The sequence below is a fragment of the Lithobates pipiens genome, unplaced genomic scaffold, assembly GCF_037356315.1.
Source record: "Lithobates pipiens isolate NorthernLeopardFrog02 unplaced genomic scaffold, aLitPip1_a1.2 Scaffold_22, whole genome shotgun sequence".
Taxonomy (NCBI): domain Eukaryota; kingdom Metazoa; phylum Chordata; class Amphibia; order Anura; family Ranidae; genus Lithobates; species Lithobates pipiens.
Window position 1 is genome coordinate 131,188,789 of NW_027507784.1, and position 288,358 is coordinate 131,477,146.

A 288,358-nucleotide genomic window follows, 5' to 3' on the forward strand; every position below is an offset into this window, starting at 1 on the left:
TACCTGATTAACCTCTTTATATTGGTACTCGGTAAAAAAATCCAAACTTGCATTTGTGGTCAGTTTCAAATCCTCCCTAACATTAGTGGTCCATGTAGAAGCCCCCTTTAAATTGGTGGTTAGTGTAAATCCCCCCTTACATTGGTGGCCAGTGTAGAAATCCCCCTTTATTGGTAGTTGATGTAAAATCCTTCATTACATTAGTTGTCAGTGTAAATTCCTCATTACATTGGAGATCAGTGTACATTTTCCTTCACATTGGTGGTAAGTGCAGAATTGCCCTTACACTGGTGGTCAGTGTAAATCCTCCTTTATATTGGTGGTCAGTGTAAATCCCCCCAAACATTGGTGGTCATCGGAGGTCACTGTATTTTCCTCCTTACACTGGTGGTTGGTTTAAATATTCCTATTACATTGGTGTCAGTGTAGAATATTTGTGGGTGGTGTAAAACCCCCCCCGTTATATGGTGGTCAGTGCAAATTCCCCCTCACATTGGTGGTCAGTGTAAATCCTCCTTCACATTGGTGGTACTTGCCAAAGATTTCCAGCTTTGCTCTACATGATTCAGAATTTGCCACAGTGTACTGCCTACTAACTAATTCCATCCCCCCACCACTGCCACTGATCCCATCAACCCCCCAGCACTGCCACTGATTACATCCCCCTTCCCAAGCATTGCCACTGATCCCAGGAGTCCCAGGATCCCTAGGAGTTTTCTGTCTATTTATGGGTCCCCTCACCTCCGCAGTCCATGGTGTGCAGGCAGTGAGGAGATAATGTGCTATAACCATTGGCAACCAATCAGTGAGCAGTAATGATGTGCACTAACCTCATGCAACCAATCACTGAGCGGTAAGGATGTCCAGTAACCTCTAACAACCAACCAGTGAGCAGTATTGATGTACAGTAATCTCATTATATAATAGTATTGATGAACAGCAACCAATCAAAAAGTAGAAGTCATGTGCTGTAACCTCTAGCAAATAATTAATGAGCCATAATGTGTGCTGTAACATCTAGCAGCCAGTCAGTGAGTGGTAATGATACACTGTAACCTTTGGCAACCAATCACAATCACTGCCTGATCTGATTCATTAACCTGATCTAGCTCCTATTTTTTGTATGTCTCAGAGCAGGTGAAAAGTGAAATTGCATGGAGGGGAAGGGGTGCCCAAGAAAATGTTTGCCCAGGGTCCAATCAATATTAAAGATGGCTCTGTCGGTGCACCACCAGTGCAGAGCTTGCTCAGGTATGGCAGCAGGCAGTTGTGAGTGCATATGCACACACACAGTGAGATGAAGACTTTTGGAGGATGGCCTGGTTTTAAGAAGAGCAGCAATGAGGGACAGACCGATATTCTGCAAATGGTACAGGAATTGGACTGCTGAGGACTGGGGTAAGTCATTTTCTTTGATGAATCCGCTTTCCAATTGTTTGGGGCATCTGGAAAAAACCTTGTCTGAAGAAAAGGTGAGTGCAAAAAAGTGCATTCTGAGACCATTCATGTGTGGGGTGGCTTCTCAGGCAAGGGACTTGCAACTTGAACACAGCCATGAATAAAAAATGGTACAAAAACATCCTCCAAGAGCAACTTTCCCCGACCATCCAAGAACAGTTTAGTGATGAACAATGCCTTTTCCAGCTAGATGGAGCACCTTCCCATAAGGCAAAAGTGATAACTAAGTGGCTTGGGGAACAATTAGCATTAGATTTCTTGAAGTTACTAGAGCGCTTTCTTGAGCTCTGCCCAAGCATCAAGTCACTCCTTGACAAGTGTTGCTATTTGTTGTTTTCAGTATTTAACCACTTAAGGACCAAGCCTCTTTTTGAGATTTGTTGTTTACTAGTTAAAAACTGTTTTTTTTTTTTTTATAGAAAATTACTTAGAGCCCTAAGAACATTATACTTTTTTTTCCTAACACAATAGAGAATAAAATGATACGCTGAGTAATTTGATACCCAACATGTCATGCTTCAAAATTGCACCCGCTTGTGTAATGGCGACTAACTTTTACCCTTAAAAATCTCTATAGGCGACGTTTAAAAAAATCTACAGGTTGCATGTTTTGAGTTACAGAAGAGGTTCAGGGCTAGAATTATTACTCTTGCTCCACATGTGTGATTTGAACACCATTTTCATATGTGGGTGCTACACGCGTATGTGTTCGCTTCTGCACGCAAGCTCAGAGGGACGAGGCGCATTTTAAAAAAAAGTTTTCTTATTTATTTTATCTTTTATTTTTTATTTTTACATTGTTCTTTTTAAAAAAAATGGTGTCCCTTTTATTCCTATTACAAGGAATGTAAACATCCCTTGTAATAGAAAAAAAGCATGAGTGGACCTCTTAAATATGAGATCTGGGGTCAAAAAGACCTCAGATCTCATATTTACACTAAAATGCAATAAAAAATAATAATAATAATAATTATTTGAGAAAAAAAATGCCCTTCATGAACTATGGGCATAAGTGAAGTTTTGATGTCGCTTCTGCCCTGCAATGGTATGAAGATGGGTGGGGACCACCTTCCCCTCACTCGTCTCCATACCCAGGAAGGAGAAGGATCCAATCGCCTCCGCCGCTGCCGATGGCTCCGGTAAGCACTGGAGGCCATCGGAGAGGGGTGCAGACTACTCCCGCCACTGAGACCACTATTGTCGCAAACCGGACCGCCAGACGAAGAAGAGGATACCGTGGCTATGGCAGCTAGCTGCTGCAATAACAAAGATATCCCTCTTCAAAGTTAGGATGTATATTGGTGTGCAGCGGTCCAGAAGTGATTAAGAAGAAATTTGAATAGTGGGATGTCATTGGGCATGCATGTGCTGATTTCCAGCAACAAAGAGATAGACTGACTATAGGATATAGGACTTTAGCAACTGTGTTCACTGGCTGGACAGCAGGCTTTTTTCCCCTTAAGTGAATGAAGAAATTAAGATGAAAGCCTCAGTGCTCAAGAAACAATATTGTACTTTTGTCGGTGTGAGAAAAAAAAAGGAATCTTATTCAGTTTCATTATATCCTTATGTCCAGCCAGTCTTTAATTACTATAGCTAGCTTGTTTCACACTTACTAAAGAGCTGTAAAAACGTGATCTTAGAATATTATTTGGTCTTAAAGTACCTAATACCCTAGTCATTAGTCATTCTGAGCAAATAATTGTCCTATGGACAACAGCCAAAATAAAAAAAGGAAAGTAAGTGATCAGTGAGTGGGAGTTTGGCCAGACTACAGATCTGATAAATGTATTTGTGCCCAGAAGACAGTCTTGGTGAGTTGAGGCATTCCTGTACATTGCCCTGTATTTCTTGTCTTCATAATTCAGAGCTATATAAACATGATACTCACACATCTGAGAACACTGACTTCACACTACAGGAACATTTTATACCCACCATCAACACTTAGTTAATGTTAACACAAAGCATCTGTCGCAAATCATAGTAGCGAATTCCATGGAAAACAAAGGCTGGTATAAATGCACGCAGCTTAATGTACAAATATTTTGAAGGTTTACAAACTGAGATTTAAGTTTAGAGCCTTAGCATTTCCTTAGAAATAAAAGATGAAAAAAATATTTAGATAGTAATCAACAATGGCATGTTGTAACTTTACTTATGGCAGCTCATTATTATTATACAGGATTTATCTCATTGTTTGTTTTGACTGTATATTATTACTCTTTACACTGTGTAATTTAATAGCATCCTCGGTGCACCAAGTTTGAAAAGGCAGCATAGAACAAATGTGGCAACTGTAAGCAAACTGTACATGCAACATGTTATTTTTGGTTCATTTATGCAGTTTACATTTATTAAATTAATCAGAAGTGTATATGAATAGATTTACCTACCATGCATTGATTCCTAAACAGAAACTTTCAGCAAACAGTCAAATACATAGTTGAAATGCATATACATAAAATGTATCTATGAAAGCATTTATTTTTCTCTACTGCCAGCTTTCTGTTCCCAGCACCGCTGCCAAAAAGCACAGCCAGGTCGGTTGCCTCGTCTTTCTGTATCTTGTTTTTGCTGCATCTTTGAAGCAAATATAGTTTGGACACCAACCTACCCCAAAATTGTGATTGGATAAGGTACACTGATGTGTATAGTAAGGTCGTTTAATTCAAACTGCTGCCTGACAGCACTGTGCAAGCAAACAGACCATTCCACTCCCAGTGCAATTCTGCAGGAATTATAGGAGGTTGATTATCTTGACAGAATAAGACAGATTTAAGTATTTATGCTAACCTAATGTAAAAAGTGTATTCTGTGATTTTTTTAAAATAAATAAGATGGTTATAAAGGCAGTAGTGGCCAGCCATACATGTGCATTCAAAAGTGTGTTCCCTGTTAGAAGGCACATGTACATGTCCTGTGTGTTTAGAAAGTGCCTTTCTTATGTTGGTGCACACATGAGACAGTGTATACGGGCCTACTGTTTTAGGAACACCAGTGTATACATATCATAATGTTCACTTTGCCTAATTTCTAGCTCTGTACTCTTCTGCTTATCAGACTCTGTATGGGATCTGTTATTAGTTGGTTCTGATCTAGGGTTTGCTTATGACATCATCTTGTCCCATATCCTGCTGACCAGATGCAAGTCGCTGACCTTGGCTTGTCTTTCATTTAATGGATTACAGTATATTATTTTTGACCTAATCATGGAATAAGTGCATATTCTTGTTTCTTTGCATCAAAGGGATGAACCTGGAGAATCACAACAGTTTTCATACAGTCAAATCCACATTTCATTAAATGGGTCCTTATGGAAATTTTGGTTCAGATTCTGCACTCCATGGAGAGCCTGTGACTACTACGGATCACAGCTGAGGAACTATAAAAAACTAGCTTGTCCATCAAGCCAGCCATCATAACTTCACTAAAAATTGTCACATTAGATACCGCTGCTCACAAAGGTTCATTCCCTGTCCCACTGTCCGTCAGATTCTCCTGCATGACTTGTCTTACCTTGCAATCATCCGTTGACACCATTTAAATACTGTATTTTTTACATTTAACTTCCATATAAGACTACTTTTCTGGGACCAACATTTGATTAATTAGCTCATAAGAAACCAGTGACATTCTCAGAGTAGTAAAGCATGAGTCTCATTATTGACATTAATTGACACATTGAGAGTTATTTACAAAGGCAAATCCACTTTGCACTACAAGTGCACTTGGAAGTGCAGTCGCTCTAAATCTAAGGGGTAGATCTAAAATGAGGGGAAGCTCTGGTTATTTTATCATCCAATCATGTGCAAGCTAATATGCTGTTTTTTATTTTGCTTGCATGTCCCCCTCAGATCTACAGCAACTTTAGTTCCAAGTGCACTTTCAGTGTAAAGTGGATTTTCCTTTAGTAAATAATCCCCATTATGTACTGATGAGGTAAACTGATGGTAAAAAATTTTGGCAAAACATTTGACATAAAGCAACTAATAACTAATAACAAGAGCTGTGTTAGTCATGAAAACAATGATTGTTGCCCTCTTGAGAGCAGAAAATTATTCCTACACTTTGCATGCCACTAAAGTAACATTGCAGGAGTCAGATGGAAAGTCATAGGAGATCAGAACCTTTATTATATATAAAAAAAAGGAGATCAGATATGTGACAGTGGTGACAACATGTGAAGAGCTTGTAAAAAGTTATATATATTTTCCTCTCTATGGTAACATAAAAAAATGTCACAAGCTTGTGTCGTGTATGAGTTGTTTTTTTGCTCTCTTTGTATATAATCTTTGTGATGTCTATTTGTAAACTATTTAAAATTAATAAAAAGATTTTAAAAAAATCACAACCTATTACTTTTAGTGAGGTGAAGAAACACCCAACCTTTTAGTACATTTACAGTCTTTATATTTCCAGAAGCAGAATAAGAGTACCAGTTTACTGAAATGTGTCAAGAAGAATTTTACTGTTTAGGGCACCAATAAAAATGGCTAGCAAGTTTTGGGGGGGTTCAGAAGGCCCCCTTCATCAGGGCTAAACACATTTAAAAAAAGGTTACAAATCAACTAATATGGTTAATTACCAACTTTATATGAAATCACATATAAGGTCAATACATGTAATTGTTAATCTATATTATATATTGATAAGTTAACACACATTAGAGTGTTGCCAAACCCAGGACCCTGCATTTACTATATCTGGTCTCCCACAGTACACAGAATATGGAAATGCAAAAGTGCAGATGGTATGAACATGCACTACCTGCTGTGACCAGTGTCTGGGCTGATGGCACGGAGAAGCCAGGCTGTGCTGCAGGTGACGGGTGGTGTGTGTCTCAGCCTTGAGCAGGCTCAAGGAGAATCGAGCAACACCAGATGGATCGGACACTGAGTGATGTCACCAAAGTGCTGATGGCTGGGGGAACAGGAAGCCCCTTAAGCACTGTGTATCACAAGCTGCTGAGTACGCGTTCATACCATCTGCACAGGTGATGTCACCCTCCTCCTGTCACCAACCCAGGAACCCTTAGCTGTTAGCAGTGTTATCCCTGCTTTTTGGACACAGGTCCAGCTTCAGCTCACTCTGCTGGCAGAGGGCTGCAACCTCTCCAACCGATTTCCCATCAGGATCAATATGGCTAATACCCTTTTTCCATGTTTCACCAGCAAGCCATTCGGATCATGTTAACCCCTCTCCACGCAAAAGCCATCAAGTGGTATTGTTTGCTTTTTAATACAACCTTTCAAATTGTGTCGTGTGCCTTGACTATTACAGTTTCCAAGTTGTATAAACTTTTTTTCAGTCTCTGCTTGATTGACCTCAAGTGCAATAAAAAAAATGATATATATATATATATATATATATATATATATATATATATATATATATATATATATATATATACACTTTTTAAAGTTGACCCATAGAGCGGCATCTTCAAGTTGTCTTCTTTCTGTATATTCATTGTTCCAGTGGTTGATGGCTGCACTGGGTTTGGTTCACTAAACCTTGTTGGATAATGACATTTCCACACATGACTCATAGCTTTAGTGCTTATGGATTTTTGTTTTAGCTTTTAAATACTACCAAAAGAAAGCTCTATTTGTGTGAAAAAAAAGATAAAAATGTAATAGGGGTACAGTGTTGCATGACCGCGCAACTGTCATTCAAAGTGCAACAGCGCCGAAAGCGGAAAATTGGCTTGGGCAGGAAAGGGGTTTAATTGCCCAGTAGGCAAGTGGTTAATGGATAGCAACTCTGATCCTTTTCTCCTTTTAACAAGCTATTACTGAAAATGGATGCTGGTAATGGATATATTTAGAGCCACAGGTACACCACATACCTCTGATGGTACTTTAGAATAAATTTAAAACAGGCAAACTTTCAAGTACATAGAAATAAGCAAAGCACATTCATTTCATACACGTGAGGTTGAAGCCACAAGGCCCGGTACTTTATATATACTCATATGATGCTGTTATTTACTTACATTCTGTCAAATGTACCTTCAGCAGGGAAGGGCATGAGAGTCACAGCTGGATGGAAAAAAACAGCACAGATGGTTTGCGGACTAAGCAGACATTATTCTCTTCAGTCTTCTTCTCTGTGACTCATATTGTGAACTCTGTAACTTCACTGACTGTTAGATTCCTGACCACTGGGTAGTGTCCATCATCCTTCCCTTGTAAATACATCACTGTAACCACTACAAATAAACAGGAGTTCAAACTACCCCTTCTATACTGCTATCCTCCTTATAATATATGAAATAGAACATTTTATCCCACAAGAAGACACATTTTTCTCATCTGTCAGCATTTTCTTTGTCTGAATAGTTCCTAAGCCCTGGGGCTATTTCTAAGACTGTTTAATCCCTTTTTCTTGTTTATTCAAAATGCAACATCACTCAAATCTAGGAACAGAACACATATGACTGTACAGCCTACCTACATGAGTAGCTTCATAGAATCAGTGCTGAGCTTCTCATGGGCCAAGAAAGAGTTGGTACTGCTGCCCTAGACCAATGTGTATCAAAGTATCAGTGGGGTTGATTTACTAAAACTACATGATGCAAAATCTGGTGCAGCTCTGCTTAGAAACCAATCAGCTTCCAGGTTTTATTGTCAATGTTTAATTGAACAAGCTGAAGTTAGAAGCTGATTGGCTACCATGCATAGCTGAACCAGATTTTGAGTGCAACAGTTTTTGTAAATCTCCCCCAGTGTGTTGTTAATCAGAATACTTGGTAATACCCCACAGCAACCTCAGATTCAACCTTTTGTTCAGTGCATATTGTCATCTATTTGGTGACTGTGAAATAATTTAGACAGTTGTTGTATCTGATACTTCCATATATAAGCCAAAACACTTGTCTTGTTATCATCCATTCTATACAGTACAAAAACGACTGATTAGGATGAAAGAGACAAGTCTCAAAGATAACAGTAGGGAAGGGTTCATGAGAAGGGGCTGTGAGGGCACTCATTTAAAAGAAAGAATGATGAGAACCTTGGAAAGCATCCTGTGTTTATATAGCTTTTGAGTGTCTATAAAAGGACCCACATGTCAGAGTATGTTAGACCTCCATTTTATTCAATGATCAAATATATCTTGTTGCTATGACTAGAACTGCATGCCCATTACATGTTTTCTGTATAACCAGGGTGCCCATAAATGGATCAAAATTCGGCCAGTCTCTGCTGAACCGGCTGAATTTTGATCCATGGCCGGTTTTAGATTAATGTTCCTAGACAGAATGACAATTGCTACGTCCACAATTCTGCTTGGTCATTCTTTGTTGTGGGGGGCAGTCAACTAAAGTCAATCTACACCAATTGACTGTCATTGTTGCCCTGAGATAAAAAAAAGGCTCCTCTTCTAGATCGGGATTTATGTTTTCGCACATACAGTATCTGCAAAACAGACAACTTTCTTATAGTAAACTTAAAACTCACATTCTTTTTTTAACACCAACCCCCAACATACATTGTTAATTACTTTATAATTTCAGTACACAGTTTTTTTACAGACTTTTGACTGGTGACGTGATGTCTTTGGGTCATCGTTTGCTTGAAGCAGTGGTGGATGGTACTGAATATAAAAGTGAATAGTACCATGTAATGACATCACTGCTGTTCTCTGCAACATTGTACTGTGCAGGGCAATACAATTAAATACCCCTTGGCCATTATCAAAGCAACTGAACAATCGAAAGATGTATGAAGTCTGAATGTTGCTGTCCTGTGGACTGACTGCAAACACTAAGTAAGAATGCTTTAAAAATATATATATTTTAATGACATTATGCGGATGGAGGAAATTTTGGCACTCGATAATGACTCTTTTGACAGGTATAAAGTATTTGGGTCCTTTCACACGGGGCGGATCAGCACTGATGTGGATATCCGTTTGCTCAGCGGGGATCACTCCGTCGATCCCCGCGGAGCAGGGAGATGACAGGTACGTCTCTGCACACTGCGCAGGGACAGACCTGTCACAGCGCCGCTCTCCCCTATGGGAGATCGGATGACGACGGACCACAGTGTACGTCGTTACCCGATCCGATCCGCAGACGAATGGAAAAATAGCTTTTTCCTCCGTCACACTTTTTCGGATCGGAGCGGGTCGGATGTCAGCGGACATGTCACCGCTGACATCCGACGCTCCATAGAGCCCTATGGAGCATCCGTTCAGATCCGCCTGAAAAACTGAGAGGCGGGCCTGAACGGATCGTCAGTGTGAAAGGGGCCTTATGGTATATTCTGCAAATGGAGTTGGTGCTTTGGTCAGGATCAAATGGTGTCCTCAATGTTGAGAAATACAGGCAGATAGTTATCAAGGATCTGGTTCGTTAGTTTACTTTTTTATATATATATTTTCTATAATATTGGAAGGATAAATCACATAATTTCCATGGAATCCACCATATTATCTGTCAATAATTTGGATTTATGGAAATTTATACAAAACAATACAAATTAGTATGAAATATTAATTTATATGCTTTATTTATACTATATTTTATTAATGTATTTTGGTATTACATATATCTCAGTTCGACAATTAGTCTAGATATTTAAATAATAAAGTATTTATCTATAATTCATTTTAACCATGCTCTGGTGACACCAACAGAATATAACATATATCAATTGTTTCTAAAGTAGTTTAGTTTTTTTTATCTGTGTAGTATACCTAAGGGGGTTGCAATGTCAGATTCACTATATATATTTTTAACTAACCCCAAATATATGATTGCATTTTTATGTATACATTATGTGTGCAGAAAAAAAGCAAGAAAATTCATGCATATTTGTTTGTATTGAATAATTTTCCTTATTTTTCCTGGCCTTTTCTTTATATATTTTCCCACTATTTTTATTTTTTTATTTTTTAGTATATCTATCCATGTATATATAGGCCCAAACTAGGGAATCACCTCACCTTGCATTTGCAATAATGAAAAGGTTAAAAGTTTGCAGATGTGTTTCAACTTGATAGTAATTGGTTTTTACTGCAGTTGCTAGATGGCAGCAAAATTGGCCAGCACATTTAAGGCTGAACACAGCCTGAGTTCCCCTAAGCTTGAGGAAGGAGCGCGCCTGTTTGTTTACACGCAGTGCGCATGCTCTGAAACGTCGTCGCTATTGGCAGTGACGTCACCACGCTCAACTCCTGTGTTCCACTGTGGACTTGAGCCAAGCCTCAATCTCGGTGTACGCCATCAGACAGGGAAGTTCTGCGGGTCGGGACCCTCCATCTGATGGGAAAACCATCTACAGGCTCTCTAATGCTGGCTGACGCCGCTGAAGACTTTTATGCTGGAAATTCTCAAAACGATATGTAAGTGGATGTATGCACCTGTGTGTTTCAAATAAATGCAACTGTTTTTAATCTGGTGGCGCCTTTCCTGTCTCTCTTTTTGCATGTAACTTGAAGTCTGCTTCCAACTCCCCTCTGAAGGCTTGCCCTGGAATATGGACTTGTTGCTAAAAAAAACACAATAAGGTTTTTCTCCTACTTGCTTTTTAATCATTATTTCATCTCCAAATTAGAACTGCATTCCTCTGAATGGACAAAAAGATCTTAACACTATTAATCGAGTAACAGCGCCACTTTCCCATTTATTTATGATGCAAAACAGGTTCATGCATGCACTGACGAATAATGAAAGCCACACAAACATATGAATGCTAAACAGACATGGATTCTTCACACCAATGTCTCTGACTCAATCAGGGCAAAGCAGGAGATATATGGTTTGAAATTCAGTCAATTCCTACTGGATTAGCTGAAATTCAAACTGTGGGAGGCCCTGTTGGCACCATCAGGCTAGACAGACTGATTGAAAAATTGAATTGAAAATTGTTGGTCACACAGTGACTACATCGGTTGTCGCGACTGTCTGAATACAACAGATGGTAGGCAAGTTTCTTGGGTGATTTCTCTAAAGCTACAGGCTGAACCAGAGACAACTAAAGGTGTAAAGATAGTGTAACGTGGCTGCATCACTTTGTCCCTGTAAGACTCTATAAAAACAGAGAGTCAAGCTGAGAATCCCTACTTCACTAAAACAGTACAGAACACAGCTACTTCAGACTATTCTCTTAGCCAGTGTCCCTCTCAGTGATGCTCTATTACTATGTTCTGGGTAGCTCTAATAACACAGGTGAACAGCTGGAGGGATCCAAGAAAGAACCCCCACTTCACTGAGGTGCTCCCTCCCCAGTAGCTGGGCTTTTTGGAGAAGCTGTGTGACGTTAATCTTTGGCCCGGCTGTCCACATGCTGTTTTTGACAGTGGAGGTCTTCCAACCTGGCTACAGATCATTTGCCCAGCTACTTCGGTCTCATCGGGTGTGGCCTGTCTGAGCTGCTTGGGGCGGAAACCAGACATATTTATCTTTCCTGGGCATGTCTAGGAACCCAGTGAGTTGTGAGATGAGGAGTTAAAAGGGCCTGCACCTGCATCTGGGTATGGTGAGTAAATCTACTACCAGGGAACCAACAAAGTTTTGGGTCGTACTTGCAAGTGCACTTGTAAGTATAGTCGTTGTAGATCTGAGGGGAACATGCAAGGAAAATAAAAAACAGCATTTTTGCTTGCACATGATTGGATGATAAAATCAGCAGAGCTTCACCTCATTTCAGAGCTTCCCCTCAGATCTACAGCGACTGCACTTACAAGTGCACTTTCAATGCACTTGTAGTGCAAAGTGGATTTGTCTTTAGTACATCAGACCCACAGTGTCTTTACACGTCTAACAATCTATTATTTGTGTTGGTGAAAATTCACTTTTTTCTGTGCCTAGCTTAAAGTTACACTATTTATAATAATTGCGCTCTAACATAGGTTTATATGTTAAAGTGCTAATCAGTGGCTCAATCTAGCCAAAACACAACCAGAAGCAAGTTTCCACCCATTGCTTTTAGGGTTCTTTCAACACAATGAGCAGTGTACTCAAGGTGGTTGATTTGCTAAAGGCAAATAGGCTGTTTACTATGCACTTTGCAAGGTAACTTTCCCCCAGAACCTAGTAAATATGATGAATTTTCACTTTGAAAAGAGTATCTAATCATGTCCAAGGAAAATAAAAAAAAATTATTTTTGCTTGCACATGGTTGAATAATGGAAGTCAGTTGACCTTCACCTCACTTACTAAGCTCTTGGGGAAAACACCCCTGAAAATATGCAGTCTATTTGCCTGTATAAAATCAACCCAAAGATTTAAATGGAACCTTGGCATCGATGGCAGTAGAAGCACATGTTTTGTGCTCAAGTGACAGTGCAAGTGCAAACACCACATGTTCTGCTTGTATGTTTCAATAAACCATAAAAGAGGCAGGCAGGATGGGTCACTCTGGGTTCTATCAGGGCTGTGCAGACTAGCCATGAAGGTGGGGCTTTGGTGACCCTTAATTTCCATTGTACATCTACCCATTATGTAGAAAAAGGCTGTGGACAAATTGACTGCAATGTTTTGTTTGTTTTTTAGGATTAGTTGGTAGTCATAGATATAAGATGATTGGTTTCAGATCCAGACAATGACATTAATAAGTGTCTTGATATATATTATCTTGATATACTCCATCTGATCATGGTAAGGGAAATCGTTAACTTGTGATGTTGAATTTTTCTAGCGGGTCACTTTTGCTCACCTAAGATAAGACAAACACGGGTTGCCTTGACGGATGATACAAAACATGAATAATTATATCTTGTATTTACTTGCTTTTAATAGTGTAATAATAAATTATATAATTTTTACTTTGGTGTATTGCCTCCCCTACTGTGCCGCTATAGTCCACTTTTATAGGCAGCAGGAATTTTCTCCCACTGTTACCTATTTGTTTGTTTCTGAATAATTATATCATTTTGGATTCACTTAACAGATTACGTGTGTCCATTCTGACTGTTATCTTTGTCTACTAAGGCCGGGTTCACACTGGTACGACATGACAGTCGTTTGACTGTGGATCTGACTTTGCCCTGCGACTTGAAGTTCGACATCCTTCCGACTTCAATGAATCGGGATCCGACTTTAATTCTGACAATGCCATGCACTTTGTGTCTGGTATGGATCTTGAAGGGAAAATCCACACCAAATAAAAAAACAAAAGAAAACAAAACAGCATGGGGTTCCCGCTCCAAGAGTATACCAGGCCCTTCAGTCTGGTATGTATTTTAAGGGGAACCCCCACACTGAAAACATGGCATGGGGTCGCCCGTAAAAAAACATACCAGACCCTTATCCGAGCACGCAGACTAGCAAGTCAGAAAAAAAGGAGGAGATGAGCGAGCGCCCCCCCCCCCCCGAACCATACCAGGCCACACGCCCTCACAGGGAGGGGGGGTGCTTTTGGGGCAGGGAGGGCTCCAATCACGGCTGATCACAGTGTTAAAAGGAAGAGCCGATGATCGGCTTTTCTTCACTCGCATCTGTAAGATGTGAGTAGATGAGAGCCAATCCGCTGCTCCTCTGACAGGGAGGGTCTGTGCTGAACGATTACCAGTGCAGCCCCCCCAAGGATACCCACACTGGACCACCAGAGATGCCACTAGGACCAGCAAGAATGCCACCACTAGTTACCACCCTAGACCACCAGGGATGCCAATCAGTGCCCACAATTGATGCCAATCAGTGCCCACAATAGGCATCACTGATTGGCAGGCATTGTTTGGCACTGATTGGCATCCATCAGTAATGAATGAATGAATGAATGACTTGTATAGCGCTACCTATACGAACTGAATCGCCTCAAGGCGCTTTTCTTGCCACCGGTGTCCATCTGCAGCTATTTATGCGGCCCTTTAACCTGTAGTGTCCCAACACACTTACAACATTGACATACACATACACATATTATGGCCAATTTTTTGGACAGGGTCTAATTTACCTACCAGCATGTCTTTGGAGTGTGGGAGGAAACCAGAGTACCCGGAGGAAACCCACGCAGGCACAGGGAGAAGATGCAAACTCCAGGCAGATAGTGTCGTGGTCGGGATTTGAACCAGCAACCCTATTGCCGCTAGGTGAAAGTGCTAACCACTACATCACTGTGCTGCCATAACATTTATTAGTGTATAGTGCCATCTATCAGTGCCCATCTGTGCCGCCTATCAGTGCCCATCAGTGCTGCATATCAGTGCCACGTCATTGTTGCCCATCAGTGAAGGAGAAAAAATACTTATTTACAAAGTTTTGTAACAGAAACAAAAAAAAAACAATTATTTTCAAAATTTTCGGCCTTTTTTTAAATTTGTTTAGCAGAAAATAAAATGGTGATCAAATACTACCAAAAGAAAGCTCTGGTATTAAAGGAAGATGTATAAGTGCCCAGTATTGAAGTGGTTAATCATTAAATCATTAAAAAAAGTCTGTATTATATCTGTGCATGGCTTCATTTAGCTGTGAACATATGGCATCTACCAACATGCCTTCTTCATTAAATATTTTCGTCAGATTGGACAGCCTTACAGAAGAATAAAATCTTAATGAAACTCTTGGTTATGTCATTGTATGGTATCATTATGCCTCTTATACACTGCCAGGGTTAAATTGTTTTCTATGAAGCAATGGAACAAAAGACAGAGCATATGTTTATCATTACTGGAAACAGTTAAAAAAAAGGGAAAAGAAAGTAGAGTCTGATGGAGTGAATGCTGAATGCGAGAGTAATTCATCCCAGCTGCACCTTACCCCATTCCAGCTCCTAGATTGTATTTGCATCCTGATGTAAACGAAGGGGTCAACCAAAGGGGACCTTATGTCGCCTCCATTAAAAATAAATAATTGTCTTTATGCACACAAGGGACAGATCGCATTCTTCCTGAAATCTTACCATAAGTTTTATTTTTATGTTAGATTTCCTTTCTCTGGAGAGCTTTTACTGTCTTGTGGGCATTGTTAACTCCTAAGAGTTTTCCACCCTCCCTTTTTCTTATTTTTTTATACTTTTTTTTTGGGGGGGGGGGGTGGGTACCTAGTTTTTCCCCCTTTGTTGCAGCCTTTTGTGACAAATCAAAGGCCCCAAAAGGCTGCGAGAGGATTCACAAAGTACAGCGTGGCTCTTGCATGTGCAGTGGGAAGTCAGCTGTATAGCCGCAAGGAGGCGATAAAATAATGTACAAAAACACTATAAATGCCTTTTGTAAACTCCCCAACTGTCCTGGATTCCACAGGATTATTTTGGCAAGATCCACATGTCCACAAGCCAGTTTCCAGGAGAATCTTGCAACTTACAGCACCTGATCTATGCCAGCATCGTCAGGTAGAGTGATCTCCTACTTGACAGTGCTTTCATATTCCCAGAACATATATGATTTTGCATTGTGGTACAGGGATCCTCCATGTCTTAGGTATGAAAGCCATTGAACACCATTGATATGTTCCTGACTGAGCTCCCACTGACATTACTGCAGGTGGGGCTTGTTTATCCCACTGACACCAATTGTGTTTTTTTTCCTATTTACAGCAATAATGGGTATTCAACTCCTCTCATTGGTTGACAATGGCCTTCTTCTTTCACTGACTGCTAATGCCCAGGCATTCCTCTTCCCATTGACTCTGTTACATATTCCTGATCACTGTACTCTGCAAGCTGTGCTCATGTTACATACCCCTTGTCAAATTATCTCAATGGGTGTGTAGTAGAATTTCATATTAACCAATATATATTTTATGTTATTCATATTAATTAGCATATTTTTTATTGATAATATAATTATTATTCATATTATTATATAGTGGTGGTTTTATCAATATTATTATTCAATAAGTAAAGAAATAGTTATTAATCTTTAATAATGTACACTATGTTTTACATGTTGAACTTTAGATGACCCCTCTGCTTCTTTCTCATACTTTTTATAAGATAGTTTACTGGGTGAAAGTTCATTAGGATAGTTAATTTTTAGTTTTTAAGTAAGCGTTATTAGAACAGAAAACACTTGACAGCAGATAAATAGCAAAGATAAGATAAGAACATCCTTTACAGGTGGTTTAGAAATAACTATGTGGAATATGGGAAAGTTTTATGTACAGTACATTAAATTAAGTTTGACAGGATCAAACAAAGGTCTGCTTGTGCCCTCATTAAAACTGTTAAAATGCATTGAATAACGAAATACTGATAATATATATATATATATATTTATGTAGATGATACAGTACTTTTTTTGTGAAACAATAAGATACAACACATAATGGTGGGGTTATTGAAATTTAATTCTCCCAAAGTCGTAAATTAGTCTTATCAGGACAAGTAGGGTTGATTTAACACAGCTGGGTGCTATACTGTCTCTACACAGGTGTTTTTATTTGGACAAAACCAGTTATAAATCACTTTAACGAACATATAGGAATTCTGGGAATGAATACGTTTGTCTGATTGTAGAACAGGTGTCAGATTTATAGTTAGTTACATTGACGTAGATCTTAGCAACCAATCATATCTAGGAGAGATGGCTAAGATAAGGCTTGTAAAAGGGTATATAAATGCAAGTTCTACAATTGTTAGACACCTATCTGGACTTGTCTGTCTATCAGGCTCACTTCTATATATGCAGCCCTATTGCATGGGTTATAGTGGTGAAAACCAATAGGCAAATATCTGTTCCTTTGTTGTAACTTGTCTCCTCCTCGTACGAGTCAAATAAAGAAAACCTGCTTTACTGAAAGTGTGGACCAGGCTACCATATAACAACCATGAGACACAAGCACCTCAGCCCCTGTTTAATTGAAATATAAAAAGAAGGAAGAAGGAGGGGGATTTTTGCGGTGCTTTGATACCAATTAAGTACAAGAGGGATAAAACAATGATATTTTATTAAGATACAATTAAAATATCACATCTACGGTAATAACACAAAAATATACATAAACAGTTTATGCGAAGAGGGGTCCTGAAGGCAAGAGATGAGATATTGACTGCGCTTTATCCCAACATGTTTCGCATTGGCTTCATCAGGGGATATGCAAACTACTGATGAATTTAATTAAAATGAGATAATAATTCATAACAATAAGTATGAATTTTTAATACATACAGTTAAAATATGATGTTGAGAAACTTTCCATGTAAAGATTGCACAAGAGACGCTTACCTGCCTGATTCGATACATTATTATTCTACTTCAGTTGCCAAATAGTTTCCAACTACTTTCTTTAAAGCGGTAGTAAACCCGCAGATTTTTTTTTAAAACCTGTAAGGCAAAAAGGCGCTGCATACTAGCTCATTATGAAATACTTACCTTAGAACAAGGCTTCGGCAGGTGATCTCGGTCCACGCCGAGGGATCTGACATTTTCCCCCGGTGTGTCCTCCCGGGTATCGCGGCTCTGACACTGAGTGGTCATTACTCCCACCCATGTGCGCAGGAGACTTCTTTCTGGTAAGGTCTGGCAGCATCTGCCGCACCTTTAGCCGGGAACTCAGAGCGCATGCGCCGGTGAAGTCAGCGGCTGCATGCAAAGGGAATATGTCCTAAACTGTACAGGTTTAGGAGATATTCTTTTTACCTACAGGTAAGCCTTATTATAGGCTTACCTGTAGGTCAAAGTGAAAAAAATTACTTTACTACCGCTTTAAGTTAGAAATGGACATAGTGTTATCTCTATGTCAGTGTTGCCAACCGCCAGTATTTTTACTAACAGCCAGTAAAAAGCAGGCACTTTTCTCCTGCCAGTAAAAAAAAAACAAATATGGCGGTGATGCTCATCTCAGAACTTTGCATGCAGTTCCAGTCCGGATCTGGCAGAGATCATCCAATCGCCTGCTGGAGTGTATTTGGGTGGTGCTGGGCAGGTCTGGCGGAGGCAGTGTGTATAGTGTGATGTCATGGTGCAAGGTCCCCAAGCGGAACGGCCAGAGCCTTGCATGTGGGTCTGTGGGACAGAAACGGGACAGAGAAGCCGGGAGCAGGACTGTCAGTGCTGTTTGGACTGAAAGGACCACCTGGCATGGTGAGAGACTGTCACTTTTACTCAGGAGTGGATGTGTTGTGACGGCAAGGTATCATCATCTTTGCTGCTGTGCACTGTTGTCAGTGTTACTGTGAGAGTAAATTTTATGTGTGTCTGCACGCCATTCTAATTTCTGTCCCTCATCTACTTACTATATCGGAAAAAAAAAAAAAATTATATATATATATATATATATATATATATATATATATATATATATTTTTTTTTTTTTTTTTTGCCTTATTATCTACTTTAAATCACATTGCTAGTTGCATAGTGTACTTGTTTGTAGCCTAAATGCTGAAATATGCCATTAGAATTGTAATTGTGTAACTTGGAAATGCCAGTAAAAACTTGGCTGTGTCAGTAAATAGTGGGTGTTGTGTCAATAAGTTTCAATTTGGTAGGTTGGTGACACTGTTTATGTTTATTTGTTTATATACTGTATCTGAGGATGTTGTGGATACAAAGACTCCTGCTTATGGATGCAGTGTATACTGAGAGAAGGCTGACACTGGCCATTTTTTGGTGCAGCATAATGTCGTCCCCATGTCAATGTGTCTCCTGTTTACTAATGTTCAAACATTGTGAGGTATGCTTTTGTGCATTTACCCTTCACTGAAACTATATTTTTAGGTATTATCTTTAAATTATATGTAGAGTCGCAATTTGGCACTAACAACACACAAATAAAGAATTGACTTTACGTTTTAAAAGACCATCGCATCACTTGTAAAAATCTAATGTCTTTTATGAGGTTTCCAGTCTTGGCATATGTGCAGAATAAAGTCTCTGCAGAACATTTCTTGCCAGCGTTGATTAGAATCATCATGCAACAGTGCCATCTACTGAGCATTTGATGGGTATTGCAGTTTTTTGTTATTATACCCCAGTAAAGTAAACTAGTATGAAATTCCCAAAACAGTATAGGCTTTACATAGGATGAAATACAAGTAAACTGTAGTGCTAAAAAACAGACAAATCTGCAGAGCATCTTTTCAAATGCTTGCTTGGTTTCAGTTGAAGACAGATAAAAGTTGCAGATATGTGATGATCAAGTAGCAAGTTACCTTGGTGTCGCTGGAGTTCTCCTATTTGCAACAGGCCAGGATCTAGGAGGTCTCAGAGTGCATCCACTGGTCCATGAGCCTGTCGGATGGGGGCAATTGTTCTAAGGGGACTCTGTGGTGTGGACATTTAAAGTATGAGGGCACCTTGATGGGGTAATTTGTCGTAAGCGGGGCACCCTAATGGCAGAAATTGGATGAGGAGTCACCCGGATTGGGACAGATGTTATAAAGGGGCATGCTGATTTATGTTACAGGACACTCTGATAGAGGCACCTAATGTACAGGGACACTCTGATGGGGACCCTGTTGTAAAGAGGGACAGGGATCAGGACTCCTGATATAAGGGAGACTCCAACAGGAGCATGTGATATAAAGGGGCCAGGTTCTGTTTTATCATCCTAATCTGATAACAGCCTAATACATAGATGCATTCCCTGCTCACTCCTGCACAACCTCTGCGCTACCTGTCAGACATTACTTCCGGGTTTGACACGTGGTACAGAAGTGCACCAAGTAATCAGGGAATACTGGTTCCCTCCATGTATCACACTGTCTGTGACTTATACATATGTTGATCCTTTTCTGGTATTGCAAAACTAAAGCTAGATCCAGCAATACCAGACACCAACTGAAAAGATCTATTACTGGAAGAGGCCAAGTAGTACTTTTATATACACGGTCTATTTTCTTTTTTTTAAGTATGATGGCTACATGGCCATTATACATGTGTAGCCCTCTTTTAGGGTGGGGATTATGAGAAATAGCCCTCCACAAACAGGATACTGATCTAAACCTGTAGGTAAAGCATACCAAAACCTTCGCTGAGTGGAAGAGTGGGATTGATAATAAAGTGTGCAGTGCATCCACCCAGGACATGACCTCACTGAACAGAGGACATTTTTTTCCCTAGAAAATTAAACAATAACCTAATAGTAATTGGGAATAGTAGACCTACTGCAACAAGCATATAAGTATTTAGATGCACACCACTGTAGAAATTATACAAGCTTCATAAAATATTAGCAACAGTACATATCCAATGTACAAACGCATAATTTCAACAAAAGGACCTGATAGGAGTCTTGGTAGAATTGTGCACACACAGTATACCTGGGTATATATAGTTAATAGAGATACCTTCAGATAAAGTTTGCAGCAAAGTCCAGGTGCAGGGACCCTAAGGATGATGTGGAGTTTCTTTATATCGTAGACCTGAGGACAAGATCAGCAGTCACAGGCGTATCCTCCAACTGTTGTCCAACTCGCCTGGAATGATGCTTCTCACCAGCAGAAACTGTGGTAGGGCATTAGAACTCAAAGCCAGCCTATCTACTCTGTGCTTTAGTGTCTCCCTAGTCGTTTCTAATATGACATTTTTATTTTTTTATTGGTTGTAATTATATGACATGCAACTGAACCTCCAACTACCAGAAGTGGCAATTCGATGCCTAACCTGGCTCTAGCCTATGCGGGTTATTGAGCCTTAACTGGTTCCCGACCGGCGCATGCCAATGTACCCCGGCAGAATGACACGGACAGGCAAATGGGCATACAGGTATGTCCCTTTAAATTTGCTGCAGTGCCATTGCATCAGGCATCTCCCCGTTCTGCCTAGTGACAGTGTCACTGATCTCTGCTCCCTGTGATTGGGAGCAGAAATCAGTGATGTGTCACATGTAGCCACACCCCCCACAGTTAGAAACATTCCCCAGGACACACTTAAACCTTACCCTGCCCCCTAGTGGTTAACCCCTTCACTGCCAGTGTTATTTACACATGAATTAGTGCATTTGTATAGCACTGATTGCTGTATAAATGACAATGGTCCCAAAAAATGTGTTAAAAATGTCCGATGTGTCCGTCATAATGTCGCAGTCATGATAAAAATAGCTGATCGTTGCCATTACTAGTAAAAAAAATTCTTAATACAAATGACATAAAACTATCCCCTATTTTGTAAACGCTATAACTTATGCGCAAACCAATCAATAAACTCTTATTGTGATTTTTTTTTTTTTTTAACCAAACGTATGTAGAAGAATATGTATCTGCCTAAACTGAGGAAAAAAAAGTTTTTTATATATTTTTGGGGGATATTCATTATAGCGAAATGTAAAAAATTTTTTTTTCAAAATTGTCGCTCTTTTTTTGTTTATAGCGCAAAAAACGACCGCGTAATTATCAGATAAAGCGACGCAGTGGCGAATCGCAAAAAGTGCTCTGGTCAAGAAGGGGGTAAAATCTTCCGCTGCTGAAGTGGTTAAAGGATAACTAAATGTTGTTGTTTTTTGTTGTTGTTTTTTTTTTTTTAAACAAACACACACTACACGTTATCCTTACCTCCTCTGTTGCCCCGATCCTCCCCTTCTGAGGTCCCTCAGCTGTGCTCCTGGCTCTTCCTTTTCTCGAGTGCTCCGCTGCAGAGCTGCTCTCCCTCAGGACACCCGTGTGGGCGTGCTCCAGTGTCCTGCCACGTCTATTGACACAGACAGCAGCAGGAGAAGCAGGAGCTAATGGCTGTGCTGCTATCAATCTATCCAATCAGGACCCGAGACACTGGCTGGAGTAGATGTGCTCGTCCCAGTCGCTGGAAAGACCAGGTTCAGGTAAGTACAAGGGGGGCTCTGGGGGGCAGGAGGTTTTTCACCTTAATGCATATAATTCATTAAAAGGTGAAAAACCCAAGGGTTTACAACCTCTTTAGGCTAAAACTATAGAATCCTATATCTCAGAAGGAGCAGGGCTAACTAGAACAGGTGCTGAACAGGTGTTGCATATAAACTATATTACATTTATTATTGAGATAACAAAAAAAAAAACAAAAAAAAAAAAACAGAAACGCGTCTGTCGCTGGGAATTAGAAATACACTCAAAAAGCTATGGGCAGCTGCAGTTACACTATTGGAAGATAGTAATACTTGCAGAATAGTCTCTGCTTCTGATCTGGGTGAAAGTACAGCAGCAGTAGCAGCCCCTGTGTGTATAAAGCCATATGGCTCAGTTTTCTGTCTTTCCCTGCATTTCTTCCTTCTGGGGTGGTCAAAACCCCTGCCTGAGACAGAAACTGGTAATATATAAGTATACATAACACTGTGATAATAGCAGCCAACAGGAGAGGCCAGCAGATAACTTAACAAACACATTTGAAAATAAAAAAGTGTGAAAATATTGTAAAGGTGAAGGTGTAAAAGCTTGAAGAACTCCACCTCTACTATCCAAGCAAAGGAGGAATACTTTTTTTTTTTTTTTTTTTTTTCCACTCAGTGTAAATCAATTTAATTGCTATGGGACCACCTCAGCTTTCAGCTCAGCGTCCCTTCCAACAATCACATCATAGTGGTAATAATTTTTTTTATTTTTTTTTTTGTTATTGGGAGTGTTAGTACCAGACTTACTATTTTTCATATTAATCTTCTAATCCCTCTCTGTCACACATTCCCATTTTCTTCATCCTCTTTTCCCCTGACCCCCCCCCTCCTGCCTATCTGTGGACCACCTTTTCCTATTTTTTCCATACGTACTTTAATTTCTATCTAGTTAGTACCTTGTAGTGTCTTGACTGTGCCTATTTAGGGCTTCCTCAACCCCTCTAAGATGAGCCATTTCTTCCTAAAATCTACCCAGCTCTTCCACTTCCCTATAATTGGGTTAATATTCTGCTCTTCCCAGCTACTTCTCAGACATTCCATTTTATAGGTCTTTTCTACCGAATCCACCCATTCCCACATTGACGGGGCTTCCTTCTCTTGCCATTTCTTCGGTATTAATTTTTTACCTGCATTCAGCAAATGGGGGATCACCGATTCCTTATATTGTCTGAGCCCAATTCTTGTCCCATGGAATAGCACAACCCAGGGGTCAGCCCTCACCTCTTTGCCTGTAATCTCTTTAATGTGGGCTATAATTTGGTTCCAATAGGATTTTATTTTTGGACAACTCCACCACAAATGTGCCATCGTGCCCACCTCTCTACATCCTCTCCAACATTCCCTGGCTAGTGATGGCCGAACGGTTCGCCCGGCGGTCGTTTCGCGGCGAATTTCCGACATTCGCGGTCCGCACGTTCGAACGCCTTTTTCCGTCGTTCGCCGCGGCGGACTTACGTGTTTAATGTATACAAGAACTTTAACCTTTGGTGACACGTTTATCATGTGATACAGGACAGCCAATTGAGACATGACAGCACATGGACACTTGTACATTCCCCCTAACCTATAAATACACCCGATCCGGTGGCCATTTTACATTCTTTCTTCTGTTAAGATAGGGACAGGTTCCTGTGTGGAGTAGGGAGAGATAAACCACTAGCTATTTGGTACACAAAAGTTCTTTTCAGGACTGGTATAGGTGTTAGGTGTTGATAGGTTTGCTGTGCTGCTGATTCTTGCAGCAGCCTGAGTGTCTTTTGTTAGTTTAGAGAAAGGGAAAGGACGGTGTATGCTACAGGGACAGCCAGATTAGTCTTTCATCATCATCATCATCATCATCATCATTAGCTGTTACTATCAAGGTCCACAAAAGAGCTGTTCCAGTAACCACTAATCGTTCTCTTTTTTTGCCAATTTGTATAGGGACAGGAAGGAAGCAGTGTTGTCAGGCAGTGAGGGTAATTTTAAAGACTTGCTGTTATTATTAGTTCCACAAAGGTTCTTTTCAGGACTGGTATCAGTGGTACAGTAATAGGCTTGTACATGTATAATATTCTTTCTTCCAAATATAGAAAGGATATTATACTTGACTGCTGCCCTTCTGCTGCAGTCTGCTAAACATTCACAACTCACTTGTTCCACAAAAGTTCTTATAAGGACTGGTAACTTGGTATAGGGTGCTACGGTACATAGGCTTGAGTGCGGTACAGTCTGCTGTTCTGTAAGGACCGCTATCGGTCCACAATAGATAGGGTTGACGTGCACCACTGCTGACCGCTGCCCTATACTGCAGCAGTCCTTCAGCGGTATAGGGACTGACGTACAGTCTGCTAATCACTAACACACAACCTGCTTGTTCCACAAAAGTTCTTATAAGGACTGGTAACTTGGTATAGGGTGCTACGGTACATAGGCTTGAGTGCGGTACAGTCTGCTGTTCTGTAAGGACCGCTATCGGTCCACAATAGATAGGGTTGACGTGCACCACTGCTGACCGCTGCCCTATACTGCAGCAGTCCTTCAGCGGTATAGGGACTGACGTACAGTCTGCTAAACACTAATACACAACCTGCTTGGTCCACAAAAGTTCTTATAAGGACTGGTAACTTGGTATAGGGTGCTACGGTACATAGGCTTGAGTGCGGTACAGTCTGCTGTTCTGTAAGGACCGCTATCGGTCCACAATAGATAGGGTTGACGTGCACCACTGCTGACCGCTGCCCTATACTGCAGCAGTCCTTCAGCGGTATAGGGACTGACGTACAGTCTGCTAAACACTAATACACAACCTGCTTGGTCCACAAAAGTTCTTATAAGGACTGGTAACTTGGTATAGGGTGCTACGGTACATAGGCTTGAGTGCGGTACAGTCTGCTGTTCTGTAAGGACCGCTATCGGTCCACAATAGATAGGGTTGACGTGCACCACTGCTGACCGCTCACCTATACTGCAGCAGTCCTTCAGCGGTATAGGGACTGACGTACAGTCTGCTAATCACTAACACACAACCTGCTTGTTCCACAAAAGTTCTTATAAGGACTGGTAACTTGGTATAGGGTGCTACGGTACATAGGCTTGAGTGCGGTACAGTCTGCTGTTCTGTAAGGACCGCTATCGGTCCACAATAGATAGGGTTGACGTGCACCACTGCTGACCGCTGCCCTATACTGCAGCAGTCCTTCAGCGGTATAGGGACTGACGTACAGTCTGCTAATCACTAACACACAACCTGCTTGTTCCACAAAAGTTCTTATAAGGACTGGTAACTTGGTATAGGGTGCTACGGTACATAGGCTTGAGTGCGGTACAGTCTGCTGTTCTGTAAGGACCGCTATCGGTCCACAATAGATAGGGTTGACGTGCACCACTGCTGACCGCTCACCTATACTGCAGCAGTCCTTCAGCGGTATAGGGACTGACGTACAGTCTGCTAAACACTAATACACAACCTGCTTGTTCCACAAAAGTTCTTATAAGGACTGGTAACTTGGTATAGGGTGCTACGGTACATAGGCTTGAGTGCGGTACAGTCTGCTGTTCTGTAAGGACCGCTATCGGTCCACAATAGATAGGGTTGACGTGCACCACTGCTGACCGCTGCCCTATACTGCAGCAGTCCTTCAGCGGTATAGGGACTGACGTACAGTCTGCTAAACACTAATACACAACCTGCTTGGTCCACAAAAGTTCTTATAAGGACTGGTAACTTGGTATAGGGTGCTACGGTACATAGGCTTGAGTGCGGTACAGTCTGCTGTTCTGTAAGGACCGCTATCGGTCCACAATAGATAGGGTTGACGTGCACCACTGCTGACCGCTCACCTATACTGCAGCAGTCCTTCAGCGGTATAGGGACTGACGTACAGTCTGCTAATCACTAACACACAACCTGCTTGTTCCACAAAAGTTCTTATAAGGACTGGTAACTTGGTATAGGGTGCTACGGTACATAGGCTTGAGTGCGGTACAGTCTGCTGTTCTGTAAGGACCGCTATCGGTCCACAATAGATAGGGTTGACGTGCACCACTGCTGACCGCTGCCCTATACTGCAGCAGTCCTTCAGCGGTATAGGGACTGACGTACAGTCTGCTAAACACTAATACACAACCTGCTTGGTCCACAAAAGTTCTTATAAGGACTGGTAACTTGGTATAGGGTGCTACGGTACATAGGCTTGAGTGCGGTACAGTCTGCTGTTCTGTAAGGACCGCTATCGGTCCACAATAGATAGGGTTGACGTGCACCACTGCTGACCGCTCACCTATACTGCAGCAGTCCTTCAGCGGTATAGGGACTGACGTACAGTCTGCTAATCACTAACACACAACCTGCTTGTTCCACAAAAGTTCTTATAAGGACTGGTAACTTGGTATAGGGTGCTACGGTACATAGGCTTGAGTGCGGTACAGTCTGCTGTTCTGTAAGGACCGCTATCGGTCCACAATAGATAGGGTTGACGTGCACCACTGCTGACCGCTGCCCTATACTGCAGCAGTCCTTCAGCGGTATAGGGACTGACGTACAGTCTGCTAAACACTAATACACAACCTGCTTGGTCCACAAAAGTTCTTATAAGGACTGGTAACTTGGTATAGGGTGCTACGGTACATAGGCTTGAGTGCGGTACAGTCTGCTGTTCTGTAAGGACCGCTATCGGTCCACAATAGATAGGGTTGACGTGCACCACTGCTGACCGCTCACCTATACTGCAGCAGTCCTTCAGCGGTATAGGGACTGACGTACAGTCTGCTAAACACTAATACACAACCTGCTTGGTCCACAAAAGTTCTTATAAGGACTGGTAACTTGGTATAGGGTGCTACGGTACATAGGCTTGAGTGCGGTACAGTCTGCTGTTCTGTAAGGACCGCTATAGGTCCACAATAGATAGGGTTGACGTGCACCACTGCTGACCGCTCACCTATACTGCAGCAGTCCTTCAGCGGTATAGGGACTAAGAGTTTTGTCACAGGGTCATTTAAAAAATGACATGCAGAGGAAGAGGCAGGCCCTTCCGCAGGGGTGGTAGGGGTAGGGCAGGAGCAACAGGCTTGAGCCAAAGTGGGAAGTTGCAGAAGGTGCGTTCAATTACTTTAAAGGATGCACCAGACTTGGTTGAGTGGCTCGCTCAGCCTTACTCTTCTGCACCCTCCTCATCCTCTCGATCTGCACCCTCTTCTTCACTCTCTGCTATGTGCACCCCCAAAGACACTACCACCAACAACACGACCACCACCACCACCACCACATACCTTCCGCTTGAGTCACTGGAATTATTTTCCGATCCATATCAAGAGGACATTTCTGATGCGCAGCCACTCTTGGTATTGGATCAGGAAGAGGAGGTAGCAACAAGCGCTACTCAGCAGTCTGACGCCAGTACCCAGATCAGCCCAAGGAGGAGGTTGGTCCCCGGTGTTGCTGCCTACTCCGAGATCTCTACTTATAGCGGTGGGGAAGGTGACGTTGATGATGACGTGTCTAGTGATGTCACGTGGGTGCCCACAAGAGAGGAAGAGGAGGGGAGTTCAGAGGGAGATATGGACCAGCAGATAGGGAGGAGAAGCAGCAATGACTTACATTGCACAGCAGGGACAAAGCAGACTGCAAATGTATCAGGAGCGAGTCATCGACCATGTACGGTCACATCTGGCGCTCCCAGGACACCGGCACATGGCTCCGCAGTGTGGGCTTTTTTTAACGTGTCCGCTGCTGACAATAGCGTTGCCATCTGCAATCTTTGCAGTCAACGCGTTAGTCGCGGTAAGCCCAATACTCACCTAGGGACGACCGCCTTAAGAAGGCACATGAGCAGCCATCACCGAGCCCAGTGGGAGCAACGGAACACACAAAGCCACACTGCAGGCTCTCACCGTCCAGCCTCGTCTTCTACTTCTCCTTCTCCTCTCTCCTCACAATTGTCCTCCACTCCACCTTCCATCACGCCAAGCTCACATTTTTCTGCAAAAAGGCAGGCTTCCGTGGGCCTAATGTTTGAGCGTAAAAAAATGATGATGCCGGATAACCCTCTTGCCCAACGGTTGGCGGCTGGCTTGTCAGAACTCATAGCCCGCCAACTACTGCCATATAAACTGGTGGACTCGGAGGCCTTTCGCAAATTTGTGGCCATTGGAACACCACAATGGAAGGTCCCAGGAAGGAAGTATTTCTCAGAGAAGGGCATCCCAGAGCTATATGGCCATGTTCAGCGGCAAGTGAATGTATCTCTGGCACACAGTGTCGGTGCCAAGATACATCTGACCACAGACACGTGGTCTAGCAAACACGGGCAGGGAAGGTATATCAGTTTTACTGCCCACTGGGTGAACCTTCTGACGGCCGTCAAGCATGTAACCCGTGGCACCCGTGTAGATTTGGTTTTACCGCCACGGATTGCATGCAGGCCTGACTCTTCTTCTCCTCCTCCTACTCCATCCTCCTCCCTCTCCTCCTCAGCTGCCTCCTCCTTTTCCGCTGCTAGCGTCTCTTCCACTGCACCGCCCAAGCTCCCCAGAACCTATTCCACATGCCAGGTGAGACGTTGCCATGCCGTGCTGCGTCTGTTGTGCCTGGAAGCAAAGAGCCACACTGGCCCGGCACTCCTTTCAGCTTTGCGTTCACAGGCAGATGAGTGGCTAACACCGCTCAATTTGACAGTTGGTAAAGTGGTGTGTGACAACGGTGCCAATCTGCTTAGCGCATTGAAACAGGGCAAAATCACGCACGTGCCGTGCATGGCACACGTCTTAAACTTGGTCGTGCAGCGATTCCTTGTCAAATACCCTGGGGTCCAGGACATCTTGCGGCAGGCAAGGAAAATCTCGGCCCATTTCAGAAGATCTTACACGGCCATGGCTCGCCTTGCTGACATTCAGCGGCGACACCATCTGCCGGTCAGACGTCTTATTTGCGATTGCCCGACGCGATGGAACTCAACCTTCTATATGCTTGATAGGCTGCTCCAGCAGAAACGTGCAGTTAACGTCTACCTGTATGAACTCTGCGAAAGAAACGGTTCTGGGGAGCTGGGTTTTTTTTCACCGCGCCAGTGGCTGCTCATGCGCGACACATGCAGACTTCTGCGGCCATTTGAGGAGATCACCAAACTGGTCAGTCGCAGCCATGGCGCCATCAGTGACATGGTACCTTATGCCTTCTTTCTGGAGCGTGCATTGCGTCGTGTCATTGATCAGGCTGTGGAGGAGCAGGAGCGGGAAGATGAGGAAGTCGCAATGCTGGATGAATTCCCAGGGGGGGCTACTCTATCTGAGACAAGTCAACAACAGGAGTCTGATGAGGAGTCAGAGGAGGATGGTGCCGGGGCGGATGAGCAGGAGCAAGAAGAGCATGCTTTAAACCTTTCTGGGATCCCTGTTGTGCGAGGATGGGGAGAGGAGAATGAAGAGGACGACATTATCCTGGATGATGAGCAGGAGCCAGGCCACCACACCGCTTCCACTTTAGTGCAAATGGGGGCCTTCATGCTCCAGTGTTTTAATAGGGACCCCCGTATAAAAAGCATGAGGGTCAAGGACCAGTACTGGGTGGCAACGTACTTAGACCCCCGGTACAAACACAAAATGGCGGAAATGTTACCGCCGTCGCAGAGGGCTGTCAGAATGCAGCACTTCCAGGCCTTGCTTCGAGAAATGCTGCATTCTGCTTTTGCGTGCGCTGGCAGAGGAGCAATTCCCACTCCCAGAGAAGGATTTGCGGGTACCAATCCAACAGCGCCTGCAAGAAGAGGCCGGTTTGAAGATGTGTTGGTGACTTCGGATATGAGGTCATTCTTTCAGCCGACCCATCGACAGGTGTCATCCGGATCCAGCATCAGGGAACGCCTAGACCGTCAGGTGTCCGACTACATTGGGTTAACGGCCGATGTGGACGCTCTGAGGAGTGATGAACCCCTAGACTACTGGGTGGGCAGGCTTGACCTCTGGCCAGAGCTTGCCCAATTTGCAATCGAACTGTTGGCTTGCCCCTCATCCAGTGTCCTGTCCGAAAGGACGTTCAGCGCAGCAGGGGGGATTGTGACCGATAAGCGTACTCGCCTAGCTCACCACAGTGTTAACTACCTCACATTTCTAAAAATGAATGAGGCATGGATCTCGGAGGAATTCAACACATGTGACCAGTAGACCATGTATATGTCTATAAACTATTTTTTTAATCAAGCACACAGACCTTCTTAATTCATTTGGCTCACTTCCTTGACCCAAAAAAGCACACCGTACTATATGCCCCTACCCTCCTCTTTGAAGAGGTTGAGCGGTGTCATATTTCTACTGGGGCTGCTTATGATATCCCTGTGCTGTGCTGACTTCCTCCTGGGGGTTCTTATTATGAAGGGATCACACTATCCCTGTGCTGTGCTGACTTCCTCCTGGGGGTTCTTATTATGAGGGGATCACACCATCCCTGTGCTGTGCTGACTTCCTCCTGGGGCTGCTTACGGTGCTGCTGTCAGTGCTGTATGTCACGGTGCTGCTGTCAGCGCTGTATGTCACGGTGCTGCTGTCAGCGCTGTATGTCACGGTGCTGCTGTCAGCGCTGTATGTCACGGTGCTGCTGTCAGCGCTGTATGTCACGGTGCTGCTGTCAGCGCTGTATGTCACGGTGCTGCTGTCAGCGCTGTATGTCACGGTGCTGCTGTCAGCGCTGTATGTCACGGTGCTGCTGTCAGCGCTGTATGTCACGGTGCTGCTGTCAGCGCTGTATGTCACGGTGCTGCTGTCAGTGCTCTGTATTACGGTGCTGCTGTCAGATGCCTCTATCACGGTGCATGTGTCATTCCGGTATGTCACGCTGCTGGTGATCATCTCCTGCACCCTCTTCTTTGCCTACCCTGGTCCCTGACCTTCCCTCTCCTCCATTGCCTTCATTAGCTCCATAGTCCTGAATTGTTAGAACAATTTCCCAAATAAAATAAAAATGCTTGTAGTTATCGATCCCAAATTCACCTCATACATGTATTATGTCATTGTCCAGATGGTGGGACTACGTTTTACCCCCTAATAATTACCACGTGGCCGCAAATTCGACATGAAGGTTTGCAAAGTTCGCCTCCCATTGAAGTCAATGGGGCCCGCGGCGAACGGTCGGTTTCGCGAACGTTTGGGTCCGTTCGCATTTCGCGTTCGCGAAACGTCCCGTCGGAAGTTCGTCCATCACTATCCCTGGCACCATCCTGCTGAAATTTGCTTTTCCTCTCTGGGGTATAATACCATCTCATCAAACATTTAGCGCTCATTTCTGCCGTTCTAGCGTCTACCGCCGAGCCATGCACTAATTTAAATATTTTCCTTACTATTGTGTTTTCTGGTTGTGATCCTAATTCCCTCTCCCATTTTTTGATGTACGCAGGTACCCCCAGCTCTACTCCCTCTAGCAACGTTCTGTACCATCTCGAAACAATTTTCTTTGATGTCTTTAATGTACATAGTTGTTCCAAAGGGGTCAGATCTTCCGCTTTTCTATCCCGTACAGGGAGTTTTTTGATAAAACTTGAAAGCTGAGCGTACCTCCACTCATCAATTATCATCATCTCTTTTTTTTGTGCCAACTCGTGATATGGTGCTAATCTCTCCCCTTTCATTACATCTTTTAATTTTACCTCCTCTCTAACCCAATTTCCTCCTATTTCCTGACACCCTGGTAAGAAAAAATTATTATTCTTTAATGCTATAAGTGGTGAATTGTATTTTCCGTTAAATTGCCTATATATCTTATCCCAAATCCGCAATGTGTTTTGTGTAATATTATTCCCTTCCAAAAATACCCTTCTCTCAAATGGAGGATTCCAAATTTGCTTATCTAATTTTGTTCTACATAAATCGTGTTCCAATCTCACCCATCTTTTCTCTGTATTATCTCTTATACTCCATTCGCTCACTCTAGACACTACAACAGCTTCATAATAAGTCTGCGCATCTGGCACTGCTACTCCACCCCTGTTCTTTGGTTGTCGAAGTGTCGCTTGGGCCACCCTAGCTTTTTTATTTTTCCAGACGAATTTCATTAGTATAGATTTTAATTTTGACAAGTAAACATTGGGCAGAGAAATAGGGAGCATCTGAAACCTGTATAAGATCTTAGGAAATATTATCATCTTTAATGAATTTATTCTTCCCAGCCATGATAATGCCCTATAGCTACACCTTTTACATTCTGCCTGTATCTCGTCCAGTAACGGGATATAATTACAGCGGTACATTTTTCTCTCTGTTTTTGCTAATTTTATCCCCAAATACTTAAGCTCACTCTTCCACGGTAGTTTCCAATTTTGTTGTACCTTTTGTGCCTCTCGCTTGTTCATGTTAATATTCATTATCTCCGATTTTGACCTATTTATTTTAAAATTTGAGACCTCCCCGTATTGGTCAAGTAGCTTAAATAATTTAGGCATCGATGTCTTTGGGTTATTCAGGTATATTAAGATATCGTCCGCAAACGCGGAGTATTTATATTCAACTTTTTCCACTTTCACCCCTTCTATCCCAGGATCCTCTCTTATTGCTGCCAGGAGTGGCTCTAAGGAGAGCACAAACAGGAGGGGTGAAAGCGGACAGCCCTGCCTTGTACCCCTCTCCATTTCAAAAGGCTCCGACACATACCCATTAACTTTTATACATGTCTTTGGGTGCTCGTACAGTACCTTTATCCTCTGTAACATCTTAGATCCTAGCCCCATCTCCTCTAATGTCTTAAACAGAAACCCCCAGTCTACTCTGTCAAAGGCTTTCTGTGCATCCAACGACAGAAGCAGACTGGGGGTTCCACCCTGTCGCATCCTTTGAAGCAGGAGGAGTGTCTTTATTCCGTTATCCTTTCCCTCTCGTCCCCCTATGAAGCCCGTCTGGTCTGGGTGAACCAGTGAAGTCATTAACCCCTTCATTCGCTCCGCTAGTATTTTAGCATAAAGCTTTGTATCCGCGTTTAACAGCGAAATCGGCCTGTAGCTGGTACACTGTGTAGGATCTTTGCCCTCCTTCTGTATTAGAGTAATTGTAGCCCTTAGATCTTCATTACTTATTCTATATTCTTCTCCTAGGCCGTTCATATACCGACACAATTGAGGAACAAGGGCCTCTCTGAAGGTTTTGTAATATAATGTTGTGAAACCGTCTGGTCCCGGGGATTTTCCTGGTGCTGATTTTAATAGTGCTCTAACTATTTCATCTTCCGAAATTGGCCTTTCAAGTATATCCCTTTCCGTGGGGGTGATTTTAGTCAGAGTAGTTTTCCCCAGAAATTCCCTGATCTTCTGCTCTTTATCTCCGTGTTTGGCCTTTTTATTGCTGTCTGCAAATATCTGTTCAAAGTATAGTCTGAAAGTTTCTGCTATATCTTTGGTAGTATAGAGCACTTTTCCATTTTTATTCTTAATTTCCCCAATAAAATTTTTCCCTTTTTTCTTTTTTAACATTCTGGCTAAAAACTTACTTGATTTATCTCCCCATAGATATTGTTCCTTGGCCAACCCTTTAAATGCCTTCGCAGCTTCCTGGTCCAAAAGGTCCTTCAGCTCCATCCTTACCGTTAATAACTTTTTAAATACCAGGTCTTTTTGGGGCGGACTTTTTTTTTTATGGTCTTGTTCTAAACAATATATCTCTCTCATTAATTTATTGATTTTTTCGGCTCGCGTTCTTTTTTTTTTAGATTGTAAAGATATCAGTATTCCCCTTATATAGGCCTTATGTGCATCCCACAACGTGTTTCTTTTAATTCCCTCAGTATCATTAAATGTAAAATATTTATCGATCTCACTCGCAATTTTTATCCTATCCTCCTCCCTAAGCAGTAGCTCTTCATTCAGCCGCCATCCAGAGAAGTTCCTCCCTATCCTTGAGATGTTTAGGGATAGTTTTACCGGGGCGTGGTCTGAAAGAGTCATCACTTCTATCCCTGAATCCATCACATATTCCAGTAGCCTATGGTCTAAGAATATGTAGTCTATGCGTGAATACGTCCCATGGACTGATGAATAAAAGGAATAATCACGTGACAGCGGATTCTTTGCTCTCCATACATCCACTAATTGGTTGTTATATAGCTTTGAAACTATATTTTTGTGTGCTGAGCTTCTCATCTTTTTAACCTCCGAAGAACTATCTACTTCCGGGTTGAGGCCGAAGTTCAAATCTCCCATCATAATTACATAACCTGCTTTAAAGTCCATAAGTTTATATAATATCTTATTTAAGAAACTAATTGGGTTACTATTAGGAGCATAAATATTTACTAAAGTACACTCCAATTCCTCTAATGTACCCTTTAGGAACAAATATCTTCCCTCTGCATCACACATTTTTTCCTTTAACTGAAACCTTATTCTTTTAGAGAACCCTATCGCTACCCCTCTACTTCTGGCTGAAATAGTATCACTATAGAACCAGACCGGGTAGTTATTGGAATATACTCTAATGTTTGATGCGAGGGAGATATGAGTCTCCTGTAGAGATATAACGTCGGCCTCATAGCGCTTCAGTTCTGCTAGAATCTTATGTCTTTTTATTGGGGTGTTCAAGCCCTTCACATTGTAGGACATAAATTTCAGACCATCTATTTTACTATTGCCCATCTATTTGTCCTACGTTTCTCTACCCTACATAGGTACTTTTTATCTTGTTTACTAAGGTGGTCCACATTTTTTTTTTTCCTTCCTTCCCCCACCCCACTTTCCACTTTACTTCCCTTTTCCCCCCTTATACCTTCCCAACCTCCCCTATCCACCCCTCCCTCCTGCCCTTCTTTGCAGCCCCTACCCACCTCCCTCCTTGCCTCCCCCCCCCCCCCCAACTCCCCTGGCCTATTAGCGGCCTTTGTTAAGTTAATGGTCGTACAAACCCCTACCATCTCCTAATCTATTTGTTAAGAGGGTTTGGGGCTTTTCCACCTGCGCCTCTCCCGCCTCTCCCCATAAGACGGGAGGTATTAAATCCCACATTCTTGTTTACATTTATATTTTCCTTATTTCCTTCCCCTTTTCCCTCCCGTCCCTTCCCCGAACCCATTTTTCCCCCTATAGTGAGCCCATTACTCCATCTGCCACCCGGGGAGTATAGGCGGGCGTATTTCCAGTTTCTCACAAAAATCTTCCAGATCTTCCGGGAAAACCAGCTTCGCTGATTTACCGTCTTTGGTCCCTATTAAGCAAGCAGGAAAACCCCATCTGTATTTAATGTTCTGAGCTTGCAGTTCATCTAGTAGAGGTTTCAGAAGTCTTTTCCTTAGGAGCGTCTCAGGTGCCATATCCGGGAATATCTGTATTTCTCTTCCTTCATGTACATGTGGGGTTTTTCCCCTTAACTTTTTCCATATTACTTCTTTTTCATCGAAAAATGTGAACCGCACTATTATGTCTCTTGGTCTATCCATATCTCTAATTCTTGTTTTACCAATTCTATGAATTCTATCAATCCTTGGTAGAGCTCCCATCTCATTTCCCCAACAAGGGGCGAGAATGCTATTTAGTATTGCTCTTAGGTCTTCGCCTTTTGTTTCCGGGATTGAGCGCAATTTCAAATTTTTCCTTCTACTTCTATTTTCCTGGTCTTCCAGTTTATACAGCGTATTCCTTTGTGTTTGTTGAAGTATTCTTAGTTGATCTTTAATTTTATTTAGTTCTATGGCTTGGAGATCTACACGATTTTCTGTAGCTTCTACTCTCTCCAGCAAACCGCCTAGGTCTTCTCGGAGCCCCCTGATGTCCATTTTAATTGCATTTTCTAATTTTGAGAGCATCTCCTCCATTTCTCCTTTTGAGGGTGGAAGGTCTTCTGTCCTTATTTCTTCAGTTTTGCTGCTCTCCCAGTCACTTTCCATTATTGTGTCCTCACTGGTATGTTGTGTTCCACCACCCTTATGCTTGCCCGATCCCTTCTTGTACTCCGATATGGTTAATTGTCTTTTATCCAGTCCAACTTCTTTGGGGCTTGCTCCTTGTGTCATATATTGTTGGATTGACGTATCTAGACTCTTATCTTTTATGTTCCGAGCGGCTCCACCTTTTGCCATCTTATTTGCTGACTTACTCATGATTCAATCTATCTCAAAATTATGTGGATCCTAAACACCCCGATAGCTCTTTCCTTTGAATCTTAGTTCATCGATGGAGTCGCTTCCTCCAGCGACTTTCCTTCTATGAAACTGATCGTCCAGATTACCTCTTTGCTCTCCAATTTTACTTAGGGATTCTCAACCTTTTTCCCCTCTATGTCTGTGTTCCGCTGGCAAAACCCCTTGGGGGACCCTTGACAATAACTTCTTCTCACAGAATAATACACTGCACCCCGTTATATTTTATCTTAATATCTTCCTCCAACCGCGCCAATCCTCCCCTAGGTTAAAGCCTGTGGATCCTGGGATTGACGAGTCACCCTGATAACTTGTCAAGTGCTTGGCGCCTCCTATCTTTCAATAACCAGCCTTGCATAGAGTATCTTGATTAATTTCACAGATAGAGGGCAAAGGATTATCTATATCTTATCTCAGGGGAGGAGGGGACCGTCCAGCCATTTAGGAGCTCATCTCTATTCTCCGCTAAGGACAGAACAAATCCCTTGAAAGGGAAGGTAAGATATCCTGAATTCAAGGAAAATTTGTAGTGATCTGATATACACAAGGAAAAAAATAAAAAAAACCCTGTAGTCAAATCATGCAATTTTTCCTCTTACTGTATAATATATACAATATTGCGAGCAATTCAGGTAATCTGCTCGATTTCCTGTTGCGGAGACAATATATCCTGACGGCGAGGGACAAAGGAAAAAAAAAAGACAAGCAGGAAGAAGAGAGAAAAAAGAGAAGAAAAAAAAAAAAAAGAACTTATGGTAGCATTGCAAAACTCTTTGCGATTATTCCTCCAGCCATAACTTCTCCTCTTGGGTTTTTTTTTAAGTCAGGTCTAAATATCTGGTCCGCTCTTGTGTATATCCGAGACGGCAAGAAAGTGAGGATAAAAAAGCCTTTTTCAATCCCACACCATTAAATCCGCACTCTGATGCATGTATACTGATTTTCTCATCAATGTTTGCTCGTTTAACATAAACGTCTCGTCAGCCGGTACATTTATCCCTGGAATAGAGGCAAACTTCATATACTTCCTCCACCTATCTATACGAGGTTTGTCCTGACAACAGGTATTTATCCCCTCATTTTGAACTATGCGACTTTTTCTCACGTATTATTTCGCATGTACAGATGTCGCATGTACTTGCGATAGTCTATGCAGTATTGTTACAGTTTATTTTAGGGAGGTAATACGTGTTAACCCTGCGGATCCACCACTGTTTAGGGAAACACCTTCCAAGTTGTCATCTCCTGGTATACTGAGCGTAGCGATTACCATAGGCATATACAATGCAAGCACGGTCCTATTTAAGTTTGTATAACCCTGCAATGGTTTCCCGCTGTAGATACTTTACATTCAAAACTGTCGGTGGAAGCATGCAGCCAAAGAAACATATCCACAGTAGGGCTTCCTTATCTGCTTAACAAGACTCCTTTTGACCAGCAAACATTTAACCCCATAGGCACGATATTTGATTCCCCTGATTAGATATATTTACACTGCAACAATTTTGTGACTTTAAAAATGTTACCGTCCTTGTCCATGCTGTGTCTCGCTGCTCTCCTACCAGTTTCGGGCTCTAGTGAGTCTCCTCCATATGCCTCCAAAGTCCTGCTGTATAGCCAGGGGGGATCCGTTGTGGACTAGAGCGGCGGGGGGGGGGGAGGGGGTGAGCTGGCCGAAGTGATATGAAGTGGCGGCTGGGGAAAGCTCCGTACTCAGAACGCGAGATGATAGCAGCACCGCACCGAGGGCTTCCGCATGGCTGGGCTGGGATCTCTCACCTCCCCGCTCCTAGCCATCTCCTGCTGTTTGATCGGCGGTGCGGTGAGCTTAGCGCTGGCAGGCCCCTCCCCTCAGGCGGACGCTACGTTCTCTCGTAACACATCCGCCAGCTGACTGCAGATGAAAAAAAAAAAAATGAGGAGGAATACTTCTAATACTTTTATTTTATTTTTTTACAAGAACAAAATCGCATACATACTGTGTCAATTAGATAATGTATGTGCTTTGATGGCTTGCATTTTTACAGATCGTCTGTCAGTATATCTGACAGAGGGAACTTAATACTCCAAAAGCTTGCATTAACATATTTTAGCGACCATTACCAGCCATTATTTGGACAATGCGTTTGCTTTATTCCTGTGTAAAGCAACCCTTGATGATATCTTGCAGTACACAGCCGCCACCATGTGGCAACATCTTAGTATTACTCTTACTCAGACAGTCCATTAATGGACACTGCCTGCACTCTTCAGATAAACCAAACACATGCCAACAGTTTTCTTTGCAGAGTAACATTAAAAACTAAAATCTGAAATTAATATCCAGATCACAGCCAGACTTCTTTTCTGAGCGGAGACCTTCACCTCAAGTAAAGGTAGCCGGAATAGCCAGCAACCGAATACAACAACTCCTTCCGCATCCATATAGGCATCCCCTGATCAACTTGCGTGCTAATAGCCTCAAGCACGGCGGCAAGTCTGATACCTAGCCCCTCCTCAGGATCAATACCCTGATCAGGATCATCATCTTAGGCCCATAGTACCATCAAAAGCATCCACAAATCATGTGCCTCTTCAAATACTCACCTGAAGTTCTGCACAGACTAAGGAACATCAACACCACATTGCCATCTTCCATACAAAAAATACTTCAAAGAGAACAACTTTTAAAAACCGGACAAGCAGCTCCCAATCACAGGAAGACATCTACTCGACCACTACAATTAGATTGCGCCTTGATTAACGCCAGGTCTGCAGTCAATCATAGACTGGAAGTACACGACTTCATCATCGAGAACAATGTAGACTGCCTCTTCATCACGGAAAGCTGGCTAACCTCTGACTGCAACACCATCCTCACCGAATTGGTGCCGGAAAACTACAGGATCCTAACCGAACACCGGATAGGGAAAAAAGGAGGAGGCCTAGCAGTGATCTTTAAAGGTCACCTGGATCTCACTAAACCATCAACTCAGAGCCCAGTGCCTTTTATGGAAACCCTGACACTACATCTTCAACCAACACCCCATGACACCACTCATATTCTACTGTGCTACAGACCACCGGGACCAAAGTCCAATCTTCTTTCACCCCTCACGGAATCCTTCGCAATGCACACCCTACAATTCAAAAATTCCTGGCACTCAGAGATTTCAACCTTTGGGCAAACGAGCCCAAAGACCCCATCGCGACTGCCTGCATTAATCAACTAGAAGAACTGGGTCTCCAGCAACTGATAAAGACTCCCACGCATGGGTCAGGACACACCCTGGACCTCATTTTCAAACAGAACATTGACGTCAACATACTCGACAACATAACATTGCCATGGATGGATCACCACGCCATCAAATTCAAAATCGCTACCAACATCACCAACGAAAAACAGAATCCTGTAACAACGCACTGGACCAGATCGCATAAAAAAAACTGTACTCCGAATCCTTCAAATCCACTCTGTCCAACAAGATAACTACAATAACCTTAAACCACTCTACGGAGGAAACACTCAACTCCCTGAACAGGGCATTGCTGCAATCAGCAGACTCGGAAGCACCAAAACGCAGGGCTCTCATCAGGAAGAAAAACTCTGGATGGTTTAATAGCTCCCTCGCCGTACTAAAGCAAGAACGCAGAAGAGCGGAAAGAACATGGAGAAGAAATACCACAGAGGAAAACCACTTTAACTACAAAGGTCCCACAGAGAATTATCGGAAAGCAATCTTCAAAGCCAAAAAGGACCACTTCTCATATGCAATCTCAACGGCCGCAAACCAACCACGGGAACTGTTTAAACTGGTTAATCAATCAATGAATCCGGGGTGTCTAGAACCCCCAGAAAGTGAATCCCACGATTACTGTGACAAACTGTCGGATTTTTTCATCAATAAAGTCAAAACCATCAGGGAAACAATCTGTCAGAAGAAAACATCCGACCTCAGCCAGCAAATACATAAAGAGGATGTCTGCAACATACCGCAACCGCCAAAATTTTCACTATCCCCAATTACCGTAGACACCGCAAAAAACATCATTAATAAACTGCGTGACAGTACCTCCCCTATTGACATCATCCCCACAAAACTACTGAAAGAAATGCTCTGACATCGTGGCTCCAACCATAACCCATCTCATAAACCGATCATTCTACGAAGGGATTGTTCCCAGCATCCTCAAACAAGGCATCATCAAACCTCTACTCAAGAAACCAAACCTGGACCCTCAGGATCCAAACAACCATAGGCCAATTACAAGCCTCAACACCATTTCTAAGATCATGGAGAAAGTTGTAGTACATCAGCTACAACTCCACCTGGATACTCAAAAACTCCTGGACCCGCTGCAATCAGGCTTCTGCCCGGGTCATGGAACAGAAACAGCTCTCCTCAAGATTTGGGACAACGCCCTCGAAGCAGCAGATGACGGAGAGCCATGTCTCCTCGTACTGCTAGACCCAAGTGCAGTGTTTGATACAGTAGATCACAATACTCTACTCGTCTGCCTCACAGAAGTAGCCGGAGTCCAAGACATAGATCTCCAATGGTTCGCGTCCTTCCTAGGAAATCGGTCACAGACAGTGAAACTAGGAAAATTGCTCTCCGAAACTCGGGCAGTCACCTGTGGAGTCCCTCAAGGCTCTCCTTTGTCACCGTTCTCTTCAACATTAACATTCGCTCACTCCTTCAAATCAGCAGATGCTCAGATCTCTGCTTCCACTCTTATACTGACGACACGCAACTTTATTTCCGGATCAATGGAAAAAAAGATCACCAACAACAACTTGAAAACTGCCTCAAATCAATAGAGGACTGGATGAACACTAACTCCCTCCAGCTGAACGAATCAAAGACAGAGCTTCTTATCTTACACCCAAATCATAAGCCCGCAACCAAAACCTCCTGGTCTCCACCAACCGTCTTTGGGCAGACTATCTCCCCAAAGACCAAAGCGAAGAGTCTCGGGGTTATTTTAGACGCACAAATGTCAATGGATGCGCAAATAGGAGCAGTAGTCAGTGGATCTCACCATCTGCTGTGCATGCTTCGCAGACTCATCCCTTTTATCCCAAAGAAGGGCAAAGCAGTGGTAGTTGGAACAATCATTAATTCACGACTGGACTACGCAAATTTGCTTTACATAGGATTACCACAATATCAACTTGCGCGATTACAACTGATCCAAAACACGGCGGCAAGGCTGATAACCGGGAAAAAACCCTGGGAATCCATCTCTCCTTCGCTGAGGAGCTTACATTGGCTAACTGTAAAAAATCGGATCACGTTCAAGACCCTTTGCCTCACCCACAAATGCGTGCATAGAGAAGCTCTGCAATACCTAATGGAGAAAATAAATCATTACACACCAAACCGCAGTCTTCGATCAGCCAACAAAAACCTCCTCCTCGCGCCCAAAGCCCGGTATAAATCCAAGGGGGATCGGAGATTCGCTGTCCAAGGGCCTCGGCTATGGAATGCTCTACCAATCAACATCCGCCTGGAAGAAAATCACCTGGCTTTTAGGAAAAAACTCAAGACCTTCCTCTTTTAGCAGATGATCAAAGCTCGCCACAGCGCCTAGAGGCGATTCAGTTCGCATTGTGCACTATACAAGTATTTCATTCATTCATTATGCACAACATGACTTTTTCTCTTTTTGTTTTATACAATTTTTAGTTTTTATACTTTGACTCTATAGGTATATATCTATAATTTGTGGTATAATATTGGCACACCGAAAGATTTAACGCGATATTAGATCGGGTATATACTCCCATTAAAAGCTGCTAACACATGTGGTGGTAACAAAAAGCATAGGGTGCCTCTAGAAACAGAAGGCAACTGTTGATTTTTTTTTTACATAGTTACATAGTAGGCAGAGTTGAAAAAGAAAGACACAAGTCCTTCAAGTCCAACCTATGTGTTTGATTTTATGTCAGTATTACATTGTATATCCCTGTAATTGTGGTCATTCAGGTGCTTATCTAATAGTTTTTTTTTTTAATTATTGATGCTCCCCGCTGAAACCACTGCCTGTGGAAGAGAATTTCACATCCTAACCACTTTTACAGAAAGAGCCCTGTATGCAGCTTAAGGTTAAACCACTTTTCTTCTAATTTTTAGCAAATATCCGCGTGTCTTATTAAATTCCCTTTCGCACAAAAGTTTTATCCCTACTGTGGGGTCACCTCACCAGTATGGAATTTGTACATTGAAATCATATCCCCTCACAAGTTCATTGCTCGTAATTGCCCTTCTTTGTACTCGCTTCATTTCCAGCACATCCTTCCTGATGACTGGTGCACAGAACTGGACACCATACTCCAGGTGCGGCCCGGACCAGAGAGTCTTGTAGAGTGGGAGAATAATTGCTTTATCCCTGGAGTTAATCCCCTTTTTAATGCATGCCAATATTCTGTTTGCTTTGTTAGCAGTAGCTTGGCATTGCATGCCATTGCTGAGACTATCATTTACTAGGATCCCCAGGTCCTTTTCCATCCTAGATTCCCCCAGAGGTTCTCCCCCTAGTGAGTAGATTGTATTCATATTTTTGCCACCCAAATGCATTATTTTACATTTTTCTACATTAAACCTCATTTTCCATGTCGTTGTAAACCCCATTAATGTGTTCATATCTTTTTTCAATGGTTCATCAAGTTATTGCCCTGCTTAGCACCATCTCAAATACAGAGATTGAGCTGTTTATCCCAGTCTCCAGGTCGTTTATGAATAAATTAAATAGGATTGGTCCCAGGACAGAACCCTGGGGGACCCCACTTTCTGCCCCAGACCATTCCGAGTACTCCCTATTTATCACTACCCTCTGAACTCGCCCCTGTAGCCAGTTTTCAATACATGTACTCTCCCTATGGTCCATGCCAATATACCTTACTTTGTACAGTAAACGTTTATGGGGAACTGTATCAAATGCTTTTGCAAAGGTTAATAGATCGGTTTTGCAAGAACAATTCATGAATCCGTGCTGATTACTGCTAATGATACCATTCTCATTACTGAAATCTTGTATATAGTGCCTTATCATCCCCTCCAAGAGCTTGCATACAATTGATGTTAGGCTAAAGTCCCATACACACTATCCGTTTTTCTGCTGAGTTTTTCATTCAGATTTACTAAAACCATATATTATGAGGTCAAACCTTAGGAGTTTGAATTTGTATACAATCAGGCAGGCCCTTGCACTACATGGTTTTGGTAAATCTGAAGGAAAAAAAACAGAAGAAAATCTGATAGTGTGTATGGGGCATAACTGGTCTGTAATTCCCAGGGGTATATCTTTGTCCCTTTTTATAATATTGGTGCTACCTTGGCTTTTCTCCAATCAATTGGCACCATTCCAGTCATTAGACTGCTTGTAAAAATTAGGAACAATGGTCTGGCAATTACTTGGCCGAGTTCCTTAAGGACCCTTGGGTGCAAGCCATCTGGTCCAGGTGACTTAGTAATGTTAAGTTTTTCAAGTCTATTTCTAATTCTATCCTCTATTAGCCATGAGGGTGCTTCCTGTGATATGTCATGGGGATAAACATTGCAGTTCTTATATAATCAAAAGAAAATACTTTTTAGAATAAATTTCCTTTAAATATTGTTTTTATTAGGGATTTGGCATCTTGGCACTGTTAAGCTGATAAAGAGAAAGAAAAACAAACATGAACATTGGAATTGCTGGAACATCATTATGACAGCTGCCCGACTCATCGACAAGCTGTAAACTCTAAGCAAAGATATAGAGCGCTTTATGTCGGATAAAGTCCATCGGTGGAATCTTTATAATATTGCAGCAGAACAAATAACATATATTATATACATTTTATGCAGTCTCTCACTTAAGCAATACAGTATATCAGATATTTGTAACATAAGAGGAAGAAAAGACCTATACAGTGCTTGTAGTGGCTGCTCTTTCTTACCGCCAGACCTTTCCCCTTGAACAGAACATGAAGACTTAGACAGTACATGAGGCATCCACCTCTCAAGACTTGGCCATATCCGAGTTATGGACTGCACACAAATAAGTTTGTTGTTTGGGATGAGAGTAATATTCATTGTCACTGCCCTTTGTACAGTCTCACTGAATAAGCCCATAGAGTAATTTTTAATTGCACCTTTGCCTTTTGGAAGCCAAGCATAAAAAGAACTAATAAATATACACTGAGAATTGATTTATACTTGCTGTATAAAATAAATAATAAAAACTGGACTAATTTAGCCATTCCACTATTAAAGTTCCATCACCTAAGTTTACTGAGAGAGGCACAGGGAAGTCTTTTATGGAGTAGAAGTCCATTTAGGCCTAACTGGAATGTGTGATTCAATTAAAACGTAGCTAAACCTTCAACTTGTTCATTGTTTAATTATCTTTACAGAACACCTGTTCACAGCACATTGATGGCAACCAAAGTATGCTTGAACAATATTCAGCTCACTAAGACATCTTCACTAAGGTTGCACGCCTCTTCATGAAACAAGACCTATGTTAGTGAGGCTTGAGGGGGACATCTGGTAAACGCTTTCAAAAGTTCTCAATATCACATTATAACACAGATAATAACGAGATCCAAATCACAGCCAACAAACAGAAGTCACTTATCACAGAGCCAGTTCCAATAAGCTGAAATCTGGTTGGCTGGTATAGGTTACTCCAGTTTGAACATCAATACTGCTTGTCTCATTCCCTTAATGAGCAAGTCAAATCATTTTTCAAGTGGCGTACCATACCATTTGCTTTGCAATTATTTTGCCATGATCCTAGGACATATTTTTCTTTTCAACATTGGTCTCACCTCACCACAACAAATTATATTTTTCTTTTTTTTTTTCTCCATAATATTTTTCTGATTTCAGAACTGAAATTCATGCATCGAAATGCAACATTTTGGCACATCTTTGAATGTTTGGCACCATTAATTGACTTTTACAACTAAGACACGAGGCTTCAGCTTTAAAATACAAAGGTCAAGGAATTAGCCTTTTTGGGAGGCTATGCAGCATACAGTTTTTTTTTTGTTTTTTGTTTGCCTTTTTTTAAATATTAGATTATAATAAAATGGGAAAGTGTATACCAACACTTCCAGATTCCACATCTACATACTTCCTGAAAATGCACGATCTAAAGATTGAAACATCAAGTCTGTGGAAGCTTTGATAAGTTGTAGGAAAGTCTGTCAAACAGTTCATAAGAAGGAAGAAACTGAACATTTTCAGTGAAGGAATTGAAAACTCATCTTGAAGACAAATACGAAATTCAGTGCTGAGGTTCTCTTGACTTTTGGCCATTCACTCCACATCATTTGGTACGGAGAGACATTCATTCTGAGAACCAGACCAGGAAGGTAACATTGAGATGTATCATTACTCACAGCTTAGACAAAGAAAACAAGGCCTGGTGATACAGAGGTCTCTCTTGTTCTAAACTCGGCTGGGAGGCAACGTACAATGAAGTTCACTTGTTTATTATTGAACCTGTTTCCATATGCGTTTTGGGATACTTCTTGTAAGCGATGGTTAAGAAGTCTTCCACTGCATCAAGACATATCAGGCGATCCTAAGACAAATCACAAATAGTATGCATTGTTACGCAACAGGAAAATATAGTCCAACTCTACCATTCTGACGGATTTCAAATAAATTAGGACTTCTTGCTATTCTTGTTCCAATGTGCACAACATATCCAGTGTACTTTTGCCTAGAATAGAATGCTATAAAATAGGATCACAGTCACTGATGTTACTACAGAATATTGTAGGTATGTAGCGATCAACTTGGGTACAACCAGCCTACCGGATTCACATGCGATTATCGCTAGCAGCTGCTATAGCCATTAGAAATAATTGTTCTCTCCTGATAGGGATGGCTTCCCCCTCCAGGAGCAGACAATGGCTTGGCAGGAGGGATTCCCCTGTCAGCACTGTCTAGGTTGATGGAGAAGTCTTGTGAATTTCTTCTCTGCAACCAATGGTTGCAGGAAAGAAATTCACCCAGTCTATGGCTCACCTAAATCACTCCCAATCATAGTTTTGTTGTGAGACAAAGTGCCACATCTGTGGTTATAATTATTACACAGAAAGATAAAGCATCAGACTTTCAAGATACCAAAGCAATAACGTATATAAAAAAATATTGCATGTACTACATATAAAAATACTTTTTGATAGATTTTTTTTGTATTTTATATGTACAGTACAGGGTTTTAAATGAAGAAAAAAATTTATAAAATGTATTTTTTTTTAATACATCTATTGTTTTAGTGCCTTGAAACTGCGACACTGTCTTTTGGATTAAAAAAAAAACAGGCCCCTCTCCTCATCTCCATAGCATTTAAAGAAGGTGTTCTTTAGTTCAGAGAGGTAAACTGGGAAGGGCCAATAACAGTCATAGATGCTGCTGCAGAGTCCACAGACGTCAGGCACTCAATGGATTTCTGGAAGGCACCAATTGAAAAGATATCACAAAATATTTTAAGAGGTATACCCCACGAACCAAAAGAAAAAAGGAAGCAAATAGGATATAATCATTTTTAAGGTTTAGGTATACTTTAAAGCTACTGTACAAGCATAATGTTACAAGTTAATGTCTTCCAGCCATATTGTTGATCATTTTATTGCTCTGGTCTACTATATTAGATTGAATAGAAAGGTAAAGTTATTCTATAAGCCCTTTTTCTACATAGCCAACTCCCAGGTAAAAGGTGACATATAAAACACTGGTGGCTGGTTACATGGCTGAAAATGCAGTCATATGAAGTGTGCCTTCAGCAAGGATCATGTGACGAATACCTCAGGAGCGGAGTTGCACTTGAAAATCAGGAATCAGAAAAATACACTTACCATAATATAGAGGTATCTCTCTGGTAAGTCCCATCCAGCTGGGAAAATGGTTGTCTCATCTGCAAGTCGTAAAAGCATTTCCATAGCTTTTTTCATGTTCTTTGGGCAACTGATGGTGCTTTGCTTTGTAACAGACAAAAGAGTTTCTGCTTCTTTTTGAAATCCTGGAACACAAAATCACATTATTAAACTCTAGAAGTGGAGTTAAACTTGAACTTGAGTCATGAACAATGTTTGGACATTTGAACTGTAAAAATAAAATTATCTCTAATGAAGTACCGTATTTATAGGCGTATAACACGCACTTTCCCCCTTCCCCCCTTTTCCACCAAAAAATACAGAGCGCCGCCAAAAAAGACTGAGCCGACTGCTCAGCTTCGCTCGCATTCCCGCCTCCCTGCCGTTTCTGGAGCGAGCGCTGCCGAAAAAGACCGAGCCGACTGTACTGTGTACTCGGCTTGGCTCCGCTTGCAGTCCACCCAGTCTGGAGTCCAGAGTTTCTAAATGCAGCTATCTCACATGGAGTACAGTTCATTAGTTAGATTTTTTACAGGAGAAATGTCCAAAAATTGGACATTAAAACTCAAAAAACAAAAATCTACATAATAAAGTGTAACATATAGTAGCTTGTTCTTTCCATATACTCTGGCAGGAGTTAGACCAACAGTAATGTTTTGAGATCTGACCCAAAAGTAGAGGTTCTTCAAAGATGGATGGTACAAAGGTTTCTTCAAGGGCGATTGTCCACAGATTTTACTACTCATCCATTGTTACCAACATAGTTTAATATTTGAGAAACACACACACACACACACACACACACACACACACACACACACAGCGAGTTGAAAAAGTATTCATACCCCTTATACATTTTCCACATTCTGTCATGTCACAACCAAAAACGAAATGTATTTTATTGTGATTTTATGCAAAAGGCCAACACAAAGTGGCACATAATTGTGAAGTGGAAGTAAAAATGATAAAATGGTTTTCAAATTTTTTACAAATAAATATCTGAAAAGTGTGGCGTGCATTTGTAAACTGTATCCCCCAGTGATGCTAGCCTCTCACCTTATGGATAGACCCAAATGGGTCTAGTAGTGCATTGATAAACAACCAGGCTGTTGCTGAATCTTCCTCAATGTGTCCAAGAAATCACTGCAGCTTTTCTCTGGTCTCCACAATCTTTTCTCTTATGAATAGACCCCACCGGGTCTAGTAATATATCAATAAACGATCAGACTGTTGTGAAGTCTTCCTCAATGTGTCCAAAGGACACCGCTGGAACCAGAATATACCCTTGATGAAGTCACAAGTGTTGGGAGGAGCTTGGTGACATCACTTCCAGTTACGGCCGTGACTGGAAGTCCCTATTTGTTTGACACTTTTTTTGCTGTCTGGCATTTCTATGGCATTTTAAATGTGAAAGATCATTTTAACTGTTAAAGATCTTAATAAATACAAGGAACATTTTTTTTTAAAACGCACTCACTATGGAGAATCTTCTTTTTTTGCCTTTAATTCCGTGGACCGTGAGAGGTTTTCCTTTAGGGAAAAGACCATGGAAACCAAAGAAAAGCTGCAGTGATCCTTTGGACACATTGAGGAAGACTTCTCTCATCAATGCACTACTAGACCCGTTGGGGTCTATACATAAGGTGAGAGGCTAGCATCAACAGGGGAGGATTTTTAGAAAGTTGCCATTGCCTTCTTACATCTGTAAAGTGGACTCCTACATTTGTCCCTCCCCCCCCCCCCCCCCCCCTCAGCTTTATTTGTCTACATAGGAATTTAGTGATTTACACTCTGAACAAGAGACCGATTACCTTTTTGAATCATTAGATTCCTTTGGATGCTCTTTATTATAATTGGAGCATTTCCACTGTATTATTCATTTTAGTTTGATGTGATGCACTTTATTGAATTTTATAATGAACACATTTCTATTGAACACATTTATAAGAGTCTCATTTAATGAGTGTCACTTGAGATATTCATTGATATTTTTGCTTATATAGCACTTTATTGATTGTTTATTAATTAGCGCGGCTTCACTATATATACACACACACACTTAGGGGTGTTGGCAACACTACAGAAGTTTAGCCACACACCTTATATTTAGCACTTTATTTACCATCAGCACTTTTGTGGTAGCGCATTAGTACTTTTAACAGTTTGCACTATCTATATATATTTTTTTTATTGCATGTGACAGCACTAAGGAAATTAGACTTTGCTACAATGTAAAAGTAGTGAGTGTACAGCTTGTATAACAGTGTAAATTTGCTGTCCCCTCAAAATAACTCAACACACAGCCATTAATGTCTGAGTGAGTAAACCCCAAAGGTTAGCCATTTTCCTGCCCTGGTGTCATGTGACTCGTTAGTGTTACAAGGTTTTATGTGTGAATAAGAACAGGTGTGGTAAGTTTGGTGTTATCGCTCTGTCAGGGCTGGCTTAGCCCTTCCTTCTCTAGGCTGGCCGTTCAGCTGTCGGCTATTGCCAGCTCTCTTCTCTCTCCACAGTTACCAGCTGATCCTGATGATGACCTGCCTACTTAAAGCCTTCCAGCTCATTTCACCTCTGCCTTCGCCTACATCACTAGAAACCATCTCCTGCGGTTTATTTAAAGACTGGCTTGCTGACATCCCTTCTGGCTCCTTATCCTGCTTGCTGTTGCTCTACTTGGATCCCAGACTTCTGGCCTGACTTATTACCCGACCTGGTTATTGAACTTTGGACTGGCTGACTACCCGATCTGGTTACTGGACTCTGGCTATGCTTGACTACGCTTTTTCTATTTACCTTTTTATTTTTATTAATAAACAAGTGTGATTTAATTGTACTTCTGTCTCAGTCTGATTCATGATTTCTGACACGCTCTCACTCTCATACTGGTCACTGGAAGTTCAACATGGAACTTCATGGCAAAGAACTCTGAGGATCTGAAAAATTGTTGCTCTGCATAAAGATGGCCTAGGCTATGGGACGATTGCCAAGACCCTGAAACTGAGCTGCAGCACGGTGGCCAAGACCATACAGTGGTTTAACAGGACAGGTTCCACTCAGAACAAGCCTCGCCATGGTCGACCAAAGAAGTTGAGTGCACATGCTCAGGTCATAGCCAGAGGTTTTCTTTGGGAAATAGATGTATGAGTGCTGCCAGCATCGTTGCAGAGGTTGATGGGATTTGGGGGGGGGGGGGGGGGGGGGGGTCAGCCTGTCAGTGCTCAGTTATTGCATGGCTGTCATCCCATAGGGAAGCTTTTTCTAAAGATGATGCACAAGAAAGTCTGCAAACAGTTTGCTGAAGACAAGCAGACTAAGGACATGGATTACTGGAACCATGTCCTGTGGTCTGATGAGGCCAAGATAAAACTTATTTTGTTCAGAAGGTGTCAAGCGTAAGTGGTGGCAACCAGGTGAGGAGTACAAAGACAAGTGCGTCTTACCTACAGTCAAGCATGGTGGTGGAAGTGTCATGGTCTGAGGCTGTACGAGTGCTGCAGACACTGGATAGCTACAGTTCACTGAGGAAACTATGAATGTCAACATGTTCTGTGGCATACTGTAGCAGAGCATGATCCCCTCCCTTCAGAGACTGGGCCACAGGGCAGTATTCCAACAGGATAATGACTCCAAACTCACCTCCAAGATGACCACTGCCTTGCTAAAGAAGCTGAGGGTAAAAGGTGATGGACTAACCAAGTAGGTCTCCAGACCTAAACCCTATTGAGCATCTGTGGGACATCCTCAAATAGAAGGTGGAGGAACCTAAGGTCTCTAACATCCACCAGCTCTGTGATGTCATCATGGAGGAGTGGAAGAGGACTCCAGTGGCAACCTATGAAGCTCTGGTAAACTCCATGCCCAAGAGGGTTAAAGCAGTGCTGGAAAATAATGGTGGGCACACAAAATAGACACTTTGGGCCCAATTTGGACATTTTCACTTAGGGGTGTACTCACTTTTGTTGCCAATGGTTTAGACATTAATGGCTGTGTGTCGAGTTATTTTGAGAGGGTAGCAAACTTACACTGTTATACAAGCTGTACACTCACTACTTTACATTGTAGCAAAGTGTCATTTCTTCAGTGTTGTTACATGACAAGATATAATAAAATTAGGGTTGCACCGATACCAGTATCGGTGCCGATACAGAGTATTTGCCTGAGTACTTGTACTCGGGCAAATGCTCCCGATGCCTGAGCCGATACCCTTGCATGCACGAAGAGGCGACTCCCGGAAGTCAGTGGGCGGAGCGCAGAATGTGTCCTAGCAGTGGAGAGCGAGTCCTGACAAGCTGGCCGCACTGGAAGGTAAGCTGGCCGGGGGAAGGGGTGTGCATCACTGCATCCGTGATACGGGCCTTCATATTCTTTAATGGAATTGACGGCCCCCTGTCGGAGATTGAACAGTGCAACGCCCATCTTAGTACACCCTGCAGTCGGCCTCAGTAAGCAGCAGTCACAAGGAGTCAGCGGACATCTTGTTACACCCAGCCCATATAATTCACTATCTATATAGGCTCGGTGTAACAAGATGTTTCGCTGCTGCCTTCTGACTGATGCTTACTGAGGCCAAGTGCAGGGTGTACCAAGATGGGCGTTGCAGCACTTGTATACTGGAGAAAGTTTAAACTGGTATTGATTGTCTCTCGTCATTCATCTATCATGCCAGGCTGCCAGCAATTGCCAATGCAATCAGTGCTGTATTTCATTGCCACTGCCTGCCCATCAGTTCCACCTATCATTGCCCATAAGTGCCACTTATCAGTGCCCATGTCACCTGTCAGAGCCAGCATATTAGTGGCAGTGCTTATCAGTCAGTGCCACCTATCAGTGCTCCAAAGATATCATTAGTCTGTATTGCGCTTTGAAAAGTATCGGTAATCGTATCGGCGAGTACTTGAAAAAAAAAAGTATCGGTACTTGTACTCGGTCTTAAAAAAGTGGCATCGGTGCAACCCTAAATAAAATATTTACACACACCCAAATTGTATTACTGATTAGTGTCAACTTTTTACACAGCATACCCAAGTCCTCGAGTATCTTTCTCCATCTCGTTCTCACTTCTCGTCTGGCTTGCCTCAGGGTGTAAATTTCATAGTTGAGTTTCTGCCATTCCTAGTTGTTGACAAAAAAGAATTATGACAAGTGAAGACAGAAACCCATACACACCATTTATACTTTGCATGCAAAGATTTAGGTTTAAATTTTCTTTAGAACAGAGACCTTTGATTATTTTTAGAACAGCAAACTGGTTGGTGTTGGTTTGCTTATGAGCTTGTATCATATGTTAGAGGAATACACCAATAGATACAAAATTAATACATTAAAGCATTGTAATTTAATATACAGCTATGCAACTCCTTTAAAATATAAAAATACACCCGCTGTATATTTCTGATTGTATTGAACTGCAGCAATTAAAATGTCAACGACTATAATATAAAATTGCCCCAATAGCAGTTCAGTAAATCAATAGTTTCACTCAACACACACACACACACACACACACACACACACACACACACACACACACACACCTTACTCTCAAGCGATTTAAAATGCCTTTAAGCCACAATGTCATTCACTCTCAATTGCAAATATGGAATATTAAAGAAGCTATATACAGTACATAAAGGCATTTAGTGCTCCCCATAAATGTGAGGTTGATGAGGTGTTTTTTTGTATGGCATGTGCTTTAAAATAGCAAAAAAGGGGTTCCAAAAACACAATGACCAACTAGAAAGCGATTTTGTTGCCACATAACTTACCTACTTTAGGATACCGTAGTACAAGTTAGCCATGGTATCTGATTTCACATGACACGCATTTGTTCTGCTTTTTTAAAATGATCTAAAAGTCTTCAAGGTACAGCTTAAAACACTGAACAAAATAAAACTGTAGAAATTGTTGATATTAATATAACCTTATAGGGAAAAATAATTTCCAAAATTCAGTAAAGACAGGCTGCTTGTAAGCCTTGCCGATAATGGAAAACCCAATTTCTTCCATCTAAATCACTTCCTGACCCTTTTATTCTTCCATCCCACACAATCAAGCTAGACAGAGAAATACCCAACATCAGGACATTGTATTTTGACAACAGGAACAGATGCTTTAAGAATATACTGATCAGCAGCTGCAGCCGCTAATCCACAAAAGTATTCCAACTTGTTAGTTCAGAAGAAGTCAATCTAACGATTGAAGGCCACACACTGATAGAAATTTTGGTTGCTCCTCGTTGAACTTTGATTGTCTATGGCCAGCATTACACTGCTAAGGTTTTCTTCACACTTGTCAGAGTGGTCTTACATGGTTCTCTTTAGTGGCATCTCTCTGTCAGAACACCCTAAGGTCAGTCCACGGCCCAGTACTCTGTCTATGCTACCTGGCTTGGCAAAATTGTCTTTTCCCAGCCCTCTAATATCTTGTATGCAAAGGACACCCAGATCTTAGTTTGTTTTCCTGAGATTTTCCCCTGTTTTGACCCTTTACAATGCCAGTGGGACTATTTATTTATGGAAATTTGAGAAATCTCATTAACAGCTCAATATTTTCTCAAGAATAATTCCTTTCCTCACCCTAATGCTGCGTGCACACGTCCGGACTTTGACGGACTTGGTCCGGAGGACAATCCGACGGACTTTGCAGCTGAGGTCCACCGGACTTTCAAACGAACTAACTTGGCCACACACGATCACTCCAAAAGTCAGACGGATTCAAACGTAATGACGTAGAATAAGGAAGTTCATAGCCAGTAGCCAATAGCTGCCCTAGCATCGGTTTTAGTCCATCGGACAAGCACAAAGACACGGATTGTCCACTAGAAAGCCGAGTCCAGCGGACAAATTTGAAGCCAGCTGAATTTCTAGGTCCGCCAGACTTTTGGGAAGAAAAAGTCCGCTGGAGCCCACACATGATCAAATTGTCCGACGGACTCTGGTCCACCGGAAAGTCCGATCGTGTGTATGTGGCATAAGACTTGCTCACACCTTTAACATGTTTAGGCAGCCCCACAAATGGACCATCTAAAACCTCTTTCCTAGTCGACCATTATTTAATAAGTCAACTCTCATAACCTCAAGCATTCATCATCTCTATTACCTATTGTATGTGTCCCTCCCCTCCTACAATGGAAGCTCATTTGTGTAAGACACTGTTCTTCTCATGTGTCAGGTTATGCAATTATGTTGCCTTGCGTGCGCAGTTTGCATTCTTAATTTTTTTTTTTAATGATGACTACACATTTACTGCTTAGCAACATGATAATAAAAAGATACTCTCTAGTCAAAACCATCTGCTTAGGGTTTCATTTTTTCATGCAGGCATAGCTAAAGTGAACCAGACCACCATTTGTTGATGGTAATCTGGGAATATTTGTATTTATTTCTTTGTAATGAGGAAGATATATTCCCAAACACACCCGCTGCAACCTGTGTAGTGTCAGAAATGTCTGAACTGTCAAAGTGCCAGTATTAAAAGGTTTCTCACAGCCACCAGCCACATTCAAACCCGTTTTGGAAGTAAAATCTCACTGATTATACATCAACTGGAAAGATAAAGAAAGCTGACAGCACAAAGTTCAGGAAGCTGAACCAGTCCATACAGAACCCCTGAAAACAGGCCATTGTACATCTACACATAGCCTTTCTTAGCCAGGGTTTCCCTAAGGCCGTTTCACACTGGGGCGAGGCAGGCACCGGCGGTTTAGCGGTGCTATTCGACCGCTAGCAGGGTGTTTTTAACCCCGCCAGTGGCTGGAAAAGGGTTAAAACCGTGTTGGAGGGTGACCGCTATTCCTTTGCTGTGAGGTCTGCCGCGGTGCGCTCCCTCCCGTCTCCTACCACTACGGTCTATGCTGTCCTGACAGAGCAGTGCTCAGCACATGGGAATACCTGCTGCTGGCAGAGAAGGAATGGAGCCAGGCAGAGCAGAGAGGAGGAGAGCGACTCTCTCCCATGTTTGAATCCATTGGCAGCAACTTCCCCCCACCGTGTGCGTGTCTGCCCCCCCCCCCCCCGGGTCTTCTCCTCCCGGCCAATGGGGAGCCACTTTCCGATTGGACGGAAGGAGAAACAGGAAGACATTAAGCGAATATTAGATCTGCTAATGACACACAACTGGGTGGGCTCAGGGAGCAGTGCTCTACGTCCCAAGCCCACACTTATTTGATGCCAATTAGAGCTTAATGTGTCCGGTGCCCTGCATGTAGATAAGGGGGCCTTACGTATGGACGGGCCGCCACTGCTCAGTCATGTGCAAGGAAAAAAAAACGCATTTTGCTTAGCTTACACATGATTAAATGGATGGAAGTCAGCAGAGCTTCTGCTCATTCACTAAGCTCTGGAACAACTGCACTTTGCAAAGTGCACAGTCTATTTGGCTTTATTAAATCAACGCCTGAATCTCCATTTGCAAAGTAATGAGAAATAAGTCTTCTAATCATACTTTAGGCTCTGCATGCATTCTTTTATTTTTAATTTTTTTTTGAGGATTCATTTTCCCTACAATATCTGAGCTTGCCAACATGTAACAAACAAGGTATAGACTATGTAAATAAAAATTCACATCCAAGGTTCTGTATAGCCAAGAAAGACTTTATATTCACATTTCTATATCGGAGGAATGGCTGCTCATCTAAAACTAATAGTATTTATCTGTAAAAATCTTCTGTACAAAGAAGTAGCTATGCAAACCACAGTCACTGAAATGCCAAAACCAATTGGCATTTCAGTGTCTATGACTTGAAAATATGCATCTTTGCAAACCACAGACATGCTGAAATAGAAATAGTTTTTTTTTTTGATGTTCTACATGATCTAGACATTTATCCCACATCTGGCTCTAGCTATATTTAGGAAGCATCTGTTGTATAGGGAAGCAGTAATTAGAGGATGCAAAGTTAAATATGGAGAGAGTGTCAGAAAAGTGTAAGCCTGATATACAAAAAGGAACGCGTTGAGAATCAGGTGATGAGCACAGAGCTGGGAATAGAGAAAACAAATTCCTTACAGATCTTCTAGCCAGTTCACATCTCATTAAACAGAGCAGCAATTAACCCTCATGCTGCAAACTTGGAATAGAGGAGGGATTATTTACCCACAGGAAAAAAAAAAGGCATAGTTAGATTAGAGTTAAAGTGCTGAAATTGTTATACAAGAATCTGTGAGAACAAAGAAGTCACAGAACTATGTGGCTTAATGGAATACTTCCATAATAGCCAGAATTAAACCACATCCTCTAACAATGTGGTTCTCAGTTTAAAACAATGTTTGGAGCAGAATACCTAGGAAACAGCTAAATACACGCACTGCAAGTGTGTTTTACCTGCAAAATACTTTTTAATGCTGTACAAACAGTCCTACAAAATGCACACCTCTGGTCATTTATTTTATAAATTCCTGGTTCAGCTTTTCTCCGCCAACTGTAGTCCCCTCCCTGCTAATTGCACAGAAGCGATTATACCATTTCATTGTCCAGTTAAGCTAGAGGTGAGGAGGTGACAATAAAATCTGCACTACTAAAATCGAGAGAAAAAAAAAAAAAAGTATCCCCTGCCTGACTGTACGGTATTGGGCAGCCCCCCCCCCCCAAAAAAAAATAATAATACACAAAACAGTACCCCTATGAGCATATTGTTCTTTCATTCTGTCCCATTTGTGAATGTGAGCTAAGTAAATTTCTGCAGATATGCCAGGTTTGCTTGGGAGTATATACTCACAAGCAATTGATAAGATAGGGAGATGGTTCACTTACCTGCATCACATCCCTGATATACTTTCTAAAATGTTGCTGGGCGTCTGTGAATCTGGTGTCGTTTAGGTATAGAATGCAGGAAATGCATTAGTTGTTCCTGTTGCCACATTACCAGCATGGGGATATTATCTGTAAATTTGGTTGGGTGTTTTTAGAGAGTTTGTTTCATTGTGCCCTTTTCTGCCCATTGAGTTTTGGCTAATGAAAGGGGAGCAATCTTGCTGCAAGGAGAACCAAAGCTTATATATTCCATGTCTGCACAAGTTGATTACCCTTTCAATGTATATGGCAGTATAGTAAACGGCCAGATTCTGGGAGCGCCACTCCACCTTTACCTTGGACCCAATCAGGGTATTTTTACTACTGCAAACGGCTTTCCCTTGCCAGGTGATTCTTATAAAATTGTCCTATGCCCTGAAAATTTGTTCCGGTGAGGCTCCAGCCCTCTCAGCCCAAGACGCAGACAAGGCTCTTGTTGAATGCGCAGTGACAAAAGGTCGAGGAACTCTTTCCCTTGTGTGCTCCTGAAAAGAGGACAAACAAGGCATCTGCTTTTCTACAGGTCTTGGTGACCTCAAGGTAGATAAGATTTCTTCTCACGTCTAAAAAACAACAACAACAAAAAAAAAAAATTCTCTTTCTTGGTCACCCTTTTCACAGTACAATGCAGTACAATGTCTTAGGATCTGTGGAATGTACTGGCCACTTCGGCAGAAATCCTGGATCAGTTTTCAAAACAACCCGATCCTTGGCTCCCTCACTGATAGGGCCTGTAACTCACTTATCCTATGAGCTGAGGTAATTGCCACAAGAATTTTTTTTTTTTTAAGGTAAGTAACTTAACTGAATTACCCTCTAGGGACTCAAAAAGGGAATTATACCAGAGTTTGAAGCACCAGGGACAGGTCCCAAGTTGGACAACTTCTAACCACTACTGGCCTGGACCTAGAAATTGATTTGAAGAATCTAGCTATAGCGGGATTTTCATAGAGAGAAAATTGGAGAAAAACACTGATAGCTGCTGTCTGTACCTTTAAGGTACTAACTGAAAGACATTTGTTGACACCCTCTTAAAAAAAATAAAAAATAAAATAAAATAAAAAAAAATTCTAAAATTGAACATCATGAGTTAATCATTGATTTTTCAATAACCACAAATTAAATTTTCTATTAAAGTTTTCTGCAATATACCAGGGTCTTGACTACTTTGTCAGAGAACCCCTGGGCGCTTAGTACCTTTTCTTCAGAAACCAGGCCATCAAGGTTAAAGAAACCACCTGTGGGTTGCGACACTGGACCCTGCGATAATAGCTCTTCTCTCTTTGGAAGATTCAGTGGAGGCTCTGAGACCAGAGTCTGTAACAGGGAAAAACATGGCCTCTTGGGCCAAAAGGGGCTATTAGGATAAGATCTGTTTCTTCTAGAAGAAACTTCCAAAGGACTTCTGGAATTAGCCCGATCGGCGGGAAGGCGTGGGAGGCAGAATGGTTGATTGATGATTGATCCACTTGGTTCAGAGAAAAGAACTTCTCTGTCTTGTGATTGTACTGATCTGCGAACAGGTCCACTTCAGGACATCTGTTGGGGAGACCTGTAAAGATTACAGAATGAAAGGACCAATTGTCTCGACATACCCGGTAGCGCTGATATAATCTGCCAGACAGTTTTGTGTCCCCTTCAGGTGCACTGCTGTAATTGAGGCTAGATTTCCTTCTGCTCATGATAAAATCTCCTGGATGACAGATTGAAGTATCCAACTCCTTGTACCTCCACTTGTTGGTACGCAACCGTAGCGATGTTTCAGATAGAATCTGGAGATTGTGACCCCTGGTTTCTGTCTGAAATGCCTGCCAGGCTCGCTGAACCGCTAGAAGCTCTCTCTGATTTGATGGAGCTCTTGCTTCCCTTGAGGACCATTTTCCCTGTGCCACTGTGTTGCTGAGGTGGGCTTCCCATCCCCAGGAACTCGCAACTATTGTGATCCTCTAGGAATGGACCATGGTAGACCACTTGTTAGGTGCAGGTGTGTCCTCCACCACAAGCTTCTTTTTACCCTTGAGGGCAACACAACCCTTGATTCCAGGGAACTTGCATCTCCGTCCCAGTTCTTTAGAAGAAACTGCTGTAATGGGTGTTGATTAAATCCTGCCCGTGGCACTGCGGGAAAGCAAGAAGTCATCAGACCCACTGGTCTTGAAACCTCTCTCAGCGAAACCAACTGATTGGTCTGTAAGGCTGACATTGTTTGCATAATTTTTGAGACCTTTTCCTGTGGGAGAAAAAAACTTTTTAGTCTACTGATCAAAATTCGTACCCCAGATATGTCACTTTCTGGGCCGGAATTAAGGAAGACTTCTCTTTGTTTATTAACCAGCCTAGAGATTGAAGGAAGTCCTGTACAGTCTTGAGATACGCTAATAACTTTTGGTATGACTCCGCCACCACTAAGAGGTCGTCCAGGTAAGGGATAATAGTTATTGCCTTTAACCTTAGCGGAGCCGGTGCCTCCCCCCAACGCCTTTGTAAAAATGCTTGGAGCTGAGGACAGACCAAAGGGGAGGGCTTGAAATTGAAAGTGCTGAACCTCTGTCCCCAACTTGACCGCTATTCTCAAGAATCTTTGGAAGGCTGGATGGATAGGAATGTGCAGATAGTCATACCTCAAATCCAAAGTGACCATGAAGCAGTTTGGGTAAAACAGGTTTTTTATTGAAAACACAGTCTCCATACAAATGTACTTGCTCCAATTTGGAGACCCAGGGCCCTCGCATTTACCCAATCTTGGGAAGGTGATCAATAATTGCTCTGGTGGCTGGCAAGAAAATTCCAACCTGTACCCATTGGTAACTAGGTCCAGGATGAGTGGACTTGAGGTGACTGCTGCCCATTGTGGGAGAAAAGCCCTCAACCTTCCTCCCACTGGGAGACAAGTCATTGTGGCTTGACAGGTTCTTGAGGAGGGTTAAACAAGACGCTCCTTCTACCTCTGCCCTTGTGACCTGTCCAATGTTACACTTCATAACACCCCGTGCAGGAAGAAAGGAAAAATATGCCCCCTTCACCTAGTCCCTACTGGTTAAAAGGGGAAGAACACTCACAGGATGTTCAAGCAAGTAAAATACACTTCAGGCTTACCTGTGAGGTGCTGGTGTTAGGGCCGGCTTCCACTGCCTGTGCAGGTATCGCAGAGGAGTCCATGCAGCCTCTGCTGGGTTTCACCGTTTTAAACACCAGCCTCCCAGCGTTCCTGTTCACGCCATTTTTAGAGACAGGAACTAGTGTCTTTGACGCCTGCTGATTACATCACATGCCCCAGAAGTGACATTGCCAGATACTTCCTGTGGGCCTGCTTGGAACACATAAGTTCCGCCCCTTCACATGTGTGGCTTCCTCTCTTCTCCTGCACAATCCAGCCATGCTGTTTAACAGGGAGAGAACAGCCGACTGCCACCATGCTGCTTGCGGACTGGAGCTCTGAGATGTACACCACGGTGTTGGCATTCCCCGTGCACTGAGAAGCAGGGACAGCAGCCACAAACCTACTGCCCTGGTGGATGTGCCGCTCTTGGACAAGAAGGTAGGAATACCGCCCCAAAAAACGCCACATGAGCCATGCTCATGAGACCTAGCGAAACCAGTTCTAGGAAACTTGTTTACATGTTCTCTGTCCTGGTAGGAGGAACCCTAGGTCTCATGGGCTGTCCTGGAAAATGCTTAGAGAAAACATTTTCAATGTAATCAGAAGCAGCTGAATACAACAGCAGACAGTAGGGACTCCTGTTTCCACGTTGCTAAGCATAAATAGAGAAATTGGATGAATTCCCTTGTTCAGTCTGAGTGTGGGGGAAGAGGGTTGAACAAGAGGAATCTATATGTGTATAGCCAACTTTAGAATAATTTACAGAATACAAGTGGATCTGTGAATGGGCAAAGGGAGAGCAGGAGCGAACACTGCAGCATAAATGGCTGAGAGCTGCAGCAGGCCAGAAGTATAGTATGAGTTATACTATCTGGCTAAATGAAAGGTAATTTAAATGAAATGTAAATTTACAATAGCTGGCATGGATTAACCCTTATTACAGGCAACACTATTTTTTACTACAACAATAAGGACTAAACGTGGTTTGCCTGGAGTACCACTTTAAAAACATCGTGATAATGTCCGGGAATGGTCAAATTAGAGTCAAGAGCTAAAGCCAATAGAGAATTTGTGGTTGGATTTCAACCCAACATGTAGTTCTTCAGCCAATCTGGAGCAGTGTTGCAAAGAGGAAGTACAGTGTCCAGTTGAGTAAAGCTGATAGAGACCAGACAGACTCAAAGCTGTAATTGCTGCCAAAAAAAATTTAGTAACTAAACGCTAATGTTAAAGGGGATACATATTAACATTAAAGTTATCTTGTGTAAATTAATTTGCAGAAATATCATTATTCTTTAAAGATTACATTTTTGTTGATAAAAAAAATAAATAAAATAAAATAAAGCTGAACTTTAATCAGCATATATTTTGCGTTACTAGGTTTGACCCCGCCCACCTTAATCATGCTAACAAAATAAAAAAAATAACCCTTTTCATTACATAAGTTATTCACACAAAAGCGAACAAGAACCATCCAACCTAGTAAGAGCATGAACCCCTCATCAAAAAGATACATCATGTAAGAAATCCAAGTCTCTCCCCCCCACCCCCCAAGAAGTACAGGAAGCATAGAAAAGGAATACATGTAGCAAAAAAAAAATGAAAGGGGATTGAAAAGAATCCCATAACAGTTAGGGAGCCCTGTCAAACATTGCAAAGAGAAAGTCCAGGCAAAAAAACAAAAACAAACGATGATTGCACTCCAGGAGTGAGCCCCCAATGATAGCTAGATGCCATTTAGAGTTGAATTGAGAGCATACAGGTGCGAGGGGGGGGGGGGCTGAGAGCATACAGGTGCGAGGGGGGGGGGGGCTGAGAGCATACAGGTGCGAGGGGGGGGGGCTGAGAGCATACAGGTGCGAGGGGGGGGGGCTGAGAGCATACAGGTGCGGGGGGGGGGGGGGGGCTGAGAGCATACAGGTGCGAGGGGGGGGGCTGAGAGCATACAGGTGCGAGGGGGGGGGGGGGCTGAGAGCATACAGGTGCGAGGGGGGGGGGGCTGAGAGCATACAGGTGCGAGGGGGGGGCTGAGAGCATACAGGTGCGAGGGGGGGGCTGAGAGCATACAGGTGCGAGGGGGGGGGCTGAGAGCATACAGGTGCGAGGGGGGGGGCTGAGAGCATACAGGTGCGATAGGGGGGGGGGCTGAGAGCATACAGGTGCGATAGGGGGGGGGGGCTGAGAGCATACAGGTGCGATAGGGGGGGGGGCTGAGAGCATACAGGTGCGATAGGGGGGGGGGGCTGAGAGCATACAGGTGCGAGGGGGGGGGGGCTGAGAGCATACAGGTGCGAGGGGGGGGGGGCTGAGAGCATACAGGTGCGAGGGGGGGGGGGCTGAGAGCATACAGGTGCGAGGGGGGGGGGGGCTGAGAGCATACAGGTGCGAGGGGGGGGGGCTGAGAGCATACAGGTGCGAGGGGGGGGGGCTGAGAGCATACAGGTGCGAGGGGGGGGCTGAGAGCATACAGGCGCAAGGGGGGGGCTGAGAGCATACAGGCGCAAGGGGGGGGCTGAGAGCATACAGGCGCAAGGGGGGGGGCTGAGAGCATACAGGCGCAAGGGGGGGGGCTGAGAGCATACAGGCGCAAGGGGGGGGCTGAGAGCATACAGGCGCAAGGGGGGGGCTGAGAGCATACAGGCGCAAGGGGGGGGCTGAGAGCATACAGGTGCAAGGGGGGGGCTGAGAGCATACAGGTGCAAGGGGGGGCTGAGAGAGTACAGGTGCGAGGGAGGCTGAGAGAGTACAGGTGCGAGGGAGGCTGAGGCACTGAAGGGCTTGGTGGGATGACTAGTGGGCAGATTTGGTGGGACAGCCAGTGGGCGGGACCCTGGGGAATGTTACTGGTCAGGCTTGGGGGGGGGGGGGGGCCCAGGCCTAAAGCTGTATAAGGGGCCCCACAATTTCTGATGGCTGCCCTGATGGGGCACCATTCCACTAACCAATACCAAAGATGGGGCACTATTCCTCCAACTAATACCAATGATAAGGATCTATTCCTCCAACTAATTCCAACGATGGGGTACTATTCCTCCTCCTATTCCCCTCAGGAACTATGTAATGGTTTTACTCCCACTGACCACCAAGCCTGAGGCACAGTTTACTTTACTACCACTGAACATTTTATACCCTCACTAGCCATGATCCGGCCCCCTAAAGATTGAAGGACAGTAAACTGGCCTTTTGTTTAGATATTACAGCAAACTTATGGTTTTCTTTCATTTTCAAACCTTTATAAATCCACAAACCTAAAATGTATTCCATGCAACCATTTATCGTAAGCAGAAAGCTAATATGAATGTAATCAAACAACCAAAAACTGTATCTCTGCACAATAGTAACATTACACTTTACTCACTTCAGAGTCTTTCTCCAATTGGCGTCTAGTCTGAATCCAAGTGTGCAGCATTCGATCGTCCACAGCCTCTGTGTGAGACAGGTCATGGGGGGAGCTCCACAGGTTTCTCTCATCATCATGGATTATACTTGTGGAGTAGGTCTGGATATTGTTGTTGTTGCTATTAAGGAATAAAGAACCATCAACATGTTAAAAGTATTCGCTGGGAAAATAAAATTAGGTAGATACGTTTATGCAATTTTTGTTTTAGTTTATCATGTTATAGTTCACAAGAATAGCCTTATCGGAAATGTGCATCTGCATACTAAATGTATGAAATGTGCAGGTATAGCTCTGTGAAACGCGGGGACAAAAAAGGTGAATGTGGAGCCTTAAAGTGGTTGTAAACCCTTACAAACCACTTTGACCTACAGGTAAGCCTACATTAAAGGCTTACCTGTAGATCCAAGAAATATCTCCTAAACCTACACGGTTTAGGATATATTTACTAAAAGACAGTCACCGCTGTCTACAGCGCATGTGCCGTAAACAGTGGTGCCCAGGCGCACTATGCCGTTAGTGGCAGCCCCCGTGCGCATGTGCGGGAGTGACATCATCAATGCTCCGGCACTGTGAGTGGCCAGAGCAGCGATACCCGGAAGAAGATGGACTCTCCGGACTACAGGGGACAGCGGTGACATCGCTGGCTCCTGTGTCAGGTAAGTGACACATGATGGGCTACTATGCGATGCATAGTAGTCCACTATGCTTTACCTTTGCAGGGAGACAAAGAAGAAGTAAACCCATCAGGGTTTAACTCGTTAAGAAACTTTAAAACATAATTTGATGTGTATAAAAAAAAAAAAAAAAATGTACAAATGAAAGATGCTCTATAATTCTGTGCCAAGATGTAAAATGGATTAGATGTGAAGGGTGTGGGTTCTAATTGAACCAAAAATGTTGATTTTTTTTTTTTTTCTGCATCAGTAAGCAAAATAAATTACATTTTTTGCTCAGCCATCATTTGCTCTAAGTGCACCCAAGGGAGACATACCGGATAAAAATGCCTTTTTAGTAATGTGTAATGCTAAGGCTGCCTTATTGTAAAATCATAAATCGGGTAGGTTTAGATCCCTCCACTGAGTCTGCCAGGTTAGAAACACCCCCTTTCACACTGCACAGAGGAACAGTGCTGAGGCTGTCAATAAGCTGGAGGTCCTTCCATCACCTTTTTTTTCTTGGTGCCTTAAGGCATGCTGGGTGACTGTATTTATACTAGTAGAACACATGTGCACATGCTCTTTGGCTGGAGAGCAGGGTCCCGGAGGAAGGGAGGCTGCTGCCCCTCCTCTGTATAGGCTACCATATGGCCTCAGGTGGTTGACCTGAGTGCCAGGGCCACAGAAGCTGCAACCCAGATGTCCTGCAGAGCTGACAGAGAGGGAGACCTACCTAGAAGGATCTGTTCCTGGGTACTGTGAGTACAAACCTAAATCTAGAGGCCTGTTCTATGGGGGCCGTCCCTGTAAACTAGCAAAGTCAATGGATGGGTGGCAGCTAAAGGGGATACTGATTAGTGTCCTGAAGAATTAGTGTTCATTGAGTCTGCTGCCAGAGCAAGAAAAAAAAAAAAAAAAAAACACACGAATGCCCTGTACACACGACCGGACTTTCCGGCAGAAAATGTCAGACGGAATCATTCTGTTGGACATTCCAATCGTGTGTGGGCTTCATCGGACTTTTTCCTTTCTAAAATTCTGACGGACCTAGAAATAGAACACGTTTCAAATCTTCCCTCTGGAACTCTGCCAGAACCAGTTCCTATCCAGAAAACTGCTCGTTTGTATGCTGTTCCGACGGACCAAAAACGACGCAAGAGCAGGTATTGGCTACTGATTAATTAACTGCCTTTTTCTAGTCCCGTCGTAAGTCATCACGTTCTAAATGAAATGATTGGACTTTGGTGTGATCGTGTGTAGGCAAATCCGTTTCGGCGGAACTCCGTTGAAAAGTCCTTCGGAGTTCAGTCCGGCGAGAAGTCCGCTCGTGTGTACGCGGCATTATTCTTCCATACTAATGCTGTATGGTTCAGCGGAGGATCTGCAATTCAGTTCAATCAAGTTAGGCCAAGTGAGAGTTCTCCAACTTTTAACTATGCACAGAAGAGGACAATCCCACAAATTCCTTCTTCTATGCATGTTCTACCAATAATATTTTTTTTTAATGATAGTCTATTGGTATTTTGGAAGTGGTTGTATTCCATTTTTATTCTATTCTTTTCTATTGTATTTAAATTTGAATTTATTCTATTTGGAATTTGAATTTCAGAAGATGGTTATATTCTATTTTATATAATTCAAAAACTATTTGAATTTCGTCCAAAATTTTGTTTCATTATTTCCGATTAATTTAAAATCGTTACCAATTGTAATTCGGATACATCTGAATTTACAAATAACGAAAAAAGTTTTGTGCGAATTTCAATTCAGGAACGAAACAAACCGCACATGTCTACTTGTACCACTTTGAGTTGGAGAGACCCTTCTCCCCCCTCAGCAGTTATATGGCTCAACAGAGAAGAGGCAATCGGAAGGACGGAGATCTCTTCCTTACCTCTCAAAACACAGAACCTACATAAAAACGACCAAATGTGGTTTTATTGGATCAATTTTGCTTTTTCAGACAAGGACCAGGCTCTGATGAGCGATTATTCATGAATTTGGGTACCCTCCATTATCACAGGTGAGAGAAGACCCTTATTATCCCTCAATCCCATGCTCAATCTCCCCGTTTAGTGGCAATCCCTTTTTCTTACATATCTGTGCCTTCTGTTATACTCTTCTTGAACCCCTTTCACCTCTTGCGCCCCCCCCCCCCATCTATTTTTTCCTAGTTGACCGTACCTTAAGGTCATTGTACCAGAAATTTTCTTACTTACAAAAAAATGCATATTTCATGTATTTCTCAGCTTTCATTTACTCAGCATACCGCCAGAGGCATACTACTTTTCTCAAAAGAATGTACTGACATATCTTGATAATTATGCCCTGTTCACATTGGAAAAGTGATTATTCTGTACAAACACTGAAATTAGAGTATTGTAAAGTAGCTTGATACTGCTTAGGATTTCTTTTTATATTGTACCAGAGCCTGGCTGTTCTAAAAGGATAAAGTGTAAAATAAATGCAAAGCATGTGATGCATTGTGACACATTGACATGGCGCCCTTCACAGTGCACAGTAGTGTGGTAGGAACGCCGCCATTGGTATGGATATCCCTAAAAAAAACATGTTAAACCTATCACAAAAGGCACAGAAAGCAAAGTGCAGTGCAGACAAAATGCTGAATTGGGACTTGGCACTCCAGCAATGCTACAGTCTTAAAAGCGGAGCTTCACCCAAAAAGAGGAAGGTCCGCTTTAGGCACTCCCCCCCCCTCTATGGCACATTTGGCATGTCATTTGTTTGGGGGGGAGGGGAGCGGGTACCTTGTGTTGACAGGTGCCTGCTCCAACTTCCACTCGGGCCGCCTAGGCGATCCGAGCAGAAATTCTCTCCCCCTCCCTGCGATCTTCTGGGACATGGCACAGGTCCCAGGAGAATGCTCAACCATTGAGGAGCCACAACGCATCTCAAATGCGCACCCGGCTGTGAAGCTGCAAGCTGTCACAGCTGGGTGCCCACACTTGTAATGGCAGCGCCGGGGAGAGGACAGGGAGAGAACCAAAAGATTCGGGCAGCCACATCGCTGGATCCTGGGGACCGGCGAGTGTTTATTAAAAATCAGCAGCTACACTTTTGGTAGCTGCTGACTAAAAAACAAAAACAAAAAAAAAAACACTAACGTTTGGCACTCCGTTTTAATATTGATATACAAACCATTGACTGTTCTAAAAGGCTAGCATGCCCCTTTTTCTCTCCCCCCCACCTCATGTGACAGTACCCAAGATGGAGATCAAGGAGAAAGTGTCCTTCGGAAGGGGGAACGAGCCTGACCCTCAATGGACCCTGGCACTCCCTTTGGAGAGGAAGTATGGAGGCATCCACTGTTTGGCCATGGAGCTCTGAAGATAGTGCTGCCAATCTTTGCCTGATCATCCTTATTTTTTGCAAAAAAAAAAAGATTCCCTTTATGTACTTTTCCAAGTCTGGAAGACATGTTGCTGGAAATATCTGAAGTCCTAGTCCTCTCTCCTTGTGAGCCTGGAGCAATAAAACATCTTTGAAAAGGCAGAAAGTGACTGGCACCCAATGTTATTTAAATCCTCCACTTCAAGTGGTTCTAAGGAATTACGGTTTTTTTTTTTTTTATCCCAATTCAGTCTCTGAAAAAAAAAAGAAAAGGAAAAAAACTGCAACATTGCTCAATATGGAGCAACACAAAATTCAGTCACTGCATTCCAAACGCTTCAAATATGTTTCATGTACACGTTGGAAGCAATACACAAATGCCATGCAAATTGTATCTCAAATAAATGTCTGCATGTTGGAAGGAAAACTTTGCATGGCCATGATTAATTAGCATTACATGGTAGCATTTCAGTGAAGTTATTCACCAGTCTCCATCAGAAAGTAGAAGACAAATACAGCTGTCTTCTTAGACGTGTGTGGAAGCATACACTGGGATCACGACAAGGCCACACTGTTAGGACTACATCTTGTCAAACAGATTTTCATTTTATTGAAGCCTAAAAACCATCCAATTTAATAGTTATAGTTTAATTATTTCCATTTCATATTTATTGTTTAATGTAAAAAATAAATACAATTTAGAAAAAGTTTGATATCTGATCCAGTATTCTTATATACCCACACTGTACTGTAGAATTTGTTTAATGAGCAGCTATAGTTAAAAAGTAATATGTACCTAACCCGAAGAAAAAAAAAAAAACGTAATAAAATTGCAGCTTACCAGTCCTTGGATATGATTGCTGCATTGTTTTCTTTGGCCACAGATGGATAAAAATTCAGCCGCTTTAGCAGGGACCATCGGTATCGATCAGCGTGTTGTCATTCCTGTCTGACAGACATCGATCGTTAGACCAACATCTGTCAGACAAGTTGGCAGACTTATCAATCAGCTGCTGCAGCCTCATTTGTGTGGATGGAGGATTTTGTGATTTCTCGTTTAGCCCGCTGGCTGAATGAAAAAAAAAAAAAAAAAAAAAAAAAAAAAAAAAAAAAAAGGGGGGTGGGGCGGATGAACCTATCCATCTATGGCCAGCTTTAGTTTTTACCTGGTGAGCTTGCCAGTAACACCCTCCATATACTAGGAAGACAACGATCACTCATTGGGGGCAGCGTTGACACCCTTGAACAGGAAATGTTAGGACTACAAAAACACCTTGTTCTCTTCTCCATACCATAGCGGGGGAGATGTTCTGTAGTCTACAGAGACCAGGCAGGGATAATAGTGCAGCAGAGGAGTATACGGGAATTTAGGAGCTCACTGGATTTCTGGCAAGATTATGTTTTTTTATTTTGAATGTATCGACCAGATTTGACAAAACACTTTGAAAGGAAGGAAGGAAGGAAGGAAGGAAGGGTTACTAAACTTACAACAGTAAAATCAGTCTGTATATGCATTAAAGCATGCTTGTTATATCATGCTTGTTGCACCATGCCAAAAGTAAAAAACAAACAAAAAAAAAAAACACCCACAACACACACACACACACACACACACACAGTGGGAATGAGCCCGTAAAGCACATGGATATTCAATTCAGGCTAAGTCTGCAATGTGCAAGCAGTGTAACCTCTACTGGTCAGCACAGCGCAGCCCAGGAGGAGTTTCTCCCAAGCTATTGGCTAAGTAACATTCATCAACTTATGTCAACGTGTTTGGACACTTTAATTGCTCATGTTAAAAAAGTCAATTTCAAAAATACTACTGCTGTTAGATAATATATTTAGTAGTAAATCCTTACATATATGCAGTGACGTGACTAGCCTCAGGTAATGCAGAGATGAAACCAATCCTACATACAGCACGTTGTACCAATTTATCTGCAGCACTCTCTTCTCTACTGCAGCTCAAAGTACAGAAACGTTTACAGCTTGTCTGAGCTTTAGAAGGGGAATGGCAGAAAGAAGGGGGGTTACGCTCTGTAAATCTCAGTGGAAGTGCTCTGAAATCTGATTGAAGGGCAGGGACACACACCCTTCACAGAGCACACAAGAATAGAGTGAAGATTGTCAACAACAGACTGTGTGCTGAAGCTCCGTCCCTGTCACCATTTTTCTCTTAGACCTTGTACACACGGTCGGACATTCTGCCAACCAAATCCATTGGATTTTGTCCGACAGATTGTGTCCGAAACTGTTGTATACACACGGTCGGACCAAGTTGTCGGAAAATCCGATTGTTCAGAACGTGATGACGTTATTTCGTTATGACGGGACTACGGAATCTCCGACCACGTGTACAAGGGCTTAGTGTGAGGAAATCCTGTCAGAAGTAAGGATAGCAGATAGAGGAAGGAAGCAGCACACAGAAGTGACACATGCTCTGAATTGAGACAAGTACACACTATAGAGGGATATGCTTTGTTCATATTTAATTTCAGAGGTTTACTACCACTTCTAATATAGGCGACTTAAAATAAACTGAATGTCAAGACAGCTCAAATTAGTGTAACAAAAACGGGGGGGGGGTTCCAAAGTTGCAATGAGGAAGGGAGGATGGGGGAAAGCAGGAGAGGGGGAGGGAAGGGTTGTCCAGTTTTCCAGTGGGGATTGGGAGTTAAGAAAATCCTTTAATCCTTTAAGCCGACCATAGATGATTCGAGTCTCAATCGGTTCAGCAGGGCCATCGATTGACTGCCATCGGCTATAGTCGCTAGCAATAACTGTCTTCTCCTGGCAGGGAGAGCCATCAGCACCTCCCCGACAGGAGAACACAATAGCTTTGTGGGAGGGATTCTCCCATCAACAGTCAGTCAACCTATGGTTGCAGGAAAGAAAATTGCAGCATCTGACCCAAGTCAGAATTTGTTGATAGTGACAAGTCGAGAGTATTGTTTATCTCCCAAACTAGGGGCAAAGTCAGGGTTGCTTATAAGAGGGGCCTAAGGCAGGCCATTGATGATGTGATCTCCTTTCCTGTAACCATGGGTTGCAAGAAAGAAAATCACATGATGTCCCCATCAACACTGACTTTTCTGATTGGGAAATCCTTCCTGTGGAGCTATTGTGTTCTCCCGAAGAAGGCAACCGTCCTTTCCGGGAGAACACAGTGATTATCGCTAGCAGCCATAGCCACTGGCAATAATTGCATGCTAGAGATCTGACATACCTGGGTAAATCAGCCTGTCCATAGATGGATGGAAACTTGGCCGGTCCCTGCCAAACAGGCCGAGATTCAAACCATCTATGACCGGCTTAAGTGTGATGCTATTTTCAGAGCTAGATTTATGGATGCCAGAGTTTTGAGGAATGGACCAATAATAGGGTGATTTTTTAGAGCTTTAATGTTATTTTCCTTTACCCTAGGAAGACAGCAAAAGGTTTAATGTGAGTTTGCCTATTCTGGAGCAATACATTGGTTCTACATCATTCCAGGACTCTAAAGTGGTGGATCTTTATCCCTGTACATCCTTGTTCAATGCTCTGGGCCGACTTGACTCCCTCCATATCTCAGCTAAGACATATTTGTCTAGGACCAATGCTATTTACGCTTTCCATCTGGAAATAAATGTAACAAGGGGTTCCCTCTCTCTTCTCCATGCCCACCTCTCTTAACCGGTTCCCGACCAGCGCACGCCGATGTACGTCGGCAGAATGGCACGGGCAGGCATATTGGCTAAAGATACGTCCAATCTTTAATGCCGCCCTGCCATCGCGAGCCCAGAAAAATGTGTCAAAAATGTCTGATGTGTCCACCATAATGTCGCAGTCACAATAAAAATCGCTGATCGCCGCCATTACTAGTAAAAAAATAAATATTAATAAAAATGCCATAAAACTATCCCCTATTTTGTAAACGCTATAAAACTTTTGCGCAAACTAATTAATAATCGCTTATTGCGATTTTTTTTACCAAGAATATGTAGAAGAATACGTATCGGCCTAAACTGAGGGGAAAAAAAGTTTTTTTTATATATTTTTGGGGGATATTTATTATAACAAAAAGTAAAAAATTATGCGTTTTTTTCAAAATTGTATTTTTGTTTATAGCGCAAAAAAATAAAAGCCGCAGGGGTGATCAAATACCACCAAAAGAAAGCTCCATTTGTGGGAAAAAAGGGACGTCAATTTTGTTTGGGAGCCACGTCGCACGACCGCGCAATTGTCAGTTAAAACGACGCAGTGCCGATTCACAAAAAGTTATCTGGTCTTTGACCAGCAAAATGGTCTGGGGCTGAAGTGGTTAAACATAATTTTTAACCCGGATATTCCGGATAGCCTTTCCTACAATAACATGCATCCATGGTCTCGGGCGGGCATTTTTCAACTCCGCCACCTAATACATCCTGTAACTCGCAAATGAATCTCCTTCCAAGATCGCCAAACCAAATTTGATATATCCAAAAAGCTTTTTTTTTTTTTCTTATCTTCAATTTAAACACTACTTCCATTCCGTATTGCCTGCCTTGGCCCTAGAAAAACCCAATGCCTTTGAAACGTTATGTGCCCAAGGCCCATACAAACCTGGTCTCATATCTTCTATATAGAAGATTCTCCATGACTCAAATCTGCCCACGCTAGATTCTCATGTATAGATGCGGAGATGGGCCAAGGTACTTCCAACCCCTTTATCCCTCCCTCAATGGTGGGAGATCTGGACCTCCATATCTAAAGCTTCCAGATGCGTGGAGCAGAGAGAGACAGCCTACAAGGTCCTCATGTTCTGGTATAGGACCCCAGAGGTTATCCATAAACATGATCCCTCTATATCCCAGAAATGCTGGAGATGCTTGCGAGATATGGGAACACACTACCACATCTTCTGGGATTGCCCATTCATTTTGCCATTTTGGTCCTCGGTCCAATCAGTGCTTCAGTCTGTGCTGGAGATGGACTTCCCAAAAGACCCGGCTCACTACTTGTTAAGCCTCCCAGTACCTGGAATATCTAAACATGCCAAAAAGTTGATGTCATATATCCTCTTAGCCGCCAAGAGAGTAATACCTACCCACTGGTTATCTCCCAACCCCCACGCAATTTCAATTGATCTTGGCTGTAGCACAGATATGTAGAATGGAACATATGACAGCGGTGACGCATGACTCCCTGCCTCAGTTCTCAAAGATATGGGATCCCTGGGACAACTCCTCTTTCAATCCCGAATCACTATCCTAAACTGCTGTCAAATCTCTTTTCTATATAAGATGATAGTGATATTTCTCAGCATCTTGTTTGCTTTTTCTTGTTTTGTTGAAAAACTTCAATAAACATACAATTCCAAAAAAAAAAAAAAAAAAAAAAAAGGGGGGGGGGGTGGATCATCTGGTGATATTATATAATATTAGGTGGTAGCTGCTCCAAACAAACTATTACCTTCTCTAATGAATGCGCCCACTGGGAGCATAGTATAAACTGTATTAGCTACATACAGTACACTGCTCTGTGTTCTGGCAGCAGGATGGGGACTTTCCATCCAATTTTTGGATTAAAATCAAGTCGGGCTGAGTGCTGCTCAGCCATTCACAAGAGGCTTTGTATTTTCTGAATAAATACAAGGCTCCCTCTTATTGGCTGAGGTAGAGAATGACATCATGATCTCCACCTCAACCAGTCACAGGAAACCTTGTATTTATTCAGAAAGTACAATGCGGATGAATTTTGTTCCGAGAGGTGGACTTGAAGCTCGTGTACCGCTGATGAAGCACAGCACTGTGTATTGTATGTAGCTGACGTTGCATACAATAACGAAGGTAATAGTCTAGACTAGCTTGGTCTAAAACTATTTTAGAGTGACAGAAGAAAAAAAAAAAAAAAAATAAAATAAAAAAAAGGGTGAAAAACTGTGCTGCAGCTGCCCCCAAAGCCCCACTTTTTCGTACCTGAACCCAATCGTTCCAGTGACAAGCATGAGCCCAGCAGCTCCAGCCATTGTCTTGGGTCCTCGTTGCATCGATTGATAGCAGCAGGAGCCATTGGCTTCCACTGCTGTCAATTAAATTCATTGACATGTGAGCTGGGGGGCAAGGCAAGCCCTGCTGTCTATATCAGTGGACGTAGCAGCAGGACTGGGGAGCACGTCCACACGAGTGCCCCCTCATGGAAAGGGTCTCTCTATGGGGGCATTAGAGGTGGAGCCAGGAGCGTAAAACCCTTGCACAGAGCAGGTAAGTATAACTTTTTTTTAAACAAACACACACTTCCTGGAATTCAGCTTTAGGCCCCTTTCACACAGGCACCTCCGCTAAGTGGAACTCTCATACTCGGGGGGGGGGGGGGGGGAATCTCTCCACTGAGCAGGTGGATGACCGGTTCATGTCCTCTCCGCTATGCAGAGAAGACACAGACACAGTGCTGCTCTCCCCCATGGGGCAATCAGATGGAAACAGACCACCTGTCCATTTGCATCCACTCCTATCCAGACAAATGGAAAATAGGACCACGGCTGTTTTTGGCAGACAGGATCAGATGGTGGCGGACACATGTCTGCTGATACCCGCCACTCCATAGAAGAGATTGGAGGGTCCGATCAAGTCCGCCTAAAAAACCTGATAAGTGGACCTGATTGGATAACCCATTTGAAAGAGGTCCTCTATAACTTCTGGTCATTAAAATGTATACCTTTGTGTGTCAGTTAAAGTGCACTACAAAAATGCATAAAAACCTGCAACAATACTTCTGCACTCTTGTTCAGTGGGACCACTCATACCTGCAGATTTTTTTTTGTTTCTGGTAGCCAAAAAGAACACGTTTTAACTTCTGTTTTACATAACTTTCAATATAAAGTGATATAAAAATATACAAAGTTTAAAATGCAAGGAGTCTTGCATAAGGATGGGCTTGGGCTTGTTCGCACACTCCACGTGCAGCGCCCGCCAGGAAGTCGCGGCACTAATATCTGCAGCCGCACATCGGGAAAACGTCTCATTGTCTGTGATCAGCGCAGTGCTGACTTCCTGGCAGGTTTTGCACGTGTAGTGTGAGAACACGCCCAAGCCCATCCCTAGTCTTGAAATACAAAGACAAGCTTGTCCTCTAGGTTTGATAAAATAAGGTGATCTATGCAGGTAAATCATTTCAGCTTTGAGCTGCATATACTGCAATAATGCTACTTAGGGGGGGGGTGGGGGGTCACCAAACCCCCCCCCCCCACACACACAGCGTGTCTTTCACGTACATAGTTTTTGTTATTAAGGCCTGATTCACACCTATGCAGGTTGCAGTTTCCATATTGCAGGTGGAATTTGCATTTTTCAATACACACTTTTGATCCATTGAAGTCTATGTTACCAAAAACAAGTCTCTGGCCCTTTCCATAAAAATGCACACATGTGAATTACATCTATAAGAAACCATGTTAAATGGACTATAGTGCGTTTCTGCAAAACTGAAAATGCAAAAAAATAAAAATAAATAAATAATGCATAGGTGTGAACCAGGCGTAATGCAATTCAATAGGCAATGTCCTAGCAAATAGAATTGTGTTTTGGTAATAAAGTGCAATGCTTGGGCCAAAGTGTACCAACCTTACTGTTCAGCGAATCCTGCAATCAACATGAATAAATTCTAATTTGGTGCATCAGCTGCCCCTCCTCCTCATTAACACCTGAGCTTAGTGTTGTGCAGTTCCTGAAGAATTCCAATTATTTTTCAAAAGGCTCATTCACACCTGAGCTTTGTGTCACATCGCTCCTGAATCTCAAAAAAAGTGCATGAGCAGTAACACACACTTTTGAGCCTTTAAAGCTTACCATCATCCCCATATTATTGTAGACAGAAAGAGAAGAAATGCCCCCTTGGGACTATAAAAAGGTAACCCCTAAAGTATTCTTTAAAAAAAGTGTCTCTTCTATAATCTCAAGAGCATTGGACTTTTAATATGTTGGAGAGAATCATGCATGTTTTAAAATTCTTAAATAGAAACATGACGTATGAATGCCAGATTTTATTTATGTGTTATGCCGCCTAACCATTTTTTTTATCATTTTATGGTTGTTACAAATAACATATTTAAAACGTAACCCTTTTTTTTAAATGTGCTTCTATTTAAAAGTCTATGGCGCAAAAAACATATACCGTAACTCCTATACTACAAGTTTGTATGTACAAAAGAAAAAAAAAAGGAAAAAATCTAATAAAAATACACTTACGCACAAAATGTTCATGGGTAGGGATGAGCTCAGGCGTGTTTGTATGGTCCACGTGCAGAGCCCGCCAGGAAGTCGGTGCAGCGCTAATCACAGGCAGTGAGACATTGCCCCCGATGTGTGGCTGCAGAGACCGGGCAATGTCTCACTGCCTGTGATTAGCGCAGCGCTGCGATCACTTCCTGGCAGGCTCTGCACGTGGACCATGCGAACGCACCTGAGCTCATCCTTATTCATGGGGGGATCATACGCAGCTGGAAGTTGTTGGTACTCCATTTGATTTTCAGTTTACAGGTTCCAGAAGCGTAATAAATGTCCTGAAGAAAAGGTGAGGTCTGGGCACTCCACATACCACAAGTATTAGGTTATTAAACCTGTCCAACAATCATGTTTTTCAGGACTCCTGACAGGCAAAATGCTTTCACACAAGATTCTTGGAGGGCCCAAGGTTGGAAGAAATGCAATTTTACATTTTTATTTTTTTTACAAAATAAAATTTTTTTTAAAAAAAGTACTTACTTGACTAAAGGCTGCTTCTCGTTTTTCGGATAATCGATGCACCCCAGTCTCACACAACAAAGAGCGCACAGCCAGTCCTTCAGCCCCATGGATTCTAGAGCAAGAGAGGAGACATGAAGTGAGCAGACTGAAGGCTCACCTTCCTCTTCTTTCCGCAGTCACAGCATATAAAGCGCCTATCAATATGATGATTGTCTACAGAACCAAACGCTCAGGTACAATGCACAGTCCAATATAATTGTTCAGCTCTAGCACAGAGTAAAACATTCTCTTGAAGAATATAAACTGGAGAAGGGGAGGTTAGTAAAAAGCTCAAGATCTCCGTCATGTGGTTAAGTAACTCTAACCTGCTTGACAATCAACCATTTCTAATGCTAATTACTTATTAGCATTTGTGTGGAAGGTTTTGTAAGAAGCACACCGCACAGCCTAGTGCAAGCTCAAACAAAACATTGCTGAATGGCCTGTCCCTCAAACTAGTTGTGTAACTGGAATTTTTAGTTTAGAGGATGATCTTGTATTGTAATGAAATGTTATACAATGTATTTTGTATTGAACTGAACAAACCAACGGGGATACCTTTCTTTGATGCTAAGGCTTCATACACACTATTAGATTTTCTGCAGATTTTTGTCTTCAGGTTTACCAAAACCATATAATATGAGGTCAAACCTTAAGGCTGGAGTCACACCTATGCATTTTTAGTGCATTTTGCAGATTTGCACAACAGAACGTGCTCCATAGGAAACCATGTTAAACGGACTGTAGTGCAAAATGCAAAAAGCACTAAAAGTGCATAGGTGTGACTCCAGCCTAAAACTGCATAGGTTCCAATTTGTATGCAATCAGACAGGGCCTTGCACTACATGGTTTTGGTAAATCCGAAGACAAAAATCTGCAGAAAATCTAATAGTTGTGTATGGGGTCTAAGGGAAATTCCTGGCATTTGTCCCTGGGATTGTTTCTGAATGCTGCAGGGTTTTTTGTTTTGTTTTGTTTTTTAGCCAGCTTTGTAAAGAAATTCGTTCAGTAAACTAATTTGTTTTTCAGTAGTCCAGGCATCTTAAAATTGAATTCGCATATGAAAACAGTTTTACCTGCCAAAAGGATTTGTATCACTGTCCATCAGGTCCTCAGATAGCATAGCCTTGTCAAGAGCGGGGACTTGATCTTTCTCTGGTGCAGTTTCATTTCCACTTACAGGTCTCCTCCCCTACCCTGGGACTGTATTACTGATTGCAGGGCTGCATTTTTGTCTTTTATATATGCTTGGAGTTCAGCTTTTAAAATTGTATTTGTAGACCATGTTTAAGAACTCATTGGGGTTTATTTACTAAAGCTAGAGAGGGCAAAAGTTGTCACAATTCTGCAGAAAAACTAATCAGCTTCCAGGTTGTATTGCTAAAGCTTAATTAAACAAGCTGAGGTTAGAAGCTGATTGGTTTCTCTGCAGAAGTGTGACTACTTTTTCATAGCTCCCAACTGTCCCTGATTTCAAGGGACTGTCCCCGATTTGGAGCAATGGCCCTCTGTCCTTCATTCCTCCTCATTTGTCCCTCATTTTGGTCTGATCCATAAAGTTGTATATAAAATGCACTTTTTATCCATCAAAAAGTGTTTCCCAGGGCTAAACTTTTCATCTGTTTTCTAAATTGCTGCATTTGTAAATTCCAAAAGCCAATATAAAGGAATAGTAATGGTTAAAAAAAAAAAAAAAATGTACTTGTGGGTTTAACCAATCCCCTTGTGAATGGTCTTAAACCACCACATGCTGCATGCAGGCAGCCCATGTAAGACACAGCTTCTCATCCCAATTTGACATTTGGAGCCACTCAGTCGCACACCTATTAAATTAGGGTGAGCGACTGTTCGTGCAGCTGCTGCATTACTATAAAATTACATCGGCTGCCTGTGTGCAGCAACTGGTGACTCAAGCTGCATAAACACACAGCCCATTCATGGCCTCTTGGTAATGAGGCCTTTAAGGAAACCTGTTGCTTAAAGCGGAGTTCCACCCAAAATGGAACTTCTGCTTTAAGTGATGGTGACCCCCTGACGTGCCCCATTTGGCATGTCATATTTTTTTTTGGGGGGCGGATACACTCTTTTTAGAGGCATCCAGCTCCCACTTCCTCCCGGGGCTCTGCAGCACCAGAAGGAAGTTCACCTCTCCCGCCCTCCCTGCAATCTTCTGGGACACGTCACAGGTCCCAGAAGATTGCCTGCCCGTGAAGCCACAGTGGGTACCCACAGTTAGCATGCTGGAGCCACAGAGAGGAGCAGGCCTTCGTACACTCGCATCACTGGACCATCTGGACCATGGGATGGGTGAGTGTCTGATTATTAAAAGTAAACAGCTATACTTTTTATAGCTGCTGCTTTTTTACATTTTTTTTTTTTTGGGGGGGGGGGGGGACTGTGCTTTAAGGAATGAAAGCCTGGCCATACATTATACAATTTTCCTTTTTAGCTTTACCAAAACCATATAATATGAGGTCACATCTAAACACTTTCAATTTGTATGCAATCGGGAAGGCCCTTGTACTACATCATTGAAGGTATAGCTTAAAAAAATAAAATAAAAATTGTATAATGTATGGCCAAAATGTCTGTTACTTGGCTGTCTTTGACCTACGGTAAATATTTGAGTCGCTCACATGGAATAAGCATTCAGCTACCAAAGTGAAGAGATATAAAGCTTCTCTAACTGAAATTTCCTACAACAAAAAATAAATAGGTGGGCTCTCCTTTTCAAGGCTTGATTCACATCTATACATGTTGCTTTTAAGCATTCCTGCAGTGTTATGTTTTTTTTTCTTTTGTTTTTTTTTACCACAATTTTGCAGCGAATTTTTTTTTTTTTTTTTTTCGTGGGGAAACGTTGTTGTCGGGCAGATTTAAAAACGGAAATTGTGGCAACATCACGGTGAAAACCCACTGCATGCTTCTGCAGCTTCTCCATTGAGATCTATTGAACAAAAAAAGCACAGTTTTGCATTAAAAAAAAAAGTCCCCGACCCTTTCCAAAAATGCAGAGGCACAAAAAAATGCATTGATGTGAACATGTTCCATAAGAACCCATGTTAAAAAAAATAAATGTCCTGCATTTCTGCAAAAAAGCATGCAAAAATGCATTGGTGTGAATGGAGCATAAAGCGGAAGTTTAAAGAGGAAGTAAATCCTGATGGGTTTTATTTTCTCTTTCTCTAAAAGCATAATCGCTGGTATGCATCGCATACTAGGCCTCTATGTTGCACTTGCCGGCAAACGAAGCCCATGATGTCACCGCTGGTGGCTGTGATCATCTTAACCCCTCTTCCTTCCAGGGCCGTGGACTCTGGCTCTGTGACTGCCCGGAGTTGATTTCTTCCATTTCTTCAGTGCGCACGCGCTGATGACAGCACAAGTGTATTTGTTAAATATCTCCAAAACCATGCAGGTTTAGGAGATCTTTCCAGTACCTACAGGTAAGCCTTATTATAGGCTTGCCTGTAAGCAAAAGTGCTGTGTAAGGGTCTTCTTATACTTTGCCTTCCCTAGTTCCTCCATTCAATTCTCATCAACCCACTAATGCAATTTTGAAATAAAACTATCCTATTTTCATTACCTTATTTTATACCCAGTGATGTCATCACTGGATCTCTGTGTTCCTCTATACAGTGCAGGCAGATCGTGGGTAGTAGAAGGGGCCAGCAGGGCTGTGTACATAATTTCCTGAATACATCCCTGCACCCTGCCTGGTGTCTCAGTACTCCAGTCCTCTAGCCCAGCAGTGGGCTGGCTCATGGAAGGGTTTATGCAAATATCAATGCCTTCATGGGTGGGTGTTAGTCTGGGGGAGTGGGCATTCCTCAGCAGGCTTCATATGCATGCAGATCACCCCAGGTAGCCACCCACATGTGAAGCTGAGCCTCCATCACTGAAATCTAATTAATGATAGGGTTTATGATGTGAAAGGGGGCTGCAGACACTTATATGAAAGGGCTGTGATCTGAAGGGGGGGGGGGGGGGGACTGAGGACACATATAAATAGGGAATCCGATGTGAGCGGGGGACTGTGTTGTATATTACTATGCATTGCCATAGCTCCCAACTGTCCCTGATTTGGAGCAATGTCCCTCTGTCCCTCTTTCCTCCTCATTTGTCCCTCATTTTGGTCTGATATATAGTTGCATAAAAAAGCACACTTTTTATCTTTCAAAAAGTGTTTCCCAGAGCTAAACCTTTCATCTAAATTGCTGTATTTTTCCATTTTTTTTTTTTTTTAAGCCAAATATAAAGGAATAGTAGTGATAACAAAAAAGCACTTGTGGCTTTGTTAGTTGCCCTTTAAGAGGGCATTGCAGGGGGCGTGTCCTATGCCTACATACGTTTTCTAGTAGGTATCCCTCATTCCCATCTCTAAGACCCCATTCACACCAGGGCGTTTTGCAGGCGCTATAGCGTTAGAAATAGCGCCTGCAAAACGCCCTAAAGAAGCTGCACCATTGTGTGTAGTGTGAAAGCCCCGAGGGCTTTCACATTACAGCGGTGTGCTGGCAGGACGTCAGAAAAAAGTCCTGCCAGCATCTTCTTTGGAGCGGTGAAGGAGCGGTGTGTTTACCGCTCCTCCATCGCTGCTGCCCATTGAAATCAATGGGGCAGCGCTGTAATGCCGCCGGCAAAACGCCGCTATTGTTGCGTATTGCCGGCGGTTTTAACCCTTTCGCGGCCGCTAGCGCGGGGTTAAAGCGACCCGCTAGCAGACGAAATGCGCCGCAAAAATAGCGGCGTTTTACCGCCGACGCAAGGTGCGTTGTGGTGTGAAAGGGGTCTAAATGTTGGGAGGTATGTGCATTGTGGTTCACTGCAAAGTAAGTCTTTTTTTTTTAAAACTCCGTTTTTTATTAATAATATTTGGCACAGACATATGTAATAAACAGACTGTATACATCTTTGTGGGATATAAACATAACTTGATAAACAATGACAAGCCGTACAACAATAATTGCCCTGTACCTCAGTTATATCAAAATCATATTCCACTTGTATTTTCTATTTCCACCCTCTCCCCCCACCCTCCCAACAACAACAAACAACCCAACAAAGAACAGATGCACTCATAAGGATGCCAATTAGGTGGGTATGAGGTCTAGAACCTCAAATCATCCTGTCAAGGGCCTAGAAATCCCATGGCAGCGCTATTTACCGCACAACAGATCATAGAGGAGCAGAATTACATGTATCTATCCCATCCACCCAGTCTCTCCATATTTTGAGGAATTTCCCTGGCTTACCCCTTGTTTCATACGTTATTTTATATATTGGCAAGTCTTGGTTAATCAAAGCTTTCCATTTGTTCAGGGAGACCAATGATGTGCGCGTCCAATGTAATAGGACCGTCTTCCTAGCATAATAAAGGAGAAAACGCAAAAATTGTTTCTGATGGTTACTAATGCCAACCTCCTCAAAAACTGAGAGGAGGCACCATTTAGGACTACAAATATTGGGGAGGTCAAAGGTAGTCGCCACAAAGTGGGTCACCTGAGACCAAAATGGCCTTATCCGCTCACAGTCCCACAACATATGTAGTAGGTTACCTTCTTCCCTACCACATTTATGACACAGAGGAGAAGGCAGTTTCCGCATACGGAAAAGGCGTAGAGGAGTATAGTATATCCTATGAAAAATGCGTATCTGGATCATTTTATCTCTGGCGGAAATAGCAGTGCTAAAATAAGTATCTAGAAGTTCATCCCAATTATCGTCCGACAGGTCAGGTACATCCCTCGTCCATTGTTGTCTCAGGATTTGCAGTCTAGAAATTTTAGGCTCATTCAATAATTTGTAATAATTGGAAACCAGTTTAGTATGTTCTGGTTGGGCAAGCGCCCCTTCCAAAGTAGAATTCTGAAAGGTAACAGCCCGGAGCCCAAGTTGAGACTCGGCCGCATGCTGCAACTGTAAATATCTAAACCTCCAGGATTCAGGTATACCCAACTCTTGTCGGAACGCCGGAAAGGTTTTGAATCTACCCTCCTCGTATAATTGGTGGACATATTTCAAACCCCTTTCGGCCCAATTGCCAGCGAAAGGGAGAGCTCTAAAATGTGGGAAAACCGGATTATTCCATATGGGTTGATTAGGGGAAATCGTGGGGTGGGGTTCAGGCACCAGTGTCTTACATATCTTAAAGATTTTGAGAGAGTTTGCAATTAATATCTGTACCCCTCCTCTCAGAAATCGCTCCTCTAAAGATCACATTTGACAGTGTTTCATAGGAGGAGAGCAACGCTGCCTCTGTTGCAGTAGCAGCATTGTTCAACTGTGGAAATAGCCACCAATGAACATATACCAACTGTGATGCATAGTAGTACAATCGCAGATTCGGTATTGCTAGCCCCCCTTTGTGTATAGGTAATTGTAAAGTAGCCAATGCAATCCGTGGATTCTTGGGAGACCATAAAAATGTAGATATCAAAGAGTCAATCTCTTGAAAGATCTTCTTTGGTACATACACTGGGCAATTCGCCAAGACATACAGCAACTTAGGGAAAAACACCATTTTAAATAAATTAGCCCTCCCCATCAATGTAAGAGGTAAGCCCACCCAGTTATTGAGTTTAGCCTTAAGAGAAGCTATACAAGGAAGAAGGTTATCCTGGACGTATGCCGAAATCGGCAGCCTAACCACCACCCCCAAGTATTTAAACGATGTTGTGAATTGAAGCGGACAATGTTGTGGTAAGTGGGCAGGGGACTCTGAGTCTAACGAAAATACAGTGGACTTAGTCCAGTTAATCTTCAGGCCTGAATATACGCCAAAATCAGTGATCAACCTCAGCATTTTGGGAATCGTGTATTTAGGGTTTGACAAGTAGAGCAACATATCATCAGCATATAGCGAGATACGTTCTTCCAAGGAGCCAATCCACATGCCCTGAAGTTCCGGAGAACTCCTTAATAACCTCGCTAGAGGTTCCACTGCCAGAGCATACAGCAGGGGCGACAGAGGACAACCCTGTCTGGTGCCCCTGTGGATTCTGAAGGGTCTAGAAATAATCCCATTAAGCCTAAGACGGGCAATAGGTTGATCATACAATATCCTAATCCAGGTGATAACATTCTGTCCAAAACCGAATTTTTCCATAATATATATAAGGTACGGCCACTCCACGGAATCAAATGCCTTGTGGGCATCTAAAGATACAATAGCTCGGGGGACAGACAATTTATTGGGGGCTTGTAAATTAGTGTATAATCTGCGAATATTACTATAAGTGGACCTACCAGGGATAAAGCCAGTCTAGTCCGGGTTAATAAGAGTACTAATGATGGTATTTAAACGGGTGGCCAAGATCTTAGATAACATTTTTAAGTCCGTATTAATTAACGAGATGGGTCTGTAGGATTCACAGTATTGTGGGTTTTTATTGGGCTTGGGAATTAATACAATTAGGGCCTCCTTCATAGATGATGGTAAGCAGCCTTGCTCAAAAATAGTCGAGTAAAGCTTTCTTAGTCTAGGGATTAGGACATCTTGATATTCTAAATACCACTCTATAGGGAAGCCATCTGGGCCTGGAGTTTTATGTTTAGCAAAACCTTTAATGGTAAGCAGTATCTCCTCGGCGGAGATAGGTGATTCTAGAGACATCTTTTGTTCTAAGGGTAGTACCGGGAAGTCAATTCTATCCACATATTCATATAATTCCGGGATGGTATAATGGGCTTGGGAGCGGTACAATTCCGTGTAAAATTTGTAAAAAGTTTCCACAATCTCATCCTGAGTATCCCTGAGAGTGTTTGAGGTATCATAAACACAGGGGATGAAAATATGGTCCGGGAGCGGAGCGGCCAAAAACGCCAGCAATTTCCCGCTTCTGTCCCCCATCTCAAAAATCCGTTGACGTTGGTATAGATTTTTTTTTTGTGTTTTCGAGAGCAGTGCAAGTTCATACTCCCTACTAACACTTTGCAGAGTTTGATAATGATGAGGAGAGGGATCTCTAACGTAAGAGTCTTCTGCCCCCTGTAACTGATTGGCCAGTGTTCTCAAACAATCCCCAGTCGCTCTCTTGAAATCAGATACTCCTTGCATATACGCCCCCCTAGAGACCGCTTTGAAAGCATCCCAGGTGATTAGTTCGGGGACCTCTTCCCTATTTTCCTTCCAAAAGTGTGTCACTGCGTCCCTACAAGTTGATGCTACCATGGTCTCCCGCAACCAATATGGGCTCATCCTCCACACACGCTCACCCAGGGCAATACCCGCTCTCATAGTCAGTTGTAGAGGTGAGTGATCCGATATAGCCCTGGGTAGATAGGAGATAGCCTCCACCTCTGGCAATGCAGCCCCAGGGAGGAAAAACATGTCCAATCTAGAAAGCGATCTATAGGATGCCGATGCACAAGAGAACGCCCGGGTATCCGGGTGCTTCCAACGCCAGACCTCCTTGAGGTCATAGGACGCAGCCCAGTCACTTAACACCGTAGATGATGGTCTAGTGCAACGTAGCCTATCCTGATCAGCATTCATGACCTGGTTAAAATCCCCTCCCATAATAAGGTGACCACGCAATATAGGGAGAACCACCGCCATGCAGGCTCCCAATCTTTGTAAATCAAATGGTGGGGGCATGTAAAGGTTTACCAAAGTATATAATACACCCAGGTATTGCAGTATGACCACTACATAGCATCCCTGCGGGTCAGTCCTAACCTCTAGTATCTGGACAGGTAGGGACCGTAATATGAGTATAGATACCCCTCTAGAATAGGTCGAGTAAGTGGCATGGAAAGCATGAGCAATATGCCTCTTTTTTAGGGCCATGACCTTTGAACCCATCAGGTGAGTTTCCTGAAGCATAATTATTTGCGCCTTAGTACGTTTCAAATAGTCAAAGACCAGTGACCTCTTAATCTTCGAGTTCAGCCCCCTGACATTCCAAGTAAGACAGTTAAAGCACATTCGTATAACGCAGTAGTCATATGAAGGGGGGAGAGGAGAGAGGGCAGGACAGCAAGAGGGTCCCACTCCCCCCCCCCCCCCCGACACATTATAGACAATAAACATAAAATAAAAAAGTTGAAACTCCCACCAATATTTTCGGTGTCGTTGCGTGCGTGCATCAGGTATACCAAGGAAAAAAAACAGGAGCAAACATCTCCTGGCTAACCTTCCCCATTCCCCCCTCCCCCCTCCCTGCTCATTACCCCCAACCATAACGAGCTTTAGCCCAAAAAGAAAACCAAAAAGGGAAGAAAAACAAAAAACTGTTTAGTCCAGGGAGTGACCAGTCGTTGCTCCCAGAATCAGTTTAGTAAAAAAAACTATGTCAGATCAGAAAAGAGGAAGCTTGTGCCTCCTCCGGCAAAACATATCACAAATAAGGCACCTGATACAGTAACCAAAGAAAGATATGCGCATCCCAGAGTAATTGTAGACGCCAGGTCCAGGTCCGCCAGCAGGGCAAAATGGCGGTTCAGTGTCAATTCCGGTGCTTTGGGTGGGACAACTTCAAAGAGAAACAAAAACAGAATAAAGTCAACCAGAAAGTACCGTATAGAGTGGTCATCCTCCGCCCTGTGTATAGAATTCCATCATAAACTGTAGGGAAGGCATACAACGTGACGGCCATAAGAAAACAGGCAGGGACCGGAATGTTACAGTCCATCCAACCAATCCGAGGCTTCAGTGGGTGAAAGGAAAAATTGTACCTTGCCGTCATTAACAACTCGTAATTTGGCTGGGTACATCATACTATATGGAAGATTTTTCTCTCGGAGGCGTTTCTTAACATGGAGGAAGGCCGCTCTTTGCTTTTGAGTAGTAGCAGAAAAATCCGGGAAAATGGAGATCTTTTTTCCGTTGTATTGTATATCTTGTAAGTTCCGCGCGGTGCGCATAATGCATTCTTTATCCCGAAAATGAAGGATCTTGGCTAAAATGGGTCGCGGAGGGGCTCCAGGGGGCATAGGGCGCATGGGCACCCTATGAGCCCGTTCGATTGCAAACAAAGGTGACAGTGCCTCCCGTCCCAACAGAGTGCTCAGCCATTGCTCCAGGAACTGCTCCGCGTCCTTGCCCTCCGCACCCTCAGGGAATCCCACGAAACGTAAATTATTCCTGCGCATTCGGTCCTCAAGGTCTCCCAATTTAGCAGCATGTTCAGTAATCTCTTGTTGATGTGTGCGGAGAGTAGCAGACATAGGTTGCATATTGTCCTCCACCTCACTGATTCTTTACTCCGCGGTGGAAATCCTAGTGCGAATCTTTTGCATGTCATGTTTAACAATAGAGAGATCCAGCCTAACCGTTTCGATCTGTGTGGTCAGAGTGGTTTGGCATTGATGGATAGCGTCCATAACATGCTTCAAAGTAAGTTCCTCCTCACCCTCTGCCGTTCTCTCCACCTCCGACCCCCTGTCCACCTGTGGAGTGGGATCCCCCGGGTCGCTGTCTCTCTCCCAGGCCTCACCCTCCTCCCAGGGGTCTACGGCCTGCTCTGCTCTCGGGGACGCTGGGGGGGGGGTATGCTGTCCATGCGGAGAATCCGCAAAATGTTCCCTGATAGTTGTCGGTGGTTTCGGCTTACCCGGAATACCGGAGGGCACATGTGAGTTCGCCGAGGGGCCGGAGTCAGCCTTCGCCTGTGCCTTGCCTTTAGAGGATTTCCCCGTGGTGGAGGACGCGCCGGCGCCATCTTTGGCCTTGCTGCCCGTCAGCGTGGCCGCCCGGTCCGCGGCGGATTTCTGGCTCGCAGGACCGTTCCGACCCATTCCAGCGGGTGCCCGTGAAGGTAGTGGGCAGTGCGGTGGTGGCTACGAGGTCGGTATCTAGGTAGGGATAACGGATGCTGTTCAGGATGAATCGGTGCCGGAGGAGCTCCGTAAGCTTGCTGCTCACATGTCCGCCGCTGGCCACGCCCCCCGCAAAGTAAGTCTGATGGCAACGTGTGGTGGTGTGCCCTTCAGCATAAATGGCACAGCATCACACAAATGGCAGTGCAATGATGTAAACAAGCCCAAAAGAAGGTCGAACCCTTCACTGCGCTAAATCTAAAGTGAAAATGAAGCATTTTGGATAGAATGTGGTTCACTTATAGGAATACCGCCCACACTAGCGGTCACTAGATGTCGAATAGAGCCCTGAACGTTTATAAAGCATAGTTTTGTGGTTTACAAATGTGCATTGTGCTCTGCTGGCTTCTGGAGAGTATTCTTTACTTCCTGATTGGTAAAATGTTGTCAGCAGGACAGGAAGTGAGGGTAAATCCCTCTAACCAATCCCTGATAGCAGTAAAAACCAAACACACGAAAACGATGATCATGCCACACATGTTGGGTACCACTGTGAGTACCAGAGTGAGAGCAATCATTCTAGAGCCATCATTCACAGTTAACCCTAAAATGATGATCTGTAAAGGTTTTTAAATCGTCCCTTATGAAAATTTTTGAGTACTTTAGTTTTTCGTCATTTCATAGGTGCAAGCAATTTTAGGGTTTTACATATTTGCTTTCTATATCCCCCATGAAACCTCAACTTTTATACTGTACCTAAAAATGTGGATAATATGTTGTGTTTGTATGCACTAAAATTTATCTGCGAGGTGTGTTTGTTTTTTTTGTTTTTGTTTTTTGTTTTTTTTTTAATATTGCACAATATTTACACTACTGTGTAAAGACAACTGCCACCATTTTATTCTACAGGATCTCTACTCTTAGAAAATATATAATGTTTTAGGGGTCTCATGTAATCTCCAGGCCTAATACTGTATGTCCTTAACATTTGTGAAAAAATGGGGGGGAAGTTCTGCCAGCAAAGGGTTAATAAGTGCAGATGGTAAAAGAGGGGAGTGGTAGCTGCCTACCCTGCCATGTAGGAGTACACAATAGGCGGAGCCATGGCAGAAAGGGGAACTGGAGCCAATACAGTTTTTATTTTTTCGTTTTATTTACAATTCCACCAAGGTCCCATGCCACCACCTTACCTACTCCTGCCACGTCAGACCTGTCAGGTGGCAGCGGCAGGCTCTAGCCTTGGTACCTTTTGGCACTGAACTTCCCTTCCATTCCACTTACAAAGTAATCCCACACTGTGTGTGTGTGTGTGTGTGTGTGTGTGTGTGTGTGTGTGTGTGTGTGTGTGTGTGTATGTATGTATGTATATTACTATGACAGGGGGAGGGTGAGTGCTCAATGTATGCTGCACCCTAGTAAATAGTCAGGATGGGGCAATGCTAACAATAGATTATTTATTTTTATTTTTCCTCCCAGGCTTTGGGGGTGCAGCAATTGGCCTGCAGGTTTTGCAAATTAAATTAAACTATATTTCAAAACTGCACAGTGCATAGCTCCCAACTGTCCCTGACTTGGAACAATGTCCCTCTGTCCCTCTTTCCTCCTCATTTGTCCCTCATTTTGGTCTGATCTATATAGTTGTGTATAAAATGCACTTTTTATCTTTCAAAAAGTGTTTCCCAGTGCTAAACCTTTCATCCAATTTCTAAATGGCTGCATTTGTACATTTTAAAAGCCAATATAAAGGAATAGTAGTGGTAAAAAAAAAAAAAAGATCCCTTGCAGATTTAAAGGGGTTGTAAAGCTTTGTTTTTTATTTTCTAAATGGGTTCCTTTAAGCTAGTGCATTGTTGGTTCACTTACCTTTTCCTTTGATTTCCCTTCTAAATGTTTTTTTTCTTTGTCTAACACAGCCTGGGCAGTAGGGGGAATCGGCACTGCACATAGTGATTGGGTTGTGCCCTGCGCACACCTATGTGGTCAAGGTATTTATTTTTTTTCTACACTCACTGCCCATGCATTGGTGATCAGTGGCAGTGTTTTTAACCCCCTTACCCTGTTTTCCTGCATTGGTGGTCAGTGCAATGTTTTTTTTCTAACCTGCAATCCCCCTTCCCATATTGGTGATCAGTGCCAGTGTTATTTAACCCAACCCCCCCGCATTGGTCATCTCTGGCACAATATTTTTTATAAATCCTCCCTACATTGGTGGTCAGTGAAGTGTTTTTTCACCCTATTGTTAGTGAGGAGCAAACCCCTCCATTTCAGCACGCAGCAAGTGACCTAGGTCCACATGTCACATGGGCCTCAGATATTTGGTGGACTATTAGGGCCTATCCTGTAACCATGGCGAAGTAGGGTTGACACATGTCCAGGATTCAGCCGGAGTTTTGAATCATGTGCCCATGCTTCAGGCCCCCTGAAACCTGGACACATATTTCACACATGAATGTAGCTCAGAACAGGGCCTGACAGGAGGGTGAGGGGGCACTATGAGTGGTGCATTACTATTCTCTTTGGAGCGCCCAAAGGTATCCCAGGTCTGTTATCCTATAGCAGTGATGGCGAACCTTGGCACCCCAGATGTTGTGGAACTACATTTCCCATGATGCTAATGCACTCTGCAGTGTAGTTGAGCATCATGGGAAATGTAGTTCCAAAACATCTGGGGTGTCAAGGTTTGCCATCACTGTCCTATAGTGTATACTAAAAAATAAATAAAAAAATGTGCTGTGCACCGCAACCCTATGGAGAAGACATGAGCCCTCTCGCAGGAGGTGTTCCCAACCATTATAGGTTGTTGCTATCAGTGATCAGGGAAATGGTTAAAAACCCGTAATTCAAGCACATGTTGCAGAGAGAGAAATCTATGTGGGCTGTGGACTGAACAGAGGCAGAACAGCTATCCCCTAATCAGCCCTGTTCTGGAGCAGGCTCCCTAGTGGAGTATTTGTTGACTATCTGTCTACACACACTCCCGTCTTCTCTCCCTTTTTTATACAGCCAGGACTTTATTTGTATACTGACAGGTGGGGGTCAGTCTACCAGACCGCATTGTGTGTTTAAATGCTGGGTGCTGCAAAGCAACTCTGTGCCCAGAACCCTGCTGCAGCTCTTTAAAGTCAGCGGGTGCCCAACGCCTGTGGCGTGCAAAACACACTCAAAAACTTCACCTGGTGCCAAAAAAATGTGCACACACATAAAGAGTGAAACACATGTAGCACTAACCCCTCAAGGAGCTGCTGGTTATTTTTGGGCTTACCATTACCTTCCACTTCTTCTTGTTTCACGTCTAGGGGATGTCCCGTGGTAGATGGCCAAGTAACTTGAGACTGACAATAGATCCGCTTGAATGGATTTTATTTGCAACTTAAACCATAGAATAGTCTTTTAACTTGGGTTTAGAGGGTTGGAAAGGAGTTCAGGTACTCTCAAGATCAGTCTATAAACATTAGAGAACTTTGACGGCATCCAGAGAATAGCCATTCACAGCTGGATGAACACTCAGGTTGGACAGTCCCTCTCTCACAAGGCCTAGCAGCCAATCAGGTGTTTACTCAAGAACAAAGTCTTTATCACCGACGTTGTTGCAGTACACGTAGGGAAACTAAGCTGTAGAACACTTGTAGGATACCTGGATCTTTCAGCCTGCTTGGCAATATCCACAAGACCGGCTTGTCTCTGTTACTTTAGCCCTTCCAGGCTCTTGTTAAGAAAACCAACCCATGCGTGGTGCTCTTCGAAAGAGTCCTCCCCTGGAATGCTCGAAGTACACTGGGTCTCTCCCGAACCAGAGACAACACCCATCCACCTTGGAATCCTTCTTTCTTGATCATACATCACGGGACACAGGAGCTTCATTACATAGTGGGTTATATAGGCACCTCTGGTGATTGGACACTGGTTGACCCAATTAAAGAGAATTCCTCCCCTATATAACCCCTCCCATTAGGGAGGCACCTCAGTTTTTTCGCCAGTGTCTGGTCGATGGTCACGTAAAACTTAGCTCTATGCGGGTCCCGGCGAGGGCCGAAGGGCTACAACAAACCGGATCCATACATCGGGCCGATAATTGACTCCCAAGATGGTATGGTACCCGGGCCTCGTCTGCCGAAGACACGAGGTTTTGCCTGTAAGTCCTCTCCATTGGAAGACTGGACTCTGGGACAACCAGACTTGGGGTACTGTTTACTCAGGGCGCCCGTAAGTTCTGGCAGAGTTTTCTACAAGGCCCAGGTAGGAGAATCTTTTCGTAAGATTCCCAGATACGCCTGAAGGTTGGCTAACAATACCCGCCGTGATGGGTGAAGGCTGGAATTGGTCTGAAATCAGCAATTCCTGCGGCGGGGAACAGGTATGGGAAGTCATCCTATATATTTAATATATGAATGGATTTCTTCATTTTGAGTAGTTGTATGTCTTACCTGGTTTCCACCACTTGAGGGAGTAAGAGCAAGCCTGATGCATACTTACATGCCTTTCAAACAAACACGCTCAGTGAAATGCCTGGTCCTCCCAGCTATCACGTTTCCTTGCAGTCCCTGCCACAATACAAATAAAAAAGGGGTCCCACGCAGATCAGGGGGTCCCAGGTCACTCCTTTTGGGTTCCCCTTCCCCCCTCCGGATCCCGCGGTCCTCGTGCACGCGCGCGGGCGCGTGCACGCGCGCCGGGCGCGCTCCCGGCCTAATAGGGAGAGGGGGGGGGGGTGTGGTTGCCAGCTGTGCACAATCAAGTGCTCCAGGCTGCTATGCAGGCGCCAAAACGGCCGTTTTTAAAAGCCCAGAGCGTCAGGGGACTGTAAGGTGAGACACAGGAGCTGTGGGCTGTAAGCATCCGTGGGATTGGATCCAGGCGAACCTTAAGACACCTACTCAGCATCATATTGTGCAGTTAAGCTTATATTGATTTATTGTGAGACTTTAAGCACAACAAAGTGATTGCATTTTACACTAGTAACTCTGCTTTGTAGCTCAGTACTATGTCTCCTCGTAAGAGGGTTTCAGGGGCAGGTAACAAAAGCACTGGCAGGTCACCGCCTAGGTCTAGGGGTTCTAAAGGTGCATGCAGATTACCATCCCCCTCTGCAAGAGTGGAGCCTGCATCTCAAGACGAGTCAGTGCCCCTTTCAGGCTTTGCAGCCTCTCCTAATGTCGCAGCCCCGGTCTATGTCACGGAGGACTCCCTTAGGGCTTCATTGGAGAGTTTTGAAGGGAGGATAATGAATTTTATTTCTGCTTCCCTAAAAAATAGCAAGAAAAGGGGTAGATCCCCTCCCTCTGCTGAGATTCCTCTCTCAGACAGTTGCTCTGAAAATGAGGAGAGATCCCTATCTTTGGAAAGGGATCATGAGCAGTCGGATCAGTCAGAGGATGAGGAGTCAGTCCCCTCCTCCCAGGCACTCAGAAAGCAGGTGCAGTATTACACTGAATTGGTGCGTACCACGTTCAGAATGCCAGCTGCTGAAGTCGCTACATCCTCTGTCTCTTCCCTGGGAGTCAGAAGGGCCCCACAGACTGCTTGTTCCTTCCCAATTCATCCTTTAATGGCTGACTTGATGTATAAGGACTGGGGACATCCCGATAAACTGTTTTCTCCTCCCAAGAGGTTTTCTATGTATTATCCCGTGGAGGAAAGTTTCACCAAGAAGTGGGGGGCCCCATCTGTGGATGCGGCTATCTCTTGTGTGAATAAAAACCTAACTTGTCCTTTGGATAATGCGCAGGTATTTAAGGATCCAGCTGACAAAAAGCTGGAAACCTTGTTAAAAGCCTCCTTTTCCATGGCCGGCGCTGTGGTGCAACCTACAGTCGCAGCCGTGGGGTTGTGTCAGTTCCTTAAGGAACAGGTTAAACAGATGTTTGAACTCCTTCCTAATGAGGAAGTAGAGAAATATGCAGAGATGCCTCACATCTTATGTTTCATAATTGATGCGATTTTGGATTCTGTCCAACAAGCATCACGTTTGTCCCTCATGCTGGTACACATGCGTAGGGCTCTATGGCTAAAGAATTGGGCTGCTGAGATGTCATGCAAGAAGCATTTGGCTGGGTTCCCATTTAAAGGGGAACGGTTGTTTGGAGAAGAATTAGATAAATTCGTCCAAAATATTTCGGGAGGTAAATCTACACTCCTTCCAGTCAAGAAGAGTAAACGTCCTTCTTTCAGGCGTACTCTCTCTCCTGAAGCGTCAAGCTCTAAACAGTGGCGACGGCCTTCGCAGCCCTCCTCGGCTGGAAAGCCTCAGGGCCGAGCCCAGGGACAGAAGAGGACTTGGGGGCGGAAGCCTGCCAAGCAGACCTCCAAGACATCCTTGTGAAGGGGCGCCCCCGCTCGGCCGAGTGGGGGGAAGGCTCCTGCAGTTTGCAGGCGCCTGGCGGGAAGAGATTCAGGACAAATGGGTGATCTCTTCAGTATCTCTGGGCTACAAGCTAGAGTTTCAGGAGATTCCACCTTCTCGTTTTCTAAGGTCAAGGATCCCCAGGGATCCGATAAAGCAGAAACCGCTATTTCTGGCCTTAGATCAGTTACTATCCCAGGGTGTGATAGTAGAAGTGAGCCCGAAAGATCAGGGTTCAGGGTTCTATTCGAATCTCTTCACCGTTCCAAAACCAAACGGAAGTGTCAGACCTATCTTGGATCTGAGAGACTTAAACCAGTTTCTACACATCCAGACCTTCCGGATGCAGTCAATACGCACTGTGGTCTCCTCCCTGCAGGGAGGAGAATTCATGGCATCAATAGATATCAAAGACGCATATCTCCATGTGCCAATATTTCCCGCACACCAGAAGTTTCTGAGGTTTGCGGTAGAGCAGCGCCATTTTCAATTTGTGGCCCTGCCGTTCGGCCTAGCCACGGCCCCTCGAGTCTTCACGAAGATTCTAGACCCTCTCTTAGCAATCTTAAGAGTTCAGGGCATAGCCGTCATGGCTTACCTAGACGACTTGCTTCTCGTAGAGAGAACTGCAGCGTGCCTAAGTCGCAGCGTCACCAAAACGCTAGAACATCTGGGCCGCCTAGGTTGGATTATAAACCTAGAAAAGTCGTCTTTACAACCGACCACCAGGTTGGATTACCTGGGTCTGATTATCGACACCACTCAAGGCAGGGTGTTCCTTCCAAAACCAAAGGCCTTGGCCATTGGAGATCTAGTGCACCTGATTCTGGGCAGAAGATCTTCCGCCATTCGGTTGTGCATGAGACTGTTGGGAAAGATGGTCGCCTCTTTCGAGGCCGTTCCATTTGCCCAGTTCCACTCAAGGCCCCTGCAAAGATGCATCCTTGCGATTTGGAACAGGAAGCCCCAATCCCTGGATCTTCCTATGCGTTTATCCCCTCGGGCACGCAAAAGTCTTGTCTGGTGGTTACAGACCAAAAATTTGCTGAAAGGCAAAACCTTTCTTCCCCTCTTATGGAAGATTGTCACCACGGATGCCAGCCTGACAGGCTGGGGAGCCGTGTTGCAGGAAACATGCTCGCAGGGAAAATGGTCTGCGACAGAAAGTCTGCTGCCCATAAACATCTTGGAGATTCGGGCAATTTACATGGCACTCAGAGAGTGGTCTCACAGACTGCGAGGTTTCCCAGTTCGGATTCAGTCCGACAATGCCACCGCGGTGGCTTACATCAATCACCAGGGCGGTACCAGAAGTCTGGTGGCCCAAAAGGAGGTGAATCGCATACTTGTCTGGGCAGAAGAGCATGTTCCGTGCCTCTCTGCAGTCTTCATCCCAGGAGTGGAGAATTGGCAGGCAGATTATCTCAGCCGCCAGCAGTTGTGCCCAGGAGAATGGGCTCTGCACCCCGAGGTGTTTCAAGACATATGTCACAGGTGGGGCACTCCAGACGTGGATTTGTTTGCGTCCAGATTCAACAGGAAACTGGACAACTTTGTGTCAAGGACAAGAGATGCACTTGCTCAGGGGTCAGATGCTCTGACAGTTCCCTGGGATCAGTACAATCTGATCTATGCCTTCCCCCCGAACCCGCTGTTATCGAGGTTCTTGGGAAGGGTCAAGAGGGAGACGAAGCCGGTCCTTCTAGTGGCCTCGGCCTGGCCCAGGCGACCATGGTTCGCAGAAATCATGAAGTTGGCAGTGGGCAGGTCATGGACCCTCCCTCTCCGGCCAGATCTGCTCTCACAGGGTCCAATTTACCACCCTGCTTTACGCAGTCTGAATTTGACGGTCTGGCTGCTGAGACCCACATTTTGAGAGGCCGTGGTCTTTCGGGGCCAGTCCTCTCCACTCTGGTCAATGCCAGAAAACCGGCCTCCAGGCGTATCTATTACAAGATCTGGAGGGCATATGTTTCCTGGTGTGAACCCAGGAGATGGCATCCCAGAAGGTATGTCATTAGCAGAATCTTGGCCTTTCTCCAATCAGGCCTTGAAATGAATTTGGCCATAAGCACCATCAAGGTGCAGATTTCGGCCCTATCGGTCTTTTTTCAAAGATCGCTTGCATCACATTCCCTAGTACGGGCTTTTATCCAGGGGGCTATGCGGATGAGACCGCCAGTCAAACCTCCGGTATGCCCATGGGATCTGAATTTGGTTCTCTCGGCCTTAGAAGCCCAACCATTTGAACCTCTGCATCTGGCTTCCTTAACTCTCCTGACAAAGAAGCTGGTGTTCCTAGTAGCCATATCCACGGCTAGAAGGGTATCAGAATTGGCAGCTCTTTCCTGTAAAGAGCCCTATTTAATTATCCATAAGGACCGAGTGGTCATGCGTCCCAACAGGTCCTTCCTACCTAAGGTAGTTTCAGGTTTTCACCTGAATCAGGATGTAATCCTACCATCCTTTTTTCCAAACCCTCAGTCCATAGAGGAAGAGTCCTTACACACTTTAGATGTGGTTAGAGCAATCAGTCTTTATCTTCAGGCAACTGCTCAGATAAGGAAAACTGACTGTCTATTTATTCTGCCGGAGGGCCCTAAAAGGGGTCAGGCAGCGTCAAAGTCCACTCTCTCGAGGTGGATCAGACAGGTTATTTCTCAGGCCTATGATTTAAAGGGGAAGATTCCTCCTTTTCAGGTGAAGGCGCACTCTACTAGGGCTGTAAGTGCTTCTTGGGCAGTGCATCACCAGGCCTCCCTGGCTCAGATCTGTAAGGCTGCGACTTGGTCATCAGTCCACACATTCACCAGATTCTATCAGGTGGATGTCAGAGGGCAAGAGGATATCGCCTTTGGGCGTAGTGTTCTGCAGGCTGCAGTTTAGGTCCTCAGGTCCCTGGCGGTCTTCAATTATGATCTGTGTCTCCCTCCCCTCAACCTGAGCATTGCTATGGGACATCCCACTATGTAATGAAGCTCCTGTGTCCCGTGATGTATGATCAAGAAAATAGGATTTTTATATACAGCTTACCTGTAAAATCCTTTTCTTGAGAGTACATCACGGGACACAGGGCTCCCGCCCCTCTTGGGTTTTACGTGGTTTCTTATTGCTTTGCTACAAAACTGAGGTGCCTCCCTAATGGGAGGGGTTATATAGGGGAGGAATTCTCTTTAATTGGGTCAACCAGTGTCCAATCACCAGAGGTGCCTATATAACCCACTATGTAATGAAGCTCCTGTGTCCCGTGATGTACTCTCAAGAAAAGGATTTTACAGGTAAGCTGTATATAAAAATCCTATTTTAGTTCCCTTGCCTTGGGCTAGCCAGCCCCGAGGCATTAAAGTTGGGTGGATCCACACCCCAGGCCATAGCCTTCGTGGGGGCTGGTCAGCAGGACCAGGACCATGTACTCAACACTTCATACTGGACCGGAACCCCGAACCACGTGACGTCCGCATCTTAAATACCCTCTCCCAGAGGGCACAGCGAGAGCGCCACTGACCTGATTCCGAGAGAGAGTAAATTAAACCCCCAACCAGACCATAGTTCCTTGCCTGCCACCAGAGACAGCGCCCCCCTGTGGCCAGGCTGAACATCTCACAGCCCAGTCAGACTAACGCAGACTCAAATTTAGGCAAATGGACCCAAACCAAACTGTAGTTTGGGTAAAGTTACATTTTGAAAAACACATAGCGCATGCTCTTCAGGAGCCCGCAGCTACACACAAAAAAAGTGCAACAGGTACACAAGCCCTCTGAAATCAGAGGGCCTTGCCCTGAATCCCCCAGGGCATTAGCTCCAGACAGGGACAAGGACACTTAAAACTTGGTCCATCTGGCTGAAACCAGGCGGACCCCGTTCTTTGGAAGGTCTGCCGAAACAGACCCACCAAAATACTAGACGAGGCTCCCTCGAAGGGAGACCCCAACCATGAGAGATGGCAAACTACGCCAGCCTAGGACATGGCAGGCTGCACACTGGGATCAGGTGGGCTGTGTATTGGGCACCAGGACACTAGAGGGTACTGGACGGGACATAGTGATGGCACATGAGCATCTAGGTTCTTCCTTTGTAGAAAATAAAATGACAGCTGGTCAAGGAAACTTGAGCTTGTGATAAATCAAAGAGACTGGCGTCTACAAGTAAAGATCAGGGAAGCCCGGAAACGCAGGCTAGACGTAGGTGCAGGGCTGGCATGACAAATGCTAGGTAGCCCCTTATAGGGTTAAACTGAAGAATAGAAAGAGGGAGGGGTGGAGCGGCAGGAGAGAGAGAGGAGAGGGCGGAGCGCCATATAAGGAGGGGGAGGAGCTGCAACAGGAAGCGTGGGTCACAAGTGTGGAAGTTGCCTGGCTGGCAGGACGCACAGGTACAGCGCGGGCTACACGGCGGCATTGCGGGCGGGACGGGTGGTATTTTTGGCTGCCAGGGACTTCGGGAGGACATTGCCTACGATGGGGGACATGGAGGAGCTTTTTGAGCGGCTCCGTGCGGCGGCGGGAGCGCGAGGGACGGACTGGCTGCAGGAGCAGGTGGCGGCCATTACACGTGCGGCGGCGGGGGGGCCTGTAGAGGGGGGGGATGCCACACCACGCGCTCGGCGGTCCAGGCCACCGGAGCGCTTCTCTCCTGGCCCCTCCACCAGAGTCCAGCGCCCTCCCAGGAGCCCGATAGCGGACCCGCCGGCCCCCCCCGCGAAACGGTCATCTGCGGGGGCTAGGGGGGGGTCCGGGCGGAATCCTTTTCATGGGCGGGGCTCGGGGAGTGGGGGTTTGGAGCCTGCGGTCACCCCCTCCCCACCGGCGCGGTCAGTTGACGGAAGGAGCACGGTTCCCCTTGCGGCCGCGGTGCTGCCGCCGCACGGGGAGACACGGCGGAGGAGTTCCAGAGCCACACCTGCGCGTAAGCTACCAGACGCGGCGGGCAGGTCGGAGAGGAGTGGAAGCGGAGCCCTGAGGGTGGACGGGAACAGGCCTACGGGGCCCGCACGGGTGCGCAGTGCGGGTGCCTTGCTCGGCAGGATGGTTGGTCGGGCCTATTGCAACGACGGAGCGTCTACCAGCAACGCTGCTACACCCCCGGGCTGCCCAGCGGCCGGAGGGTCTGCGACGCCTATGCCATCCGCGGCAGATGTGCGTTCCGAGGGGGAGCTGTCGGGTTCCGAAGAGGAGGTCCTTGGTCGAGTGGAGACGGCTGGAGGTTCCGGAGGGTCGGCTGACGGGAGGGGACCCACGCAGCCAGGTAAGGGGCTTCACTTTCATGCTAATGTTTTGCCTGATGATGTGGGGTGTCTGTCAGGGGGAGTGGTTGGGAGCGGGGCGTGGGGCCGCGCGGGGGTGGTGCCGCGGGAGGCGGGCGGGTTGCCTGCCTCCGGCGGGACCCAGGAATCGTTGCAGGCGTTGTTGGGGGGTTTGAAGGATCTGCTGCAGAGGTTTGCTGACGGGGCTTCTGGGGGCCCCCCGCAGGTGGCGCCTTGGGTGGGTGGTCTGGGGTCTGGGTCCAGTTCGGGTTCACTTCTGGGGGGTGGGGTGCCCCAGGGAGGGGGTGCCTTACTAGGGCCAGGGGATGGGGCATTCGGGTCGCTGGCGTTGGGCTCGCCCTCAGGGTTGCAGGCGCCGGTGGCCGGGACTGTGGAGGTAAGTTCGCAACAGGAAACGCCGGTGGCGGGAGCATCCTCGGTAAGTATGGGGGAGGAGGTGGCAGCGAAAGAGGCCGCGGCTCGGGTTGATTTGGTTCGGCTTGCCGACGCGGCTAAGTGTGAGGTTTATGTCTGTTATGAGGGGCCGTTGGGGGCGCATCTCAAGCAGGAGGTAAGGGACAAGATCAAGAAGGGTGAGTATGTGGAGATCTTTTCGTTGCTTCCCCTGGAGAAGTTCAATTTGGACAGGGTCAAGCCTGATAGCTCTAAGAAGGACGATGAGGAGAAGAGGCGGTATCGGCTGATACCGCGGACCTTCCCTAATTGGCTGCAGGCGTTTGCCATTTTGGCCAGCGTGATTGGCGAGACAGCGCCGGAGCACTGCTCGGCTCTGTTTTGTTACATGGACGCTATCGGGGAAGCGCATAGGGTGTATGGGGGTACGGCTTGGCTGCGGTACGACGAGCAGTTTCGGCAGCGGCGGGCGGTGCGGCCTGATATTCGGTGGGACCACAAGGATATCAGCCTTTGGATGCGGTTGATGGCGTCGGCGCGGACGCCTTCGCAGTTTTTTCAGGGGGGGGCCGGGGGTACCCCCGCCTCTGGACTTCCGGCCGGTAAAAAGATGGGCGTGTGCTGGCAATTTAACGAAGGGGCCTGCAAGTTCGGGGGGTCCTGTCGATTTAAACATGAGTGTTCCGGTTGTGGAGGCACTCACTCCCTCTCCCGTTGTTTTAAGAGGGGCAAGCGTACTGGGGACCCTGCGTTCAAGGGGAGCAACCCCGGTGAGGGTGGAAAGGATGCGTCCTTTTCTAAATAGGTATCCGGACAAGGGGGCTGCGCGGGTGCTGGGGGAGGGGTTTGCGGTGGGTTTTCGGATTCCGTGTTCGCTGGAAGTGGCTCCCCCGGTGGCTAGGAACTTGAGGTCCGCCTTGCGGCATCCGGGGGTGGTCAGCGACAAATTGGCTAAGGAGGTTTCCTTGGGGAGGATGTGTGGACCGTTCGTGGAGCAGCCTTTGCCGGTCTTGGTGGTGTCGCCGTTGGGGGTGGTGCCTAAGAAGGAACCCAACAAGTTCCGGCTTATCCATCATCTGTCCTTCCCAAAAGGGGGGTCGGTGAACGATGCTATCGATCCCGAGGCCTGCACGGTTTCTTACACGTCGTTCGATGCGGCGGTAGGCTGGGTGCGGCGGTACGGTAAGGGGGCCCTTATGGCAAAGTCTGACATTGAGGCGGCGTTTCGGCTGTTGCCCGTGCACCCGGAGAGCTTTTGGCTCTTGGGGTGTTATTGGCAGGAACGGTTTTACGTGGACAAGTGCTTGCCCATGGGCTGTTCCGTGTCCTGTGCCTTGTTTGAACTGTTTAGTTCATTCTTGGAATGGGTGGTACGCGATGTGTCGGGCTGGGCGTCGGTGATTCATTACCTCGATGACTTTCTTGTCGTGGGCCCCCCGTCCTCCAATGTGTGTGCGATCCTTTTGGCCACGTTGCAACACATTGCGGATCGCTTTGGGGTGCCGTTGGCGGCCGATAAAACGGAGGGGCCGGCCACGGTCTTGAGTTTTTTGGGCATTGAAATAGACACGGAGGTTATGGAGTGCCGCTTGCCGGACGACAAAGTCGAGGGACTGAGGCAGGAGCTGCGGGAGTTGGTCGGCGTGCGGAAAGTGCAACTGCGGAAATTGCAGTCGGTCCTGGGTAAGTTAAATTTTGCCTGCCGGATCATTCCGATGGGGCGGATATTTTGCCGCCGGCTGTCGGGGGCTACGGCGGGTGTCCTGGTTCCAACCCACTTCATTCGGTTGACACGGGATCTTAGGGAAGATTTGCGGATTTGGCAGACTTTTTTGGAAGACTTCAATGGACGGTCGGTGTGGATGAAAGGGCCGGTGAGTAATTTTGACGTGGAGTTGGTGACGGATGCGGCGGGGTCCGCGGGCTATGGGGCCTTTTTTCGGGGACAGTGGAGCGCAGAGGCGTGGCCCAGGTCGTGGGTGGAGGCGGGGTATGCGAAGAACCTGGTGCTGCTGGAATTGTTTCCGGTGGTGCTGGCGATGGAGCTTTGGGGGGGGTCGTGCAGGGATCTGAAGATCAGGTTGCACTGTGACAACATGGGAGTGGTGCAGGTGATCAATCGGATGTCGGCTTCCTCGCAGCCGGTGATCCGGCTGCTGCGCCACCTGGTGCTGCGGTGTTTGCAGGCTAACATATTTTTGTATGCCGTTCATGTGCCTGGGGTGGACAATAACGTGGCTGATGCCTTATCTCGATTCCAGTGGGAGAGGTTTCGGGCGTTGGCTCCGGAGGCGGCGAGAGATGGGATCCCCTGCCCGGGGTGGCTCTGGGAGGTTGCGTTGGACTCGCCACGGACTGGATCAGGAGGTCGGTGAGCAAGGCGACCTGGGCGGCGTACTGTAAAGTATGGAAGGAATGGCTGGATTTTACACGGCTAGCGGACGCTGAGCTGGGTGGGAGTGGTGAGCAGGGGCTTTTGGTGTTGTGCTTTGTGGCTAGGGTGATGGAACGCGCGGGGTCGGTGTCCTTGATTGAGCGCAAGCTTACGGCACTGGCGTTTTGGTTTAAGTTGCGGGGGGAAGTTGATCACACGAAGGATTTTTGGGTCAAGCAGGCGGTTAAGGGGTACAAAAAGGGCAATCCGCGGAGGGATATGCGGAGGCCGGTGACATTCCAGGTTCTACAGGTTGTCTGCGGGCGCTTGGGGGAACAGTGCACTTCGGGTTACGAGGTGCGGTTGTTCCGAGCGGCTTTTTCGTTGGCCTTCTTTGGGGCTTTTCGGGTTGGGGAATTGGTCAGTCCTGCTAAGACGGTTGGGGGGGGTTTGTTGGGTCAGGATGTGACCTTGGGGGCTGATAGGGTGCGTTTGCGCCTGCGTAGGTCCAAGACAGATCAGACTGGGATTGGGGTGGATGTATGGTTGTTTGAGCTGCCGGGGTCGGGGTTATGCCCAGTGAGGGTGGTTTCGGAGTTCCTGAGGGTTCGGCCGCAAGGGGCGGGCCCGTTGCTGGTGCATCAAGACGGCACCTTTTTATCCCGTTTTCAATTTGTGGCGGTGTTTCGGAGGTGTCTGCGGGCTGGGGGTTTGGATTGCACTCAGTTCGCCTCCCACTCCTTCCGCATCGGGGCAGCCACTGAGGCGGCCAGGTGCGGGTTGGACGAGGCGGTGGTCAAGAGGATTGGGCGCTGGGAATCTCGGCGTTTTCGGTCGTACGTGCGACCACATCTGACGTAAGGGGTGTTCAGGGTTTGGGTTCATGTTTTGTAGCAGGCGGGGGGGGGTGGATGTTTTGGTGGGGTCGTGGTTGGGATTGGTATAGTTGCTCTAGTGTTTTTGTTTTTCCTTTCAGATGGAGGTCGCGAACGCCTCGTCTGGATATTGGGGCACTCCTATGTTTTTTGGGGTGCCAGGAGAGCAGATGTCAGGCCGGAGGGAAGGCAGCTGGGGATTTCCCGGGGGGAGGCGAGTGTACGTTGGTTGGGGATTCCTGGGCTTAAATGGAACAGGGTGGTGCCGGAATTTCTTCGGTACGCCAGGCTAGATAGGCCCCCGGATGTGTTGGTGCTGCATGTGGGGGGTAACGATTTGGGGGCCCGGTCTACCAGGGACATTGTGTCCGATGTAAAACGGGATTTTCTCATGCTTCGGAGAGATTTTCCGAGCATGGTGGTGATCTGGTCGGACATCGTTGCACGGACCGCGTGGCGTATGGCTCGCTCTGTGGTTCGAATTAATAAGGCTAGAATTAAGGTTAATAAGGCCCTGGGGAGGTTTGTGTCCCGGAATGGGGGGTTGGTGATACGGCACACGGAGTTGGAGGTAAATGTGGGCATGTACCTCAGGGGGGATGGTGTGCATCTCACGGCGGTGGGTACTGACCTGTGGACTCTGGGAGTGCAGGAGGGGATTGAGCGGGCTCTTCGGGTGTGGAGGGGCCCTTAAGGCTAAGGGGTCATCCTTGCGGGCTGTGGCGGTGTCTTTGGTCTTTGACGGGGTAAAACAAATTAGGTGATGGAACGGTGTGGGGGGCTCATAGGTCGTATGTGCCCCTTTTGGTGTATCCCAGCGGAAGGGTAGGCTGGGATACGGGTTTGGTTACACTGCGGGAAGGTGGGGTTGTCTCCGGGCTGTTAAACGACCGGAGGCCTTGTATGGTACAAATTTGGTCCCGCAGTGGGTTTTTGGTTTTGGAAAATAGTAACGTTAAATGGAACCGAGGTACCGTCAAAGACCAAACGACTGGGAGTTGTAATTGCTGTTGCAATATGTATATAAGTATGTTTCTATTATAACATTAAAGTTATTTATTTTATTTTGGTTAAAGTTCTGGTTAAATAAAAGGCTGCTATGGCCAATTTATACTCCAAACTCCGGTGTGGTCTATTTATTGGGAATGGGAAAAGGTAAAAGGGTATTGATACAGGTATGGGTAAGAAAACTTACGGAAGGGGTAATTACCGAATGCATAGGTCAAGGGAAGCCCGGAAACGCAGGCTAGACGTAGGTGCAGGGCTGGCATGACAAATGCTAGGTAGCCCCTTATAGGGTTAAACTGAAGAATAGAAAGAGGGAGGGGTGGAGCGGCAGGAGAGAGAGAGGAGAGGGCGGAGCGCCATATAAGGAGGGGGAGGAGCTGCAACAGGAAGCGTGGGTCACAAGTGTGGAAGTTGCCCACCCACCCGCCCCTTTATTTTGAGTTATTGTACTGTTGTTTTCCGATTGCTGTCGGGTTTCTCATTTTTCTTGCAGGTTCGGTGGTGGAGGTCGTCATAGCAGTGGAAGGCGGTGTCTTTGGTCTTTGACGGGGTAAAACAAATTAGGTGATGGAACGGTGTGGGGGGCTCATAGGTCGTATGTGCCCCTTTTGGTGTATCCCAGCGGAAGGGTAGGCTGGGATACGGGTTTGGTTACACTGCGGGAAGGTGGGGTTGTCTCCGGGCTGTTAAACGACCGGAGGCCTTGTATGGTACAAATTTGGTCCCGCAGTGGGTTTTTGGTTTTGGAAAATAGTAACGTTAAATGGAACCGAGGTACCGTCAAAGACCAAACGACTGGGAGTTGTAATTGCTGTTGCAATATGTATATAAGTATGTTTCTATTATAACATTAAAGTTATTTATTTTATTTTGGTTAAAGTTCTGGTTAAATAAAAGGCTGCTATGGCCAATTTATACTCCAAACTCCGGTGTGGTCTATTTATTGGGAATGGGAAAAGGTAAAAGGGTATTGATACAGGTATGGGTAAGAAAACTTACGGAAGGGGTAATTACCGAATGCATAGGTCAAGTACTGCCCTTTACTTTTTTACAGAAATTACATTCACAATCCTAATTAAATGATTTGCAATCTAAAGGCAGTCGTTTCCTTCTCATTAACATGAAAAGGAGTGGAATAGAAATGATCTTACACAAGCTACTTGTGTAACAAATATATTTGCATATCACAGATTGCTTCCAGCAGAGTTTGAGCTTACAGGCAACATACTAGTTAGGGAACCTGTTTTATCTGTTCAGAAGTAACCAACTTTAAAATGTAGAAATGAATGAGAGGGGGAGTTTTGGGACTTTAAGTGCTAGTTCACAATCGATGCAGTGCCGTTCAGTTCCGTGTGCTTTTATTCTGCACTAAAAATGCATGCACAGAGCTTTCCATGTATTCCAATGGCTCTAGTTCACACCATGCAGTCAGTTTCCGGTGCAGAAACTAACTGAAAACTGACTGCATGGTGTGAACTAGAGCCTTTGGAATACATGGACAACTCTGTGTATACATTTTGTGCAGAAGAAAAGCCCACGGAACTGCATCTGGTGTGAACTGGCCCTAAGGCCTGATTCGTACCTATGCATTTTGCAAATTTGCACTACAGAACAGGGCTGGAACAAAAATTTTGCCCTGGACTTCATCCAGACTGGGCCACTTTAATTTTGCGAACACGCACAAAAAAAGTGTGTGTATGTATATATGTGTGTGTATATATATATATATATATATATATATATATATATATATATATATATATATATATATATATATATATATATATATATATATATATATATATATATATATATATATATATATATATATATATAATATAATATAATATAATATAATATAATATAATTTTTTTTTTTTTTTTTTTTTTATTATGGGGGGTAGAGGACACAGTGTGGGTGGAGGACAGAGGGGGACACTGTGGGGCTGGGGTGGAGGACAGAGGGGGACAGCATGGGGGGGGGAACAGGAGAGTATCATGGGGCCTCCTATGATCCTGTTGGAGCCTTTACTTTGACAGGCTGTCGCTCAAAGTGGCCCACTGGGAAACTCCCGTAGTCTCAATGGCCAGTACATGCCTGCTACAGAAAGTGTTCCATACAGTGGCGGAACTACCGCCATAGCAACACATGCGGGCGCTATGGGGCCCGCAGTCAAGTGGGGCCCGGTGAGGACAGGCGCCGCGGCTCCGCGGGAGATAGCCGGCGGCTCCGCGGGAGGTCCGCGGGTAGTCCGCGGCTCCGCGGGTAGTCTGCGGCTCCGCGAGTGGTCCGCGGGCAGTCCGCGGCTCCGCGGGTGGTCCGCGGGTAGTCCGCGGCTCCGCGGGTGGTCCGCGAGCGGCTCCGCGGGCGAGAGTGGCCGGTCCGCGGGTGGTCCACAGGCGGCTCAGTGAGTGAGAGCGGGCGGTCAGAGGATCCGTGGGAGGCGGATGAGAGTGGCCAGTTCGCTGGTGAGAGAGTGGGCTGGCCAATCAGGGAGCTGACAGGCGGGGAGCATAGAGATGACATCATCTCTGGCCGCCCTGCATCCCTGCAGTGCAGTTCCCCCCTCACTGTGCAGGCAGCCAGGAAGCAGAGAGCTGACATTATTATCTCTCTGCTGTCTGACTGATAATCTGCTGCCTGACTCTGTGACACAGCAGGAAAGTGGCAGAGCAAGTGACAATCCATAATGTGTGGCAGGCGACGTGGCAAGTGACAATCCGTAACGTGTGGCAGGTGACGTGGCAAGTGAAAATCCATGACGTGGCAAATGACAATCCATAATGTGTGGCAAGTGACAACCCGGGACGTGGCAAGTGACAATCCATAACGTGTGGCAGGTGACATGGCAAGTGACAACCTGGATGTGGCAAGTGACAATCCGTAATGTGTGGCAGGTGACGTGGCAAGTGACAACTCGGGACGTGGCAAGTGACAATCCATAACGTGTGGCAGGTGACATGGCAAGTGACAACCTGGATGTGGCAAGTGACAATCCATAACATGTGGCAGGTGACGTGGCAAGTGAAAATCCGTGACGTGACAAGTGTCAATCCGTAATGTGTGGCAGGTGACGTGGCAAGTGACAACCCGGGACGTGCAAGTGACAATCCATAATGTATGGCAAGTGACAATCTAGGATGTGGCAAGTGACAATCTGTAATGACGTGGCAAGTGACAATCCGTAATGTGTGGCAGGTGACGTGGCAAGTGACAACCTGGATGTGGCAAGTGACAATCCGTAACATATGGCAGGGGACGTAGCAAGTGAAAATCCGTGACGTGGCAAGTGACATTCCGTAATGTGTGGCAGGTGATGTGGCAAGTGACAATCCGTAATGTGTGGCAGGTGACGTGGCAAGTGACAACCCGGGACGTGGCAAGTGACAATCTAGGACGTGGCAAGTGACAATCCGTAATGTGTGGCAGGTAACGTGGCAAGTGACAATCCGGGATGTGGCAAGTGGACAATCCACAACATGTGGCAGGTGACATTCTGCAACGTGTGACAAGTGACAATCTGCATCTGGTGGCAGGCGATGTGGCAAGTGGACAATCCGCAACATGTAGCAGGTGATGTGACAAGTGACAATCCTTAATGTGTGGCAAGTGACAATCCAGGACGTGGCAAGTGACAATCCATAATGTGTGGCAAGTGATGTGGCAAGTGACAATCCAGGACGTGGCAAGTGACAATCCATAATGTGTGGCAAGTGACGTGGCAAGTGACAATCCAGGACATGGCAAGTGACAATCCATAATGTGTGGCAAGTGATGTGGCAAGTGACAATCCAGGACGTGGCAAGTGACAATCCATAATGTTTAGCAAGTGACGTGGCAAGTGACAATCCAGGACGTGGCAAGTGACAATCCATAATGTGTGGCATAATGTGTGACTTATCTATCTTGGCAAGTGACAATCTGGGATGTGGCAAGTGGACAATCTGCAACATGTGGTAGGTGACATTCCGCAACCTGTGACAAGTTACAATCTGCATCTGGTGGCAGGCGATGATGGCAAGTGACACGTTCAGGGATCCCACTGATTTTGCATTATCGTGAGTTGAACTATTTCATTTTATATAACAGAACAGAAATTGGTTAGAAGGCCTGGAGGTCTGCAATGTGTTCCCTTCAGGGGCTGCATACAGTATACTGCATACTTTGTTGTTCAAAATTAATATAAGCTGTTGCCTGGGTACTGTGCCACATGGGTGTGGTAGTCTGTTGTTCAATGGCATTAGTTCATTTTTTTTTTTTTGGTGGGGGGGGGGGGGGGGGGGCCCATGCAACATTTTGCTATGGGGCCCTGTGATTTCTAGTTACGCCCCTGGTTCCATAGGAAACAATGTTAAATGGACTGTAGTGCAAATCTGCAAAAAGCACTAAAACTGCATAGGTGTGAATCCAGCTTTAATGAGGCACAATGAATGTGCTTCCATCCCTGATTCAGGTAAACAAGAAATAAATGTGGGACTTTGAATGAGGCAATTGACTTGTGGCGGTAGAGTGGTTGGTAAACATTATTTGTGACGGTGGTATGAAACAAGTAAAAAAGTAATTATATATGCACGCACACATGGCATGAACATTATGGACACATTGATGCATATATGTCAGCACATGAGAAGTAATGAATAATTATTGATAAAATGGTAGAATTGCATTTGGCAATAAGGTGAATGATATAAATCTTTTTGAACATGATTAATTGTAGATATAGTACAAGATATTTCCTATTGACCAGCATTGGTAAACCATATGCAACAGAGCTGCTGTAAAAACAAAGGAAGATGCACATATACATTAAGTACTCAATACATTTTTAATGTATAAAAGGTATATATGGGCCAGTGAATAGGTAACGAGCGCCAGACTTGACTGAGCACCTCCATTTAAACTCGATGCGTTCAATGGTTATATGCCTTTCATCAGGAGTTGGGTACAGAGATAAACTGTAAATACAAATGGGTATGTAGTATTAGTTAATATATTCTACCCCTGAGAGGAGAAAAGACCTCATGGGGAGAAAGGGTTCTATACTCGCAAGCAAACATCCACATAGCATTCCTGATCACCACAACACATTCCACATTTGTGGAGATGATTACAAATGTAGTGTTCTTAAAAAAAATTATAAGAATATGCTAAAATAAAGTGAAAAGAGTGAGAAAATGTGAAAAATGACATGAGTAAGGGGAAAAAAAATAAAAATTAATAAGTGGTGTGTGTGTGTGTGTGTGTGTGTGTGTGTATATATGTATGTAATATACACACACACACACACACACACACACACACACACACACACACACACACACACACACACACACACACACACACATATATACATATATATTATATTTGTTTAATGTGTCAAAAAAAGGTCTTGAAAAAGAATGTGTGCATAACTTACGTGTGTATCCAGTGAATGGGCTATGTGTGCTACCTCCCTGGTGTAAAGCGCATAGTGAAATGGTAAGGCAATCACCTGCTTATGTAATCTGAGTGTGGGGCGGCTCCCTGGACAACGTCGAATGAGAAAAGGAGTTGACGGTGAGCTCCACCACTGGTGCAAGCACCAAAGTGAAGCCATGCCAACCCCATCTCTGGCGTGAGATGGATTGAAAACGTCCCTGTGTCGCGGCGTCAAAACATGCCACCAACAGGTCGAAGCATGATGCTGATGCATAGGAGGGCCCCCTGCCAATATCTCAAGAGAGACATGGAAGGGAAGCACTGCTACACATCACAGCTCCGGAATCAAGACAAAGAACAGGCGCACCCCATCCCCAACCCAGACCAGCCTCAGTGTGGATAGCGTCATTTAGAACAACAGAGGTTGAGTAGGAAAATATTTTGGTATGTAAGTAAATTGTAATTGGAAAAAATGGGCATGGTATAAAGGCGTTGGCAGGTCACTAAATAGAAATGGGTGTCTTCCACCCAAAATTTGTGAAGAAAAAGAAATATGATGTGCCAAACACCATAGTGACAGAAATCATATAAATGTATGATTAATTGTAATAAAAGAAATGCATACATTTAACTCACAAAGGGTAATATGACATTTTGTAAAGTAAATATTTGTGCATCGTCTATGTGTTGTTGTGCCAGCTGCATCAAATGATGTTAAAATGGATATGCAGAAGTTTCTAATTGATGCCCAATAGTGTGCGCCAAAATAATCCAGCATGTTAAAAATGTTTTTAAATGATACAACATTACCACAGTGGTATAAATACTGTATTGAAGAGGGAGCTTTGGTAAGGTGAGTATAAAGCAAAACTTAATACTCACCTCTGTTCCAGAAAGCTCCCTTGTCTGTGTCAAAATATTCTCCTCTGGCTTCTTCCAGGTTTAGGGTCTGGTGGAGTCGGGATGACTATTTCATATGCATGCGCACTGGAACAAACTAATTTTGGGTACTGAGGTCTGCTGAGAATGTATACTATAAAGCGTGTCCTTTTTTTAGCCTACAAATCATATTCCGTATGTTGGCCTTTTCCTCTGCAGCTAGTACTGCTCAAATAACTCCTATAAATATTCTGAATAGGTGATGGCTAATGGTTTGTGAAGCTGAGTGATTCTAAGTATATATATATATATCTAGATTCACCCACTTTATTTAAAGCGGTAGTAAACTCACACTTTTTTTTTTTTTTTTTTAAAACCAAATAATCTGCAAGGCAAAGGCATAATGAGCTAGTATGCAGCCTATACTAGCTCATTATGAAATACTTTAGAACGAGGCGCCGGTATCCCACCCGATCCACGGGAGCTGACATGTTGCCTCAGCATGTCTTCTGGGTATCGTGGCTTCGGCCACTCACAGCTCCAGAGCCGCGATACCCGGCATGCACGTGGCAGTCTTTTTCCCGGCAAGGTCTGGCTGGGCCTTAACAGAGCATGCACCGCATTACATCAGCGGCTGCATGAAAAGTAAGAGGTTTAGGAGATCTTAATTTTACCTACAGGTAAGGCTTATTATAGGCTTACCTGTAGGTAAGTAAAAAAAAAAAAAAAGACTATACAACCACTTTAATGCGATTCAAAATTTTGTAAAAAAATTATAGTTTTGTTAGAAGTACAACAGCAAGCAATGCAAAGTTGCTTTATGGTATGAACTAGCTATATGCATTATACCTTTCTATGCAGCAAGTGGTGCTGCAGTATTATAGTGTGTATCTATGATATGATGTAATGGGAGGAAGTATTATTTTTCCTCTGTGTGTACTTGTTTGTGTTCAGTTCCAGTTCCTTTCTCCATGCTGATAAAGACATGTTCTGCAATCCTCCATGAAAGTAAAGCGTATTGCTGTATACAAGAAGCTTCCAGCACAACAGATTATGGGCCCAGTGCACCCAATCACTGGAAAGAGAACTCTGCAACTCAGTGAGTACTGTATAGAAACTGCTGAAAGATAGCAAGCAGTTCATATGTGAAGTTTGCAGTTGAAAAGCTGAACAATGCCAATTACCAGCTGTGAAAGTTTCAATTAGAAATGTTTCTCAGCAAGGATGACTTATGGCACGTGATGAATACAGACAGATCCACAAATGGTGAGAAGGAGGAATGGGACAGGAAAGACAGACAGGCAAAAGCAACTATAAGATTACTAATGGAAGATGACCAGCTTATCCACATAAGAACAAAGAAAATGGCCAAAGATATGTGGACTGCATGAGTGTTCAAGCCTCAACAGTAAGCTATTTCTACTAAGAAAGCTTTACAAGATTACACTAGAAGTCCTGCAAATGTGTGTCCACGTAAATGCTATGCTAAAGATCATAGTGCAGCATTGAAGAGGACATCAAAGATAACCATACCGTTTCCCTTCCAAAGACATATACTGCTCTTATTAACACTTTAGCTAATGTTGGAATATGTCAAAGACAAATTAATTAATGAATATGACCAAAAGAATGAAAATAAGCACCGTGATGAGAAATCTCTTAAGATTTACAAATGCACAAAGCACAACAAAGAAACCAGAGCCTGTTTTCACTGGAAAAGTACAGATCACTTAAAAAAGGACTGTTCTATCTGGAAAGGCAAGCAGCGAAAGTTAAAGCTATCAACAAAAGAGACTCAAAGCAATCACAAAGGAAACTGAAGATACATAATGGAGGGACACCTTTAAAGTAACACGTAGCGGCAAGCCACAACGCTGGTGCATAGACTCAGATGCGACAAGCCACATGACTAGCAATGAGACCTTCTTCACAAATATTGACTACAGTGCGAACGACAACGTCTTCCTAGCAAACGGGAAAAGCATCACGGCAGAAGGTAGAGGCCAGGGCTTCCTGTACTGCATTACACCACAAGGCAAGCAGAGTATCCTTGTAAAGAAAGTGCTGTATGTTCCAGAACTAGAATGCAGCCTTCTATCAGTGAAAAGTCTTGAAAACAACGGTCGCATAGTCAAGTTCCAGGGTGATGAATGCACAATTCGCAAAAACAAGCGATTCCTCGCAAAAGGAAAACTGGATGATTACCTATACAAGCTCATCACCACAGACCAGCAAGCCAATATAGTCTTTAATAACATACACAGAAAATGTATTCACTTATGACACAGGCAGCTGGGGCACAGAAGTCCAGAAGCTATACAGAACATTAACCACTTACCTATAGGGCACTTAAACACCCCTCCTGCCCAGACCAATTTTCAGCTTTCGGTGCTCTCACACTTTGAATGACAATTACTCAGTCATGCAACACTGTACCCAAATGAATTTTGTGTCCCTTTTTCCCCACAAATAGAGCTTTCTTTTGGTGGTATTTGATCACTTCTGTTTATTTTTTATTTTTTGCGTTATAAATGAAAAAAGACCGAAAATTTTGAAAAAAAAACCCACATTTTTCTTTGTTTCTGTGATTAAAATTATGCAAATTATTAATTTTTCTTCATAAATTTTGGCCACAATTTATACTGCTACATATCTTTGGTAAAAATAACCCAAATTAGTGGATATTATTTGGTCTTTGTGAAAGTTAGAGAGTCTACAAACTGTGGTGAGAATCATACAAAATTGATCACATCTGATGTACTGGTGGCCTATCTCGTATCTTGTGACCCCCAACAAGCCAGGAAAGTACAAATACCCCTCAAATGACCCCTTTTTGGAAAGTAGATATTCCAAGGTCTTTAGTAAGAGGCATTGTGAGGTTTTTGGCATTGTCATTTTTTCCCACAATTCTTTGCAAAATGAAGCTTTTTTTTGTTTTTTATTTTTATTTTTTTTCCACAAAATTTTCATGTAATAGGTTATTTCTCTCACAAATAATGCCCCAAAATACATTCTGCTACTCCTCCTGAGTATTATGATACCACATGTGTGGGACTTTTTCACAGCCTGGACACTGAGAGGCCCAACATGCAGGGAGCACCATCACGTGTTCTAGGAGCATAAATTACACTTGTTGACTACCTATTACACTTTTGAAGGCCCTGGAGCACCAGGACAATGACACGTGGCACTGATACGTAGCACAGATGGCACGTGACACTGATGACAGATGGCACTAATATGTGGCACTGATGACACGACACTGATGTGGCACTGATGACGGCACTAATACGTGGCACTGATGACAGATGGCGCTAATACGTGGCACTGATGACACTTGACACCGATGACCGATGGAACTAATATGTGGCACTGATGACAGATGACGCTAATACATGGCAATGACACGTGGCACTGATGACACTGACAGATGGCCCCAATACGTGGCACTGATGACACTGACAGGTGGCACCAATACGTGGCACTGGGGACGGGTGGCACTGGAGACAGGTGGGCGTGTGTGTGTGTTTTACTGTGTGTACTCAGTCACAGACGCTGCAGCAGTTCATCTCTCCCTCCTCACACGCTGTCTCTGTGTGAGGAGGGGAGCCGGCGATGAGAGATGATCTCGTATGTTTACATATGAGATTGCCTCTCATTGGATAGCCCGATCGAGTGCTAAATGGCCGTTGTGATTGGCCATTTAGCACGATCTGTGATTGGCTGTGTCAGAGGGACACGGCCAGGGCAGGACTTACCATTGGGCTTGACTGGGCTCAAGCCCATGGGCCCCGCCAAATAGGGGGCCCCGCCGAGATACATAGCCGAGTGTACTCGGTTCAGCTCCGCTCACAGTCACGCCCAGTCCCGCCCTATGATGGACATAACACAGGGACTGGGTGTGAACGTGAGCCAAGCCGAGTACACTCGGATACTCTCTGCTCCGCTCGGGACTGCGACAGGACCCGAGAGCTGCCAAGAGGACCCGAGAGCTGCCAAGATGTATCTCGGCGACGCCATTTTTAAACGTCAAGACTGCAATGACAAGGCTGCAATGACACTGGACAAGGCTGCAGATGGACGGGCAAGGCTGCAGATGGACACTGATAAGGGTGCATTGATGGGCATTTAAATGTCATTTTTTTTTTCTCCTTAAAATCCCCTCCTAAACTTCGTGTGCGTGTTATACACCGCTGCATGTTATACGCCGATAAATCCGATAATGTATAGAAGGTAGGGCCCGAAAATAACTCAAGCCCAGGGGCCCCCACCACTCTAAGTCCTGCCCTGGACACGGCCAACACAGAACTTCCCCGATGCGCGCCCACTGCGCGCATTAGGGAAGTAAACAGGAGGATGGCCTCCCGGCAGTTAGCGTCCGCTCTGTAGCCGCCTTTTGGCTATAGGACGGGCCCAAAGCGGTTAAAGGGGTTTATCAGAAGATTTAACAATAGTGTCTTGCAAAGTGCTCATGAAATACAAGTGCTGTATTGAAGCAAAAGCAACACATGCCTCCCCCCCCCCCCCCCCCCACAGGCATCTAAAAAAAAAAAACAACAAAAAAAAAAAACTACCCACCCCCTGCAGCTTATACACAGTGATGTATGCAATCCAATGAAAACTCCCACTTCAGGCAGGAACGGATATCTATTGACTTTCATTGTTGTTTGTTCCAGGTACACAACTACTTATCTGATGAAACACAAGAATGAAACGTAAGAGAAACTTCAAGAGTTCATTGCCATGTCTAGCATCAAGTTTTAACAGAAACCAGGAATAATACACACTGACGATGGGGGAGAATACATAAGCAAATAAGTGACCTCATATCTGAAGAGACAAGAAATAGTACATCAGACAACCACACATACACTCCTAAAGAAAAAGTTGTAGCAGAAAGGGAAAAATCGCACTCTTAAAGAAATGGCCAGGTGTATGCTGTCAGATGCCCACCTACCTCACAGGTACTGGAGAGAAGCAGTCATGACTGCAAACTATCTACAGAACAGACTACCCTCAAAAGCCAATAAAAGTACTCCATTTGAAATGTGGTATGGATCAAAGCCCAGCATATATTTGGATCTAAAGCATTTGCCTATATTCAGAGCCACAGTGGGCATTCTAGTGAGCAAACTAAGGGTTATAGAATTCTACACCCAAAGACTGACAAAGAGACAATAAGCCGTAGTGTTTATTTTGATGAGAGCCCATCACCAGAAACACCAATCCTTGAAAGCTGTGAAGTGAATATGTCACGCAAACCAGAAGAAAAGGTCAACCAAAGGAACCTGTGCAGGAGTCAGAACAAGAGGTGTTAGTTACATTGCCTAAACCAAGTTTCCCACCAGATCTTGCTGAACTGTCTGAAGTCAGAAGATCCATTTGGACTACAAAGGGGATACCACCCTGCAAGCTTTCATACACTGTCAAAACACACAGCATACTTGAACCAAATTCCTGGGACGACATAGAAAAACTGCTAAACCGTGAAGCCAATACATGGAGAAATGCAGCAGAAGAACTAAAGTCACTTCAAGAAAATAAAACCTGGACACTCACAGAGCTCCCTCCTAACCACAAAACTAGGAAGTAAGTGGACTTTCAAAGTAAAGTCAGACACAGAAGAGAATATCCACAAATACAAAGCCAAACTAGTTGCCAAGGGTTACTCCCAGAAATTTGAAAATGACGATGAACCATTCACTCCTCCCATAAAACACCCCACCATCAGAAGGCTTCTTGGTGTTACATTAAAACTACTTTCCTATATGGAGACATTAAGGAAGACCTTTTACGTGAAGCAACTACCAGGGTATGGACAAGGAGACAACCTTCTGTGTAAACTTCAGAAGAGCCTCTATGCTCTGAGGCAACCTGCAAGGATGTGGAATGAGAAAGTGAAGTGCTTACTAGAGAGGGTTTCTCATGAAGTAAAGCAGACCCCTGTCTCTATTTCAGAAATCAAGAAGACAAATGGATATACATATTTATGTTGATGACATTATAACCTGTTTTGAACAAGAATGGGATTACAATCAGTTCACAAGCTCAAAGAAAATTTTGAAATCAAGGAACTTGGGAACATTAGCTACTATGTTGGAATCCAAATAGAGAAAGAGAAGATGGAAGTTATCTGCTCAACCAATCTCCGAAAATAGTTGAAATTTTAAAACCATTCCATATGCAGGATGCAAAGGAAGTGAAAACTCCTATGGAACCAGGCTATCTAAAGAGCTATGAAGAAGAAAACTTGCTACCCAACAATGACACATATTTCAGAGCTATCGTTAAGCTGCTATGTTTAGGAAAGTTTCAGATCCCTGTCAGCGTGACTGGAACATGTAAAAGTAAAAAGAGTGACGCAGTACCTCAAAAGAACAATTCAGTTGAAGTTACGGTTGTCGGCAACATCAGATCCAAAACTGATGGGATATGTGGATGCTGATTGGGCCAGGGATTGCGCAGACCGCAAAGTGTATTAATCTTCCAGTATGGGGAAGGAACCATAAGTTGGTCTAGTCAAAAGCAAACAAATGTCACTCTATCTTCAACTGAAGCAGGGTAACTTTCAGCAGCACACACATGTCAAAATGTGATATGGATTTTTGAACTTTTTGTGGACATTGGGATAGACATGTCAAAACCAATTCCCATTTTTGAAGACAACCAGGGGTGTATAAAGCTTACACAATCAGGGTTAATCCTAGAAGCACACACACCAACGTTAAGTATCGCCTACTGAGGGACCATCAAGAACAAGGTGTTATTGACCTACAGAAGAGATGACTACTGATGCACTCACCAAGCATTTGTCAAAGGAACGTCATAATTATATCCAGAAGAAGCTGAATGTAATTTAATAAAGAACATGCTGTTAAGAAGGGGTGTTGGAAGCACGACAGTAAGTAATGCAATGATTCTTTATAGTGTGAATAATATACAGTATATGCATTTATACCTTTCTATGTAGCAGGTGGCAATGCAGTATTATAGCGTGTATCTATGATGTGTGTACTTGTTTGTGTTCAGTCCCTGTCTCCATGCTGATAAAGACATTAATTGCAATCCCCCCATGGAAGTAAAGCATATTGCTGTATACAAAAAGCTTCCAGTGCATTATTTCAATACTCTGCACAACAAGTTTTAGGTTCTAATAGCTTTTGAAGTTAATCCAAAAATGATTATGCATGCATGTTATTACTTCTTAAAATAGCACTAGCTCATATCGTCAGGTAAATGCACATAATATCAACATCATTGCCAGAAGAATTATTGGGCAATTCACTGAACTATAATGCATATGGCATTTTCATATTCATCGGTTTGACTTGTATTGTACTTCCCATTCAAATGTTAAGCAATGATACTAGTCTTCATGGAATCCTGTCTTACACTTTTGTGAGTGGAAGAAGAATAGCAAATGGAGGTAGATAGGCTGCTGGGATATCAGGCAAATTTAGCTCTTTTTGCTTCCTCTGTAATCATTTGAGCAGCTATTGATTTATTTTGGCTGTGCGTTATCTCACAGGTTGCAGTTTTGACTGCTCCCCCTGCTTTCTGTAAGTTTCCAGAACATAGGGCTGGGAGAGTCAAATACTTGAATATTTATTGTTCTTCAGCCAATCCCTGGGGAGGTTTCTCCAGTAGGTGGCTAGGGAGAATGTAAATAGTCTGGGATCTGGGGCAGCCAAATTCTTGTCCTGCTGAAGAAGTTCCACAGCCTCGGGGGGGGGGGGGGAATGGTAAGAAATATATTGCGCTGACACCCAAATAGACAGCAGCCAGCACAGCAACCCTAATTTATCAGAGTCATCACCAAGCTCTTCACTTGTTTACTAAAGCACAATATATGGTTGAAGACATATCCCACTGAGACTTGTGGATATTGGTTTTTCTAAGCTGAGCCCGGATGGAACCTTCTTCAGTACATGGAGGCATCTCTCATCTTGGTTTAAAGTACACATGTGGATGATCCATTCATTGGTGTTTACACCACAAGCTTTTGCGACTCATTGGGTGTATGCCCATTTGGGGCCATTTGTTCCGGTAAACCTTCTTACACTCAGTGGTGGCTGTCTTTCATATCTACTCGTGCTATAAAGGACTATATCTTTCAATTTGATCCAGTCCTACCTTTATAAGATCACAATTCTTGACTTTATTTTTCACTCTATGGACTTTTTTTTTTTTTTTTTTTTTTCATGGTCATTTTTCTATAATTTTGCAATTATGCCAAAGATCTGTAGAAAATGATTTGCTGCCCACATCCCTGGATAAGTAGATACAAAAACATTTTCCTTTTTTATATGACTTTAAAAGGCAGAAAACTCCAATATCAAAAAACATATACAGACAACCATTTGACTCTGTCAGGTATGAAAATAGGACCGAAAATTCCCAATACGTTTCAAGTTTAGTTGACGGTAATCCTCTTCTTCAGGGCATGTGGGTCAGTAACGAATATTAGTTGTCTACAAGTAACAGAGAACAGAAAGCAGTTGGCATTTATCAAACCCAAACACACCACAGATGAAGCAGGGATACAGCTTAGGTTTCTAGGGCATAAACAAAAGAGGAAAAGCTGTTTACCACAAGGTTGTGCATCGTTAGATGGTATGTTTTTATGTATAAATATAGAAAACTGGTCATTTAGAACACACACACCTTTTTAAGTGGCTAGTATATTGGTAACGGGCAGACGAGGAGAAAGGGGTGTACGAAAGGCCGGTCACATCAGATATCTATAATGACATGACATTTATAGTTTAATATAGGCCACACAGATTTTGAGCCAAGGATATATATATATATATATATATATATATATATATATATATATATAATATTATGAAAAGTGCAGGATTGTACCCAAGAATCAGATTTTTTACCTATGGTCTTGTTGAAAACTGCTCAGTCTACACGGTGCAAGAGGTAGCATGAGACTGAGCTGGAAAGTGTCCGGCTTAAGAAGGCATCTCCTTGTAATTATCTGTATTCCCCCACAGCTGTGACTGAAACGAGGGCTAGATCAGAAGGAGCAAATCCCTGGCGCGCAGGCCTGCCCCCAGGAGCAAAAAGGGCCAAGACAAGTATCGGAGCTGTTGAACAGCATCGCAATGGGGCGTGATGTCCAACAATGACCCGTGGCCACAGGGGGTGCCATGGCAACTAGCAGACACTTGGCCAGAGGCGCCCAATAGATAGGCCGACCGTGTCAAACTGATGACACAGGCCACCCCTGTGCGCAGAGTGGATGATCCTGAAAGGGTCTGCCGCACCTCGCCCCCAGTGGCTATTGGTGTAATGGCAGCAGAGACTAATCCCAATGTTCACAGAACACAATACAAAGACAAATGAGCTATTGCATATAAAAAAGAGGAAAATTAATCAGGTCTGGACCATATAAATACAGTATCCATCAATTATGCATTAGTATGCTTTCTTTATAGATATCTGATGTGATCTGTTCGGCCTTTCATACATCCCTTTCTCCTTCCCCCGTTACCAATATACTAGCCACTTAAAAGGTGTGTGTGTGTACTATCTAAATGACCAGTTTTCTATATTTATACATAAAAACATACCATCTAACGATGCACAACCTTGTGGTAAATGGCTTTTCCTCTTTTGTTTATACCCTAGAAACCTAAGCTGTATCCCTGCGTCAGCTGTGGCGGGTTTGGGTGGACACAAAGTGCCCTCTGTGGCTGATCCTGATTCCGGGCCTGCCGTGCCTTTTCTCCCCATGGTTGTTCTCCAGCTCGTGTGATATATGGCAGCAGATCCTTCCCCATTTTTAATAGGATGCAATATTGGTGATATCTAAAATACTGTATATGGTCAGTGTCAATATTATTAATACGTTTTATTCTATAAGTTTTTGTATTTATGTATAATGATGAATGCTTACTGCTTTCTGTCCTCTATTAATTGTAGACAACTAATATTCATTACTGAACCACTATCCCCTGAAGAAGAGGATTACCATCACTAAACTTGAAACACGTTGGGCATTCCCTGGCCTTTTTTCATACCTGACAGTCAAATGGTTGCCTGTATATGTTCTTTGATATTGCATCTTAGTTAAATATGCATCCAAGCTTGATTTTTATCACGCTATACCTCCATGTTTTTAACTTTTCAAATAAAATGTAAATATGTTTTCAACATTTGACTGCTAAGCAGTTTTCTGCCTTTTAAAGTGATTGTAAACCCCACAGACCACTTTTCCCTACAGGTAAGCCTAGATTAAGGCTTACCTTTTAGGTGCAAGAAATATCTCCTAAACCTACACGATTTAGGAGATATTTGCAAAAGACAGGCACCAATGTCAACAGCGCATGCAGTTTCTAACAGCGATCATGCCGTTAGTGGCGACTCCTGCGTGCATTCGCGGGAGTGATGCCATCGCGGCTCCAGCCAATCGCAGCACTGGAGCCGTGATATCCGAAAGGAAGATGGACGCTTCATGGAAGAGGGGAAAGTGGTGACATTGCAGGCTCCTGCATAGCGATGCATAGTAGCCCATTATGCTTTACCTTTGCAGGGAAACAAAGTAAAACCCATCAGGGTTTACTTCCTCTTTAAAGTCCCATAGAGGAAAATGTCGTATTTGTATTATTTTTATATGGCCATTATTACTGCGTAAGATTCATTTATTATGAGCACTAACAGTCATTGGTTATATATATATTTTTTTAATTCTGTAGCCTTGCAGAATTTTTTTTCACTAGCACTGCACATTTGTTGTTATCACAGCCTCGAGGGTGACTGCTACCCCTTTGGAGCTGTTGCATAGCTGGGTGGCCAATTCCAATTTCAAGTAAATTCCTTTAAAGCCAGCTAAGGATATAACCTAATGATCTGGTCCAGAGAACTCGCTGAAGAGTGCCCAGTAAAAGCAGGAAAGTGTATAGCTTTCCTGTGGCATTGTGAGTCCTTCACTGGAGAGTGTCAGGTAAATGCTGGGAGTGAGCAGCTTTCCTGTAGCCAGTGCCACAGAGAGCCTAGAGTAAGCTATGCACTGTAAAGTTTTCCTGCGAGAATTAGATGTCTGGTGGAAACTGAGAATTTTTCAGCGTTCCTAAGACATTGTGAGTGCTGACCTGAGCTCAGGGTCTCAGATCTGACCCCCCACCCTTCGTCCCTGGCATAGATTATCCCAAAAAGCCTAGCATATTGAAGTATAATCCTCAGTGTTCTCCATATCACCTTAACCTTTTTCACCTGTCACAAGTTCTTCAAGCAGTAAATCTAAAGTAAAAAGACAAACTGCTAGACTGTTGTGATTGACAGCCTCTATACTGTTTAGGAAAGAACTAGTTAATATCAAGGTTTCCTGCATGTGTTGAACATTTTTAGTTTCATAGGACTCACTTTTGATGTATTTTGACATAATTACAAGTATTTTCCAGGTATCTGGAACCTTTTTCAGTTTAAGTATTGCCGTCTATATTTGCCTCGAAATAATTTTTTTTTCTTCTGTGTGAAACCTGTCCATGTGTGGAGAACAGTGGGAATGGAAGTGAAGAATTAGTTATTTATTTCAAGAATTTAGATAGCACAAGTCACATAAACCCCAGAATTCAAGCAGCTAAACTTGATCTAGGGTCCCTATCTCACATGCATGAACAAACTAGGGCCAATAACCCACCAACATGCCTTTGGATTGTGGGAGCAAAACGGTACACAGAGGAAACCCACACAAGCACAGGGAGAGCATACTGTACAAACTCCATGCAGGTGGTGTCCTGGTTGGGATTAGAACTAAGAACCCTAGTGCTAGAAGATAGGAGTGCTAAGCAGTCGCATGCTCTCTGGTGAGAAAAAGCACAGGAAACAACAAAGGTGTGAGCGTGGTGCATGGTTAACAGCAGTGACTCTTTCCTGAAGGGCTACCAGAGGAAACGCCCCCCCCCCCCCCCACAACGAAGTTAATTATTGCATTTCAACATTAGATGCTCATGTTGTCTTATGCAAAGGATAACTCTTAAAATGGCTAAAATTATCTAGGCCTGATGCAGAATATGTACAGTATTAACCACTTCAATACAGGGCACTTTTTTGAGCTTTCAGCGCTGTCGCATTTTGAATGACAATTGCGCAGTCATGCTACACTGTACTCAAATGAAATTTTTATAATTTTTTTCCCACAAATAGAGCTTTCTTTTGGTGGTATTTGATCACCTCTATGGTTTTTATTTTTTGCGCTACAAATAAAAAAATACTGAAAATTTTGAAAAAAAAAATGTTTTTTTTTGTTTCAGTTTCAAAACTTTGTAAATAAGTACGTTTTCTCCTTCACTGATGGGGCTACACTGATGGGCACTGATAAGGCGGCACTGATGGGCACCAATGATGTGGCACCAATGAAGTGGCACTGATGAGGTGGCATTGATGGACACTGATAGGCGGCACTGATAGGCGACACGGGTGGACACTGATAGGTGGCACAAATTGGCACTGATAGCTGGCACGGATTGCCATGGATGGGCGGCACAGATGGGCATGGATAGGCGGCACAGATGGGCATGGATAGGCGGCACAGATGGGCACGGGTTGGCACTGATAGGCGGCACAGGTGGGCACTGATAGGCGGCACAGGTGGGCACTCATAGGCGGCATTGGTGTTATACTGTACTAATGGATGCCAATCAGTGCCAAACAATGCATGCCAATCAGTGATGCCCATTGTGGGCACTGATTGGCATCCATTATGGGCACTGATTGGCATCCATTGTGCTGACTGGCATCCCTGGTGGTCTAGGGAGGATTACCTTTTCCCTGGTGGTCTGGTGGCGTCCCTGGTGGTCCAGTGTGGGCATCCTCGGGGGGGCTGTGCTGATAATCGATCAGCACAGACCCCCCCCCCCTGTCAGAGGAGCAGCCAATCGGCTCTCCTCTACTCGCGTCTGACAGACACGAGTGAGGAAAAGCCGATCACCGGCTCATCCCATTTACACTGTGATCAGCCGTGATTGGACACGGCTGATCACGTGGTAAAGAGTCTCCGTCGGAGACTCTTTACCGAGATTGTAGTTGCCGGGTATCAGACTGACACCCCGCACCAACGATCGCCGCAATGCGCGCCCCCGGGGGCCCGCAGCGGTTCATAATCCTGATCACGTCATATGACGTCCGATCAGGATTATGAAACCACTTTGCCACCGTCAATTCCCTATAGGGCGGGCGGCAAGTGGTTAAGAAACCATAATATCTCTTTATTAGAGCAAAAACCTCAAAAACCTCAAATTCAATTTGTAGTGCCGTTTTTCAGTAGTAATTGTCAACTCAAGTTTTATATTTGTGATCTTCCTTGCACCAGGCCAAAAAATTTAATTTTTTGTAAAAAAGAAAAAAACAAACAAATATTCAACCAAAGCTTTTTTTTATTATTATTGGATAGAGCAGGGGAAGTTTTTATTCTCAATTGGGATTTTGCCATTTGTGTCCCTGTTTGTGAGATTGTTGGGGCGGAAGTGATGGAAAAACCTGTCCAACAGGTCTCTCCTTTCTGCTCCTTATTTTATGCCAGTCATCATGATTTATGATGCAAGTTGATTTTATACTCCATCGCTGCCAAGCAACAGTACATTGTACATTTTGAGCATGTACTAAATCCAGAACAGTGATTTTACATTCCAAAGACCAGCTGGTAGTTAATTGGCTCCAATCTAAATTGGCCAGTATGTATATATGTAAGGGAGGGACCTTAGATTGTAAGCTCCTTAAGGACAGGGACTGATGTAAATGTAATGGTGCTATATAAGTACCTGAAATAAATAAAAATAAATATACAGTGTCTTGAAAAACTATTCATACCCCTTGATATTTTCCAAATTTTGTCATGTTACAACCAACAATGTAAATGTATTTTATTGGAATTTTATGTGATGGACCAACACAAAGTGCCACATAATTGTGAAGTGGAAGGAAAATGATAAATGGATTTCAACATTTCTTAACAAATAAATATGTGAAAATTGTGATGTGCATTTGTATTCAGCCCACCTCAGTCAGTACTTTTGTAGAACCACCTTTCTCTGCAATTACAGCTGCAAGTCTTTTTTGGGGATGTCTCTACCAGCCTTGCACATCTATCGAGTGACATTTGTGCCCATTCTTCTTTCCAAATTAGCTCAAGCTCTGTCAGATTGAATGGAGAGCATCTGTAAACAGCAATTTTCAAGTCTTTCTACAGATTCTCAATTGGAATTCGGTCTGGACTTTGACTGGGCCATTCTAATACATTAATATGCTTTGATCTAAACCATTCCATTGTAGCTCTGGTTGTATGTTTAGGGTTGTTGTCTGCTGGAAGGTCAACCTCTGTCCCAGTCTCAAGTCTTTTGCAGACTCTAACAGGTTTTCTGCTGAGATTGCCTGTATTTGGCTCCATCCATCTTTCCATCAACTCTGACTAGCTTCCCTGCAATTTTGGTCTCATTTGACCAGAGCAACTTCTTCCACCTTTTTGCTGTGTTCCCCACATGGCTTCTCACAAACTGCAAACAGGACTTCTTATGGCATTCTTTTTGCCACTCTTCCATAAAGGCAAGATTAGTGGAGTGCACGACTAATGGTTGTACTGTGGACAGATTCTCCCACCTGAGATGTGGTTCTCTGGAAAGTCACCATGAGCCTCTTGGCTGCTTCTCTGCTGAATGTTCTCCTTACCTGACCTGTCAGTTTAGATTTGCAGTTGTGCCATACTCTTTTCATTTTCAGATGATGGATTGAACAGTACTCTGTGAGATGTTCTAAGCCTGAGATTTTTTAAAGCCTAACCATGCTTTAAACTTCTCTACAACCATATCCCTGACCTGTCTGATGTGTTCCTTGGGGGCTCTGAGTGCTGTATTTATACTGAGATTAAATTAAATAAAAAATAATTCCCGTTATGGATTAATAATGGATATTTGTTTTTGGTTGTAATATGACAAAATGTGGAAAATTTTCAAGGGGTATGAATACTATTTCAAGGCACTGTAGAAGCTATTATTAAAGTAAATGTAAAGCCAAACCATTTTAGATATAGTAGTGAATGGTTAAAACCCTCCATCTGTTTGTCTTTTGTCATCTGTGTACTGTTCAAAAGATTCCCCTTTGTTTCCCATCCTTTTAGACACAACAAGAAGTGTGGACAGCTCTTCAAAGTGAGGTAAATATTCTCTTAGTTGTCACTGGAAGATATCCCATCTATTTCTGTTTCATAAATTTTTGTACACAGACTTTCATTCATCCATACATATATGCTGGCCTTGACTCTGTGAGCCACCTTTGCCTGCCTCTGCCATGCAACCTGCTCTACCCACTCCCGGATGGGACTTGCCTGACACAGCCTTGATTTGCACTTGCCTTTTTTTTTTTTGGGATATTTTTTGGTTCCTGTGATACTTTAGTGGCTTTGGTGGGTGCATGATTATCCTAATTTTGCTTTAATTATTTATAGGAATTGGGGAATGCTTTTCCTTATTATATTATCTATTTATTTTCAATGATATGGTCTTGTTACAGATATGCATTTTGGATTTCCGCATCTCCTGAAGAGGTGAACATTGTTCGTGAACTGTGTGGATAATTTTTAGTACTTGGTTGTTTTGAAATGATTTGTGTTCTATAGTGTTACAGACCTCAATGTTTATATGTTTTTATTTTTTGATTACATGGCTACTTTGCATCCTAGCTGTTAATTTTTATAAGCAGTCAAAGATGTGATATTTTTACATAATGTGGTAATAATATTTATAGTGCAAGTGAACCAAAGTCCCAATGCCATCATATTTAATCATATTTATTGTGGCCACACCAGATACTGTTTTCAGACACCCCCCCCCCCCCCCCGACCCCTTCAATACAGTAAAACTGCACATTTTGGAGAGTGACCTTTTTAATGTGGCCAGCCTAAGGAACACCTGTGCAATAATCATGCTGTCTAATCAGCATCTTGATAGGCCACACCTGTGAGGTGGATGGATTATCTTGGCAAAGGAGAAGTGCTCACTAACACAGATTTAGACAGATTTGTGAACAATATTTGCGAGAAATAGGCCTTCTGTATAGAAAAAGTCATAAATCTTTGAGTATAGCTCATGATAAATAGGGTCAAACACAAAAGTGTTGTTTATCATTTTGCTCTGTGTATTTTACTGTATTTATGAGGCTTGATCTAATTTAACACGCCATACTGTACTGCATTTTTTACTGTATTTATGAGGCTTGATCTAATTTAACACACCATTCCATAACATAAAGTAAGTTGAGATCCACTAACAAAAACTTACCGGAAGGAGCATTGCTGCATAAACTTTTGCTGATGAGTTGTTTGGGTACTTGAAGTGCATCATGAAGGTGAAAACCTAAAATGAAATATATAAAATATATTGTGTAAGATTATAATCACGGTTCTATATTTGGCCTTTTGTAGAAACAGAATTATCTTGAAATGTAGTCAAACAATTTAACAAAGCATATGTAACCAAAATATGTAAATATTATAATGCAAAATGTCTTTGGCTGTTTTGAAGTGTTAATCCATGTGCAATAATGAGCAATTGAAACATTCTCCTTTAGACACTAGTTATGTGGACATGCTGGCCGAACTGTAAGAAAGTTGGTCAGTACAAAAAGTCAACCAATCTTCTTCAAAAATGTAATATAATCTTCAATCCAGAAAATGAGACGACCCTCTGCATAGTCCCTAAACAGCAATTTGTCGTTCTGTAATAGCTAATACTAAACCATATGCAACAAAGCAGAGTAATGCCCAATGTACTAAATAGAACTTTGTCTGCATTCCTATCCATAATACTTTGTATACATTTAAAGCGTAGCTTCAGCCCAAACATTTCTTTTTAATTTGAGTAATTTTCTTTATTAGGATTCGAGATAGGAAGGCCTGAAAAAAAAAAAAAAAAATCCTGAAATAATTGGAAAAAATAAACAGAAAAAAAAGAACAGGGAAAATAATCCTGTTTATTTTTTCCAATTATTTCAGGATTTTTTTTCTATTTTTTTTTTTTTTTTTTACAGAAAAAAGTGTGGAATATGTTATTTTATGACCTGGTATTCAATAATATAACAAGAAGACCTTAATGAAAGTTTCCTGAGACTTTATGTAAAGCATTACATTTATTGAAAGTTCTCTCAGACGAAGATGAACAAATCCTGGAATACAATTCTAGTAACACTGCTCTTCTCAATGCAGTTTTCAAACCAGAGAAATATGCATATCTTCCACTAGGGAAATATATATATGCATATCTTCCACTACAGAGGAAAGGCTTCAGTTTAGTTTGCTTATGGGTTTTATATTGTACCTCTTACAGTTGGGTGATTATTGGGATGCCAGATGATAGTTTCTGTCCTCTGAGGCTTTAATTGGCAGGTAAGAGGGTGAATTTGTCTGACAAATTAGTTTATCTTTTTAACCTTTAAATGATTCCTATTAATGTGCTCCACCATCACAGCATAATGTTTACCTATAGTTTTGCTCAGTAAATTGTTTGTTCCTTTGCTCCTTTCAGTAAAATGGTGAGACCAAGATCTAGATTTTGGAAACCTTTCCACAGTGCAATTTCTGCTGAGAACAAAGCTACAATTAGCAAATATTGTGAGAAGAAATCGTATTTTCCACAAGGATGATAAAACACATCTAGGTATGCCAGAGGTGACCTATTGACATTTAAATACATCGTGGAATGAAATGATGAGGACCAGAATGAAAGTGCAAGTAGCATTTCCCCCTCTCATTCCAGAAACACTTTCTGTTGCTTCTGGATCATCACAAAGTGTTTCTTCACCAGTAGCATCTACAAGTAAGAACTTTTTACAAACAACTGCCTCCTAAAATTATACAATACCTTAAATTATAGAGAAAATTACACCTGAAAAATCAGAACATTTATCAAGCCCTTCATAGAGCAATATATGCTTCTGGATCAGCCTTGTCAAGAACTGAACATGCATATTGGCAGGAAGTTTTTATATTCTTATGAGGGAAAGGGTTACCTGTTCTCATGTGTAGTGATGGACAAACTGCCGACGGGACGTTTCGCGAACGCGGCCGATAGTTCGCGAACCGGAACGTTCGCTGCGGGCCCCATTGACTTCAATGGGAGGCGAACTTTGCAAACCTACAAGTCAAATTTGCAGCCACAAAATAATTAATAGCTGTGCAAACATAGTCCCACCACATGGCCAATGACATAACACATGTATGAGGTGAATCTGGGATCGACAACTACAAGCATTCTTTTTTTTTTTTATATGGGAAATCGTTGTGACAATTCAGGACTGTGGAGCGCATGAAGGCAATGGAGGAGAGGGAAGGTCAGGGACCAGGGTAGGCAAAGAAGAGGGTGCAGGAGATGATCACTAGCAGCGTGACATACAGCAATGACACCTGCACCGTGATGGAGAGCACTGACATCAGCAGTGTGATATACAGCACTGACAGCAGTACCGTGATAGAGAGCACTGACATCAGCAGCGTGACCTAAAGCACTAACACCAGCACTGTGATATACAGCACTGACAGCAGCACTGTGATATACAGCACTGACACCTGCACCGTAAGCAGCCCCAGGAGGAAGTCAGCATAGCACAGGGATGGTGGGAGCCCCTCATAATGAGCATAGCACAGGGATGGTGGGAGCCCCTCATAATGAGCATAGCACAGGGATGGTGGGAGCCCCTCATAATATGCACAGCAGAGGTACAGCCCCAGGAGGAAGTCGGCACAGCACAGGAATGGTGGGAGCCCCTCATAATATGCAGCCCCAGGAGAATGTCAGCATAGCACATGGATGGTGGGAGCCCCTCATAATAAGCAGCCCCAGGAGGATGTAAGCATAGCACAGGGATGGTGGAAGCCCCTCATAATAAGCAGCCCCAGGAGGAAGTCAGCACAGCACAGGGATGGTGGGAGCCCCTCATAATAAGCATAGCACAGGGATGATGGGAGCCCCTCATAATAAGCAGCCCCAGGAGGAAGTCAGCACAGCACAGGGATGGTGGGAGCCCCTCATAATAAGCAGCCCCAGGAGGAAGTCAGCACAGCACAGGGATGGTGGGAGCCCCTCATAATAAGGAGCCCCAGGAGGAAGTCAGCACAGCACAGGGATGGTCGGAGCCCCTCATAATAAGCAGCCCCAGGAGGAAGTCAGCACAGCACAGGGATGGTGGGAGCCCCTCATAATAAGGAGCCCCAGGAGGAAGTCAGCACAGCACAGGGATGGTCGGAGCCCCTCATAATAAGCAGCCCCAGTAGAAATATGACACCGCTCAACCTCTTCAAAGAGGAGGGTATGGGCATATAGTACGGTGTGCTTTTTTTTGGACAAGGAAGTGAGCCAAATGAAGAAAGAAGGTCTGTGTGCTCGATTAAAAAAATTGTTTATAGACATATATACATGGTCTACTGGTCACATGTGTTGAATTCCTCCAAGATCCATGCCTCATTCATTTTTAGAAATGTGAGGTAGTTAACACTGTCGTGAGCTAGGCAAGTACGCTTATCGGTCACGATCCCCCCTGCTGCGCTGAACGTCCTTTCGGACAGGACACTGGATGAGGGGCAAACAAACAGTTCGATTGCAAATTGGGCAAGCTCTGGCCAGAGGTCAAGCCTGCCCACCCAGTAGTCCAGGGGTTCATCACTCCTCAGAGCGCCCACATCGGCCGTTAACCCGATGTAGTCGGACACCTGACGGTCTAGGCGTTCCCTGATGCTGGATCCGGATGACACCTGTCGATGGGTCGGCTGAAAGAATGACCTCATATCCGAAGTCACCAACACATCTTCAAACCGGCCTCTTCTTGCAGGCGCTGTTGGATTGGTACCCGCAACTCCTTCTCTGGGAGTGGGAATTGCTCCTCTGCCAGCGCACGCAAAAGCAGAATCCAGCATTTCTCGAAGCAAGGCCTGGAAGTGCTGCATTCTGACAGCCCTCTGTGACGGCGGTAACATTTCCGCCATTTTGTGTTTGTACCAGGGGTCTAAGTACGTTGCCACCCAGTACTGGTCCTTGACCCTTATGCTTTTTATACGGGGGTCCCTATTAAAACACTGGAGCATGAAGGCCCCCATTTGCACTAAACTGAAAGCGGTGTGGTGGCCTGGCTCCTGCTCATCATCCAGGATAATGTCGTCCTCTTCATTCTCCTCTCCCCATCCATGCACAACAGGGGTCCCAGAAAGGTTTAAAGCATGCTCTTCTTGCTCCTCCTCATCCGCCCCGGCACCATCCTCCTCTGACTCCTCTTCAGACTCCTGTTGTTGACTTGTCTCAGATAGAGTAGCCCCCCCTGGGAATTCATCCAGCATTGCGACTTCCTCATCTTCCCGCTCCTGCTCCTCCACAGCTTGATCAATGACACGACGCAATGCACGCTCCATAAAGAAGGCATAAGGTACCATGTCACTGATGGCGCCATGGCTGCGACTGACCAGTTTGGTGATCTCCTCAAATGGCCGCAGAAGTCTGCATGCGTCGCGCATGAGCAGCCACAGGCGCGTTGAAAAAAACCCAGCTCCCCAGAACCTGTTCTGCCACAGAGTTCATACAGGTAGACGTTAACTGCACGTTTCTGCTGGAGCAGCCTATCAAGCATATAGAAGGTTGAGTTCCATCGCGTCGGGCAATTGCAAATAAGACGTCTGACCGGCAGATTGTGTCGCCGCTGAATGTTAGCAAGGTGAGCCATGGCCGTGTAAGATCTGAAATGGGCCGAGATTTTCCTTGCCTGCCGCAAGATGTCCTGGACCCCAGGGTATTTGACAATGAATCGCTGCACGACCAAGTTTAAGACGTGGGCCATGCATGGCACGTGCGTGATTTTGCCCTGTTTCAATGCGCTAAGCAGATTGGCATCGTTGTCACACACCACTTTACCAACTGTCAAATTGAGCGGTGTTAGCCACTGATCTGCCTGTGAACACAAAGCTGAAAGGAGTGCCGGGCCAGTGTGGCTCTTGGCTTTCAGGCACAACAGACGCAGCATGGCATGGCAACGTCTCACCTGGCATGTCGAATAGGTTCTGGGGAGCTTGGGCGGCGCAGCGGAAGAGACGCTAGCAGCGGAAAAGGAGGAGTCAGCCGAGGAGGAGGGAGGAGGATGGAGTAGGTGGAGGAGGAGGAGAAGAGCCAGGCCTGCATGCAATCCATGGCGGTAAAACCAAATCTACACGGGTGCCACGGGTTACATGCTTGACGGCCGTCAGAAGGTTCACCCAGTGGGCAGTAAAAGTGATATACCTTCCCTGCCCGTGTTTGCTAGACCACGTGTCTGTGGTCAGATGTATCTTGGCACCGACACTGTGTGCAAGAGATACATTCACTTGCTGCTGAACATGGCCATATAGCTCTGGGATGCCCTTCTGTGAGAAATACTTCCTTCCTGGGACCTTCTATTGTGGTGTTCCAATGGCCACAAATTTACGAAAGGCCTCAGAGTCCACCAGTTTATATGGCAGTAGTTGGCGGGCTATGAGTTCTGACAAGCCAGCCGTCAACCGTTGGGCAAGAGGGTTATCCGGCGTCATCATTTTTTTACGCTCGAACATTAGGCCCACGGAAGCCTGCCTTTTTGCAGAAAAACGTGAGCTTGGCGTGATGGAAGGTGGAGTGGAGGACAATTGTGAGGAGGAGAAGTAGAAGACGAGGCTGGACGGTGAGAGCCTGGAGTGTGGCTTTGTGTGTTCTGTTGCTCCCACTGGGCTCGGTGATGGCTGCTCATGTGCCTTCTTAAGGCGGTCGTCCCTAGGTGAGTGTTGGGCTTACCGCGACTAATGCGTTGACTGCAAAGATTGCAGATGGCAACGCTATTGACAGCAGCGGACACGTTAAAAAAAAAGCCCACACTGCGGAGCCATGTGCCGTTGTCCTGGGAGCGCCAGATGTGACCGTACATGGTCGATGACTCGCTCCTGATACATTTGCAGTCTGCTTTGTCACTCCTGTGCAATGCAAGTTATTCCTGCTTCTCCTCCCTATCTGCTGGTCCATATCTCCCTCTGAAATCCCCTCTTCCTCTCTTGTGGGCACCCACGTGACATCACTAGACACGTTATCATCGACGTCACCTTCCCCACCGCTATAAGTAGAGATCTCGGAGTAGGCAGCAACACCAGGGACCAACCTCCTCCTTGGGCTGATCTGGGTACTGTCAGACTGCTGAGTAGCGGTTGTTGCTACCTCCTCTTCCTGATCCAATACCAAGAGTGGCTGCGCATCAGAAATGTCTTGATATGGATCGGAAAATAATTCCTGTGACTCAAGCGGAAGGTATGTGGTGGTGGTGGTGTTTGTTGGTGGTAGTGTCTTTGGGGGTGCACATAGCAGAGAGTGAAGAAGAGGATGCAGATCGAGAGGATGAGGAGGGTGCAGAAGAATAAGGCTGAGTGAGCCACTCAACCAAGTCTGGTGCATCCTTTAAAGTAATTGGACGCACCTTCTGCAACTTCCCACTTTGGCCCAAGCCTGTTGCTCCTGCCCTACCCCTACCACCCCTGCGGAAGGGCCTGCCTCTTCCACTGCCTGTCATTTTTTAAATGACCCTGTGACAAAAGTCTCAGTCCCTATACTGATGAAGGACTGCTGCAGTATAGGGCAGCGGTCAGCAGTAGTGCACCTCAACCCTATGTATTGTGGACCTATACCAGTCCTTATAGAATAGCAGACTGTACCTCACTCAACCCTATGTACTGTAGCACCCTATACCTTACCAGTCCTTATAAGGACCTTTGTGGAACAAGTAGGTTGTGACTGATTAGCAGACTGCAGCAGAAGGGCAGCAGTCAAGTATAATATTCTTTCTATATTTGGAAGAATATTATACGTTTACAAGCCTATTACCATACCACTGATACCAGTCCTGAAAAGAACCTTTGTGGACCTAATATAGTAACAACTACTGATTAAACTGACCCTCACTGCCTCACACACAGCTTCCTGCCTGTCCCTATATAAACTGACAAAACAGAGGCTGCTGGAACAATAACTGGTTACTGAAATAGCACTTTTGTGGACCTGATAGTAACAGCTAATGATTAAACTGACTCTCCCTGCAGCACACACCGTCCTGTCCCTTTCTCTAAACTGACAAGACACTCAGGCTGCTGCAACAATCACTAGCACAGCACTGCCTCAAACCTATATCCTGAACTACACCTAACACCTATACCAGTCCTGAAAATAACTTTTGTGTACCAAATGGCTAGCGATTTGGGTCACTGCAATCTGTCCCTGCTCCACACAGCAATCTCTCCCTATAGTGACAGAAGAAAGAATGTAAAATGGCCGCCGGATCGGGTGTATTTATAAGTTAGGGGGAATGTCCAAGTGTCCATGTGCTGTAATGTCTCAATTGGCTGTCCTGTACCCCATGATGGATGTGTCATCATAGGTCAAAGTTCTTTTACACAGTAAACACGGAAGTCCGCCGGGCGAACCGTCGGCAATAGTCCGCCGATCGGGCGAATCGCGAACAGCCGAAATTCGCCGCAAAAACGACCGCCGGGCGAACAGTTCGGCCATCACTACTCATGTGTAGTTGAAATGTTCTTAACATATACAGGCCTTGTTACTCTATTTGTAATAATACAATTTTAATAAGCAAGTTTAGTTTATTTACTGAATCGGCTATCATTTTATGAATAATACTTCTGTATACACTGCAGTTTGTTCCCAGTGTAACAAAACGACTTTCAATTTGTAAAACTACATACACCACAAAAAATTTTTTTTAGGAATAAAACAGGGAAAATTGTTTCAAAATTTCCAGAAATGTTACATCTCTAACCACTATGCATCAATGGTATTGAATAACCACACAGTCAATCAGGCTTACGTCATTCTACTTTCAACCTTAGCTAACTACTTTGTCAGCATCAATATTGTGAGGCAAGAATAGAAAATAGTATCCCTTAAAGGAAGTGTGAAAACTTCTAAACTTGCTGCTGACCACTAAAATTGTTATACTTGGAACTCCTTATCAATGTGCTATGTTAGAGCAAATGCGCTTATTTCCAATGGATCTTCAGAATGAGGTTGTAAGGACAATCTAAGAAAGCTGTAGCACTAGTGGTGGCTATATATATACACACACACACACACACACACACACACACACACACACCCGACATCTTGTTTAGTATAATGGTTGTTTAGAATCATAACTTTCAGAAACAAATTTGCATAAAAAGTGTGGTTTAATCAATATGTTTTCCTTTGCTGTGTTAAAGGGTTTTAATTGAAAGAAAGATAATTAAGAAAATGTAAACCATGACCAGCCAATCATTTATTGCTACATACTGTCAGGGCAGCCATCAGAATTTTTTGTGCTCCTTATACAGGTTTAGGTCTGATCCACCCCCCCACCCCAGATGATGACTCCGTAGTCGAAACGCGTTGGGATTACTCCTCTGCAGACATCTCTTGCACATACCTTTTTATATATGCTGTTTTTATATCCTCGAAATGTGAGTGTTTTTTATTCACCTTTTTATATTAAAGCTATTTTCATGACAATATTACGCTATGTTGGATTCCTAGTTTTATGGTTCTATGTATGATATCATCACGCCATCCTTTACTGGATAACCATGTACCTTTGCCAAATTAATGTTGCGGTGCAAGTTGAGTCGATGGACTACCTACATTCATTGGGTTGAATTCCATCCATAAGCCTACATGACTTGGGGGGCATATGCCTAGCTAAGTCCAAGTCTTCTGGTAAGCCCTCTTACAATTCCACAGTGGTGGTGGTGTTGCATGTATGAAGAGTACATCTTGGAAGGTTTTTACCTAATTTGGCATTGAATTTTATCTTTTGGGACTTTAATAGCACTTGCACTGTTCTATGAATAAGTTGTGTGTGATTCTATATTTATTTTCACTTAATAGTGTTTATAATTTTGAGCTCACGGAGCATTAGCAATTTTGGCCTTGTTTTGTTTGTCTTAAGAGATGACAGAGATAGAGATACACACTTTAATACTTTGCTATATCGCTACACGTAATTTTTTTTCTTTGTGAACATTCATGTGAACTTAGCCTTAACATGTGTAGCGGTGGTATTTTCGATACAAATGCTATTATTTTTGTAAATTGGTCTGAAGCTGCAGTTTGGCTCAGACTAATTATGTCAAAGTTCTGGTTTCTGTACCAGTTCAGCTGGGTTGTGCTAGTTTCCACTTGGCTGTGGGTGTCGCTGTCACCACCCGTAAGTGTTGGAAATGCAACAGGCTGAATGCATTGGGTACCCCTTTTACTCGGAAACAGCCGGTGAGAGTGGTTTACCCACTGTGCATTCTGGGTAAGGGTACTTAAGGTACGGGCAACATATTTTTGGGGTTCGCTATCCCGACCTCATAGCCCTTCTGGCCTGAGGTGTGTGTGTGTGTGCAGCCTTTCTCTGTGTCGGGCCGGCTGGCCCGAGGCTTTGCAACTGAAAGGGTGGGCCCAAAAGTCTTGAGGCCTTCTGATCCAGGGGTGGTCCTGTGCTGTCTTGCCTACGTGAAGAAGCTAATCGACTGGAGGATCCAGGGGAGGACTCTTTCAGGAGAGGACTGAGCAACAAGGCTGGAATCTCTGGAAGAGCCTGGAGACTCAGTTGGAGGATCACCTATCGCACAGTAACGCCGGATTGGCTGAAAGAAACTGGTACTGTGTGACAACTCTTTAACAAGTTGCTGGCTGTGGCAGAGGATTGCACAACCATTCCGTTGAATTGACAAGTCTGTGGCAGAGACTTTATTCGAGCATCTCATCGGCTGCTAGGTCAGTGGCCTATCAAGTGCTTGCCAGATGCAGCTTGTGGAAGCTGTTTGTCCTCTGGATCAAGGAAATACCTTTAACCCGCAATTACAAGGTACCTAAATCCCCCTTAACCCTCTATTGCAAAATTCATGTTCTTTCAAATAAATATTTGGAAAAAGGACTAAGTGTTTGAGCTAACATTCTTTAATCTACTCTACAATGGGACCCCTAAGATGGACACGGTGAGCAGGTGAGGTAACAGTAAGCCCAACAAAAACCAGTAGCTCCTTCGGGGGTAAGTGCTACACATGTTACTCCAACCAAAACTTCCACTGGGAAGACTATGGACATTACCATACCTGTCAGCCATCAGATATGAATGGGTATACTGAGCAAAATATCCTAGTACACACCTACATATTCCCTGCTCATTCCATGGACAAAGCACAGCATTGCACCAACCTGAACATTGCTTATCTTGCTAAGCCATTCCTGTGAACCCCTCCTTCCATGAATGAAACGGCCACGTGGGGCAGACAGAGGTAAAAAAAAAAACCAGACACTTATTGCTTTCCTGCAGCCTAACAAATATTCCATACGTTACCATATGTTACATTACAGAATGTAGAGTGCACTTTCTCCCAGGAATTATCTGATGTTGAAACATAAATATTACCATCTGAAAGCTATAGATGTAGTATCATCAAGTGGATGTTATTAGATTGGGCTGCCAAATGACTACATTTTCTAAAAGATACCGTTATTCAGCTCTGCTCGTAGATGTTAGCATTCCTTTGCTGCTTATGTATAAACCATTCTGTCTTTTCATCTATGACTATCCCCTGCTATGTACTGTATAAAAAAAAAAGCATGCAGAAAAGTGATATATAAAAAGTTTGATTAAATTAATATGGGAAGGGAACCATAGCCAAACAGCAAGGGAAGCAATCACCACTCATTCGTTTTTATTTTTTATTTTATTTTTTTCCTTTTCTAAGAGGAAACAAATTGGGGCTACCATTACTGACCACCTTCTGAAAATTTTAGTTATTTGGTTGAACTCCTTATCTAAATACTTAAGTGTCAGTTACACAGAAAGTATTCAAATCGTTGGATCGCAACATCAAACAAGACAACTTGCATTTACAAAAGGAGAGGTCTACAATGTTAGTGTTACTAAACCCAGGACCCTGCATTCACTATATCTGGTCTCCCACAGTACACACAACATGAAAATGCAACCATTTTAGTAAATATAAACTTCTAAATACCTTTTCCCGTCTACAGTATATAGCAGTCTTATGACTTATATGAGGGTCTGCGGAAAGCTTGTAGGAGGAGTCCTCATTCTGCTCTCACTGTCCTATGAGGCTGCAGGACCCTTGACCCTCAGTCTGGATAGTGCTGATTGGCCCTATGCTGTTCACATGCACCCTCCCAAGAAAGAAAAACTCTCTTGCAATGCACAATTAACTGAGCATGTGCAGTCTCTCCAAGACTCTGATATCAAGAGATTGGTTCATGGAAGGCAGCATCAAAAAGCCTTTTTACACATAGCACAGGTTTAACCCCTTAGGCTCCACGCGGAGTATAACAAGCATGCTTTACTGCATATACAGAATGATTTTACTGTTGTGGGTTTTAGTAAGACTTTAACCTACAAAATTTGTCAGTGCAGGATTAATTTAATGGGATCAAACCCCCAGCCTCCCGTCCATTCATTAGAAGGCATTAAATAAAAGCTTACTTATGATCAAAATGTAAAACCATATATTAATTTCTACATTATATTTCAATGATTCCTAGCCTACTCCTATTAATCAGAACAATTTTGAAGTTTGCAAAATTACTTTGTGGCAATTTTACTTATTTACTTCCTTGAATTCTGTGACTTATAGTCACTATGCTCTGCGGGTTAGTCTATGCTGTGTAACATGTTTCACAGAACCTGCCTCCTGAACTAAAGAGGTTCTGAGAAGAGGAGTTTCAGTCAGTACAAGAATCTGCTTGCAAGCAGAAAGGCATCATGGGATATGTGGTACTTTAAAACCAACATTAAACAGTAGAGGAGAAGCTGCAATACAGGGAATCCAGGAAGTTGTAGAGAAGTGATCAGCAGAACTCAGAAATAAAATTTTATCAAGTAAGCTTATAATGAATGGTAAAAATGAACTATTGTTTGTATTGCTATTACAATGTATATGCAATAAAATTAAAGTGTATGCTGTGACCATAGAACTCCTTTAAGTCATTTTATAGAATGTTTGATAAAGCCCTAACTTATTTAACCTTGTGTAGCACCTTGATGTTTAGGCAGGGCTGCTATTAAATTTAGTTGTCAGACGATAGTTGCCTTGGCCAATTGTTAGGAGATCAACTGAATTATCCCTAACTCTGGACTTACTGCACTTTTCTCTTCTGTCACTAGGTGGCACTGTAGCTGGTGAGATTGGATAAGACAATGGCATAGCAAGGGAAGATTAGGAATAAATGGAGTGGGTGTCTCAGCCGATGGGCAGGTATTTTCTTGGGTCCCTTGGCCTGTTGGGAGAGCCTATTTATTTGGGTAGAGTTAGGTGATTGGGGTTTTGTGCCATGTGGACGGCTGTCTGGATGGACGTCTGTCATGCTGCCCTGGACTGCTAGGCCGTAAACCTGAGGCCTATCCCGGGAGCATCTAGCTGCCAAGCTGTCTTAGGGCCTATCCAGAAGCAGGAGAGCAGCTTAGGGTTGGGACTACGGGCTTGTAATCCAACCAGAAGTAATGGTTCCGCCAGCCAGGGAGCCAGTTGTCAGAGGTAGAGGTGAAGCTGTCGCCACTAAGGAACCATACACCTTGTTACCAGAGACCACTGCGAGTAAGCTGAGACCAGTATCAGAGCAGACTTCTCCTTAGCTGGGGATGGTGAAGAAGTGGGAAAACTTCATCAAGTGCCAAGTCAGGGACCCAGCGGGACAGCAGAGGTGATGCTTGCAGAGCATCAGTGAGTGCCAAGCCAGGGACCTAGCGTGTCAGCAGAGGTGATGCTTGAAGAGTATCTGTGAGTGCCAAGCCAAGGACCTAGCAGGGAAGTAGGGGTGGCGCTTGAGGAAGATACTGAGTGCTAACAGTGGAGGAGCTCAGGGGATCCAGTGCCTATTGGATCTGAGGTCTAGTGAGAGAGACTGGGAGCTCATTGAGTGAAGACCCACAGTGAGTGATGGTGGGGTAAGCTGAGAACTGTTCATGTTGCAAATAGTTGGATACAATTACCGTTAGTAACTTCTACAAGATTGTTGCCATAGGAGACAGTATCCTACCTATACAGAAGCGGCGTCCAGCTGGAGGCCTTCACCTGTATGGCTGTCTGCCTATAGAAGTCTCAGAGTCTGCCAATTAACCGCTTCTCGACCACCTCTTGCTGATTTACGTCGGCAGAAGGGCACGTACAGGCAGAATCATGTACCTGTATGTTGCCCTTTTAAGAGGCGGCAAGGGCAGGCGCCTGTGGGAACCTCCGTGAGTTGGGTCGCGGGTCCTGCGGACTCTATAGCCGCGGGGATACCCGTAATCTCCTCATGGAGAGGAAGAATGGGGAGATGCTAAAGTAAACAAGCATCTCCCCGTTCTCCCTAGCAACAGTGTCACTGATTTCTGCTCCCTGTGATTGGAGCAGAGACTCCTACACTGCCACCTAGTGGTTAACCCCTTCACTGCCAGTGTCATTTACACAGGAATCAGTGAATTTGTATAGCACTGATTGCTGTATAAATTACAATGGTCCCTATTTTGTAAACGCTATAACTTTTGCGCAAACCAATCAATTATTGCTTATTGCGATATTATTATTTTTTTACCAAAAATATGTAGAAGAATATGTATTGGCCTAAACTGAGGAAAGAAAACTTTTTTTTTAATATATTTTTGGGGGATATTTATTATAGCAAAAAAAATGTGTTTTTTTTTTTTTCAAATTTACGCTCCTTTTTTTTGTTTATAGCGCAAAAAATAAAAACCACAGAGATGATCAAATACCACCAATTTTGTTTGGGAGCCACGTCACAAAGGATGTCAGCTGTCCCTTACTCTGGAGGTCACCATTAAGCCTAAAGGGGCCCGGGACTTTGCTACACTTGTTTGAATGCAAAATGTAACCCCTCCATTGATGGTACAGCAATGAATCATCCAGACTTTGCTATTTGCAGAGTTCTAGAAGCTAGTTAATAGGATTGGTTAGGTTAGCTTGTCCCTAAGCAGAATTTTTTCTGAGTGCACCGTTTATGTATTGGATTGACCCTTTTCTAAATATATCATATGGGATGAAAACTGTTGCCATGGGGACAGCACAGACCCAGGATGTTGCATACTGGGTGTTCCATCACTGCAGCATCATGGAGCCTCAGCAGTTTCATCCTAATTAGCGAGCAGGACACTTGGCACAGCTATACCGCAGAGTCGGCTGGAAGTACAGGAAAATCATTATATTCAACAACGCCTGCTGCATCTGCAACTGTAACCTCTCAAATATTTATTTTTATATATTTATGCTTTTCCTTATTGTGAGTGACTTTATTTACCCTTTATTAGATATAGATTCTAGAGGCAAAGATGTGTAAGGGTGTGCAACTGCCACTAGGGAGTAAGACAGTTATTTATAGTCTATTGTGAATCTTTCACTAATAGCAATTTCTTATGACAGATGATCTTATAATGACTTCCAAATCTAATAAACATGACTTTCATTGACCCTTCCCAAGTCATTATGCTGGTTGTGGTGGTGGTAAGGTTAAGTTCCCAAATGCCCTCTGAGCTACTGTTGAAAAATTAAAATGAACTCTAGTGCTGAACATACAGTGCCTTGAAAAAGTATTCATCCCCCTTGAAATTTTCCAAATTTTTTTCATGTTACAACCAAAAACATAAATGTATTTTATGTGATAGGCCAGCACAAAGTGGTGCAGAATTGTGGAGTCGAAGGAAAATTTTATGTTTTTTAAAATGTTTTTTTAAAATAGGGCGGCACAGTGGTGTAGTGGGTAGCACTTTCGTCTAGCAGTAAGAAGGGTCGCTAGTTCGACACTACCTGCCTGGAGTTTGCATGTTCTCCCTGTGCCTGCGTGGGTTTCCTCTGGGTACTCCGGTTTCCTCCCACACTCCAAAGACATGCTGGTAGGTTAATTGGATCCTGTCTAAATTGTCCCTAGTGTGTATGAATGTGAGTTAGGGACCTTAGATTGTAAGCTCCTTGAGGGTAGGGACTGATGTGAATGTACAATGTATATGTAAAGCACTGCGTAAATTGATGGTGCTATATAAGTAACTGAAATAAATAAAATAAAATATTTTACGAATAAATATCTGCAAAGTGTGGCGTGCATTTGTATTCAGCCCCCTTTACTCTGATATCCCTAATTTAAAATCTAGTAGAAGCAATTGTCTTCAGAAGTCACCTAATTAGTAAATTGAGGGTATAATTTAATCTCAGACTATATACAGTTGTTCTGTGAAGTCCTCAGAAGTTTGTCAGAGAACCTTAGTGAACAAACGGCATCATGAAGGCCAAGGAACACACAGACAGGTCATGGATAAAGTTGTGGAGAAGTTTAAAGCAGGGTTGGGTTATAAAAAGTATCCCAAACTTTGAACATCTCATGGGGCACTCTTCAATCCATCATCCAAAAATGGAAAGAGTATGACACAATTGCAAACCTACCAAGACAGGGCCATCCACCTAAACTGACAAGCCAGGCAAAGAGCGCATTAAGCAGAAAAGCAGTCAAGAGGCCCATGGTAACTCTGGAGGAGCTGCAGAGATCCACAGCTCAGGTGCGAGAATCTGGCCCCAGGACAACTATTACTACTCATGCACTCCAAGTTTGGCCTTTATGGAAGTATAGCAAGAAGAAAGCCATTATTAAAAGAAAGCCATAAGAAATCCTGTTTGCAGTCTGTGAGAAGCTATGTGGGTAACACAGGAAATGTGTGGAAGAAGGTGCTCTAGTCAGATGATATCAAAATTTAACTTTTTGGCCTAAAAGCAAATGCTATGTGTGGTGGAAAACAAACACATTACATCACCCTGAACACACCATCCCCACCGTGAAACAGCAGGGACAGGGAAGCTGGTCAGTTGATGGGAAGAAAACCTGTTAGTCTGAAAAAGACTTGATATTGGTGTGAAGGTTCAACTTCCAGCAGGACAAGGACCCTAAATATACAGCCAGAGCTACAATGGAATGGTTTAGATCAAAGCATATTCATGTATTAGAATGGCCCAGTCAAAGTCCAGACCTAAATCCAATTGTGAATCTGTGGCAAGACTTGAAAATTGATGTTCACAAATGCTCTCCATCCAATCTGAATTTTAGCTATTTTGGAAAGGAATAGACTTATACCTGTAATTGCAGCAAAAGGTGGTTATACAAAATATTAACTCAGGGGGCCTGAATAATGCAAATGCATGCCATGCTTTTCAGATATTTATTTGTACAAAATTTTGAAAGACATTTATCAGTTTCCTTCTACTTCACAATTATGTGCCACTTTGTGTTGGTCTATCACATAAAATCCTAATACAATACATTTGTTTTTGGTTGTAATATGACAAAATGTGGAAAATTTCAAGGGGTATGAATACTTTTTCAAGGCATTGTACATAACTAAAACAGTAGTCTGTGACCCCTGCATGGGATATGTGTTATTTGCGTCTGGCCAATATAAACAATATTTCTGATTTTTAGTAAAGGGGAAAAAAAATACTGCATGGTGATTAAACCTGGTTGTTGCTACTTGTTTTCCACAATCCCCCAACAAACATAAATACTCACCTCTATCACATGACCATTGCTCGGTCAGTTCTCGGCCTTCTGTAAGTCACTGCTCATCACTCTGTCCTCTAGTGCTTACTGGAGCACTGGGCTGGAGAGTGGGGTGAACTCAATTAGTTTTGGCTCCCAGCTATGCACTGAGAGCCAGAGCCAGCTGTCAGTGGATCCTGACAATATGGTCAATCTTTGGCTCAATAACAAGTCTAGGGGTGTTCTTCTTGGTGTTTTTATTTTTGGGATAACTGGGATGGGGTTGAAGGAATTGACAGGGATACTTCTTATAGAACTATGTACAATAAGAAGACAGTTCAAGCACACAATTTTCTTTTTTTACAGCAATCAGAGCAGAGTCCTTTCACAAAGAACTAGATAGACTTAGCTCTTCAGGACACCTGCCAATGTCCACTCTACCCAAGCACACAGCTCATTCCTTAGCACCAGGGGTGGCAGCAGCCCAAACGCCTCTAAATCTCTCACAGCAGTCTGTACTCACAAATGACCAAGGGCAATTGATTGCTACCTTCCAACATCCACGTGACACCTTTCTCCTGTGATACCAGAGTAGATCTTCAGATCACAGCCCCTCAGTCAGTTCTCTGTAACTTTAGCAGCCAGGCCCTCAGGTCACCCACCTGAGGCCTCGCAAACAGCAAGCACATGGCAGTGCTGCCCAGAGGGCAGCAAGTTCTCCAGGCTGTGTTCCATCCCTGAAGGAAAAAAAGACTGCTTTGTGTATTTATATAGACTTTCAGCAGTGGGTGGGGGGGGGGGGTCCCGGACAGCCAAGTCTCTCGTGCAACAACGTTGGATCTAGATGGACCTCGGGTAAGTATTAGGTAGGCTGAAGGGGGCTGCTGCACACAGAAGGCATTTCATCTTAATGCATAGAATGCATGAAGATTAAAAAAAAAAAAACCTTCTGCCATTACAACCACGTTAATGTGTATTTTGGTGGGTTGCGAAGTGTCCAATATGTAGGATACATGGTATAGAATTTACACCAGCCATGTCTTATATAAATAAATATGTTTGTCTTGTACATTGGTCTTGTATGAGATCAGAGTGTGTTTGATAATGTGATAGTTTGAAAAACAAAGCAATCTGTCTCACAACAATGTGTGTGGAGCAAGAACAGGAAACAGAACTTCTATACGATTCCTCTATGCTGTTTAAATTTATGAAAAACACAATCCCCCACAGCAAGCAGCTTGCTATGGGGGCACCTGAGCTGAGCCGTAGCTCCCTGTATCCGTTTAGACATGGAACCACGGCCCAGCCCTCTTTCCCTCCTCATTGGCTCATTGACATTGACAGTGGCAGGAGCCAATGGTGCCGCGCTGCTGTCTCAGCCAATGGGTGAGCCAATGGTGCCACGCTGCTGTCTCAGCGCATAGGCATAGAGACTTTTTTACAGTAATCTGTTCATCCGTGCTAATTTTGTTGAAGAAAACATTTTCATCAAAATTTTCATCAGCAATCTTTTTACAGTGACGAAAACAAAATGAAAAGTGCACCACGTTTTAGTCCACTGATGAAAACTATCACGAAAATCAATTCCATTTTTGTTAACAAACTAAAACAAAAATAAAATGTGAGGGAGGAACATTTACCCTCATGAACTTCTGGTTTCCATGGAGCTCTGTCTGTATAGACCATGAGAGTGCTTTCATTCCCAGCAAGCGAGTCTGTAGCGTGCTTGGCAGTTAGCACTGTGCCTCCCCTCAGACCACCATGCAGAGCACTGTGCAGCATTACAGGCTTCTCAGACCACCATCCCAGAGCACTCTGCAGTGTTACAGGCCTCTCAGACCACCATCTCAGAGCACTGTGTGAAGCATTACAGGTCTCTGACCACCGTCCCAGAGCACTCTGCAGTATTATCGGCCTCTCAGACCACCATCCCAGAGCACAGTGAAGCATTACAGGCCTCTCAGACTACCGTCCCAGAGCACTGTGCAACATTACAGGCCTCTCAGACCACCGCCTCAGAGCACTGTGCAGCATTATAGGCCTCTTAGACCACCATCCCAGAGCACTGTGAAGCATTGCAGCCCTCTCAGACCACCATCCCAGAGCACTTTGCAGCATTACAGGCCTCTAAGACCACCGTCCCAGATGTTGCCACCATATTACTCCTATTGTCTGTTATCAGCCAGGTCACCCGCCTTATTTCACTCCTCTGGTGTACGGTTGGTACCTCTATAGGTCAGGTGCAAGCAAGCCAGTAGATCCTCAGGGAGATGGAGAAATATATCCCATAGTGCAGTAACTTAATGTCACCAAAAAACTTTTATTCGTTAAAATATTTTAATTACAGACCGACTCAAAAAGCCATAAGAATCCTCCAAAGCCCTCAGGTACAATTAGGGTGAAAAAAATATAATAATAAAGGATCAAAAGAAAACAGAAATAAAAATAAAAAGAATAAAAATCAAAAAACGGAAGTCCAAAAAACAGCAAAAATCATAAAGACGAAAAAAATAAAAAAATTAATAAAAAATCTGATAAAAATACTAAGTTGATTAGAAGTCCTTAGGAAATGGCCAGGACCAAAAATATCAATTAGTTGATAAATTCATAAATTAATGCAGGGGACAGAGGTAGCTCAATTGAATATGTCCATTACATCAGAACGTCTTGGACACCCTGGTTTGATCAAAAAGAACAATGTCCTCATGCACTGAAGAAATAAAGGAGAATAATATGCTCTGGTCTGTATACCAGGAAGCAGCGAACAGACAGCGTGCGTTCCAGTTGCGTTCCCGCAAAAGAGAACCGTTCAAATCGAGAACAGATTATAAAGAGTATAAAATACGCAATCTTATCACATGCCGTAGTACACACGTTACATATGTAATTGAATGTCCTTGCAAATTACAGTACGTGGGTAGAACCACATGCCCCCTACATGTACGTATAAGAGAGCATATCCATAATATTAAAAAAGGTTTCCCCAAACACAACCTTTCTCGCCATTTTGATCTATTCCACCAGAGAGATCCATCATGTCTTGTCTTTTATGGAATAGAGTGTATAAAAAATAATTGGAGAGGAGGTAATAATACCACTCTCCTATCTCAAAATGAAACTGCCTGGATATATCGCCTTGGAACCCTTGCCCCCAGAGGGTTGAACTTAGACATAGATCTGAATTGTTTTATAGCCAACCCATAGGGACTCAACTGATAATGTACCCCAAATACAGATAGAGTCTTCACAAAATAAAATTCTGATGATAAAAGTATCATTTAATGTACTCCTAGGGAATAGTATGGGAAAACAGATATCCCTATCCCGAACTTTCTCCCCCCTTTTTATTTAAGGAAAAATGTTTTTACTAAAAAAAAATTTTCACTAAAAGATTTTTTTATCAAAAAGGTTTTTTTACTATTAAATTTCTTATTAGATATTTTATATTTTCAATGTTATATACAACCTACCCCTTTTTTTTGTGTTCTTTGGGAAGGTGGACGTTCTTTGTGTGTTTGCATGTGGGGGTAAAATTTAATCATGAGGTCACTTATGCTTCATGTGTCATCAGTGGAAGTATAAGGAAGTTTAGATTTTTATTTCTGTTTTCTTTTTATCTTTTTTTTCACCCTAATTGTACCTGAGGGCTTTGGAGGATTCTTATGGCTTTTTGAGCCGGTCTGTAATTAAAATATTTTAACGAATAAAAGTTTTTTGGTGACATTAATTTACTGCACTATAGGATATATTTTTCCATCTCCCTGAGGATCTACTGGCTTGCTTGCACCAACCGTACACCAGAGGAGTGAAATAAGGCGGATGACCTGGCTGACAAGAGTTTGGAGATTGGGATTTACACGCACAACTACCCCCTGTGGGTACAGGGATCCGGTGAGTGGGGACCTGAGTGGGTGAGCACAGAAGTCACTAGCTTGTTTGAATGAGCACTAACGTCACCTTATGGTCCACCTGCATGAAGATTTGCTGTATATATAGAAGCTTTCTTCTAAATAACTTTTTTCTAAGGAACTTTGTATGATACTTTATAGACTTTTTGCCTATTATAGTAGGGAGCATAAGCTCCCTTTGCACTTTGGTCTTGCATAAGCTTATTGTCACTTACATTAACTTATTTTTATTTATTTATTTTTTTTGATATTTTGCAATTTTTGCACACTTTTTGCAATTTTGCACATATTTGCACATTCCTTGCACTTTTGCACATTTTTTGCAAATTTGCACATTTATCCACCTTTTTTTACCAAAAAAAAAAAAAAAAATTTCACATATGGTGTGGACTTTATTCAACACCCAGCTAATTGGATTAGGATATCTGCTATATCAAGTTGGAGGTTTTTTGGCTTATTGTATTTATAAAATAAGGACTGTATAAACCGTGCATAGCTAGATAAGTGGGTAGTGACAAAGCTATATAAGTCAACCATTATCCTATCATTTTTCTTATTTTATTTCAATATATTGTTATTGTTTGGTTACGTCTGATTATGTGCTTATGATGTGATATACCCTTATCAATTTTCATTATCCCTACCATATAGTACCCTTATATAACCAGTAGGCGTATAGGGGAAAAGAAGGGGGGTGGTTGTACCATACCCTGTGCCTGTTACTATACACCTAAGCAAAGAGAATTTCTTCAGGTGGTCTGGACTATACAGTCTGGGTTTCCCCTTTTGTTGTTAATATTGGAATTTTTCTCCTATTACTTAAAGCGGAGGTCCACCCTAAAGTGGACCTCCGCTCATCGGAACCCTCCCCCCCTCCGGCGCCACAATTGGCACCTTTCAGGGGGGAGGGGGGTGCAGATACCTGTACAGTACAGGTATTCTGCACCCACTTCCGGGATAGCTCTCTGCGGAAAGGGGCGTAGATTACGCCCCTTTCCGCAAGTGCCCGCCCCTTTCCGCAAGTGCCCCGCTGCCTGCTGGGAAACACACAGATCCCAGAGGCAGCGGGGACCGTCCTTATTGCGCAGCGCGATTCGCGCATGCGCAGTAGGGAACCGGGAAATGAAGCCGAAAGGCTCCATTTCCTGATTCCCATACCCAAGAAGGCGGCGGCAGCACCCGACAGACGATCTAGAGATCGGCTTCGGGTGCCGACATCGCGGGCGCGCTGGACAGGTAAGTGTCACTATTTTAAAAGTCAGCAGCTGCAGTATTTGTAGCTGCTGGCTTTTAAAAAAAAAAAAAACGCGGAGTCCCGGCGGACTCCCGCTTTAAGTGATATAGGACTAATATAGTAGATAGATCTCAGATCACCTTATGTGACAAGGGCGTACCCTTTATTTACACATTTTTAAGGGAGCGCCAGGGTCCCTATCCTAATCTATATATCAGTTGCAAGTTCACTGCCTCTAAGGGGGCTGAGAATTAAGTGGACGGCAGCAACCTATTAGACTAATACCACAGCGCGGCTTGTTCTTCTATATATTGTTTTTTTTTATTAGTTTGTCAGTCAACTTTGTAAATAAGTACAGTTTCTCCTTTACTGATGTACACTGACGAAGAGGCACTAATATGCAGCACTGATGAGCATTGCTAGGCAGCACTGATATGCAGCAATGATGAACATTGATATTCAGCACTGACGAGCACTGATAGGTGGCACTAATGGGCACTGATAGGTGGCAACTATGGGCAATCATAGGTGACACGGATGGGTGGCACTGATGGGCAGCACTGATGAGCAGGCACTGCTGGGCACTGAAATGTAGCACTGACTTGCATCACTGATGGGCACAGATTGGTGTCACTGATGGGCATAGATTGGCATCCCTCCTGGGCACTGTTGGGGCAGCACTGATCATCAGAGCACTGATGAGCAGTGCTCTGATTATCTGTACAGGTCTCCCCTGTGAGGAGATACCACTGATCAATTCTCCTCTTTTCATACTCTGTCAGTGTGAAGGGAGGAGAGCAAATAAATGGCATCTCCTTGTTTACATGTGATCAGCTATGATTGGACACAACTGATCACATGGGTAAAGAGCTGTGTAACTGGCTCTTTCCTGAGATCGGGGTGGCGTCATGTGCCAGGGGCACAGCGTGCCCCCTGTGGGTGTGCAATTGCAATGAGACGGGGTGACATCATATGATGACAGCCCAGAACAAGAGATCATCTCCACATTGATCTTTACTAATAATTCCATTTGAAAATGTAGTATCAATCCTTCTGTAGAAGTCCTTATGAAATTGATCAATAATACTAGTGGGAACGGAACAATACCACTTACTGTTTTCAAGGACTTTGTTGCACATTTGGAGATACTGTATATTGTCCATAAGGACAATACCCCCCCCCCCCCCACCCCCTTTGTCGGACAGTTTGATGGTTATGTTGGGATTATTCATTAATTTGTGACAAGCTTTCCTCTCTCCTTCAGTGAGGTTGCTGGATTCTTTTTTAATTTTAAGATTTCTAATTTCTTCACATGTAAGGTAATGATGGCAGCCACATTAGCGTTCAAATTAAGAGGAGGGAATTTATCAGATTTCTTGTTGTTAATGGTGGAAGTATGGGTGGGCACTGGATCAGTTGGTTCTACTAAAGTAGTTGTTCCATATCCAAGAACTCTATAAGGTCTTGTTAATCCTGATCTTCTAAAAGGGAGATCAGATCCTCAAGAGCATTGACATCCTTCTCTCCATTGTTTATATTGTTAGTGGATTTCTTTTTATTGTATGTTTTTAATTTTAACTTTCTAGCAAAGTCAAGATTTCAAATTTATCTAAATTGTTATCAGGACAGAAACGTAAGCTTTTCATAGGAAATTGTGTTTCTACATTAGAAGATGTATAAAACAAAGTTCTGATCCCCAGTTTAAAATGGAGGCTACAGATCCTGTCCACTTGCGGACTGCCCACCATACATCTACTGCGGCAGGGCGGCTGTTCTGTGTTAGATGACATACCCATTACTTCCAGTACCTACCTACTTCCACTTCCCAATGATCTTTGCATTGTAGTGGTGAGTATTTAAGAAAGAGGAAAATATATATATATATATATATATATATATATATATATATATATAATTTATGAGAAAGAGAGTATTATATATTCTCGTTAAAGGTCTTTCTTGGAGTGAAATTCACAATTGATCTCAGAGGGTTACATTTATACTGAGCAGTTTGGGACATGATGCAAAATAATTCTCTATGCAAATCATACTAGCTTTGTATTTGAGAAAATTATTTACAATCCTTGTCAGTATGTAGCTGGTGAAGAAGCATAACCCTTTTTGCTTGCCATGCTTCCAAACCTCCTAGCATAAAGATTTCCTCCAGGTTATAATTATTGCATAAGGGGGTAAATGTGATATATCCATTGTATTGTAGCATTTTCTTTATATAAACATATTTAGTTGAAGGGGTAAAGTTAGCAGTTATAGTTGCCCAAGTTGTCCATCTTCTAGAAATTGAACTAGGGAGGGTATGGAAGTGATTGTGGCCAAAACTGCCTGAATTTGGTTAATGTTACCCTATCTGACTACAAATTGCAACTGAGAAGCTAAACAGTATCCATAGAATTTTCAGTATGTTTACCCTTCCCACCACAGATGGGTTAAGTAGGTTAAATGATAGGTTCATCTTTAGTAACATGTTACATGTTACACCCCTATTCAGGGTGTTTTACAATGCATGTCAGCTATACTTTGCATTGCAGCCTCATACTTTTTCACTAGAAGCCACAAAAGTGAGTTTTGTAATTTCTCTCTTTATATTTATATTTTGACCTTTTCTGTCTCCCTGGAACTTCATCATACACATGTCAAGAAAGTTCTTAGCCGGCTCAGACAACACAGACTTTACGCAAAATCAGAAAAGTGTTTAATCTGAGAAACAGAGCATTCAATTATTGGGATTAATTTTCTCCACTGAAGGATTCAAGATGGATCCACAGGCAGTTTCTGCTATCCTGGACTGACCCGCTCCAACTGATATAGGATTTCAACATTTTATCTACCAGAGGTTCATTAAGGGATTTTCTGAAAATCATCGCCCCTATTACATGATTAACCGATGAGAACATGCTTTTCTGTTGGTTTTCCGAAGCCCAGACTGCTTTTGAAAGGCTAAAGGGACTGTTGACATCTGCAACCATTCTAATCCATTCCAACCAGCTCTTCCTTATATCCTTGAGATCGATGCTTCCGAAAACACAGTAGGTGTAGTTCTATCACAGCAGCAGGAATTTAAGACTCTGAACCCCATAGCATTCTCCTCACATAAGCCCTCTCTCTCTGAAAAGAACTCTGATGTGGGAGACCATGAATGTGGAAGAATGGGGGTACCCCCTGGAAGGGGCAGCGCATCCCATCCTGATCTACACTGGTCATAAGAACTTTGAGTACCTAAAGGCCAGACTTCCAAGACTGCCAAGCGACTGAGACCACATCAAGCCAGGTGGGCACTCTTCTTTCCTAGAATTGTGTTTCACATCACGTACAGACCTGGATCCAAGTGCCCTGTCTCGTATTTTCGATGACCCTAAACAGCCACCTTCCTGCGATTACCATCCTATCAACCAGGAACTTATTATTATTACAAGCGGACCTTTTAACCCAGGTTAAACAAGCATCAGTTGGGGTGACACCCCCTCAGGAGTTCAGAACTAAGCAAGAGTTGCTGTGGTTGGAAGAATTTTTTTATTTTTTTTTGTGCCTGAAGAGGTCTGTTTACCAGTACTCAAGCTCTGTCATAATCATCCACTAGCTGGTCACTTCGGGATCGGTAAAACCACCTATTTAATCCAACGCCTGTTCTGGTGGCCAGATCTGGTCAAGGACTGCAAAGATTATGTCAGCTGCTGTATCAATTGTACAAGAGCAGTATAAACAAAGCCTAGAGTTTTCTCGGGAGAGAAGCAGGCCTAGGATGCCCATGGGTGGGCGCAATTTCAGGAAAGGAACATTTGTGTGCGCAGTCACACAAGCCTAAGAAATCCTGCCCATGACCAGTTAGCAGGTACGCATGGTAATAGGACAATTTTAAAAACTGCACTAGTGCAGTGTGTCAGTGCCATTTGGTCTATTATGTTCCTGTTATCAGTTCCTGCTGTTCTTCTGTTGCCGACCTGATCCTGCCTCTGACTCTGCCTAAATGCCACCTGTACCGACCCCTGGCTTGTCACTAGAATACACTTATGCCTACTCCTTCTGCTCATCCGCTCTGCTATTACCAACCCTGGCCTGTCTGCTGAGTACTCTCCAGCCTTCCGTCTGAACCTGGTCTGCTTGCTAGTTGCTGACTTGGACTGTCTGACTCTGCCTTGTGCCTATCCTGCATCCACACCAGCCTATCTGCATCCTTGACTGGCTCCTGTCCCTCTGTCAACGTGTCCAGTCCTGTTATCCCTGCATTCCAGACGCATGCTAGCACCTGCCAGTGAGAGACTTTCCAGGCACTGGCGCCCTCCAAATATCCGTAAGACCTAGTTCAGTGTGCTATTAGTTTGAGGGTTTGGAACTTGTTGAATAGGTTTGTGTATGTCTAGTAAGGGGAATATGTGTATTTTTTGAAGTTCCATCGATATATATTTTAATAACAAGGAGATTAAACTTGTCTGCCAGAAATTTAGCAAAACTTTTTAGAAACTCAGGACCGTTTGAGTGTAATAGAAATGTTGGTCAAAATGCAAGTAATGGAATAAATAATGCAAAGTATAAAATTATTTTCACCTTATGGTAGATCAGGGTCTGCCTGCAGGAAAAAGGATGCTTACTCCACGCAAGTAATTGATATTATAATAGAATTATAGTATAGTATTAGTATTAGATAGTATTTTAGAATGCTGGAATTGCACTTTTTTTTTTTTAAGGAAGCGTGCACAGTCTTTAGTAATATATGCCTCCTGAAGACAGACCACTGACAAAACATAGTATGTTTTTTTAATTGGGTCACAGAGAACTTTCACATTCCAGAAGATAACGTTAAGATTTGGTATACTCCACATGGTATTAATCAGGAAATATCATTATGGGAAAGAAACGGTTGTATGCATTTGTAATTCCCTCCAGATGAGAGTTTGCACAGGTAACTTCCAAGACAATTAGGAGTAGCATGGGGTAAGAAAATTGAGTCTCTTCTGCAGCTTGTCAGTCACCATTTAAAAGAAAATAGTACGAAAAACAACAAACGCAGAGAAAAACGCAGGTGAGTGAAAAAACATCCACACAAGGTAACATGGGAGATTACAGTGAAGGTAGCTTGACAGTCAATGTCGGCAACCTCTGGAGTAGGGGTGAGCTTCGTGTTTGAGTCGAACATACGTTCGACTCGAACATCAGCTGTTCGGCGAATTCCAAACATTATGGGCCGTTCGCGCCAAATTCGTGTGGCGCTCACGGCCCACAATGCACTGCGATGGCGCAGTGCATTGCTGTCTCATGATTGGCCAAGCATGCACTGTGACCCTGCATGCTTGGCCAATCACAGCGCCGGCAGCGAGGAGAGCCATGATTGGCCACAGGCAGGATGCCTGTGGCCAATCATAGCTCAGGCTGTGTACTACACGCCCCACACTATATAAGGCCGCCAGCGCGGCGGCCTTGTGTAGTGTGTTGGCGTCTAAAACAGTTAGTGGGTGTTCTGTGTACCTTCAACACAGTATACACCGATCGTTATCGGCCGATTTTTCGTTCTTGCTCTTCTGTAGTGGTTGTTGTCTGCGTGCCCTGACCGCAGTATACACCGCTATATTCACCTATATAGCTAGCGATATATCTATCTTTTATAATGGAGCTTGCAGTCAGTGTTAGGAGCTTGTGCGTGCTGTCTGCGTGCTCTGAACCCAGTACACACCGCTATATCCACCTATATAGCAAACTATCTTGCTCGTTTTAAATAGAGCTTGTAGTCAGCGGTAGGAGCTTGTGCGTGCTGTCTGCGTGCTCTGAACCCAGTACACACCACTATATCCACCTATATAGCAAACTATCTTGCTCATTTTAAATAGAGTTTGCAGTCAGCGGTAGGAATTTGTGCGTGCTGTCTGCGCGCTCTGAACCCAGTATACACCGCTATATCCACCTACATAGCTCTTCTCTATTTGAGCCATCTGCCATCTGCAGGAGTTATTGGAAGTTGTGTGTGCCTCCAGCACAATATACACTACCCAATTGCTGTTTTTCCCAACTCCTTTCAGGCCATTACCATGTCTGGAAGGCCAGCAAGGAGAGGCAGACAGGCGCGAGCCGATAAGAGGGCAAGCAGGCTCTGTGTCTAGAGACAACAGTGCTGGTCGTGGACGCGGTGCATCGTCATCATCAGCACGTGGCCATGGGACACGCTTGTCCTTCTTTTCGGCAGCTGGACATGTTGAGCCGCAACATGCCAACGACTTGGTAGAGTGGATGACCAAGCCCTCTTCATCCTCCTCATCCTCTCTCACTCAGTCTCAGGATACTAGCAAAGCAGCTGCCAACGCATCGTCTTCCCTCCTCTCAATGTCATCATCAGTGACTCCTTCCCTAGACCCACCACGTCCTCCTGAGGAGTCTCCTGAACTCTTTGAGCACAGTGTTGGGTACATGCTCCAGGAGGATGCCCAGTGTTTTGTAGGCTCTGATGATGATACTCAGCTAGAGGAAGGCAGTAGCATGAATGCAGAGAGAGGGGATGCTCAAGAAGGACAGCAATCTGGCAGTCATGTTCCACACGCTGCAGCATACTGCCAGGTTTGCTCCAGCGATGAAGAGGGAGGGGATGATGAGGGCACTGACTCCACCTGGGTGCCTGGTAGGAGAGAGGAGGAGGAGGAGGAGGAGGCACATGTCCAACGAGGCAGGATGCCCTCCGGGGGCCAGCTTAGGGGCAGCACACCGACTGAATCATACCGCAGAGCTCCGCCTGTGCAGGGCGCTGCCTCTGCGCATTATTCTAAAAGTTCTTTGGTGTGGGCCTTTTTTGAGACGAGTGCATCAGATCGCACCGCTGCTATTTGCAATGTATGTCTCAAGCGTATTTCACGTGGCCAAAACATCAGCCGCTTGGGCACCACATGCTTGACCAGACATATGTTGACCTGCATTGCAGCTCGTTGGCATACCTCAAAGACCCACACCAAAGAACAAAGCGGACCTCTCCTTGCTCCTCATCAGCTGGGATCTCCAACCCCACTAGACCTTCAGTCCTCTCTGAAACCTGCTCTGAGAGGAATGAAGGTGTAGAATTAGGTGTGTCACAGCCAAGTGCTTCCTGGCACTCTGCTAGCAGTACACCCACGTCCGATTATAGCAGGCAAATGTCCCTGCCCCAGCTGCTGGACCGGCGGAAGAAGTTCACTCCCAGCCATCCACATGCCCAGCGGTTGAATGCTAGCTTGGCTAAATTGCTAGCACTTCAACTGCTGCCTTTTCAGTTGGTAGACTCGGCCCCCTTCCGTGAGTTTGTACAATGTGCGGTTCCTCAGTGGCAGGTCCCCAAATGCCACTTTTTCTCATGGAAGGCGATTCCGGCTCTCTACCGGCATGTGGAAGGCAATGTCCTTGCCTCGCTGGACAGGGCGGTCAGCGGTAAGGTGCATATTACCGCTGACTCATGGTCCAGCAGGCATGGACAGGGACGTTACCTGTCTTTCACGGCCCATTGGGTCACTCTTCTGGCAGCTGGGAAGGATGCAGGGCAAGGTGCAGTAGTGTTGGAGGTTGTTCCGCCACCACGTCTCCAAAATGCTACTATTGGTTGTGACACACCTCTCTCCTCCACCCCCTCCTCTTCTTCTTCCTCCATGGCCTCTTCCAGTGCTCTGTCCTCAGAACCAGCGGTGCTCCGTAGGCGTTCCAGGGGCTACGCAAGTACGCAGGCAAAGCGATGCCATGCCGTGCTTGCGCTGGTTTGTTTGGGGGACAGGAGCCACACTGGGGCGGATGTTTTGTCAGCTCTGCAGGGGCAGGCCGAGAGGTGGTTGACGCCACCCCAGCTTAAGCCAGGAATGGTGGTTTGCGACAATGGCACCAACCTCCTCTCCGCCCTCCAAAAGGGACAACTGACCCATGTGCCCTGTGTAGCTCACTTCCTTAACCTGGTGGTGCAGCGGTTCTTGGGCAGGTACCCGGGCTTACAGGATGTCCTGAAGCAGGCCAGGAAAGTCTGTGTTCATTTCCGCCGATCATTTAATGCCTGTGCTCGGCTAGCTGAGCTCCAAAAGGAGTTGAACCTGCCCAAGAACCGCCTTATATGTGACATGCCCACCAGGTGGAACTCAACGTTGGCCATGCTGCAGCGGCTGCACACGCAGCAGAGGGCCATCAATGAGTACCTGTGCGACTACGGCACCAGGACAGGGTCAGGGGAGCTTGGTTTTTTTCTCACCCCGCCAGTGGGGCATGATCAGGGATGCATGCACTGTCCTGTCACCGTTTGAGGAGGCCACAAGGATGGTGAGCAGTGACAGTGCATGCATCAGTGACACTGTACCTCTTGTCCACCTCTTGGAGCATACGCTGCGTGGAATAATGGACAGGGCACTTGAGGCAGAACAGAGGCAGGAAGAGGAGGACTTCCTTGCCTCTCAAGGCCCCCTTTATCCAGACAGTGTTCCTGCTGTGCCACCCATCACACAGGAATAGGATGAGGAGGAGGAAGAGGAGGAGGAGGAGGAGGAGGAGGAGGATGATTGTGTCAGCATGAAGGTGGAGGCTGGCACTCAGCATCAGCAGCAGCAGCAGTCTTGTAGGGATGATTTACAGTCCCAAGAAACCAGTGGACTTGTACGTGGCTGGGAGGAGGTAGCTGCGGATCATGTTGTCCTTAGTGACCCAGAGGACTCCGGACCGAATGCCTCAGCTAACCTACGCTGCATGGCCTCCCTGATCCTGCAAAGCCTGCGGAAGGATCCTCGTATTCTTCAGATCAAGGAGAGGGACCATTACTGGCTGGCCACTCTCCTTGATCCACGGTACAAGGGTAAGGTTGCCGACCTTATCTTGCCATCGCAGAGGGAGCAGAGGATGAGACATCTCTGGGAGGCCTTGCAGAAAGGTCTGTGCAACACGTTCCCAGAGACTGGGAGGTTACAAACTCCTGGTCCTGGACAACATGTTGCTGAGGCATTGGTCAGAAGGAGCGGTGGAGAAGGTGGCCGTCTGACTGATGCTTTCAGACAATTTTTTAGTCCGCAGCCCCAAGGTATGATCGGTTCCAGCAACCATCGCCAGCGTCTGATTTACATGGTGCAGGAATACCTAGGGGCAAGGTCAGACTTGGACACCTTTCCCACTGAAAATCCTCTGGCTTACTGGGTCTTGAGGATGGATCACTGGCCAGAGCTTGCACAGTATGCAATTGAGCTACTGGCCTGTCCTGCATCCAGCGTTCTTTCGGAACGCACCTTCAGTGCTGCTGGTGGCTTTGTTACCTGATCATAGGGTGCGCCTGTCCACCGAATCAGTTGATCGACTGACCTTCATCAAGATGAATCAGTCTTGGATCACCCACAGCTACCAAGCACCTGAAGCTGATGTAACCGAATAATTTTTTTGGAAATATCACATCCCTTCAAGACTGCCTATGCTGATGCTGAGTGACTGTCCTGTTATGTTGATTGTCTATCCTCTTCCTCCTCCGCTGATATGTTGGAAGAACATTTCTGGTTCTGGGTGATGCCATCAGCCCAATTTTTCTGCCCCTGTTTAACAGGGGCGTTTAATTACAATTTTTGATGCAATGCTTTGCAGCAGGGCTAATTCCTGCAATAAAACTAGAGTATATGGGAGAGGTTGCAGTGTGGTGGCACCAGCACCAGTGCCTAAGGCCCAATTTTTCTGCCCCTGTTTCTGCCCCGTTCCTGTGCCCACCCAGAGTAACTGTGAGGACTTATAGTGTTGTGGCACCAGCACCACAACCACCAAAGGTCAATTTTTCTACCACTGTTCAACAATGGCATGTAATTACAATTCTTGATATAATCGTTCACAGCAGGGCGCTCCAGCGCCAACCAAGAGTCACTTTGAGGGCTTACAATGTTGTAGCAAAACCAACACCTTGTTCCGCCATTTCTGCAGAGCATATAGGGCAGGCCCCTACTTTCAAACATCCAACTTACAAACATCTCCTACTTGCAAACGGAAGGAGACAACAGTAAGTGAGATGAAAAAAGATGGACGACAAAACAAATTATACAGGGGTGATAACCCTTCCCTATGTTTTCCAAAAAGCTTAAAAATAGTTTTTTTGACTGGAGCTACACTTTAAAAATGTACCAGTTCAAAATTACAAACAGATTCAACTTAACACAACAAACCTACACAGTCCCTGTCTTGTTTGCACCGCCTGTATACTGCTGTTCTGAGTATATAGGGCCTGGGGGCCACACACATTTCCTTTTTTTAATATGGGTACGGGGTTCCCCTTAATATGCGTACAAGACCCAAAGGGGCTGGTAATGGGCAGGGAGGGCTACCCATGCCATTTTTCTCAATGATTTTCAACCATATTGCAGGAACCAGATATAACATTAAAACCGCAAGCAGTTTTAAATGATGTTATTTCCGTTAAATGTCATTTTTTGTGCAGGGACTGTTCTAAACACGGGAAACACGTGGCACTTCACAGGCATACTACAGACACCCCCCAGGCACGATATTTAAAGTTATTTAATATATATATATATATATAAATATTTAAAATATTTCACTTTTTTTTCACTTTAATCGTCATTAAAATCAGTGCTCCCGCCAAAACGGCCATTTTTAAAAACATTTTAGGCATTGACCCATGTCCCCTGGGGCAGGAGCCAGGTCCCCAAACCCTTTTTAGGACAGCATCTTGCATATTAGCCGTTAAAATTAGCATTTTTAATTTCGAACGTTCGAGTCCCATAGACTTCAATGGGGTTCTAAAGTTCGTACGAATTTGGGGTCCATTCGAAAGTTCTGGTGCGAACCGAACCGGGGGATGTTCAGCTCATCCCTACTCTGGAGTGTAATTGTGAAAAAGTCAACGATAGCACCCTTTTAAACAATAGGAAAACAATGATGTTTAAGTCCATAATCAATTTTGAATCCCAGCTGAGAAATAGTGCTACTTTATGACCATTACTCGTGCTAATAAAAGGTCTTTCTCTAGTTTTTTTGAGTGGGAGCTCGCTGTTTTTATAGTTCAATCATTTTATTACTAAGGTTCTGGGAGGGTTCCCCAGAGGGAAAGTTTGGCTTGGGACCCTATAAACAGTGGATTAATTACATTTTGAAAGGACTGTTTTAAGTGTGAAGATTTAATACATTTCATTATTTAGGGATACCAACTAATCGCGTATTATTTTTCCAGAGTCAGTTTTCAAGGTAAAACAATCAACTGTAATTAACTTTTACATAGTTAGTCAGATTGAAAAAAGACATCTAGTTCAACCAATAAAATAAAAATAAAATCATACAATCCCATATATACAACCTACAGTTGATCCAGAGGGAGGCACAAATTCCCTCCTGGGTCAACTTTCCCTATAATGGTTGGTACCCAGTTATATTATGTACATTTAGGAAAGAATCCAGGCCTTTTTAAAGCAATCTACTGAGCTTGCCAGAACCAGCTCTTGAGGGAGTCTATTCACATTTTCACAGCTCCTACTGTGAGGAAACCTTTCCGTATTTGGAGATTAAATCTCTTATCCTCTAGATGTAAAGAGTGCCCCCCTTGTCCTCTGTAATGACCTTAAAGTGAATAACTCAACAGCAAAGTTAAACGTACACAGCAATGCCTCCTTATTTCAAAGTTCAAGTATCACATCATGACGTTTCAACAGAATTTTTTTTCTTTACTCCACACAGAGGACCAATGATTCTTCTCCCTTGCCTTAGCTACACAGAGGAGGCATGTCTAATAACTCCTGGGGGAATATAGCCAAGGATGCCATACTCCACTGGATTGATGGAACCTGTATACTGACTACAGTACATGGTGATCTCTCATTAACCCACTCTCCAAAGAAATCCAAGGCATGACTTCTAGGTCTCCCCCCAACTGAGCCATGCCTCCCAACACCATACTCTTTAACATGCGGTCTCCTGACTAGAGAAAAGCATTTATCAAAGAGAGGGCAGACCAAGACCACACAGGGAATGTCTTAAGGTAAATTAACAATATACTCTTAGGGCCGGTTCACACAGCGAGGCGATGCGAGGCGACACGGCTCGCCTCGCCTCGCTCCCGCAAGTCGCCCCCGTTCTGTACAATGGAACCGTTCTGAGAGGAGCGACTCGAGTCGCTCCGACTCAGAAAAAAGGTTCCTGTACTACTTCGGGGCGACTTCGGGGGCGACTTGCATTGACTTCTATACAGAAGTCCTCTGCAAGTCGCCGCTGAGGTCCCCGCAGGTCGCGGCGAGGCAAGTCGGAGACGCCGCGCCTCGCTGTGTGAACCGGCCCTTAAGTGTCTTCTTTTAATGATACTGCCATTTCAGTGAAAACAGTTAAACAAGTGGGGTGCAAAAATCCTCTGCAATGCTGAAAATATCTAGCTCTTGTGAGTAAATTATCAAAATGCTTTCAGCTGGCTAAGGTGTTAATGTTTGTTTGTTTATTTTCAAATCTTCTAACCCTGAGAAGTTGAACTTTCCTTCACAGAGTAGAATTTTAGGTCTAGCTTCTCACAAGGAGTAATGTGCAGGTCCAGTGTGTCTGCTTATTGAAGGAAAAGTATGGCCAAAGCTTAGTTCAGCACTCCTGTGACCCAGAATCAACCAACAGTCAGCTAAAGGTGTAAAAAGGTTAGGTATTATACTCTTCTTTTCTTTGTCTTCCATGATGCAGGGGATGACATCATCCTTTTAAAAAAAAAACTGGGGAATGGTGATTACACCAAGTTTCATGGGAAGATGCTGCAGAACAGTGCTGGAAGCACCTTCTCAGCAAGTTTTGATTTACTCTAAGTTCTCCAGATCTCACCAGAAGAAGAATGACTGCATCCTCGCCACAGTGCAGAAGATGGAAGCCAGAAGAAAAGTGAGTATAACATCTAACCAGGTTATTTTTTTTAAATTCGACCTTACATTTTAACTGCAAGGTACATTTAAAGGCTAAATGCTTCTAAACGCTTGAAGAAGTATTCATTTTATTACATGCTGAATGGGGGCTTGTTTACATCTGAAGAATTGACATGCATTCAGCAGCATTTTTCAATGTAGACAAATTTCAGAATTTTAAAATGAGAAATCCACTGGTTTCAGTAGAGTCTGTTCACGCCAATACCCTGGAACATGTAGTGGGGAAAAGCCTCTGAAAGCTGAATTTTGAGTGCCATGACCTTGAACTTGTCCTCTAAGACAATTTAAGTTGAGTCTTTTAAAATGTAACATGATTCAATTTTGACGTTTGTCAGTACATAAAACTCAGAGTTGTGGTGTGAACAACTTATATTGTGCTACCCATCACCTTAAATAATTTCTTGAGCACCGTGCTTCCCTGTTCCCCTCATGCAGTTTAATACAACATTGAAAAAAATTACATAAAAGTGGGGCAGAACAAAGAAGAACAGTTATTTAGAAAGATGCGTAGTATATATTTTTGCATCTGTTTCTTTCTGCAGTAGTTATTATTAGAATCAATATTACGATGGGAGTTGCCAAGCTATGAAATTTCCAAGACACTGTCTAAATCTTCCCATCTGGGAAAAAGGAGTAAAAAAATTGTTTCTTGCCCTCTCTGTACAAAACATGAAAATATTTGGCTTTAAAAACATTTTGTACTTTAAAATTCAAGTGCCTTTTGCACTATTATTTATAATGTAGCCAAGTACACTTTGTATGAATTCTGCTTGGCACCTGGAAAAGGGAATGATTGAAACACAGTGAAGGGTGAATCTCCCACTATCTCCAGGAAGGGCCTAGAGATGTGTACTTATTTTGCATAGGGAGGTGTCCATGGTGTGCATGTGTGGGAGGAAGTAGGAGAAAGTGTTGTGCTGTGCTGGGCAGACCACACAGGGGATCAATGATGGGTAGTATGTGCTGTTATAAAACTGCTGGCAGAAGGGGTTGTGGCCCTCTAGGGGTGCAGGCTTGATAAGTGCATGTAACATTTAATGGACAATGACAGTGGAAAATGGCATGCTGCATTACCTTTTTCAGGAAAGTATGCCTGAGATTTCAATAAAGTCCCATACTTCTGCTACCCTTGGTGAATGCAATTTACAAATATCTACATGTAGCCCCCTCTAACAATAGGTAGGTGCTGGTAATAGGGTTTTACTAGAAAAACTGTCAGCACAGGCAAATTTAGGCAGGCCTATGCTGCAAGCTAGGCCTGTCTGTTTTGATCTAAGGGCTGGGAGTGGTCAGAGTAGCAGTGGGTGTGGCCACCTGTGCTCTAGTTCTGAGGCACCTTCCCTGCTTCTAGGGAGAAAGTTCTGGAAGAGGGAGAGGGCCTAGGACTGGAGTGGCAGGCAGCTTGTGTGGGAGCCCTGACCAATCCCCAACTGGATTTGGCAGGGGGTGGGCCTCCTATATAAGCTGAGGTAACATGCCACTGGGGGGAGTTGTCGGCTGAGTGAAGTGGAGGATAGAATACTAAACAGCAGCAGGAGGGCACCCCCATCTGGGGTGGGGGGTGTACTGATCGCAGGAGGAGGCCCAGGGAGAGCTGTGAAAGAACTTTGCCATTACATATTCATTGGCAATGTCTTTATCATCACACGGTCATTGATAAAGAACTCCTGGAGCAGAGGGGCAGGTGAAGCTGTCAGCGAGTATGGTCAGGTCAAGTGCTCCATCAAGGACTCAGGGCAGAGAAAGGTCGGGGAGTGTAGCACAGTGGAGGGCTAGATGTGCCAGGAAGTCTGTGAGGGAACTTTGCTTTTACACAGTCATCAGTAAAGTCTTCAATTTGTGCCACTATACATATAAGTGCTTACACCAAAAAGATGTCAATGTTTACTTCTATCACAATCTACCATAAACAGTAAACGGTGTCCATTGATTCCAACAAGAAACAAAAAATAAAGTCCAAAGTGAGTCCAAGCAAAAAAGTGATACTTCAACACCAAAGTGAATGATTGTGCCTCCTCTCCACCAGCATGTATGTGTACAGCTCACTCACCAGAACCTCTTGACCACTTTTACAGGAAGCCAAGAACAGCCTTTGGTGATCTCTTGTTGGCAAGTTCTGGGTTCAGAACACTCTTCTTCTATCCACTCACATCCAGCCAATGACTTCAATGTAGGGAAGGCATCCAGAACCAGAACAGCAATAATGGTCCTCTGGTGCAATTAAACACTCAGCATAAAGCTTTAATAAAGAGGAGGAGAGGAGAGAAGAACCTCCCACGGTGTCGTATGTGGAAAATATATTAAGAACAAAGTTAAATTGCAAATAAAAAAGGGATTCACTGTGATTAGTATTAGTAATAAAGTCCCAAAATATAAATCTGGGACTTGATTTAAAAAAAATAAAATAAAATCTGTGTATACCAGGATAAATCCAGCAATATGTGTGATATGTCTAACCACTCACCAGAAAGTGGAAAAAAATCCAGAATCAAATAAACATCACCCAATGTGTTTGGGAAAGGTCCTTCACAATTGTACCTCCACCAATCTATACACTCACTAGATGGCAAACAATGATATGCCTTAGACCGTTACTCTGAAGTGAAGAGTCATCTTGCTCTAGTGCTCACTTTTTCTTTTTTGTTTCAAAGTAAAATTGCACTTACACTAGGATAAAGTCGTTCCAGCATTACAATCAGCGTGGAAATGCTGGTTTGCATTCCACCTGCGTTCCAAGTTGGCAGAAGTGATGTGTCCCGGAAGTCCCACCCAAGAACATATTCTTTAGCACAATTCATAACCACCATTTGCTTCACAATTTTTGTCCTTTTTGTGCAGGTGTAGGACTTTCTAGCCCTATTGTTTAACCAAGAAATGTTCACACCATAATGTTGTGATACGGAGCATTAATTTAGAACGTTTCCACAAAAAACCCTGCATAAACGGTTAAAATGCTTGATTACAAGCAATTTCACAGGAAATGCCATACAAAATACCTGTAAAAAAACATTTCCACCTTCAACTAAGCACTTTCAAAATGTTTGATAGCACTTTCTAACACTCGTACATTCACATATGCTATTGTAAGGCCTTTTCACACATTTCTAGTTTTTGGAAACGTCAACTATATCAATATTCCTAGTCATATAAAACATTTTAGCTGTTATCTACTCATTGTAGACATTGTGTTACTTTTTTTTTTCTTCCTTGATCACACATCTTTCTCTGTCTTAACATTTTTATCCTACAATTCCTCATTTGTATATTGCAGTTATGTACTTAACATGTCACATGATCCAACTCTAATCACCCATGCTACTGCTAACTCTGCTCTTTACACCGGTATAGTGTGACTCACTGCAGGTTCACACATCATAATTTAGAGATCTCGCTCCATTTTCCTCAATCTCTGCTGCCCCCACCACTAGACATCTCCATAGCAGGTCTATTTTCTCCACACACGTCAACATATACGTCTGTACTCCCACTCCCAATAGCACACATCTCCCATCACACACGTACAATGCTGGACAGGCTTCTCCAATATTACCATTCTATGCCTTTATTGTTACTTGTACCTTTTGCAGATTCTACACATTCTAGGCTGCACAGTATAGAGTCCTCTCTGCATACCTTACAGCACGACGACCAACACAGCCTTCATTATCTCAGTGTAGCTACAGCCTACCATTGACTCAACTATAGAATGCAGAATTCATACAGAGAATTGTATGTCCAAACATTTTTATGGCAGCGGTGGCAAAAATTGCCAAGATCGTGAACAATACACGAACCCTAGTCATTCCACTGTGTTTTTTTTTTTTTTGTTTGTTTGTTTTTAAACCTGTAGTAAAAAATGTATTTTCAAATTGAGCTTTACAGTCACATTGCACATCTTAGGAAAGAGATGCTCCTAAAGTCATACTCAAACAGAACTGTTAAAGAGCTAACCATAATTCAATACAAAGGCAGGTTACATCAGTACTAATTTACTCCTAGCTAACTAGTTCTTCACTTATTGTAAGCAACTGGTGATATTCTTTAAAGGCATTGCACAAATGGTGTGGCTGGTGCCATCTGTCTACGCATGAATAGAAGACAGCATGACATCTATTGTGTTGAAAAGGCAGCCTTGTGTTAATTATGAGACACATACAATACAAAAAAAAAAAAAAACCATGGTATTGTGAAATATCATATGAACAGAAAGAGAGATGGACAGAAAGAGATGACAGCAAGCCAGCTATAGATAGATAGATGGTACTGATAGATGGTTTAAATGATAGACATAACATTCTAGATAGATAAATAGATATGGAATAAGAAGCTAGTCCTTTTAGCTTGAAGCAAATGCAACTGCATTAGAGAGATTACTGTTCTGCTTTTAAAGAATTGCATATTCTTAATGTCCTTATTTGTGAAATGAAGGTTGCCTGGATATAAATGCGATGGATTCATTGCTGCATGGACCCATACATAGATGATATGATAGATATTTGTATCCGTACCTTTTGTTTTAGGATCAAATCCATCCTTCTGCAGAGCAGATTTCTCTGCAGGTTGCGGATCCCTCATTTTTTCCAACTGAAGACTGTGCTGAATTCACTTGATGCTCAGTGTGTGACTGCAAAACTGCACAGGCAGCAGCTGAACCAACACAGGTGGGGAGAGGGGGGGAGAAGGAGAGCTGCAGCAGTACCGTCAGTCCTAGAGTGTTATAATGCAGCTGCTACCCATACTGTAGATCTTGAATGTATAAGCCCCTCTGATACTTGAATCATGAGTGTTATACAATTGATTAACACCTTATTATTGAACTAGATGGAAATGATAGTAATCAGATACCATTCCTACAGCGGTAAGATCTGATAAAAAGCAAGTGATGCATTGCTTGCAAAAAAATGTATAAAGGTGCATTGATAAATGCTTTAATTTATTGCAAGGAATAGTCTTTGCAAAAGAGGATGTTCCAACCTTCTGGTAAAAAATAAAATAAAATCACCAATGTCAATAGAATATCATCTCTGATTCTGTGGACAAAAATAAGTAGTTTCTTTGTTTGTGGCTCATCAATCTATTAAAGCGGGAGTCCGCCATTTTTTTTTTTTTTTAAAGCCAGCAGCTACAAATACTGCAGCTGCTGACTTTTAAAATAATGACACTTACCCGCCCAGCGCGCCCGCGATGTCGGCACCCGAAGCCGATCTCTCGATCGTCTCTCGGGTGCTGCCGCCGCCATCTTGGGTATGGGAATCAGGAAGTGGAGCCTTTCGGCTTAATTTCCCGGTTCCCTACTGCGCATGCGCGAATCGCGCTGCGCAATAAGGATGGTCCCCGCTGTCTCTGGGATCCGTGTGTTTCCCAGCAGGCAGCGGGGGACCTTCGGAAAGGGGCGTAGATTCTGTGGAAAGGGGCGTACCTTCTGCAGAATCTACGCCAGAAGTGGGTGCAGATACCTGTACTGTACAGGTACCTGCACTCCCCTCCCCCCTGAAAGGTGCCAATTGTGGCGCCGGAGGGGGAGAGGGTTCCAATGAGTGGAAGGTCCACTTTAGGGTGGACCTCTGCTTTAAGTCGATCATGAAGAAGTCACAAGTGGGCCTGGTAGACACTTGTGGACAGATGCGTCCACTCTTTATGAGAAATCTGCCTGTTTATGGTCACATGAAAGCCTAAGGAATATTGACAATTTTCATCTTGGGAACCAAACTCTAAATTGCAGAAACTGAAAGTCATTGGAGTCAGTTTGATTTTACGCATCAGATATTTTAAGCTGAAGGGGCACAGAGTTGGTCATGCATGAATGCTTTGTGTTACAGGGAAACTCCACTTTCATTGGAAAAATAAGGGAAAAAAAAAAAAAAAAATATATATATATATATATATATATATATATATATATATATATATATATATATATATTTATATATGTAATGTGTATAGCATATACAATTCTGACACAAGGTGTATTGTAATTCACCACTTCAGCCCCAGAAGATTTGGCTGCTGAATGACCGTGTTATTTTTTGCAATTTGAGACTGCGTCAATTTAACTGACAATTGCGCGGTCGTGCAACATTGCACCCAAACAAAAGTGATGTCCTTTTTTTTTTCTGTGGTTTTTATTTTTTGCGCTATAAACAAAGAAAGAGCAACAATTTTGAAAAAAATAGCAATATTTTGTACTTTTTGCTATAATAAATATCCCCATTTTTTTTTTAAAGCAAATTTTTTCTTAGTTTAGACCGCTATGTATTCTTCCACATATTTTTGGTAAAAAAAAAAATCGCAATAAGCATATATTGATTGGTTTGCGCAAAAGTTATATTGTCTCAAATATAGGGGATAGATCTATAACATTTTTATTATTATTATATTTTTTTTAACTAGTAATGGCGGTGATCTGCAATTTTTATCGGGACTGCGACATTAGGGGACACATCGGACACTTTTGAAACATTTTTGGGACCATTGGCATTTATACAGCAATCAGTGCTATTTAAATGCACTGATTACTGTATAAATGTCACTGGCAGGGAAGGGGTTAAAACAAAGGGGCCATCAAGGGGTTAACTGTGTTCTCTGTGTGTGTTTCTAACTGTAGGGGGAGGGGACTGACCTAGAGGAAGTGACAGATCGTGGTCCCAAAATAATAGGAACTCACAATCAGTCAAGCATCTCCTCACAGAGCAGGGATTTGTGTGTTTACACACACACACACACACACACACACTTTCCTGTTCTGCCTCTCGTGCCCGCAATCGTTTGAGGCTGGTGGTCATCGCGACCATCGGCCATGAGCGTGCGCCTGCTATCCCGATCCCGCAAGCTGATGTAGACCTACGATGGCATGTGGGATCGTGCCGACCTGCTGGGGGAAAAAAACGATGGCTGGTCAGCAAGGGGTTAAAGGGTAACTCCACTTTTGTGGCAAAAAAATAGCAAATAAAGAAAAAATAATATAGCGTATACAATTGTGACACAATTCATATTGTAATTGAATGTTATTAAAAGTTACCTTTGCCTTCCAAATTGCAGCGCTGTAATTTTCTGTAAAATGCAATGCAAAATGGCAACCTGGAGGCATCCTGTACACAGAACGCCCACCCCCCCAGAAATGTAATTTACTGCTTGTGTAATTGGCTCACTGATTTTCCCAGAAGTCTGCACTAAGATACAAGTCATATTTTGAGCATCCCTGCAACAGTTATTGTATTTTTAATGAGATACTCCCAAAAGGAAAGCACATCTAAAGGGATGCAGCAATTTCCTCATTTGAGCCCTGCAGTTGCAGCAGGTGACTAATAATTATAAAAACACTCCCATACAGACAAACAAACAGCTATTTCTTCAGACTAACAAAAGGTAGGAATTTGCAACAAAGTTTGTTAAAATCCCTGCAATGTGCATTGATCACCTAGAGGGGAGTGTTTATTTTTTCCTCGACAAAGGTGGAGTTATCCTTTAAGTTTTGCTTTTTGGCTACAATAGATGTCCACTGGAAAGAAATGTTTTCCTTGAAAAACTTTTACACAAACAGAGTACTAATAGGAAAAGGTGTAAAAAATGCAGTCACCTGTGTTGTCACCTGAGCAGGAAGTGAAGGCAAATCCTCTAACAGTAACAACTGTTCCTATGACAATTTTCTAAGATGAGAATATGTTCATTTTGCAGAGATTTCATTTTATTAAATGTTGCATCACCAGGTCAGGAAATAAGGGTAAATCTTCCCAGCAGGACAAAGAAAGTTTTAGCTTTAAATACACCCTTAAGTACTTTTGTCACAAACCTAGGTCGGCACGTGACGAGTGCTTTTGAGAGGTGCAGCTACTCATACAGTATTAACCCCACAGCACCATAAGATCAATGCTGGAGGGGTATCCCGTGAGGAAGGGGAGTAGAAGAGGAGTTAAGATTTCAAGGAACATAGGGGGTTATTTACGAAAAGCAAATCCACTTTGCATTGCAAGTGCACCTGAAAGTGAGCTTGGCAGTGCAGTCACTCTAAATCTGAAGGGTAGATCTGAAATGAGGGGAAGCTCTGCTGATTTTTTTCATCCAATCATGTGCAAGCTAAAATGCTGTATATTTTCCATGCATGTCCCCCCATGGATCTACAGCGACTTTACTTCCAAGTGCACTTGCAGTGCAAAGTGGATTTTCCTTTAGTAAATAACCCCCATAAGCATGCACCAGCAATATAATACACTGTTCATTCATGTAAGTATCGTTCCTGGTACTGATTTAAAAAAAAAAATCACCAGATTTCAAACACATGGCTCACATCCTGTTATTCCTGTCAGCTGAAAAAATATGAGCTGCCTTATTCTGCTTAACAGGGCAGCATATGGCAGCTTATATAGAGTAACAGATTTCCAGCACCATTATCCAAGAATAGTTCATAGGTGCGTTAGCTCACTATTAGGCCACAAGTGAACATGCATTGCATTTAAATGAATGGGCTGCCTAACACACTGAAGTGCAATTTTCTATTTTCTGCAATGCAGTCAGGGCTAGTTTTACATCTCAGGAGTAGGGATGAGCTCAGGCGTGATCACATGGTCCACGTGCAGAGCCCGCCAGGAAGTCGGCGCAGTGCTGAGCTAATCATAGGCAGTGAGACATTGCCTGATTTCTGCAGCCACGCATCGGGGCAATGTCTCACTGCCTGTGATTAGCTCAGTGCTGCGCCGACTTCCTGGCGGGCTTTGCACATCTTTACTTTACTCAGGATATATAGGCAGAGAATTCTGAAGCCCCCCCGTAAGACCAACTTTTTTTTTTCTTGATAAATTACCTCCGATTTTTTGTAAAAAAAACATACTAAAATAAATTTTAGGGCAAACAAACACAATAAACTACCCACATTTTTAGTAAAGGCGAGGTTGCACCGAGTAAATAGATGCCCAACATGTCAAACCCTAAATCTGCTTTTGGCATATTTTATAAATCCATCTGTGTAATTATAAAAGCTTTTTATTAAATATCTTTAACCACTTGCCAGGGGTGGACTGACAACTCATGGGGCCCCCGGGCAATAGGAGATTATGGGGCCCCCAGGCAATCCGAGATTATAGGGCCACACAGTATACACACACACACACAGTATATAATTACACAGTATACACATACATGTACACACAGTATGCACAGACATGTTTCTATTGGCTGAGAAGGTACTGGAGAGGTGGGGCAGCTATAATCTCAGGATTTTTAGACCAAAACGATGTCGGTAAGGGACATTTCAGAGACAGATGTAAAAAAAAAACAGATTTTTACATACTGTCCCTGGTTTTACTGAGGCAGGCAACCCTGATGGGGCCCCCTAGTGGCTCGGGGCCCTCAAGCAGTGCCCGAGTGGCCCAATGGTCAGTCCGCCCCTGCCACTTGCCTACCCGGCATGAACACCCCCTTCCTGCCCAAGCCATTTTTCAGTTTTCAGCGCTGTCGCATTTTGAATGACAATTGCGCGGTCATGCAACGATGTACCCAAATAACATTTTTATAATTTTTCCCCCACAAATAGAGCTTTCTTCTGGTGGTATTTGATCACCTCTGCGGTTTTTATTTCTTGCGCTATAAACAAAAGAAGAGGGACAAGTTTGAAAAAACACAATATTTTTTACTATTGGCAAAAAATAAATATCCCATTTTTTTTTTTTTTAAACAAATTTTATCCTCCGTTTAGGCCGATACGTATTCGTCTACATATTTTTGGTAAAAAAAAAATGCAATAAGCGTATATTGATTGGTTTGCACAAAAGTTATATCGTCTACAAAATAGGGGATAGATTTATAGCATTTTTATTATTTTTTTGTTTTACTAGTAATGGCGGCGATCTGGGTTTTTTTTTTTTTTTTTAATTGTGACTGCGATATTGCGGCAGACATATCGGACACATTTTTGGGACCATTCACATTTATCCAGCGATCCATGCTATAAAAATGCATTGATTACTGTATAAATGTGACTGGCAGGGAAGGGGTTAACACTAGGGGGTGATCAAGGGGTTAATATGTTCCCTATGGGAGTGATTCTAACTGTGGGGGAGGGGACTGACTGGGGGAGGTGACCGATCGGTGTCCCTATGTACAAGGGACACACCATCAGTCTACTCTCCTCTGACTGCACATGGATCTGTGTATTTACACACACAGATCCACGCCCTGCTCAGTTACTGGGCAATTGCGGGTGCCCGGCGGACATCGTGGCCGCCGGGCACAGGCAGCGGGACCCCAGTGGCCACAAAGGAAATTGCATCATATTACGGCAGCCCAGAACAACAGATGCTTCTTGCTGCTGTCATATCACAGTGGGCGGGCAGGAAGAGGTTAAACTTAAATGTCAAAATGTTTTAGAAAAATAGCTGTATTAACTAATCAGGATTGCATTAGGTCAGGTTCACACTATTGCAAATTGGATGCAAAATCTCCGCAACCAATTTGCAATAGCAGGAGATTGTGACCGGCCCTCTATGGAAAAGTCGGGCTGAAATCGGAAATGAAACGGTGAACCAGGATGCACAGGACCCCTATTGTGAGCCTCATCGGCATTAGGTGTGAACCGAGCCTTAAAAAAAACGTAACTTTCACCACATTTTGCTGGCCAAAGACCAGACAACTTTTTGCGATTCGGCACTGCATTGCTTTAACTGACAATTGCGCAGTCATGCAACGTGGCTCCCAAACAAAATTGACGTCCTTTTTTTTTCCCCACAAATAGAGCTTTCTTTTGGTGGTATTTGATCACCCCTGCGGTTTTTATTTTTTGCGCTATAAACGAAAATAGAGCGTCAATTTTGGAAAAAAACACATTATTTTTTACTTTTTGTTATAATAAATATCCCCGAAAAATATATATAAAAAAAAATTTTCCCTCAGTTCAGGCCGATACGTATTCTTCTACATATTTTTGGTAAAAAAAATTGCAATAAGCGATTATTGATTGGTTTGCGCAAAAGTTATCTCGTTTACAAAATAGGGGATAGTTTTATGGCATTTTTATTAATAATAATTTTTTTTTTACTAGGAATGGCGGCGATCAGCGATTTTTATTATGACTGGGACATTATGGCGGACACATTTCTGACAAATTTTTTGGACCATTGTCATTTATACAACAATCACTGCTATATAAATGCAGTGATTCCTGTGTAAATGACTGGCAGTGAAGGGGTTACCCAGTGGGTGGCAGTGTAGGGGTTAAGTGTTCCTAGGGGTGTGTTACTAACTGTTGGGCTTTAATTTAGTAAACACTGATCCCTGCTCCAATCACATGGAGCAGAGATCAGCGTCACTAGTTGCCGTTGAAAAAAGCATCTCCCCGTTCTGCCTAGCATCTCTCTGTTCAGCCGCCCCGTGAGACGATCGCGGGGTATGCCCGCGGCAATCGAGTCCGCGTGACCCGCGACCGGACTCATGGGGGTCCCGACCAGCGCGCAAGCGCTCGCGATGGCAGGGCGGCATTAAAGATTGGACGTACCTTTACGCCAATATGCCTGCCCGTGCCATTCTGCCAACATACATCGGCGTGCGCTGGTCGGGAACTGGTTAACTTGGAATAATGAATAAAGACATATAAAAAAAAAAATACTTAACTTAAGCTAAATTTAACATAACCTCTTCTGTGTACATCTCCTTGGTTGCATCAGGCTCCTGTCATGCCAGCCTGAGCACACCTTAGCTATAGCTATACGGCCCTGCTGTCCAATCCATCTTCCTGTAACCCCTGTCAATCAAAACAGCTGAGTGCATTACAAAAGGGGTTTCTGGGGATTCATCTTAATGTGCCAGACCAATGTGTTTTGGCATGTGACCTTACATTTGTGTTTGCAGGCATACAGCATAGGGTGCTACTGCACTGTACAATACTGTACTGTATGCTGCTACTGCATCAAGACAAAGTGAGTGAACCTTGCCATCCTATCATAGGAGGTCCCTGGAAAAGGACATGATCACCAAGTACAATTACAGGAATGCAAGGCAAAGCAGAAGAAAGGCAAGTTATCATATATTTGATTTTCAACTTTAGATGACTGCACACTTTAAACTTTCAAGCATGCTATACATTAAAGTGGTATAAAACCCCAAAACAAAAATATAATATATTACAGCTTACTATTAAATGTAGTGGATGCATCTATTTTCTTTTTAGCCATTATTTTCACTTGGTGATTCGGATAGTAACACACTTCCTGTCTTGGGATGTCCCCAGTCCACTGAAGACAAAAAAGAGGATTCCTACTGTGTCAGCATAGGCAGTGTGGTGGTCCCATCCCTATATGTAGAACAAAAAAGTACCCCCTAAATGGAACTTTGACAGACCACCAACACATGCAAAGGAAGTATAAAATATCATATTTATTAATACACAAAGTAATAAAACCAGGGACAGACAACTAGCATCTGAACAATAGGAATATGCAATACAATACAAATAGAAAAGACAATAGACCATATAACAACACTTATGTTCTCATAGGGATTGGATACCCCAAGACCCGACGCATTTCCAGTTTTGCTGTAAAACTTTCATCAGGGGTGGAGAGTAAAGGAAAAATACAATATGGTAATAGCTCATGATTGAGCCACTCCTCAGTGAGAGGTAGAAATATTAGTTAGTACACAGGCAGCCAGACCACAATGTCAAATCCCTAGTGACAACCATAGATACCCATAGATGCTGGCCCCTTATTGAGAATACCTAGGAAGCAAAGATGTGTGGTATCCCGTTTGGTTATAATGCTGCCCAAACAACTTCTGCATGAGGGGGTTTAAATACTGGCCCACATAGTTAGGGGACCTCCTAAAGGCCACATTTTGGACTCGGATATACCTTGGTGCGGGGTCCATTTTACCCCGCATCACCTTAGGGAGCCAGTGGATATGTAATTTGCAGTACCCACTTTAGCTTGCACTTCCTGCGGAGGGATGCGCTGATATCTATGGTCATCACTAGGGATTTGACAGTGTGATCTGGATACCTGTGTACTAACTAATATTTCTACCTATCACTGAAGAGTGGCTCAATCATGAGCTATTACCATATTGTATTTTCCTTTACTCTCCACCCCTGATGAAAGTTTTCAAGCAAAACTGGAAACACGTTGGGTCTTGGGGTATCCAATCCCTATGAGAGCATAAGTGTTGTTATATGGTCTATTGTCTTTTCTATTTGTATTGTATTACATATTCCTATTGTTCAGATGCTAGTAGTCTGTCCCTGGTTTTATTACTTTGTGTATTAATAAATATGATATTTTATACTTCCTTTGCATGTGTTGGTGGTCTGTCAAAGTTTCATTTAGGGGGTACTTTTTTGTTCCAGTCCACTGACGGAGCAATGAAGACATCTTTGGAAAGCAGCGTTGTCAGTCTGGGGAGAGGGTGCAGTTAGATGTGCTAGCAGATTCACATGGATTTGAATAAAAAATTAAAGCTGAATTTCAACTAACACTTTAAATGCCGTTACAGCATGAGTTTTATTCTTCTTCTTGGATAAAGGTTTTCCATAAATGTAAAAAACTGACCATTATAACCCCCCCCCCCCCCACCCCGTCATTTTCAGCGCTATAACTCCCACTTTTGTTGGACAGCTTGGTCTGTGAAAGAAAGTTGAAAAAATAACTGATTTACTGCCAACTGGCAGGATCATGTGTAAAAATTATGAAAAAAAACCCTAAAAATGGAAACCAATGCAGACACCACATTTACAAATGGGTATACTACTATATTACATTTTGTGGGGGGTGGGGGGTAGTTACCGCTTTAATGAGTTACTAAATACAGACTAAAAGGTGTTTCCTTAAGTTGAATGATGATGGCTATAATGGTAGAAACAGTTAAATAATATAAAGATCTTTTACTTAGTTTGGATGCGGTTACGGATATAAGTAATTACAGCACTAACAGATGCAGTTAGCAGGACCTCATTCTTTGTGAAGCCTCACAATTAGCAGTTAGTCTACCGATTCTCAAAAAGATGTTATTAACTCCTGGCTCATCTGTTCTTTGAAATTACTTGAAAGTAAAAATGTAGGCAATACTCTGCCGGAGTAAATTTTGATATGCAAGCTTTCAATCCCCAGTTCTCGTTGCAAGGCAGGGTTCCATAAAATTACTCGGAAATCAAACTTCTACATACGGTGTGCACAAATACAGTAAGCATCAAAGAACTGGTGTCTGACAAAGAGAACAGAGAATTTTCAAATTCTTTCCCCCTGAAATATATTACCAGGGGTTTCACCTGCATTTGTATCTTCCTCTTGCTATCTATGACTAATGAAAAAATGCAAATATAATACAGAGCTACGCCCTTAAATAAAACACAGCAGCTAACGCGGCAAACAGACAATTGCAATACTAGTGATAATAGTAAAAGTGCAGCGCTAAAACTTTAAGTGGACAAAGACCATTTGAATAGGTCTCACATCCTAGGAGTCAAAGTACTGATATTTACAAAGGAAAAATGGTCTTAATTTGCCAGCATATTACATTTACCTTTAGGCTTCTATTTAAAGGAGAATCAACAATGGCACACAGACCCTGTAAAAGGCCCCTAAAACATTTTTTGAATGGAAAAATTAATGAAATGTCAATTGCCAGTATTTTAAACAGTATCAGTTCTTCTTTGGAAATATTACATAATACATCCTGCAGCAAAAAAATTTATAAAAATGTTGTTAGCACCCCCCCCCCCCCCCCCACCCTCTGACTGTCTGGTATATATTTGGGAGGATAGTAGGGATTTTAGTGGGTACCTTGTGCAAGGTCTAAGTCCCCTAGAAAATCGATGCCAGATCCTTAATTCAAGCATGCAATCTGGCTGGTCAGGAAAGGGGAGGACAAGCGTGCTCCCCCTCCCCTCTTGAACAATACCAGGCCCTATGCCCTCATTATAGGGGGAATCTTGCCACAGGAGACACCCTGGCAAAGCACCTTATCCCCATATTAATGACAGGGACAGGGGCCTCTTACCCACAACCTTAGCCAGTGGTTGTGGGGGTTTGCAGGTAACCCAAATAAGGGGGCTCCCAGATACCACCCCCAGTGTAAATGAGTACCTCTACTAATTCATAAAAAGGATAACCTAGACATCCAAATGTTTATTAAAAAATAAAAATCCCCCCAAAAAGTCACTCATTATAAATATATCATCAATCATGATGCCTGCCAACTCACTGAATTTAAAAACCTGACAGACCCAGTGTACATAACAGTAGCCTGACAGTACTGCTTGCCTAAAACCAGCTCCGCAAGCTGTCATCAGCTATATAAGGGAATGAGGGATGGTAGTGGCATCATTGATAAAATGTTACCATGGCCATATTTGAGCACTGTCATTGCCCAAATATAGCTAGTGTCCAACATGGCTGGGACATGGCTGGGAATTTATGACCATGTAAGCAATGTGCCAGTGGCAGCAGCGGTTTCTAGGGATGCGGATGGTGCCAGCACCCTTAGGAATCATTGACAGGGGGAAGCTGTTATACATAAAAGTAGTAGAAATACCACTTCTATATATAATGCTTGACTTCTACTAAACAGGGGCCAAACAGCAAACGTTTGGGCATTCAACCCTAATTTCAAGCTAAGCTAATTTCCATGTTTAAAACCTCATTTGTGCAGATTCGTCTTTAATTTTCTTTTTTTTTCTTGTCAAATTTGTTTATTGAATAATAATTTGTTTATTGAATTTTAACAATTAGCATACATAAGTACATATGGTGGCAGCAAAAGAAAAGATCACATATATGGTAATAATATTGAGTTGTAGTTCCAACATAAACTAAAAGTAGTTTTAACTAAACAATTTTAGCATAGATCTAACTACTCAAAAGATTACATCATTCATTGTATATAACAGGATAAAACCAACTTAGACCAGGTTCAGTTTAGATCAAATAAAAAAGTTTAGATCAAAAAAAAATTTGATCTAGCTTTATAACTTTCCTTCAAAATTCCTTGTAACTCTATCCACGCATCCAATATTTTGCATTTGTTATAATAACTGTGTATAGTAAGTAGTAGAACCAGGATCTTGGATTTTGCTAAGGAAACTTATCAGATTGCAGGATGGAAGGTTTTCCAGCTAACTAGAATACAGTACATATGGACTTTAGTTTACCATCCATCTCTGTGCATACATCCTAATTAGGCACATTCTCTTTATTCTACATTGTGTGTAAAAAAAAAAAAAAATCCATTTGTAATATCTGCATTTTTAACCTTGGTTATACTGACCAAGGATACCGGAGCATTACACTAATAAATATACATTAAGCAATCATTTATTACTGGAAGAAGCCAACCACCACAGAAACTACTGTATGTTGTGAAATTATATTTTAAATGTAGGGACCCTGTCTTCAAACCTTGTGTAATGAGTTTGTCATTTGGTTTATTTTCCTAGGCAAATATAGAAAGACAGTGCTATCACTTATATTTGCCCAGTGTTATTTTTACACCACACTGATAGCTGCTGCACTAATTTTTTGAATTCTTCCGTGGTGCAGATTTAATTGTTTTCTCAATGGTTTATTTTTTGCCAAGTCTTCCAGGGGACCCCTAAGTGTTTAGCTTTCCCTTGGATATCATTGACGTGAGATTGTTTTAATGCTATGCATACTGCCACATTGGTTGCTTCGGTTTTAGGTACAGGTGCCAGAGGTCAGACTTTTGACAGTAAGTACCGCGTGAAAGTTGTGTGAATCTTGTGCGCAAAAATGTAAAAATAGACCCCATAGTGTGGTTACACAGACATGAAGGCCATTATTTCACTCGCTGCCTGTGCGCCTATATGGCAGCAATGCAATGCTGTAGGGCAACTGAGCTGAAGTTCAGCCATGAAATGTCTAAATCAAGCATCCCTTATTACATCTAATGACATTGTTTATGTAATCATGTTACATGAAAATGTTGAATATCGAAAACCAGCTTTGTTTTTTTAAACCGTATGCAAATAAATTACATAAAATAAACCATGTAAAAAGAATGTACACAAAAATTCTGTCTTTCTTTTTTTCTATGTAAGATTTTTTTTTTAACAATGCTTCAAGTACAGAAAAATAACCTAATAAATTATAATAAAAATAGCACAATATTAACTCAGGTGCATATAATTGTTATAGCAGTGCTACTCATATGTATATAACATACAGGGTGAAAAAAAAAAAAAACAGTTGACAGATGGTGTGAAAAGAGTCCCAGAAACCCCAGATAATAATCTTGCTGTGTCACACAGTAAGTATTCCCACAACGAAGTCCGTGTGTCACGCACGGGGTTCACACCCACCAGGGATGGATATATTGGGCACGGATAGCAGTGGCGGCTGGTGAAGTTTTAGGATCCCCGCCCTTCCTTTTTGACCCCTCCCACTTGGTGAAAATGGGCATGGTTCCAGCAAAATAGTGGGCATGGCTCTAAGGTGGTGTGGTTAGTGTCTGAGATAAACGAGGGACGGAAGGAGAGGGAGAGAGGGATGGAGGGACAGCAGGGACAGATCCTACACAACAATAGAAATATGTGTATTCTAGAAAGTTTAAGCAGATAAGATCAGCAGATAAAGATATTTCAAACACCTGGTGTTAGCACTTCAATCATCCCGTCACCATGGTTGTTATGGTGTCAGGATGATTGAAGCACATTATTTCTATTATAACATTGCAATATAAAATGAAATCATTCAACTCACCATAATGCAGAATCAGTGGGAGCCCTGAGCGTGTCACTAGCCACGTCACCTGCCACCAGATGCCATCAGGTGTCCCCAGCGGAGTCCCTCCTTACATGCAAGCCTGTGTCCCATGAAATGCAGCCTGTGTCACCATCAATTGCAGCAGTATGTGTCATCACCAAATTGCAGCAACATGTGTCACTATCAATTGCAGCAGCATGTGTCACCATCAAATTGCAGCAGCATGTGTCACCACCAAATTGCAGCAGCATATGTCCCACCAAATTGAAGCAGCATGTGTCCCACCAAATTAAAGCAGCATGTGTCCCACCAAATTGAAGCAGCATGTGTCCCACCAAATTGAAGCAGCATGTGTCCCACCAAATTGAAGCAGCATGTGTCCCACCAAATTGCAGCATCATGTGTCCCACCAAATTTCAGCAGCATGTGTCACCTTCAAATTTCAGCAGCATGTGTCCCACCAAATTGCCGCAACATGCGTCCCACCAAGTTGCATCAGCAAGTGTCACCACCAAATTGCAGCAGCAATGTCACTGCCAAATTGCAGCAGCATGCGTCCCACCAATTTGCAGCAGCATGCGTCCCGCCAAGTTGCAGCAGCATGCGTCCCACCAAGTTGCAGCAGCATGCGTCCCACCAAGTAGCAGCAGCATGCGTCCCACCAAGTAGCAGCAGCATGTGTCACCAAGTTGCAACAGCATGTGTCCCACCAAGTTGCAGCAGCATGTGTCCCACCAAGTTGCAGCAGCATGTGCCCCACCAAGTTGCAGCAGCATGTGCCCCACCAAGTTGCAGCAGAATGTGCCCCACTAAGTTGCAGCAGAATGTGTAACCAAGTTGCAGCATCATATGTCAACAAGTTGCAGCAGCATCTGTCCCACCAAGTTGCAGCAGCATGTCCCACCAAGTGGCAGCAGCATGTGTCCCACCAAGTTTCAGCAGCATGTGTCCCACCAAGTTACAGCAGCCTCACATCAAACCCCTCCTTACTTACCTTGCAGTGTGTTGTCCTCTCCAGCGATGTCTCCTCATACTTCCTGGTTCCTGTCTCCTGGGCGCAATTGGAGAGAGAAAACAGGAAGTGACATCATCTCCGATGTCAATCAAATCGCCTGGCTGTAGTAATATATACTACGAATGGGCGGAAGCTACTCGGCACTTCACAAAGCACCGCAAGGCGGGCTAAACGCCCGCAAATGAAGCGCCATGTCTGCAATCTCGTGATTGCATAGATCTTCCCATAGGTGCAATGTGTCCGACATCCGAACACAGTGCACTTAAGGACTATGGATGGGCCGCCCCTGACAGATAGATATACCACAGCTGACCTCAGCATCAAGACAGGTGTCACCATTTATCATATGGATTCCACTGGTTTCTTGGACAGAAGAAAGGCTCCAATAGTGTAATTCCGTTTTCCGTGTATTCAACAAAAGTTTTTCACACAAGGTTATGTGTCAGCACAGTTTAAAAGTATAATGGCAATTATGATGGCCGTTCCTCACAGCACAGTAGATGCTATAACTTACATACTGTAGGAAGCAGCATCCACTGCTTGCTTCCTAGTAAGTCACTTCCTGGCCGTGGAATGCACTCATCACTTACGGTCGTCGTAAGGTCACGCCCTAAATTATTAATATTGTTATGCAGTTGTAGTATTTATTACTGCAATCGTGATAATTCTTTTTTGAAATCTGACATATTTATAGCACTGAGATAGTGGAAGGAGGCCTAGAACTCACTATATTTAAAAACAATAACAGAAAAATAACTGTTGATCTACCAGTTGTCTGGTATGATTCTTTCTTTCTGCTTGAGCTGACAACAAGGTGCTGTTGCTGCCCTAAAATCCCTACCACCATTGTCAGATCTGCCTGCTTGCACAGGTGCTTTAAATCAGAGTCAATGGCTTGGTATTTTGGACAGCTATTTTATCTAAGAGAAATTCCCAAAACATGGCGTGTTGGGGGTACTTGAGGACAGGGTTGAGAACCACTGGTCTAGAAAGGTAAATTTGAGTCATCCCTTATTAAATCTTTAAAAAAGACTAACCTGAGGCAAGGGAATGACCAACTTAAATAGCATACTATTAAACATAATATGGTTAAATAAATAACATTTTAATACCATTGGCAATCCCTCATATCCTCACCAATTAAAGGACGGCACAGTTAGCTCCATTAACTTCTTACCATACCACCATTAATGTTCCTTTTATAGGTTAGTGTTGAAGCATATCTAGTAGCTCCAATGGCAATTGACAATATTCTCTGGACCCTCTTTGCTTACCCAATATTCAGTCAATCCCCTAAGGTTTACAGTAAAGAACCCTCTACATACTTTATTCTACATTAAACCTTATTTGCCATATAGTTGCCCACCTCATTAATTTGTTGAGATCTTCTTACAAGCTTTCCACATCCTGCGCAGAAGTTATTGCCCTACTTGCATGCTCAATAACTCTTTCAGTCCCATATCCCACGACCAGGCCTTAGACCTCCGCAATGCTAGTCTGCTCCCAGTGTCCCGGGGAGACCGACTGCTAGAATGGAGGCCAGGGCACTGACCCCCTTGCCCCTGGAGGACCAGTCACCTAACCAAGTACCGTGTCTAATATCTGGTAGCTGTAGTTGTTCTGGTCTTTGGTTAACCATTGCAACGACTTCCTCTTCCTTACCTTGCCGAATTAACCGTTCTAGTTCTGTTACTCATACCCCATAGTGCTATTACAGCCCCAGGTTTTTTAGGATACACCAAGATCCAACATGCACCCTATTAAATAACTTCAGACCAGGTTCAAAGCGGTAAAAACTAATTTTCTGAAAACTTGGCATAACAGTTACAACAGAGCACAATGTGCTATCCCTGACTAAATCTAACTGTGGCTGCCACAGCAGCCCATGTCCCATGTGCCATAGGCATGTGCATAGGGTGTGTCAGGTGTACCTGGGCATACCCTAATCCCCTCCTGCAGCTCAGATTCCTTACTGCCCTGGCTCCCCCCCCTGTACTGTCGGCTTCCTTCCTCTTTTCTCCTGCTGGCTACTGAGGCGTGTATACACAGGGGGATGTTTTAGAATGAGTGGGGTAAAGGGCATGTAAATATGTCATTTAGCAGCCCCTTCCCTTTCTGAATGAACACAGTGAGTGATCAGTACTGTGTGTTTGTCTTTGAAGTGCACACCCTAATGCAATAGGCTGCGCACACCTATGATACCTGCATAGGTAAAGTCCTCAAGGCCAAAGTCCATAAATGGAAGATCCAGAAAGGTAGTGTCCATCATAATAGTATCCCAGTGAGCCAACGTCCACTGCAGTGGACAACAGGTGCCAGCAACCCTCTTGTTCCTCTATACTTCCGGTCCCCTTCTCTCTTCGGGACCCAAATCCCTCACCTTTTTATAATACACAGGGTGGGAAGCTAGAGCCCAGAAAAGCCTGCAAACTTAACCCGGAGAAGGGGGTAAAAGCATTAAAAGCATTAACCTCTTCTCCCTGACTTGGGCAGCCAAAGCTGCCTAACTACCCACAGTAGGAAACCTGCCTACACGTCAAACACCTAACGCGGACCTCATGCGTGCTCCTTAACTCTCTCCGTTCCACACCTTGTGACCAGGCCATTAATCTCCGTCACGCAGGTTTGGATCTGGTCGTCATTGAATAGCGACTGCTAGGGAGGGAGCCAGAACAATGATCCCCTCGCTATTGGAGGACCTGTCACCTTACCAGGTACTACACCTAAGGATTGGTTGCTTGTAGCTTCTTCCTTCACTTGGTTTGCCTATAGCAAATATACTCATCTTCTTGACTTGCTGAGTTACACTTATGTAACGATGTTACTTAATACCCTGTAGTACTTTATAGACCCTGGTTCTTTTGGATACACTAGAGCCCACTTGTACCCTTTGAATAACTTCAGACCAGGATCATAACATTAAGGTAACTTTACTGGAGAGATGCAGCATAACAGATTAATATGAAAAATGTCCTTTGCCTAATCCTGACTAGAATAATGCAGTTGCCCATGCCCAGGCATACCTCCATGAGGTGAGAGTCCATAAAAGCATTGTCCATGGTTTAATGTCTTCTGAAAACCCTGATTTCTTCAGTAATACCAATGACTGCACTCACAGGTAATGCTGGAACTCACTGGACCCACCGCAACCCACCTTTTTGGACCTCAGGCGTCCCCCTTTTCATAGAACAGGCTGGCTAAGACCAAAAGCCCAGAAACTAAGAAACACTTAACCCATTTCCCAGCCTAGGCCAGCTGCTGGCTCACATACTGTAATTCAACCTGCCTACATAATTTTTGCTTTCCTATTTTAGAAAATTGGGAGGTATTCGTGATGGCTGTGTGAATGCTCAGGCAAATCCAAAAAGGTCCATACTTCCCATCATAGTCGTTCCTCTTCAATATGTCCGTCATCTCCAACATCTCTCCAAAAGACATATTTGAGGCCTTAAATCTCCTCGATCGGGACGTTTCTGGCTCCGAGCTTTCCTCGTCCTCCTCCTGGTTACTAGTATGCTTTGTATGCACCTGCTGTGTCTCCGCATTTGTGCTCTCCCCACTGCGCCAAAAGAGAAGGGGTGGGGAATAGACTAGAAAGAACGTTAGGGGTGGGCGAAGTTTCACGCATGCACACTGTATATAAACCGCATGTATGTACGATCTGTGAGCAGAGGGAGGAGCTGACGCGCCGATCGTTCAAACGAAGGTACATTTTTAACTTTGTACATCACTAGCCTATACTGCTTCTAGATTGAGGCCTATATTGGGACAAGATTAGGAGAGTTTAGCCTGACATTAGGGTTTGTCTTGTGTTGTGTCTTGCAGATAATAATATGGATGGGTTTAACGACCGCAGCTTTCTCCCCCTGTTCATCGACAAGTAGAGGGAGCTGCCCTGTCTGTGGCAAGCTAAACATCCCCACTACAGCAACAAATTAAAGAGGCAGGTAGCGATGGAGAAACTGCTGCAGTTTGTGAAGCCAGTGGTCCCCAGGGCAGACATCAACTATTTAAGAACAAAAATTGGTGGCCTGAGGAGTACATATCTGAGGTAGCGCAAGAAGGTGCAGGAGTCCATGAAAACTGGAGCTGCAGCAGATGAAGTTTATGTTCCCAGGCTGTGGTACTATGAGAGGATGCATTTTGTGGCAGACCAGGCTGAGGTCAGGGAATCTCTCTCTACTCTACTCTTCCATGCTTCCTTCTATGCTTCATTCCACCCCTGCTGAGACTTCCGAAGCCCAACCTGGGCCTTCCAGTCAGGAAGGTGTGGAGGAGCCCAGCTTGAGCCAGGTATAGTATTGTTCTACATATTTTTGGAGTAAAAATGAATGATGTTAACTTGATTGTTTTTATATATAAATAGACAGTAGTGGCCAAAATATTTGGGCTAAGAATGAAAAAATGCTGGGCTCAGAATAATAGTCTTTTCTATTTGTTAACAATTTGCAACAGTCAAGAGCTGAAAATTGTGTGTGTTTGATGAACCAAAAACTAAAACGATGTCCTTTTTACATACACAGGAAGACCTCAGCCAGGAGGAGGGTGTGGAATGCGGCAGCCAAGGTGGCTGTGGAATGTGGCAGCCAGGAGGAAGCAGGGTAAGTGGCAGCCAAGAGGTGGGCAGGCCTAGGAGCCTGACTCAATTCCAAGTCCCTCCCCTCCGTCTTCCACCCAAAAGAGCCAGAAAGGGAGGGAATGTGGAGGAGTCAGCGCTCAAGATAATTGGGGAGGCTTCTGCGGCCCTCAGAGCCACCCCCACATATCAAGAGGCCTTTGCCGCCTTGGCTACGTGCAAACTGCAGCAAATGGAGGAGGGACAACACCTCGTGTGAGGAACTAATTATCCAAACTCTAAATAAGTGTGGTCAAACATTCCCCCCTCATTATGAGCCTAGACCTGCATCTTGGAGTGAAGATCGTATATATAGGTGGTGCGTTTTAGTGGTGCGTTGTGTTTTTTTTTTTTTTATTGTACGTATATATAATTATTTCTTATGTTTTTTATAGATTCTACTACTTTGTAAATTTAAGTGTGCTAAAATGGATCATCCCTGAAGGAGTAAGATAACTCCGTAACGCGTAGGTTACATTGGATGCACAATATTAACGCAATTTGACCTTGTTTGTAGAATGCTTTGAATACGCCTATATACAATGTCATAGAAGTCTGTTCTTTTTGAATAAGATGTAGGAAGCAAATGTTTTCTGGTTCTATAAATCTATGCACATGGAGGAAGTAATGTGTCCCTTTCTCCTGTTCAGAAATGTATGTTAATATATTATTCTTTGTTTATGTTGAAATAAAATTATTTTTTTATATATTTTTACCAAATCAATTGGTGTCACAGTCTATGCTTAAAAAGTCCCACCTTTTTAAGGGGAAAACTTCTATAGTATTTCATGTTGGGATGTTGGCTACTATTAAGCGGATCTTAATTTATACCTCGCACAATTCTGATTTTAAACTCTAAATAAGGGGTTGAAGGGCCAAATGACACAAACAACACACTTGTGTGATTTGAACCATGCTCCTCCTACTTCTCCTCCTCCTTCTGCCACACCTCCAGCACCACAGCAACAGCCTGGAAAGAAGCGTGGAAGGAAGACCAGAGAGTGATGACCTGGGTTCAGTCTGGTCTGACAGAAGATGCAGGCTCTTGTATTACCACAGCCTGGGGACATAGATGTCATCTGCTACTGTTTCGGGTTTCTTGGACTTCTGGACCAGACTGTTCTCCCTCAGATATGTACTCCTCAGGCCACCAATTTTTGTGTTTAAATAGTTGATGTGTGCCCTGGGGGCCAAAGGCTTCGCTAATTTCCCCAGTTTCTCCAGCGCTGCCTCTCTCTTTATTTGTTTATGACACCTAAATAAAGTTTTTTTTTTTTTGTTTCAAGAAACACTTGCCTATGTGTTTTACTTCAAAAAGGACAGGTACATTTCAAAAATACAAAGTCAAATGAAAAAACAAGGGGCACCAACACCAAATAACCTCCTAGAGATAAAAAAATAAAACAATAAAATAAAAAGATAATAATGGTGTTATGGTAATTTGACACACAAAACACACCAAAAAAATACGAAGATGAGCAAAATGTCAAAAAGGAGATCTTGATTAAAAAACCAACCACAAAATGTAAACAAAAAAAAAATGATTGGGGAGATCTGATAAATACAAATATTGTATTCATGAAATCAGGAAAAATAAAGAAATACGTTTTGGAGAAGTGTGTGTGAATATGAGCAGAAAAAAAAAACTTAATTTTTGTAGCATTATAAAGAAAAAGAGAATGCGCTGCATTAAACAATTTTTAACATTGCAGTGTGACAAATGTGCTATATCGATTACGAATGCTAGTTTTACCTGACTGAGCATCTCAGAATTTATTCTGAGCACGCGTGGCACTTTGTCCGTCAGACTAGGCTACACACGATCGGAATTGACGTGCATCGGATCATGTTGTCGGAAAATTTTAGATCCAGCTCTCAAACTTTGTTGGTCGGACATTCCGACGGAAAAAGTCAGATGGAGCCCACACACGGTCGAATTATCCGACAACACGGTCCGATCGGACATTTTCCATTGGAATGTCCGACCTTGTGTACCATACCTGCAAAGCAAATACAAAAAAATAGTAAAAAATAAAACATTTTTTAACGCAATCCGTGCCTAAAATATATATATATGCCGAAGCATGGGGGCATCTGCCCCAAAAGTTACGAGCAATTGCTCCTCCCCCATGCTTCGGCATATATGCTCTTTTTTTAACTGTGGTGGTGAAATCACCACCAACAGCACTGGAGTCACGGCTTTATGTATCGTGGGAGCAAATGCTGTTGCTGTCAAAATAAATAAACCCGCACTGCAGCTGAATGGCATAACTACTAAGCAAATGATGGTTAACAATAAAGCACACATTACAGTATAACATACCATACCTACAAAGCAAATACAATAAAACATGGTAAAAATAAAACCGAGAGAGCGCGATAGATATAGAATAGTGAGCGAACAGTAGAGCAGACAGTAGGGAGCGGACATGAGAGAGAACAATAGAGAGGAGAAAAATACAACCACAACTATTTTTGGATTATTTTTTATTTTTTTTGTGTTTTGGTGTGGTTTTTTTTTTTCACTTTTATAAAAACTGTATAAAAAAAACTGTAAACTGAATGTTGCAGATTAGGGTCTCTTAAAATGTGATGGCCATCACATCTTCTGAGACCCCGAGACCCTGTGTACGTGTGCCTAGGACTGTGTGGTGCTGTACCCTATGCTAAAACTCCACAGTCTGTGGTAGCATTTGAAACATTCACCAATGCAGAGACCAGGTTGGCCAGGACAGGAGGGACAATAAAAGCGTGTGTCACGCCTAAATCCGTGATTGCTGCAGACACAACATCTTTTTTGGGGGTTTCTTTGGGCAGGGGTACCAGGGAGGACAAAAGGAAAATGCCTTTCATGCAGCCGGCTCGCTGCATTTGGATTGGGAAGTTGGGCAAGAGTACCATCTGGAAACAGAAGGGTTTTGACGATCTCTTCCTGGAATTTAAGGAAGGATCCAGCACATTCTGAAACTCTGTATAGCACATGAGCAGTCAGCAAAACCAATTGAAATAAGTATACAGACACTTTTTTTGTACCAGCATCTGGCCTTACGGGCAATTTGGTATGGTGCCAACAACTGGTCGTTGAGGTCCACCCCTCCCATGTTAAGGTTGTATTCGTGGACACAGAGGGGTTTCTCCACAACACCAGTCGCCGTAGGAATTTGGACTGCCGTGTCTGCTTAAAGGGAGGATAGAATGAAAACATTTTGTGAATCCCTCCACTTCACTGCTAACAAATTATTACACCTCAAGAAGGCTCTCTCCCCCCGACTTCCCCCGTTGGGGGAAGCCCCGGCAATTAGATCGCATGGTGCCACATGCGCCAACTCCACAATCAAAAAGGTGACTAAAAAATGGCACGCTCGTGTAATAATTGTCCATGTACAAGTGATACCCCTTTCCCAATAAGGGTGACACCAAGTCCCACACTATCTTACCAGCGCTTCCTATGTAGTCAGGGCAGTTCTTCGGCTCTACGTGGCAATCTCTTCCCTCGTAAACCATAAAACGATATGTATAGCCTGTTTCCCTGTCACAGAGCTTATACATCTTGAGCCCATATCTGGCACGCTTGCTGCGAAGATACTGTTTGATAGATAAGTGACCAGAAAACGTAATCAGGGACTCATCAATGAAGACAACTTGATCGGGAGTAAAGAAGGGTGCAAAACGTTGGTTAAAGTGGTTTACGAGGGGCCGAATTTTGTAGAGTCGATTGTATCCAGGGTCGCCCCGAGGGTCACCCTGGTCATGGAGGCAGAGAACACGGGCACATGATGAATTGGGTCAGTGGACCAATATGACCCCAACTCACTCTTTTTGGTTATGCCCATGAGGAGGGATAGGCCCAGAAAGGTCTTAAATTCGGAAACCGTAATTGGTTTCTAATCTCTGAAAAGGGGATCTCTATAGAGATCTTTGGTGAAAAACATTGAATAAAAATCAAGTGACGTAAAATGTTTCCACCTTAATTCTGGGTTGGCCAGTGAATGGGGGAAGTACGGGTGCTGCAGAAGTGGTGGGCTCCCAATTAGGATTGGTGAATGCAGTAGGAAGGGCACTATGAGCACGACGGGCCTGTGTTTGTCTTCTTCTTGGTGGCAGCGGGACACTACTTGCGCTTGCCACCTCGCGAGCTTGAACTGCACTTATGGGACTCGCCACGTCACCACGTGTTACTGCAGTGCTGGATGTACGACCAGGATGTACACGGTGCAGCTATCTGTTAGGGTGCTGCTGTCGTCTACAGGATCGTATTCTGAGCCTATATCTGACAGATGAGTGACTTTCTCTTCACATCTGTCATGCTCAGAAATATGTAGGCCTCTTCACTAGTGTAAATTCGATTTGACATTTTGGTCTCTAAATTTAGTGCTACACTAGTGATTCTCACAGGTAAAAAAGCTCCTGACTATTATCGACTGATGCTACCAAAAAACTGTTAGCGTTCACAGAGATCAGGCCTGACTCTACGAACGCTGCAATTATGTGTGTTGTGTTTTGTAAGTGACAATGATCGATTGATACAGCACTTGGATATGCTGGGCTGGGTGGAGGGGCTAAACGCAGGTGCTAGCAGGTGTCTGGGCTGATCCTGCTAACACTGCGTTTTGGGAACCCTAAACCACTGGGGACACTAGTATACATCTGATTGGTTAAGATATTGTTCTGTTCAGACACTATACTACTAAGGGAGGCGTATGGTGCGTGCGTGGGTGTTAGAGGTACTGGCACTGATCTGACGCTGCCTGGGGTGACGCAGACCCTATCTGACGCAAAAACCTTACTTTGAACACCCGCCGGGTGATCAGGGGGTTAAACCTTTATTGGTTAAAATATGGTGGGTGCCCTGACTATAAAAACTAGCTAAACTGCGTCACCCGTGACACTTATACTGTGATCACAGGTGACAGGGAGTAATCAAGGGGTTAAACCTTTATGAGGGGGGTTAAGGGGGGTCCCTAGACCTACCTGTGCCTAATACTAATTACCCTAACACTGATTTTTGGCACTAATGACACTAATACATTGATCAAAAAAAATCTGATTGCTTTACTGGGTGACACAGTGACAGGAGGTGAAGGGGTTAATGGGGGGGGGGGGGGGGGTGAATTCTGTGCCTATGTGACCTGGTGTCAGTATAGTGTTGGAGTACTTACTTGGATGTCTTCTCTCCTCTCGGTCTTGAACAAAAAGACTGACACGAGGAGAGATGACATCACTTCCGCTGTCAGTGTTTACAGTTACACGACAGGGGAAGGATATCATTCGTCAATACCGATCACCAGGTCCAGGCCAGATATCATTGGCCTGGGGATTGATCAGTTCCTGATCGAATCCCATCACCGGAGATGGCGGGGGGCGCACGCATGTGCCCTCCAGCCTGCCGTGCGCATCACGTAATATAACGTGATTTTGCGAAGCCGGGCCAACCTGCCACAGTAAAACTGCAGCAGCTGGTCCGGAACCGGTTAAATCATGCTAAATATTGAGCGTGTCTTAAAGGGGGTATGGTTTAATAGAGTCTGAGATGACTTACATAGTGGAAAATGTGTTAATATATAGGGAATGTAGGTAGGTCAGGGGTTTGGGGGGATGGAGAAAAGGGCAGGGGGTGAGTTAGGATTGGGGGGGTGAGCAGAGTTGGGATATAGAAGAGGGGAGATGAGCAGAGTTGTGGGGGGTGATAAGAGGGGGGTAAATAGGGTTAATGAAGGGAGGGGTTATAAGCATAGCTGGACTGTTCCAGGCTGCTGGAGGGAAGACACTGAGACAGGAAGGTGAAGAGACAGGCACACAAAAGTTGCACAAAGTTTCTGCACAGGACAGTGAGGAGACAAATTTCTATAGGACTTGCAGTGGCTGTAGCTTTTCTGGTGCCAGGCATGGGTACCTGCCTCGGGTATCTCTCCTGTCCACCACCACACCCCCCCTCTCTTCAATAAGCCAGAGACTAGCCAAGCATAAGGGTGCGGTCCTGCAGCTTCATGAGCCACAGGAGACTCCAGCACTTTCACAGCTGATCACAACAGTCACAAGCTGAGCTGGGAAACGACTGCATACTAAAAGGAGCATGAGTGGTGGGCATGAGTAAGTGTGACAGGGGGGCACATGGGACCCCTGCAACTACACCATTGGTGTCGTCCGGCTGCCATCCGCACCATGCGACTCTTATGACAAAGCCTATATTTAAAGATTTTGCCCATGACATCGGTCTGATGTCCGTGAATGTCCTGGGCAAATCAGGAATATTGGCAACTATGCACTTCTATGCTAAGCTAAAGTAACTTAGCAGACCTAGCTCAGCCTAGACATACCTGCAATCACATCACTGATAAAATACTCCCAGTTTACCTCGCACACACTCCACAGAACAGCTCAGACCAGGTGCTATTTCAGGTAGGTGGGGTGGATTTCCAAGGCTGGGGGCCACCCCATCCCACCCACACAAGCAGCAGAGTAGCCAGCAGAGAAAATGTTCTGCCTCAGGGTCCTGCAATCCTGCACAAGAGAGCCAGGAAATGGTAGTGAGAGGATATTCCAGTCCCAATTGTGTATAATGCAATGGTAGCAATGTTATTCTGCCTTTTGATCTAACACTTTTTTAACACATAATACCAGTAATAGTAACCTTTAAAAGGTGGGCTGGGTACCATCTCAGAGGCTGGCCACACCTCCTCCCTGTGCCCCAGCCAATTAGACACTGCAAGCCTCCGCATGGTGTTCATTTGAAGTGACATGTAATGAGAGTGTCTGATCTGAGCCTCTGGGGGAGGAGGTAGGGGGGAAAGATAGACTAGCAATCAATGTTATGCTGCTCTGTCTCTTGGCACCCTGCACCTGAGCTCCGACCTCAGTCACTAGCAAGGCTGTCCATGACAGAGGCAGATTTTCAGAATTCAGACTGGGACATAGATCTGATTTCCATAAATGTACTTTTCAATCTGTGACTGTTGGCAAGTATGTACAGCATATGCTCTGACCTCACTTTCTTCTTCTTATTATCTTCATATATATATATATATATATATATATATATATATATATATATATATGTAATGTTGGAATGCCGACAATGACCCCTCGGCCTTATATTTTTTAAAGGATATTTTGTTCTTTCGTAAATCTGTTTAATTAAAAGTTTAGCCACCCAGGTTTACACTTAGCTCTTATATATTTGTTTGCTCATTGGAATGCACTGGCTATTAACTGTATTTAATATGCTCTTAAAGCACTCCCATTTTTTATCAGTGTTCAATGTTTCTAGAATTTGATCCCATTTAATATCTGGTAGTAGAGTTGGGCAAACAGTTTGAGCTGAGAAAAATATTATTTCTGACAAAACATGCTTCACAATTCAAACCCTATCTCCAACTCCAATGAATTAGGAGGGCTCAAGGCTTTGAGCCCGACAGCATGGGCATGCGGCTGCCTCTCCCTTTATTAATAAGAGGATAGAAGCAATATTGCAAATATTTAGGGCTATATACAGGTTAATGTATTTGGGTTAATGTCCCTTTAAGAGAATGGCAAATTAGGCTGGGGCGGAGTTAAGGGTCGCAAGGCTACTGGTGATATTCCAAATGGTCATGAGACCCATGGGGAATATTCTAGAAAGGGGGCTTATTATATATAGGACCCTCTCACAGGTGCACTCACACCTGTTCCCAACCAGGCAGCAAAGGTGCAACAAGCTTCCCACCCCCCCTTCTCTTTTCGCTAAGCACGTTTATGTGGTCTGTCACCCTACGTGATGTAGGGGGGACTTTGGTTAAAAGATTTATGTATGCTCGAGTCCTTTAAGACTGAGCTGTTTTGAAGTTGATCGTTTAAAATATAAGAATTTTATGATGCAATAAAATTAGCAGAATATGATTATTATTTATTTGCAGTTATGTGGAGCTGCCAATTCTTTGGAAATAAGTGTGTTAATTCATTATTTAAATAGGCTATATAAGTTTTGGTATTCGGGCAGGGTAGGTGCGGCCTGCATTCCCATGTTTCTGGTGAAGACCGGTTACTTCCATAGTTTGCACCTAGGCAAGAGTTAGTTCCCATCGTTATATACAAGTAAATGTGCAGTGATCCAGATCTCTAAGAATTTTTTACACACACAGAGCAGGTAGCCTGAGATTATATACACATGATGTTTAAGCAAACAGAGTCCATATAATATAAAGTGTCCATAAAGGATTTTAGTTAGAGATGAGGATCCGATGGCAGGGAGTTCATACACACAGGGCAGCCCCAAAGGAAACAGAAACCATGTTCCAAACTGTAAAAGATACACAAAAGGAGAGGCGCCTCTGGGTTTAGATTTAAATCTACACCCAGAGGCGCCTCTCCTTTTGTGTATCTTTTTTAGTTCCCATCGTGCATGTGCCTCAAATGGCCTTCATCATTCTAGCTAGCTTAAATGTTTCTAAAATCCTAACTCCAAGATATTAACCCCTCCCTCTATCTTTCTCTTTACCACCCTCCTCTAAGTAAGTTCTGGTTTGCAAAAAAATACACATGATGTTCCTTCTCTTGCCTTCTGTTTAGTTCCTATCGGTGTACATATCATTACCTACATGATGGAGATACCACTTACTGATTTAGGAAACACTTCCAGCAGTCGGGTCCCCCTTCATATGCTCCAGAGTCAGGAGAACTCTTGGGGGAGGTGGGGGGGACAAGTGTCCAAGAAGATAAGGAGTAAAGAAAAATGTCTGGACCCCAGGGCAAGAAATGAGCTTGGCTACACTGCAGGATGGTTTAGGCAGATGTGTTTTAAATGAAGACTGAGAAGGTAATTGATGCACAGTGCACTATTTACATTTTATTTTTGCCCTGAGTTGGGCTTTAGAGGAAAGCTAAGGCTAAAACTAAAAGTTAAAAATAACTAAATAAATAAAACCCATCTGTATTTTTCCAGTTTGTATCCGCTTGGGGCGATTTTTCTTAACGATCTGTCTTGAGTACACAACAGAAAGAAAGAGGAAACCTCTCCAAAGTGAGTGTAAATTCCCTCTTGGATAGTTGTCATCGGAGCAGTGTCCCCATGCACTGGACAGAATTAGAGCCTGCCCATAACAAATGTGGGTCACAAGCTCATTCTGCTGATACTGACAGCACACTGCTTATATATTTTTTCTACCTCAGGCTCTCTCGGGAAAGGGCTATAGCTGATCCTGGCTGTCAAATTTAATGGCAATCATTGGCTCTTTGGCTTACAATGACCACTAACTGGAGAGATCTACATAATACTATTATATAAACCTTTCTGTGTTTCTGTTTTTACTGCACACATTCAGAGGAGAAGGCAGAAAAAGTCTACAGAAAGGACAAACTTAATTTTTACATTGATAGTTTAAAGCCCACCTTTGGACTAATTTTAATTTAATGGTCCACCTGGAGGTGTAAAAAAATAAAAATAAACTTACATCTTGCAGTTCACACCTTTGTTTCTACATGTCGAAATCTGAGATTTCTTTTTATCTGCATATCTAAAAAAGCAGTACTGGGGTGACAATATCAGTTTTTGCCTCCAGTTTATAATTGTCTGATGAGTCACAGAATTCTCTCCCCTATTCACAGATCTTGTTACAGTCACTGAAAGCAATGAAAGGACTTTTCTCAACAGAGGACAAGGGAAGACGGTGGTACTGGTTGGGAACTATTTCACAGCAGCATCACTGATGACCCAAAGCTATTAATTTTCTCAACGCTGGAAGTTTAGACAAAGGAAGAGGACGGTGCATCCCTGCAGTGAAGATTTCTACAGGATCCAGCTGCCTGCACAACGTGGAACATCCTTCATTACTTGTAAGTTAGCCCAGTTAGGTTAAAGAGAATATTTTTTAATGGCTAAACTTTGGCTTCAAAATCACACACAGTTGTATTTTCTAGCATTTGGGTGACGATTTGAATTGAACCATACAGTTGGATTTTATTTTACTAAAACAAATGTCTAACTGGTTCCTGTTAAACATATGCGATTTGTTCTGTGCTAAATTAGTTTTTCAACAAATTTTGACAAATTTGTTAATTTGGAAATATCCGAATCTCTGGGTTATTTAATCCTAGAGGTTCCTTTCTTCATGTTTGAGAGCAAGATCTATTGCTTCCAAGTGATTGAAAAGAAAAAAATGACTTGGGTATGGAATATTATAAGTACAGACACACCATCATGTGTGGTTACTGTAAAAACATGTATACGAACAAGAAACCAATTCTACCAGATGGCAGGGTCTTCAGACCCCGACATTTTGGGGATTTACTAAAACATTTAATGTGAAAATGGCTTAATGTAGCTTAACATGTAATAAAGTGCTTAAACCTCAATCACAATTTTACACACATTACTTTATTAACAACTGCCCTTGCACAAATGCATAGTACCTAGGTAATTCATTATCTACAATTATTTATATAATAATATATTTAATTTGTACAATATCACAATACCTATATGTGAAACACTTATTCTATATCTTATTATTTCTAGGTGTGGCCACGAACCTTCCCTCCTGTTCCTCTGGTTCCCCTGAGGGAAACTCCAGTAACTGTCAATTCTTGTAAGTCAGTGATTGGTGCCCCCGTGAGGCCTTCCCCTTCTCCCCCACCCAATTCTGGTGGGTGGGTGGAGTGGGTTTAAACAGCAGGGCAGCGGACCCAGGATGATCCTTTGAGAGAAGACAGAAACTTTTTTACAGATCTAAGTTATGCTAACCAATACATTTTTTGATATAAAAAAAGTTTTTGAAATTCTTTTTTTCTTTTCCTTTGATTGTTTGCAGAATACATAATTAAATCACCCCTCTTTGGCTCTGTCCCTCCCTGAAGAAGACCCTGAAGGTCGAAATGCATCGGGGTAGCAGGGGTGTTTTCTGTAGTTTTTGAAAAATTGCTGTATTTGTAAATTGTTCTTGCAATTACTTTTGTATCAAGTGATGCATGTATCTTTTATCCATTGATATGCTGTAACAACATGTACCAGAGTCCGTATTTTAAATCTATGATGGTGATTATGCCCTTTGAACAAACAAAATAAACATACTTTTATATATTAATTTCTGCTTCTTGCCACTGCCTGAAAACCCCAAGGGGAATTCATCTTTTTATTCTCTTTAGAACTTTAAGGGGTGTGCAGCTAGCTCATTATTTATATATTTTTTCATGCACTTTTTCTTTCTTACATTTATTAAACCTCAATCAATTGCCCTGAAATTTTGCACAGCCTAAGACCTCAACTTCCCAAACCTATCCAAGAAGTTTCATGCAATTCGGTGTTACATAAGGTAAACTAGGGACATTAAGCTTGTTTTTGGGAGCTTAATGTGGCTAAACATACAAATAAGACCTTAAATGTTCACCAATTTCCTCCAAACTTCACACAATAGAAGACTCTATCCATGCCAACATATTCTGGAAATTTCAGCTCATTTGGTAACTCACACCAAATGTTATTCACATTAAGCTATATTTTACAACGCTAAAACATTTCATGTAAAGAGCTTAATGTACCATAATGTGCCTTAACCTCAATCAATTGACTTGAAACTTTGCACAGCCTAAGTTCTTAACTTCCCAAACATATGCAAGAAGTTTCATGCAATTCGGTGTCCCACAAGGCAAACTAGGGACATTAAGCTTGTTTTTGGGAGCTTAATATGGCTTAACGTACAAAAAGGACCTTAAATGTTAACCAATTTCCCCCGAATTTCACACAACAGAGGAATCTATCTATGCCAACATATTCTGACAATTTCAGCTCATTTGGTAAATCACACCAAAAATGATTCACATTAAAGTGGAAGTAAACCCATCGATTTAAACAGTTAAAAAAAAAAAGCATGCCGGGAATGCTAACTGCACATTGGCTGTGCTCTCAGCCAAACTATCAAACCATCCAATGGCTGGTGTCATAATGAATCACATGTGCAGCACCATAGCAGTTGAAGATTAAACAGAGGCAAAGATGGCAGCTTCCTTGGCTGAAAACGATAGGGGAGTTTACTTCCACTTTAAGTTATATTTTACAATTCTAAAACATTTAATGTGAAAATGGCTTAATGTAGCTTAACATGTAATTGCCGAAACCTCAATCAATTGCCCTGAAACTTTGCACAGCCTAAGACCTCAACTTCCCAAACCTATCCAAGAAGTTTCATGCGATTCGGTGTTCCATAAGGCAAATTAGGGACATTAAGCTTGTTTTTTGGGAGCTTAATGTGGCTTAACGTACAAATAAGACCTTAAATAATAACCAATTTCCCCAAAACGTCATGCAATAGAAGACTCTATCCATGCCAACATATTCAGAAAATTTCACCTCATTTGGTAAATCACACCAAAAGTTATTCACATTAAGCTATATTTTACAATTCTAAAACATTTAATGTAAAGAGCTTAACGTAACATAATGTGCCTTAACCTCAATCAATCATCTTGAAACTTCGCACAGCCTAAGTTCTCAACTTCCCAAACATATATAAGAAGTTTCATGCAATTCGGTGGCCCGAAAGGCAAACTAGGGACATTAAGCTTGTTTTTTTAGGGCGCTTAATGGGGCTTAACTTACATTAAAGTGCCTAAACCTTAATCAATTGCCTTGAAACGTTGCACAACCCAAGCTTTCAGCTTCCCCAAACCTATTCTAGATGTTTCAGGGATTTTTGTTTTCCACAAAACGAGTGACATTAAGCTTGTGAAACCTCTACCACCTTCGGTGTAGTGGCTGTAATGTGGGACAGCTAATGGGGGAATATTGTGAGTGTGTGTGTGTTGCTCACAAGCCATTTACTAGGGGTTTCTTGGCCAGTGGTGCATGCTGGAGAAGTGCATATATACTTAGGAGAATTGCCATATGCTCTTCATACATGAAAAAATATCGTTATAAACCCGTGCTGTGGAAATAAACTGTGAACAAAATTTATCTTAGGGCTGCTGCTGTAGTGAAAGGTAAGTACCCCAAAAAGTGAAAAAAAGGTTTTAAACTCAGCGCTGCACCTATACCCTACTGTTGTGCTAACATACATTAACATACTGTCAGAAACCATGAAACAGACTGAGACAGAAGTACAATCAAATCACACTTGTTTATTAATAAAAATAAAAGGTAAATAGGAAAAAGCGTAGTCAAGCATAGCCAGAGTCCAGTAGCCAGATCGGGTTGTCAGCCAGTCCAAAGTTCATTAACCAGATTGGGTAATCAGCCAGGCCAGAAGTCAGGGATCCAAGGAGAGCAACCGCAAGCAGGATAAGAAGCCAGGAGGAATGTCAGCAAGCCAGTCTTTGAAACAAACAGCAGGAGATGGTTCCTTATGATGTGACCAGCACAAAGGCAAATGAAAAAGTGAGCTGGATGGCTTTAAATAGGCAGGACAGATGAGCATCATCGGGAACAGTTGGTAACTGTAGAAAGAGAAGAGAGCTGGAAATTAGCCGACAGCTGAGCAGCCAGCCCAGAGGAGGAAGGGCTAAGCCAGCCCTGACAGTACCCCCCCAATGACCCCTCTCCCTCGGAGGGCCACCGGGCTTGAGGGGAAACAGTCTATGGAACTCGCGGAGGAGGACATGGGTATGTACGTCAAAGGGATGAAACCCAGGAGCGTTCCTCCGGACCGTACCCCTTCCAATGCACCAATGCACCAGGTACTGTATGCGCCCACGGAACCTACGGGAGTCAACAATGGATTGTACCTCATACTCCTCATGGTTCTCAACCTGAATAGGGTGAGGACATGGCACCGAGGTGGTAAATCGGTTACAGACCAACGGTTTCAATAAGGAGACATGAAACACATTTGAGATGCGAATACTAGGAGGAAGGTCCAACACGTAAGCTACTGGGTTAATCCTGCGAAGGATACGGAAAGGCCCAATAAACCAAGGTGCAAACTTCAGAGAGGGAACATGAAGCCAGAGGTTGCGAGATGACAGCCAGACCCTGTCCCCAACCTGGTAGGAAGGCGCCGGCAGGCGTCTGCGGTCAGCATGGAGTCTGTACCTATCATTAGCATGACGCAAAGCCTCCTGGACTTGTACCCAAGTGGAATGAAGACCACCGAGATGCTCCTCTAAGGCAGGAATACTCTGCGGAACAAACGAGTCAGGCAACATGGAAGGTTGGGAACCATAATTCGCCATAAATGGAGACAATCTGGAGGCAGAATTCAAGGCACTGTTGTGAGCAAACTCTGCCCAAGGTAATAGGTCAGACCAGTTGTTATGATGGTCAGAAATATAGCAACGTAGGAATTGCTCCAAGGACTGATTGGCTCGTTCTGCGGCCCCATTAGACTGCAGGTGATACGCAGAAGAGAACGCAAGCTGGATTCCCAACTGTGCACAAAAGGCTCGCCAGAACCGGGAGACAAACTGACTGCCCCTATCCGAGACAATCACCTTGGGTAGCCCATGTAAGCGAAAGATCTCCCGAGCAAAAATGGAAGCCAGTTCCTTAGAGGTGGGCAACTTCTTAAGTGGAATACAATGACACATCTTTGAGAACCGGTCAACTACGATAAGGATAACTGTGTTGCCTTGGAACTTGGGCAATTCCACAATGAAATCCATAGACAGGTGAGTCCAGGGCCTCTCTCCATTGGGTATGGGTTGTAGGAGGCCCACTGGAAGGTGTTGTGGAGTCTTACTCTGAGCACACATGGGACAGGCAGCTACGAAGGCAGTAACATCAGACCGTAGACTAGGCCACCAGAATTGTTGGGAGATGGCCCAAATGAGTTGATTCTTCCCAGGATGGCCAGCTGCCTTGGGAGAATGGTAAGTCTGGAGCACTGCAGTACAGAGACTCTCTGGGACAAAGCAGCGGTCACAAGGTTTATCAGGAGGAGCATGGACCTGAGCAGCAAGAATTTTGTCACCCAAAGGAGAAGTAAGACTGGTGCGAACCGTAGCCAAGATACGATCAGGAGGAATCATAGGAACCGGAACTGACTCCGACTTGGAAGTGGAGGAAAATTGTCGTAACAAGGCATCAGCCCTTACATTCTTAGTACCAGGTAAGAATGAGACAATATAATTAAAGCTCGACAAGAAAAGAGCCCATCGCGCCCTTCTGGGAGAGAGTCGCTTAGCTTCGGACAAGAATGTAAGATTCTTATGGTCAGTAAGAATAAGAATGGGCACAGTGGTACCTTCAAGGAGATGTCTCCATTCTTTCAGGGCTAAAATGATCACCAACAGCTCTCTGTCACCAATCTCATAATTGCACTCAGCAGGTGACAATTTCTTGGAAAAGTAGCCACACAGATGCATAGCGCTCTCAGAGTTAGGACGTTGAGACAGAAGGGTGCCAACTCCAGTCTCAGAAGCATCAACTTCTAGGATAAAAGGCAATGTAGGATCAGGATGTGCCAACACAGGAGCAGAAACAAAGGCAGCCTTGAGAGTCTCAAAGGCCTTAATGGGCTCTGGAGACCAACTCTGTGGGTTACCGTCCTTTCTGGTCATATCAGTCAGAGACTTGACCAGAGATGAGAAGTTACGAATAAACTTCCGATAGTAGTTGGCAAAGCTCAGGAAATGCTGCAGAGGACGTAAACCCACGGGTCAAGGCCACTGTAGGACTGCCGACAGTTTCTCTGGGTCCATCGAAAAACCAGCAGTGGAAATGATATAGCCCAGGAATGTAATCTGTTCACGATGGAACTCGCACTTCTCCAGTTTACAATAGAGATTGTTCTCTCTTAGTTTCTGAAGTACACGACAGACATCTGTGTGGTGGCTCTCCAAAGGACTTGGAAAATATGATATCATCGAGATAAACCACCACACACAATTGCAACAAATCTCGGAGGACATTGTTAATAAATTCCTGGAAAACTGCCGGGGCGTTACAAAGGCCAAAAGGCATTACCAGGTATTCATAATGGCCTGTTCTGGTATTAAACGCAGTTTTCCACTCGTCGCCCTCCTTAATGCACACGAGATTGTATGCCCATCTGAGGTCAAGCTTTGTGAAAACCGTTGCTCCATTGAGGCGGTCAAATAACTCTGTAATCAATGGAATCGGGTAGGCATTCTTAATTGTGACACGATTGAGACCCCTATAATCTATACAAGGTCTCAGTTCACTGCTCTTTTTTTTCACAAAGAAGAAACCAGCACCAGCAGGAGATGAGGACTTCTGGATGAAACCTCGAGAAAGTGCGTCAGCAACATACTCCTCCATGGCCTTATCCTCCAAGACCGACAAAGGTTAAACCTGGCCACGAGGAGGTATGGCACCAGGTTGAAGGTCAATTGCGCAATCATAAGGCCGGTGTGGAGGCAAACTACTGGCTTGACCTTTATCAAAGACATCGCCAAAATCACGGTACTCCTCCAGCAGGGAGGGGAGTGAAGCGGTGCACAGGACCTTGGATACCTTCAGGAAGCATGTCTCACTGCATTGTGGTGACCAGGAGAGAACCTCAGCACGGAGCCAATCAAAAGAGGAGAACCAGAGACACTGGATGGCTGCTGGAGGTATCTGTTACTGGAAAGGACCTAAGGAGCAAGTCTGGTATCCCTCCTACTGAAGATCTTATGTTTATTCCCTATTCAGCTGTTTCTCTAATACCCAGCACCAGCCTGTGCTCCTATTGATTCTGCACTGTGGAATACTGAAAGAGACTGGTGAGTCTGGAGTTATGTTCTAATCTAATTTTGCCATGGATGTTCTCAGCCCTATACCTTATGTCAGTTATTGAGTTCTCCAATAAAGCATTTAAAAATGTACTTAAAATGACTGGCGCCAAACCTTTCTTTGATTGCACAGCCCTTCACTGGTCTAGGATCTGCCCGAGATCAAAATGTCAGTCTTCCCTGCCTTTGGGTGTCCATGCTATGCCTCTGGGAGTCAGGGGGTGCTGTACTTTTTTTTTGGGATGTTATCCATTTTTCCCAAAATTCACACAATGGAAAACTGTATCTATGTCAGCATATTCTAAAAATCTCAGGTTGTTTGGTAAAACAGACCAAAGGTTATTCACTTTTAACAATTTTATTATAGTCCTGAAACATTTAATTGGAATAGCTTAAAGGGTAAGTTCACCTTTACAGAAAATCTGTAAGGTGAACTTACACTGGACCCCCTCCCCACACAAGTTCGCCCAAGGGAGACTGGCTCTCCAACGGGTCACTCGAGAAGAGGAGGAGCTAGAAGAGGAGGATTGGTGCTACTCTGTGCAAATCCAACTGCACAGAGGAGGTAAGTATGAAATGTTTGTTTTTAACCACTTCAGCTCCGGACCAATAAACACCTTAAGGACCAGAGGTCTTTTTGCAATTTCGCACTGCGCTGCTTTAACTGGTAATTGCGCGGTCATGCAATATTGCACCCAAACGAAATTTGCGTCCTTTTCTTCCCACAAATAGAGCTTTCTTTTGATGGTATTTGATTGCCTCTGCGATTTTTTTTTTGCGATATAAATGGAAAAAGAGCGAAAATTTTGAAAAAAAAAGATATTTTCTTCTTTTTGTTATAAGAAAAATCGAATAAACTAAATTTTAGTCATACATTGAGGGCAAAATTTATTCAGCCACATGTCTTTAGTAAAAAAAATGTCAATAAGCGTATATTTTTTGGTTTGCGCAAAAGTTATAGCGTCTACAAACTAGAGTACATTTTCTGGAATTTACACAGCTTTTAATTTATGACTGCCGATCTCATTTCTTGAGGTGCTAAAATGGCAGGGCAGTACAAATCCCCCCCAAATGACCCCATTTTGGAAAGTAGACACCCCAAGGAAATTGCTGATGGGTATGTTGAGCCCATTGAATATTTATTTTTTTTGTCCTAAGGGATTGAATAATGACAAAAAAAAAAAAAAAAAATTTTTTTTACAAAAAGTTGTCACTAAATGATATATTGCTCACACATGCCATGGTTATATGTGGAATTGCACCCCAAAATATATTCCGCTACTTCTCCCGAGTATGGCGATACCACGTGTGTGGGACTTTTTGGGAGTCTAGTCGCGCACGGCACCCCGAAAACCAATCACCACCTTCAGGATTTCTAAGGGTGCAAATTTTTGATTTAACTCCTCACTACCTATCACAGTTTCGAAGGCCATAAAATGCCAAAATAGCACAAAACCCCCCAAAATGACCCCATTTTGGAAAGTAGACACCCCAAGCTATTTACTGAGAGGCATGTTGAGTCCATGGAATATTTTATATTTTGCCACAAGTTGCGGGAATATTACAAACTTTTTATTTTTTGCACCAAGTTGTCACTAAATGATATATTGCTCACACATGCTATGGGCATATGTGAAATGACACCCCAAAATACATTCTGCTGCTTCTCCCGAGTACGGGGATACCACATGTGTGGGACTTTTTGGGAGTCTAGTCGCGCACGGCACCCCGAAAACCAATCACCACCTTCAGGATTTCTAAGGGTGCAAATTTTTGATTTAACTCCTCACTACCTATCACAGTTTCGAAGGCCATAAAATGCCAAAATAGCACAAAACCCCCCCAAATGACCCCATTTTGGAAAGTAGACACCCCAAGCTATTTACTGAGAGGCATGTTGAGTCCATGGAATATTTTATATTTTGCCAAAAGTTGCGGGAATATTACAAACTTTTTTTTTTTGCACAAAGTTGTCACTAAATGATATATTGCTCACACATGCTATGGGCAGAAGTCAAATTACACCCCAAAATAAATTCTGCTGCTTCTCCCGAGTACGGGGATACCACATGTGGGGGACTTTTTGGGAGCCTAGCCACGTACGGGACCCCGAAAACCAAGCACTGCCTTCCGGATTTGAATATAAAATGCTATAAAAAACAAACTAACCAGAGTCACCCGTAACACTTATACGGTGATCAGTGGTGAAAGGGTTAACTAGTGGCAATCAGGGGGTTCAAATTTTTATTAGGTAGTATATGGGGGTCCCTGGCGCTATATAAAAACCTGACGGGGAACCTAAATAACTAACTGGCTAACCAGCGTCACCAGTGACACTTATACTGTGATCGCTGGTGAAAGGGGGTGAAAGGGTTAACTAGCAGCAATCAGGGGGTTAAAACCATTATTGGGTAGTATATCGGGGTACCTAGCGCTATAAAAACCTGGCGGTGAACCTAAAAAAATAACTAGCTACCTAGCGACACTGATGCAGCGTTCAGAAAAATTATCGCTTAGTGACACTGGCAAAAGGGGGTGAAAGGGTTAACTAGCGGAAATCAGGGGGTTAAAACCATTATTGGGTAGTATATCGGGGTACCTAGCGCTATAAAAACCTGGCGGTGAACCTAAAAAAATAACTAGCTACCTAGCGACTGTAGCGACACTAATGCAGCGATCAGAAAAACGATCGCTTAGTGACACTGGCAAAAGGGGGTGAAAGGGTTAACTAGCGGCAATCAGGGGGTTAAAACCATTATTGGGTAGTATATCGGGGTACCTAGCGATATAAAAACCTGGCGGTGAACCTAAAAAAATAACTAGCTACCTAGCGACACATGCAGCGATCAGAAAAATGATCGCTTAGTGACACTGGCAAAAGGGGGTGAAAGGGTTAACTAGCGGCAATCAGGGGGTTAAAAACATTATTGGGTAGTATATCGGGGTACCTAGCGCTATAAAAACCTGGCGGTGAACCTAAAAAAATAACTAGCTACCTAGCGACTGTAGCGACACTAATGCAGCGATCAGAAAAACGATCGCTTAGTGACACTGGCAAAAGGGGGTGAAAGGGTTAACTAGCGGCAATCAGGGGGTTAAAAACATTATTGGGTAGTATATCGGGGTACCTAGCGATATAAAAACCTGGCGGTGAACCTAAAAAAATAACTAGCTACCTAGCGACACTAGCGACACATGCAGCGATCAGAAAAATGATCGCTTAGTGACACTGGCAAAAGGGGGTGAAAGGGTTAACTCTAGGGGCAATCAGGGGGTTAAATCTTTATTGGGGGGTGATAGGGGGCTACCCTGGACCTAACACTAACTGTCCTGACAGTTTTTACTGTCACAACTGACACTGAATGCATTGATCAGTAAAGAAATGATCAATGCAATCAGTGACACTGTGACTGGGGGGGGAGGGGGGGCGGGGGGGGGATCGGGGGGCGATCGGGGGGGGGATCGGGGGGGGTTTGTGTGCCTGTGTGTACCTACATGTCAGTGTAGTGTTGGTGCACACTTACTTTTACTCTTCTCCTCGTAGTCCGGTCAAAAAGACCGCCCCGAGGAGAATGACATCACTTCCTCCTTCCTGTGTAAACAATACACAGGGGAGGAAGCTTCTCATTGGCCAGGAGCGATCCAGAGGGGGTGGCCGAAAACCAACGGCCATCCCCTCATCACGGAGCGCTCCTGGACCGAATCGGACCGCCGTAAACAGCGGGAGGGGGTCCGATCGGACCCCCCACCCGCTGGAAGGCAATCACGTAGATGTACGTGATTGTGCCTGCCTGTGCCATTGTGCTGACGTACAATGGCAATACGGCGGTCCTCAAGTGGTTAAAAAAGAAAAAGAAAATATACATATGCTTTAAGCAAAATGTCACTTGTTTCCTTTGTGGGAAAGCAAAATCCATACTCAGGATAGGTTTGGGAAGATAAATACTTTGGTTGTGCAAGGTTTCAAGGCTATTGATTAACCACTTGCGCCCCGGAAGGATTTGCCCCTTTAATGAATAATAAATATCCCCAAAAAAGTAAAAAAAAAAGTCTTCATCAGTTTAGGCCCAATATATATTCTTCTACATATTTTTGGTAAATAAAATAGCAATAAGCGTATATTGATTGGTTTGGGCAAAAGTTATAGCGTCTACAAAATAGGGAATAGATTTATGGTATTTTAATGGAATTTTTATTATTTATTTATTTGTTACTAGTAATGGCGTCAATCTGCGATTTTTAGCGGGACTGCAACATCGTGGCAGACAGAACGGACACTTGACACTTTTTTGGGACCATTGACATTTATACAGCAATCAGTGCTAGAAATATGCACTAATTACCAGGCGCATCGGGTCTCCCACTGTGCAGCGGGCATGTGCCTGCTATGGCTCCTAAAGGATCTTTCTCCAGTGTTGTCACATGAGAAGATATAATACAATATTTACAAAAATGTGAGGGTGTATTCACTTTTATGAGACACTGTACCTCTTTTGTGCAGTGTTTTTTTACAGAGGAGTTCTGATCCTCCTCTTCTCAGTTCCCTCCCTGGTACTCCTGGCTGCTCCCTCCTGCCAAATGCCCCCACAACAAGTGGCTTGCTATGGGGCACTCGAGCCAAGCCACAGCTTTGTGTTTCCATTTAGACACGGAGCCATGGTTCGGCCCGCCCCCCTCTCTCCTGATTGGCTACCTGACTTTTATTGACAGCAGTGGGAGTCAATGGCGACACTGCTGTGTCTCAGCCAATTAGGAGGGAGAGTCCCATATGGCTGAGGCACTCATGCACATTGCTGGAAGGGGCTCAGGTAATTATTAGGGGAGCTGAGGGAAGTTGCTGCACACAGGTTTTTTTTTTATCTTTTTGTGTTAATGCATAGATTGCACCTTCTACAAAAACTTTAAACTACATTAAGCTCCCCAAAAAACAAGCTTCACCACTTGCCAACCAGCCGCCACAGTTTCACTACAGCAGCATGGCTTGGCTGGACGAAATTACGTTATGTTACGTCGCTTCGCCCTGGGCCACTAGGGGTGCGCACGCCGCCAGAGGCACGCGAACATGCCTGCTGCTCGCCCATGACTGCGATGACCGCCAGGTACCCGCGATCGCTCGTGAAACAATGAGAACCAGGATCTGTGTATGTAAACAGCGATCTCTCATTTCTTCTAGTAAGTCCCATTCCCCCTTCAAAAATGTGTCAAAGGTGTTCGATGTGTCTGCCATAATGTCGCAGTCTGGATAAAAATCACAGATCGCCACCATTACTAGTAAAAAAAAAAAATAATAATAACAATTCCATAATTGTATCCCCTATTTTGCAGACGCTATAACTTTTGCGCAAACCAATCAATATACGCTTATTGTGATTTTTTTTTTTTTACCAAAAATATGCAGAAGAATATATATCGACCTAAACTGTGGAAAAAAAAAATTTTTATATATATTTTGGGGGATACTTACTATAGCAAAAGGTAAAAAATATTGTTTTTTTTTTTCAAAATTGTTGTGCTTTTTTGTTTATAGCGCAAAAAATAAAAACCGCAGAGGTGATGAAATACCACCAAAAGAAAGGTCTATTTGTTGGAAAAAAGGACGCAAATTTTGTTTGGGTACAACATCGCACGATCACGCAAATGTCAGTTAAATCGAAGTGCCAAATTGTAAAAAGTACTCTGGTCAGGAAGGGGGTAAAATCTTCTGTGGCTGAAGCGGTTAAAGGGATTTTAAAGTCAGAAGGTTTATTTATCTTAATGCATTCTATGCATCGTAGGAAATCTCTACGTGTTTCGTGGTCAGAATACTACTTCATCAGGAGCAGATGCATTTTTGGGAGGATCTATGATGGGGTAGAAAATACCCAAGATAGTATGATGGTAGAAAAGGGAGACGTATGGAACAAGGATAAAAAGAGGGGGGAGCACAACGGACCCCAAACACTCTCACTTCGCTGTTGTAAATAGATAAAATTGTTAATGATATCAATAAATGGAGGCAATATAGAGGACATCATCCCCGGGAGCTGAGGAGGTGTCACAATCAGGAGCGAGGCCGAGATGCTGAGAGGGCTCCCCTTGCGGCCGAGTGCAGCACAACCCTGAAGATGACACAGGGATGCAGTGCCCACAGTAGCACAGGTTGCCAGGTAGCAGCAGCAGAAGACAAGAGCTGAGTAAACAAGTCTCCGGGGGCAACCGTGCTAGGAAGTCCAAGAGAGGGATAACAGAAGTCCAGTAGCAGAGTCAAGGCCAAGCCGAGGTTCAAGCACAGAAGATCAGTCCTAGGATCAGAGCAACGGGTCCTGAGCTGAAGACTAGAGAGCAGGAGTCTAAGCCAAGCCGGGATCGGGTGCAGGGAGCAGACAAGGAACGTCGGGTACAAGCCAGAGGTAAGAGCCAGGAGAACAACAGGAGCAGGTCGAACAAGCCGGGTCGGTACACAGGAGATCAGACAGCAGGAATCACGGACACAGGTACACAGGAGAGCTGACGATAATCCAGTGATGCAGCACTGTCAGGCGAACGTTTAAATAGGCAAGGTGCCTAGGTCACGTCGTGAGCGCGTCAAGGCGTTCGTACGGCTACATCGAGTACATTATGCGTTCGTATCATCACCGCGTACGCATGCTTGATCAGACGTAGCGTTGGGCGTTCATCTTGGAACTACATTGCGCCTCCGCGTGCGCTGACGCGCGTTAACGCGAACGTACCTCGTGAGGTTGCGCCTATTTCCCTGACAGTGCCTCCCCCCCAAGGGGCAGCCTCCGGATGCCTAAACGAGACCATTTTTCAGGATAACGGCTGCGAAACCTGTGTATAAGCCTAGGAGCATGTACATAACTTGCAGGCTCCCAAGAATTCTCTTCAGCAGAATACCCCTTCCATTTAATTAGAAACTGGATTGTCCTACCTCTCCGACGACAGTCAAGGATAGACTCAACTTCGAATTCAGTTTCATCGCCAACCTGAACTGGAGGCGGGGGCACTTCTTCTCTTCCTGAAAAAGGACTGAAGATAACACGTTTAAGAAGAGAAACATGAAATACTGGATGGATTCTGAAAGATTCAGGCAAAACAAGTTCAAATGCTACGGGATTAATCTCCCGTTTAATCTCGAAAGGACCCAGGAATTTAGGTCCCAATTTCCGGGATGGACATGGCAGTTTAAGATTTGCTGCTGAGAGCCACACCTTGTCCCCTGTCTTAAAGGTAGGGTTAACTCTCTTCCTTTTGTCTTAATGTCTCTTGTACTCTTCCTGAGTAGTGATGGCCGAACGGTTCGCCCGGCGGTCGTTTCGCGGCGAATTTCCGACTTTCGCCGTCCGCGGGTTCGAACGCCTTTTTCCGTCGTTCGCCCCGGCGGACTTACGTGTTTAATGTATACAAGAACTTTAACCTTTCGTGACACGTTTATCATGTGTTACAGGACAACCAATTGAGACATGACAGCTCATGGACACTTGGACATTCCCCCTAACCTATAAATACACCCGATCCGGTGGCCATTTTACATTCTTTCTTCTGTCACTGTAGGGAAAGGATCCTGTGTGGAGTAGGGACAGAGAAAACGCTAGCTATTTGGTACACAAAAGTTCTTTTCAGGACTGGTATAGGTGTTAGGTCAGCAGCCTGAGTTTCTTTTGTCAGTTTAGATAAAGGGACAGAGCGCTGTATGCTGCTATTTTAGGGACAGCTCAGCCAGATTAGTCTTTCTTCATCATCATCATCATCATCATCATTAGCTGTTACTATCAGGTCCACAAAAGAGCTGTTCCAGCTAATCGTTCCAGCCTACTCTTTTTTGCCAATTTGTATAGGGACAGGCAGGAAGCAGTGTGTCAGGCAGTGAGGATAATTTTAAAGACTTGCTGTTACTATTAGTTCCACAAAGGTTCTTTTCAGGACTGGTATCAGTGGTACGGTAATAGGCTTGTACACGTATAATATTCTTTCTTCCAAATATAGAAAGAATATTATACTTGACTGCTGCCCTTCTGCTGCAGTCTGCTAATCATTCACAACTCACTTGTTCCACAAAGCTCTTTATCAGGACTGGTAACTTGGTCTGTCTAGGGTGCTACGGTACATAGGCTTGGGTGCGGTACAGTCTGCTGTTCTGTAAGGACCGCTATCGGTCCACAATACATAGGGTTGCCGTGCACTACTGCTGACCGCTGCCCTATACTGCAGCAGTCCTTCATTGGTATAGGGACTGACGTACAGTCTGCTAATCACTAACACACAACCTGCTTGGTCCACAAAAGTTCTTATAAGGACTGGTAACTTGGTATAGGGTGCTACGGTACATAGGCCTGAGTGCGTTACAGTCTGCTGTTCTGTAAGGACCGCTATCGGTCCACAATACATAGGGTTGCCGTGCACTACTGCTGACCGCTGCCCTATACTGCAGCAGTCCTTCAGCGGTATAGGGACTGACGCACAGTCTGCTAAACACTAACACACAACCTGCTTGGTCCACAAAAGTTTTTATAAGGACTGGTAACTTGGTATAGGGTGCTACGGTACATAGGCCTGAGTGCAGTACAGTCTGCTGTTCTGTAAGGACCGCTATCGGTCCACAATACATAGGGTTGCCGTGCACTACTGCTGACCGCTGCCCTATACTGCAGCAGTCCTTCATTGGTATAGGGACTGACGTACAGTCTGCTAATCACTAACACACAACCTGCTTGGTCCACAAAAGTTCTTATAAGGACTGGTAACTTGGTATAGGGTGCTACGGTACATAGGCCTGAGTGCGTTACAGTCTGCTGTTCTGTAAGGACCGCTATCGGTCCACAATACATAGGGTTGACGTGCACCACTGCTGACCGCTGCCCTATACTGCAGCAGTCCTTCAGCGGTATAGGGACTGACGTACAGTCTGCTAAACACTAATACACAACCTGCTTGGTCCACAAAAGTTCTTATAAGGACTGGTAACTTGGTATAGGGTGCTACGGTACATAGGCTTGAGTGCGGTACAGTCTGCTGTTCTGTAAGGACCGCTATCGGTCCACAATAGATAGGGTTGACGTGCACCACTGCTGACCGCTGCCCTATACTGCAGCAGTCCTTCAGCGGTATAGGGACTGACGCACAGTCTGCTAAACACTAACACACAACCTGCTTGGTCCACAAAAGTTTTTATAAGGACTGGTAACTTGGTATAGGGTGCTACGGTACATAGGCCTGAGTGCGTTACAGTCTGCTGTTCTGTAAGGACCGCTATCGGTCCACAATACATAGGGTTGCCGTGCACTACTGCTGACCGCTGCCCTATACTGCAGCAGTCCTTCATTGGTATAGGGACTGACGTACAGTCTGCTAATCACTAACACACAACCTGCTTGGTCCACAAAAGTTCTTATAAGGACTGGTAACTTGGTATAGGGTGCTACGGTACATAGGCCTGAGTGCGTTACAGTCTGCTGTTCTGTAAGGACCGCTATCGGTCCACAATACATAGGGTTGACGTGCACCACTGCTGACCGCTGCCCTATACTGCAGCAGTCCTTCAGCGGTATAGGGACTGACGTACAGTCTGCTAAACACTAATACACAACCTGCTTGGTCCACAAAAGTTCTTATAAGGACTGGTAACTTGGTATAGGGTGCTACGGTACATAGGCTTGAGTGCGGTACAGTCTGCTGTTCTGTAAGGACCGCTATCGGTCCACAATACATAGGGTTGCCGTGCACTACTGCTGACCGCTGCCCTATACTGCAGCAGTCCTTCATTGGTATAGGGACTGACGTACAGTCTGCTAATCACTAACACACAACCTGCTTGTTCCACAAAAGTTCTTATAAGGACTGGTAACTTGGTATAGGGTGCTACGGTACATAGGCTTGAGTGCGGTACAGTCTGCTGTTCTGTAAGGACCGCTATCGGTCCACAATAGATAGGGTTGACGTGCACCACTGCTGACCGCTGCCCTATACTGCAGCAGTCCTTCAGCGGTATAGGGACTGACGTACAGTCTGCTAAACACTAATACACAACCTGCTTGGTCCACAAAAGTTCTTATAAGGACTGGTAACTTGGTATAGGGTGCTACGGTACATAGGCTTGAGTGCGGTACAGTCTGCTGTTCTGTAAGGACCGCTATCGGTCCACAATAGATAGGGTTGACGTGCACCACTGCTGACCGCTGCCCTATACTGCAGCAGTCCTTCAGCGGTATAGGGACTGACGTACAGTCTGCTAAACACTAATACACAACCTGCTTGGTCCACAAAAGTTCTTATAAGGACTGGTAACTTGGTATAGGGTGCTACGGTACATAGGCTTGAGTGCGGTACAGTCTGCTGTTCTGTAAGGACCGCTATAGGTCCACAATAGATAGGGTTGACGTGCACCACTGCTGACCGCTCACCTATACTGCAGCAGTCCTTCAGCGGTATAGGGACTAAGAGTTTTGTCACAGGGTCATTTAAAAAATGACATGCAGAGGAAGAGGCAGGCCCTTCCGCAGGGGTGGTAGGGGTAGGGCAGGAGCAACAGGCTTGAGCCAAAGTGGGAAGTTGCAGAAGGTGCGTTCAATTACTTTAAAGGATGCACCAGACTTGGTTGAGTGGCTCGCTCAGCCTTACTCTTCTGCACCCTCCTCATCCTCTCGATCTGCACCCTCTTCTTCACTCTCTGCTATGTGCACCCCCAAAGACACTACCACCAACAACACGACCACCACCACCACCACCACATACCTTCCGCTTGAGTCACTGGAATTATTTTCCGATCCATATCAAGAGGACATTTCTGATGCGCAGCCACTCTTGGTATTGGATCAGGAAGAGGAGGTAGCAACAAGCGCTACTCAGCAGTCTGACGCCAGTACCCAGATCAGCCCAAGGAGGAGGTTGGTCCCCGGTGTTGCTGCCTACTCTACTTATAGCGGTGGGGAAGGTGACGTTGATGATGACGTGTCTAGTGATGTCACGTGGGTGCCCACAAGAGAGGAAGAGGAGGGGAGTTCAGAGGGAGATATGGACCAGCAGATAGGGAGGAGAAGCAGCAATGACTTACATTGCACAGCAGGGACAAAGCAGACTGCAAATGTATCAGGAGCGAGTCATCGACCATGTACGGTCACATCTGGCGCTCCCAGGACACCGGCACATGGCTCCGCAGTGTGGGCTTTTTTTAACGTGTCCGCTGCTGACAATAGCGTTGCCATCTGCAATCTTTGCAGTCAACGCGTTAGTCGCGGTAAGCCCAATACTCACCTAGGGACGACCGCCTTAAGAAGGCACATGAGCAGCCATCACCGAGCCCAGTGGGAGCAACGGAACACACAAAGCCACACTGCAGGCTCTCACCGTCCAGCCTCGTCTTCTACTTCTCCTTCTCCTCTCTCCTCACAATTGTCCTCCACTCCACCTTCCATCACGCCAAGCTCACATTTTTCTGCAAAAAGGCAGGCTTCCGTGGGCCTAATGTTTGAGCGTAAAAAAATGATGACGCCGGATAACCCTCTTGCCCAACGGTTGGCGGCTGGCTTGTCAGAACTCATAGCCCGCCAACTACTGCCATATAAACTGGTGGACTCGGAGGCCTTTCGCAAATTTGTGGCCATTGGAACACCACAATGGAAGGTCCCAGGAAGGAAGTATTTCTCAGAGAAGGGCATCCCAGAGCTATATGGCCATGTTCAGCGGCAAGTGAATGTATCTCTGGCACACAGTGTCGGTGCCAAGATACATCTGACCACAGACACGTGGTCTAGCAAACACGGGCAGGGAAGGTATATCAGTTTTACTGCCCACTGGGTGAACCTTCTGACGGCCGTCAAGCATGTAACCCGTGGCACCCGTGTAGATTTGGTTTTACCGCCACGGATTGCATGCAGGCCTGACTCTTCTTCTCCTCCTCCTACTCCATCCTCCTCCCTCTCCTCCTCAGCTGCCTCCTCCTTTTCCGCTGCTAGCGTCTCTTCCACTGCACCGCCCAAGCTCCCCAGAACCTATTCCACATGCCAGGTGAGACGTTGCCATGCCGTGCTGCGTCTGTTGTGCCTGGAAGCAAAGAGCCACACTGGCCCGGCACTCCTTTCAGCTTTGCGTTCACAGGCAGATGAGTGGCTAACACCGCTCAATTTGACAGTTGGTAAAGTGGTGTGTGACAACGGTGCCAATCTGCTTAGCGCATTGAAACAGGGCAAAATCACGCACGTGCCGTGCATGGCACACGTCTTAAACTTGGTCGTGCAGCGATTCCTTGTCAAATACCCTGGGGTCCAGGACATCTTGCGGCAGGCAAGGAAAATCTCGGCCCATTTCAGAAGATCTTACACGGCCATGGCTCGCCTTGCTGACATTCAGCGGCGACACCATCTGCCGGTCAGACGTCTTATTTGCGATTGCCCGACGCGATGGAACTCAACCTTCTATATGCTTGATAGGCTGCTCCAGCAGAAACGTGCAGTTAACGTCTACCTGTATGAACTCTGCGAAAGAAACGGTTCTGGGGAGCTGGGTTTTTTTTCACCGCGCCAGTGGCTGCTCATGCGCGACACATGCAGACTTCTGCGGCCATTTGAGGAGATCACCAAACTGGTCAGTCGCAGCCATGGCGCCATCAGTGACATGGTACCTTATGCCTTCTTTCTGGAGCGTGCATTGCGTCGTGTCATTGATCAGGCTGTGGAGGAGCAGGAGCGGGAAGATGAGGAAGTCGCAATGCTGGATGAATTCCCAGGGGGGGCTACTCTATCTGAGACAAGTCAACAACAGGAGTCTGATGAGGAGTCAGAGGAGGATGGTGCCGGGGCGGATGAGCAGGAGCAAGAAGAGCATGCTTTAAACCTTTCTGGGATCCCTGTTGTGCGAGGATGGGGAGAGGAGAATGAAGAGGACGACATTATCCTGGATGATGAGCAGGAGCCAGGCCACCACACCGCTTCCACTTTAGTGCAAATGGGGGCCTTCATGCTCCAGTGTTTTAATAGGGACCCCCGTATAAAAAGCATGAGGGTCAAGGACCAGTACTGGGTGGCAACGTACTTAGACCCCCGGTACAAACACAAAATGGCGGAAATGTTACCGCCGTCGCAGAGGGCTGTCAGAATGCAGCACTTCCAGGCCTTGCTTCGAGAAATGCTGCATTCTGCTTTTGCGTGCGCTGGCAGAGGAGCAATTCCCACTCCCAGAGAAGGATTTGCGGGTACCAATCCAACAGCGCCTGCAAGAAGAGGCCGGTTTGAAGATGTGTTGGTGACTTCGGATATGAGGTCATTCTTTCAGCCGACCCATCGACAGGTGTCATCCGGATCCAGCATCAGGGAACGCCTAGACCGTCAGGTGTCCGACTACATTGGGTTAACGGCCGATGTGGACGCTCTGAGGAGTGATGAACCCCTAGACTACTGGGTGGGCAGGCTTGACCTCTGGCCAGAGCTTGCCCAATTTGCAATCGAACTGTTGGCTTGCCCCTCATCCAGTGTCCTGTCCGAAAGGACGTTCAGCGCAGCAGGGGGGATTGTGACCGATAAGCGTACTCGCCTAGCTCACCACAGTGTTAACTACCTCACATTTCTAAAAATGAATGAGGCATGGATCTCGGAGGAATTCAACACATGTGATCAGTAGACCATGTATATGTCTATAAACAATTTTTGGAATCAAGCACACAGACCTTCTTAATTCATTTGGCTCACTTCCCTGACCCAAAAAAGCACACCGTACTATATGCCCCTACCCTCCTCTTTGAAGAGGTTGAGCGGTGTCATATTTCTACTGGGGCTGCTTATTATGAGGGGTTCCCACCATCCCTGTGCTGTGCTGACTTCCTCCTGGGTGTTCTTATTATGAGGGGCTCCCACCATCCCTGTGCTGTGCTGACTTCCTCCTGGGGGTTCTTATTATGAGGGGATCACACCATCCCTGTGCTGTGCTGACTTCCTCCTGGGGCTGCTTACGGTGCTGCTGTCAGCGCTGTATGTCACGGAGCTGCTGTCAGCGCTGTATGTCACGGAGCTGCTGTCAGCGCTGTATGTCACGGAGCTGCTGTCAGCGCTGTATGTCACGGAGCTGCTGTCAGCGCTGTATGTCACGGAGCTGCTGTCAGCGCTGTATGTCACGGAGCTGCTGTCAGCGCTGTATGTCACGGAGCTGCTGTCAGCGCTGTATGTCACGGAGCTGCTGTCAGCGCTGTATGTCACGGAGCTGCTGTCAGCGCTGTATGTCACGGAGCTGCTGTCAGCGCTGTATGTCACGGAGCTGCTGTCAGCGCTGTATGTCACGGAGCTGCTGTCAGCGCTGTATGTCACGGAGCTGCTGTCAGCGCTGTATGTCACGGAGCTGCTGTCAGCGCTGTATGTCACGGTGCTGCTGTCAGCGCTGTATGTCACGGAGCTGCTGTCAGCGCTGTATGTCACGGAGCTGCTGTCAGCGCTGTATGTCACGGAGCTGCTGTCAGCGCTGTATGTCACGGAGCTGCTGTCAGCGCTGTATGTCACGGAGCTGCTGTCAGCGCTGTATGTCACGGAGCTGCTGTCAGCGCTGTATGTCACGGTGCTGCTGTCAGCGCTGTATGTCACGGAGCTGCTGTCAGCGCTGTATGTCACGGAGCTGCTGTCAGTGCTGTATGTCACGGAGCTGCTGTCAGCGCTGTATGTCACGGAGCTGCTGTCAGCGCTGTATGTCACGGAGCTGCTGTCAGCGCTGTATGTCACGGTGCTGCTGTCAGCGCTGTATGTCACGGAGCTGCTGTCAGCGCTGTATGTCACGGAGCTGCTGTCAGCGCTGTATGTCACGGAGCTGCTGTCAGCGCTGTATGTCACGGAGCTGCTGTCAGCGCTGTATGTCACGGAGCTGCTGTCAGCGCTGTATGTCACGGTGCTGCTGTCAGCGCTGTATGTCACGGAGCTGCTGTCAGCGCTGTATGTCACGGAGCTGCTGTCAGTGCTGTATGTCACGGAGCTGCTGTCAGCGCTGTATGTCACGGAGCTGCTGTCAGCGCTGTATGTCACGGAGCTGCTGTCAGCGCTGTATGTCACGGTGCTGCTGTCAGCGCTGTATGTCACGGAGCTGCTGTCAGCGCTGTATGTCACGGAGCTGCTGTCAGCGCTGTATGTCACGGAGCTGCTGTCAGCGCTGTATGTCACGGAGCTGCTGTCAGCGCTGTATGTCACGGAGCTGCTGTCAGCGCTGTATGTCACGGTGCTGATGTCAGTGCTCTGTATTACGGTGCTGCTGTCAGTGCTCTGTATCTCCTGCACCCTCTTGTTTGCCTACCCTGGTCCCTGACCTTCCCTCTCCTCCATTGCCTTCATTAGCTCCATAGTCCTGAATTGTCAGAACAATTTCCCAAATAAAAAAAAAATGCTTGTAGTTATCGATCCCAAATTCACCTCATACATGTATTATGCTATTGTCCAGGTGGTGGGACTACGTGCTACCCCCTAATAATTACCCCGTGGCCGCAAATTCGACCTAAAGGTTTGCGAAATTCGCCTCCCATTGAAGTCAATGGAGCCCGCGGCGAACGGTCGTTTTCGCGAACGTTTGTGTCCGTTCGCGTTTCGCGTTCGCGAAACGTCCCGTCGGAAGTTCGTCCATCACTATTCCTGAGCCCTCTTCATGGTATCTTGGAGCATTTGGTAGTTTGCTTGAATGAGGTTTACTCTATCTTGAACTGCTGGGACAGAGGATTCAGGGATGGTATTAGGGCCGGTTCACACAGCGGGCGATGCGAGGCGACACGACTCGCCTCGCCTCGCCTCGCTCCCGCAAGTCGCCCCCGTTCTGTACAATGGAACCGTTCTGAGAGGAGCGACTCGAGTCGCTCCGACTCAGAAAAAAGGTTCCTGTACTACTTCTGGGCGACTTCGGGGGCGACTTGCATTGACTTCTATACAGAAGTCCTCTGCAAGTCGCCGCTGAGCTCGCCGCAGGTCGCGGCGAGGCAAGTCGGAGACGCCTCGCCGCGCCTGCAGTGTGAACCGGCCCTTAGGCAGAAATGAGGGATGGAATCCGTAATTTGCCCAGAAAGGTGATTGGTTGGTAGAGGCAAATTCTGCACAAGGTAGCAAGGAAATCCAATCATCCTGGGAAAAAGAACAGAAGCATCGCAGGTATTGTTCCAACTTCTGGTTGGTTCTTTCAGTTTGACCGTTAGGCCGCGTACACACGGGCGGACTGTTCGCCCAACCTTGTCCGCTGAACAGTGTTTGGGCGGACAGTCCGCCCGTGTGTGGGCTTTCAGCGGACAGTTTCAGCGGACAGTTGGACGGACAAAGTCTTTCGGAAATTCCGAAAAACTGTCCGCTGAAACTGTGTTTGAGCGAACAGTCCGCCCGTGTGTAGGCTACTTTCGAAATGAGCAAACTGTTCCCGCTCGGAAAGTCCGCCCATTTCGAGCGCGTGTACAGGTAGGCGGGGCCCGCGAAGGAGACGTCGCGGGCTCCGCCGCCTGGAATGGGCTTAAAGGGGAACCCCAACGCCGAAAAAAATCGGCGTGGGGGTTCCCCCAAAGTCCACACCAGACCCTTGTCCGAGCACGCTACCCGGCCGGCCAGGAAAGGGGGGCGAGCGAGCGCGCCCCCCCTCCTGAGCCGTACCAGGCCGCGTGCCCTCAACATGGGGGGTGCCTTGGGGAAGGGGGGGCCGCGCGGCCCCCCCACCCCAAAGCACCTTGTCCCCATGTTGATGAGGACAAGGGCCTCTTCCCGACAACCCTGGCCGTTGGTTGTCGGGGTCTGCGGGCGGGGGGCTTATCGGAATCCGGGAGCCCCCTTTAAGAAGGGGGCCCCCGGATACCGGCCCCCCACCCTATGTGAATGAGTATGGGGTACAATGTACCCCTACCCATTCACCTGTGAAATAAAGTACAAAAAAAACACAACACAGGGAAAAAATATTTTATTGCACAGCTCCGGGGGTCTTCTCGCCGGACTCCTCCGCTATCTTCTTGTAGCTCTTTTACTAGCGGAGGAGTCCGGCTTTCTTCCTCCCCGCCGCCGGCCTCTTCTCCCGACTTCGGGGGTCTTGTCCCCCTCTTCGGTTCTTCTGCCGGGCCACCGCGCCTTCTTGTAGCTCTTTTGCAGGCGGTGGCCCGGTCTTCTGTCGCCGCTGCCTTCCGTTCTTCTGTCGCCGCCTTCGGTTCTTCTGCCGGGCCACCGCGCCTTCTTGTAGCTCTTTTACAGGCGGTGGCCCGGTCTTCTGTCGCCGCTGTCGCTGTCGCCGCCTTCCGTTCTTGTTCTTCTTCTTGTTCTTCTCCAGGAGATGTTGACACGTCGCTCTCTCCGGCCGGAATGCCAGAGCCGCGCTGTGCGGTCACTTATATAGTGACAATGGGGCGGTGTCACATGGTATATGTCACATGGGTTGGTCACATGGGTTGATGTCACATGGGGACTATGACATCGTAAGGGGGCGGGGTCACCATGTGACCAACCCATGTGACATATACCATGTGACACCGCCCCATTGTCACTATATAAGTGGCAGCGGAGCGTGTCCCTGGCATTCCGGCCGGAGAGCTCGTCGAGTCAACATCTCCAGAAGAAGAAGAAGAAGAAGAAGAAGAAGAACAAGAACGGAAGGCGGCGGCGGCGGCGGCGACGACAGCGGCGACAGAAGACCGGGCCACCGCCTGTAAAAGAGCTACAAGAAGGCGCGGTGGCCCGGCAGAAGAACCGAAGAGGGGGACAAGACCCCCGAAGTCGGGAGAAGAGGCCGGCGGCGGGGAGGAAGAAAGCCGGACTCCTCCGCTAGCAAAAGAGCTACACACAGATAGCGGAGGAGTCCGGCGAGAAGACCCCCGAAGACGGAAGACCCCCGGAGCTGTGCAATAAAATATTTTTTCCCTGTGTTGTGTTTTTTTTTGTACTTTATTTCACAGGTAAATGGGTAGGGGTACATTGTACCCCATACTCATTCACATAGGGTGGGGGGCCGGTATCCGGGGGCCCCCTTCTTAAAGGGGGCTCCCGGATTCCGATAAGCCCCCCGCCCGCAGACCCCGACAACCAACGGCCAGGGTTGTCGGGAAGAGGCCCTTGTCCTCATCAACATGGGGACAAGGTGCTTTGGGGTGGGGGGGCCGCGCGGCCCCCCCTTCCCCAAGGCACCCCCCATGTTGAGGGCACGCGGCCTGGTACGGCTCAGGAGGGGGGGCGCGCTCGCTCGCCCCCCTTTCCTGGCCGGCCGGGTAGCGTGCTCGGACAAGGGTCTGGTGTGGACTTTGGGGGAACCCCCACGCCGATTTTTTTCGGCGTTGGGGTTCCCCTTTAAGCCCATTCCAGGCGGCGGAGCCCGCGACGTCTCCTTCGCGGGCCCCGCCTACCTGTACACGCGCTCGAAATGGGCGGATTTGCCTCCGCCTTACGTGGGCGAGTCCGTTCATTTCAAAAAGTTGAGCGGACTGTTTGGCAAACAGTTCGCTGAAACAGTCCGCTCGTGTGTGGGCAAGTCCGCTCATGCAAATTTTGAGCGGACTGTTTGCCGAAACTGTTTGACGAACAAGGTTGGGCAAACAGTCCGCGCGTGTGTACGCGGCCTTACTCTGTGGGTGATAGGTCGAGGACAAACATATTCCAATTGAAAGTAATTTACAGAGCTCTTTCCAAAACCTGGAGGTAAATTGTACCCCTCTATCCGATACGATGCTGTCAGGTACCCCGTGTAATCGAACAATTTACTTTATAAAAGTTTTTGCTGTATCCAAGGCAGAGGGAGTCCCTTTCATCGGCAAAAAGTGCGCCATCTTGGACAGACGGTCTACCACCACCAAGATGGTCGTAAACCCTTCTGAGAGAGGTAATTCTACAATAAAATCCATGGACATTTCTTTCCACGGTTTCTCCGGGACTGGTAGCGGCCTTAACAGGCCCCAGGGTCTGGCGTTAGATCCCTTGTTACGTTGGCAGGTAGTACAGGAGTCAACGTATTCTTTACAGTCTGCTCTTAAGGTAGGCCACCATAAGGACTGCTGCACAAGGTCAATCGTCTTCCGGACTCCAAAGTGGCCCGCTAGTTGATGGTCATGAAAAGTTTTTAATACAAGTAACCTGGCTTGCTGGGGAACAAAAATCTTATCCCGATGCCATAGAAGCCCTCCTTGGCTTCTCAGGGAAGAAACTTCAGTTTCCGTACACTGGCTAGAGGCCTGCTCGATTGAAGATCTTAGATCCGGTTGAATCAGTAAGAAATTTTGGGGGGACAAAATTGTACTGGTTGGGACTCCTTCCGGGGTATCAGGGAACATTCGGGACAAAGCATCTGCCTTGCTATTCTTAGATCCTGGGCGATAGGTTATGTGGAAATTAAACCTTGAAAAGAATAAAGCCCATCGGCCTGTCGGGGTCTCAGACGTTTGGCCGTGCGGAGGTACTCTAAGTTTTTATGATTTGTAAAGATTAGGATGGGGTGAGCGGCACCTTCCAAGAGATACCTCCATTCTTCGAGAGCGATTTTAATCGCTAGAAGTTCCCGATCCCCCACATCGTAGTTCCTCTCTGGGGAACTCATTTTTCGTGAGAAAAAGGCTACGGGATGCAGTAATGCCTTGGAACCTTGACGTTGGGATAGAATCACCCCTGTGGCCACCTCTGAGGCGTCAACTTCCAGCACTTAGGGCAAGGCGGGATCTGGATGCTGCAGGATTGGCACGGTGGTAAAGAGGGTCTTGAGCTGGTCAAAGGCGGACTGTACTGCTGGGGACCAATGGAACTTGGTGTGTTGATGAGTGGTCTGAGTAATGGGTGCTACAATGGTGGAGAAGTTCCTTATGAATCTTCGGTAAAAGTTTGCAAACCCAATGAATCTCTGAACACCTTTTTTGTCAGAAGGAGCGGGCCAGTCCAGGATAGACTTCACCTTTTGGGCGTCCATGGCAATTCCACCTGTGGTGATGATGAGTCCCAAGAATTGAATGGATTCCTTTTCGAAATCGCACTTCTCGGCCTTAACATATAATCCATGTGTTCTAAGAATACATAGTACTTTCTTAACATGCACTCTGTGAAGCTCCAGAGAGGTTGAAAAAATAAGAATGTCGTCAAGATAGGCGACAACGAAGTGGTCTAAATGCTTCCGGAAGATGTCATTAATGAAATGCTGAAAAGTTGCCGGGGCATTACATAGTCCGAATGGCATGACTAGATACTCGAAATGCCCGAATCTCGTTCTGAATGCCGTCTTCCACTCGTCCCCCTCCTGGATACGGACAAGGTTGTAAGCTCCACGTAGATCAAGTTTGGTGAAGATACGTGAGGTGTGGAATCTTTGGAAGAGTTCGGGGATGAGCGGAAGTGGGTAGCGGTTTTTAAGGGTGATATTATTTAATTCCCTGTAGTCCACACATGGTCTTAAAGCCTTGTCCTTTTTTTCCACAAAAAAGATGCCTGCACCGGCAGGAGATGAAGAGGGACGAATGAATCCCTTGGCCAGGTTCTCGTCTATATATTGTCTCAGGGCCTCAAGTTCAGTCTCAGAAAGGGGAAATATCCGGCCAAAGGGAATGGGAGCCCCTGGTAATAACTCGATGGGGCAATCATAGGGGTGGTGTGGAGGTAGGGTACGCAACCTGAAAAAAGAATACCGGCCTCCGACCTCCCCTTGTTGCCGGTGCCAACGCCGCCTGAAAAAAGAATACCGGCCTCCGATCTCCCCTTGTTGCCGGTGCCAACGCCGCCTGAAAAAAGAATACCGGCCTCCGACCTCCCCTTGTTGCCGGTGCCAACGCCACCTGAAAATAGAATACCGGCCTCCGACCTCCCCTTGTTGCCGGTGCCAACGCCGCCTGAAAATAGAATACCGCCTCCGACCTCCCCTTGTTGCCGGCGCCAACGCCACTTGAAAAAAGAATACCGGCCTCCGACCTCCCCTTGTTGCCGGTGCCAACGCCACCTGAAAAAAGAATACCGGCCTCCGACCTCCCCTTGTTGCCGGTGCCAACGCCGCCTGAAAAAAGAATACCGGTCTCCGACCTCCCCTTGTTGCCGGTGCCAACGCCGCCTGAAAAAAGAATACCGGCCTCCGACCTCCCCTTGTTGCCGGTGCCAACGCCACCTGAAAAAAGAATACCGGCCTCCGACCTCCCCTTGTTGCCGGTGCCAACGCCGCCTGAAAAAAGAATACCGGCCTCCGACCTCCCCTTGTTGCCGGTGCCAACGCCGCCTGAAAAAAGAATACCGGCCTCCGACCTCCCCTTGTTGCCGGTGCCAACGCCGCCTGAAAAAAGAATACCGGCCTCCGACCTCCCCTTGTTGCCGGTGCCAACGCCGCCTGAAAAAAGAATACCGGCCTCCGACCTCCCCTTGTTGCCGGTGCCAACGCCACCTGAAAAAAGAATACCGTCCTCCGACCTCCCCTTGTTGCCGGTGCCAACGCCTCCTGAAAAAAGAATACCGTCCTCCGACCTCCCCTGGTTGCCGGTGCCAACGCCACCTGAAAAAAGAATACCGTCCTCCGACCTCCCCTTGTTGCCGGTGCCAACGCCACCTGAAAAAAGAATACTGGCCTCCGACCTCCCCTTGTTGCCGGTGCCAACGCCACCTGAAAAAAGAACACCGGCCTCCGACCTCCCCTTGTTGCCGGTGCCAACGCCGCCTGAAAAAAGAATACCGGCCTCCGACCTCCCCTTGTTGCTGGTGCCAACGTCGCCTGAAAAAAAGAATACCGGCCTCCGATCTCCCCTTGTTGCCGGTGCCAACGCTGCCTGAAAAAAGAATACCGGCCTCCGACCTCCCCTTGTTGCCGGTGCCAACGCCGCCTGAAAAAAAGAATACCGGCCTCCGACCTCCCCTTGTTGCCGGTGCCAACGCCGCCTGAAAAAAGAATACCTGCCTCCGACCTCCCCTTGTTGCCGGTGCCAACGCCGCCTGAAAAAAGAAAATCCTGGCCTCCGACCTCCCCTTGTTGCCGGTGCCAACGCCGCCTGAAAAAAGAATACCGGCCTCCGACCTCCCCTTGTTGCCGGTGCCAACGCCGCCTGAAAAAAAAGAATACCGGCCTCCGACCTCCCCTTGTTGCTGGTGCCAACGCCGCCTGAAAAAAAATACCGGCCTCCGACCTCCCCTTGTTGCCGGTGCCAACGCCGCCTGAAAAAAGAATACCGGCCTCCGACCTCCCCTTGTTTCCGGTGCCAACGCCACCTGAAAAAAGAATACCGGCCTCCGACCTCCCCTTGTTGCCGGTGCCAACGCCGCCTGAAAAAAGAATACCGGCCTCCGACTTCCCCTTGTTGCCGGTGCCAACGCCGCCTGAAAAAAAAGAATACCGGCCTCCGACCTCCCCTTGTTGCTGGTGCCAACGCCGCCTGAAAAAAAATACCGGCCTCCGACCTCCCCTTGTTGCCGGTGCCAACGCCGCCTGAAAAAAGAATACCGGCCTCCGACCTCCCCTTGTTTCCGGTGCCAACGCCACCTGAAAAAAGAATACCGCCCTCCGACCTCCCCTTGTTGCCGGTGCCAACGCCGCCTGAAAAAAGAATACCGGCCTCCGACCTCCCCTTGTTGCCGGTGCCAACGCCACCTGAAAAAAAGAATACCGGCCTCCGACCTCCCCTTGTTGCCGGTGCCAACGCCACCTGAAAAAAGAATACCGGCCTCTGACCTCCACTTGTTGCCGGTGCCAACGCCACCTGAAAAAAGAATACCGGCCTCCGACCTCCCCTTGTTGCCGGTGCCAACGCCACCTGAAAAAAAGAATACCGCCTCCGACCTCCCCTTGTTGCCGGTGCCAACGCCACCTGAAAAAAGAATACCGGCCTCCCACCTCCCCTTGTTGCCGGTGCCAACGCCACCTTTTAAAAGAATACCGGCCTCCGACCTCCCCTTGTTGCCGGTGCCAACGCCACCTGAAAAAAAGAATACCGGACTCCAACCTCCCCTTGTTGCCGGTGCGAACACCGCCTGAAAAAAAGAATACCGGCCTCCGCCCTCCCCTTGTTGCCGGTGCCCACGCCACCTGAAAAAAGAATACCGGCCTCCGACCTCCCCTTGTTGCCGGTGCCAACGCAGCCTGAAAAAAAGAATACCGGCCTCCGACCTCCCCTTGTTGCCGGTGCCAACGCCGCCTGAAAAAAGAATACCAGCCTCCGACCTCCCCTTATTGCCGGTGCCAGCGCCGCCTGAAAAAAGAATACCGCCTCCGACCTCCCCTTGTTGCCGGTGCCAACGCCGCCTAAAAAAAATACCGGCCTCCGACCTCCCCTTGTTGCCGGTGCCAACGCCGCCTGAAAAAAAAATACCGGCCTCCGACCTCCCCTTGTTGCCGGTGCCAACGCCGCCTGAAAAAAATATACCGGCCTCCGACCTCCCCTTGTTGCCGGTGCCAATGCCGCCTGAAAAAAGAATACCGGCCTCCGACCTCCCCTTGTTGCCGGTGCCAACGCCGCCTGAAAAAAGAATACCGGCCTCCGACCTCCCCTTGTTGCCGGTGCCAACGCCGCCTGAAAAAAGAATACCGGCCTCCGACCTCCCCTTGTTGCCGGTGCCAACGCCGCCTGAAAAAAACATACCGGCCTCCGACCTCCCCTTGTTGCCGGTGCCAACGCCGCCTGAAAAAAGAATACCGGCCTCCGACCTCCCCTTGTTGCCGGTGCCAACGCCGTCTGAAAAAAGAATACCGCCTCCGACCTCCCCTTGTTGCCGGTGCCAACGCCGCCTAAAAAAAAGAATACCGGCCTCCGACCTCCCCTTGTTGCCGGTGCCGACGCAGCCTGAAAAAAGAATACCAGCCTCCGACCTCCCCTTGTTGCCGGTGCCAACGCCGCCTGAAAAAAGAATACCGGCCTCTGACCTCCCCTTGTTGCCGGTTCCAACGCCGCCTGAAAAAAGAATACCGGCCTCCGACCTCCCCTTGTTGCCGGTGCCAACGCAGCCTGAAAAAAAGAATACCGGCCTCCGACCTCCCCTTGTTGCCGGTGCCAACGCCGCCTGAAAAAAGAATACCGGCCTCCGACCTCCCCTTGTTGCCGGTGCCAACGCCGCCTGAAAAAAACATACCGGCCTCCGACCTCCCCTTGTTGCCGGTGCCAACGCCGCCTGAAAAAAGAATACCGGCCTCCGACCTCCCCTTGTTGCCGGTGCCAACGCCGTCTGAAAAAAGAATACCGCCTCCGACCTCCCCTTGTTGCCGGTGCCAACGCCGCCTAAAAAAAAGAATACCGGCCTCCGACCTCCCCTTGTTGCCGGTGCCGACGCAGTCTGAAAAAAGAATACCGGCCTCCGACCTCCCCTTGTTGCCGGTGCCAACGCCGCCTGAAAAAAGAATACCGGCCTCTGACCTCCCCTTGTTGCCGGTTCCAACGCCGCCTGAAAAAAAAGAGTACCGGCCTCCGACCTCCCCTTGTTGCCGGTGCCAACGCCGCCTGAAAAAAGAATACCGGCCTCCGACCTCCCCTTGTTGCCGGTGCCAACGCCGCCTGAAAAAAGAATACCGGCCTCCGACCTCCCCTTGTTGCCGGTGCCAACGCCGCCTGAAATAAAAATACCGGCCTCCGACCTCCCCTTGTTGCCGGTGCCAACGCCGCCTGAAAAAAATATACCGGCCTCCGATCTCCCCTTGTTGCCGGTGCCAACGCCGCCTTAAAAAAGAATACCGGCCTCCGACCTCCCCTTGTTGCCGGTGCCAACGCCGCCTGAAAAAAGAATACCGGCCTCCGACCTCCCCTTGTTGCCGGTGCCAACGCCGCCTGAAAAAAGAATACCGGCCTCCGACCTCCCCTTGTTGCCGGTGCCAACGCCGCCTGAAAAAAACATACCGGCCTCCGACCTCCCCTTGTTGCCGGTGCCAACGCCGCCTGAAAAAAGAATACCGGCCTCCGACCTCCCCTTGTTGCCGGTGCCAACGCCGTCTGAAAAAAGAATACCGCCTCCGACCTCCCCTTGTTGCCGGTGCCAACGCCGCCTAAAAAAAAGAATACCGGCCTCCGACCTCCCCTTGTTGCCGGTGCCAACGCAGCCTGAAAAAAGAATACCGGCCTCCGACCTCCCCTTGTTGCCGGTGCCAACGCCGCCTGAAAAAAGAATACCGGCCTCTGACCTCCCCTTGTTGCCGGTTCCAACGCCGCCTGAAAAAAAAGAGTACCGGCCTCCGACCTCCCCTTGTTGCCGGTGCCAACGCCGCCTGAAAAAAGAATACCGGCCTCCGACCTCCCCTTGTTGCCGGTGCCAACGCCGCCTGAAAAAAGAATACCGGCCTCCGACCTCCCCTTGTTGCCGGTGCCAACGCCACCTGCTTGTTGCACGTCTAGGGGGTGTCCTGTGGTAGATGGCCCAGTAACTTGAGACTGACAATAGATCCATTTATCCACTTAGATCCATTGAACAGTCTTTCAACTTGGGATCAGAGGGTTGGAAAGAGGAAATTCAGGTACTCTCAATGTCAAAGTCCAAAAAAGTTAAAGAACTTGCTCACTTTGACTGCATCCAGAGAATAGCCATTCACAGCGTTATGCACACTCAGGTTGGACAGTCCCTCTCTCACAAGGCCTAGTAGCCAACAAGGTGCTTACTCAGGAACAAAGTCTTTGTCACAGACATTGTTGCAGTACACATAGGGAATCTAAGCTGTAGAACACTTCTAGGATACCTGGATCTTTCAGCCTGCTTGGCGATATCCACAAGACCGGATTCTCTCGATTACTTCAGCCCTTCCAGGCTCTTGATAAGAAAACCAACTCGTACGTGGTGTTCTTCTAAAGAGTCCTCATCTGGAATGCTTGAAGTACAATGGGTCTCTCCTGAACCGGAGACGGCACCCAACCACCTCAGAATCCTTTTTTCGTTTTCCCTGCCTTGGGCTAGCCAACCCTGAGGCATTAAAGTGGGGTGGATCCACACCTCAGGCCATAGCCTTCCTGGGGGCTGGTCAGGAGGACCAGGACCATGAAGTCAGTACATCATACTGGACCAAAACCCCGAACCACGTGACGTCCGCATCTTAAATACCCTCTTTCAGAGAGCACAGCGAGAGGGCCACTCCCAATGACTTGGCTCCGAAAGAGAGTAACTTAAGCACCTGATATTGACAGGTGGTGACATTGACTTCCTTCACTAGTTCCGTCTACCTGGAGCTGCGTCCAAAATGAACAGACTTTTCTCCGTGTGTGGGCAAGTCCGTTCATTTCAAAAGTCCGGCGGGTTGTCCGCTGGAAAATTCCAGTTGTGTGTGGGCAGGTCCGATCTGGAAAGTCCGACGGACCTCCGCTGCAAAGCCGCCGGACTAGGTCCACCATACTAAGTCCACCGGATAGTCTGATCGTGTGTACGAGGCATTACACTGCACTACAATAACACTATACCAATACTGCACTACAATAACACACTATACTAACACTGCACTACAATAACACACTATAATAACACTGCATTACAATAACACACTAAACTAACACTGCACTACAATAACACTATACTAACACTGTACTACAATAGCACACTATACTAACAATGCACTAGAATAACACACTATAATAACACTGCACTAGAATAAAAAACAATACTAACACTGCACTAAAATAACACTATACTAATGCTGCACTACAATAACACATTATACTAGCACTGCACTACAATAACACACTACACTAATGTAGCACTAACCCCCGAAGGAGCTGCTGGTTATTTTTGGGCTTAGCGTTACCTTCCGTTCTTGTTGCACGTCTAGGGGATGTCCCGTGGTAGATGGCCCAGTAACTTGAGACTGACAATAGATCCACTTGAATGGATTTTGTTTGCAGTCTTTCAGCTTGGGATCTGAGAGTTGGAAAGAGGAAATTCAGGTACTCTCAATGTCAAAGTCCAAAAACGTTAAAAAACTTGCTCACTTTGACTATGCATGCCAGAGAATTGGCAGTGGAGAATCTGGAGATTGCCATCCCAAAGCTGAGGTGCTGACAACAGGGCAGAGCTCTGCTAACCTCTGCCCAGCACAGATCGCATCTTCTGGGTTCCCTGGACAGGAGATGGTGAACCTCCTATCCCCAGACACCAGTTGCAGAGACAGGGGATTTGATAGACTTTTCTGCTGAGGAAGAACAATCTGGTGAGCCCCCAGCAGAAGAGCTGGTATCAGGGCCAAACTTCACTATGCTCTGCACCAACAGCAGTATCTGTGGAGCTACAGGGAACTTCCCCAGCTGAAGTGCTGGTCACCGGACAGAGAGTCCAAGACCTCTGCCCCACACCTGTGGTCATTTTGGAGGCCCGAGGTGAGAAGGTGATGGTTCCTCTTTCCCAGTGGATTTCAGAGGTGCAGGGAGGAGAAGCAGCCATTTCTCCCCTTCAAGGGTTTGTGCACCCTAGCATAAACCCAGCAGAAGTTCTGGCAAGTGGGCAGAGTGCTACCAACCTCTGCCTAGCACCGGCAACAACTACAGAGTTCCAAGGAGCCGGGGTAGTCTGCCTCTCTCCCCAACAATTAGCCGGAGCAGATGGGGTGGGGTTTCCAGCAGAAGGGCTGGCAACAGGGGAGAGCGCTGCTGGCCTCTGCCCACAACTAACAGAGGACAGATTTCCTGTAAAGGTGGATGGGACTTCAGTCTCCACCTGTATACCCCAGGGATGCTGGGCAGTCGGCCCAGATTCCCAACAGCATGACCGACTGAGCCGGGCCACCCTATCTTCTATACTGTGGCTAAAGGGACTCCAGGGGGAAGGACCAGTCTGCAATTTCCCCCAGCAGCGGCTATGTTCTCTGAGAGAGGCAGAGGTTGGCTGGGTGAGTAATGCTCTGCTTGGAACAATTTGTTTGAGGTACTGTGTGGGCACAGGCATTAGAGGACTGGAACTATGGACTAACTTTGGAGTCAACCCGTCTAGGGTCTCCTCCTGTGTTAGACTTCTGCCGAAAGGGGAGAGATGTGACGGGAGGGCCCATGGAACCAAGAATCCATTGGAAAGGTTGGGAAACCCATGTTTAAGCTCCCCATACACCTCTTATGTCTAAGTCACCCTGTGCCATCCACAAAGCACATCAGGGCACATGGCACATTAAATGGGGCACATCAGGGCACAAGGCACATCAGGGCACATAGCACATCATGGCATGGGGCACATCAGGGCACTGGGCACATAGGACATGGGGGCACATTGGGCTACATCAGGGCACGGGCCACATCAGGGCACAGGCCACATCAGGGCATGGGGCACATCGGGGCACATCAGGGCACATAGCACATCATGGCATGGGGCACATCAGGACACGGGGCACATAATGGCACATTATGGGGCACAAGGCACAGGGCACATAGCACATTAGGGCATATCAGGGCACAAGCACATTAGGGCACATAGCACATGGGGGAACATCAGGGCAGGGGGCACATAATGGCACATTATCGGGCATAGGACATCAGGGGCACATAGCACATTAGGGCATGGGGCACATTAGGCCACTGGGCACATAGCACATGGGGGCATATAGCACATGGGGGCACATGGCTCTGATGTAAGGAAGAGAACCTCCCTTACATTAGTGTCCCTAGAGGCCCCCCCCCCTTACATCAGGGTCCTTAGATCGCCCCCTCCCCCAGGGAGTACCTGGCTGGGGAGGTGGGAGGTGACGATCGGCAGCTCCATGGTGTCTCTTCCCCGGTGTATACAGTGGAGAAGGGAGGAGCCTCTGACCTGGGAATGTATCAGTGACAGTGTACAGAGCCACTTGTACACTGAAGGCTCAGAGGCTCCTCCCCCCTCCACTATATAGACTCAGGAAGAGAACTACAAGCCCCAGGGAGATCCCGCCACCCACCGCCAACACCTCCCCCCACTGCATTCTAAATGGACAGCCAGAGGTTCCGGTGTCCTATCAAATATGGCCCCTGTCAATTGTACACGGAAGGCCGCGCTTATGGAATAGGTCACATTCAAACAGGGATATATGTGAATGCCTATGCCTCCCCCAGGCTCTATTGATAATGTATTACTAATTTCAGTTTTTATAAGGTATAACAATGTAGAGAATACATATATAAAAAACACATATATATAAAAATTGGACCTATTTATATTAATTGCTATGAGGTTGCTGCCTCCCTAAGAACACAATCTGCAAACCAGGTTATGTTTAAAATTGAATAGTAGTGATGGGCTAATGGCGCTACCTCAAACCTTATATTACCTTTTATCTTCCCTATAGGCTCTGTGCAACCCAATATGTGTTTGCTATAATGTCCCAATTTTTTGTGTTTATGTCCAACTAATTTTTTGTTAACCCAAATTCAACCACGTGCCACTACAAACTAGTTATGTTGATTACCCTACGTTGAATAACCTCGAAAAGGGTGGACACGTTCAGTTATTCACTAACGTGATCAATCAATCAATCAGAATCCCAAAGGGATAATTAATAAATAAATTAAACCCTAAAGCACCCAAAACCACATATGAAATCCAAGAATCCCAAACAATATTCAAAATATTTTTGTGATACTAATTTTTGTGATAATAAAAATATTAGTATACTAAACAAAAACAAACGCACTCCGTATACTAAGCCCCTTATAGGGGAAAATATAACACCTATAATCGCACTGCGTTTGCGTAGTTCCTGTGCTAATGATTACTTCCACTGTGTACAATTTATATTTCCACTAAAATACCCCAGTGAATGAAAAAATATTGCAATAAAGAAACAAAGGCAACCAAAACCATGAAAAAAACAAAAAATAAAAAATGAGGTGAAAAATAAAACAAATGTGCGGGGTAATTTCTAAACCCCTTTACGAATGTAAAAAATACAAAAACCTGGAAGAAATGTGAATAAGATCAAAATATCAATAGATATATATATATATAAAGTCCACAAAAAAGTCTCTTATCAGGTATTTTCAACCATGCGATTATTCTTTTTCAAATAACAGGAAGGTGACTTTTGTGATTAGGCCTGCTTATTGGTGACTTCCGTGCTCGTTCCCCCTCAAGGGTCCCCACTCACCGAATCCACGCACCCCCTAGGGGGTATAATGCCTGTAATCTGTGTTCCACTAGGTTGAGGATTCTTCTAATTAGCTCTGTCTTCAGCTGGTCCTCCCCAGGGTTTATTGGAAATGATGAGAGAAGGAGGCTTTGTTATGCACCAATGGGTCCTCAAGAAAGAAAAAATCTGCTCATGGTGTAGTATTCTCAATAACTGACCACTTGAGAGAAAGGGAAACGGGCTACAAAAAAGGTTCTTCAAAAAGGCTTCTACAAAGTAATAGCTTCTGCAAAAATGTATATGCCTTATTGATATGTATATAGCAGAGGACTAATGCTCACTTAAAATATGCTTTATTACAAAAATGTTATATGATTACAAAAAGGAGAGCTTTTGCATATGCCAAAAAATTATTTTACAGCGCTTTGTGCAAAAAAGGTTTTTTTACAAAAAAGTCCCCTTAAACCAAAGGTACGATCTACACCAATTGCACTATGAGCCTGTAGATTTAGTATATATGTACCAATGATGCAGCTCAAAAGAGTATACCAAAAAATGACACAATAAAATAAAATAAAAGTCAGAAAAAATCAAAAAAAACAAAAAAATATTAAAAATAAAATAAAAATATATGCTTAAAACCAGCGGTACAATCCTTTTTTTGTGCAAACCAGCACTATGCACAGTTATATGGAGCCTAGGTCCCCAATTCTCTGTCCTTCTCCCAAAGTTTTAGGGGGTCCTATTTTTTTAGGCACTGCAGGCTGCCCATATACTGGATGCAAAGCTACTTATCTTCATCAAGCAGTTATCCTCCTTACATGGACTGAGGCTTAAAAGAATTTTAGCACCAGCCCGGTTCGCCAATCCACAAGGGTAGTCACCCTGATCGAACGGCGTGCGCTCCAGCTGCGCTCCACCGGGTAAGGCGCACCGGAAGTGACGTGGTGTACGTAATGACGCTGTACGCGTTTCGTCATAGACGTCCTCGCTGCTGAGGACGTCTATGACGAAACGCGTACAGCGTCATTACGTACACCACGTCACTTCCGGTGCGCCTTACCCGGTGGAGCGCAGCTGGAGCGCACGCCGTTCGATCAGGGTGACTACCCTTGTGGATTGGCGAACCGGGCTGGTGCTAAAATTCTTTTAAGCCTCCGTCCATGCAAGGAGGATAACTGCTTGATGAAGATAAGTAGCTTTGCATCCAGTATATGGGCAGCCTGCAGTGCCTAAAAAAATAGGACCCCCTAAAACTTTGGGAGAAGGACAGAGAATTGGGGACCTAGGCTCCATATAACTGTGCATAGTGCTGGTTTGCACAAAAAAAGGATTGTACCGCTGGTTTTAAGCATATATTTTTATTTTATTTTTAATATTTTTTTGTTTTTTTTGATTTTTTCTGACTTTTATTTTATTTTATTGTGTCATTTTTTGGTATACTCTTTTGAGCTGCATCATTGGTACATATATACTAAATCTACAGGCTCATAGTGCAATTGGTGTAGATCGTACCTTTGGTTTAAGGGGACTTTTTTGTAAAAAAACCTTTTTTGCACAAAGCGCTGTAAAATAATTTTTTGGCATATGCAAAAGCTCTCCTTTTTGTAATCATATAACATTTTTGTAATAAAGCATATTTTAAGTGAGCATTAGTCCTCTGCTATATACATATCAATAAGGCATATACATTTTTGCAGAAGCTATTACTTTGTAGAAGCCTTTTTGAAGAACCTTTTTTGTAGCCCGTTTCCCTTTCTCTCAAGTGGTCAGTTATTGAGAATACTACACCATGAGCAGATTTTTTCTTTCTTGAGGACCCATTGGTGCATAACAAAGCCTCCTTCTCTCATCATTTCCAATAAACCCTGGGGAGGACCAGCTGAAGACAGAGCTAATTAGAAGAATCCTCAACCTAGTGGAACACAGATTACAGGCATTATACCCCCTAGGGGGTGCGTGGATTCGGTGAGTGGGGACCCTTGAGGGGGAACGAGCACGGAAGTCACCAATAAGCAGGCCTAATCACAAAAGTCACCTTCCTGTTATTTGAAAAAGAATAATCGCATGGTTGAAAATACCTGATAAGAGACTTTTTTGTGGACTTTATATATATATATCTATTGATATTTTGATCTTATTCACATTTCTTCCAGGTTTTTGTATTTTTTACATTCGTAAAGGGGTTTAGAAATTACCCCGCACATTTGTTTTATTTTTCACCTCATTTTTTATTTTTGTTTTTTTCATGGTTTTGGTTGCCTTTGTTTCTTTATTGCAATATTTTTTCATTCACTGGGGTATTTTAGTGGAAATATAAATTGTACACAGTGGAAGTAATCATTAGCACAGGAACTACGCAAACGCAGTGCGATTATAGGTGTTATATTTTCCCCTATAAGGGGCTTAGTATACGGAGTGCGTTTGTTTTTGTTTAGTATACTAATATTTTTATTATCACAAAAATTAGTATCACAAAAATATTTTGAATATTGTTTGGGATTCTTGGATTTCATATGTGGTTTTGGGTGCTTTAGGGTTTAATTTATTTATTAATTATCCCTTTGGGATTCTGATTGATTGATTGATCACGTTAGTGAATAACTGAACGTGTCCACCCTTTTCGAGGTTATTCAACGTAGGGTAATCAACATAACTAGTTTGTAGTGGCACGTGGTTGAATTTGGGTTAACAAAAAATTAGTTGGACATAAACACAAAAAATTGGGACATTATAGCAAACACATATTGGGTTGCACAGAGCCTATAGGGAAGATAAAAGGTAATATAAGGTTTGAGGTAGCGCCATTAGCCCATCACTACTATTCAAATATGGCCCCTGTGTCCGCTTGGATGGGGGGAGGCTAACACCTCCACTCACGGCGCAAGCGCCGTTCATCTTCGGAGATTTTCCGAAGCTTCGTCTGCCCTGTACTGCACATGCGCAGTACGGGGCGGACACTATATGATGGCAGGACACTATCTGCCAGAACCCCGGGCCCTAGGGCCCCCCACAGCGACAGCACAGCAGGGCCCAGCCCCCCACTTAATTCACCTCTGCTCTCTATATTTTCTTCTATATGTCGGTCATGTCAGTGAAGAACATTCTATGGATGATTGTATACAGCTACCTCTCACTAGCTCTCTCCACAGAATAATGACACTGGCACAGCTCCGCACTCAATATAAACAGCTAAGGGAGCTGCCTATGACGTCACCGTTATGACGTCACCGAGCGCCCGTAATTCTCAGTCTGTGTAAGATGTGAGAAAAGGAGTCACGTGACCATACGGAGCGGATCTGTTTGGGAACTAGTCTCTGTTTACACCTTCAGGCTCCACCCACCCCTTCCAATCCTTGGGCGATGGGACCTGTCAGCATGAGGGGAGGGGACGGGCGCTATTGCCCGCCCATCTTTAAACACCGCCCACAGACAATAGTCTATTCACATCACTCCTCCCTGTCCCCATGTGGGAAAGGGAGTCACGTGACCATACGGAGCGGACCTGTTTGAGAACTAGTCTCCGTTTACCCCATCAGGCTCCACTCACTCTTTCCAATCCTTGGGCCATGGGACCTGTCAGCGTGAGGGGGCGGGCGCTATGGCCCGCCCATCACTAAACTCCGCCCACAGACAATAGTCTATTCACATCACTCCTGCCTGTCCCCGCCCACCCTAAACACAGCCCTCCCCCTAGCCATTCATGACTGGAGGGAGGGGAAGTGTCTCAGCCATGAGGGGGAGGAGTTAGTGTAATAGAGTCTCCTCTTATTGGATGATTGATCTGATGCTGTTTATGGAGATTCATAACCAATACACCATAACGATCATATCTCCCCCTCCTTCTTATTACTGTACATCCAATCCAGATGTTATACATGATCGTCCAATGATATCTTCCCTCCTAATCCGTCTAATAAGGTGGGTCCTGGACCTCCCTAGATGATTGTACGATCTCCTATACACCATACAATCTAATTGTACAATCTCCTATAGATCTATGTAGCAGAAGAATTGGACGGATCTCTCACATTCACATTACATATATAGAGGATTGTAAAATCGGATTGTATGATGTATGGCCAGCTATTGGAGATTGTACAATCTGATTGTAATGTGTCTGTGCGTGTGTGTGGGTGTGTGTGTGGGGGTGGATATGATTGTACAATCCGAAGAACATTCTATGGATGATTGTATACAGCTAGCTTTTTCCACACAATAATGACACTGTCTCAGCTCCGCATTCAATATAAACAGCTATGGGAGCTGCGCTGTGACGTCACCCGCCAGGGAGCTCTCATATGTGGGCATGCTATTTTTAGAGCGACCGTTAGTGTCAGTCTGTGTCAGTCTGTGTAAGATGTGGGAAAGGGAGTCACGTGACCATACGGAGCGGACCTGTTTGAGAACTAGTCTCTGTTTACACCATCAGGCTCCACCCACTCATTCCAATCCTTGGGCCGTGAGAGCTGTCAGCGTGAGGGGGCGGGCGCTATGGCCCGCACATCCCTAAACACCGCCCACAGACAATAGTCTATTCATCTCACCCCTCCCTGTCCCCGCCCAACCTAACTCCTAAGAGGAGTTAGTGTAATAGAGTCTCCTCTTATTGGATGATTGATCTGATGCTGTTTATGGAGATTCATAACCAATACACCATAACGATCATATCTCCCCCTCCATCTTCTTAGTTTACATCCAATCCTGATGTTAAAGATGATCGTCCAATGATGTCTTCCCTTCGAATCCGTCTAATAAGGGGAGCCCTGGACCTCCATAGATGATTGTAAGATCTCCTATATACCATACAATCTGATTGTACAATCCCCCTATAGATCTGCCATCAACTATGTAGTAGAAGAATCGGACGTATTTCATACGGATCTCTCGCATTGATATTAAATATATAGAAAATTGTAAAATCTGAGTGAATGGCCAGCTATTGGAGATTGTACAATTTAATTGTATTGTGTGCAGGGGGTGGATATGATTGTAATGTCTGAAGAACATTCTATGAATGATTGTATACAGACAGCTACCTCTCACTAGCTCTCTCCACACAATAGTGACACTGGCACAGCTCCGCACTCAATATAAACACCTTGCTTCATGCACACGAGATGCAGATGCAAACTCTGCTGGACACATGTTTTAGCTGAAACCGGCGTTTAGAAACGCGCGTTTTGCCGCGATTTTTACCGCGATTTAGCGGCGTTTTACCGCGTTTGCGTCTAGAAGCCTTTAGTTAAGCTAACATCATAGACCCTCCCCAGCTCAAAAAACAGTATTATTAACTATTTCAGCAATTTTGTGAGACCAGAGTGAGTAGCAGCTGTGAGAGCTGCAGTGTACTTGTATTTAGCGTGTCACTTGCCACAGCACCTGCCACAAGTTGTGGATTGTCCACTTGCCACGTGACTTGCCACATCACCTGCCACGTCACTTGCCACATCACCTGCCACAAGTTTTGAAGTTTTGGATTGTCCACTTGCCACGTCACTTGCCACAAGTTGGGGATTGTCCACTTGCCACATCACCTGCCACATCACCTGCCACAAGTTGTGGATTGTCCACTTGCCACGTCACTTGCCACATCACCTGCCACGTCACTTGCCACGAGATGTGGATTGTCCACTTTCCACGTCACCTGCCATGCCACCTGCCACAAGTTGTGGATTGTCCACTTGCCACGTCACCAGCCACATCACCTGCCACAAGTTGTGGATTGTCCACTTGCCACATCACCTGCCACGTCACTTGCCACATCACCTGCCACAAGTTGTGGATTGTCTACTTGCCACGTCACTTGCCACATCACCTGCCACGTCACTTGCCATGTCACCTGCCACAAGTTGTGGATTGTCCACTTGCCACGTCACCTGCCACATCACTTGCCACAAGTTGTGGATTGTCCACTTGCCACGTCACCTGCCACAAGTTTTGGATTGTCCACTTGCCACGTCACTTGCCACGTCACCTGCCACAAGTTGGGGATTGTCCACTTGCCACATCACCTGCCACGTCACTTGCCACATCACCTGCCACAAGTTGTGGATTGTCCACTTGCCACGTCACTTGCCACATCACCTGCCACGTCACTTGCCACAAGATGTGAATTGTCCACTTACCATGTCACCTGCCATGCCACCTGCCACAAGTTGTGGATTGTCCACTTGCCACGTCACCAGCCACATCACCTGCCACAAGTTGTGGATTTCCACTTGCCACGTCACCAGCCACATCACCTGCCACGTCACTTGCCACATCACCTGTCACAAGTTGTGGTTTGTCCACTTGCCACGTCACCTGCCACGTCACTTGCCACGTCACCTGCTACAAGTTTTGGATTGTCCACTTGCCACGTCACTTGCCACGTCAGCTGCCACGTCACTTGCCACAAGATGTGGATTGTCCACTTGTCACATCACCTGCCACGTCACTTGCCACATCACCTGCCACGTCACCTGCCACAAGTTGTGGATTGTCCACTTGCCACGTCACTTGCCACATCACCTGCCACGTCACTTGCCACAAGATGTGGATTGTCCACTTTCCACGTCACCTGCCATGCCACCTGCCACAAGTTGTGGATTGTCCACTTGCCATGTCACCAGCCACATCACCTGCCACAAGTTGTGGATTGTCCACTTGCCACATCACTTTCCACGTCACCTGCCATATCACCTGCCATAAGTTGTGGATTGTCCACTTGCCACGTCACCAGCCACAAGTTGTGGATTGTCCACTTGCCACATCACTTTCCACGTCACCTGCCACGTCACCTGCCACAAGTTGTGGATTGTCCACTTGCCACGTCACTTGCCACGTCCCCTGCCACGTCACCTGCCACAAGTGGATTGTCCACTTGCCACATAACTTGCCACATCACCTGCCACAAGTTGTGGATTGTCCACTTGCCACGTCACATGCCACGTCACCTGCCACAAGTTGTGGATTGTCCACTTTCCACGTCACTTGCCACTTCACCTGCCACGTCACTTGCCACAAGTTGTGGATTGTCCACTTGCCACCTGCCATGTCACTTGCCACAAGTTGTGGATTGTCCACTTGCCACGTCACTTGCCACCTGCCATGTCACTTGCCACAAGTTGTGGATTGTCCACTTGCAATTGTTTAAAATTTTTTCTAATGGTTTTTCATCATTTGCAATCATTTTTGAGATTTTAAGGCCGGGTTCACACCGCTGCGATGCGGGAACGCCGCAAATCCGCGGCGTTTTCCCGCATCGCATTACTCCCCCCGGCAGTTCACACTGCCCTATGCGGACGGCTGGGAGTGTCAATGATATGTTAATGACACCCCCAGATCCGTCCGCATATCGCAGTGCGATCTGCCGACTCGCACAGGAATCGGATCGCATGGTGTGAACCCCCATGCGATCCGATTCTGTTGCGGACCAAAAAAAGGGTCCCGTGCAGGTTTGCTGCGGGAGCGATGCGAATTCAGCCATACTATCTGTATGGCTGAACTCGCATCGCTACGGAGATCGGATGTGATTTGCGGTGCGTATCACATCCGGATCTCCCCCCGCAGCAGTGTGAACCCAGCCTTAATGTAAAAAAAAGGTCACCTTTAAAAACGCTTATAAACGCGTTTTGCGTCTGAAACGTGGAAACTTTTGCGTCTGAACCCATTTTTTTGCTTCTGGAAAAACGAGGTTAAACGCAACTGCATAAAAACGGCAAAAAACGAGACTGTGTGCATGGACACATAGCATAACATTGAATGAGTTCAGGAGCAGTTGAAAAAAGTGTCCAACTGCCTCTGAACACGCGTTTAACTGCGTCTCGTGTGCATGAGGCCTAAGGGATTTGCCTGTGACGTCAACCGCCAGGGAGCTCCCATATATGGGCATGCTATTTTTAGAGCGACCGTTATTCTCAGTCTGGGTAAAATGTGGGAAAGGGAGTCACGTGACCATACGGCGCGGACCTGTTTGGGAACTAGTCTCCGTTTACCCCATCAGGCTCCACCCACTCCTTCCAATCCTTGGGCCATGGGACCTGTCAGCGTGAGGGGGCGGGCGCTATGGCCCGCCCATCCCTAAACACCGCCCACAGACATTAGTCTATTCACATCACTCCTCCCTGTCTCCGCCCACCCTAAACACAGCCCTCCTCCTGGCCTTTTATGACTGGAGGGAGGGGAGGTGTCTCAACCATGAGGGGGAGGAATTAGTGTAATAGAGTTTCCTCTTATTGGATGATGGGTCTGATGCTGCTTATGGAGATTCATTATCAATACACCATAACGATCATATCTCCCCTCGATCTTATTACTGTACATCCAATCCAGGTGTTATACATGATCGTCCAATGATGTCTTCCCTTCGAATCCGTCTAACAAGGGGGGTCCTGGACCTCCATAGATGATTGCACGATATCCTACACCATACAATCTGATTGTACAATCTCCTATAGATCTGCCATCAACTATGTAGTAGAAGAATCGGACATATTTCATACGGATCTCTTGCATTCATATTAAATATATAGAGAATTGTAAAATCTGAGTGAATGGCCAGCTATCGGAGATTGTACAATTTAATTGTATTGTGTGTTGTGGCTGGATATGATTGTAATGTCTGAAGAACATTTTATGAATGATTGTATACAGACAGCTACCTCTCACTAGCTCTCTCCACACAATAGTGACACTGGCACAGCTCCGCACTCAATATAAACACCTAAGGGATTTGTCTGTGACTTCAACCGCCAGGATATGGGCATGCTATTTTTAGAGCGACCGTTATGCTCAGTCTGGGTAAAATGTGGGAAAGGGAGTCACGTGACCATACGAAGCGGACCTGATTGGGAACTAGTCTCCGTTTACTCCATCAGGCTCCACCCACTCCTTCCAATCCTTAGGCCATGGGACCTGTCGGCGTGAGGGGGAGGGGGCAGGCGCTATGGCCCGCCCATCCCTAAATACCGCTCACTGGCAATAGTCTATTCACATCACTCCTCCCTGCCCCCGCCCACCCTAAACACAGACCCCCTGTTTTGGCAGATAGTGTCCTGCCATCATATAGCGTCCGCCCCGTACTGCGCATGGAGCAGATGAAGCTTCGGAAAATCTCTGAAGCTGAACGGCGCCTGCGCTGTGAGTGGAGGTGGTAGCCCCACCATCCAAGCGGACATAGGGTTGTGAATATTAGAGGGCCCCTCGCGGGCGAGCTTTGCTCGCCACGCTTCGTGCTCGGCCTTGCTGCGCTCGGCTCTTTTATATTCCTACTCTATGTCCACTTGGATGGTGGGGATAGAACCTGGACTCACGGCGCAGACGCCGTTCATCCTCGGCAATTTTCGGAATCTGTGTTGCTATGTATTGCGCATGCGCAGTACACAGCAGACACTATCGGATGGGGGACTTTATATGATAGGACACCTGCCACTGCTGACCCCGTCAGGAGGTGGGCGGAGAGGGGCGGGACGAGGGAAGGGGGGGATTGGGGGGCGGGACGGCCTCTGATTCCTCCTAATAAACGGGACACAAAGTCCACAGAAGTCACTTCTGTGAGGCCGAGGGATCTCCACCCCACAGGAGATTTCTAGTCCCGCCCTCCGGCGTGATGCCATATAGAGGTGGGGATTAGGGTTGCCACCTGTCCAGGATTCACCCGGACAGTTCGGGTTTGGAATCATGTGTTTGGGTTTCAGACTGCCTGAAACCCGGACACATTATTTAAACTGGACTATGGCCTCCCAGCAGGGTTACTGCATGCAGTTGTCTAAGCTGAGAGTGTCTATTACACTCTTTAACACTGCCCAAAGCCAAGACTAACAATCCCCCCAAACACACACACACAGGAGAGGAAAGAGGGCGCGATCTGCCCCTCCCCCCCCACACCCCTACCCTTCTGTGTCTGCCCACACTCCAATCCCTGGAGCTGAGCCCCAGAATAGGAAAGTAAGGCGGTCCGGAAATTTGAAGTCCAGCAGCCTCAGATACATCTGGATGAGAGGTGGTGAGTGAGCTCACCATCCATCCCTGTCTGTGACTGAAGTCTCCCCCCTTCTCTCTCCTGCCTCTGAGTAAGTACACTAAGGCAAATCAGGGTTCTCAGAGCACCACTTACATCAGATTTCCCCTTTACACCAGAGTCCACAGTGTTTCCCCTTTACATCAGAGTCTTCTCTGTACATCAGAGTTCTTAGGGTCCCCCCTTAAATCAGGGTTCCTAGAGCATCCCTTATGTTAGAGTTCTCCCTTACATCAGAGTCTGCAGAGTCCCCCTTACAGTGAAAGTTCAGATGTAAAACGGGAAGTCTGTGGACTCTGATGTAAAGGGGGACTCTTGTTCTTAACTTCATATGATTAGAAATGTTATTTAATAGCAAAATATATATATAGTTTATACTATAAAAAAAAAATTGCCGTGCGCTGCTAAAGTGTTCGGGTTTGACTTGAACAAAAGGTGGCAACCCTAGTGGGGATGCAGGATGAGAAGGCAGAGGAGAGGGAGTGCTGCTAAGACCTGTGAGGAGCCAGTGAAGCCCCGTGCAATTGGGGGGGGGGGGGTCGTTCATTTGTCATGCTATTAGTAATATGCAGCATGGAGGGGGTTAATGTACTGCCACTGATGCATTAGTGACCAGTGGCAGTTCATTAACCCCTCTGTGCTGCATTAGTGGCCCCAGTGTCAGGGTTCATTAACCCCCTGTATGCTGCAGCATCAGTGCCATTTTTGTGCTACCCTAGGCAAACTAAAATTGGGCCCCCGCCCCCATCTAAATGTGTCCCACCCCAGGCGCAGTATACGGTTATTGTCTCAGGTCTGATGGGGAAGACACAGCTATTCACAGTGAACGGCTTCCTCATCAGACCCCGAGACATGAGGGCAGAGGATGGGGTTGGCAGGCCAGAGCATGTGACAGATACCAAACCAAAGTGTAGCGCTTAACAAAGTTATAAATAGTCTAGTTAGTGCATCATCATACAGTTTAACCAAAACACCTTAAGTGTGACAATTCTTGAAAACTTGCATAGAAATAAAAAATACAATCCTACTATAATGCTCCATCTAACCCTCATTATAGTGGACCCCAATATTACAATGCGGCTCCCGTTTCTACTTATAACAGATTTTCTCCATTGGGAGAAATAGGAGATTCAGACAATGGGAATAATACCTATATTCCATCTGGTTATAATCCATCTAATACTAACTATAGGAACCAGGTTTTTCGCGAGGATCCGCATATTCGAAAAAGGGATCAAGACCCAAGAGAGGGTGTAGAGGGGGAGAGCGATTACAGAGGAGGAAAAAGAAGGCGGGTCTAGTGGGACAAGGTGTGTTTAATTTAAGCAAGAAATCCTTCTCCAGTGCTGAATTATCAGTATTGGACAAGGGCTTGAAATACGCACCCCCTAAACGACTTAACAAATTCAATACTTTCATTGATATACATAAATTTATCAGAAAGATTAACATTCAACGGTATTTGATAACCAACCCGTTCAGAACGGATTATCTAGCGGCCACTTCGGGAACTGTACACTCTGGGTTGGCTAACCCATCTTTATTTATACCCCCTGTACCCTCTGTACCAGCTGTAAAAATATTTAAGGACTTGGTACTAAGAGATCTTGACAAACTCCCTACGAAGTGTAATAATAGAACCACTTTTTCAACAAACGGTTTTAAGTCCTTATGCGAGCAAAAAGACGTAGTTATACGTCCAGCTGATAAGGGGGGGGGTATTGTGATTTTAGACAGGGATAAATACGAAGCTGAAATGCATAGGATCTTGGGTGAGCCAGGTACCTATAAACAACTCCCCAACAATCCTACGATTATATACAAAAAACAACTTAAAGATCTTATCAATAAAGGCTATGATCAAAAAATATTGAACAATAAAGAAAAAAACTTTTTGGTTCCCATTTCCCCCTCAATTCCTGTAATCTATTACTTACCGAAGATCCACAAAGATCTGGTGAGCCCTCCCGGTAGGCCCATAGTGAGTGGCATAAATTCGGTCACTTCACGTATAGGCCGTTATATAGATTTTTATTTGCAACCCCTTGTTAAAAAAACCCCATCTTATCTTAAAGATACGGGTGCTACAATCAGGAGACTTGAAAGTTTAGTGCTTCATGAGCAATGTATTATAGCTACAGCTGACGTAGCGTCCCTCTATACTTGCATACCTCAGGGAATGGGTATAGATGCTGTCCGATACTTTTTAGATAGCGAGGACTCTTTGGCATCATTCCAATGTGATTACCTCATAGAACTTTTAGAATTTGCCATGGAACATAACTATTTTTGGTTTAACAACAAGTATTATTTACAACAACGGGGTGTAGCAATGGGGGCCAAATTTGCCCCCAGTCTTGCTAATTTATTCATGGCTAAGTGGGAGGAGGATGTCGTCTATGCCCAGGGGAACCCCTCTTTGGTCCTGTGGGCCAGGTATATAGACGACATCCTCCTCCTATGGAATGGCTCATTTGATTCATTGACTGAATTCTTTAAGAATTTGAACAATAACGATAGGGGGATTTCTCTGTCATTTGAAATGAGCCTTTCTAGGGTAAATTTTCTTGATTTAGAGATCGAATTAGTAGACAATAAATTTGTGTTCAAAACGCATTTCAAACCGACTGATAGGAATAGTTTTATTCCCCTTGACAGCTGCCACCATAGATCATGGTTGAGTTCGATACCACGCAGTCAGTTTCTACGATTGCGTAGGAATTGCACGGACCTTGATACGTTTAGGACACAGGCAGGAATCCTAAAACAAAAATTTGAAGACAAGGGATATGATGCTATGGTTCTTGATGTAGAGATACAGAAGGTTATTAACATTAACAGGGAGAGCCTAGTGATTGAGAAAGCCCGCCACGACCCTGTGGACACTTATAGGTGGTCTATGCTTACATCCTTTTCGGTACAGCATAAACAAATCAAGACCATCATTAATAAACATTGGGACGTATTAAGAAGTGATCCAGTCCTCAATTTAAAGTTACCTGAACGGGCGAAAGTACTTTTTAGGGGAGCACCCTCTCTACGGAACTTCATTGCTCCCAATGTCATTAACCCTCCCTGTCGCCCATCATTTTTTCACAATCTAACAGGTTTTTATCCTTGCAAAAAATGTGTGGTATGTCAGTTTAATATAGCTGGGAGACATAAAACAACTGAGTTTGTATCAACAACAACTAATAGAACACATACTATAAAATCATTTTGTACCTGTAGTACCCGGTATGTAGTATATCTGATCACTTGCCCGTGTGGTAAACAATATGTGGGGAGGACGACAAGGACGTTTGCGATTAGAGTGGGGGAACACATAGCCTTAATAAAGAGTAAGGTCTCTAAACACACGGTCCCGAGACACTATAGGGAACATCATAACAGTGACCCAACAGGTACCCAATTTTTAGCTATTGACAAATATACACCTCCGTGGAGGGGGGGTGCTATGACTCGGGGTGTTTCCAGATTAGAAACCTACTGGATATATTTGATTCGTTCTTACTCGCCATTTGGTTTGAACATAGAATGGGATATTAATGCCTTCATTAATAATGGTTAATATGCACATTGATAATACTTTATTTTAGTGCTTTATTTTAATTTGTTCATCTGTTTTAACATTTTTTGATTTTTTTGATTTTTATGTAAGTGGCAGCCTTTCTATTATTGCTGTTTATATTATACTAATAATTTTGGTCTTGGGACAGAATTCTATCTGCCTTAGGTGCTATCAGTACTTGTCACAGTGCATGTCCGGGCATGTGTTGTGTCGGTGCTGATATATATTTTGTATAAAGATTGTTTTAAAAACATCTTTTCATTACATATACATAATCGTTCTCATCCCATACTTATTAGTATGGGTGTACTTAAATGTACATCCCCTCTAGGATGTATGGTCCGGCGTATGTTTACATATGTCCCACTTGACACCGGAGATGATGTATTTTCATTACATCACTTCCTGTTGTCGGATACATCCTGGCCGGATGTGATGTACCTTCCGTTCACGTCACTTCCGATGTTCGACGCTCTCCGATGGGTTGTGACGTATTTCCTCTTACGCCGCCCCTTGCGTCGGACGTGCGTGTGGTGCTGGTGCTTCCGGTACGCGGTGCGTTCCATCGCCGCTTGACGGAGGCATCAGTGCTCTCTATGTACGACACGCCCACTGTGTTGGTGCCTCCCTGTGGTGGGTGTGGCCTTGTCGGCATAGGTGGCTGGGTATGATAATGATTGGATCCGTACCCATGCCCCTTATGCGTTTAATCATGACCCGGAAACACTACTAACGGTATTACAGAGTGGAATAAATCACAACGTCTGGCTAATTTTTACGTTGGGTATGTTTCTAATGTTTGGGCCAACCTAGTTTTCATTTATTGGTTTATTTTACACATGTTTGGGCATGGTCTGTCTGCGGATACATGCTGTAACATTGTAATGAGGCGTGGAACGCACGCCGGGCGCCATCTTAAACCGGAAATGACACGCGGTGACACAGGCAGATGGAATTTTCGCCCAAATTGACTGTTTGCTATATAAGTGATGATGCTACAGTGTAGTGCTACCCCAGATGACGTCTGTAGAGGACGAAACGCGTCGGGACTACTGCTGTAGCACTGTTTTTATGGATTAAGCGCTTGATTTCTTTGGTTACATGTGAGTTCATTACTTTTTATTAAATTTTTTCCTCTTAAACGGATTTACACTATTGTGGCTCCTTATTTTTCCTTTGTATGAGTTCAACATTTTGAGCTGGAGTATACTGATGTGGATTTAACAACTAGTTGGGACAACTGTATGAGGAGTCTGAGTTGATACTTCCTTGAAAATCTACACCTGCAAATTTTGGCTTCTAAGTCATAAGCTTGTATGATCCTTCGAATATAGATTCGTTTGGATCCATACTATCCGGTAAGCCTTTAATTCTAAAGGTGACGGGAACATCACAGGGTGCCTGCATGCTAGTCTCATTTAAGAAGGTGGATGGTGACCTGTATTTCACGTTTGGACTGGATCAACTCCTCACATAGAGACTTTTTATTTAAATTTTTTTTATTCGTTTGGATTGTATTTTTTATTTCTATGCAAGTTTTCAAGAATTGTCACACTTAAGGTGTTTTGGTTAAACTGTATGATGATGCACTAACTAGACTATTTATAACTTTGTTAAGCGCTACACTTTGGTTTGGTATTTGTTTTATTATTCACTGTTTTATCCTTGTGATTGTGTTAGCAGCTTTCTTTCTTTTTTGGATAGCGCAGTGTCACAGGGAAAGTTTTTTGGTCTACAGAGCATGTGACAGCACTGGTGGGCACAGGTATGTGGCACTGATAAGGAGGCTGTGATGAAGCTGCACTGATAGATGGCACTGATAAGGAGGCAGTGATGAAGCTACACTGAGAAGTGGTACTGATGGGCACTGGTTGGCACTGATAAGAAGGCAGTGATAAATCTGCACTGATTGGGAGTGGGACTGATAAGGAGGCAGTGATGAAGCTGCACTAGTTGGCACTGATGGGCACTGTTAAGGAGTCGGTGATGAAGCTATACTGATATGGGGCACTGGTTGGCACTGATGAAGAGACAGTGATGAAGCTGCACTGATGGGCACTGGTTGGCACTGATAAGGAGGCAGTGATAAAGCTGCACTGATATGCGGCACTGGTTGGCACTGATGAGGCAGTGATGATGCGGCACTGATTGGCACTGATAAGGAGGCAGTGATAAAGCTGCACTGATATGCAGCACTGGTTGGCACTGATGAGGCAGTGATGAAGCGGCACTGATATCCGGCACTGGTTGGCACTGATAAGGATGCAGTGATAAAGCTGCACTGATATGCGGCACTGGTTGGCACTGATAGTTGGCACTGATGCGGCACTGATATGCGGGACTGGTTGGCACTGATAACGCTTTCATCGCTGGACAGTGACGTTACTGGTTGCCAGATGCCATGCGGCTATAGCAACCAGTGATCAGGAGGAGGTGGAGCCAGAGCCAGCACTATGGCCGTTCGGTCTGTCCCCCTGTTCCCAGATTATCCGTTTCATTCCGGTACACTGTATTGTTTCGGAATGAAGGTGCCCGGATACAAAGATGTAAATTACGGGATAAATCCGGGGACATGTGGGCACCCTAATTGGGGCCCCTACTAGGGAGTTGGTGGCCTATGGCATACACAGTGCACCACAGAAAACAATGAGTGTGGCTAAATGATGCTTCATATTGGGCATGGCTTTTTAGTTTGAGTAGAAATTTTAGATCCAAATGTTTTTACAGTTTTTTTTATTTATTATAACTTTTAAAATGTTTTATGTTTCTTTGGTGTGATATCAGAGGTCTAAACAGAGTCTTGATATCTCACTTTTGAACCAAGAAAGGGACTGAGAACCCAGGTCCTTCTCTGTGGCCTCAGTTATACTGCAGTTTAATGAACAGGAGACAGAGGCTTCTGTTAATTCATAAACAAAAGCATAGTAAACAAGTTTACTATGCTTCAGTTATGAATGAACACAGTGAGTGATCAGTATGGATCACTCACTATGTTCATTTAGAAAAGGAAGGGGTTTATAAATTACATTTACCAGTCCCTTTTCCCGGCCTCCATCCTAAAGATCCCCTATAGCAGTCAGCGGGAGAGAAACCAGCAGAGCTGTGGGGGGAGGGGCACACAGTTCTTTTTTATCGCTTTTATTATTTTCCCATTATGGGAGTGAGTGGGGCCTCATGCCTAAGTTTTGCCTAAGGCCTCACAAAGCCTAGAGCTGCCTCTCGGGACAGCTAGCACAGATGTAGGGGACGGGGCCCGAGTGTCTCCAGGGGCCCCATGAGATTCTTCTGTGCCCTTCATCCTGAAGACTTTGTGCTGAATAAAGTCCAGAGCCCAGTGCAAGTCCCGACACTGAGCTGCGGGAACCAGCTGGCCTGAAGGGGGCGCTCTAGTGTGGTCACCCTGGACACCTTCCCCCGTTCCCTGCATCTCTTGTAGGATGCCTGGACCCCCCCCACACACAGTGATCACCCCTCCATCCCTCCTCCCCACTGATAGGCTGTACACCGAGGAACCCCCCCCCCTCTGATCTTCTCATCTACACCCCCAGGAGGAGGGGGAGGGGACAATGATCGGGGGATCTGTCACTGTATATAGTTTATGGATGGATATATGGGAGGGGAGGGGATTTATGCAGACGGAATCAAATATATTCAATGTGCCACAGAGAACCAATGGGCATAGAACATGTCAGAAGGTTCCCTCTGTGTCCTCATCACAGGGGCCCCTCTTTTTCCTTATCACAGGGGTCCCTCTCCTGCCCCAGACCTAAAGTTGTGTAAGGGGCCCCAAACTTTCATCAACGTTGGGACAAGGTGCTTTGGGGTCAGGGGCCCGTAGGGTGCGGACAGAAAAAAAAAATCAGTATCAGTAAGTACCTCTCATTAGTGACCACCTGTGTCATGGTGGAGACCTCATGTTCTCCCGTATAGAGGAGTATAGCTCCCATGGTTCAAAGAAGCAGGATCTCCCAATCTATGGATAGTGCAGGACCCACTAATCATGGGGTACTTTGTCACAGTAATTGAGTTTAAGCACCATATAGCAATATGGTGTGACCAAATCCCCATATTTTTTATAGTAATAGTAATAGTAGTAACTATGTGGGTTATATTGGACCATCAGGTGCTGGAGGACACTGGCACGCCCCTTAAGGCGTGAACTTCCCCCATATAACCCCTCTCATTACTGGGAGTCCTCAGTTTGGTAGCCAAGCAATCAAAGTGTATAAGAAGAAGAAGGGAGGGATCTCTGTGTCCCCTGATGTACATCAAAGAAAAAGTTTTTACAGGTAAGCTGTTTTAAAAATTCAATTTTCTTTTCTTACATCAGGGGACACAGAGCCATAGTAATAACTATGTGGGATGTCCCATAGCAATGGCAACTGAAGTGGGGATACAGAATCAAGGAAAACAGGAGGCCAGAGGACTCATACTGCAGCCTGCAGTATATGCTGTGCCCAAAGGCAATCTCCTCATGACCCTTAATATCGATAAAAAAAAAAAAAAAATCGGATAAACGTCTGAACCAAAGACCAATGTTGCGGTTTTACAGATCTGAGCCATAGAGACATGATGATGCATCACCCAAGAGGCACTAATCGCCCTGGATGAGTGTGCTCTTAATATGAGAAGGAAGAATTTTCTTCTTTAAGCTGAAGCTTGATCAATCACTTGACAAACCCATTTGGAAAATAGTGGATCTTGACGTTTATTGGCCTTACTACCAAAAAATACTGGATCCCAGGGCCCAGCTTAAAACCATTCGCAAGCAAATCCTTGTGTCTTTGGATGACGAGGCTCGGGTACCATTCATTTAGTCCCTTACGGAGACATCAGAACAGATCCGGTCAGGATGGCTGGCTCGCACCAAAGGATTACTGCCCATGGAGCACAGTAGACACATCCTTACACGTTCCCAACACCTTAGACACTGGCAAAAAAAGGAAGGACTCCCAGTAATGGGAGGGGTTATATGGGGGAAGTTCACACCTAAGGGGCGTGCCAGTGTCCAGCACATGATGGTCCGATATAACCCACATAGTTATTACTATGGCGCTGTGTCCCCTGATGTAAGAAAAGAAAAGGTGAATTCAGTGCTTCTTATTCTGGCCCAACTGGTGGCATCCAGCTCCGTGTAGCTTCCACGTACTAGCCAACATGCATCAGCAAGCAGGTTACGAGGTTTTTGAGATTCAGTCCAATATGGAATAAAGTTCATATTCCTCCTGAAGGTCCCTCCTTCAAGTAGCGCGAGGCCGATCTCCAACCCCCCTCCAGCCGGTACAGAATAAGGACCCAAAGATGAAGGCGGTACCCTACCCAGAGACCTCATAAACAGCTATGGGTCAGCAGCAAAATCTCCAGAATCGTGGCGTGGCCAATCAAGTTGCCCCCTTCACGCACTGAACAACATCTTTCCAACATCACCCTAAACATCAGTCAGACTTCTTACTTTCCAGATTTCTTTACCAAGCTGGTACAGTACTATTATTATGGATTTCTAAAGCAACAACAGCTTGTGCAGCACTTCAAAAGGAGACAGTACATTTACAATACAATTTAAGATGACTCAATACAATTTACTGATCCCCAGTGCAAATGGATGCACATACATTGGTCCTTTACTAACCTACCTTTTAAAAGGCAGTGCACCTTTGTTCAATCGCCAAGGTGTATACACAGGCAAGCTAACTGTCTGTATCTTGTTGTTAAATATAATCTTTATATATATATATATATATATATATATATATATATATAAGATATATATATATTTTTTTTTTCTGTCCACACCCTGCGGCCCCCCCACCCCAAAGCACCTTGTCCCCATGTTGATGAGGACAAGGGTCTCTTGCTGACAACCCTGGCCCAGTAAGTGGGCTTAAGCACCATAATAGCAATATGGTGTGACCAAATCCCCATATTTTTTTATAACGTTTTTTGAAAATGTCTAGGTGTTTTTAAAAAGTCTTGCTGGAGGTAAATGTTAGTTTTGCATGTGTGCGCTGTAATATTTTTGTTCTGTTGTATGGTCTTATGGCAGCTCCATCTTTATGCATTTTTTTAGGGTGTGCCCCCCAAATATCTTGTTTGTCTAAACTCTCTTCTGACGCACGGCGGGCGCTCTCAAAACTCTGAATCTAAATCATAAGCGGACTCGCCCGACGCGCGGCGGACGCTCCTGACACTCTACTGACGCGCGGCGGACGCCCCCCGACGCGTGGCGAGCGCTCTCAACATTTTGACACACAGAAATAAATACATAAGCAGAAATACATCACTCAGGCGCTTCAGCGCCCTTACCTTCAGCACCCCTACCTCTGTGGCGCCTGGCTGCACTTTGCCTAGAATCGGCCCTATGTATCCTGTTTGCAGAGTTTACTGAGAGCGCTCTCCACACTGCTCTGACACTCGGCGGGCGCTCTCAACACTCCTCTCACGCGCGGCGGGCGCTCTCTACACTCCTCTCACGCGCGGCGGGCGCTCTCTACACTCCTCTCACGCGCGGCGGGCGCTCTCTACACTCCTCTCACGCGCGGCGGGCGCTCTCAACACTATGAATCTAAAAGACTCAGACACAGAAATACATGCAAGTACATAAAGAGCTATAAATCACTCTCTCAACACTCCTTCGATGTGCGGCAGCATTGAAGGATGTAGGGGGCACAATGTGAAGTTTTTACATTTCAAAGTGGGGGGTGTCAGATATAGGATCCGCCCCGGGAGCCAAATGCTCTAGGCACGCCCCTGCGGTAATTACAGTAACAGCAGAGAGAGAACTCGCTTTCAGAGTGCTTGAGATGCCTATGTCTCTGTCTGTCTTTATTTCTCTCTCTCTTTCTCTTGAATTCTTAATTATTCTTATTATTTCTCTCCCGCTCTCTTGCTTTCATTCTTTCTTTTTTTCTTCTCTGTTTCTTTCTTTTTTCTCTTTCTCTCTCACTCTCTCTTTCAATCTTTATCTCTCTTTCATTGTTTTATGAAAACGTTTAAAGCACAAGCATTTTTTTTTTATTATGTTTCTCTTTTCTATCTTTATCCTTTTTTAAAATGCATTTATTTATATTTTAGTTGTCCATTTATACAATATTTCTAACACATAGCATGTACATACCAAAAATGACGCCCCAAAATAGATTCTCCTACTCCTCCCGAGTACGGCGATACCACATGTGTGAGACTTCCACAGCCTGGTCACATACAGAGGCTGAGTATGGCTGAGTATTGCAGGGTACCACCGAGTATGGCAGGGTATTGCAAAGTATCACTGGGTATGGCTGGGTATTGCAGAGTATGGCTGGGTATGGCAATTTTATGGCAGAGTATTGGCACGGTATTGCAGGCTATTGCAGATTATTGCTGGGTATTGCAGAGTATTGTCAGGGCATTGAGGGGTTAATTGCTGCTGACACCGATCTGTCCCCCTCCGCTGTACCGATCGTTTGTTTGACGGAGCGATCACATGGTAAACGGCTGCTATGAGCACTCCCCACAGGACCCGGCGGTCACGGATGCCCAGGGGCGCGTGAGAGCGGAATTCTGGGAGGACGTCATACGACGGCCTCCCAGAGTTAAGCAACCACCCTGTAGCCATCATTCGGCTATGGGCCGGTTGTTAAGTGCCCAGTATGGAAGTGGTTAATGTTAACCATAATTTGCTTAGCAGGTACACCATTCAGTTGCAGTGCGGATTTATTTATCTTGACAGCAACAGCGTTTGCTCCCACGATACATAAAGCCGTGACTCCAACACTGTAGGAGGTGATTTCACCACCACAGTTAAAAAAAAAAAAAATAGAGCATATATGCCAAAGCATGGGGGCAGCAGGGAGCTGAGGAGCGATTTTGCTCCTAATGCCGCATACATACGGTCGAAATTTTGACGGAGGGCTTGTCCGTGGAAAAGTTTGACCGTGTGTACGCGGCATAACTTTTTTGCGGGAGTGTGCCCCCATGCTTCGGCATATATAAATGGTGCATGTATGCCCATCATTAGAAGTGGGTGGATGAAGGGAGGTATTCTAATGGTGGGCATACCCACTGATCAATCTCTTTTTTTTCGTTCAGCCAACAGGCTGCATGAATAAAAAGATTACAATATATGTCCAACAAGGACCAGCAATGCACTGGTATGTTGCTGGACTTTGAATGGTTATACCAGAATGATGCCTGTGGGTTTAGGTATCATCTTGGTATCATTCTTTTCAGCCAGTGATTGGCTTTCATGTAAAAGCAATTCTAGTGACTAATTAGCCTCTAGAATGCTTTTACAAGCAGTGGGAGGGAATGACCCCCCCTCCCAGATATAAACCGCGCCATTGGGAAAGCATTTTATCACACAGAATGGTGTGGTCAGATGCTTTGAGGGCAGAGGAAAGATCTAGGGTCTAATAGACCCCAATTTTCTCACAAAAAGAGTACCCGCCACTACCTATTGCTATAGTGGCGGGTACTCTTGGTGCAAAAAAAAAGGAAAAAAAGCACCCCTGTCCCCCCCTGCTCTTGCGCAAAGGCGGATGCAAGCGTCGGTCTGGCGTCATATGTAAACAGCAATTGCACCATGCATGTGAGGTATCACCGCAAAGGTCAGATCAAGGGCAGTCATTTTTAGCAGTAGACCTCCTCTGTAAATCTAATGTGGTAACCTGTAAATGCTTTTAAATGCTTTTAAAAATGTATGTAGTTTGTCGCCACTGCGCATTTGTATGCAATTTTAAAGCATGCCATGTTTGCTATCCATGTACTCGGCCTAAGATCATCTTTTTTTTTTATTTCATCAGAAATTTGGGCAATATAATTTATTTTAGTGCATTAAAATTAAAAAAAGTATTTTTCCACAAAAAAATGTGTTTGAAAAATCACTGCGCAAATACTGTGTGGAAAGAAAAAATGCAATACCCACCATTTTAATCTGTAGGGCCTTTGCTTTAAAAAAATATATAATGTTTGGGGTTCAACGTAATTTTCTTGCAAAAAAAAAAAAATTTATTTCATGTAAACAAAAAGTGTCAGAAAGGGCTTTGTCTTCAAGTGGTTAGAAGAGTGAGTGATGTGACATAAGCTTCTAAATGTTGTGCATAAAATTCCAGGACAGTTCAAAACCCCCCCAAATGACCCCATGTTGGAAAGTAGACACCCCAAGCTATTTGCTGAGAGGCAGGTCGAGTCCATGGAATATGTTATATTTTGACACAAGTTGCAGGAATAATATTATTATTATTATTATTTTTTCAAAGTTGTCACTATATGATATAGTGCTCAAACATGCCATGGACATATGTGGAATTACACCCCAAAATACATTCTGCTGCTTCTCCTGAATATGGGGATACAACTAGGGTTGCCACCTTTTCTTCAAGTCAAACCGGAACACTTTAGCAGCATTTTTTTTTTTTATAGTATAAACTATACATATATTTTGCTATTAAATAACATTTCTAATCATATGAAGTTAAGAACAAGAGTCTCCCTTTACATCTGAACTTGCAGAGTTCCCTTTCACTGTAAGGGGAGACTCTGCAGACTCTTATGTAAGGGAGAACTCTGGGGACTCTGACCTAAGGGATGCTCTTGGAACCCATATTTAAGGGGGATACTGAGTACTCTGATGTACAGAGAAGACTCTGATGTAAGGGGAAACACTGTGGCCTCTAGTGTAAAGGGGAACTCTGATGTAAGGGGTGCTCTGAGAACCCTGATTTACCTTAGTGTACTCACTCAGAGGCAGGAGAGAGAAAGGGGAGAGTTCAGTCACAGACAGGGATGGATGGTGAGCTCACTCACCCCTTGGCAGTCAGCACCTCTCATCCAGATGTAGCTGAGACTGCTGGATTTCACATTTCCGGCCCCAACTTACTTTCCTATTCTAAGGCACATCCCTGGCGATTGGAGTGTGGGCAGACACAGAGGGGTAGGGGTGGGAGGGAAGAGGAGCAGATCGAGCCCTCTCTTGTCTCCTGTCTGTGTGTGTGTTTGGGGGGGTTGTTAGTGTTGGCTTTGGGCAGTGTGAAAGAGAGTGTAATAGACACTCTCAGCTTAGACAACTGCAGCCAGCAACTCTGCTGGAAAGCCATAGTACAGTCTAAATAATGTGTCCGGGTTTCAGGTGGTCTGAAACCCGGACGCATGAGTGCAAACCCGAACTGCCCGGGTGAATCCTGGACAAGTGGCAACCCTAGATACAACATGTGTGGGACTTTTTGGGAGCCTAGCCGTGTACAGCAGGGCTTGACAAACCCCGGGAGCCAGGTCGCATTTGCGACTAGAATTAACGACCTGGCGCCTGGGGCGGCACAGCTGGGGCATCCCGTCTCAATGCACGCCCCCCCTCCCCCCCGGTGTGCAATCACATCGGGCTGCGCCAGCCGGTAATTGAGGCCGTGGCTTTGCGGCCTTCTGTAGTCCTATGCTTCCTTCTGGAATCTGGCTCCCCCTTCTGTGGTGGCCGTTGGTATGACAAGACAAGCAATGCTAATGGAGCTTCCCCTGCCTGTTTTCACTGCCCACTCATGTCCTTCCCAAAGTGGAGAAGAGAAGGAAGTGATTGCAGGCATTTTTGCCTAATATTGAGTGTGGGGTGGCTGGTTTATTTATTTATTTTAAGTAAAAACTGTTTATTTTTTTCTTAATTAAAATTAATTTATTATTTGTCATCTCCCTGCTTGGCCCTGTATTAGTGTCACTTGAGATGTCAGTAGCAGTTAGTTCCGACCCAGTGTCAGATAGTAAGCCGCACTATCGCAGTCCCGCTCTAAGTTGCTGATCGCCACCATTATTAGTATTAAAAAATAAAATAAAAACTCAAGTATGTATAATAATCTGTAGACTAACTTTCACACAAAGCTAATAATATTATAAACTTCTTTTGATTTTATATTTTTTAAACCAAAGACACATAGAAGAATGCGTTTTGGCCAACATTTATTGGATATGTTTTATTGCAAAAAGTAAAATAGCTTTGTTGGTCGTTAAAAAAAATAAAAAATAAAAAACCTGACTCCTAACTTTTTTTAGCTGGCTCCTAGATTCCAAGCAAATTTGTCAAGCCCTGGCGTATGGGACCCCAAAAACCAAGCACCGCCTTCAGGCTTTCTAAGGGTGTAAATTTTTTTATTTCACTCATCACTGCCAATCACAGTTTCGGAGGCCATGGAATGCCCAGATGGCACAACTCCCCCCCAAATGACCCCATTTTGGAAAGTAGACACCCCAAGCTATTGGCTGAGAGGTATGGTGAGTATTTTGCAGATCTCACTTTTTGTCACAAAGTTTTGAAATTTGAAAAAAGAAAAAAAAAAAATTTTTCTTTACTTTCTTCATTTTCAAAAACAAATGAGAGCTGTAAAATACTCACCATGACTCTCAGCAAATAGCTTGGGGTGTCTACTTTCCAAAATGGGGTAATATGTGCTATTTTGGCATTTTATGGCCTTCGAAACTGTGATAGGTAGTGAGGAGTGAAATCAAAAATATGCGCCCTTGGAAATCCTGAAGGTGGTGATTGGTTTTTGGGGCCCCGTACACAGCTAGGATCCCAAAAAGTCCCACACATGTGGTATCCCAGTACTCAGGAGAAGCAGCACAATGCATTTTGTGGTGCAATTCCACATATAACCTTGGCATGTGTGAGCAATTGAGCAATATATCATTTAGTGACAACTTTTTGTAAAAAAATTATTATTATTATTTTTTTGTCATCATTCAATCACTTGGGACAAAAAAAATATATTCAATGGGCTCAACATGCCCCTCAGAAAATAGCTTGGTAGCTTGGGGGGTCTACTTTCCAAAATGCGGTCATGGGGGGGGGGGGGGTGGGGGTTGTGCCATCTTGGCATTTTATGGCCTTCAAAACTATGATAGGTAGTGAGGAGTGAAATAAAAAATGTATGCCTAGAAATCTGGATTTTATGGAAGCTCATAAGAGAGCGATGAATGTAAATGGTGAAATGTATAATGGATATGTAAAAAAAAACTAATAAAGAGATATTAAAAAAAAGAAATATTGAAGGCGGTGCATTCTTTATGATTACTGTGTGTTGTGTGTGATATGAGGGCCAGTGTAGCAGTAATATTGACATTCCATGAAAATCAGTATCCCTTACCGCTACTGCGCATGCGTCGGTTTCAGACACAAGAAACCGAGCGCAGAGCTACTGACGAACAACACCTCTGACTTCTATTAACTCCTCACACGCCGATGGATCGGCTGCATTATTATATTGACTCCTCACACGCCGATGCATCGGCTGCATGATGAACACACGTCTGACTTTTATTAACTCCTCACACACCATTAACTCCTCACACCATTAACTCCTCACACCATTAGCTCCTCACACGCCGATGTATCAGCTGTATGATGAACACACATCTGACTTTTATTAACTCCTCACTAGGGATGAGCTCAGGTCTGTTCACATGGAACACATGCAGAGCCCACCAGGAAGTGGGCGCTGCGCTGCGCTAATCACAGGCCGTGAGACATTGCCCCGATGTGCGGCTGTAGAGATCGGGAAATGTCTCACTGCCTGTGATTAGCGCTGCGCCGACTTCCTGGTGGGCTCTGCACGTGTTCCATGCGAACACGCCTGAGCTCATCCCTACTCCTCACACGCCGATGTATCAGCGGCATGATGCACACACATCTGCCTCCATCTGGATGACAGCGAGGGATACGGCGAGGAGTATCGTTACGTGGGGGGGGGTGGCTGCATTATGAAGACACACAGGGGGTTGGCTGCATTATGAAGACACACGGGGGATCGGGTGCATTATAAAGACACACGGGGGGTCGGCTGCATTATGAAGACATACGGGGGATCGGCTGCATTATGAAGACACACAGGGGATCGGCTGAATTATGAAGACACACGGGGGATCGGCTGAATTATGAAGACACACAGGGGATCGGCTGCATTATGAAGACACACGGGGGAACAGCTGCATTATGAAGACACACAGGGGATTGGCTGCATTATGAAGACACACGGGTATCTTCCTTAACCCACTACCATGGTCTATCTAATAAAAAGCATAATCTGATAACAGCAAAGAATATTAATTAAATCATAAATAAGTCACACCCCAACACTGCGTAATGACACCTATACATCAATCTAGTAATGGTGCCCATGAAAATCGGTATCCCACTCTAGTAATGCAGGCCATGAAAATTGGGAAATCCCACTCTAGTAATGGTGCCCATGAAAATCGGTATCCCACTCTAGTAATGCAGGCCATGAAAATTGGGAAATCCCACTCTAGTAATTCTGCCCATGAAAATCGGTACCCCACTCGAGTAATGCTGCCCATGAAAATCGGTACCCCACTCTAGTAATGCTGCCCATGAATATCGGTATCCCACTCTAGTAATGCAGGCCATGAAAATCGGTATCCCACACTAGTAATGCTGCCCACGAAAATCGGTACCCCACTCTAGTAATGCAGGAAATCAAAATCGGTACCCCACACTAGTAATACAAGCCATGAAAATCGGTATCCCACTCTAGTAATGCAGGCCATGAAAATCAGTACCCCACTCTAGTAATGCAAGCCATGAAAATCGGTACCCCACTCTAGTAATGCAGGCCATGAAAATCGGTACCTCACTCTAGTAATGCAAGCCATGAAAATCCATACCCCACTCTAGCAATGCTGCCCTTGAAAATCGGTATCCCACATTAGTAATGCAAGCCATGAAAATCGGTATCCCACTCTAGTAATGCTGCCCATGAAAATCGGTACCCCACTCTAGTAATGCAAGCCATGAAAATCTGTATCCCACTCTAGTAATGCTGCCCATGAAAATCGGTACCCCACTCTAGTAATGCAAGCCATGAAAATCGGTATCCCACTCTAGTAATGTAAGTCATGAAAATTGGTATCCCACTCTAGTAATGCAGGCCATGAAAATCGGTATCCCACTCTAGTAATGCAGGCCATGAAAATAAGTACCCCACTCTAGTAATGCAAGCCATGAAAATCAGTACCCCACTCTAGTAATGCAGGCCATGAAAATCGGTATCCCACTCTAGTAATGCAGGCCATGAAAATCGGTACCCCACTCTAGTAATGCAGGCCATGAAAATCGGTATCCCACTCTAGTAATGTAAGTCATGAAAATTGGTATCCCACTCTAGTAATGCAGGCCATGAAAATCGGTATCCCACTCTAGTAATGCAGGCCATGAAAATAAGTACCCCACTCTAGTAATGCAAGCCATGAAAATCAGTACCCCACTCTAGTAATGCAGGCCATGAAAATCGGTATCCCACTCTAGTAAAGCAAGCCATGAAAATCAGTACCCCACTCTAGTAATGCAGGCCATGAAAATCGGGATCCCACTCTAGTAATGCAGGGCATGAAAATCGGTATCCCACTCTAGTAATGCAGGCCATGAAAACCAGTACCCCACTCTAGTAATGCAGGCCACGAAAATCAGTACCCCACTCTAGTAATGCAGGCCATGAAAATCAGTATCCCACTCTAGTAATGCTGCCCATGAAAATCGGTGCTCCACTCTAGTAATTCTGCCCATGAAAATCGGTGTCCCGCTCTTGTAATGCAAGCCATGAAAATCGGTATCCCACTCTAGTAATGCAGGCCATGAAAATCGGTACCTCACTCTAGTAATGCAAGCCATGAAAATCTATACCCCACTCTAGTAATGCTGCCCTAGAAAATCGGTATCCCACATTAGTAATGCAAGCCATGAAAATTGGTATCCCACTCTAGTAATGCAGGCCATGAAAATCCATACCCCACTCTAGTAATGCTGCCCTAGAAAATTGGTATCCCACGTTAGTAATGCAAGCCATGAAAATCGGTATCCCACTCTAGTAATGCAGGCCATGAAAATCGGTATCCCAATCTAGTAATGCCAGCCATGAAAATCGGTATCCCACTTTAATAATGCAGGCCATGAAAATCGGTATCCCACTCTAGTAATGCAGGCCATGAAAATCGGTATCTCACTCTAGTAATGCAGGCAATGAAAATCAGTACCCCACTCTAGTCAGTGGCGTAACTAGAACCTTCAGGCCCCCGATGCAAGAAACCATGAAGGGCCCCCCTGAACCCCAGCCGGGGCCCTTCCCTCCGAGTCCGGCGGTGGAATTCAAGGGCGTGGTCACAGGTATGACCTTTGTGAGCCCTGTAGTTCCACCACTGGCATCAGTAGTTTTTTTTTATTCGTTTTATTTTTTTTATTTTTAGGTGCCCCATTGGTGGACTGTACCTAGGCAGGATGGGGTCCCTGTCCCCAGAAGAGATGAGGTCCTTTTCTCCAGGGCAGATGAAGTTACTGCCCCCAGGTGAGAAGGGGTCCCTGTCCCCAGGGGAGATGGGGGTCCCTGTCCCCACGTGAGAAGGGGCCCCTGTCCCCAGGGGGAGATGGAGGGGGTAAGTAATGGTGTGTGTGGGATGGGGTCCTCTCACTCACCATGACCAAGCTGTAGGCCGTGCACTTATCCATGTTGGCCTGGGCTCCATCCAGTGTGCTGGACGGGTGATCAGCATATCTCCCAGAAAGACCTTTCATCATCTGTGTATGACGGGGGAGGAGGGGGGCTGGCAGACAAGCCTGCAGTGTCCTCCGGGAGCTGGCTCTCATAGAGCTGCACTGCATCTGTGTGCTTAAAGTTTGTTTACGTGGGAGACGTATGCAGTGCAGTGTGGGCCGGACTCGGGGGGGCGGGACTCTGGCTGGGGAGAACAGACATTGGACTGAGCAGCAATGCATGGAGCAGGAGAGGGGTACTCTGAGGAGCCAGCCGAGGACACAGGTCATGCGGGGAATGCACAACTAAAGAGCAGTCCGTGCGATAGTCGAGCATGGAGCTCTGCTAGTCACCCTCCAGCCACCCGTGTGCATGGTGCACTGGTACCCCTAGCTGCCTATGCTGCTGCCGGCCATATGTAGAGGGGGCTGCATGGGCCCACTGCAGCACAGGGCCCTGCTGCACCCCCTATAGTTACGGCCCTGACTCTAGTAATGGAAGCCATGAAAATCGGTATCCCACTCTAGTAATGCAGGCCATGAAAATCCATACCCCACTCTAGTAATGCTCCCCTTGAAAATTGGTATCCCACATTAGTAATGCAAGCCATGAAAATCAGTATCCCACTCTAGTAATGCTGCATCATGAAAATCTGTACCCCACTCTAGTAATGCAAGCCATGAAAATCGGTTCCCAACTCTAGTAATGCAAGCCATGAATATCCATACCCCACTCTAGTAATGCTGCCCTTGAAAATCGGTATCCCACATTAGTAATGCAAGCCATGAAAATCGATATCCCACTCTAGTAATGCTGCCCATGAAAATCGGTACCCCACTCTAGCAATGCAAGCCATGAAAATCGTTACCCCACTCTAGTAATGCAAGCCATGAAAATCAGTATCCCACTCTAGTAATGCAGGCCATGAAAATCGGTATCCCACACTAGTAATGCTGCCCATAAAAATCGGTACCCCACTCTAGTAATGCAGGAAATGAAGATCGGTACCCCACTCTAGTAATGCAAGCCATGAAAATCAGTATCCCACTCTAGTAATGCAGGCCATGAAAATCAGTACCCCACTCTAGTAATGCAGGCCATGAAAATCGGTATCCCACTCTAGTAATGCAGGCCATGAAAATCGGTATCCCACTCTAATAATGCAGGCCATGAAAACCGGTACCCCACTCTAGTAATGCAGGCCATGAAAATCAGTACCCCACTCTAGTAATGCAAGCCATGAAAATCAGTATCCCACTCTAGTAATGCTGCCCATGAAAATCGGTACTCCACTCTAGTAATGCTGCCCATGAAAATCGGTATCCCACTCTAGTAATGCAGGCCATGAAAATCGGCACCTCACTCTAGTAATGCAAGCCATGAAAATCCATACCCCAATCTAGTAATGCTGCCCTAAAAAAATCGGTATCCCACATTAGTAATGCAAGCCATGAAAATCGGTATCCCACTCTAGTAATGCTGCCCATGAAAATCGGTACCCCACATTAGTAATGCAAGCCATGAAAATCGGTATCCCACTCTAGCAATGCAGGCCATGAAAATCGGTATCCCACTCTAGTAATGCTGCCCATGAAAATCGGTACCCCACTTTAGTAATGCAAGCCATGAAAATTGGTTCCCCACTCTAGTAATGCAAGCCATGAAAATTGGTATCCCACTCTAGTAATGCTGCCCAAGAAAATCGGTACCCCACTCCAGTAATGCAAGCCATGAAAATTGGTTCCCCACTCTAGTAATGCAAGCCATGAAAATTGGTATCCCACTCTAGTAATGCTGCCCATGAAAATCAGTACCCCACGCTAGTAATGCAAGCCATGAAAATCGGTTCCCCACTCTAGTAATGCAGGCCATAAAAATTGGTATCTCACACTAGTAATGCTGCCCATGAAAATCGGTACCCCACTCTAGTAATGCAGGCAATGAAAATCGGTATCCCACTCTAGTAATGCAGGCCATGAAAATCCATACCCAACTCTAGTAATGCTGCCCATGAAAATTGGTACCCCTCTCTAGTAATGCAAGCCATGAAAGTCGGTACCCCACTCTAGTAATGCAAGCCATGAAAATCAGTACCCGACTCTAGTAATTCTGCCCATGAAAATCGGTACCCCACTCTAGTAATGCAGGCAATGAAAATCGGTATCCCACTCTAGTAATGCTGCCCATGAAAATCGGTATCCCACTCTAGTAATGCTGCCCATGAAAATCAGTATCCCACTCTAGTAATACAGGCCATGAAAATCGGTATCCCACTCTCGTAATGCAGGCCATGAAAATCGGTATCCCACTCTAGTAATGCAGGCCATGAAAATCGGTATCCCACTCTAGTAATGCAGGCCATGAAAATCGGTACCCCTCTCTAGTAATGCAAGCCATGAAAATAGGTACCCCACTCTAGTAATGCAAGCCATGACAATCAGTACCCCACTCTAGTAATGCAAGCCATGAAAATCAGTAACCCACTCTAGTAATGCTGCCCATGAAAATCGGTACCCCACTCTAGTAATGCAAGCCATGAATATCGGTATCCCACTCTAGTAATGCAGGCCATGAAGATCAGTACCCCACTCTAGTAATGCAAGCCATGAAAATCGGTATCCCACTCTAGTAATGCAGGCTATGAATATCGGTGCCTCACTCTAGTAATGCAAGCCATGAAAATCCATACCCCACTCTAGTAATGCTGCCCTAGAAAATCGGTATTCCACATTAGTAATGCAAGCCATGAAAATCGGTATCCCACTCTAGTAATGCAGGCCATGAAAATCCATACCCCACTCTAGTAATGCTGCCCTAGAAAATCGGTATCCCACATTAATAATGCAAGCCATGAAAATCGGTATCCCACTCTAGTAATGCAGGCCATGAAAATCAGTACCCCACTCTAGTAATGCAAGCCATGAAAATCGGTATCCCACTCTAGTAATGCAGGCCATGAAAATCAGTACCCCACTCTAGTAATGCTGCCCTAGAAAATCGGTATTCCACATTAGTAATGCAAGCCATGAAAATCAGTATCCCACTCTAGTAATGCAGGCCATGAAAATCAGTACCCCACTCTAGTAATGCAAGCCATGAAAATCGGTATCCCACTCTAGTAATGCAGGCCATGAAAATCAGTACCCCACTCTAGTAATGCTGCCCTAGAAAATCGGTATTCCACATTAGTAATGCAAGCCATGAAAATCGGTATCCCACTCTAGTAATGCAAGCCATGAAAATCCATACCCCACTCTAGTAATGCTGCCCTAGAAAATCGGTATTCCACATTAGTAATGCAAGCCATGAAAATCGGTATCCCACTCTAGTAATGCAGGCCATGAAAATCCATACCCCACTCTAGTAATGCTGCCCTAGAAAATCGGTATCCCACATTAATAATGCAAGCCATGAAAATCGGTATCCCACTCTAGTAATGCAAGCCATGAAAATCGGTATCCCACTCTAGTAATGCAGGCCATGAATATCGGTGCCTCACTCTAGTAATGCAAGCCATGAAAATCAATACCCCACTCTAGTAATGCTGCCCTAGAAAATCGGTATTCCAAATTAGTAATGCAAGCCATGAAAATCGGTATCCCACTCTAGTAATGCAGGCCATGAAAATCCATACCCCACTCTAGTAATGCTGCCCTAGAAAATCGGTATCCCACATTAGTAATGCAAGCCATGAAAATCGGTATCCCACTCTAGTAATGCAGGCCATGAAAATCGGTATCCCTCTCTAGTAATGCTGCCCATGAAAATCGGTACCCCACTTTAGTAATGCAAGCCATGAAAATTGGTTCCCCACTCTAGCAATGCAAGCCATGAAAATTGGTATCCCACTCTAGTAATGCTGCCCATGAAAATGGGTACCCCACTCTAGTAATGCAAGCCATGAAAAATGGTTCCCCACTCTAGTAATGCAAGCCATGAAAATCAGTACCTCACTCCAGTAATGTAGGCCATGAAAATCGGTATCCCACTCTAACAATGCTGCCCATGAAAATCGGTACCCAACTCTAGTAATGCTGCCCATGAAAATCGGTACCCCACGCTAGTAATGCAAGCCATGAAAATCGGTTCCCCACTCTAGTAATGCAGGCCATAAAAATTGGTATCTCACACTAGTAATGCTGCCCATGAAAATCGGTACCCCACTCTAGTAATGCAGGCCATAAAAATTGGTACCCCTCTCTAGTAATGCAAGCTATGAAAATAGGTACCCCACTCTAGTAATGCAAGCCATGAAAATCGGTACCCCACTCTAGTAATGCAAACTATGAAATCGGTATCCCAATCTAGTAATGCAGGCCAGGAAAATCAGTACCCCACTCTAGTAATGCAAGCCATGAAAATCGGTACCCCACTCTAGTAATGCAAACTATGAATATCAGTTCCCCACTCTAGTAATGCTGCCCATGAAAATCGATACTCCACTCTAGTAATGCAAGCCATGAAATCGGTATCCCAATCTAGTAATGCAGGCCAGGAAAATCAGTACCCCACTCTAGTAATGCAAGCCATGAAAATCGGTATCCCACTCTAGTAATGCAGGCCATGAATATCGGTGCCTCACTCTAGTAATGCTGCCCTAGAAAACCGGTATCCCACATTAGTAATGCAAGCCATGAAAATCGGTATTTCACTCTAGTAATGCAGGCCATGAAAATCCATACCCCACTCTAGTAATGCTGCCCTAGAAAATCGGTATCCCACATTAGTAATGCAAGCCATGAAAATCGGTATCCCACTCTAGTAATGCCGGCTATGAATATCGGTATCCCACTCTAGTAATGCTGCCCATGAAAATCGGTACTCCACTCTAGTAATGCTGCCCATGAAAATCAGTACCCCACTCTAGTAATGCAAGCCATGAAAATCAGTACCTCACTCTAGTAATGCAGGCCATGAAAATCGGTATCCCACTCTAGTAATGCTGCCCATGAAAATCGGTACTCCACTCTAGTAATGCTGCCCATGAAAATCGGTACCCCTCTCTAGTAATGCAAGCCATGAAAATCGGTACCCCACTCTAGTAATGCAAGCCATGAAAATCAGTACCCGACTCTAGTAATGCAAGCCATGAAACTCAGTATCCCACTCTAGTAATGCTGCCCATGAAAATCGGTACCCCTCTCTAGCAATGCAAGCCATGAAAATCGGTACCCCACTCTAGTAATGCAAGCCATGAAAATCAGTACCCGACTCTAGTAATTCTGCCCATGAAAATCGGTACCCCACTCTAGTAATGCAGGCCATGAAAATCGGTATCCCACTCTAGTAATGCTGCCCATGAAAATTGGTATCCCACTCTAGTAATGCTGCACATGAAAATCAGTACCCCACTCTAGTAATGCAAGCCATGAAAATCGGTATCCCACTCTAGTAATGCAGGCCATGAATATCGGTGCCTCACTCTAGTAATGCAAGCCATGAAAATCAATACCCCACTCTAGTAATGCTGCCCTAGAAAATCGGTATTCCACATTAGTAATGCAAGCCATGAAAATCAGTATCCCACTCTAGTAATGCAGGCCATGAAAATCAGTACCCCACTCTAGTAATGCAAGCCATGAAAATCGGTATCCCACTCTAGTAATGCAGGCCATGAAAATCAGTACCCCACTCTAGTAATGCTGCCCTAGAAAATCGGTATTCCACATTAGTAATGCAAGCCATGAAAATCGGTATCCCACTCTAGTAATGCAAGCCATGAAAATCCATACCCCACTCTAGTAATGCTGCCCTAGAAAATCGGTATTCCACATTAGTAATGCAAGCCATGAAAATCGGTATCCCACTCTAGTAATGCAGGCCATGAAAATCCATACCCCACTCTAGTAATGCTGCCCTAGAAAATCGGTATCCCACATTAATAATGCAAGCCATGAAAATCGGTATCCCACTCTAGTAATGCAGGCCATGAAAATCAGTACCCCACTCTAGTAATGCAAGCCATGAAAATCGGTATCCCACTCTAGTAATGCAGGCCATGAATATCGGTGCCTCACTCTAGTAATGCAAGCCATGAAAATCAATACCCCACTCTAGTAATGCTGCCCTAGAAAATCGGTATTCCAAATTAGTAATGCAAGCCATGAAAATCGGTATCCCACTCTAGTAATGCAGGCCATGAAAATCCATACCCCACTCTAGTAATGCTGCCCTAGAAAATCGGTATCCCACATTAGTAATGCAAGCCATGAAAATCGGTATCCCACTCTAGTAATGCAGGCCATGAAAATCGGTATCCCTCTCTAGTAATGCTGCCCATGAAAATCGGTACCCCACTTTAGTAATGCAAGCCATGAAAATTGGTTCCCCACTCTAGCAATGCAAGCCATGAAAATTGGTATCCCACTCTAGTAATGCTGCCCATGAAAATGGGTACCCCACTCTAGTAATGCAAGCCATGAAAAATGGTTCCCCACTCTAGTAATGCAAGCCATGAAAATCAGTACCTCACTCCAGTAATGTAGGCCATGAAAATCGGTATCCCACTCTAACAATGCTGCCCATGAAAATCGGTACCCAACTCTAGTAATGCTGCCCATGAAAATCGGTACCCCACGCTAGTAATGCAAGCCATGAAAATCGGTTCCCCACTCTAGTAATGCAGGCCATAAAAATTGGTATCTCACACTAGTAATGCTGCCCATGAAAATCGGTACCCCACTCTAGTAATGCAGGCCATAAAAATTGGTACCCCTCTCTAGTAATGCAAGCTATGAAAATAGGTACCCCACTCTAGTAATGCAAGCCATGAAAATCGGTACCCCACTCTAGTAATGCAAACTATGAATATCAGTTCCCCACTCTAGTAATGCTGCCCATGAAAATCGGTACTCCACTCTAGTAATGCAAGCCATGAAATCGGTATCCCAATCTAGTAATGCAGGCCAGGAAAATCAGTACCCCACTCTAGTAATGCAAGCCATGAAAATCGGTACCCCACTCTAGTAATGCAAACTATGAATATCAGTTCCCCACTCTAGTAATGCTGCCCATGAAAATCGGTACTCCACTCTAGTAATGCAAGCCATGAAATCGGTATCCCAATCTAGTAATGCAGGCCAGGAAAATCAGTACCCCACTCTAGTAATGCAAGCCATGAAAATCGGTATCCCACTCTAGTAATGCAGGCCATGAATATCGGTGCCTCACTCTAGTAATGCTGCCCTAGAAAACCGGTATCCCACATTAGTAATGCAAGCCATGAAAATCGGTATCTCACTCTAGTAATGCAGGCCATGAAAATCCATACCCCACTCTAGTAATGCTGCCCTAGAAAATCGGTATCCCACATTAGTAATGCAAGCCATGAAAATCGGTATCCCACTCTAGTAATGCCGGCTATGAATATCGGTATCCCACTCTAGTAATGCTGCCCATGAAAATCGGTACTCCACTCTAGTAATGCTGCCCATGAAAATCAGTACCCCAGTCTAGTAATGCAAGCCATGAAAATCAGTACCTCACTCTAGTAATGCAGGCCATGAAAATCGGTATCCCACTCTAGTAATGCTGCCCATGAAAATCGGTACTCCACTCTAGTAATGCTGCCCATGAAAATCGGTACCCCTCTCTAGTAATGCAAGCCATGAAAATCGGTACCCCACTCTAGTAATGCAAGCCATGAAAATCAGTACCCGACTCTAGTAATGCAAGCCATGAAACTCAGTATCCCACTCTAGTAATGCTGCCCATGAAAATCGGTACCCCTCTCTAGCAATGCAAGCCATGAAAATCGGTACCCCACTCTAGTAATGCAAGCCATGAAAATCAGTACCCGACTCTAGTAATTCTGCCCATGAAAATCGGTACCCCACTCTAGTAATGCAGGCCATGAAAATCGGTATCCCACTCTAGTAATGCTACCCATGAAAATTGGTATCCCACTCTAGTAATGCTGCACATGAAAATCAGTACCCCACTCTAGTAATGCAAGCCATGAAAATCGGTATCCCACTCTAGTAATGCAGGCCATGAATATCGGTGCCTCACTCTAGTAATGCAAGCCATGAAAATCAATACCCCACTCTAGTAATGCTGCCCTAGAAAATCGGTATTCCAAATTAGTAATGCAAGCCATGAAAATCGGTATCCCACTCTAGTAATGCAGGCCATGAAAATCCATACCCCACTCTAGTAATGCTGCCCTAGAAAATCGGTATCCCACATTAGTAATGCAAGCCATGAAAATCGGTATCCCACTCTAGTAATGCAGGCCATGAAAATCGGTATCCCTCTCTAGTAATGCTGCCCATGAAAATCGGTACCCCACTTTAGTAATGCAAGCCATGAAAATTGGTTCCCCACTCTAGCAATGCAAGCCATGAAAATTGGTATCCCACTCTAGTAATGCTGCCCATGAAAATGGGTACCCCACTCTAGTAATGCAAGCCATGAAAATTGGTTCCCCACTCTAGTAATGAAAGCCATGAAAATCAGTACCTCACTCCAGTAATGTAGGCCATGAAAATCGGTATCCCACTCTAACAATGCTGCCCATGAAAATCGGTACCCAACTCTAGTAATGCTGCCCATGAAAATCGGTACCCCACGCTAGTAATGCAAGCCATGAAAATCGGTTCCCCACTCTAGTAATGCAGGCCATAAAAATTGGTATCTCACACTAGTAATGCTGCCCATGAAAATCGGTACCCCACTCTAGTAATGCAGGCCATAAAAATTGGTACCCCTCTCTAGTAATGCAAGCTATGAAAATAGGTACCCCACTCTAGTAATGCAAGCCATGAAAATCGGTACCCCACTCTAGTAATGCAAACTATGAATATCAGTTCCCCACTCTAGTAATGCTGCCCATGAAAATCAGTACTCCACTCTAGTAATGCAAGCCATGAAATCGGTATCCCAATCTAGTAATGCAGGCCAGGAAAATCAGTACCCCACTCTAGTAATGCAAGCCATGAAAATCGGTACCCCACTCTAGTAATGCAAACTATGAATATCAGTTCCCCACTCTAGTAATGCTGCCCATGAAAATCGGTACTCCACTCTAGTAATGCAAGCCATGAAATCGGTATCCCAATCTAGTAATGCAGGCCAGGAAAATCAGTACCCCACTCTAGTAATGCAAGCCATGAAAATCGGTATCCCACTCTAGTAATGCAGGCCATGAATATCGGTGCCTCACTCTAGTAATGCTGCCCTAGAAAACCGGTATCCCACATTAGTAATGCAAGCCATGAAAATCGGTATCTCACTCTAGTAATGCAGGCCATGAAAATCCATACCCCACTCTAGTAATGCTGCCCTAGAAAATCGGTATCCCACATTAGTAATGCAAGCCATGAAAATCGGTATCCCACTCTAGTAATGCCGGCTATGAATATCGGTATCCCACTCTAGTAATGCTGCCCATGAAAATCGGTACTCCACTCTAGTAATGCTGCCCATGAAAATCAGTACCCCACTCTAGTAATGCAGGCCATGAAAATCAGTACCCCACTCTAGTAATGCAAGCCATGAAAATCAGTATCCCACTCTAGTAATGCTGCCCATGAAAATCGGTACTCCACTCTAGTAATGCTGCCCATGAAAATCGGTATCCCACTCTAGTAATGCAGGCCATGAAAATCGGCACCTCACTCTAGTAATGCAAGCCATGAAAATCCATACCCCAATCTAGTAATGCTGCCCTAAAAAAATCGGTATCCCACATTAGTAATGCAAGCCATGAAAATCGGTATCCCACTCTAGTAATGCTGCCCATGAAAATCGGTACCCCACATTAGTAATGCAAGCCATGAAAATCGGTATCCCACTCTAGCAATGCAGGCCATGAAAATCGGTATCCCACTCTAGTAATGCTGCCCATGAAAATCGGTACCCCACTTTAGTAATGCAAGCCATGAAAATTGGTTCCCCACTCTAGTAATGCAAGCCATGAAAATTGGTATCCCACTCTAGTAATGCTGCCCAAGAAAATCGGTACCCCACTCCAGTAATGCAAGCCATGAAAATTGGTTCCCCACTCTAGTAATGCAAGCCATGAAAATTGGTATCCCACTCTAGTAATGCTGCCCATGAAAATCAGTACCCCACGCTAGTAATGCAAGCCATGAAAATCGGTTCCCCACTCTAGTAATGCAGGCCATAAAAATTGGTATCTCACACTAGTAATGCTGCCCATGAAAATCGGTACCCCACTCTAGTAATGCAGGCAATGAAAATCGGTATCCCACTCTAGTAATGCAGGCCATGAAAATCCATACCCAACTCTAGTAATGCTGCCCATGAAAATTGGTACCCCTCTCTAGTAATGCAAGCCATGAAAGTCGGTACCCCACTCTAGTAATGCAAGCCATGAAAATCAGTACCCGACTCTAGTAATTCTGCCCATGAAAATCGGTACCCCACTCTAGTAATGCAGGCAATGAAAATCGGTATCCCACTCTAGTAATGCTGCCCATGAAAATCGGTATCCCACTCTAGTAATGCTGCCCATGAAAATCAGTATCCCACTCTAGTAATACAGGCCATGAAAATCGGTATCCCACTCTAGTAATGCAGGCCATGAAAATCGGTATCCCACTCTAGTAATGCAGGCCATGAAAATCGGTATCCCACTCTAGTAATGCAGGCCATGAAAATCGGTACCCCTCTCTAGTAATGCAAGCCATGAAAATAGGTACCCCACTCTAGTAATGCAAGCCATGTCAATCAGTACCCCACTCTAGTAATGCAAGCCATGAAAATCAGTACCCCACTCTAGTAATGCTGCCCATGAAAATCGGTACCCCACTCTAGTAATGCAAGCCATGAATATCGGTATCCCACTCTAGTAATGCAGGCCATGAAGATCAGTACCCCACTCTAGTAATGCAAGCCATGAAAATCGGTATCCCACTCTAGTAATGCAGGCCATGAATATCGGTGCCTCACTCTAGTAATGCAAGCCATGAAAATCCATACCCCACTCTAGTAATGCTGCCCTAGAAAATCGGTATTCCACATTAGTAATGCAAGCCATGAAAATCGGTATCCCACTCTAGTAATGCAGGCCATGAAAATCCATACCCCACTCTAGTAATGCTGCCCTAGAAAATCGGTATCCCACATTAATAATGCAAGCCATGAAAATCGGTATCCCACTCTAGTAATGCAGGCCATGAAAATCAGTACCCCACTCTAGTAATGCAAGCCATGAAAATCGGTATCCCACTCTAGTAATGCAGGCCATGAAAATCAGTACCCCACTCTAGTAATGCTGCCCTAGAAAATCGGTATTCCACATTAGTAATGCAAGCCATGAAAATCGGTATCCCACTCTAGTAATGCAGGCCATGAAAATCAGTACCCCACTCTAGTAATGCAAGCCATGAAAATCGGTATCCCACTCTAGTAATGCAGGCCATGAAAATCAGTACCCCACTCTAGTAATGCTGCCCTAGAAAATCGGTATTCCACATTAGTAATGCAAGCCATGAAAATCGGTATCCCACTCTAGTAATGCAAGCCATGAAAATCCATACCCCACTCTAGTAATGCTGCCCTAGAAAATCGGTATTCCACATTAGTAATGCAAGCCATGAAAATCGGTATCCCACTCTAGTAATGCAGGCCATGAAAATCCATACCCCACTCTAGTAATGCTGCCCTAGAAAATCGGTATCCCACATTAATAATGCAAGCCATGAAAATCGGTATCCCACTCTAGTAATGCAGGCCATGAAAATCAGTACCCCACTCTAGTAATGCAAGCCATGAAAATCGGTATCCCACTCTAGTAATGCAGGCCATGAATATCGGTGCCTCACTCTAGTAATGCAAGCCATGAAAATCAATACCCCACTCTAGTAATGCTGCCCTAGAAAATCGGTATTCCAAATTAGTAATGCAAGCCATGAAAATCGGTATCCCACTCTAGTAATGCAGGCCATGAAAATCCATACCCCACTCTAGTAATGCTGCCCTAGAAAATCGGTATCCCACATTAGTAATGCAAGCCATGAAAATCGGTATCCCACTCTAGTAATGCAGGCCATGAAAATCGGTATCCCTCTCTAGTAATGCTGCCCATGAAAATCGGTACCCCACTTTAGTAATGCAAGCCATGAAAATTGGTTCCCCACTCTAGCAATGCAAGCCATGAAAATTGGTATCCCACTCTAGTAATGCTGCCCATGAAAATGGGTACCCCACTCTAGTAATGCAAGCCATGAAAATTGGTTCCCCACTCTAGTAATGCAAGCCATGAAAATCAGTACCTCACTCCAGTAATGTAGGCCATGAAAATCGGTATCCCACTCTAACAATGCTGCCCATGAAAATCGGTACCCAACTCTAGTAATGCTGCCCATGAAAATCGGTACCCCACGCTAGTAATGCAAGCCATGAAAATCGGTACCCAACTCTAGTAATGCTGCCCATGAAAATCGGTACCCCACGCTAGTAATGCAAGCCATGAAAATCGGTTCCCCACTCTAGTAATGCAGGCCATAAAAATTGGTATCTCACACTAGTAATGCTGCCCATGAAAATCGGTACCCCACTCTAGTAATGCAGGCCATAAAAATTGGTACCCCTCTCTAGTAATGCAAGCTATGAAAATAGGTACCCCACTCTAGTAATGCAAGCCATGAAAATCGGTACCCCACTCTAGTAATGCAAACTATGAATATCAGTTCCCCACTCTAGTAATGCTGCCCATGAAAATCAGTACTCCACTCTAGTAATGCAAGCCATGAAATCGGTATCCCAATCTAGTAATGCAGGCCAGGAAAATCAGTACCCCACTCTAGTAATGCAAGCCATGAAAATCGGTACCCCACTCTAGTAATGCAAACTATGAATATCAGTTCCCCACTCTAGTAATGCTGCCCATGAAAATCGGTACTCCACTCTAGTAATGCAAGCCATGAAATCGGTATCCCAATCTAGTAATGCAGGCCAGGAAAATCAGTACCCCACTCTAGTAATGCAAGCCATGAAAATCGGTATCCCACTCTAGTAATGCAGGCCATGAATATCGGTGCCTCACTCTAGTAATGCTGCCCTAGAAAACCGGTATCCCACATTAGTAATGCAAGCCATGAAAATCGGTATCTCACTCTAGTAACGCAGGCCATGAAAATCCATACCCCACTCTAGTAATGCTGCCCTAGAAAATCGGTATCCCACATTAGTAATGCAAGCCATGAAAATCGGTATCCCACTCTAGTAATGCCGGCTATGAATATCGGTATCCCACTCTAGTAATGCTGCCCATGAAAATCGGTACTCCACTCTAGTAATGCTGCCCATGAAAATCAGTACCCCACTCTAGTAATGCAAGCCATAAAAATCAGTACCTCACTCTAGTAATGCAGGCCATGAAAATCGGTATCCCACTCTAGTAATGCTGCCCATGAAAATCGGTACTCCACTCTAGTAATGCTGCCCATGAAAATCGGTACCCCTCTCTAGTAATGCAAGCCATGAAAATCAGTACCCCACTCTAGTAATGCAAGCCATGAAAATCAGTCCCCGACTCTAGTAATGCAAGCCATGAAACTCAGTATCCCACTCTAGTAATGCTGCCCATGAAAATCGGTACCCCTCTCTAGCAATGCAAGCCATGAAAATCGGTACCCCACTCTAGTAATGCAAGCCATGAAAATCAGTACCCGACTCTAGTAATTCTGCCCATGAAAATCGGTACCCCACTCTAGTAATGCAGGCCATGAAAATCGGTATCCCACTCTAGTAATGCTGCCCATGAAAATTGGTATCCCACTCTAGTAATGCTGCACATGAAAATCAGTATCCCACTCTAGTAATGCAGGCCATGAAAATCGGTATCCCACTGTAGTAATGCAGGCCATGAAAATCGGTATCCCACTCTAGTAATGCAGGCCATGAAAATCGGTACCCCTCTCTAGTAATGCAGGCCAGGAAAATCAGTACCCCACTCTAGTAATGCAAGCCATGACAATCAGTACCCCACTCTAGTAATGCAAGCCATGAAAATCAGTACCCCACTCTAGTAATGCTGCCCATGAAAATCGGTACCCCACTCTAGTAATGCAAGCCATGAAAATCGGTATCCCACTCTAGTAATGCAAGCCATGAAAATCGGTATCCCACTCTAGTAATGCAGGCCATGAATATCGGTGCCTCACTCTAGTAATGGAAGCCATGAAAATCCATACCCCACTCTAGTAATGCTGCCCTAGAAAATAGGTATCCCACATTAATAATGCAAGCCATGAAAATGGGTATCCCACTCTAGTAATGCAGGCCATGAAAATCAGTATCCCACTCTAGTAATGCTGCCCATGAAAATCGGTACCCCACTTTAGTAATGCAAGCCATGAAAATTGGTTCCCCACTCTAGCAATGCAAGCCATGAAAATTGGTATCCCACTCTAGTAATGCTGCCCATGAAAATCGGTACCCCACTCTAGTAATGCAAGCCATGAAAATTGGTTCCCCACTCTAGTAATGCAAGCCATGAAAATCAGTACCTCACTCTAGTAATGCAGGCCATGAAAATCGGTATCCCTCTCTAGTAATGCTGCCCATGAAAATCGGTACTCCACTCTAGTAATGCTGCCCATGAAAATCGGTACCCCTCTCTAGTAATGCAAGCCATGAAAATCGGTACCCCACTCTAGTAATGCAAGCCATGAAAATCAGTACCCGACTCTAGTAATGCAAGCCATGAAACTCAGTATCCCACTCTAGTAATGCTGCCCATGAAAATCGGTACCCCTCTCTAGCAATGCAAGCCATGAAAATCGGTACCCCACTCTAGTAATGCAAGCCATGAAAATCAGTACCCGACTCTAGTAATTCTGCCCATGAAAATCGGTACCCCACTCTAGTAATGCAGGCCATGAAAATCGGTATCCCACTCTAGTAATGCTGCCCATGAAAATTGGTATCCCACTCTAGTAATGCTGCACATGAAAATCAGTACCCCACTCTAGTAATGCAAGCAATGAAAATCGGTATCCCACTCTAGTAATGCAGGCCATGAATATCGGTGCCTCACTCTAGTAATGCAAGCCATGAAAATCAATACCCCACTCTAGTAATGCTGCCCTAGAAAATCGGTATTCCACATTAGTAATGCAAGCCATGAAAATCAGTATCCCACTCTAGTAATGCAGGCCATGAAAATCAGTACCCCACTCTAGTAATGCAAGCCATGAAAATCGGTATCCCACTCTAGTAATGCAGGCCATGAAAATCAGTACCCCACTCTAGTAATGCTGCCCTAGAAAATCGGTATTCCACATTAGTAATGCAAGCCATGAAAATCGGTATCCCACTCTAGTAATGCAAGCCATGAAAATCCATACCCCACTCTAGTAATGCTGCCCTAGAAAATCGGTATTCCACATTAGTAATGCAAGCCATGAAAATCGGTATCCCACTCTAGTAATGCAGGCCATGAAAATCCATACCCCACTCTAGTAATGCTGCCCTAGAAAATCGGTATCCCACATTAATAATGCAAGCCATGAAAATCGGTATCCCACTCTAGTAATGCAGGCCATGAAAATCAGTACCCCACTCTAGTAATGCAAGCCATGAAAATCGGTATCCCACTCTAGTAATGCAGGCCATGAATATCGGTGCCTCACTCTAGTAATGCAAGCCATGAAAATCAATACCCCACTCTAGTAATGCTGCCCTAGAAAATCGGTATTCCAAATTAGTAATGCAAGCCATGAAAATCGGTATCCCACTCTAGTAATGCAGGCCATGAAAATCCATACCCCACTCTAGTAATGCTGCCCTAGAAAATCGGTATCCCACATTAGTAATGCAAGCCATGAAAATCGGTATCCCACTCTAGTAATGCAGGCCATGAAAATCGGTATCCCTCTCTAGTAATGCTGCCCATGAAAATCGGTACCCCACTTTAGTAATGCAAGCCATGAAAATTGGTTCCCCACTCTAGCAATGCAAGCCATGAAAATTGGTATCCCACTCTAGTAATGCTGCCCATGAAAATGGGTACCCCACTCTAGTAATGCAAGCCATGAAAAATGGTTCCCCACTCTAGTAATGCAAGCCATGAAAATCAGTACCTCACTCCAGTAATGTAGGCCATGAAAATCGGTATCCCACTCTAACAATGCTGCCCATGAAAATCGGTACCCAACTCTAGTAATGCTGCCCATGAAAATCGGTACCCCACGCTAGTAATGCAAGCCATGAAAATCGGTTCCCCACTCTAGTAATGCAGGCCATAAAAATTGGTATCTCACACTAGTAATGCTGCCCATGAAAATCGGTACCCCACTCTAGTAATGCAGGCCATAAAAATTGGTACCCCTCTCTAGTAATGCAAGCTATGAAAATAGGTACCCCACTCTAGTAATGCAAGCCATGAAAATCGGTACCCCACTCTAGTAATGCAAACTATGAATATCAGTTCCCCACTCTAGTAATGCTGCCCATGAAAATCGGTACTCCACTCTAGTAATGCAAGCCATGAAATCGGTATCCCAATCTAGTAATGCAGGCCAGGAAAATCAGTACCCCACTCTAGTAATGCAAGCCATGAAAATCGGTACCCCACTCTAGTAATGCAAACTATGAATATCAGTTCCCCACTCTAGTAATGCTGCCCATGAAAATCGGTACTCCACTCTAGTAATGCAAGCCATGAAATCGGTATCCCAATCTAGTAATGCAGGCCAGGAAAATCAGTACCCCACTCTAGTAATGCAAGCCATGAAAATCGGTATCCCACTCTAGTAATGCAGGCCATGAATATCGGTGCCTCACTCTAGTAATGCTGCCCTAGAAAACCGGTATCCCACATTAGTAATGCAAGCCATGAAAATCGGTATCTCACTCTAGTAATGCAGGCCATGAAAATCCATACCCCACTCTAGTAATGCTGCCCTAGAAAATCGGTATCCCACATTAGTAATGCAAGCCATGAAAATCGGTATCCCACTCTAGTAATGCCGGCTATGAATATCGGTATCCCACTCTAGTAATGCTGCCCATGAAAATCGGTACTCCACTCTAGTAATGCTGCCCATGAAAATCGGTACCCCTCTCTAGTAATGCAAGCCATGAAAATCGGTACCCCACTCTAGTAATGCAAGCCATGAAAATCAGTACCCGACTCTAGTAATGCAAGCCATGAAACTCAGTATCCCACTCTAGTAATGCTGCCCATGAAAATCGGTACCCCTCTCTAGCAATGCAAGCCATGAAAATCGGTACCCCACTCTAGTAATGCAAGCCATGAAAATCAGTACCCGACTCTAGTAATTCTGCCCATGAAAATCGGTACCCCACTCTAGTAATGCAGGCCATGAAAATCGGTATCCCACTCTAGTAATGCTGCCCATGAAAATTGGTATCCCACTCTAGTAATGCTGCACATGAAAATCAGTACCCCACTCTAGTAATGCAAGCCATGAAAATCGGTATCCCACTCTAGTAATGCAGGCCATGAATATCGGTGCCTCACTCTAGTAATGCAAGCCATGAAAATCAATACCCCACTCTAGTAATGCTGCCCTAGAAAATCGGTATTCCAAATTAGTAATGCAAGCCATGAAAATCGGTATCCCACTCTAGTAATGCAGGCCATGAAAATCCATACCCCACTCTAGTAATGCTGCCCTAGAAAATCGGTATCCCACATTAGTAATGCAAGCCATGAAAATCGGTATCCCACTCTAGTAATGCAGGCCATGAAAATCGGTATCCCTCTCTAGTAATGCTGCCCATGAAAATCGGTACCCCACTTTAGTAATGCAAGCCATGAAAATTGGTTCCCCACTCTAGCAATGCAAGCCATGAAAATTGGTATCCCACTCTAGTAATGCTGCCCATGAAAATGGGTACCCCACTCTAGTAATGCAAGCCATGAAAATTGGTTCCCCACTCTAGTAATGAAAGCCATGAAAATCAGTACCTCACTCCAGTAATGTAGGCCATGAAAATCGGTATCCCACTCTAACAATGCTGCCCATGAAAATCGGTACCCAACTCTAGTAATGCTGCCCATGAAAATCGGTACCCCACGCTAGTAATGCAAGCCATGAAAATCGGTTCCCCACTCTAGTAATGCAGGCCATAAAAATTGGTATCTCACACTAGTAATGCTGCCCATGAAAATCGGTACCCCACTCTAGTAATGCAGGCCATAAAAATTGGTACCCCTCTCTAGTAATGCAAGCTATGAAAATAGGTACCCCACTCTAGTAATGCAAGCCATGAAAATCGGTACCCCACTCTAGTAATGCAAACTATGAATATCAGTTCCCCACTCTAGTAATGCTGCCCATGAAAATCAGTACTCCACTCTAGTAATGCAAGCCATGAAATCGGTATCCCAATCTAGTAATGCAGGCCAGGAAAATCAGTACCCCACTCTAGTAATGCAAGCCATGAAAATCGGTACCCCACTCTAGTAATGCAAACTATGAATATCAGTTCCCCACTCTAGTAATGCTGCCCATGAAAATCGGTACTCCACTCTAGTAATGCAAGCCATGAAATCGGTATCCCAATCTAGTAATGCAGGCCAGGAAAATCAGTACCCCACTCTAGTAATGCAAGCCATGAAAATCGGTATCCCACTCTAGTAATGCAGGCCATGAATATCGGTGCCTCACTCTAGTAATGCTGCCCTAGAAAACCGGTATCCCACATTAGTAATGCAAGCCATGAAAATCGGTATCTCACTCTAGTAATGCAGGCCATGAAAATCCATACCCCACTCTAGTAATGCTGCCCTAGAAAATCGGTATCCCACATCATTAGTAATGCAAGCCATGAAAATCGGTATCCCACTCTAGTAATGCCGGCTATGAATATCGGTATCCCACTCTAGTAATGCTGCCCATGAAAATCGGTACTCCACTCTAGTAATGCTGCCCATGAAAATCAGTACCCCACTCTAGTAATGCAGGCCATGAAAATCAGTACCCCACTCTAGTAATGCAAGCCATGAAAATCAGTATCCCACTCTAGTAATGCTGCCCATGAAAATCGGTACTCCACTCTAGTAATGCTGCCCATGAAAATCGGTATCCCACTCTAGTAATGCAGGCCATGAAAATCGGCACCTCACTCTAGTAATGCAAGCCATGAAAATCCATACCCCAATCTAGTAATGCTGCCCTAAAAAAATCGGTATCCCACATTAGTAATGCAAGCCATGAAAATCGGTATCCCACTCTAGTAATGCTGCCCATGAAAATCGGTACCCCACATTAGTAATGCAAGCCATGAAAATCGGTATCCCACTCTAGCAATGCAGGCCATGAAAATCGGTATCCCACTCTAGTAATGCTGCCCATGAAAATCGGTACCCCACTTTAGTAATGCAAGCCATGAAAATTGGTTCCCCACTCTAGTAATGCAAGCCATGAAAATTGGTATCCCACTCTAGTAATGCTGCCCAAGAAAATCGGTACCCCACTCCAGTAATGCAAGCCATGAAAATTGGTTCCCCACTCTAGTAATGCAAGCCATGAAAATTGGTATCCCACTCTAGTAATGCTGCCCATGAAAATCAGTACCCCACGCTAGTAATGCAAGCCATGAAAATCGGTTCCCCACTCTAGTAATGCAGGCCATAAAAATTGGTATCTCACACTAGTAATGCTGCCCATGAAAAATCGGTACCCCACTCTAGTAATGCAGGCAATGAAAATCGGTATCCCACTCTAGTAATGCAGGCCATGAAAATCCATACCCAACTCTAGTAATGCTGCCCATGAAAATTGGTACCCCTCTCTAGTAATGCAAGCCATGAAAGTCGGTACCCCACTCTAGTAATGCAAGCCATGAAAATCAGTACCCGACTCTAGTAATTCTGCCCATGAAAATCGGTACCCCACTCTAGTAATGCAGGCAATGAAAATCGGTATCCCACTCTAGTAATGCTGCCCATGAAAATCGGTATCCCACTCTAGTAATGCTGCCCATGAAAATCAGTATCCCACTCTAGTAATACAGGCCATGAAAATCGGTATCCCACTCTAGTAATGCAGGCCATGAAAATCGGTATCCCACTCTAGTAATGCAGGCCATGAAAATCGGTATCCCACTCTAGTAATGCAGGCCATGAAAATCGGTACCCCTCTCTAGTAATGCAAGCCATGAAAATAGGTACCCCACTCTAGTAATGCAAGCCATTACAATCAGTACCCCACTCTAGTAATGCAAGCCATGAAAATCAGTACCCCACTCTAGTAATGCTGCCCATGAAAATCGGTACCCCACTCTAGTAATGCAAGCCATGAATATCGGTATCCCACTCTAGTAATGCAGGCCATGAAGATCAGTACCCCACTCTAGTAATGCAAGCCATGAAAATCGGTATCCCACTCTAGTAATGCAGGCCATGAATATCGGTGCCTCACTCTAGTAATGCAAGCCATGAAAATCCATACCCCACTCTAGTAATGCTGCCCTAGAAAATCGGTATTCCACATTAGTAATGCAAGCCATGAAAATCGGTATCCCACTCTAGTAATGCAGGCCATGAAAATCCATACCCCACTCTAGTAATGCTGCCCTAGAAAATCGGTATCCCACATTAATAATGCAAGCCATGAAAATCGGTATCCCACTCTAGTAATGCAGGCCATGAAAATCAGTACCCCACTCTAGTAATGCAAGCCATGAAAATCGGTATCCCACTCTAGTAATGCAGGCCATGAAAATCAGTACCCCACTCTAGTAATGCTGCCCTAGAAAATCGGTATTCCACATTAGTAATGCAAGCCATGAAAATCGGTATCCCACTCTAGTAATGCAGGCCATGAAAATCAGTACCCCACTCTAGTAATGCAAGCCATGAAAATCGGTATCCCACTCTAGTAATGCAGGCCATGAAAATCAGTACCCCACTCTAGTAATGCTGCCCTAGAAAATCGGTATTCCACATTAGTAATGCAAGCCATGAAAATCGGTATCCCACTCTAGTAATGCAAGCCATGAAAATCCATACCCCACTCTAGTAATGCTGCCCTAGAAAATCGGTATTCCACATTAGTAATGCAAGCCATGAAAATCGGTATCCCACTCTAGTAATGCAGGCCATGAAAATCCATACCCCACTCTAGTAATGCTGCCCTAGAAAATCGGTATCCCACATTAATAATGCAAGCCATGAAAATCGGTATCCCACTCTAGTAATGCAGGCCATGAAAATCAGTACCCCACTCTAGTAATGCAAGCCATGAAAATCGGTATCCCACTCTAGTAATGCAGGCCATGAATATCGGTGCCTCACTCTAGTAATGCAAGCCATGAAAATCAATACCCCACTCTAGTAATGCTGCCCTAGAAAATCGGTATTCCAAATTAGTAATGCAAGCCATGAAAATCGGTATCCCACTCTAGTAATGCAGGCCATGAAAATCCATACCCCACTCTAGTAATGCTGCCCTAGAAAATCGGTATCCCACATTAGTAATGCAAGCCATGAAAATCGGTATCCCACTCTAGTAATGCAGGCCATGAAAATCGGTATCCCTCTCTAGTAATGCTGCCCATGAAAATCGGTACCCCACTTTAGTAATGCAAGCCATGAAAATTGGTTCCCCACTCTAGCAATGCAAGCCATGAAAATTGGTATCCCACTCTAGTAATGCTGCCCATGAAAATGGGTACCCCACTCTAGTAATGCAAGCCATGAAAATTGGTTCCCCACTCTAGTAATGCAAGCCATGAAAATCAGTACCTCACTCCAGTAATGTAGGCCATGAAAATCGGTATCCCACTCTAACAATGCTGCCCATGAAAATCGGTACCCAACTCTAGTAATGCTGCCCATGAAAATCGGTACCCCACGCTAGTAATGCAAGCCATGAAAATCGGTTCCCCACTCTAGTAATGCAGGCCATAAAAATTGGTATCTCACACTAGTAATGCTGCCCATGAAAATCGGTACCCCACTCTAGTAATGCAGGCCATAAAAATTGGTACCCCTCTCTAGTAATGCAAGCTATGAAAATAGGTACCCCACTCTAGTAATGCAAGCCATGAAAATCGGTACCCCACTCTAGTAATGCAAACTATGAATATCAGTTCCCCACTCTAGTAATGCTGCCCATGAAAATCAGTACTCCACTCTAGTAATGCAAGCCATGAAATCGGTATCCCAATCTAGTAATGCAGGCCAGGAAAATCAGTACCCCACTCTAGTAATGCAAGCCATGAAAATCGGTACCCCACTCTAGTAATGCAAACTATGAATATCAGTTCCCCACTCTAGTAATGCTGCCCATGAAAATCGGTACTCCACTCTAGTAATGCAAGCCATGAAATCTGTATCCCAATCTAGTAATGCAGGCCAGGAAAATCAGTACCCCACTCTAGTAATGCAAGCCATGAAAATCGGTATCCCACTCTAGTAATGCAGGCCATGAATATCGGTGCCTCACTCTAGTAATGCTGCCCTAGAAAACCGGTATCCCACATTAGTAATGCAAGCCATGAAAATCGGTATCTCACTCTAGTAATGCAGGCCATGAAAATCCATACCCCACTCTAGTAATGCTGCCCTAGAAAATCGGTATCCCACATTAGTAATGCAAGCCATGAAAATCGGTATCCCACTCTAGTAATGCCGGCTATGAATATCGGTATCCCACTCTAGTAATGCTGCCCATGAAAATCGGTACTCCACTCTAGTAATGCTGCCCATGAAAATCAGTACCCCACTCTAGTAATGCAAGCCATAAAAATCAGTACCTCACTCTAGTAATGCAGGCCATGAAAATCGGTATCCCACTCTAGTAATGCTGCCCATGAAAATCGGTACTCCACTCTAGTAATGCTGCCCATGAAAATCGGTACCCCTCTCTAGTAATGCAAGCCATGAAAATCAGTACCCCACTCTAGTAATGCAAGCCATGAAAATCAGTCCCCGACTCTAGTAATGCAAGCCATGAAACTCAGTATCCCACTCTAGTAATGCTGCCCATGAAAATCGGTACCCCTCTCTAGCAATGCAAGCCATGAAAATCGGTACCCCACTCTAGTAATGCAAGCCATGAAAATCAGTACCCGACTCTAGTAATTCTGCCCATGAAAATCGGTACCCCACTCTAGTAATGCAGGCCATGAAAATCGGTATCCCACTCTAGTAATGCTGCCCATGAAAATTGGTATCCCACTCTAGTAATGCTGCACATGAAAATCAGTATCCCACTCTAGTAATGCAGGCCATGAAAATCGGTATCCCACTGTAGTAATGCAGGCCATGAAAATCGGTATCCCACTCTAGTAATGCAGGCCATGAAAATCGGTACCCCTCTCTAGTAATGCAGGCCAGGAAAATCAGTACCCCACTCTAGTAATGCAAGCCATGACAATCAGTACCCCACTCTAGTAATGCAAGCCATGAAAATCAGTACCCCACTCTAGTAATGCTGCCCATGAAAATCGGTACCCCACTCTAGTAATGCAAGCCATGAAAATCGGTATCCCACTCTAGTAATGCAAGCCATGAAAATCGGTATCCCACTCTAGTAATGCAGGCCATGAATATCGGTGCCTCACTCTAGTAATGGAAGCCATGAAAATCCATACCCCACTCTAGTAATGCTGCCCTAGAAAATAGGTATCCCACATTAATAATGCAAGCCATGAAAATGGGTATCCCACTCTAGTAATGCAGGCCATGAAAATCAGTATCCCACTCTAGTAATGCTGCCCATGAAAATCGGTACCCCACTTTAGTAATGCAAGCCATGAAAATTGGTTCCCCTCTCTAGCAATGCAAGCCATGAAAATCGGTACCCCACTCTAGTAATGCAAGCCATGAAAATCAGTACCCGACTCTAGTAATTCTGCCCATGAAAATCGGTACCCCACTCTAGTAATGCAGGCCATGAAAATCGGTATCCCACTCTAGTAATGCTGCCCATGAAAATTGGTATCCCACTCTAGTAATGCTGCACATGAAAATCAGTATCCCACTCTAGTAATGCAGGCCATGAAAATCGGTATCCCACTGTAGTAATGCAGGCCATGAAAATCGGTATCCCACTCTAGTAATGCAGGCCATGAAAATCGGTACCCCTCTCTAGTAATGCAGGCCAGGAAAATCAGTACCCCACTCTAGTAATGCAAGCCATGACAATCAGTACCCCACTCTAGTAATGCAAGCCATGAAAATCAGTACCCCACTCTAGTAATGCTGCCCATGAAAATCGGTACCCCACTCTAGTAATGCAAGCCATGAAAATCGGTATCCCACTCTAGTAATGCAAGCCATGAAAATCGGTATCCCACTCTAGTAATGCAGGCCATGAATATCGGTGCCTCACTCTAGTAATGGAAGCCATGAAAATCCATACCCCACTCTAGTAATGCTGCCCTAGAAAATAGGTATCCCACATTAATAATGCAAGCCATGAAAATGGGTATCCCACTCTAGTAATGCAGGCCATGAAAATCAGTATCCCACTCTAGTAATGCTGCCCATGAAAATCGGTACCCCACTTTAGTAATGCAAGCCATGAAAATTGGTTCCCCACTCTAGCAATGCAAGCCATGAAAATTGGTATCTCACTCTAGTAATGCTGCCCATGAAAATCGGTACCCCACTCTAGTAATGCAAGCCATGAAAATTGGTTCCCCACTCTAGTAATGCAAGCCATGAAAATCAGTACCTCACTCTAGTAATGCAGGCCATGAAAATCGGTATCCCACTCTAGTAATGCTGCCCATGAAAATCGGTACTCCACTCTAGTAATGCTGCCCATGAAAATCGGTACCCCACGCTAGTAATGCAAGTCATGAAAATCAGTTCCCCACTCTAGTAATGCAGGCCATAAAAATTGGTATCTCACACTAGTAATGCTGCCCATGAAAATCGGTACCCCACTTTAGTAATGCAGGCCATGAAAATTGGTACCCCTCTCTAGTAATGCAAGCTATGAAAATAGGTACCCCACTCTAGTAATGCAAGCCATGAAAATCGGTACCCCACTCTAGTAATGCAAGCTATGAAAATCAGTTCCCCACTCTAGTAATGCTGCCCATGAAAATCGGTACTCCACTCTAGTAATGCAAGCCATGAAATCGGTATCCCAATCTAGTAATGCAGGCCATGAAAATCAGTACCCCACTCTAGTAATGCAAGCCATGAATATCGGTATCCTACTCTAGTAATGCAGGCCATGAATATCGGTGCCTCACTCTAGGAATGCTGCCCTAGAAAATCGGTATCCCAAATTAGTAATGCAAGCCATGAAAATCTACCTGTGTATGACCCAGCTTGCCTAGACTACGCTTTGCCTGATTCTACTAGTACCCTCATCTGCAGCAGTGAACCACAAGGTCCAGCAATCATCTATCCTCATCTACAGCAATAAACTACAAGGTCCAGCAATCCATCTATCCTCATCTACAGCAGTGAACTACAAGGTCCAGCAATCATCTACCTTCGTCTGCAGCGGTGTACTACAAGTCCCAGCTGACCTGCTCTGCTTAGACCTGCTCATGGTATGTGCTTTGAACTCTTTCTATAATCGGCACACCTGAACTGTTACTTGTTATCTGCACCTAGCCTGACATCTAGTAATGCAGGCCATGAAAATCGGTACCCCTCTCTAGTAATGCATGCCATGAAAATCTGTTCCCCACTCTAGTAATGCAGGCCATGAAAACTGGTATCCCACACTAGTAATGCTGCCCATGAAAATCGGTATCTCACTCTTGTAATGCAAGCCATGAAAATCGGTATCTCACTCTAGTAATGCAGGCCATGAAAATCCATACCCCACTCTAGTAATGCTGCCCTAGACAATCGGTATCCCACATTAGTAATGCAAGCCATGAAAATCGGTTTCCCACTCTTGTAATGCTGCACATGAAAATCGGTACCCCACTCTAGTAATGCAAGCCATGAAAATCGGTACCCCACTCTAGTAATGCAAGCCATGAAAATCTGTATCCCACTCTAGTAATGCAAGCCATGTGTCACGGTCTCTACCATGTCTTTCAGACGACCAGGCGTGGTCACGCCCCCAAGTGGCTCTGGGTGGTATTGAACTAATGACTGTTTGTTCTTGCTCCTGTTTTTTTACCTCTGAGCCACACCTCAGTTGTATTTTGCCTGCTTTCCAGCCATGACTAGTTTTGCATAAAGTACTGTGGGCAATTCTGTTTGTATCTGTCACTCTTGGAACAGCTGTGACAGGTTACCTAATCAGCTGGGTATAAAACACTGCCTCACTCTGAAGGCTTGGTCAGTTCATTGTCACCAAAGGTACCTGTGGTCCTCTTTTCAAGTTAGTGTTCCAAGACTGACCCTGGCTAGTATATCGTTTATATTGACTTCTGGAATCCCGGACAACAGCTTTACTTTGACGATCCTTTGGCTTTTCCTGTCAAGCCCCCGTGCACAGATTCACAGCCCAGGTAGCTTATCTCTTTATTGCTGTGTGCATTTGCAAGGGTGAGCGTACATCTCTGCACCATGGACTCCAACCTAGGTAAGCCCTCACACCATGAAAATCGGTATCCCAGTCTAGTAATCCAGACCATGAAAATCGGTACCCCTCTCTAGCCATGCAGGCCATGAAAATCGGTACTCCACTCTAGTAATGCTGCCCATGAAAATCGGTTCCCCACTCTAGTAATGCTGCCCATGAAAATCGGTTCCCCACTCTAGTAATGCTGCCCATGAAAATCGGTTCCCCACTCTAGTAATGCTGCCCATGAAAATCGGTTCCCCACTCTAGTAATGCTGCCCATGAAAATCGGTTCCCCACTCTAGTAATGCTGCCCATGAAAATCGGTTCCCGACTCTAGTAATGCTGCCCATGAAAATCGGTTCCCCACTCTAGTAATGCTGCCCATGAAAATCGGTTCCCCACTCTAGTAATGCTGCCCATGAAAATCGGTTCCCCACTCTAGTAATGCTGCCCATGAAAATCGGTACCCCACTCTAGTAATGCAAGCCATGAAAATCGGTACCCCTCTCTAGTAATGCAAGCCATGAAAATCGGTACCCCTCTCTAGTAATGCAAGCCATGAAAATCGGTACCCCTCTCTAGTAATGCAAGCCATGAAAATCGGTACCCCTCTCTAGTAATGCAAGCCATGAAAATCGGTACCCCGACTCTAGTAATGCAAGCCATGAAAATCGGTACCCCGACTCTAGTAATGCAAGCCATGAAAATCGGTACCCCGACTCTAGTAATGCAAGCCATGAAAATCGGTACCCCGACTCTAGTAATGCAAGCCATGAAAATCGGTACCCCGACTCTAGTAATGCAAGCCATGAAAATCGGTACCCCGACTCTAGTAATGCAAGCCATGAAAATCGGTACCCCGACTCTAGTAATGCAAGCCATGAAAATCGGTACCCCGACTCTAGTAATGCAAGCCATGAAAATCGGTACCCCGACTCTAGTAATGCAAGCCATGAAAATCGGTACCCCACTCTAGTAATGCTGCCCATGAAAATCGGTATCCCACTCTAGTAATGCTGCCCATGAAAATCGGTATCCCACTCTAGTAAAGCTGCCCATGAAAATCGGTATCCCACTCTAGTAATGCAGGCCATGAAAATCGGTATCCCACTCTAGTAATGCAGGCCATGAAAATCTGTGGCCTCATCACAGGGGCCCCTCTGTGGCCTCATCACAGGGGCCCCTCTCCTGCCCCAGACCTAAAGTTGTGTAAGGGGCCCCAAAATTGTGTGTGTGTGTGTGTGTGTGTGTGTGTGTGTGTGTGTGTGTGTGTGCGCAGCTGGACCCGTCTTGTGCTGTGATGACCTGTCAGTGTTTTCTCTTCTCTCCTCCTCCTTTTTGGTTTGAGGGAAGAGATCACTTTTCACACTCAGTATCAGAGCTGTCATTAGAGATGACAGGGGGGGCCCCCTAACACCCTACCCGACAGGGGGGCCCCCGAACATCCTACCAGTTTAACTTCTTCAGATCTGCGCTATAGCCGAATGACGGCTACAGCATGGACTTACTTTGCTGGGAGGGTGTCTATTGACATCCTCCCGTTCCCGAGCGGCCTGCGTGCCTCCTGCAGGGTGCGTTCTGTGATCAGCGAGTCTGAGACTCGCTGGATCACAGATCGGAGTATGGAGTCGATCCCGACCCTTTATCACGTGATCAGCTGTCAGCCAATGACAATTGATCATGTGGTGTAAACAGAGCTGGTAATCGGTTATTTTTTCTCCTGGCACTGACGGCGTGAGGAGAAAAAAAAAGCTGATCACCGGCAGCTGTGAGGCATGATCACAGAGAGCTGCCGCCAGCTCCTCAGTCCCCACCTGTGTCACCTGCCAGTGCCACCTAGCAGTAGACAACAGTGCTACCTACTAGTGCCCATCAGTGCCACCTATCATTGCCTCATCAACAGTGCTGCACATCAGTGTCACCTACTAGTGCCACCCATCAGTACCACCTTATCTGTAACCATCAGTACCCACCAGTGCAGCCTATCAGTGCATATCAAAGGTAAAAAAAATTACAGTTTTGCAAAATTTTATAACAAACTATCAAACATGATTTTTTTTTTTTTTTTTTTTAAACTTAAATTTTTTTCTGTTTAGAAAAAAATAAAAATCCCAGCTGTGATTAAATACCACTAAAAGAAAGCTCTATTTGTGTGAAAAAAATGATCATTTGGGTACAGTGTTGTATGACAGCGCAATTGTCATTCAAAGTGCATCAGCGCTTAAAATTGGTCGGGAGGGGGGTGGTTAAGTGCCCAGTAAGCACTTGCCGCACGCCCACCGCCAAATGACGGCAGGACGGTGCAGCCTTTGTTCTGGGTGGACGTAATATGATGGTACACCCGAACGGCCACTTCTGTGCCCTCAAGAAGATGCAGTCAAGTTGATGCGGCTCTTTAATCATGTGATCGGCTGTGTCCAATCACAAGGAAGTGCCGGAAATCCGCTCTCCTCACCTCACACTCAGTGTGTGTGAAGAGGAGAGCCGATCAGCGGCAATTCCTCGCAGGGGACAGTGAGAGATGTTACATTAGAGCGCTACTAGTGCCAGCAACCCATGCTAACCAGTGCCAGAAATCAATGCCCACCAGTGCCAACAATCAGTGCCCACCACAGCCAAAAATCAGTGCCCATTAGTGATACCAGTCAGTGTTGGCATTCAGTGATGCCCATTAGTGCCGCTTATCCATGCTGCCTATCAGTGTTCATCAGAGCCCATAAGTGCAGTATAATAGTGCCTCCTCATCAGTGCAGCCTATTAGTGCCCATCAGTGCCGCCTCATCAGCTCTCCTTTACTGACAGAAAGAAAGATGTTTTTTTTTTTTAACACTTTTGGTCTTAGGAAAAAACACAAAAATCCCAGCAGTGATTAAATACCACCAAAAGAAAACTCTATTTGTGTGAAGAAAATTATACAAAATTTCATAAGGTTACATTGTAGCATGACCACGCAATTGTCATTCAAAGTGTGACCACAATGAAAGCTGAAAAATGGCCTGGGCAGGAAGGGGGTGATGGTGCCCAGTAGATAAGTGGTTA

The 288,358-nt window shown here is 44.6% G+C and overlaps 1 protein-coding gene across 4 annotated transcripts; it reads right to left on the reverse strand.

Moving 5' to 3' along the window:
• Positions 1 to 43,816: 43,816 nt before the first annotated feature.
• On the reverse strand, positions 43,817 to 164,637 carry MREG (melanoregulin). 4 transcript variants are annotated; one of them, XM_077448321.1, is made up of 7 exons: positions 164,487 to 164,637; positions 125,720 to 125,794; positions 76,105 to 76,198; positions 63,336 to 63,495; positions 52,110 to 52,200; positions 47,071 to 47,234; positions 43,817 to 45,788 (listed from the first exon to the last, which is right to left on the reverse strand). In XM_077448321.1, exons 1-7 carry the CDS (start codon positions 164,551 to 164,553, stop codon positions 45,687 to 45,689), a joined length of 753 nt encoding a protein of 250 aa, XP_077304447.1. In that variant the 5' UTR covers positions 164,554 to 164,637; the 3' UTR covers positions 43,817 to 45,686. The 4 variants fall into 4 exon arrangements, with proteins under 4 accessions (XP_077304447.1, XP_077304448.1, XP_077304449.1 ...); XM_077448322.1 differs by lacking the exons at positions 125,720 to 125,794; positions 164,487 to 164,637 and adding an exon at positions 109,440 to 109,517; XM_077448323.1 differs by lacking the exons at positions 125,720 to 125,794; positions 164,487 to 164,637 and adding an exon at positions 108,556 to 108,576.
• Between the last annotated feature and the right edge of the window lie 123,721 nt (positions 164,638 to 288,358).

What these genes read in the sequence shown, in the direction of transcription:
- MREG (XM_077448321.1), bottom strand. Translation starts at nt 164,553, where the DNA reads ATGAGGGATCCGCAACCTGCAGAGAAATCTGCTCTGCAGAAGGATGGA. An exon ending in GAGAAGCAGCCTTTAGTCAA is followed by an intron (nt 63,496 to 76,104) that starts GTAAGTACTTTT and finishes ATTCCTTAATAG; the next exon opens with CAACAACAACAATATCCAGA. An exon ending in AATTGGAGAAAGACTCTGAA is followed by an intron (nt 52,201 to 63,335) that starts GTGAGTAAAGTG and finishes GTCAACAACTAG; the next exon opens with GAATGGCAGAAACTCAACTA.